This window comes from Cotesia glomerata, linkage group LG4 (genome assembly GCF_020080835.1).
Source record: "Cotesia glomerata isolate CgM1 linkage group LG4, MPM_Cglom_v2.3, whole genome shotgun sequence".
NCBI classification, from domain to species: Eukaryota; Metazoa; Arthropoda; class Insecta; order Hymenoptera; family Braconidae; genus Cotesia; species Cotesia glomerata.
This window is the reverse complement of record NC_058161.1, coordinates 7,981,716-8,199,182: the sequence shown is the minus strand read 5'-3', so window position 1 is coordinate 8,199,182 and position 217,467 is coordinate 7,981,716. Positions and strand designations below refer to the sequence as shown.

The 217,467-nt window shown below is 29.4% G+C and overlaps 2 protein-coding genes and 1 long non-coding RNA gene across 12 annotated transcripts; 2 read left to right on the top strand and 1 right to left on the bottom strand.

Moving 5' to 3' along the window:
• Nucleotides 1–787: 787 nt before the first annotated feature.
• LOC123264275 lies at nt 788–175,963 on the bottom strand. 9 transcript variants are annotated; one of them, XM_044727487.1, is made up of 8 exons: nt 170,757–171,177; nt 97,821–97,908; nt 56,513–56,630; nt 48,219–48,291; nt 42,950–43,063; nt 15,415–15,485; nt 4,926–5,222; nt 788–1,317 (listed from the first exon to the last, which is right to left on the bottom strand). In XM_044727487.1, the coding sequence occupies exons 5-8, from the start codon at nt 43,017–43,019 to the stop codon at nt 1,201–1,203; spliced, it is 555 nt and encodes a 184-aa protein (XP_044583422.1). In that variant the 5' UTR covers nt 43,020–43,063; nt 48,219–48,291; nt 56,513–56,630; nt 97,821–97,908; nt 170,757–171,177; the 3' UTR covers nt 788–1,200. The 9 variants fall into 9 exon arrangements, with proteins under 9 accessions (XP_044583422.1, XP_044583420.1, XP_044583423.1 ...); XM_044727485.1 differs by lacking the exon at nt 48,219–48,291 and having other exon boundaries at nt 170,757–170,945; nt 171,041–171,177; XM_044727488.1 differs by lacking the exons at nt 48,219–48,291; nt 170,757–171,177 and adding an exon at nt 175,890–175,963.
• Nucleotides 175,964–183,400: 7,437 nt separating this feature from the next.
• Nucleotides 183,401–184,107, top strand: LOC123264276. The gene is made up of 2 exons (XR_006509293.1): nt 183,401–183,446; nt 184,028–184,107. It is a non-coding gene; the product is annotated as an uncharacterized LOC123264276 (long non-coding RNA).
• Nucleotides 184,108–190,207: 6,100 nt separating this feature from the next.
• LOC123264273 (insulin-like receptor) lies at nt 190,208–209,403 on the top strand. 2 transcript variants are annotated; one of them, XM_044727481.1, is made up of 7 exons: nt 190,208–190,610; nt 200,367–201,353; nt 202,301–202,724; nt 203,455–203,608; nt 204,082–204,262; nt 205,467–205,626; nt 206,051–209,403. In XM_044727481.1, the coding sequence occupies exons 2-7, from the start codon at nt 201,058–201,060 to the stop codon at nt 209,120–209,122; spliced, it is 4,287 nt and encodes a 1,428-aa protein (XP_044583416.1). In that variant the 5' UTR covers nt 190,208–190,610; nt 200,367–201,057; the 3' UTR covers nt 209,123–209,403. The 2 variants fall into 2 exon arrangements, with proteins under 2 accessions (XP_044583416.1, XP_044583417.1); XM_044727482.1 differs by lacking the exon at nt 190,208–190,610 and adding an exon at nt 192,542–193,019.
• The last annotated feature ends 8,064 nt before the right edge of the window (nt 209,404–217,467 follow it).

Below are 217,467 nucleotides of genomic sequence, written 5' to 3'. Positions count from 1 at the left end.
TTAATTACGACTGTACAATATTAGCATTAATGCTTTTACATATATATAATGAGAGCATGAGAGTAGAAACTACTAGGATTGATGAGTTGACATTATTCACGCGATGGTACGTGATTTTGAGTTTACGTGTGCGTTACTAATCGTACATTGAGTTAAACGGTTCATTTGGCGTATTTGTTTTGGCACGTAACTTGAATTTTTATGCAGGTTTTTTCATTGTAATTATTATTATTATATTATGACATTAATTTCATTCACTTCGTAAATTTTTTCCCTCATAAATGATTTTTTTTCTTTTTTTTTTCATTATTGCGCCTCACTTATTTTTCACTACACACCATTTTAATTGTTGTTATTATTTCTTATTCGTCTGTTACTTTTTAAAGTAATTTTGGCACGCTTCATCGTCATACAAAAGTAGTTTTTTTTATTTTTTTTTTTTTACCAAGAAGATGAGAAGGACAAAAAAAGTGAATATCTATTTTTAATGCAATTACTGTGTCCTCATATTCGCTTCGCTTCTTCCTATATGCATATCTATATATATACCTGTGCAAGTATGTATATATTTACAAAATTATTATGCGAGATAAATGAAAATGTTAAAATACACTTAAAATCATAATTCTATTGCTGCTGAAGTTTTCAGAGTGCTTAAAAATAAAAAAGAAAATACATTCTATTGTTATTTCTTTTTTTTTTTTATTTTTTAGCTAACTTAAAGAAAAAAAAACATATATAAATACACATATATATAGGCCATACACTTATTTTTTTTTATAAAATTTTCCATGTTTTGTAATTAATTAATTTTTAAGACGTTTCAACATTTATTTTCTTTTTACTTTCATTTATTTCATTATTTTAGTGAGTAAGTTTAAGATTGTATTTTATCGCAAGGATCCTTGGTTGACGCACGTACATGCGAAACGTTATTGAGGATAAGAAAATAAAAGAGGACGGGTTGAAGGTGAGAAGATGAAATAAGAAAAGTGTGGTAGATAATCGAACAAAAAAGGTACATAGATATATGTATGTATATTATCATAAAATAAAACGAGAGAAAGAGAGAGTTATTCTTGGGTGATTTCTCGCAAGGAGGAGGCGCGAGCTATAGTAGCACATTTGCTCCCAAGTACAGTAGACCGCTGACAGATCGATCGAGACTCCTGGTTTCGTCTCACGTGTTATTGGTCTTTACTACTGTATGGAGCACGTAAGTGGATGGGACAAAGCGTGATCCAGAAGTATCGGTGTACCGGCTGCCAATTCGGTTCTTGCGTCTCCGCAGTCATCGTCGCAGTCAAAGTAATTGCTCTGCAATACAAAGAGAAAATGAAATTAAGATATAAATCACTTAGTGAGCTACAACATGTTATTTGATTGTTGTTCGATAATTATTATTAAATACACCGGGGACTATTGAGCTTATTTCTAAGCTAAGTGTATGATAAAAATTAATGGGAATAAAATAATATTCTTTGGTTATATTAAAATGATAAAAAGTATGATGGTTGATGGTTTTTAGATGAAATTTTTAATAAATATGGATTTTGGAATGTAAATCATTTCATTTTAATAAAAATCAAGTTCAAATTTCTTTGTACAACTAAAAATTTACTGGTATGCAAACTTGACTATTTAGCCTATTATGTTGAAAGTTTAGTATGCTATAAAAGTGTGTTATTGATAAAACAGAATATAACTTCTCTCATCGTAAAAATAACAATTTTAAAAAAAGGTTTTACGTTCTTTAAATGGTAGTAATAAAATTTCTACTGACGTTTTTAAGTTACAATAAAGAGCTATGTTTCAAAATTTTTTTATGGTTAATCTCGAAAATTCTAAAGAGGAAAAATAAAAAACAATTGTTAGGACCGTCATCTGCTATATTTCTTTCTATATTCAATTATTAAAAATGAAATAAATTTAGAACAAAGTTGATCTTATAGCTATACAACATTCAATGTTTTTTTTTTTTCAATTTCGAAGAAATAGAAGAACAAGATAGAGATGTACATTCCAAAAAAAATTTTTAATACTTTGAAATATTTGTTCAACTGAGATTTAATTTATTGTGGATCTATCGTTCTGTTGTTGATTTAGTGAGTGTTTAAGTTTCAGGATTAACATATTTTATAATAAATAAATAAAAAAAAGAGTTATTTATTAAATAAAAATTAATTTTTAGGAAAATGGGAGTACTGCTGGCTAAAATATGCATGAAATTAATAGTTGATTCTAAGTAATGAAAAAAAAAATAAAGTCACTGGAGATACTACTTCAACAATTATTATATGTAATTATCGGGTCGATTAAGGCTCACTTGTATATAAATAATAATTGATGAAATTTGATTGTCGCTTATTTAATAGACGATACTTCGAAATTACGATTTCAATTAATAAATGAGACTATTTAATTGTGCTTTTATTTTAAATTACCAGCAACATTTTATGAAGTATTAACGAGTGAATAACGTAAGGAAGACAATGAAATGAAATAAAAGATAAAAATAAAATTCAAATCGATAAGTTTAACTAGACCTTACATCGATTCGTTAAATTTAGAGTTAACAATAAACAGCAAGGGAAATAAAATCGAGTTCATTCAAAGTATGTTAAATAGAAAAAGACAAAAAAGTTCAATTGGATTTACGGTAATTGGGTAATTGCGATATGCGATTTTCTTTAGGGACACTGATTATACGGAAAAGTCGTAGTAATATAACTGTAGATCGTGCTTCCAGGTTTCTATCATATATTTAGTATAACTATCTGTAGGAAAATGACATTGAAATGTAGGATGCAGATAGCAGAAACTATTAATGCATAGAATGTACAAGATGGCTCTTAGAAACGTAGAACGATAGTTGGATGACTAATATAATTTCCCAGTTATTGATGTCGATCTATTATCAATAGACGTCTGACATTCATGTTCTTCAGTATTATATATAATATATAACATACATGTAATATATTCTATACCTGAATTGAGTTTCAGCTTGAATTTTGCGTCAAGTACCGTCTAAAAATAGTTTGAGTGACGCTAATGATGATAGTTACTAATAATAACATTCGACATTTATGTATTTTCTCCTAAAGAGTTTTTTCTCACCTCCGGGCGGAAAGCGTCAACTTTCGTCCCGCTGCGCTAAACGAAAATTCCGCTTTTCGCCTCCATCGAGGAGAAAAATAGTATACACACCATGGGCAGTAAATAAGAAAGCCTCAGCTTCGCCTCGGACAACAATTACATGTGATCTGAGACATTTATTATTTTACTGCCCTAGATGTGTAATATACTATTAATTTCATACCTTAATTAATTAGACTAGGTATATATACCTAGCTTATATTATATATATATATTTATTTCGATTTTTACTTGTATACCGTTCTTGGTTTTTACAAGGCTGGGTAGATGGTAGCTGTCGCATTCCGCGAGTGCGCCACCGTCTTGTGTTTTTATACTGTCCTTGTTTATTCAACGCTTTTTTGGACCTCAGCACATCCTCTTTTCACTCGTGTATTTTCACTACATAATCAACCTTATTTTTCGCACATTTGTATACTCAACTCTTTATTATTATCACGCGGCTGTGGACCGACTTGTGCTTTCTGTACTGTATTTACCCTATTCCTCACCCCTTTCTATCGGTTGTTGGAATAGTGGTGATGGGGAAACCACAGAGAAAACCCATGCCAGTACAGTTTGGCTACCGGAGCGACTCCCGACGGTTGGTGTTGGAACTATTCGAACAACCGTCGGGGCTCGAACCCTCGCCTCACGGCATGATGTGCGAGCGAACTAACGGGATAGTGACTTAACCCGCTCGGCCATCATGCCACTGCTTATATTATATATATTTGAGTTTCAAGTTATTAGTGAGTGATGAAAAAGTAATTTGAATAATTTATGATATGTTTTAACCCCTAGTCCTATTAACAAATGATTAATAATGTAAGATTTAAACAAAAAAAAATATTATCAGTGAAAGAGTTTTTTTTTATCCAAGAAGTCTGGCAATCAAATAAAAGCTCTTGTTTAAGAGATAATTAATTGTTTGTAAAAAGTTTTTAAAAACTTAGTTCCAGGGGTGACAATTTCAAAAAATTAACTCTTAATAGATTACATAGATAATTTTCTATAAGATCCCAAATATAACAAAAATTTATATTTTAGAAGGGAAGTTCATGATGAAATTGAAATAATCTATTTTTTAATTTATTTAATATCTAAATTAAAGTTTGATTTCAAAGCATGATTATTAAATGGATTTTCCCCAAAAAGTTGAACTGTTCAAAATTTTAATGAAGTGTCAATCTACGATATTGCTACTTGTATGTGCGAATAACACCAGTACTAGTATTTTATAAAAAAAAAAAAAAAATGGTTAAAAATGCAACTATTGATAGTTATATCCAACTAAATTTAAAGGTTGCCGAAATTTTTTTTATTACACAATAACATAAAAGATCTAGAAACTCGTAAGATGTCTTCTTTTAATAACTTTACAGAAATTTAGAGATGATTTTTCTGTAAACTCAATAGCATAAAATTTTAAAAGTTCAATGATTAAATTTATATAGCTTTGCGTTAAATTAAAATCCCTTTGTAACAGAGTCCGATTGGAAATAGTGATCAAATTGATCGTTAAATTATTATTGATGAAAGGGTTGTCAGCAGTTCAATTTAAATATCGTCTCTTTAAATTTCAATTGGTTTTGTATTGTATAACCCGAGTGTTCGAGTCGTTTACCTTGAGTTGCAGCGAACGTTTTTTCAGTTTAAATTATCTGTCGAATGAAATCAATTCAAAAGGTTTAAATGAAAATAATAAAACAAAATAAAATTGAATAAAAAGTGACTGAAAAGGGTTTTTAAGTAAGAGTATTAAATCCGATAAATAAAAAAATCACTTGACACTCGATGCATCGGCAGCTGTCGGTGAGCGAACACGTGAGGCCTAGAATTTCAACAGCTTCTTTGTAGAGTTCAGCACTGGATTTTCGTTGCCTAGGAGGTGGACTTGGTGTGCCAGATGGTTGAGTGCTGAGACTGGTTATTGTCGTACTAGTTCTACGTGAATTTTTTAATCGTGATGATTCTCGGGATAATGAGGACGTTGATGTCGTCCCACGTCGTCGGCTGTGATTATCTTCAGTGACTAAAGCTCGGCCTGCTGGAGATGCAAAGAGTTGGAGCATATCCATGTCCTGGAATTAATATTTTAATTATTATTATACATTCTTTTTTTTTTTATAAATATTAAATTTACACGGAAAGGAAATTATAGGAACTTTGCTATGATAGTATAGGAACAGTTCTATAAAAGTATGAAAATAATTCCCATTCTATTATGGAAACCAGGAATTATTTCTATATAAATAGTGAAAAAGATACTCTGGTTATATGGAGAGATTTTTGATGAAGATCGTTTTTAAACGATAAATTTCTTTTATGGAAAGTTTCAAAATTTTTTATATTTGAAATTTGACTTTTTACTTTACAAGAAAATTTTTTGAACAAAATTAATTCTAAGTAGTTTTAAATCTATTATTGATTTTTTTTTATCAATGAATTAAGTGTTATATTATTATTAATATTATTTTATAAAAAATAAATTTTGTTTATTTGAGAAATCTACTTCCATTTCGGCTGCCGAATAGCACTTTTGAAATTTACAGTTTACAAGCTGCTTTAGTAGCGCTATCCTGCCAGAAATGAAAGGGCTATAAAAAAAAACATATTGTTTTTATTTAGAAAATGGGCACTTTAAAATGAACCAAGCTAAAAAATAAATTAAACCGAAACGATTAGATCGTTTTAATTTGATAGCAAGTAATATTTCTACCATATAAATTAAATAGAATGTGAGCTTTTTTTATGATTAAATTATAACTATAAAAATATCTCACGCGATGATATTTATTCATTTTTTTCTCTTAAAGTATGTCAAAGTAACGTTTACTTAAATTTACAATATTGTTACACCTGTGGTTATTTTCTAACCATTCGATTTTATTTATAAGCTTCTACTCAATCGTATTTATTTATAAAATTGAATCAATACATTCTCATAAGCATTAGGAAAAAATTTTCTGTACTGAGGAACCAATTTTGGGGAGAAAGAAAAATATTACAATAAAAATAACGACGGATAAAAAAACTCGTAAAATGTCACACAAAGAAAAATATTTTATATTTTTCACATTTTCAGTGTAAAGTTATTCTAGCATTTCAAATTTATTTTATTGAAAATTTTATTGTTAGTGTTATTATTTATTTTTTTTTTTTATTTTAAAGACGATCTGCAAATAACGTTAGTTGGAGATATTTGATGGTGTAGACTTGAGGTCAGGGCAAAACAGTTGGGTCAGATAAGTGAGGGTGAATGGCGTAAGAAAATGAAAAAAATGACTAGGGTATATATATATATGTAGACAGAGGTGATCGTGTCGAGTAAGCCAAGTGAAAGGGTGCGCGATAACCACACGACATTTGAGTTCCGGTTCTTCCGGGGCCGTAGACGTGTCGTTTCTCGATATTCTAGTGAAACTCAAGCACCCATTGAATATATGTATACTTTGTTATAATTTAAAATCACTTCCGACATTAAACTACAGTATTATATCACGCTTCGTTATTATACATTTATTTATTTTTTGTTACATTCAATTTAACAATTACTTTATAGCAGGTAATACTCGGGCTAAATGGAAACATTGATAAAAGAAAAAAAAACACGTGTTTTACTCTGGACAAATTTAAAGGGTAACGTAACAAAATACCTGCAGATAAAATAACCGAACATCAATATCTCATCAATTAATTATCGCATAAAAAAATTAAAAGGTGGTTTCAAAAATTACAACCAATTACCTACAAGAAAAAATTTTTTTCTCTTTTACATGATCGCGAATATTTTTTGTACGGGTCTTTTGTCGTGACACCATTTAAAGTAGGTACCGTAAAAAATACACGCAGACGTTTAACGACGGTATTTTAATACCCCAGAAGTATTAGTTCTAGACCGGTGTTAATCCAATTAAACACCGAGCGGTGTTAAATTGGGTTCATTTATAATACTGCTTTTTTACAAAGTATTATTTCAAAAATTAAAAAAAAGGGAATGATAAAAAAAATCTTTTTCAGGTGTCCATTTCACCTAGAATATTCTAACGTCAATATCAATTTTAATATTCCAGGTACTGAGAATAACAAAATATTACAAAAATACAGAAAAATTTTTTTGAAATATTAGTTTTTCATAATTGCTCTCTTGAGGAATATCAACCCCATTCATCAACTACCCAATACCATTTCCATTCGAGTTCTATAGAATTGTATGGACATCCAATATACCCAGGAAATTTAACGCTACTCGAGCTGAGCTCTATTGCTAATTGCACGCGGGAATAAAAAACTCTCATAGTGAATATCTACATTTTTGAAGTTATACTTCTTTTGGCGTGTTAGGCAAAAATGATGAGGGTAAATTTTTACGATGCGCACGCACACCGTCACGAAAAACCGACACCCTGAAGTTAGCTACTCAACATTTTAGTTTTTTAAAAAAAGTTACCAACAAAATAAAAATAAGTACATCTACGTATGTTTGCGTGAGAACTGGCAACTGTATTCACGATATTTCATATAAGTATATATTTTTAACTTCCCGCTAAGAAAATTAAAAATTTTTAATAATGGAAAGTTATTGATTTCGGTTCGATTTTCAAAAGTCGAGTTTTCAGCGGATGTCCACGTTTTAAGATCCCAAGAAGCCATTCTGATTATTCCCGCCGAGGTGTCCGGCCGTGTGTGTGTCTCAATAAATTTTTGTCGCAGGGTTTCTTAAAAACGAATCAACCGATTGAGTTCTACGATACATCATTCAAAAGGGTCCATCAAAACGTAGATCTGATTAGAATTAAGAGTTAATTCATTAAGCCATTCCAAGAAAAATAAAAAAAAAATTTGAATTTTTATGTTTTTTTAAAAATAATTCCAAAGCGTGCGAAAAAATCATAACAAAACCATATATACATTTTTTGTTCTTAAAAAACTGCGTCGAATGCTTTTTTGAAAATAAAAATTGAACGACGCATTCAAAAGTTATAGTTATTGTGCTTTAAAAACTGCGTCGAATGCTTTTAAAAAAAAAAAATCGAACAACACATTTAAAAGTTATTGTCGAGTAATAAATACATTTTGAGCTCGAAGAGCTCAAAATGTGAAAAACTGTGCTTTGAGCTTGAAAAGCTCAAATATTAATCGAAAAACACATTTTAAGGTGCTTGAAATGCTAACTTAGTAGGAAGTTCTAGGGTTGGCCTGCACGGTCAACCGATTTCCAGATTTCTTTAATTATGTAGAAATAATTTTTTTATGATATTTAAATAAACTTTATTTAACTAGATAATGCGTTATAATAAAACTTTCAATGTATTAAATACCTTTTTTTCTATTATAAGTGTCGTTTTTTCTACAAACGTAAGATAACGCGATAGATAAAATATTTAGAAAGATTTTCATCTTGTTACGCCAAAGAAGTATAACTTCTAACGTGCGTACATAAGTACACACACACTTTTTTTTACTTCTTTCACTTATTCTTTTTTTCGTCCTCTCATGCTTAAAATTTTTTTCTCCATTTTTTTTTAATTTACTTTTTTAGTGGACATTGCAAGTGAGAAAATTCGTAGATTATAATTATAATTATTTTTGGTCCATCACTGTGGAAAAAATTAACAAAAGAATTTATCAAATAATTTTATAGTTGAATATTAAATGAGAAGTTATTTCAACACGAATATAAGGAAATTTATGATAGCAATGTTGTTATGAGTGTAGTTGAACATCAAACAGCTGTACATTTAAACATATCGCTTGTGTTTTATATTAGCAATATATTTTAATTAGATGGAAAAAATAATTCATTCATATAGATTAGGGTGATCCAAAAAAAAAAAAAATTTTTTTTTTTTCCAGTCTTAAAAGTTTCTTTTGGGTGTTAAAAAATTACTGTGAAAAGATGAGTCCTTAATATTAATATTAAGATTGTCCTCATCGCATTTTTTTAATTTTTATAAGAATAACACAGGAAAAATTTTTTTTGCTTCTTCTGATTTTTGTACCGTTTAAACGATTAATTGACTCATAAACAATTGTTCTTATCTTTATAGAGAATTGAACGCTCTACAAAAAAGGTCTGATAAAATTTTTTGATTTGTCCACGCGTTCAAAAGTTATTCAAGATCAAAGTTCAATTTTTCAAGAATTTGATGGAATTTTGTAAATTACACCGAAACTGTTGGTTTCAGTGTCAAAATAAGGATCAAATTTTTCGTCAAACATACATTAGACTTCTGATAAATGTTGACCAATGATTTTTTTTTATTCAATCAAATAAATATGATGCTTTTAAGAAATTTTTTTACAATAAACCAAAAAATAAACAATTTTATTCTATTATTATGTTCATTTTCATATTATTAATAAATTTTTCTCAAAAAATTGCTTATTTATTTATAAGGTAAAAGCCCCAATAGATGATCACGTACCAGTATATGATCACTCCATGTATTTGTATACCTATATTTATGAATATAGATATACAAATACATGGAGTGATCATATACTGGTACGTGATCATCTATCGGGGCTTTTACCTTATTAATAAACTATAACTTCTCATTTAGTATTTTTAAAAAATTCGGAATTGTTAAAAAAATATGAAAAAAAAAAATTTTTTTTTCAAACTGCCGCTATTTTAAAAAAAAATTTTCTTTTAACTTATCCAAAGGTTATACAATAGCGGCATCTATAATAATTAAGAATCCGTCTGTTTTTTATGTTTCAGATCACCAGGAGGGTTGGAATAATGCACGCCAGGACACCCTCTTTTTTTTTGACCCCCCACTTTGACTGCTCATAACTTTATCAATTTTAATAATAAAACATCAATAAACAAATGATAAAAAAATTGATTATAAAAATATTTTTTGTTTCCTTCGTACAGCGCTTCTAAAACCGGGCGAAATTCATGCCTCTACAGTAGAATACTCCCTTAAATATTCATCTTTGATGTGATTTTTTATTACAATTCGGAAAACGTTGTCGATGGCCACGAACAACTTATAATAAATATTGCAACTGTTTTTCATCTTTGGTTAGGCAGCAGTTCTATTCTTCAATTAATGCAATACCCCGTTCAGCAATGTCGTTCGTTACTTTTGAAGTTTTAAAAAATTGTAACAGGGAAAATCGAACTTCCCGGGGTCATTATCGACCCCATAATTGACGCACGGTAGGTAAGGGCTTTTCCTTACCTTTCGATTTTTGACAAGAGTTTCGACTTGTCATCGAGCGTGCGAATCAAAAGTCCCCACTACTGTCCCCGAAAAATGAAGCGGGGCGTAACAATAGGAAAGTGCGAGAGCCGGGAGTTCGAGGGTTATAAAAGAGCCAGCAAGAAAAACATCGAGGCTTTTTTCCCTTCTGGAAGCCAGTGGCCTTTTGCCTTTGTGAATCAGTGACCTTGTTGAGATCAGTTTAAGTCAATAGAGTGCAAATTTGGACGTCGAGAATAAAGAGCAACTACAGAGGAAGTTATCGGGGCATTTTGGAATTGGACAACCCTGACCGCAGGCCAGCACCCTGGTTCGAGACGACAAGACGCCAAGCAGCTGAGCCCGCCAAGTTGGACCGGAGTATTAGTCGTCGTTGGATAAAACAATAATTGAGTCTCCAGGTATTTTCGATTATGTTAGGCCAGATTAGATTATTAATTTAATTAAGAGGTTGAAATAATTTAAATTAATTTCTCGAGCGGCCATTTTTATATTAGCGAGTTCGCACCTTAGTTATTTATTGTCAAGGTCAATTAGTTAGTTTTGTCGCTGAACTTTTATATTGAAAATTAAATTTAATTGATTAATTATTAATTTATTGGTAGAAAATTTATTAGTAATTTATTATAGGCCTGTTGGCTATAATAAATTAATTTTAGTTAGGAATTTTCAAGACAAAATTTGAATAAGAAATGAAAATGCGTAATTAAGTTAGTGAAGGTCATTCTATAATGTTCTATGGTTGTAAATCTTGTTGAGACGCTTTAGAATTACAGTAGTTGAATTTAAGAAATTTTGGTAAATTAAATTTAGGCCGGTGGGCTAAATTTAATTAATTTAGTTAATTTAGCGAATGTATTTATTGAGAAATTTAGTGAATTTAGAAAATGATTACTGAACTTGTTAAGAAAATTATGTAGTGAACTTTGTTAAAGATTATTTAGTGGAGATCAAGAAATGAAATAAATCAGTGGGTTCAGTAGAATGAATTGATTGATAATTTTAGTAGAAAATTTGGTTAAGTAAGTTGAAAATGAATTTAGTTAAGAAGATGTATTAATGAATTAAAATCGAAGGTCGGAATTTCGTGTTAAGTAATTGTTAGGAGTAATTTTGGTAATTTTGGAGAATGCGTAGTTTTGAGATTCAGTTTTATTGGTAATTAAGATGTATGAATAAATTGAGAATTTTGGGAAATTAAGTCAACGTCCGGTGGATGATTTTATATAGAAATTAGTAAGATAGTATGGTATTTCGTCAGGTAGACGAGGTTGTTTTATGTGAAATTAGTTCTGGTAGTTGAAATAAACTTTTTTTAATTATTGTCAGGTTGGCGTAGCTAATAATGAGTTCATTTAGTATAGATGCGTAATGGTCTATGATTAAATAAAGAGTTTAGATGTGTAATGGTCTATGATTAAAAAGAGTTAGATGCGTAATGGTCTATGATTAAAAAGAGTTAGATGCGTAATGGTCTATGATTAAAAAGAGTTCGACAATATTTAGTTTGTAAGATTTTGGCGAGTGCCTGTGTAGGTGAGAGGTTCTCACAATTTAATAATTATTAGGTTAATTTTAAGGGTAATATTGTTAAGAAAATTTGTTAATCTTAAATTGTTTACACTGAATAAATAATTTAATTGTTATTGTTAATAATTGTTCTCAGTATTGATTTACAGCCTTCTCCCAGACTTCTCACGACCCGATCTTTCCCTTCTCATGCTACCCCGGTTTCTGGGACACCGTGTATAAAATCCCAGTGGCACCCTTTTCAAAGAGGAAAGGGGTGACCAATTGAACCGGGCTAACCACCCCGTTACAAAATTTCAGACAAATTTTAAAACTGTTATCATTGGGCCATGTAGAAATATCTTCTTCTATGAAATCGGAGGGTAATTCAAATTTTTTAAATAGCTCCAATGAGTTTTTTGGAACAAAGTCGCTCAAATCGTTATCCAATAACAATTTTAAATTTAGCACCAGGACATTTGAAACTGTACGTTTAGGTTGGACAACTACCAAGAAAAACTAAAGATAATAACAAAAGCTTTTGATAATGATCTCGAGGATGAGACATCTAAAAAACCAAATTAATAAACATAACTTGAAAGTGTTAGTTTTGATTGTATTAAGGAAATATAATAAACAATTTTTACCTGTAAGCAATCATTGATGAGATTAATAATTTTTATCTTATCTTCATTCAAAGCGCTTGCCACAGTTTCATTCTCTATCCCACTTTTATATTTAGTTTGATTAATGTTATCCCATCCTTTTTTAGAACGAAGGAAAATCGGAAAGTTTGGACCAGACGTAGTGTTCCAAAAAATTTCAAAAACTCTTCGTAAAATAATTTTTAATACATGATGGCGACAAAGAAGCCGCACCAATTTGGACACAAAAAGGAAGTTTCAAATTTGTCTGGAATTTTTTAAAACTTTAAAAGAAACGAACGACGTTGCTGAACGGGGTATTGCACTAATTGAAGAATATAACTGCTGCCTAACTAAAAATGATGAACAGTTGCAGTATTTATCACAGGTTGTTCGTGGCCATCGACAACGTTTTCCAAATTGTAATATAAAATCACATCAAAGATGAATATTTAATATAAATAAATAAGCAATTTTTTGAAAAAAATTTATTAATAATATGAAAATGAACATAATGATAGAATAACATTGTTTATTTTTTGGTTTATTGTAAAAAAATTTCTTAAAAGCATCATATTTATTTGATTGGATAAAAAAAAATCATTGGTCAACATTTATCAGAAGTCTAATGTATGTTTGACGAAAAATTTGATCCTTATTTTGACACTGAAACCAACAGTTTCGGTGTAATTTATAAAATTCCATCAAATTCTTGAAAAATTGAACTTTGATCTTGAATAACTTTTGAACGCGTGGACAAATCAAAAAATTTTATCAGACCTTTTTTGTAGAGCATTCAATTCTCCATAAAGATAAGAAAAATTGTTTATGAGTCAATTAATCGTTTAAACGGTACTAAAATCAGAAGAAGCAAAAAAAATTTTTCCTGTGTTATTCTTATGGAAATTAAAAAAATGCGATGAGGACAATCTTAATATTAATATTAACGGCTCATCTTTTCACAGTAATTTTTTTACACCCTAATATAAATATTATCACTTCTATACAAATTATCAAAGAGATATTTCGTGATTATTTGTTATGGATTGCTTTTAGCACTATTTCGAATATTGATTAAATTTATAGTCACTGCTATAGAGTAATATAGCTGCACTGCACGTATAATAATACAAAATGTACAGTAGATGTCACCACCATATTAATTAGGGAATAATAGAGAGTATGCAGTGTAATAATAAAAAATATACAAATACATAATTCAAGATTGAATTTTGAAATATTGTCTGTAAAACTATAGAATTTTTCGACTGAAGATTTTTTTTCTCAAAAATGTGTTAATTAAAAAACGAATGGTTTGTTAAGATTCATTATCAGAATTAATTATTATTCGATTGAATAAACATATTTAAGGTTCTTGTAACCTTATTCACCTCTTACACTAAAAGAAAAAATTTCTTTCGAAAAAAATGAGCAACGATGTAACAAGAAATTAATTTGTTGATAATTTTACAACTTTGTTAGCTAAAGAAATTAAAATTTTTCTCAAAGTGACTTTCTCGTTGAAAATAAGTATTTTTGATGAGTGTAAGAACTAACTTTTATTTTTATTTTACTGCTCAGTCATCGCATTTTTTGCTCTTGATGAGTAACTTTTGAATACAAATGTACAAACATTAAACATTTACAAATAACACATCTTAGAATAGTCGAGCAAGAACACTTCCAAATAAATTAGATTTTGATGTATATCAAAATGTTGATTGACTAACAAGTTGCGCACTGGTTTAAATCATCAAAGAGAGGCTATTTGCCTTTGAAATGCTTGAGTAATTATTACCTTTGACGTAATAATAATTATTCCTTAAAGTTGCAATTTCATTATATAAACTAGCAACCTTAAAACTCGATTTAATTACGAAAAATTGTAAATTATTATTTAAGCTTAAATTATACTACGAAAGAATTGATCATTTCTTCAACAAAAAACGATTTATTTCTGTTTGTTTTTTATCGTATTTATTATTATACTAGCAATGCAAACAAACAAACAAAGAATCAAATTTTTCCTCTTTATAATATTAGTATAGATTTTTTTTTCCGTTAATCAATTTTTAATGAGTAAAATATGACACTTAACCACATTCATGCATACAAAATAAAGTAAATAAAAAATAAACAAAGAAGCGCAAAAGTTTAATCGAATTAAAACTTTATCGAAAATTTAACACAATAAATTATCTATAATAAAAAAAATATATAAAACCATGAAAAGATACAAGGTCAGATCAAGATCTTAGCGATGATACCTAATTTAAGTAAGAACTCATTTTATCATATATATATATATATATATATATATATATATATATATGCCGGAGACGAAATTTTCGTTAATCTCTAAACTAAATAGATTACTGAAATAACTTGAAAATTTATATGTATTTTTTAAAACTTTTATGTGTACTAGAAAGGCATCTAAGATAATGAATATTGATATAAAATTATAAGAATAATTCTCATATTTCATAAAAGTTGATCCTGGAAAACTATGCCAATAAAATCTTTGTATCCATTTGGAATTATCGCTATCGTAGATATATATCAAAGTTAAGTGAGATAACTTTACTTTTATATAAAACTTTTATTCAAAATCGATTGAATGAACTTATAAAAAAGAAAAAAAGTAAAATTTTATCAACTTTTTCTCTCGGTTATGGAAGTATATAAAATCAATATTGTCCAGTGAATGAAATTGTGCGTTAATTCCAAATTGAACGGCTCTATTTAGTTGTTTGGTTTTGGTGTAGCTAGATTTTTCAAAGCGTTTCAATTTAGATAACGATAAGCCGAAATTGCTGGACAGTATACAACGTTGGGCAAAAGTTATTTAATGAAATTTGGTTTAAATTTGCGGTCTAAATAAAATTCGATTATCCCCTCACCGGCATGGATTCAGGCGTATGATCTAGGACGTATATACCATTGGTGTAGCCATACAGCATTGTGTCCAGATCTGAAACACAAAATCACGGATGAAAGTTAAATTAGTTTCAAACCGTAACTAGTTTATGGATACAATCACTCTCGTTATTTAATTTAAGTTATTAAGTAGACATAAATATTTGTTAGTGTGCATGACAGTAATGAAAAATACAAAAATAAATAAACAATAGAACAAAGATAAACAATAGATGGAAGTATTCAAGTAAAAGAGAAAATAAAAACTCTCAAGTAGTCTTTTATTTCACTTTTTTTTTTTGTTTGTGACATTCGAGGACAATCATCTATGCTGAGTTGTCTTGAGTAATGAAAAAAGTTAGTCAAATATTTTTTTATACCACTTGATTTATTTTTATTTCGCATTTTAATAGCTCCAAATAATTTTAGTTTTTTTTTTGTCATTTCAGTACTTTGCTGTTTTTAAGCAATATAATAATTCATTATAAAAAAGTTATTATTCTTTAAGAAATTATTGGGTGGTTGCCAATAAAATTGGTGAAAATATTTTTTTCTTCTTCTTTAATAAAGTTTTCGCACAACTGAAGTTTTAGAGTAAATTGATAGAAAAACTGAATTGAATAAAGAAAAATAATTTTAGACTCAGGTAATTGTTGGAATAAAATCGATCACCTTGCTACAAAAAATATTTTTTTTTTGGTTTTTTAATTCTTGGATTGGGATCTTTTGATTTCTAATTTAAAATTACTGTCAGTTAATTCAAAAGTATATTATCTTCAAAATTTACATGATCAAATTTTTTTATTCATCAACAAAAAGTATTTAAGTTTTCCTTTGATGATATTGAGTCATGAAAGATGTTATTTCCTGTCTTTATCTAAAAGAAAGAAATTTTTGAGAAAACAGCATATGTATCGTGTTTGAAAACTACAAAGTACTTCGTTGAAAAGTAAAATTCTTGAATGGAGATTTTTTGCTCTACGCTTACGAGTTCTGATACTTAAAGATTTAGATAAAGTTAAAGATTTAGTTTATTGAAGTCACAGAATAAAACAACAAGAAATATTTTTTTCATAACGAAATAATCTTTTTCTTCAGTCTAATATAAATATTTTGAGCATACTATAAGTATTTACGTCAATAATTTAGTAGAAAAACCTTTTTTAGCTAGATAAATTATTTAAAATAATTTTTTCTCTAATACATTTTTTAATGATCCCAAAAAAAACAATTCATATTCACTGGCCATAAAAATAAAGTAAAATTAATTCTTAATAGTCAAATAATATAATAAAAATTTCAATTTACAGCAGCTAGTGTAAGCGATAAAATCTAACTGTATTGTACCTTGCATAAATAATATCAGCATGACGTCAAGCCCGAATAACTATTTTGTGGCAATACTATTAATATTATAAAATAACATGAGTGAGCATAAGATGTAAAATTTCGGTTGATAGTTTTAAAGCTCGTTAAATTCTAGTGTTAAACTGCTGCAGTTTGAATAAATATCAAAATAATATTAAAAAACAACATTACCAAGCTGAACTACACTTGCCCTCACTAATTCACTATTTTTCTATGCTAAATTTGATTGGAAAAAATATGTAATTTTTATTCTAGCAACTAAACGATTCCAAGTCCACGAGAATTTTAAAAGCCATTTCTCTTTCTGACGCTCTCGTTTTTAACTTACTCGATATCATTTTGTCCCTTTCTGCTCGGGCTCTCAACATTTTTTATTTCTCTCTTTTGTTCCTTTTTACACTTTTCATCTTTATCTCTTTCTCCGTTTTTTTTTTGCATTTGCTTCGTCGCGCTCCATCTACTTTGAATCTCATTAAGTGAGATAACTTTACGACCGGACGGCTAGTCGATTTCATTTGCTATTCGCCCTAGTGCAGCGTTTGCTCGTACACGAGCTTTTCTACTCGACAGGAAACGGTGGGAATGAAATTATCATATCCTCCAGTGACTCAACTCGTCCTGTGAACTACCTCAAGCAACTCACATGTTTCATTCATACGTCAATATAAATATAAATATACCTAAATATGTTAACTTTAAAAAAAATCAATACTAGATTCAATCGCTGCATTTATCATTAATAATACACGGAATATTTATTCATAATTTATACTTCAGAACCTAATTTAAATAAAAAATTTTACAATCATAGAATATGCATTTATTACTTTTTCTGACAGAAAATAATGATTAAAGAAGGATTTATCCATTTATTGTTTTTAAATTTAATAATCGATACCAAAAATAAGAACCCGTAAAATTCTTAACAATAAAAAAAATTATGTTAATCCTATTAATTTAAATTTATTAGTTTCAGGTGTAATTTTTATTTGATATTTATCAAAATTTAGGATATTAAAGCCCATACAATTTTTAAAATACTAATGGGTAAGAAGGCCTTGCTAAGAGATACTTGTAATAAAATAAAAATATCTATTCTAATCAATGAGTTTTCATGTCAAATACACTATTAAAGTGTATTTTCTTTAAAATATAAACAAAAACAAAATTATATATTTGAAGAAACCTTACAGGTATCGTTTTATTATAATCGAATAAAAACCAATACAAAACAATATACCAAGTATAGCTTGACTATTTAAGTAAATATGCCAAATCCATGCATATAAATTAGGCATTATTATACTACAAGTAGAATGTTTAATTTTGTTATTTTTTTGATAGTAAAAATTAGCATTTTTTGTTTTTATTTTATGGAAAATATTCTGAAATCATGATTATTATTAAAATTTACGGATAATTTTCTTCCCATTACAAATATCTTTTAACTAGGCATACTACTCACGAACAACTCATGTTTAGGAAACGATGTATATTTGTATGCTTGGATGAAAAAGAAAAAACATAAAAATTATGCCGTTTTTTATATCCTGAATTTTGATTGAAAATGATTTATAGGTAAAAGAAAAAGTGAAATAAAACATGAAAAAACCTATAATTTGTGCTTACATAGATAGCGTGATCGATTAATAATAGTGAATAATAATTAGATTTGTCTAATTTACAAATTTAGAGGAATGGTAATTTTATTTCTAAATTTAACAATCAGGCTAATAATTGTATACAAAGTCATAATTTCGCATAAAATTAAGCTTATGTTTAGCGTATAATTGAGTGGCCAATTCATTATAACTATATACCGTTTCTGTACTTGATTGTCCTATTATTAACACTTTCATTTAATTGTGAGACTCAATTCATTTTAGAAAAGGATATCGAACGGCGCAAATACAATTATTATTTGCTAAATCCTATTGTGTTCTTGTAGGGGATATAAGAGCATGAAAGGATGGGCTATACTGATATATGTGAAGCTTCATACATCTATTGGCTTACACAATCTAACCAAATTTACTTTAATATATTAAAAACAATGTAATTATAATTAAAAAAGTGAGTTGAAAAAAATGTTATGACGGGTTTTTTCGGGTTTTAATTTTTTTGAAGGTAGTGGAAATAAACATAGTGGATGTTATAATTTTACCATCGGTTGAATATTTTATTGCATCTGTGAGATTTTTAAAAATTACTATTCATTGACGCTTATAATCGACAGGATATTTTTACTTCTAACAGTAAATAATAATAAATTAAAAAAAAAATAATAATAATACTAATAAAAGCCCAAGGGAAATGGAAGAAGATATCACAGAAAAAATATTATGATAATAAAATAAGAAAAATAAAGTAATAAAGAGAAAGTGAAAGACCAAAGTAATAAATTAAATCTGAATTCCAACTGATTTATAACGAACATCCAACTTAGTAATTATTCTTGGTCTATGGTTATAATCGAATTCATTTTGCATCCTCGACTACGACTACTCATCCATAATAGAACGAGAAAGAGAATGAAAATGAGAATAAGTAAGTTATATAGTATAGAATAATAATAATAATAATAATAATAATAATAATAATAATAATAATAATAATAATAATAATAATAATAATAATAATAATAATAATAATAATAATAATAATAATTTTTACCCAACCTTTGGTGCATCAGACCGTATCAAATATGGGATATGTAATTTAAGAAAACTTTGTCTTTATAGTGAACAATATGAAATTGTGAGAAAAAGATAGTCATATCATACGTGTGTATATATCTATAACTGTAACTGTAACTGTCTCTTGTAACTCATAAATTTACCCACATTATTCTCGAAAGTTTTGTATGCCTCAGAGACGAATATATTTTCTATCTAAAAGCCAATTCCCAACTGATCTCTTTAAACTTATCATAAAATTCTATCTTTCAATTTATTCTATTTCTCTCCTTTCTTTAATTTTTTTTCGCTAACATTTTGTGTTTGTCAGCCGATATATTTTCCCAGTGAAATTGGCTGCTGTTATCGAGCCAATTTATTACTGATTTTATCCAAAATTAAACGTAACAATGCCTATATAATTTAATTAATATCGTGATTTTATCTGGTGTTAAAACTTGCATTTGTTAATAACAATATGAATTTTAAATTAATTTTTTACTTCAATATTACAACTTTTCAATTTGTCCTAATTTAAAATAATATTTTTTATGTCAAATTAAATTTTATTTTATAGAATAATTGGAAAATATAGCGTTCACAGTAAATTCTCATGCTTTAATAAAGAGGATACATGAAAATTTATGTCATAAATGTTACATCGGACGTTACTTACAAATTCATAGTTTTCTTTTCATCCACTAAACTAAAAATAATGAATTAATAAATAACGGTTCTTTGAACTTTTTTCAGTTAAATAACTCTCAGTAAAGGAAACTTTTTTTTTTCAAAATATTGTCTACGACTAAAGTAATAATTAATAGAATTATAAAGCGTAGCTCATTTGTTAAAAAATTTTGTTTCTATTAATAGAACCACCGGAACTTTTATTTTTATAATGCTTTTCTCCATGTACCGTAGAAAAGAAAGAATGAAAAAAGTTCACACAAACTAAATACGAAATTAAAATAGAGCGGATGATTTTTTATTCATTCAACTCCCGTTGCGTAATATCGACTCCAAGAGAAAGTTCATTGATAGTATTGAGATTCAAATTAAATAATCAGTAGACTAATAAATTGTCATTTTTACGAAATATTTTTGCATTCATTTACGTTGCTTTAATTACGGTCAATATATAGTAGGGTGGCCAAAAAAATTGAATTTTATTATTTTTCGAGTCTCTCATAAAAATATTTTAATTTATTATTTTTAAAGACTCCTCTCCAAAGATCAGCTCAAAAAAATTTTTTCTAAGAGTCAAAGATTTAAAAAAATTTCCAAAATCATCAAAAGTTGAAATATTTTTTGTTGTTAATTTTTTCCCGTCTTTTAAATATTTAAAATTATGTAAGGTAAAAGCCCCAATAGATGATAATGTACCAGTATATGATCACTCCATGTATTTGTATACCTATATTTATGAATATAGATATACAAATACATGGAGTGATCATATACTGGTACGTGATCATCTATTGGGGCTTTTACCTTACATTCTCAATATTTCGATATTTTTACTTACAAATCTCGCTTTAAATTTTCTTAAGGGGGTATTCTAATCTAGAAGCATGAATTTCAGATAATTTTTTGAAGTGCCGTAAAAAAAAGGCAATCAATATTTTTACCATCCATTTTTTTATAAGTTATTTATTAACATTACAAGAATACAGAAAAAAATAAAAAAATAAGAAAAGTTGAAGATTCAAAAAATTAGCAGCTGATGAAGTGGGAAAGGATTCAAAAAATTGGCACGTGACCATGCCCATGATTCCAACCCTCTTAGCAATGTAAAATAAAAAAATAAAAAAGATTATTAATCTAGAGTGATGTCGCGATGGCATGAACTACGGTCATCCTCGAATTTCAATTTTTACTATTTTTAAAAAATTCAAAAAAGTCAAAAAAAGTAGTAAGAAAAATATTTTTTTTTTTCTGGCAGTCGCCATTTTGTAAAAAGATTTTTTTCCAACTTTTCCCTAGTTCATGCCATAGCGACATTACTCTAAATTGATAATATTTTTTATTTTTTTATTTTAGATTGCTAAAAGGGTTGGAATCGTGGGCATGGTCACGTGCCAATTTTTTGAGACCCCCCCCCCCCCACTTCATCAGCTGCTAATTTTTTGAATTTTCAACTATTTTTATTTTTTTCTGTATTCTTGTAATATTAATAAATAACTTAAAAAAATGGATAGTAAAAATATTAATTGCCTTTTTTTTACGGCACTTTAAAAAATTTCCTGAAATTCATGCTTCTAGACTAGAATACCCCCTTGATTTCCAAATTTTTTTGATTTAGATAGGAATTAGAGAAAAATGTAATGTAATTTTTCAAACTTTACGTAATTATTGACAACAATTACAAAAGAAACTCACAAAATAGAAGATTATGATGTAAATTGATTTACTATCAAATACTGTACAAATATTTGTCATTTAAAATTTAATAGTTATAATTGGATTTCTAATTTTTATTGGGTGTCTCGAGCTTTATTCATTTTTTTCAGTATGTTAACTTTAGGAGCAAAAATTAAATGAGTCAGTTTTTTTTGCCACCCTATATAAAACATATTTACTTTTGCGAGTTTGAAGATTCTTAGATGGTCAACATTTGAAAGAAAAAAAAAAAAATTTAATAGCTTAATTACAGCAGAAATTTTAAATGCTTACCAAGATAGGAACACTGGCATTCAAACCTCGATTTTTTTTACTCAGATACTCCAATAAATCTATTTAAAAATAAATCAGTTTCGTAATTTAGGATTTTGCTATCTAACAACTGTAAGTGTACTTTATTAACTAATTTATCACGCTCAGTAACTGGAGGGATTATTTAAAGCGAATGTATTGATTACAAATTTTTTACGAAATATAAAATATACTAATACCAAGTTTAATTTAAAGTCGACTATTAACTTTATATGATCATTATTTCAGTTATTTTAAAGATAAATCTCTTCGAGTATCGTAAGCACAAATTATTACTCCGGTATTATATCACAGGTACTAACTTATTTTACAATATTCGCTGGAAAGGAATTATTATGTTTCTGTTTCCTCATGAAATTCTCTACGCATACAAACATGAAATTTCAAGGATTGTTCGGATATTCCTGTAAATTTCTAGGGTACACAATAATCAAATGTGCAGAAATACAACAGGTCAAAAACTAACATATATGTTTCTCTTATTAGCTGTCTATCTCGATGATGATCAAATATATTTCTAAAACATTTCCTTTTTATGCATGGCATCTTCATAGTTTGACCTTCGTTAAGGATGATATCAGTCTTGCATGAGCTTTGATGGTTGCAGAAACTAATCTGGGAATCCGTAAACATGTAAATATATTATGTAGGGTTTTCGAAATATATCATGTTGCAAGTTTTAGGTAGACGGTATGTGTATCAGCAATCATAATATTGATTTCATCTTTGAGAATCTCCATTTCCAAAGTGATTATCTGGCTAAGAATTAATTATCTTTTCAACAGAATTTCTTCTGAAGCATGAAAGTTAGTTTTTGAAAAAATTTTCATTTATTTATTATTATTATTAATTTATAGAAATTCAGCTACATTTATAAATAGAAGATCATAGTCAACAATATAGTCACTTTAATCGATAAAATGTCGATGATTAATTCAGCCTGATAAATTTTAAAGAATCGCAAAAAATAAAAGTTTCAAAAAAATGATTTTTTTTGATTCACATAACAAATGGTTGATATGTTCGGGAAATATTTGAACGAATCAACCGATTTTGACCGGATTGGCGGCGATCGACGTGGTTTTTCAAGGTTGAGAGCTGATTAGTTTTTAGAATCGATCGGTTGAGCCGTTTAAAAGTGATCCCAAAAAAACCACTTCAAAAAAAATTTTTTTTCCTATTTTTTTTTAGATTTCTCCAAATTTCTCAAAATCTATCGGTCCGAATCGTATCAAATTAACAGGAAATTTAAGTTTGGCAAAGCCCTTTCGAATGGAATCAACCGCGATGAAATCGGTTCAACCGTTCAAAAGTTATAAGAGGTTTACATACTTCACACACACACACACACACACACACACACGTGCGCGTGCGCATATAAATACATACATACAGACATAGTGACACCCTCGCGGGAATAGTCAGGAAAGCTTCATAGGACCTTAAAACGTCGAGGTCTGATGAAAACTCGATTTTCGAAAAACGGGGTAAAACCAATAACTTCCCGATTTTTGAAAATTTTCAATTTTCTTAGCGGGAAGTTAAAAATAAAAAAAAAAAAATAACTCGATTCAAAATAAAAATTCTCGGATTAAGAAAAATAATTTTGAAGAGCTTTAGTTAATTTTTTTTGTATATTATTTGCGTTTTATCAAGTACTCTTATTAATATTTCTTAATGAAGAATTATCAATAAAATGCAGTGGACTATTTAATTATAGTTTCTATTTATCACGTGTTATTTACTCTTATATTGTTGAATGCTCTAAATCGATGGTGGGCGGTTGATGTAAATAAAGGCAAGTAAACACTGAAAAATCTTTTTCTATTCCATCTGTCACGTATACTTTTTTTTTTAATGTTCACTATTCATACAACCTCAATATTTTATTGATTCGTTTTGATAAATTTTGTACCCAAGTACTTTCAGTATCTGCCAATAGCAATAACAAATAAAAGAGAAACAAATGTCAACATCAATTGACGTTACATTGTTTTGTCGTCATATTCTGACACTTTTCATTTATTCCAGTCAATATTTAAAAATAAAAACTGAAAAAAATTTTTGTCACTTCTTTTTACGTCAAAAAAAAAAAATTCAAGTATTTGGTGGAATTGGAATTGCGTGAGATAATTAACCTATCAAATGTTATACTTTTATTTCCTATATACGGTAAAAATGAGCTATTGAATTGTGTCACTTACAGAAGTGGAGTCTAAGTGGAAAAAGTTGCTGTATTAAAAAAAAAAAAAAAATAAGTAACAAGAGAAGAAAAAATAATTGTTGGTAGCTCAGCAATAATGACGGCAGTAAAAGATGAAATAATATAACGTTGTGAAAATAAAATTTTAATTACGTCTGTTGCAATATAGACTCTACGACGAGCGTAAAGAGATAAAAAGATGATAAGAAGAATGGTATAAAAAAAACATAAAGTAAAGTAAAATAAAACAAAGTGAAGATCAAACAGTGAAAATAGCAGAACTTGGTAGTTGTTGGTTGGCTTGAAAGGCAAATATACTGAGGGCCACTTGGTTCCTAACTAAATAATTCATCGGCTGGTGGGAACGTCTGTAAACTAACTGAGCTGCGCACCCTGTGCCAATAGCCACCGTTCATTCTCAAGTTTCTATATCGATTGTAAACTTGCACTGAATTTTAACATAGTAATGTTTGTCTTTTGACAATTTATTCATTTGTTTGTTGTTCGTTTTGATGATCATTTTTAAAACTCATCGGCGGAAAGTCCATTAAAAATTTAATTGCTAATTTTTTTCATTTCAATTTTAAATATTTTTATTTGTAGATTATTGTAGTAATGACAGAAAATATCCGCATTTTTTGAATTAGTTATATACGAGCTTTAAATATAGATAATGGAGCTAATAATAATATTCTTTAAATAAATTGAGAAGATTTTAATTAGCATTTGAATTTAAATTTATCTTAGATAAAGTTTTATTTTTAATTAATTTTATTCCCAAGTGACGGATTTAAGGTATAAAAGTAAAAGTTAGCCACTTTGAATTTGTTGTTCTTTCAATTTTGTTTGAGAGGTTTCAATCTCATCATCAAATAAATATATTTCTCTTGTTCCTTGTTTTATTTTCTTGTTGTATTTTCGCTTCTACTTCTGTATTCTCTTTTCCACAGTAACAAACCACTAATGATATAATTCGAAATCCCACAAAAGTACACAGAAGTTTGGTAATTTCGTGCATTGAATCTTTGTAACCAGACAGTTGAAAACAGTTCAACCACAAGCAATTCAATTCTCTTACACATTAATTATTCTTATTTACTCGCTTTCCTGATTTACAAGGATTTTAAATATACATTTGTATTATTTTAACGTTCCAAGAGCAAATCGATTTTTGATGCTAGAGAAATAAGCTTGTTTCTCCATAATAAGCTTATAAAAATGCAAAATAAATATTCTATTTCTATGATTTTTTTAGTGTATACCCGAGTCGAAAATTCAGACCCGTTTAAGCTGTACTTTTTTCCAACAATTCTTAGAAAATTGAGTGGTCAGGAAAGACTGCTCAGTTAAATACTATATAAACTCGACGCCTGGTTTGACTGTAAATAGTGGAGTTTTGTCCCATTTTGACAGGATTACAGTCTAACCAGGCGTTGAATAATAATAACAATTTAAATAATAATAATTACTTTTGTTGTACCGTGCCTGGGGACGCAGGTTCGAACCCAACTAGAGACCGAATTTTTTTTTGTTTTTTTAATAATAATAATAATAATAATTTTGTTATTAGTAAAATGATAAAAAAAGAAATTTTTCGAGTTTTTTTTTTTTTTTTTATATTATTTTTAATGTAGAGCTAACACATGTTTAGACCGCTTGACTCTTTATCTAGACCTAACTTTCGCTACTTATAGAAATACAGTGAAAATCGCATTCGTTCTAACCAAGACTTGAACCTGAGACGCGCGCTTGCCAGACCGATAACTAACTCCTACACCGTACGACCGATGAGTTAACATACCTTTCATCATTGTTATAAGCTAAATTTATGCAATGACGAAGTGTGACGGTTCATTATTTATATAATTTATGTTATTTAATATTGTGTTTTGCTAAATATTAACTATTTTTTAAAAATGTTTATTAATTAAAAAAATGCATAAGTCAAGTTCTTATAATACTTTAGAATTTGTACATCGTTCTGTACCTTTTTAATATTTTATTATAAATTTTAATGTTTAAAATTCTGAATATTAAAAATTCGACTGTAAATTATTATATTGTAATTTTTTTAAGACCATATCAATTTTGAAGGTATGCAATTCTTCGGTTAAAAAATCGCGTTACAGACGCCATAAGGGCGTAGAATAAAAATTTAATTTTTTTTTCTAAATCCAAAAAAAATTTTTACTTTGGTGAAATATTTTTTTTGCATTTCTGCACTTTTCACGAAAAAATACGTCGGTTCCCAAAAAATACAGAGAAAACCCATGATAGTACAGTCGGAGCTGGGCTAAGTCTACAGTGATTGATAAGGAACTATTCTTTATCGACCACTGGAGCATTAGGCTCTTCTCCTAGTGTGCAGACATCCCTCGTGCTAGCCAACGCTGACTAGAGTGGTGACCCAATTAAGTTGTAGCTTAATTGGGTGATCGCCCAAGTCAGACGTGTGCCGCCCGGCTATCTCTGCCACTTCCAGAGGCTGGCAATGCAACGCACATATTTTTAATTATAATCACTGAAAAATATTGGTGCGTGCCGGGATCAAACCCGGGTCCCACTCTTTCGAAAAGTGCAAAATAAATATTATTTACAGTTTTGTAAAGTTAATATAAAAGCAGCGGTGAGAACAATGTACAAAAATAATTTTTACTTTGTTTCGTTGTAATGAAATGTTTATATATAAAAATAATTCATCACTAAATTAATTAATTCTGAGTTTAGTTTTTATTCACTATTTAATTCCCGGCTTAATAACGGTTGTAACATGTGCTAGCACTCTTAAACTCTCTTCTTTCGACTGAATATGGGCATAATAATTCTTAATTTTCATGCGTAGGTATTTGAAAAGAATACTATGTAACATGAGACGAGACATAATTTCAAGCTTGAGGTAAGTCGCTTTCAACGAAGATAGTCAATCTCACCTTTGTCTAAAATTTCATGACACGCACTATATATTCAGTGAATATAAAATGTCTAAAAAAAAGCCTGATAAAATTTCAAACATGAAAGTGTTATAAGTTTCATTCAAGTTATTTCATTCATTATTAAATATTTTGTACTTGGTAATTTAGTTCCTACATTGCACTTCAATTGTATTGATCGTGTTAGAAAATGTAGATGTATTAAACTCCTTTTAGCGCAATTAATTTGCTCGCAATAGCAATTATCGGTGCAGCATTTAACCAAAAAACGTACTAACTTTTTTATTTGGTAATTTAAACACTAGCAATCGTATTAATCAATATAATATACCGTTTTTGTCGACAAATTAATGTGCTTACAATTATACTCTTATTACACTCATTAAATTGATGGAGTGTAATAACTTTTTTCAGGAAAATTAACTTGAAAGTGTTAAATTGTTATTTGATCGACACGTTAATTGTGATTATTCATTCAACAGTGAATATGTGAGCGATTGTACGTCAATGAAATTGACATTGTGTATTAAATGTCAAATTTCAAACATTAGTATAGTTTGATGAATATTTGCAATGAATAATTTTCAACTTTGAGTCAAGTATTTGAAGTATTTTTTGATTGTTGAACGTAGTGAGCGGTTATGATTATTATTGGGAATAACATACACAATCAAACAGTTTTTTAGCAGTCATTGTATATGATTTTGACTTTAAAATTAAAAAAAATCTTAATTTAAGTCAAAAATTTTCCAATGTTATCAAATTTAATAATATGAACCTCTTCATTATAAAGATGCACATTCAACGGCAGTATTATGAAATTTGTAAGCTATTAACCCTTTAATGTTCTGCAAGCGCAATGAATCTCAGTGTGAGCTGTTAGGGGAGAGAGCCAATCATAGTCCGTTATGCGGTTGTGTGAAAGACAGTTTAGTTGTAGTAGTGTGTCCATGCGTCCCTTTCTACTACTTTTCTAGCCCCCTCTCTAGGAAAAAGGCTATAGCTTTCTCACTTAAAGAAAAAGACATATGACACGAATTAAGAGTGGGGATTCAAGGCCGAACATTAAAGGGTTAAAATTCATATTTTCACTATTTCTCTTCTAAATAATTTTTCGAAGTAAAGTTCTATCAAAGTTTCGTAATGTATGTAGAAGTTCAAAGAATGAGCTATAATTTCTATATTTTTTTAACTTTATTAAATCAACACTTAAGGTAGTTTTTTCCAACCTATAGTTTATGCTACTGCTGTCTTTTTCATTCACTAGTGTCGCCTCTCTTACGGGCTATTGCTCACTTCCACGTATGACTTTATTTGTTTACTTTACTAGTTTATCAATGATTTCTCAAAAACTATGTGGTAGGGAATTTCAGAATTTTTTAGGGTAATTATACATGTATTAATCAAAGTAATATTAGTTTTTCATGAAATTCTTAAAATTTTTTCAATACAAAAATAATAAAACTTCGCGGTTTTCTCTCTCTTTTCTCATACCGCTTGTGTAAAAATGTCATTTTCAATTGCTATTATCTTTGGTTAGAAGTGCACGGAGAGAATTTAATGGTAAATACAACTATCCGAGTATTGTAAAAACAGGCTTCTTAGTATGAATGATTGCAAGAACTATCCAAATTGTTAACTGAACCATCCAGATAGTTACATTTACCATCTGAATAATAATTATTACCATCTGGCTGGTATCTTAAAGATCGTAAACTTAATCATAATATATCACACTCATCAAGAGCTTTTTCATTGACTGATGTCACACTCATCAAGAGCTTTTTCATTTGAGTACCCACATGTATTTTTGATATATTTTTGATATATACATATATATAATATATAAAATATATAAAATATATGAAAAATTGATGTGGGTACTCAAATGAAAGGTCTCGATGAGTGTAATGTCGGGATGAGCTTATATCTTTAAAAATGTCAATAGTTAACAAGATAAAAGATCATTTCTTAATTATGTGTCTAGAAATGGAGTATTTTCGAATGCAGCCTAAATACTTATCATGATAAATTGATTATCGATGAGAATGATATGAAACCTTGAAAAGGCGGAAATTCAAGTCAAGACATTTGCAATGACACTGAATTTCACAAAAAAACCGATTTTATCATATGACTATCCTGGAGACAAAATTTTTGTTATTCTCTTAATAATATAGATATACTTTTTTTAATACTCACTCCTATGTCAAACATTAGAATGTTATTATATTCTGACTCTAAAATCGAAAAAATTTAGTTTTTTATACTTCCTGTTTATTTTTTTAACTTCCCGCTAAGAAAATCGAAGATTTTCAAAAATCGGGAAGTTATTGTTTTCACCCCGTTTTTCGAAAATCGAGTTTTCATCAGATTTCGACGTTTGAAGGTCACAGGAAGCTTCCCTGACTATCCCCGCGAGGTTGTCACGATGTGTGTGTGTGTGTGTGTGTGTGTGTGTGTGTGTGTGTGTGTGTGTGTGTGTGTGTGTGTGTGTGTGTGTGTGTGAGTATGTGAATCGCTTATAACTTTTGAACGATTGAACCGATTGGAATCTACCAAACGGCGTTCTAAAGAGTTCCTTCAAACTTAGATTTCCTATAAATTTGAATCGATTCGGACCGATAGATTTTGAGAAATTTTGAGAAATCTAAAAAAAAATCGGAAAAAAATTTTTTTTGAAAGTTGTTTTTTTGGAATAACTTTTAAACGGCTTCATCGATCAATTCCAAAAACTAATCCGCCCTTGAGCTAAAAAAACCACGTCGATCACTGCTAATCCGGTCAAAATCGGTTGACTCGTTCGAGAGATAGCGTGAACGAAAGAAAACCGAAAAAAGTGTATTTTCGGAATTACTCCGAAATTTTTCGTTCTATCAATTTAAACTTGAAGATTCTTTTTGAAGCTTAAGAAACTGCGTCGAATGCCACCAACTGCGTGAAAATCGGTTTATTCATTCAAAAGTTATTGCGATTTGAAAATTCAAAAAATAGTGTTTTATCAGGCTTCTATCAAATTTTTGAGCTCGAAGAGCTCAAAAGCATACAAAAGCTATTTTTTGAGCTCGGAGAGCTCAAAATAACACACAAATTGTATTTTAATGTATTCCGATAACTTATCACTTATCACAATATATTTAACTAATAAATTAAATTAACAGTCACTGCAAATGAACCTTGAAAAACCATAAATACAAAACTGTTCTAACGAAATTTAATTTGACAAAAAAAAAAAAACCTATTTCCTTAAATAAATAAATTGGGAACTTAATTGTCCTCATATATTTTTAATAATATGGATTAGTAACAAAATAATTCTGCTTGTCATTTTAGAAGGTTATGAAATATGTCAGCGCACTCCACTACTGCGCAACTTAGAGCGCTCCCAACTATACCGTTTGGCTTTGAGAACAATCCCGTAGAGCTCTGAGAGCTCAACAACATTGAGTTATCAGAACTAAATAACATTTTGTTACTGTAACTTTACAACGAACAGTAAACTGTGTATAGTTGTAGTAACTCTACAGTTACGTTACCAGAACGAAATTTTTTTTTCCGTGTATGGTTTTACAAGTTTTTAGTAATAATAAAAAATTTATTTCCATGCCAGCTGCCAAGTGGTCTTTTTGTTCAATATGAAAATTTTAGTTCGAGTTTATTCTTTAGTAAAATTATTTTATAATACAAAGTAAAATCATTATTATAAAAAAATGGAATAAAAATTTATAACTTTTTGGAAATACGCAATTTTAATACGAAATCATGAATTTGAATCAACAATTTTCCATCCATGAACAAAGTTTGAAATACGAATTTGAATAACTTTATAGCATTTTCTTATTATCATGCAAACATTTAAATTAACGTATTTGTACCAAGAGTGCGACTCTACATAAAGCTATTACACTAGTAAAGTACTTTGAAAAAAAAGTAATCCTTTGCTTTATACCCGACTAAAATGTTACCTCAGAAGATGAGCCGATCAGCATTAACATTATAGATTATGATAATATGATCAATTGAAGTTAATATACTATGCATGGCAATGAGGAGTATTACAATAATATAATACATCAAATATTGAATTATAATTGAGGATATTACGTTTACTTGAGTAAATATAATGATTGATGATAATCAATCATCAATACGACATAGTATAGGATATAAATTGTATTTGACTCTCGATTAATACGATTTGCCGAACTGAATGTCAATGCTGAAATGCCATGGAGGATAATGCCCATCATTTCCATATTTATCTAATGTATGATCTCGGCTCTCATACTCATGTCCGCTATCTCGCTCTTTCACTCTCTTGTGCATACTCACTCATCAAATGTTCAGTTGACTAGCTGTAATTTATCCATGATATCAATCGCACTTGAATGTGCATTGACCATTATAATCTGACCTTTAATATTTATCTACTGTACACAAATAATCATACTTTTTTTTTTATTTACATATGTGGTTTTTATTTAACGATCATTCATTCACAAATTGACTTTCAATTAAAGGTTTTTTTTTTCTTTACTGTAATGTCGTTTTTCATTTGCACTTCATCATTTGGTAGCTGACATTTCAAATTACGTTCATGCGATTACAATGTATTTTTCATTTAAATAAATAAATATATGTATGATCATGCTTTTTATATAAATTAACAAATTTGCATTAGCAAATATGTAAAAATACATGTAACATGTATAAACAGAATGTCGCGTATATGCGAGCAAAAAATATATTTTTAAATAAATAAATGTTGAAATGTATTTGTACATAAATGTCAGCATATAGAAAGCCATGTTATAATTAGTTTACGTTACATTTAATTAAGTTTTAAAATAGACCGTGTTAAGTAAAAAAGAATTATATTTTCGAATAACAATTTGTTTCTGCATATTAATAATAAAATTTAATTTTTCTCCAAAACTGTAAGATAAATAATGTGATTTGGTAAGATTTTTATTAATAATTTAAAGCTATTTTTAACAAGACGTTTAGTAGGTTCATAAAAAAACTCCTAACTGATAGTCGAAAAATTCCATGTTAAATTTCCAATTGCAGCTAATTTTTTTTTTATATAAGCATGCTTGTATTTTACATGCATGTAAAATAAATGCAAGCATGAATGTGACTACATATGATATGTCGGCATACCTGAAGATATATATAATCGCGTTCAATAATTTGAGTCGGTCTCTATATTAAGAAAAATAGCAATATAAAAATTTATAAATCGTTAAGAAAGAATTCATAAATTCATGACATATATTAAATTTTTTAAAAATTATTTCATTAACAAGTGAATTTTTCAATTTTGATAGTCAAAAATACGTAAAACTTCGTATAATATAATATTATAATATAACATCGTATAATACGAAAATATTGATAAATATATTTAATATTTCATCTATATTAAAGTGGTTACGCTTTAAATAAACTTATTTCATAAATCAGCTGATTTTACGAATTTCCAAAGAAACGGTTTATCTCATGAATTTCTAAGTTTAAAAACGGCTGATTTTACGAATATCCAAGTTTAGAACCGTATAATTTTAATGAATTTCAATTTTAGTATCGGCTGAAATCAGCGGTTTAACTTTTTAAGTGGCAATATTTACGACTCTAAAAATTTTCAAGAGAATAATTTACAATATCCTCATTCTTCGGATGACGTTATTTTAGATATTCAAATTTTTCAATTATTAATTTTTTGATTTAGAATATTTTTAATGACTATTTATTTTAAATTTGGTAATTTTTAAATTAGTGACATTTCAGTGATGCTTTTTTTTTAATTGCTGATTTTACGAATAAATTTATTTGCAAATTTCTTTATTTTTAAATAACTGTTTTTTTTTTTTTTTTTTTTTTTTTTATTTCTTATGTTTTACGATACATTTAATTTATTTTAGACATTATTTACGTTTTTATTATTTAAAAAATGATATCTTTGACATTTAGCTTAGTTTACAAATGGAAAAATTTATGATTTTCAAATTTTAGAGTTTAGAATCCTCCAAATTTAGGGTTGATAATAAATCCCTAACTATAGAAACCGACTCAAATTAATGAACGCGATTGTATGTAGGAATGCATGCACATATCTTAATAAAACTTATTATACTTATTTTGTAGACGACTACCTTGAATATTATTATTAATATTTTTTCTTGAAACGTGCAAATTGTCAACAAGTTATTTACATGATTGAATTGCTATATATTTTTCACACAAGTGTATATATTTCTAGGTATATTGATATAATCAGTCATTAGTAATGATGCTTAAAAAAATTTAGTGAAAAATAATAAAACGAAAGCTAAATAATAGTTTAAATTTTTTATTCAATTTCTTTAAAGGAGTTTCCGTTTCTTTATCGAAACAGGATGAGTAGTTGAAGTTTTGGCTGATGAGTATAATATCAATCATCATTAAGACGTTAAATCGATAAAGTATACCACAGGAATTCCGGTGTAACCATAGCTTAGCGCTTTCAAAAGGGGGACGGTTTCGTTGGAAAATAACAGAGTAGAGGGTAGGAAGAAAATAATAGAGCAATAAGGAAAATGGATCAATGATGATGACAAGCTAAAGGTTATTTCACGATTATATAACGATTACATTACAATCTCTAATCATTATTACTTGGATACGATGGATCGTATGGATACGAAAATGGGTAAATCGAAAATCCATGCGGAAAAGTCATTAGAGAATATCTCAATTATTTATTGAGAGGTAGTCTGTATAGGATGTTTATAATTTAGTAGGTTAACTATCAACCAAATAACAATATAGGAAATTTTTTAACCGTAATTATAGGCTCATTTAGAATATTTGCACTAAAGCCATTATTTGTTTGTTTCATTGCATTAAATATGATTATACTTTATGATACTATTTGACGATATTACATCTGTTATGTTTGCAAAAGATATTGATTAAGCAATTTAATTATTTACTCATAAATGCAACAAACAAATTTTCAATATTAATTAATTATAAGCAAATATTTTACTTCGGAGTGATTGCAAGCTATGTCGCATAACAGATGGACGTGACTTGGCGAGCAAATAGCAGTGAAGAACGAAAAAACTCTTGGGAAGAATCTTTTTTTTTGCTGGAAGATGTTTTTTTAACTTTAAAAGCGCAAAAAATCTTTCCATTATTTTTGACTTCTTTGTTCTACATTATCCATGTCTGGAAATCACAAGAGCATACTAAATTATTTTGGTTCATCATCAATCATCGCATTCACGAAATTCTTTTTCAAAAATTAAACATATAGTTTTATAAAAAGCGTAATTTTCTTGGAAAATAAAATAAAAAAGAATGAGATTAAAATCACGAGTAGAGTTGGAGATGTGACCCACTCAGAAATATTTTAATTTTTTAAGTTAATTTAATTACAAAGCAGTAAACTATTATTTTTTTTTTAATAATTATCTATTTCAGTAAATACTATACTGTTATAATTTGAATAATTACTACTAAAATAATATGATCTTGTATTTTTTGAATTTGAAGTGCAAATAACACGCATTCGCTTTGCAGTTAATGTTTGTCATACGAAATACGGTAATGTAAATATTAATTGTTTGATAAGCCTCTCATGTTTTCAAATATATGTTACATGTTTATATAATTCTGCGCTTAAACTAATATTTCATACAAATTCTAAGGAAATAATAATAATGTACTCAAAGTTTATTATATTTATGTGAAGATATTCTAGATACAAATTTAGTGTAGGATTTTATTTTTTGAAGTATTAATTAAACGTTTCACTTAATAACTTTATTAAATTCGACGATAATTAAAAAAAAAAAAAAAGTTATCTCCACCTTTTTCATAAATGGAATACTAATTACCCATTTTTTACGTTAATTATCCGTTCACATTTCGTTACATCAGAATGTATAATTAAGCGTTCCAATAATTATCACTGAGTTTCATTTAATTTCGCTTTGAATTCAAATGTTAATAATATTGTTTTTTTCATTTTTCACAAAATCTTTTTGTTCTATTTTAATTTTAATTATTTTCTCAGTTAATTGCACATTTTCGATATGATGCCATTAATTGAAGCTGATTCGTAAGTAATCATACGCATCGAATGCACACATTGGTTTCAAGAGCACCTGTAATATTTGCTCAGTAAATTGTTTCACGATCGTTAGACAAATATAATAGTCGTTTGAAAACTTTTAGTCTTTTATTTTGAACTATCAAATAAAACACTGAGCTTTAATTGAACTTTTCGACTCTGTCATATTGATTTAGTTGTATGGCATACAATTGGATTTGTAAAATTCAGTTTAAATGCTACACACGGGAACGGAATAGTTTTATTTAGCTCTCTTTTTTTATTTTTTTCCATTAATATACCAGTCCGTTTTGTCACACTGAAAAAAAAAAAAAAAAAAAAAACGTATTTTTTCTCCAACAAAGAAACTGGTATTTTTGCGGGAGAAATATCATAATTTAATTCTCACAGTAGTACGTTTTTGACTAAAACAAAAATTGGTTTCAATGTGAGCAAAATACCAAAATTAAAATAGAGTTAATTTAACCACATTTAATTGACACGGTCATATGTATTTATGATTACTGTTTATTTTTTTTTTCTAATTAATGAACTATTTGTAGATTTTATAGAAATCTAACTATTGCATTGGTCCTCATTCCGGAAGTTTTGAAAAATTTTACTAAATATTATCTCAGCTCGTCAAGTTGATTTAGAAAATGCATATAGTTCAAAAGTTTATATTTCAACGTAACGCGGCTTGTCAGCACGATAGCGTCTACAATTCTTAAGGGATCTTAATGAAACTCAACATACTTATTCTATGGACGATTACAAAGATTGAGTTTAAATTTGAGCTGAATCAGACAATTATTTTAGGAATTACAGCATTTCCAAATTTTTAACATTTGAAAATTCCATATTTTTACTGTTTTTTTTTTTTTTTTTTTTTTTTTTTCAAATGACTATTGAACGCGTCGAGATATTTGAATTATGTAAAATGGATCTGAAAGCTGAGAAGATGCGCTTCAATCTAAATGTTCACGTGCATTTATAGACCAAAAAATATTTATTCTGGATCCATTTCAATGAAATTTTACTCTCGCAGTCGTTTTGTTCGGCTTGATGGTTGTAATTTAATATTAAATAGAAACATTTTAAATAAATTGATATTAGAATTCTACTCATTAAATTCACACTATTGTTGTAACAAAACCAGCAAATTTTTATTTTGAACAAAATTACTTTTAAATAGTTTTAAATTAATTATTCATCATGAAATCTACTTTCATTTCAGCTGTCGAATGGCCTTTTTTAAGAATTGCAGATATCGATTGATAAATACTAACCAACACTCTCATAACTATGTGAAGACACATTTTTTTAACGTTTAACGATTTGTAATCAAACAGCTGCTTTTTATGTGACTATTACCTACACAAGGAAAAATGAAGAAATTGATGACACCATCATTAATTTTGAAATGTTGCTTGTCTTACTCTATGAATACTCGCTCTATAATACTTTGTATTCTGGGAGGAAGAAAATTTTTTTTTCATCGCAGCATAATCTTTTTATTTTCATCTATGGATGCATACAAACGAGAAAAAATCATGTTTTTCTTGTTTAAAAAATCGCATCAATCGTTCCTCTTCTGATAAATTTTTATCTTTTTGGATCATTATTTTAATGACAGTTTGAAAACTATAACTGCGAACGATAATTTTTGAAACTTCATTATTCTATGATTAGATATGTCACGCAATTTTATTATATTATTTTAAATATAGGTTACCACAAACTTTTTTTCTAATATTAAATCGTAAAAATGATTGTTTTGGAATTATGTTAGTAATACAATCATTGTAGCGTGTGAAAAAAAATATACGTTAAAAAAGTTTGAAAAATTGCTAGACGAAAAAAAAAAAATTACAAAAAAGCTTTCAACGGAAATGGTCTGTAGCACAAAAGTAAGACTGCAGCTTTTTATCAGAAGTTGAGAAATTTATTTGACATGGCTAAAATAAATATCGAAAATATATAACTGATGGTGAAAAGTTATTGTTATTAGGTTAATGATCAAAAAGTCGATTTTAATTAAAAAATCTAGGAGTTTTTTTCGGAGAAAACAGCTACATTGACGGTGAATTATACTTTAAATTATACTTTAACTTTGAAAAACTTTTGACCGAGTTAACTTTTCAAAAAATGATTCCAGACCTGTTTTTCAGAGCGTTTAATTTTCCACAAAAATATTCCGAGAACTTTACAGTATGTGATATCATTTGTCAGTTGCACAAATCAGAAGGAAAAAAATATATTCATTTTTTATGCGTAACATAACAAATTTAGGTAATATGTAAGTTTACAATAAACAATACTCTCAATGCAATATTTTAGATAATAATTTTTTAGCAACAATAGATGATTTTGAATAAAAAATTGAAATCATTTAAATTTAGGGTGATTTTTTAGATGTATTTCATAAAAGTTCATCCAAGATTTATCATAAAACTCATTTTTTAGAACGACTTAAAAGATGTTTGGAGTTGGTGACAGCAAATAATTTTTTTTAATCTACTCTATAACATCAATGAATAATTTTTTTTCAATTTTTCGTACGTGTTACTATAATACGAAAAAAATCTAGTTAAAAATTAATGACGAAAAAATAAATAAAGTTAAAATTGAAAATGGCTGCATTCGTAAATTAAATAAATTTAATGTAATTATAAAGATAAAACTTTTTTTGATTTCTCTGTAAACGTAAATCATTTTAATGAACAGATAATTTAAATCAGTTAAAAGCTACAATTTATTTCGAACTTGTACTATCATTTTTAATCCAGACTAAAATTTCAGTATCGCTTTGATTTAGAGATTTTAATGAAAATATCATAACATAAATCTCAATTATAAATCATAAGTAAGCTTAATTAAGAACTTTTATAACAAAGTCGGTTAATATAAACTATAATAAAAGATAAATGAACTGGTTTAGCTTGATGCCTCGAGTATGGAAATCTATTATAAACAGTCTTATGTATGAGAATAGAAGGATTAAAATTAGTGGGCTGAGAGAAACATCAGGTTGACATACTCGGATAAATCGTAGCCTCTCAAAACATTCTCGTGATAAAACTACCTCTTTTAAACCCTCTTCATCCTCAATGAATGAGTATGTTATATTAGAGTGATAAAGACAGAGGGAAGGAAAAAGATAGAGAGAAGGATACTCTATATTGTAAGAGAGGTTGGGTAATAAAAGCGAGAGCAGATGAGTCTAGTCGGTCCCGCAGTGACATCAGCGAAATTCAGCTCGATCGATTCCCATTCCACTTGTCACTAAATGATTCGTCTCTCTATCATTCGCACTCTTGTATATTGCTCTGTATTTTCCTCTTTCTCCTCCCTCTCTAGGCTTTTACTCAAACCACCCATTGTGCTTGAATAACCGTCGCTCTGATGAAGAGGGTAAAAACCGTTAAAGAATTCTACCCTGTAAAAAATCCGGAGTGAATCGGGAGTGAATCACTCCCATTTCACTCTCGTCACTCGGAGTTCCGGAGTGAAGTAATTAATCACTCCGCGTAGGGAGTGAATCCGGAGTTTTTATTTGCGGAGTGATTTCAGAGTGATTTCGAATTTCACTCCGAAAAACATCCGCGTTCGGAGTTTTTAAAATGAATAAAATAAGGATGAATTTTCGTTCTACACAAAAAATCTCAAAATTAATCTTTATATATATATATATATATATATATATATATATATATATATATATATATATATATATTTCTTCTATGCGTGTGTTTGTCACTGAACTCCTCCTAAACGGCTGGACCGATTTTAATAAAATTTTTTGTGTGTCTTTCGGTGGATTCCAGAATGGTTTAGATTCACAATTCAGTCCACGAGAAAATGTTTATTTAATAGATTTTTTATTTATAAATTGTTGACTACCCACATGCACTTTTCATATATTTTATAAATATCATATATATAAGATATATGAAAAAATTCATGTGGGTACTCAAATAAAAGGTCTCGATGAGTATAAAATCATAATGGACTTATATTTATGAAAATGTTAATAATTAACGAATGATAATGTATTTTGTTAACTAATGATGTTTTTAACGATATAAGCTCATTCCGATGTTACATTCATCAAGAGCTTTCATTTGAGTACCCACATGCATTTTTGATATATTTTTCATATATACATATATATATATAAATATATAAAATATATGAAAAATTAATGTGGGTACTCAAATGAAAGGTCTTTATGAGTGTAACATCGGGATGAGCTTATATCTTTAAAAATATCATTAGTTGACAAGATACAATGTCATTTCTTAATTATTGAAGTTTTGAAAGATATAAGCTCATCCCGATGTTACACTCATCGAGTTCTTTCATTTGAGTACCCACATAACATTTTTTATATATTTTATATATATGTTATTTGTGAAATATATAAATATATAAAATATATCAAAAATGCATGTGGGTACTCAAATGAAAGCTCTTGATGAGTATAAAATCAAAATGGGCTTATATTTACGAAAATGTTAATTATTGAAGAATGCCCATTGCATATTGTTAACTAATGATGTTTTTAACTATTCAAGCTCATTCCTAAAATTTCTAAATTTAAGACGTGTTGTACATGAAAACGTCTGTCGGGTCCGCTAGTATATATATATATATATATATATATATATTAGGGTGTGCCAAAATGTAACTCCCGCACGGAGAAAAAAGTGTTGCTATTATCACGATGCAGTATAGTGATGATCACGATCCACGCATGACTATACTTTAGATGCGCATATGTCCAATCTAGTGGATCGTGATTATCACGATTGCGACAGTAAAAATGAAAAAAAAAATTTTTCCCGTGTTATTTAAATGGGAAAAACTTCAGAATCGATGGAGGACCTCTTAAAATTAAAATTAAGAACTCTCCTTTCGACAGGCCTTTTGTTTCGACATCTTCTATGATATTTTGAGCGGAAAGTGAAAAAAAAAATATCCAATTTTTTTGGCACATCCTAAAATATATATATATCTACATATTTTTTTTTGACAATTTTTAATTATAATTAATTTATAAAAAAAAAATAAATGGAAACATTATAATAATAATTAAAATGAAATATTATTAAAAATAATAAATTAAATTTTTAATAATTAAATATAAAAAAGGTTTATAAAAATATTTTCTTTACAAAAATTTATTTATTTTTAAATTCATTTATTTTGGGAGTGAATGCGGAGTGAATTTTATTATTAATAAAAATTAACTCCTTCTCGGAGTAAATATCACTCCCGCTGGGAGTGAATCAATTAAAAATCATTCACTCTTCATTCACTCCGCGTTCACTCCGCAAATTTTTTACAGTGTATATCCAACTTAATTCTCATGTGGATTCCCACGCTTAAGAATTCAAAAATGTCACAATGATAAGGATAAGGAACTACTTTTAAACTGGGAGTACTAATTTTTCCTAAGGGATCTACTAAATTCCAAAAGTACGCTATGCTTATGTAATCATTCAGGTCAACCATATATTCTGAACTGTTAATATTTAAGTGATAAATTTAACTTTCATTCGATTAAAAACTGATAGAAGTTTGAATTGGCATGGAAATATTTATAATGGAATTAAATAATCTAAAAGCTTTCATCAAGATGACGAATTTCCCTGTCAGTAAGATCTCTCCTGTTTTTATTCTTTTTAACTAATGTCATGAAAGTTTAACGATTAAATTTGTTTTTATGACGCAACTTTCTGAAAATTATATTATTTTTCGATCTACTTCGTCTAGTTGGTTCGAAAATAGCTTTAGTTCTTTAAATTTAATTGTTTTTTCAAAACATTGGGCTATTAATACTATAAAAAATGTTTGGAAGCTTTTAGTTTAATAGTTTTTAGATTTTTAACATTTCATCAACATATTTTCTTCGTGTAAAAGCAATTTTTTTTCGTAAAATTGTTTTTGATTAAAAATAGAACTAAAACAATCGCAAACTTTGTGTTCGTTACTTACTTAGAAAGTTTAAATTATAAATTTTCAAGTAATAACTCGTGTAGTAATCAACTGACAGAAAATCGTTTAAATAGACAAAATTTCATGAATATTTCATTCGGAGATTCTTTTATTTGTAAATTTAAGTTTTTAATATTTACTATCAATTCGACGGTGTAACTATATTCGAATTCGTTGAAACTTATTTAAATTAAGAGTACCTATTTAATTTCTTACTCTTGGTAATTACCGCATTGTTCCAATCGTTCTATTTAATTTTTATTACCGAAAATAAGACGATCAAAAATAACAACCAATCACCGAACAGCAGACATAAGTAGGAGAAAGGAAGTTTTGGAACCGCGTAACTACTATCCACTAATTTTGAAGTAACTCGTTGAGCGGTAACGTGGTAAAGGAAAGGTTTTATGTGGCGTAGAATTATTGGGAAACTTTAGAGTTTCAATGGATTTAAATTGTTGCTGGTAATTTAATATCATATAATGTTTTTATTGCTAATCTAATTCTAAGCAATTGATGAGTTTAAAATATTGTAAGCTTAATAAAATACCATAGTTTTATGTTTTAGGCAAAAACAAACTGTTGGAATATACCCCATTATTTAGACGCCAGAATTCAAAACCAATCCGTAGTATCGAATATTGTTTCGAGGAATGGATGTTTATAAGATAATAAGATGTTTATATAATATAAGATATTTTCTATGTTTATAGACTTAAGTATATAATAATAAGTATTACTATTATTATCATTAAGAGTGTGACTGAATGATCGTTACACTTTTTCAGCTGAGTTTGAGTTAGTTACAAGAACGCTCCTTGTAAAGATATTCCTTTCGAGCCATAATTTTAATAAAGTCATTATATTTGATTAAATAAATTTCTTTATTTATTTAAATAATATACCCACAATCTAATACAAACATACACAGTAAGAAATTTTATACACAAGTTGTGTGTAACGATAGATGAAAAATAAATATTTTTATGTAACATACAGGTAAACGCTTAATTTATTATGCACAACATTTCTTTGACGCAAAAATAGGAAATTTTTTACTGTATATTAAAGAAAGTACTATAAAATTTGTTTATAAATTCCTTGATATCCTCATGAGAGTCATGAGCAAACCAAGAAAAAAATTTGAAAAATGGTTGACCCGAGTCAACCTACAGGCCATCCCTGGAACTTCCTGCTAAATTCGAGTCCAAAACGCTTAAGAATTCTCTACTTCAAGGTTATAAACTATTTGAGCTCAAAAATACATGACATATATTTTTAAGCTTGAAAATCTATGAGATATGCTTGAAAAAGACCTTTTTTCAAAATTTTGAATTGTTATTTGTTTTAAACTCATTATTAAAAAATTGACTATCACTAAAAAATTTCAAAAGGCTCGAATTAAATCAAAACTATTTCAATGATAATAAATTGAAATTAAAAAAATCAATTATTTCATATAAATACGTCAAAATTTGTTATATTCTCCTAATTATGTAGATAATACAAGTGACAAGAATTAATAATAATTACCTGTGGGTGTGCAAGGTGTTCTTGCTGCCTCAACAAGGTCTTCCCGACTGCCTGGAGGTGCCTCCAACATAGTGTTGCTGTCGGGGAATGTCCTTACACAAAGCAGGCTAAGAGCTGTTCAAGTATCCAGTCAGGATCAACGGATGACAGATGCGACCATGTAAGCAGAAAAATATAACGTAGTAATTTATCTTTGTATTACCAAAAATAAGGAAAATAATCATAAAGAATAAGAATTAACTTAATGGATGTAATAAAATATGAGTTATATGATATTTTTACAAGCAGTATACAGGTCAAAGTTTACGCCGGTCATGCGTTATTTGCCTTAACGCAAAGGCGAAAGATAGTTTCGAGTTACTATAGGTAGTATCGGTGGCGACCTACTTCCCCAGACTTTAAAATTGTGCATGGTAGAGTGGGTGAGGATAACAGAAAGAAAAGAAAAAAAAACCAGAAGAAGAAGAATAAGCAGAAGGAAGTCTTGTAAACTTTTCACGCCCATCCAATAAATTATTTTCGCTTTATTGTCGTACTTGCAGAAGCACCGAAACTTGTGTGAAAAATCATCGACTTTCTGTAAGAGGTGAGAAATATTTGTCATAGTAATGTTTTATTATTTCTACGAGCTTACTTTATTCTGGGACGGTTGTACCCGGATTCATTCTTTTTTGCTGTTCGCTCGTTGTCATCTATGATACGGTTAAAAGTTAACTTATAAATTGCCTTCGTATTTTTATTTAAAACTTGGCTAGTTTACTTTTAAGCGGACTGATAAATCGATTTAACAACCTTAGAGATCATACTTAGTACCAGGAAAAATAAAACTAATATGCATATTTATTACTTCATTTATCGGTTAAAATTTCCGGTTAAATCATTCAATTTTTTATTGAGGCCTTTCAGTTCTATACATATAAAAGTGTGTATTTATGAGAGTATTTGTGTATTGTTCATATAAACACGGTGTCTCATGTACCCGACTAGAAATTTCATTGAGGCATATGCCGAAGAACCAATTCGGGGCAAGTTTGGCTTGCCTAACTTAGGCTTGCCTAGGTTGTACCTCATAAAAACCAAGGTAGGCAGAACGAAATGTTTGCTTGCCATATTTGAATGTAACTAGGAAAGTTTCATGGATTCCTTAAGTCTGATATATCATGGGAACGCCGAACTGGTTTCAAGTAACGATAACCTGAGTTTTGCTAGTTTGGAGCGAACTTGGCTTTCCGAATTTAGGCTAGCCCAATTCGAATCTTATTTGTTTTAAATTAGGCAAGCCGAACATTGGTTGTGCTTATAAGTATCTTGAAGTAAGAGGTCGCTCATCATCGGCGTAGCGTCGCGGTATGGTATAGAGCCCTCGTGCGTCGGGTACCGTGTTCGAGTCTCGCGTTAGACATGTACGATTTTTAATAATTAATAATTACTAATTATAATTACTATTAAGGCGAGTGTGAAGTAAAGTTAAGTGTTATGTGTGATTAGTGTATCTAACTCCTCCATCATCTCATTCCCCCTTGGCTTATCAAATCTACAAATCAAAAAAACCTCTTCACATTAAAAAACGCTCCAAAAAACAAAAAAAAATTACAGAAAAAATAAAATTAAATAATAAAAATAATATTAAATAAAAGCAACAAAGAATTTGTTTTTTTTTTATTCATGAAATATTTAAAAAATTTAGTCCTAAATTTAATATTTATACTTAAAATAGTAAAAGAAGATAAAAAAATAAGCATTTGTTATTATTAATTTTCGCTTGATAATAAAAAAGCTAAAAGTCAAGAAAGAATTAGATTTGGATTCTTCGATGCGAATTTGGTTTCCAAACTGCAACCTAATCAGGAAGCCAAGTTAGGCTGAGCCTCGCAACTGCGTTACATCCCAAACTTCGGCCTGGTTTGGATGCCTCACTTACTGCAAGTTTGGAATTCGGCATGCCTTACTTGCGCCAAATCACTGCCTCACTGAAATTTCTAGTCGGGTATGGACCATATTATATTATTTTTTATTATTATGCTTTACTTGTACACCTCTCGGTTTTTACAAGGCTGATTCCCCTTTTTCCCCTAGCTCTACCCTTTTTCTATTTCTCATATTGGACCTCAGCAAGTCCCACCCGACACTTCATTTCTACTTTTAATTTTTGCGGCTGTGGACCGACTTGTGCTTTCTGTACCGTATTCACTCTGAACCTCACCTTCTCAGGCTGTTGGAACAGAATCATGGGGAAACCACAGAGAAAACCCATGATGTACAGTCGGAGCTGGGCTAAGTCTACAGTGATTGATAAGAAACTCTTCTTTATCGACCACTGGAGCATTAGGCCCCTCTCCTAGCGTGCAGAGATCCCTCGCGCTAGCCAACGCTGACTAAAGTGGTCACCCATTCAAGTTGTTGCTTAAATGTGTGATCGCCCAAGTCAGACGTGTGCCGCCCGGCTATCTCTGCCACTTCCAGAGGCTGGCAGGGTAACGTAACGCACATATTTTAAATTATAATCACTGAAAAATATTGGTGCGTGCTGGGATCGAACCCGGGTTCCACTCTTTCGAAAAGCGAGCAACAAGCCGACCAAGCCATTGCCAGCCTTTTATGGACCATATTATTAAAACAGTTTCAAATTTAAGTAGCGAAATTAGAAAAAAAAATTTTTAATTTGTAAATAACTTCAATAGCGGCGGCTAATCAGCTTAAATATCTAAGACGATTAAAGTTTCATCAGAAAAGATTCTTCAAATCTTAAAACTTCAAAATATGTCAAGAATTTAACCTCAAAAATCATTCGAAACCAAAAAGTTTCCGAAGTGGTAAAAATCTTAATTTTCACAGCAATAAATTAAAATTTTATCCAACAAATTCAAAAATTATTTTAACTACTTTTTTTCAGACTAACTCAAAAATTAACCTCATTATTTAAGAATTCATGATTAAATTTTAAGTTCCAAAAGTCAACTTTTTTATTGAGTTGAATCAATTATTTTTTTTTTTAGATTAGTATATGGGTCATTACCTTCAAATTAACATTCAAAAGTTTCACGGCAAAGTGTTGTGCGAAGTACCTGGGCAAAATTAGTTATATATAGAAATGATTTCATCCTTTATAAAAAAGAATGAAATAAAAAATAAAAAGAATTTAATGCAAAAATTTTTAATTACTATTTTTATTAATTCGAATGTTTTTCTCTGCCTAAAACTCAACGGTAAACTACAATAAGATACAAGCATAAAAGAATGATAATTTAATTACATTTGGTATAATTTAAAGTAACCAAAATGTTAAAATTTAAAAAATATTTGAAGATATTTATTATCGATTCAACGAAAAACTCTTTTGCGTTCTTTTCCTTTTGATAACGAGTAAAATTCTCGAATCAATTAATAAATTGCGTCGATAATGCGCTGGAATGTAATGAAATAAAAAAGTGCCTCTATTGAAGAATATTTTACAACAGACACGCCGACCAATTCTTGGCACTCATGGTTGAGTGGATTTTAATTAAATTCTTGGTGTATATACACACTACAATGTTACGCGGCATTGCGTTGAGAAATAATGAAATAGATGTAGGTAGATAAAAGGACAGAGGGCGAATAAATTTCTTGAAAGTGTGGGAGTCGTTGGCGGTATGTATTCCGTTGATACATATATATATAAATATCTACATAGATACTCAACACTATGGCTTTACTCGTTTTCCGTTTCTCAGTTGAGTTAATTCAAATACAAAATCGGACAAACGTCAAGCAATTTCCATGACTGGGTGGTTTACCTTAAAACGCGGCATTTTAAACCAACCAGAAAGAAATTGTAAGACTGGAAACGATACTCTTAAAAAGCTCTTAGAAGCATTTACACGCGAGTTTCTTTACACTGATAGAAGGATTTGTTTATAGTTAAAAATATTTGTTAATATTTAACAAATCATTTATTAGAGACCACTTTTTAGTCCTTAACAAATATTTCTTAGTATTTAAAAAGATTTATTAATATTTAATAAATGAATATCTGATTTATTAAATACAAACAAATCATTTTAAATACTAAGAAATATTTGTTTGATACTAAAAAATGGTCTCTAATAAATGATTTGTTAACTATTAACAAATATTTTTTTAATACAAATAAATCCTTCTATCAGTGTACATTCATTGGTAGCATCACTGTCAAAAAATAAAACAAAATAAAGTAATCTCAAATTAGCGAGTTTTCTTGATGTGACTCGCATCGCATTATTTTTATTACTTTTTTTACATCTTCATACTCAAGATTTATTTATTCTGTAATATTACTTAAAATGCTGAATCCACTTTGCGTGAAAAAAATCCAATTTATTCTGATTTATTTACTTATTTTTATTTTGTATACACTTTTTTACAGAAAAAGTTTCCTAGGGCTAAAATCAGCAATGTTTCTTTTTATTTAATTTTTTATTTCTATTTTAAAATTTCAAATTCAAATTCTCCGGTTACGAATACGTGTTATATAGAAAAGTTTTCATTTACAATATTTAAAAAAAAATGAAAATAACAGCTTTCAAGTATACATTTTTTTGACAACTTTACGATTATTATTATTATTATTATTATTATTGCTGTTGTTGTTGTTGTTATTATTACTAGCTGTTACCTACCCGCTCCGCTGGGCGCTTTATAGAATTGCATTTTTAGATCTAGACTTGAAATTCAATTGGAGTATTGTTTTGACTTGCACAGATTCCAAATTCCATCAAATTGGCCTGTACACAGTAAAAAATTTTTCGTCATTATGTAGAGTATTAAAATTTGTGTGTTGAATATGTGACGTTACGGAAGGTTTTAAAGCCTCGTCGTGATGAACACGACTTCCCGGTGCTCTAGCTCGCCGTGTCCAGGGTCGGGATGGGGATCACGCAACACAGATAAACTTACAACTAACTAATATTAACCAAATAATAACACAAATTCCAAATATAAGGTTAATTTATTCATCAAATCTCATAAAAACATAAAGATAATATTCAACTCGAATTCGTTATTGCAAACCAAGATACAAATATACAATATACAATACACTACAAACAATAAACAATACGTATTATCTTAACTTTTACCCCAAAATCTAATATACACATTTACAAATACTTCTGACAAGCCGTAACCTACTTGCAGCCTACTGGGGACTTCGTGTCGCGTCCGCGGGTCTATCTAACTCTCCCCAGTTCCCTCTATCAACCAAGAGAGGCTCGGTTGTCCAAATCTAGAGATACCGGGATTTGACAAGTACCTCGACACCCAGCCGTATCTCCCCTTAGGTGTTCCGACGAGGAGTACCTCCAAGTCCAGGAGTCCACAACCACCTACACAGAAATAAAGGTTCACTTGAGCCAAGAAAATATTTTTCTTCATAATTATTTACTTGGGCGAAAGAAAAATTTTTTTTTGACTCAAGAAATTTCACTTATTCCAACAAATCAATTCCCTTGTTTCAAGAAATACGTTTCTTGATCCAAGACAATTTATTTAAGTCAAGAAAATTTTCTTGTTTTGAGACAATTTCTCTCTTGCTCCAAAAATTAAGTTCTTGACAGAAGTAAATTTTCTTGTCTTAAGAAAATTTTTCTCTTGCTCCAAAAAATTAAATATCTTGATAGTAAATTTTCATTAATATTTCTATTGACTAACATGTCAAATGGGAAGATCAAATAATATTGAATCATTTTTTTTTTCATTCAATATGTATAATTGCGCGCTAAAATAATCTAAAATGGGTATCAAATATTCAAGAGAAAAATTTTCTCAAGATGAGAAAATTTTTTTCTCAGCTGAAGTAGGTGGCGCTGCTTCCCTAAAGTACACGGAGAAAAAAATTTTGCTATAGGAACTCTATAGTAGTTAGTTAGTTGTAAAAAGTTCCAGTAGGTTAACGTATTCTTATAGTAACAATACCGTTTGGCTCCTGCAACTCTACATCGTTGAGCTCTGAGAGTTAAACGTTATTTACCTCTCACAACTCTACAGGATCGTTCTGAGACGATGACAAATTTTTGGAAGTCTGCTTAATAATTTTTTTTTACGATTTAGCATTGATAATTTAATAAATACATGCGGCAGAATGAATTTATATTGCCAACAATAATTGTATATGACAAATAAGAATAGTATTATAATAGAAATAAAATAATAATAGAACTTACATTACAAATAAAAATTATTTGTAAAATAAAAATATGGTCGTCACAAAATTATCTCATTTTCTTAATTATATCAATAAATATTGGACATAAAATCACTACCGTATATTCACAAGAAAAGATAAATAAATGAAAACAAATTTTATTTTGTGTTAAATGGGGTCTTTTTAATGTATTCCGATAACTTATCACTTATCACAATATATTCAACTAATAAATTAAATTAACAGTCACTGCAAATGAACCTTGAAAAACCATAAATACAAAACTGTTCTAACGAAATTTAATTTGACAAAAAAAAAAAAACCTATTTCCTTAAATAAATAAATTGGGAACTTAATTGTCCTCATATATTTTTAATAATATGGATTAGTAACAAAATAATTCTGCTTGTCCATTTAGAAGGTTATGAAATATGTCAGCGCACTCCACTACTGCGCAACGTAGAGCGCTCCCAACTATACCGTTTGGCTCTGAGAACAATCCCGTAGAGCTCTGAGAGCTCAACAACATTGAGTTATCAGAACTAAATAACATTTTGTTACTGTAACTTTACAACGAACAGTAAACTGTGTATAGTTGTGCTAACTCTACAGTTACGTTACCAGAACGAAATTTTTTTTTTCCGTGTATCTGAAAATCTTGATCAAATATAAAAATTTCTTGTATCAAGTATTTATGATAATTTGAATTAAGAAAAAATTACTTCCACCAAGAATAGAATTTCAAGAAAAATTTTTACTTCGGCCAAGACAACTTCGGTCTTCCTTCGGGCGACCGAAAATTTACTTGAGCTAAGAATTTTGTTCTTCAGTTAAGAAATCTTTCTTTCTGTGTAGCTATTATCCCACAATATTCGTTCGAAAACGACAGACTATGAACAACAGCCTCGCCCCCCTTACCGTGCAATAGGGGCTATTCGGTGACCCAAGTACCTCAGGTCGACCTGGTGACAAAAAGAGATCCACTGTGAGGACAGATTTAATATAGAAGGGGGGTACATCCTTCTATTCTGCACAACACGGCACTTGTAACTTCTCCGCTGAGTGTACCACTCGCTCGGAAGCCCAAGCTGATCTGGCAAAAACTAATCAGAAAATTGCCAGACTTTTCAAACGATTAGTTTTTCGTTCGTGATTGGCTGAAATAAGTACATAAACAGCAAAAAGTTTTAGGCTTGTCAATAATGACTATCCGGTATGTGTACCGTACACTCTAGCATAAACTTTTGACTCTAGCATAAACTTTTGTCTGGCAACACTGCGTGAGCGTTAAGATATTTTATAGTGGTTATACTGTAGTGTTTTGGAGTAGCTGTAGACTAACTTCTATTTTGATACATGCGTTTATCTATTTATTTACATACATTTATTCGGAAATATAATAACAATGTCTGAAAAATCGACTTATAAAAGACAATTCATAAAAAAAGTCCTTGAAAAACGACAGAAATCTCTAGCACATATCCCAATAACTATACAAATAACAAATAGAAAAAAAATAATTGACAATATTGTTTTATTTTTTCAGAAAAATAAGTAATTAAATTTTTGTGTTTATGTATTAACTGATTTTAAATTAAAGTACTTTTTATTATTTCATCTGACTATTATTTTTATAACTTATGAAAGATTAATATATATTATTATATTAAAATTGTTAACTTTTTGAATTTTTAATAAATATAAAAAAAAATGAAAATTAATTCAGCCGATATTTAAAAATTTTTAGAATTTTTTTTTATTGAAAAAATGATTACAAAAATATACAAAAAAATTTCACTTGCCAAAAACTTCAAAAACTGTAAATGCATTATAAAAAAATTTTTTTTTTTTCTAATTTAATTATTAAAAAAAAATCAAAAAATTAAAAATGTCGGCTAACTTTAGTATCATAAAAAACTACGATTATTTTCATAAAATAATCGTAGTTTTTTTTTTTAAATAAATAAAATTAATATCTATAATATTACAACTAACATAAATTAAACTTTTGAAATTTGTCAGCGCATGCGCGTCTCATACTTCTTTCGCGGCTCACAAAACTTGCGCTGTTGCCACAGCTTTATTAACGTATCCCCTCCTCGACTAAAGTCTGGTAAATTTTTCATTACTTATTAATAAATATCTCTGAAACTGTGTGGTAATTATCAATGAATTTTTTTTTTTTTAAATTGTTTAGTTGTTAGTTAACGTTACTCTAGTTTTTTAAAAAGATCCTAAGAAAAGTTTCTGAGATATAAAAATGTTTGTAGGTAAATTTTTCGATATCCCGTATACCATAATGTATAACAGCGTTCAAAACTCAAACTTTGAAATTAAATATCTCGGAAACTAGATGGTCAAAAATTTTCAAATTGCGCCAATCGACGAAGAATTATATGAACATTAATCTGCCAAAATTAAAAAAAAAATCCTAAGAAAACGACTCTGGTGAGGGTACTACCTTAATAACTATTAATAAATTTATATAAATTATCGAGGCGCGTCACAAATATTACACTCTAGTGTGTAGCATTTAACACTCTCATGTGTTGATTTAATGATTCAACATACTAGAATGTTAAATTCTACATGCTAGAGTGTAATATTCAACACACAAATTTTTAACACTCTACACAATGATGAAAAATTTTTTACTGTGTACCTTTTATCCATGTGATTATTCTAGCTAATATTTATTGTAACTTTCAATGTGCAATCATTATAACATTCTTATGGCTTTCCAATAAAAATAAATAATAATTGACACGAACAAAAAAATTTGAATTGAGCATTGATAGTTTCAATTAAAGTAATTGCAATTCTCATAAGTGAAGTTGAAATCTGCCTAGCTTAAAGTGCGACGAATTTCGCTGTTTTTTTTTTTTATTTTCTCTGTGACATCAATTTTTTATAGAAAATTAATTGTACATGTTTTTTACGAATTCTATTAAAATAAGTAAGGTAAAAGCCCCAATAGATGATCATATACTGGTACATGATCATCTATTGGGGCTTTTACCTTATATAGTCGAATTTTTTTTCCACATCTCAAGTGTTTGGAAAATGCATTTATCTTAATCTGTAAAATTCCTGCGATCCCGAAATAAGAACAATTCATCGGTTATGTGATCAGCAAAAATAAAATGTATATAATTCTTAGTTTGTTGACTAAATAGCTACATGTAAAGTTAAGTTTCGGAAACCTTACAATGACTTTTTTTTCCGTTGTAATAAAAGAGACGATTGTTGTAAGGAAATTTTTAGTAAATGTTATTGTAATTAATTTAATAGATATGTCATAAATTTCATGTCTCAAGAAGTCCTAGTTTATAAACAAATACATTTTTTTACATTTTACTCATCGCTCCAACACAACCTGCACATGAAGTCAATTATCGTTATCGCGAAATCCGTTTTTAGCTATCTATCGATCTAATTATTAAGAAAGAAAAATATTTAAATCGGTTGACCTTGGAGGCCATCCCTGTCATTTCCTCATTCTCTTGAGATTCTATCAAATTTTATATATGTAGGAACTGTATTTGAAGAATATGAATTTTTTGACAATTAACACCACCGCACTCCTATGTAAGGGAATAATTTCCTAAGATCATATTCGAGATGATTTCTATATTATAAATAAGAGATTTCTACAAAACTTCGAGTCCATAGAAACTATTGCTTGGAAATGAGAGTTTTTCATTGTTAACGCCTTCGCCATCTCTTTTGGGGTTGGAATTTGATAAAATCCATTCCTAGCTGAACTTGACATCATACACAAAGATTTCTACCGAATTTTGAGCCTGTAGTTACAGTTTAAAAATAGAAATTTAATATTCTAACACCCACCCCCGCAATCCTTATTGGGTGTGAGTTGTAATAAGATCCACTCTTAGATTATTTCTGCATCATATACCGAAGACTCCAACTAAATTTGGAGTCTGCAGGGGTGATAGCTTGAAAATTAAAAATTTTCATTGTTAATACGTGCCTCCAAAACTCCCTGTTAGGTGAGCTATCGTAAAATTCGTTCATAGATTATTTCTTTGGGAGAAGAATTTCTTAAAATTCGTTCTTAATTGACCTCTACATAGCAAAAGTAATTAATAATTCCCGTAATAAATAAGTAATTAATAAATCTCATTCCCGAGATTTCGTGATGAGTGACTATATAGATGAAAATCTCCTTTAATTATATAGATTATTATTATTATTATTATTATTATGATTATTATTATTATTATTATTATTATTATTATTATTATTATTATTATTATTATTACTAGCAACCTGCAATCACTATTTGACTGCCAAGAACTACCAATTATAAATATAAAAACATTGGCTTAATGATTATTTGGTGTTTCCAATCACAAAATACGAAGTTTGTGTACTTTTTTATTATAAATTTGAAAAATGATAGTGCAACGATAGATCAATTATAAACAATTAAATGGAAAATGTGACAGAATCAACAAAGTTTTCAAAACTCCTTCAAAAAAATAAAATGAAAAATTGACTATCACCAAAAAATATATAAAACCGTGAAGAGGCACAAATTTTTGTCAAAATCTTTTTGATAGCATCAAATTCAACTGTAAAAATTCCTTTTAAAATAATAATATGATCGTTACAAAATTGTCCTTATATTATCTCAATTATTTAAACGACGAATTACTATCCCTGAAAAAATATCAAACTGTAAAAAGACAAATTTAGGTTACGACCTTTCTTAAGGTACCAAATTTCGATAAAGAAACTTAATTTACAATAAAAATATACCTGTTACAAAATTTTTCTTAGTCTCTTAATTATATGGATTAATTTTTGACATATAATCACATTAACATGTACAAAAGAAAATAAAAAAATAAACCAATGACGTTATCGCGAAATTTGAATCTATTTAAAACTACTCCAACAACTTATTACAATAAATTAACTATAATGTTTAAAAACATATGAAATATTGAAAAGGCATAAATTCAGGCAAGACCTTTCTAATTATACTAAATTTAACTAAAAAAAACTCATTTTACCATATAAATACGCTGGAGACAAAACTTTCCTCATTCTCTTGATTAAATAGATTATTTTTTTACCCGAATAAAGTTTATATTTACTGCTTTATAAATTAACTGTCGTAATTATTTTAAGTTTCATTATCGCATTCTATTTATTACTTTTTTAATTAAATTTATCGTAAAGAAGTGATGGTAAGATATATATTTAAGGAATAGTCGTAGTATAAATCAACGTAAAGGACAAAATTTTTGTCAGAAAGTTCACTAGACATTTACTCTGAACGATCGATGCAAGGAAAACTTTTAGAAACTCGAACCTCTTTGGTTTTACAAGTGTTTTTTTTTATTGGTTTTTTGTAATTTTGTTGTTTTTCTGTAGCGACCTTTTCAAGAAACAACTAAAGTCGCATTATCTTCTTTAGACATTCCTAAGATACGGCACCGGAAAGGCGGATTATAGAGGCGAGGCATAACGGTGTATGTGAAAATAAAAAGAGAAAAAAATTTAATCAAAGTCGAAAATTTTATTGATTCAATAAGTATGATTTTAGTTTTGTTTTTGTAATCAGTGCTTGTTTCTTTTAAAGCTTTATATTTTTGTAAAGTAATTTATCAAAGACATCTTTGATTTATCGAAGAACGATTTTTTACGAAAATGTTAAGAGCATCTGATGTTTAATTGTAAGCATCCGGGTTAAATTCCCGGTCTGAGTCTTAACCCCCATATTTTTTCGAAGTGATTCTGTGTTTTAAATGAGGTTTCAAAGTTGTAATGATCCTTTATAACACTTGAACAGATACTTATAGTTTTCAGCTTATTGATAGTAAAAATAAAATTTCTTCATTCACAGTACTTGATCAATATACGACTAGATAGACTGCATTGGCGCTAAAAATCCACTAAGTATAAAATAATATTTGCATACTCTACCGTGCTTCAGCGTAAAGCAGTAACTTCACTTACTGATTTTCTGTTTGACTTATACTAACATTAGTGAGATAGTGACGTAATAATTGAAGTAACTATTATTTACATTTAATATTTTCATGCTGATTTTTAGTAGATTTCATAGAAATCTAACTATTGTATTGGTCTTCATGACGAAACTTTTGAAAAATTTTGATACATTTCGACTCAGTTCATCAAACTGATTCAGAAAATACATATGGTTCAAAAGTTTATATATGTATGCATTCATATAAATATGGGACATAACGCGACTTGTCAGAACGATAGTGTCTACAATTAGCAACGGATCTCCACCAAACTCAGCATACTTATTCTACAGATAGATACCGAAGTCAAGTTCGAAGATGAGCTTAATCAGTCAAGTAATTTAGAAATGCCAGGATTTCAAAATCATAAAAATTCATATTTTTTTACTTTCTTACTCGAATAATTTCCAAATGGAATAACTTATTGAAGCTCTGTAAATTGCATCTGAAAGCTCTTTATATAAGCTTCAATTTGAGTACTATATCATATGTGTAGTCTCAAAATTATATCCTATTCCGGTATGACAATTGTGAAATTTGCTGTTGCACTAGTTTTTTTTTTGTATATAATCCTAGTAGTTTTTTTTTTCTATTCATTATGAAGTCTACTTCCATTTCGGCTGTCGAATGACCTTTTTTAAACATACTTTCAGTTTTAACATTACTTTTCTCAAAATTTGAATTAACATTGATGCATAAAATCATTAATTATTCCGTCATCTGATAAAACATACATTGATTGGTTTTATCTTTCCGAACTTTTGACTAGTCACCGCTCCATAACAAGAATTTATTTTCGCTAGTAATTTTTCGCTTATTGGCAATCACATTATCTTTCGGTTAAAAAAGTAACTTTTTCAGCGAAAAAGTAAATAGCTTATAAATGAAGATGTTTTTTTTGTTTGTATTTTTCCCTTTTTTTTATCTCACGTCTGGAATGCGTGTCGAAAGTTTTTTTATTTATTTAATTAAGCTGGATTTAGTTCTGCTAAAACAGTAATGGAAGTTAAATTGAATTATTTTTTCGGTTAAATCTCGAGATTTATCAATCATTTATTTCATTTTAATTAAGGTCACAGGGACCAATAATAAAAAAAATATAGAGATAAATCTGAAAAAAATTTGTGATAACGGTTCAATTAATGAAATCGGTTATTTTTGATGGCATTATAGTGTGATTACCTTTTTCTCGCGGGAATACCGTTGTCTCGGGATTATATGTGTAACATATAGATAAAGAGACTTTAGGACAAGTTGGAATTGCACTCAATCCCAATCCAATCTTATGATTCGCTTAATACACTAACAAGTCCAGTTGATTCGTAATGCGATTCTAACACTTGGGACTTCTCTAATATTGATCTCTTCTACTGAAACACTTACCCCGCTTCACGTCTTGCCACGCGTTCGTGATTTTCGTCTAATCTTCTCGTGTTTCCGGGCCCTGCTCTTGCCGGACAAATTCCTTTTCACATTGTATGTTACTTTAACCTCTTTTTTTCTGTAACAAAAAAATACACTCGTTACTTATTAAATTGCACCATAAGCCCTACACCTTCACAGACAAAAATTTATCTCGTTTGATTCGTTTGAACATTCTTCAACATTTTTATTTTTAAAACTGTAGGAAAAACTTTATATTCGAATTCAGAAATTCACATGAAAGGTTACTTTTATTACATTAAAATACATTATTGCAGCAACTTCACGCAGGACTCACCTGCTGAAGTTTTCTTTGCTACTCTGCATAACAGCCGGCGTTGCTTTAATTTCACGGTTAGTGCATCTATCGATGTGGAAATGCGAAAAACTTTGACATCCATTAGAATTTGAATAAACTATTATTTTTTGTAAATATGGAGGAAAACTTCTATGGAGGAAAACGATAATACGACGCTTTGTGAATAATAATTTGTTTTGACTGGAATTTCTGATTCTACAATCTGTGAACTCAATATATTCTAAATACCAAAAAATATAAGGTTTTCATTATATTCGTTTTGTATGTGTGTTGTTGCGGCAATTGAAATTAAATTCCTTGAAAATTTGATGTGGAATCATCTAATTTCAATAAAATCAACCATGAAATTTTTTTTTTTAATTAGTTAGACTAAAGAACCGATCAATTTTAAAAACTAATTGACTCTAATCCTTATCAAAAACTGGCGTCCAACACTGTAAACTAGATGGAAATCGATAGATTCGTTAAGGGGGGCGATACATGTAAAAAAAAAAAAAATCTATTTTTTTTTTTTCATAAATCGTTAGATTATCATCTCAAAAATATGCCTGTAAATTTTCAAAACGCAATTATCATTATTTATATATTAAAAACTCATTTAAGTGCTTCGCCTCAACTCGGCGCTTGAGCGCTATTGAAGTCTGTAACTGAGCGCTCGATTCTCGGTACCTGGGTTTCGAATTTACACTCTTGGGGTCACAAGCTTTAGGGGAAAACCCCAAAAAAATTAAACATCCAGCTCCATTACATCCTGATGTTCAAACTCATATTAAGCCGATTATTGACGATTTATCTCGGAATGACTTGCTTGAAAGATGTTTAGGTGGTCACACTCAGAATGCAAATGAAAGTTATAATTCTACTATCTGGCGACTCTGTCCAAAACATCTGAACTCTGGACTGAAGATCGTAGAAATTAGTGCTTTTATATCTGCAGGGTTGTTCAATGATGGATTTAACTATATCTTACGAGTTATGAACTCATTGCAAATAGATATTGGACGCCAATGCATGTCCTACAAAGAAAAAGTCGATGAGCAAAGGGTGAGTCGAGAAAATCGCCGCAGCTCTTTGACGACCAAACAAGCTCGTCAAGCATGTCTACAGGAGCTTTCAAAGAAAAACGAGTTCTATGAACGCACCGAAGGACTTCTATATGGCCCTGGAATCGCTGATTAATCGGTAAGCCACTGTAATCATATAGTTTCTGTGTGTCAAAACTTTAAACGCGTTTTTCTCGAAACGACTTTTTTTAAATTTGCGGGCGGGATAACTCAAAAAGTTCTCAACCGATTCCAATGAAATTTTTTTCACGTCTACTTTATAGTAATAGCTTCTAGTTAAACCTCAAATATTCCAAAAAAATTTTCAAAAATTAACCCTTTTTACCAAAAAACCATTGAAAAAAATGAGAAAAAATCAAATTTTTTTTTCTGAGGTGTGCCAAATTACGATTTTTTTTACTTTTTTGATTTTTTTTTGGTTTAACTAGAAGATATATGTTTTATAAACACGTACAAACTAATTTTTCTAATTTCAGATTACCGTACGAGAAGTGAGAACGCCCGCAAATTGATGTCTTTTTCCAAGAGGGTCTCGGCAGATTCATTTTTACGGCGGCCATTTTGAAAAAAAAAATAAAAAAAAAATTTTTACTTGTACTTTAATATATAATAAATAACCCTACAAAATTTCAAAATGATTCAAGTATTCCTTCCCAGTTTAAAATGTCCTTAAAAAACGGTAAAAATTAAGGCATTTATATGTATCGCCCCCCTTAAGAGATATTGTCAAAAAAGTGTTTTGTCAAAATGACTGTGAGATTTTCTAACCAATTAATATTTGATTGATCGATCATATCTGTTTTGCAGAATTTATTTGTTAGTTTATTGTTCATATTGTTTAGTTGTAAATTGAAACTCTTCTAGGAGTATTAATAAGAGTTTTACTGTGGATTTAGTAATGACTTTTCGTCCAAGAGTAATTGCTAATTATAAAATGGAGCTGCATAGTGAGTTTCTTTGGAGTAAAACTAAAAAAGTGGTAAAAAAGTAATCGTAGAAACAAGTTAAATACCTGTAATTGGTGTTAATAGCTCCGCTTTAAGATGCAATTAATATAATTGAGCTATCACTTTATGCACGAAAGTTATTTGTGGAATAAAGTTTTCATCAAAACAAGATAAAAAGTGCATGTAACCATTTTCAACTTATTTACCGATTTCGCCCATATTCGAATTTGATAGTGTTTTATATTTTAAATTATTATCCACGTTTAAATTAAAATTAGTTTGAGATTTAACTACAATTAATTTAGAAAAAAATTTGACAAATATTCTTCGTATCATTTTGCTTAGAATATTCTTGTAATTTTATTTGGTTTAATAATTTACTAGCAGAGTTCTTATTATGACACTATTTTGTAATTAATTAATAAAATTTTCACAACTGTTATTTTGCAATTAAATGAAAATGGAGGCCACCATTATGATAGCTACATTTTCTCTTAATTAAATTTATGTACAATTGTTTGATATGAAACAAACTATATATATTCTATTCGATTTAATTATAACTGATAGACGAGTGTTGCATTAATTAAGCATACAAAACAAAATTTAATTATTTAATATAATTATAATTAATGAATACGAATCCCTTTGTTAAAAGTACTTGAGCGTATTTATTACAAAATGAAATTCAAATGGTAGTTTATTCTAATATCTTTGCATTAACATTTAACTATTTGATAAAAACTGAACATTTAAATCTCGAAAATTGCATTTCCACAGTATTTACCACTTCACGCTCCATAGAATGCACACACAATCCACAAAATGTTGTCACTTTCAAATAAGTCGACTGCATATTTGTACGTCGATGCATTATGCATTTGACACATGTGCAGTGCACATGCTGTTAGTTGGAACGCACCAACGTGCAGTGTCACACGTACAGTAAATATATACGTGCAAGCACCAAGTGTACAAAGTGTAACTGAGAAATAGAGACAGCACATACGGGCACTTTTGCACGCATGGTCGATTCATGTTGGTCCGATGAAAGTGCTGCGGATTTCAAATACAAAAGGTACCAGAAATCCGCTACTATTACTGCTGTATCTTCAATGGTAATAATTTGTTAACCCTTTTGACTCTATAAATCAGTACTTGCGCTTTGTAATCCTTTAATTATCGTCCGCGTTAATTATCTTAAGATTTAATTCATTACACGGAAAGAAAATTGAAAAAATTTTTACTATTGTAATTTTTACTAAATAAAATAGTAACGGTAGACTATACTTCTCATTTAGTAATTTTTACGATCTACTATTGTAAATTTTATCCAACAAATAAGACTAGCAAGAGTCTTAAAAAGTCGGATACTATAGAGCAAATTATACAATATGTGTTTGTGAACTTTACAATTCAACTATTTTAAAAATTCACAGTTGGTTTTTTTAAAAAAAATATTAGGGAGGGAGAGAGATAGAAGGTTGGAATAATTGGTACCTGTACAATAATCGAAAAAAGAAACCGACATTTTCGTGTTACCTGGGAATCGAACCTAGTACCCTGTGTTGGCAGCCAGAGACTCTCCCTCTACGCTATCCGAGGTAAACTAAGACTCATACCATTTAACATTTATATAAACTCGGAGTCTAGCGCTGTCACGGCCATCACTCACACTAATTGAGAAACATTCCAATTCAACTATTGTAAAATTTGCTATAGTTCTATTGGAAAGATACAGAGGCAGCACTGGAAATTTTCATCTCTTACTTTTTACAATAGTAATATCGTATTTTTTGAAAATATTTGACAATTAATAGTAATAAAAGTATAGTCCAGCTTTACAATAGTTGTATCGTAAATTTTCCCAGAAATTTTTTCCCGTGTACTTAACATCGTGATTATTGGTTTTGTTACATTTACATATATATAAAAAAAATACTAACAAATACAGCTTATATTATTATTATCAAAACTAGGGGTGTCCGAATATTTGAAAGTTCGAACTATAATAGCTCAATTTCACAGAAAAAAAGTAAACTGTAAAATTCACTCGGATTCCGGTTAATTTTTATAGTTTCAAATAGTACAGTAGACATCGGGGTGGTAAAAATATAAATATTACAGAATATAATGTAGAAAGTGTAAAAGCCACAATTTATAATTTAAAATCGACAATAAGTGATTAGTAGCTGTCATTATAGTAAATAACGACTCTGTCATCTTAAAAAATTACAGTTTCAAACAGTACAAATTGCCGTTTCATTATATAGTCTATTTTATGAGAAGAAGGGGAACTCAGATAAGGAAAAGGGGGTCTTACTCTGGAAGAATTCAACATTTGAAACAGTAAAAATTCTACTCAAAATGTATATTTTACCAGTCCAAGCAAGTCAATAATTATAGCTTCATTTTTAGCATTGCGTTTAAAATTTACCATTTTACTTTGTAAATATTGACGTTGCTACTTTGTTAATATTATTACTTTGTAAATATTTACGAAATGATAAATATCAAAGTCAAAATTCTTAATTATTATACTTTAACATTTTCGAAGTTCACTTAGCGAATATTATTGTTTGAAATGGTATTTTCTTTCCATGTAAATATAAATTGTAGTATTTAAATGATAAATATTATAAAGTGATTAGTAAAATCACGATTTTACTATTTGAAATGCTAATTTTTAGCAGTTCATCATCTATATTATTATAAGAGATTCCTATCTATATAGTCACTCATCACGATATCTCGGAAACCATCAGACCTAGAAACTTGAAATTTGGTAGGAATATTACTTTTGCCATGTAGAGGTGAGCTAAGAACGGTTTTTAAGAAATTCCTCCCCCAAAGGGATTTGCGGGGGCGTTAACAATGAAAAATTCCCGTTTTGAAACTATAGCTCCTATCGACTCCAAATTTGGTAGGAATCTTCTGTCAGAGATGTAGAAATAGTATATGAATTAATTTTACGATAGATCACCTCACAGGGGGTTGTTGGGGTGGGTATTAACAATAAAAATTTTTAATTTCCAAGCTATAGCTCCCATAAACTTCAAACTTGGTAAGAATCTGCTACATGTGAGGTAGAAATGATTTAAGAGCGGATTTAATGACAACCTAAGCCAAATATGAATTGCGGGGGTGGGTGTTAATAATGAAAATTTTCAATTTCCAAGCTATAGCTCTTATAGGTTCCAAATTTGGTAAGAATCTGCTATATGTGTGGTAGAAACGATCTAAGAGTGGATTTTATGATAACTTACTCCAAATATGGATTGAGGACTGGGTGTTAACAAATAAAAATTTTGGCTTTCAAAATATAGCTCCTACATGCTCTGAATTGAGTAGGAGTCTTCTATGTGTGATATAGAAATGACCTAAGAGCGGATTTTACAACGAATCACCTCCAATGAGGATCGCGGGAGTGAGTGTTGACAATAAAAAATCTTAATTTCCAAAATATAGCTTCTAAAAACTATAAATTTGGTAGGAATCTTTTATTTCTAATGAAGAGATCATCTCAAAATGGATTTTAACAAATTCTACTCCTGATAGGGATTACGGGGCTGGGTTTTGAAATCTACAATTTTAATTTACAAATTATAACTTCTACAGACTCCAAATTTGGTGGGAATCTTTGTGTATGATGTCAAGTTAAGCTAAGAATGGATTTTCTCGAATTCCAATCCAAAAGGGATTGCGAGTGCGTTAACAATGAAAATCTCTTATTTTGAAACAATAGTTTCTATGGCCTCGAACTTTTGTTGGAACCTTTTGTTTATAATGTAAAAATCATCTCGAATAGGATCTTACGAAATTTCCTCCCCTACATAGGAGTGCGGGAGTGATGATTTTCAAAAAATTCATATTGTTTCTACAGATAAAAAATTTTATAGAATCTCAAGAGAAACAGGAAATGACAGGGATGGCCTCCAAGGTCAACCGATTTAAATATTTTTCTTTCTTAATAATTATATTTTCTTACAACAATCGTCTCTTTGGCAGCGGCTAAAAAGTCATTATAACATTTCCAAGATTTTACTTTACATGTAGCTATTCAGTCAACGGACTAAAAGATTAACATACATTTTATTTTTGCTGATCACTAACCGATGAATTGTTCTTATTGCGGAAAAAATTTTAATTAACAGCAAAATTTGCTGCACTTTGAGCTAGGCAGATTTCAATTTCACTTATGAGACCTACAATAACTTTAACTGAAACTTTCAATGCTTATTTCAAATTTTTTTCTTCGTGTCAATTATTATTCATTTTTTGAAGAAAGCCACGGGAATGTTATATTAATTGCACATTAAAAGTTACAACAAATATTAGCTAGAATGATCACATGGATAGAAGGTAAATGTCAATTCGATGAAATTCGGAATCTCTGTAAGTCAATACAATACTCCAATTAAATTTCAAGTTTAAATCTGAAAATACAATTCTATATACGCCCAGCGGAGCGGGCGGGTAACAGCTAGTTACTTATTATAATCATTACTTATTAGTAATAATCATGGTGTGCAGTGCAGAAATCTCAAACTTTCTGCTCTAATAGTGTAATATACTATTTTCATTTATATAATATATTTCGGACATAACCTTCGTCTATAATTAAATAAACATTGTTGTTACTCCAATGGTGTTGTAGCTAATATCACAATATTGGCTAGGTCTACCTGCCAAAAGAATTGTACATACGGCAAGCCAGTATGGGCCTGACGGCCATACTAGCATTGCGGCATCCGCGACAACTATCGCCAATGTTACCATTCCCGCAATGGTCGAATCATCTATGTGTACAATTTAATAATGGACAAAAATCTTCGATACCATACTGTATGGCGTTCTCGTCCATACTGGTATAAAGGTATCTACCATCCATTTCTCTCCGTGTAGTATTGAGTAGATCAATATAACCCAGTTAATAACATTAAAGTTTTGTATGTCTACATACACAGTAAAAGACTCGATCATTTTGTACATAAATCAAGTGTGACAAGAATAACAACATTTTTTGTGTACTTCGTGTGTAAATGTTTATATTATACTATATACAAGTTGTACACGAAATTTTTTTTGACGCAATGACGGAAAACTTTTCACTGTGTATGTTTTATATTCTGCTATGTAAATATTATGTGTTCTGCTATTTTTAACTTCTCGCTAAGAAAATCGAAGATTTTCAAAAATCGGGAAGTTATTGGTTTTACCCCGTTTTGCAAAAATCGAGTTTTTATCAGATCTCGATGTTTGAAGGTCATAGGAAGCTTCCTGACTATCCCCGCGAGGGTGTCACTACGTATGTGTGTGTGTGTGTGTGTGTGTGTGTGTGTGTGTGTGTGTGTGTGTGTGTGTGTGTGTGTGTGTGTGTGTGTGTAAGTATGTAAACCTCTTATAACTTTTGAACGGTTTGACCGATTTCATCGCGGTTGGTGCCATTCGAAAGGACTTGGCCAAACTTAGATTTTGAATACAATTTGGACCGATTCAGATCGATAGATTTTGAGAAATCTCAAAAGAACTGTGAAAAAATTTTTTTTTTTAATGGTTTTTTCGGAATAACTTTTAAACGGCTTTATCGATCAACTCCAAAAACTAATCAGCTCTTAACCTTGAAAAACCACGTCGATTGCCGCTAATCCGGACAATATCGGTTGATTCGTTCGAGAGATATCGTGCAGGAAAGAAAACCGAAAGAAGTGTTTTTTCCAAATTACTCCGAAATTTCTTGTTCTATCAATTCAAACTTAAAGATTCTTTATGAAGCTTAAAAAACTGCGTCAATTGCCGCTAACCGCTTGAAAATCGGTTCATTCACTCTAAAGCTATTGCGGTTTGAAAATTCAAAAAATAGTGTTTTATCAAACTTTTATCAGAGTTTTGAGCTCTTCGAGCTCAAAAGCATAAAAAAGTTATCTCTTTGAGCTCGGAGAGCTCAAAACAACACATAAATTGTATTTTTGAGCTCGAGGAGCTCAAAAACGGCATAAGTGCAATTTCAAGCGTCCAGGTATGGAATTAGCGGGAAATTGCAGGGATGGCCTTCAGGGTCAACTGTTTTCCTAACTTTTTCGAGCAATATTGCTGTTGGGTTTCGAATTTATACATAAATAAATAATCAGTATAAACTATTCAAATAAAGAGCGACTGCGTGGCCGAGCGGTTTAAGTCTGAAACTGCCCGTACAACAAGCGCTCAGGCGTGGGTTCGAGCCCTGGCAGTCGCAGTTTTTCTGCGATTTCCAAGGCTCCTTTGCCGACTGTACACTGGCCAGGTTTCTGTGGTTTCCTTGGTCACCCCCCTAAGGGGTGGGGCACAGGCAAATGCGGGTGTAGATTGTAAGTCGGCCACATCCGCTGAGTAGGTAAATATATTGTAAATAGTCCAGTAAAGGAGGGATGTAAGTCCCACGTGTCTAGGCCGGAAGGCTGACGCGTAAGTTCCAAAAAAAAAAAAAAAAAAAACTATTCAAATAATTTAATGAACCTCGAGTTGAAGAAATTAACTTAACTGCTATACTAAAATAATTGATTTAAGCTCATCTAAGTTCATTTTTTCGACTCGGGACTATTCGAATCATTCGAACAACTTGAAAAGTTTGTAAAGTATAAAAGTTTTGCTTAGAATAGTTCAAACTATTCGAACCTTTTAAATTATTGGATTTTTAACTCGAACAACGAATTAAATCCTCCTGCACGGAAAAAGTATATATTCTGAAATATATTCCAGAATATGTACTTTTTCTGTGGGGCTACTAATTCTAACAAAGATTTGCACATCCTTGAGTAATATTCACCGATAGGAAAAACTTCCACGGACTTAAAATAGCTCAAATTGGTGAAGCTGTCAGAAATCGCGATACTAGATCGAAGGAATCTTGCCCGCAGGTTTTTAAATAGGGATTTCTCATTTCTGATCAATTTTTCTAACGCATGAGGCGCCTAAAAAGAGAATTCCATTATGCCCACAGCAATACAATTTAACCTATTCGAATATCGAATCGAATCCTACTATATATTAAATTCGATTTGATTCGAACAAGATTTGCATATCCCTAAAAAAATCTCTTAAAATTCCATGTTGTATTTTTGTTTATAAAAAAAATCCAGAAATTCTGACTCAATTTTTGAAAAGTTTCTTGAATTTTTCGGAGATCAAGAAAATGTTAATAATTTCTTTCCTTGCTTAATTTTAAAAAATCAAAATACTAAATTGTGGTTATAGAAATAAAATCGAGCTGAGAAAGATATTTATGCAATTTTTATTAATGTTAAAAACGTGATGTCTAGCTTAAATGAAAAAGAAGTTAGATTTTTTTTTCATTTATAGAAAAATGCAATAGACTTGATCTGAATCAAGTTATGATTCTTTTCTATATAAGAATAATATGATGTTTACATTTGGCTATAGGTAGCAATAACATAATAAAATCTATGTTTTTTTAATTTTTGGTTTCATTCTATGGTTCACGGAGAAATAGTACATTTCTCACCTAGGGCAGAAAAATAAGAAATGTCTCAGATCACATATAATTGTTGACAGAGGCGAAGCCGAGGTCGACAAACATGTGATCTAAGGCTTTCTTATTTCCTGCCCGTGGTGAGAGTACTATTTTTCCCCTCGACGGAGGCAGAAAGCGGCATTTTCGTTTGGCGCAGCGGGAGGAAAATTAACGCTTTCCGCCCGGAGGGGGGAAAAAAATTTTGCTATAGGAACTCTATAGTAGTTAGTTAGTTGTAATAAGTTCCAGTAGGTTAACGTATTCTTAAAGTAACAATACCGTTTGGCCCCTGAAACTCTACATCGTTGAGCTCTGAGAGCTAAACGTTATTTACCAACTCTACAGAATCGTTCTGAGACTATAACAAATTTTTGGAAGTCTGCTTAATAATTTTTTTTACGATTTAGCATTGATAATTTAATAAATACATGCGGCAGAATGAATTTATATTGCCAACAATAATTGTATATGACAAATAAGAATAGTATTATAATAGAAATAAAATAATAATAGAACTTATATTACAAATAAAAATTATTTGTAAAATAAAAATATGGTCGTCACAAAATTATCTTATTTTCTTAATTATATCAATAAATATTGGACATAAAATCACTACCGTATATGCACAAGAAAAGATAAATAAACGAAAACAAATTTTATTTAGTGTTAAATGGGATCTTTTTAATGTATTTCGATAACATCACTTATCACAATATATTCAACTAATAAATTAAATTAACAGTCACTGCAAATGAACCTTGAAAAACTATAAATACAAAACTGTTCTAACGAAATTCAATTTGACAAAAAAAAAACCTATTTCCTTAAATAAATAAATTGGGAACTTAATTGTCCTCATATATTTTTAATAATATGGATTAGTAATAAAATAATTCTGTTTGTCATTTTAGAAGGTTATGAAATATGTCAGCGCACTCCACTACTGCGCAACGTAGAGCGCTCCCAACTATACCGTTTGGCTCTGAGAACAATCCCGCAGAGCTCTGAGAGCTCAACAGCCTTGAGTTATCAGAACTAAATAACATTTTGTTACTGTAACTCTACAACGAACAGTAAACTGTGTATAGTTGTGGTAACTCTATAGTTACATTACCAGAACGAAATTTTTTTTTCCGTGTTTCATTAATTTTAGTATGTAATGCTAAAAGTTACTGTAAGTCACTATCGGTAGTAATATTAATTTTTATAAAAATTACATGATCAAAGCGTAAAATCTTCGTATTACTCTCTTAAATGGAAATAGTGACTTTCGACTATGAAATAGTGACTATTCACTATTTAGTAGTGAAAAGTATACCACTATTTGAATTAGTGATCTACTCTGCACTGCAAAAATAGTGAATAGTCACTATAGTCAATATTTCGATTTAAGAGAGTACATTACTTTACTTATAAAATGAAGATTATAGAGTCCTTACAAAAAATTCTCTAAATAGTCTACTCTCTATACCCATAACTGCACGTAATCTCTTAAATTTAATATTCCAATGGTAATAAACTTTGGCGAAAACTTCCTCTTTACAAATAGTACTAGTATAATAATTATACAAACATAAATTTAATTACGAAATAATTTACATCGCATCTCCTCTAATAAACTAAATACATTCATTGAAGTATATATTTACCTGCATTGCGATTAAATTAATTAATAGATTAAATTTCAATTTAATTAACTATTATTTTCATTTGTATGTGATAATTAATTATAAACAACTTTTCAAACTATTCAATTAGTACTTTGGAAAATTATTATCACCCGAAGTATTATACTTGCACTGAATTTACGCGGACATAATTAAGTTAAATTAACCTGTGGTGTTTAATTATACAATTAGTAAAAAACTTAAATACTTGACTGGCCTTCTGTGAACTTACATCTTTCTCTAATTAGAGTTCAGTATTAATATTTAATTAAGTTATTTTAGTGATAAAATTTTATCTGATAACAGAAAAAAAAATCATCAGTTTAAAAAAACACATCAGTATATCAAAAATTGTAAATTAATTAAACATTATTAACAATTGCTATGGTCAGAAATTGTAAAATAATTATTAAAATTGAAATTTAAAAAAAAAGCCCCCAAACGTCGAAAAAAAAAGACTGAATTCTATAATTTTTTCAAATTTCGGAAAGTTTTTATTCTTTTAATCAGGAGTTTAAAACGTTTAATTTTTATGAGAGAAAGTCAGAAAATATAAATAAATTTTTTTTTGTTCTACGAAACCAAAAGAGCGTATAGTTTGATATATACCTTTTTGGCATTAATAACGCATTATACAGTGTAAAAAATAGGAAGAATTGGGAGGGAATTTTACTCCACATTCATCCCCATCACTCGGATCACTCCGGAGTACCGGAGTGAAGCAATTCAATACTCCGCGTTCGGAGTGAATCCGCAGTTTTTTTTCAGTGAACCGATTTCCAAGTGATTCCGGAGTGAATCTAGATTTTAATCCAGAAGACATCCGAGTGCGGAGTTTCTATACTAAAAACAAATTTAATTTCCAGAAAAAATTTTTTTTCGATCGGTGAAAAAAAATTTTTGTTTAATAATCCGAATTCGAGAAAAAAAAATTAGAAAAACGGTAGACCCTGAAAGCCATCCGTGCAACTTCCCGCTCATTTCATATCTAGGTGCTTAAAATTGCACTAATGTTTTTAAGCTCTCCGAGCTCAAAAATACCATTTATGTCTTATTTTGAACTCTCTGAGTTTAAAGAGATAACTTTTTTATGTTTTTAAGCTCTTCAAGCTCAAAAGTCTGATAGGAGTTTGATAAAACACAATTTTTCAAATTTTTAAACCGCAATAACTTTTGAATGAATAAACCGATTTTTACGTGGTTGGCAGCTATTGACGTGGTTTTTTTTTTTGTTACAAGCTGATTAGTTTTTGAAATTGATCGGTAGAGCCGTTTAAAAGTTATTCCAAAAAATGTCGGAGTTATGTTAAAAAATTATTTGTTTCCAAATATTTCGTCGACGATATCTCTCGAAAAAATCAACCGATTTCAACGTTCTTGGCAGCGATCGACGCAGTTTTATAAGCTCTAAAAATTATTCTATTTGATCAAAAACGATCCGAAAAGAAATGTCGAAGTTATGTGAAAAAAACACTTTTTTCGGTTTTCTTTCGTTCACGATATTTCTCGAACGAATAAACCGATTTTGACCGGATTAGCGCCGATCGATGTAATTTTTCAAGCTTAAAGGTGGATTAGTTTTTAGAATTGATCGATAAAGCCGTTAAAAAGTTATTCCAAAAAAACCACTTAAAAAAAATTTTTTTCTTATTTTTTTTTTAGATTTTTCAAAATTTCTCAAAGTCTATTGGTCCGAATCGGTTCAAATTCACAGGAAATCTAAGTTTGTAGAAACTCTTTAGAACGCCGTTTGGTACGTTCCGATCGGTTCAGTCGTTCAAAAGTTATAAGCGAGTCACGTAGTCACACACACACATACAGACATAGTGACAACCTCGCGGGGATAGTCAGAGAAGCTTCCTGTGACCTCCAAACGTCGAGATCTGATGAAAACTCGATTTTTACAAAACAGGGTAAAAACATTAACTTCCCGATATTTGAAAATCTTTGATTTTCTTAGCGGGAAGTTAAAAAAATTAATTAGAAAAAATTCGAATTTCGAAAAAAAATTTTTTTTACATTTGTATAAAAAAATTATTAATTTAGAATCCTTACAGAAATTAAAAAATAGTTTTAACTGTAATTTTTAATATCTCTAAATACGCATTTTATAATTTTTAAACGAGTCAAAACAATTTTATTATTGTTATTCACAAAAAAAAAAAAAAAGTTTACCTCGCGGAATGAAATCTATTAATAATATAATTTAAATCCGTCTTGGAGTGAATTTCACTTCCGTAAAGAGTAAATCAATTAAAAATCATTCACTCCGAAAATTTTTTATAGTGTGTATGTAACTAAAATAAACTCTAAAAAATTTATAAAGGAAGAAAAAAATTCTGTTTTAGGCTACGCATGGGCATTACTACGCGAAAAGAAAAATGGGGAACTATTCCCATAGTTACATAAAATTTTCACAGAAATTATGAGATTAGTTTTAATCTTTATGGAGATGCTACCTATAATACCATAGGAGTGGTTTTTATACTTGTAGGAATGATTCCGATAATTTATAGGAATAATTCTTATATCCACCTCAGAATTATTTCTATAATATATAAGAATGAACCTTATATACTTTGGTAATTATTCCTATATATTATGGGAACTATTCCTATAATGCATGTTAAAGTCCCCATCATTTTTTTATTAAATAATAAGCTAATATATAGTTGGAGTCCATGCACCTAGTTTTTGTTTAATTGTTTATATTTTTTTTCCATTTTTACAATTTTTATAAGTGTTTTTGCTGTTATCAAATAAAATTAATATTTTTTTGTCAGTTTTTCGAGTTAAAAAGCTTTTAAAAAGTACTTAATGAACATTGTTTTTTCATTTATTATTTAAAAATTCCAATCTTTTTTTTATTAACTTTTCGACTGAGGATTCATATTTTGCGTCAGATTTTTTATGAAGTAATTAATTGGGTAAAATGTCTATTTGTTAAAATAACTTGAGACTTACTCTGTAATTGAATTAGTATTAACAAGTACACTCGAGCTAGTTGAAGTTGCTGACTCAATCTAATCACGTAATCTCGTTAGCTAAATTCGAATTGACCATGCGTGGCTTTACAGATATAGAGTGTGGTGACAAGAGAGAAATTCATCGTGTCAACTTGTACGGAAATTTTCCAGTGCTATCGCTCATGTTCTCTGTACTCTGATATAGATAGTAACTACAGTAATCGACGGAAGGAATATAGTGCTGTACTACTAGTTCAACTAGTTGTGAAACGGTCATGGATGGCCAAAGCCATCCTTTTACTCAAACCACCTCAATCCTCTAACTATGCTGGCTCGCAGAGGACACAGACAACATAGGTGGGATTCATCATTCGCGGGTTAGCTCTTGCTAGCACAACGAATCATCTATTCCAGGGGACATATTTCCACCTTGCTTTATTTTCTCTCTCTTCTCGCTCTCTATCATTCTTCCCAGGGACACAGCTCCCAGCCATTTCCATACCGTTCTAAGCTGAATAATTGTGCTCATGTCTTGGCACCAACACAAGCGAAAATCAAAATAAAATAAGTTATTTTACCATTTATATTTGCGTATTACAATCTCCCTGATCATTCGTAATTGTTACTTTATTTTTTCCGGAGACACTATTTTTGATAAAAATTTGATGTATTTTTTTTTATTCTGTAATTTTATGACGGCTCCCATATATCCGTTGACGATTTTTAGTTTCCATTTTCACATTGAATTTAACGATGAGTTATAAAACTCGATACTAAATAGCTTTCGAATGGGAAACTATCTTATATAAACTAAAAGGTTTCAATGTATTTTTTATTTATATTCAATGCTTTTTGTACTTCAAAAGTAAATTGCCGAAATCGAGCTTTCAAATTATTCTTTCAGCTATTTTAAATAAAAATTTCCTTCCATTTCGATTTTCCAATTTTTTTTACGTATTTTTTATTAACTATGAATATTAAAAAAAAAAAAAAGAAGTTATAATTGATCAATTACTGGTAGGCTTAAAAGGTATAAAAAAATTTGAAAAAACGGTTGGCTCATGCAAGCTATTCCTGGAACTTTCGCTATATTTGAATCCAAATCGCTCAAAAAATTTTCTATCGGAGAATTTTGAGCTCTTTGAACTCAAAAATAAATTTTCCGTATACATTCAAGCTCGAAGAGATGTGTTAACAGAAAATTTTGTACAAAAAAATGGATTTTTCACCAGAAAATTTAATTACAACAGTGTAAAAATATTTTTTTTGTCATTGAAAAATAAATGTTTTTAATTTAATATTTACTGAGAAAGGTAAATAAACGACAATTATAAAAAAACTTTATAATTAATACGGATATATTTGTGTTGTAAATATTGATTCATTTTTCCAGTGTTTTAATTTGATCTGATGACATAACGATAAAAACATTTAATTAATTAATTGGGAAATAAACAAGTTCTGCAAAATAAATAACAAACTATCAACCGAAACAGCTGTAGTGAGTATTAAATAATTAATATAAGCAAAAATAATAGTAAAATAATTAAATTCGAAATAATTAAAAGGTTAGAATAAATAATTTGGTAATAGCAACTCTATAAATGTATATCAAGTCATGTTATTAAAATGACAATTAAACATAAAGTGTAGTCGGAATTGGCGTAAGTGGTGATTACTTAAGCTTCGTGGATTTCAAAATAACGTCTCTTGAGGGTTATACTTGGAGACTTGTAATTATAAGACTGATTGTGAGCCTATCTACTACATGCAGGCAAAATGAATATATTCATTCACATACATATACTTATATACATACATGTTCTACAAACCACCGCATAAATGTATTCTAATGATTACTCAACACCTAAATTACAAATAATAATTTCCACATTCTACATTCACTTGTAAATTTAATAACAGCATTTAATTTATAAACTTGATAACATCGTTCTACCATTTTTTCATCATGTAGAGTGAAAAATTCTTTCAAAATTCACAAGAATAAATTTAAATACACTCGATGAATTTTTCTTAATTTGTCTTTTTAATGTAAATGGCAAAAAAAAAACATTATTAATTATTATCATTAACAACTAACAACAAAAAAAAATCTGTAAAATCGTTGACCTTGAAGGCCATCCTTGATACTACCCTCTATGTACAAGCTCAAAAGGCTCGAAAAATTTCTTCATAGAAAGTTATGAGCTCTTTTTGATAGAGCACTTTTTTGAAAACTTTAAACTGCGACGTTGTTTTTTGAATAAAAGAAAAAGTTTCTTTAGAATTCATCGATTCAACCAGAAATTCAAAAGTTACTTCAGTAAAACACTAATATTGAAATTTTTCTAAAATCGAGATAAAACCAATAATTTACCGATTTTTTTAAAATCATTCATTTTTATAGATGAAAGTATAAAAAAAAACATTTGAAAATTGAAATACAAAGCTATTAATTTCGTCATCTTAAATTTTATCTAATACTTATTCAATAAATCGATGAGTGATGGAAAAATCACACTGAAACAAAACAAAATGATTGTATATTGATTTTTATTTTATTTCTCGTGAATTTTAAAGATCTTTTTCCTAAAAAAATTAACTCAATAAAAAGTAAAGCATATTACGAAGATATTTTTTAAATGTCATTGTATTAGTGAAATTTCATTCAAAAAATTAATAGTCTGAACTTTTTGGTTTGAAATATATCTCGGAGATAGTATTGAGCTGAGTTTTCTGAGACAGGAAAATTCTCAATATTTTAGTTTGTCTTTCTAATAGTTGTACGCAGAATTTTAAGGCATATATGGACTGTGTTATGCAATAGTGTGTTAAGTACATAGGATTCCCATAGCACTTAACACATTAATGCATAACAGTGTCCATATAATATCCTATAGGATATCTAGTTATTATTTATAACTTATTTAAGCCGATTATGTTTATTATGGTTATGGCGATGGGCTTGAGTCCAGAGTGACAGTGGGTCACCAAACGTAGCCGAGGTCACAGGATAGGAGAAAAATGTATATAGGTATCGACAGACAATGAGAGCTGTCGAACTATTTTTGAGAGAAGTAGTACTTAACTTAAGGTACTTAGATGAGTAGTTCTGGTTAAACATTGATCTAGTAAAGACATTTTAATTATGGTAAATTAATAAATAATGAAACAAGCGAATCTATTGGACTCTACCAATGCCCCTAACAATGCTCTTCCGATATATATAAATATGTATTTTTTTCAATTAATTAACCGATACTAACTCTTAAAATCAGGTCACAATTAATTTTCAAAAAATTGTCTATGTATGATGGTATACATGGCAAAACGGTGGTTTAAAACTTTGCTGAATGATATCTCTATATATCTATAGATATTATATTATAATGGAGGTATGCTATGTAACGAAGTGGATTCAAAATTTTGTAACAATAGCAAAGTCCGCTTATCGCGTTATATTTTACGAGATGCAATACTTTTTTGATACGAGAATTATTGTTTACAGAAAAAAAAAAAAAAACACAATTATTTTTCTTCTCTTTGAAAAGAAAAATGTTGTGACAAGTATGCAATAACGATCCTAGTGGAATTCTCATCTCATAACGCTATACACTGTAAAAAAAGCGGTGTTAAAATAATAGTATGAATATTATTATTACATGATCCATGAAACACAATTAGAATTCAATATTTATCAAAATAAGACAAGTAACATTTATTTAAGAATTTTCAATTTATAAAATTATGCAGAAATTGATTTAATGAATGTTATACAACAAGTTACATAATATTTACAATATTAAATGTTTAGGAACAATATAATAATTATTTTTATCGTAACCATAATGTTTCTCATAATATAATGGATGTTTTAAACATGTTAAAATAAATAATTTGATAACTTTGCTTTTTTTTTTTCAGATATTTCATTTGCACATAAACTCATATTGTAACACATAGTCTCTTATAGCTTACAATTACTTAATTTCACCCTAAATGGGTAATTCGTAAATTCTTAAATTGTCACAAAAACGTCCTAAAATTGTCCAAAAAATTTTTTATCCATTAATTTCGGGACAAATCTACAGCTGTGCAAAAATAAATGATCTCTATGAAAATCGTTTAAAAAACGTTCAAAATTGTCGTAAAAATGTTTCAAATTTGTTGTAAAAACACTCTAAAACTGTCCAAGAAATGTTCCAAAATTGTCTAAAAAATATCCGAAAAATGTCTCAAAAGTGTTTTGTCGAAACCTCGTCAAAGTGCCGAGATTTCGTGCTTCAGTTTTTAAAATTCAATTTTGATTATTAGTGTAGATGGATAGGAAATTTAAATAAATTACACTCGATGTTTGGGACAACAGGAAGAAATTTATTGTCCCAGAGGAGGAAAAATCTGATGATCAGATAAAAAAAACCTCCTCGATGATAATTACAAGAAATAAATGTGTATGAATGTGTAATTGTTGTTTAATCAGGATCTGGCCTGAGCTATTGTTATTTCGTCAGGAAGGACCTGAGCTATTGTTATTTCGTCAGGAAGGACCTGAGCTTTTGTTATTTCGTCAGGAAGGACCTGAGCCTTTGTTAATAAAATATCTCTTGGTGAGAATAGTTTAATGCGTATTGCCAAATGTAGGCGAATACTGATGACTCTTCTGGAGAGTGCTTTTAGATTGTATGTGTGTGTGTGAGAGAGAAACAATCAAAGCCAAGGAGGAATGATCAAAAACACAGGACATCAATAACCAAAAGAGTGAGAGACAGCTCGGATGTATGGCGTTAGTCCGAATTACCGTGTAATTTCTATAAAATTGCGTTTTACCGAAAGTAATTGAATTCAATGAATATGATTCGAATGATAATAAGTAAAATGATGTTAAACGATGTGATTTTTGAGAATATCTCAATTGTACTGTATGATGCGTAATATGCGAGAGCGATTGTGTAAAAATTACTGCTGATTCGAGGGCCTCAGAGCAACTGGTGGTACTGGCCACCGCACGAGTAAATTTGGTTTTTCCTATACGGCCCCGATCGGCGCTATACCGTTCTGCGCATCCGCCGCAACTTGTCGCCTACGATGTCTCCCGAAATTGTTCGAGAAAATTCTCGTTGAAGCTAGAGCTAATATATAGATATAGTCATCTGATTTCGTACGCCCACGCTCTCTCTCAACAGATATAGATGTAATTGTATAGTACAATACATGCATGATTCTACTCTGCACACACACACGTTCATGGTCTATCGTATAGGTACGACTCGACTCGACAAAAAGTATTCAAAATTTGTTCTCAAGTAGTTAAAAAAATGTTTTAAGATTATTCAAAAAAGGTTCCACATAAGTTTTAAGGACAAAATTTCAACTAAATTGCTTCAAATAAATTGCATCGATTCTAAAATTATATTAAAAGTATTCCGAAAATCTTAAAAAAAAGACTTAAAAGTTATGAAATTATTACTAAAATGCACTATTTTGAAGTTTCCGATTATTTATATGATGTCCCAAAATGCTCCCAAAATGCTCCGGGTCCATTTTTACATCGAAATTTTTTACAGTGTATTTATTTTAATTAAAAATTTTTATCTACTTAATATTTTATTATTTTAAACTTTCTAAATTAAATATTAACTTTTTTTGATTATTCATTTTTAATTATTAAACATAAAAAGTTTAATTATAAAAATTGTGTTAATTAAAATATTATCAACACTGGAAAATTTATAACACCGATTTAACACCGAAAAAAAAAATTTACACCGCGAACGGTGTTAGTGCTACACCGATTTTATTGTTGAATTTAACACCGGAATGTTTAACACCGTACACCGCATGGTCTCACACCGGTTTTTTTTTACAGTGTAGTAAACTAACACTACTCATCTCAACATATCCTCGACTCTTTAAAGCTTTGATGTAAGTCATATTAAAATACGTATATAAAATACATACTTTGGCAGAGAATAATAATGACAAAATGAAAAAAAAAACGAATAACAACAATAATGACATAGACATTACCTTGGAAATATAAACGAATAGTATAGTGTATGACGTGTTCTATATGACAGGCTTACACTGAAGAAATTGAGAAGATACATCAAATGAAACAGTGAAATAAAGTAAAGGGAGAATAAAATAGTATAGTGCGGTGAATGAGGTTAAAGTTGTTTTAGAGAGGCTTATAGAGGATAAAGAAAAATATGGGATTTCGAATACTCTCATCATCATCTTTTTCACACTTCCTTATTTTGTCGTAAAGGATATTCCATCCCTTATCAAAAAGCTCTGCCGTTGACGTGCTTGTGGAATATTAAGGGCGGTACTTTATGAATGAGATTTTAGTGTGATGAGTTCGACAGGATGAAATTTATTGTTGAATTATTGATTTCATACCAGCTTGGTGATATACAAAGACAACAGTTCTGCAAGAATAACAGAAAAAATTTTTTTTTTCTACAAGGTTCATTGTGTTGCAAAGTACAACACCCACATAACAACGCTGAGCAGAATTTGAAGCTTAGGATCGGAAGTGTTTACTATTTACCAATCAGTCAAAAAGTATCTGTCTAACTGTCAACTATCCTTCACAGAAAGTTTTTATGTGTTTATAGTGCCATTACATAAATTATATTTACTGTGGGATGATTTACACACATATCAAAGTAGAAAAGTTACTGGCTTTGAAAGTGAAATAAATAAATGTGAAAAAAATTTTCACAATTATTCGAGAATGGAGTGTTTTGTCTGTTTTTGTTCCTTTCATTATAATATTCAAGTGTCTTTTATCAATTTAATGATAAAGAAATCGATAAAAAGAGTTATATAAAAGATATATGCAAAAAATAATTCAAACTAACAATCTGCAGTAACAATGGAACTATCGAGATTTATGAATTATGAATAAAACTTTGGCTTAATGATTTAATCGATATTTTTAATCACAATCGAGATGGTTTAGATACTTTTAAGTTAAATTTAAAAAATAGTATTGCTATAACTGGATCAATTACCAATAATTTAATGAAAAATGTGATGGAATGAACTTTTAAAAACAGCAAAATATTTATAAAGTATAATAATTGCAAGAATTTTTTTTTTCAAATAAATGTTAGGTATTTTATTAATATAAAAGAGGAAATAAATTAAATTAAATGAATTGAGTTTGAATAGAACTATAATTTAAATTGAATTGACATTTCGAGGTATATTGATGTAGAGTGATTTAATTCGGAGCCAAGACATTTTTATTAAACGACCTGAGAGTGTATGTACATAAGAAAGATCGTGAAAGGAGTGATGAATTACAAAGAATGAAAATAAAGGACGCTAAAATAAGAAATAGAGAAGGAAATAAAAGATGAGCATAAAAGTAAACTCTGACTTAACATATTTGCTAGAAAGTGCATCTCTTCCGGTTTCCAGGCAAACAGAAAGCTCCGGGACTTACTTGGCTATCCATTCAGCTAAAGATAGCATATAAGAGAGGTCAGCCTACTCGCGGTCGTCGGACTAGAATTACTGAGAAACCAAAAATCAATATTCTCACATTTGCTTTGTCAGATATCACTGAAAATCAATTTTTCTGACACGTACCAGTTTACAGTTTATACAAAGAAGCATCAGCATTTATTTCTGATGAGAAATTTTTTTTAATAATCCAAAATTTTATTGAAAATACGTAAAAAGAATTATCTAAAGTAACCCTTGATTTGAATTTTAAAAAGTTTTTGAGAGTTTTATTATACTTTTTGGTTGGAAACTAAGCAAAGCGTATAGATAACCGGTTAAGAAGTTTTATATATAATTTTTAAAGTTGATTATCGAGTTTTATTTTTTTGAAATATAAAACTAATAATAAAAAATCTGGAAATCACTGATTTTCATAATACGAAAAATTAAAAAAAAATTCTAATACTGACTGACATATATAGACATTTGTTTTCCTGCTTTTTTATATCAAAATATTTTAATTAGTAATAAAAAAAATCTTGCGGTCCAATAATAAAATTCAAAGTAATAATAAATAAGAAAGAATAAAATTTAAAGCAAATTACTCATCGTTACTTTTAATACAACTCTTAAATTTAATGGCATTGGTAATAAAAGAGTGGAGTTTCAATACTATAAAAATTCCTCATTATTATCTTAAATAAAATTAGATTTTTCTTTTATACTTCAAAATTTAGTATGCTTACCCATAAAAAAAATATAAGTCACTTTTACGTTAAAAGTATGCCAGGTAAAAGTATTTAATAAGTTTGATAATTACATAATTATATTTAGTTAAAAGATAATTAAATTAGAAGAATAAATAGTGAGATAAAAGTAAAAATTTATGGATTTTAAAATAAAATGAATGAGTTAAATTAATTAAAGATTTATATTTGAAGTACTTATCTTTTTGGCCTAGTGGTTCCGTAATATAAAACGGTAACGTTAAATTAAAAAAATTTTTATTGACATTAAAATGGTAAAAGTACTTGAACAATGAGGTAATTGAACTCCCTCGAAAAGCTTTATGAAGTAAAACCAATTTTTTTTTTTGGTTACAGAGAAAAGTCACGATTGTGAAATCGGATAAAATTCGTAGGAAATCACATTTGAGCAGCTTCCATATCCTCTCACTCGTTTTGTTAAGAAGACAAAGCGACTGGCTTGGAATGATATTGCGCATTGCCAAGGATAAGAAAGACTACGTAAGTAGAAAAATAGAATGATAAAAATAATAGAAAAAAACTGCTAAAGAAGAACTGAATTCGTATACGTTATATATAAGTTTATGTGAATAGAAAAGCTATGACGTCTTTACGGCAATATTGTACTCTCCACAACCAATATTTTCTTTGTAATGTAATGGCTTTGTAAGGAGCTTACGAATCATCAAAAATTGCAGTACATGCCCCGTGTACCGAAAGAGAAAATATAGTGTAGTGATGTAGCTTAGCCAATTTATGTTACTCACGATATCAAATATACAACAAGTATGAGAGCAGTAACGAACGAGAAGATAAAAGAAAAGGAAACAAAACTAGAGAGTTGTATATGGAGTTAAGCTCGAGAGTTAAGCTTGAGCCTCAATGGGAATAGAGGAAAAAGTTTGTAAAAAATGGTAGGTTGCTTTCAGCGAATGGATTCGAATCCAACACAAGGTTACTATCACAAGTTCTACTGAGTATATACTACTGGTAATTCTGATGTATCGATAGGGATTAGAAAAGGGCCGAACTGCTATCTAGAATAGAATACAGCACACTAGATTTTTATACCTTCTTTTTTTCTCTGAACCATTATCCTTTTTTTACTCTACATTATTTACTTTGTCGCGGTAGTGCCAATTGCACTACTCTGTCTTACAAGTATAAATAGTCACTATTTATGACGATTCTTTTTTATTTTTATACCAAACAGTGTCATACGATTCTTTTTATTCTTATTTGCGATGGCTTTTACTCTTTTCAGTTTTCATGATTGGACTTTTTTTTATAAATAGGAAGGAATTAAATTTTTATCAAAAGAAACGGCAGAACAAAATGGAATTAGAAATAGTAACTTCGCGCGAAAAAATAAACAAGAATTACTGCACAACAAAGTAAACGGGAACCCCTATGGGAATGGAGTAATTTAAACTTTCATCAATTTTTACAACAACGGAAAAATGCACTCTTGTTCCACAGCGCTAATAGTTAGTGAGGTTTTACAACAGTTATAACTTTTTCCCGGTCAATATTTTAGTTCTTATGTTTTATCTTTAATACTTATTAGGTAGAAGACAAAGAATGAGGGATGTGCGAATAGTGTTCGAATAAAATCGAATATTACTATTCGAATAATTCGTAAATTCGAATATTCGCACACCTCTAAAAAGAATACTTTTTTATTTAGTCTGTGTGATTAGATTTGACCGATGGCTTGTTCCTAAACTTGTCGAGTCCCAAAACGATCAGTCTTAGTTTAAGTCTCTTCTATCTCAAGAAATTTCACAAAGTGACTACTATGTTTTATGGGTTTAATTTCCTGGAGTGTATAAGAGCTGAATTTTGAAAATTTAAGTTATACTAAAGGTTAGTGAGATTTATAGTAATCAGGACTTTAAATCTGGGAGTCATCTTTTTGTGACATCAGAGTGAATTAGGTACATCGATTTGTTATTGTGAATTCACCGAAAGATATAAAATTTTTCGTCATTGCAACAAAAAATTTTATGGTAGATATTTAACACTTTTGTTTGCCGATTTGATACACTGCTAAATCAGCGAACAAAAGTGTTAAATATTTAATATTATAACTGTTCCACAAAAATTATCCCGATGCATGGGATTAAAATTTCTTGAAGTAAAACATAAGCATTTAAATTCTCCACTTTTTATAACTTCATTTAAGCAAAGTTTCTTTTATGGGAAAACTTGTAGTTCGATAAAAATAAAAATTCCTGTCTACTGAATTGTTTATTTCATAAATTTATTTTGATTTTCAGTGGTAAGAATGATATTGAAGAAATTCGCTACACATGTAGTCTTTCATGTTTTGAAATTTTTTTAACTATATTTTTCTAATGAATGTTTTTATGTAAGTTGAATTGGATATTCTTCATTGATTTTCAATGAGTCAGCAATTATTTAAATTAAAAGTTTTTAAATAAATTTTTCAAACTTTAAACGGTTCATTTTGTATAAATAACAACTATTTTTCGCTGAAGAAAGCAATTGATACAAAATCGAATATCTTCGGAATGTCCTAACAAATGAATAAATAAATATATTAATAAAAAGAAATAAATAATAAAACAAAATTGAAAAAAATAAATTGGAAAAGTAATTCAAATAAACTACAAGTGATAAAAAAGGAAAGTAAATTGATAATTTTCTCCTCAAGTGGCAAAGCAATTTCTCGAATAACTTTGGAAAAAGTTTTTGTGAATTTAAAGAACAAGGAAAAAAATTTCGATCAGGCCTATGTTGAACGATTTTCCACTTATTTCTCACTGGCAATACTTTCTCCTATCTTTCTCTCAGTTAACTTAGAATGGTAGTCTAGAGCAATCTCCGTAGACGTATTGGCTTTTACAAAATACGGAAGGTAACTTCTTGTTTGCTTATCCTCGACCGCAGGGTCTAAAGGTCAATAGGTTGTTTTTTTTTTTTTTTTAATCGTTTTCCTTTGTGCAATGTACGCCAGGAACACTCAAATCTTTTTTACTCTATTTATTTCTTTATGCTGACAAAACAAGTTAACTAGCTATAGTACAGGAACACAACATGCAGCTAGTTATATAACAACTTTGACGCCAATAGATATATGTATATTTCGATAAAAACAATTGACAGAATTAATCTCGTTGAAACTAGAACAAGGTATTATTCGATAAAATTGTAAATACTGCAGTAGTAGTATACCAATCCTCCCTCAAAATACAGTGCACTCACTTGCAAATAGATGATGTAGTTCTATACTGAATTAAACAAGGCTTTTGCCGACAAAGCTATTCGTACAAGCTAGCTACTACGTTTAATAATACGCAGACCTTTGGAATACAACGCATTGTCAAACCACTACAATGCAAGTTCTCGCATTCAATGCATTTGCTGATGCTGATTCAATACCTGTCAATCGTTTTGATCGCTTCAGAAATGGCCCTAAAATTTATCTCAATGCGTTAACTGCATTTACTTTTTCTTTTGTCCATTTATCAACACTTACTATGCTTACAGCCAATAAATATTTAACGTACATCTTATCATACAATGTAATTATCAATTGGTGTAGAATATAATAACGTCAATCATCAATTGTTGCTGAATTACCCTGAATTGTCATAAAGTTTTATAAAATCATGATTCTAATAAAATTTCATGCAATTAGTTAAATATTATTTGTAAAAATGTACTTTAAAAACGATTATAATTTTTTGTTACTATTAGTTATTATTGTATATATATTTTAAAGTGAAAAAGCCTTAAAAAATAAATTAAATAAAAAAACTTAAGTAAATACTCAATATTATTAAACTAAAATTTAGTTTTTTCAAATTATAAAACCTATAAAATTTATATATAATTATTTATATATCTAATTATAATTAGAAAAATACTCCATTGATCACAATATGTCGGACAATAATTCATTTCCGTGTGTTCGGTGAACTGGATTTTGAATTTTTTTTTTTATTATACGGTAAATTTTCTTTGATGATGAATTTAACATTAAATTTTCAAGAAAATTTCTTTTGAATAAATATATTTCGAATATATAAATATATCATAAGCATTAAAATGTATAAAACTACATTAACGCGTGGACACATTATCTAACATGTCTAAAAGTACTTTAATAACACAATTGAGGCGGAAGAATGAAAAGTTGAATAGAAAATTATTTAATTTTTAAGAACGCAGTCATTTAACAAAAAAAATTAATCTTCCAGTATTTTTATCGGTAGTAAATATACCATTGAAATTTTATGTCTTTTTTTACGACAAATGTTAAGTAAGGTAGTGAATTTTATGTAAAATGGCGTCAACCATGAAGTTTTGACGCATATATTAATTTATGAGGATACAAATTTCAGTGATAGATTTTGTACTAGATTCAACTGCTTGTAATTTTTTTGTAGATATCTGTCCACAAGTAAATTTGGAAATTAATTTCTCCAGGACTAGCAACCTAGTTGTCGTCGAAAGCTGGTAAATTGTCCTAATTTATCAGTGAAACTTTTTCTAAGACCGAGTTTTTCATTTAACATAGTTTAGAAGTCACACCAGATTGTTAGGACGAGAGTTACAAATTACTGACTTAATTCTTTAGTTTATGAGCCCAGTAAGGCCGCCAATTTCGGACAAATTAGAATAAGCTATTTGTTCATGTATAGTCTACTGATTTTACTTCTACCTGACTAAGCAAAAAATTTTTGTTAGCAATTTTTTAACATCAATGAAAAAGAATTGTTCAAAAAATTTATTGGTATGCATCTTAAAGTATCAAAGTCCGGCGACTGTTGTTAAATAGAAAATAGAAAATATCTGTGAAAAAGAAAATATGAATATATTATTAATGAAATGAAACAAATGCGTGAGAAAAATATAAATTTGTTGAAAAGTAGATTGTATACTTCATCAAGAGTGATTCTTTATTCTTAACAACAAACATCAATTTATTCTATAGAAAACAAAAAATAGTGTTGAATGGAATAGATTTTCAGCATGGTACGTTCATGTTTTTCTATACACTAACGCGGAACACCATACAACAATTTGTTTATATCCGGCATGTATACAACAAGCGTGAATTTTCTTGTCCAAGAATTTTGCTCACACTATTTCTGGGGAGGTAAATTCGTTCATTCATTCGCCTCTACCTACTCGGCTGACAGCATTTTCCCGGTCCGCAACCCCTACAAACCAAATTGGCCGCCGTTACTCTTCCTACGATGGGACAACCAAAATAATACAAATAGAAAGGGTTGCGAGGCGAGCACCGAGAAACTAAAATAAGAGTAAAAGATATATTTTATAATAAAAAATATAAGACTAAAGTAAACAGAACAAAAAAATTAAGTGAATAAAAGAGAGAAAAAAATAAACTAGAAGAGAACAAAAACCGGAAATTTTATAGGCACCAACCCAGCTTGCAGATCATTCATTCGTTTTAGCATATCTTTTTCCTAACACTTTCATTCTTTATTTGTATATGTTTTTTTTTCGCATCGTGCTTTTTTTTTTCTTTACGCCTGTAAATTATTACAACCAGACGTAAGAATAAAGTACACAAGAGCACGTTGTTTAATTTAATTTGTACACCTGTTATATTTATCATCTTGTTCTGCAACAAGAAATAAAATTTAATGTATTTTAATTTTTCACACTAATTAATTTTACTTTTTTTGTTTTAATTCTGTTTTCAGAAGCACATTGATTTATCTAAGTACTTAAGTACTCTAATACTTGTGTAAATAATTACATTAAAATTAAATTCTTTTTTTGTGAGCTAAATTATTATTATTATTATTGTTATTATTATTTGAGCCGTTATTGTTCTGATTATTATTGTTGCAATAATGTATGAACGTGAGAATATAAATTACAAGCTAGACAAAAGGAGGGAAGCGTGTTATTGTGATAGTGGTAGTTCGACTGGAGATAGCATAAAGGATATGAATAGATGTGCTTTGATATTGTGTACTGTATGTGCTGTAGTAGGATTGAGGATATGGACGTGACACTACCGTGACTGGCGGATCAGAGCGACCAAGAGATTTATGACTGAGCTCTGTACTGGTAAATATATGTATATAGGTACATACATTGAATGTGTAATCCCATGAACGTATGAACGATATACGAATCGCTTTGACACTATATCCGACTACTGCCTGATATCCTACTTTTCTCGCTTCTTTTTTTAGATTCAAATCTCAATACAGTGTTAGTGACCGATCTCAAAAAACCTAACAAATATTTGTAATCGAGCTTTCATTAGGGTCACTTTAATTTTGTGATAATCTGATTTATTTCTTGTACCAAATTTTACCGTTATTTTTGCACGTTTATTGATATGACATTTTAAAAAAGCAACTTGATAATTATCAAAAGTAATTCGCTTTAATATTTATGTCTACAAGTGCCAAATATTCGAAGTAATTATTAATTTTCTTCTAAAATTATTTTCAATCTTCATTTTACCATTACACAAAACCAGAAATAGTCATCAATAATTTTATAGATCGATATAATAATTTGAAAAAGAATCAGCAAGAATTCAAACTATAAGTAAACTTAATTTCAATTCATATTGATAATGTGTAATACGATGAAACTCGAGAATAGATATAAGCTCAGATAGACGCGCTCCATAATCACGAATGTAAATACTAATGTAACTTTACTTTATATTTTTTTCCATTTTACCATGTATTTAGAGCAATGGAACTTTATTATTAATTTCTGAACTACATATAAATGCTTTTAGAGTAATTAGTTTCAAAACATTTGCTAAAGAATCAATGAACTAATATAATTACGTCTAAGTGCTCACTGCTTTTTCGTTATACTGCAATAAAGCTGTTTTATAAAAAAAAAAATAAAATCAATTTTAATATAATAGTAGGGGAGCCTGGGGCACGACGGCCGATTTTTCCTTTTTGTGGCTTTCAACCATCAAATTTATTTATTTTCCATCTATTTCGAACGAATCAGTCGAAATTTTGCAAAAAATCGAAAAAAAATTTTTTTTCTTTTCTGGGGCATGACGGCCCCCTCCCCAAAAAATCATATAAAAAAAAAATTCATGGTTTATTCAAAGTGTAATTTTTGTTAACGTCTTAAAAAATTATTTTAAATTTTATTATTAAGCTGTTAATTAGTTTTAAACAGATAATAATTAAAAATATAATTAATTTCTTTTATTGCACTTAGAGGTTTTAAACCTACGTATACAAGAAAAAATACAGAGATGGTATTTAGCAATGAATTGGTAACATTAGTTTACATTGATCGAAATTACAGGTTGAGTTTTCAGATTGAGCTTTTTAAATACGTAATATCTTGAACCGGACCTTTTTTTTTATATTTTTATCAAGTCAAAATTAGAAATATGAATTGCGTAGAGTAAGACATCCTTGGACGAATTCAAATAAAACTTTGAGATTAGGTTTCTCTTTGGTGCAGAGGATACCGTGATCAATAATTAATAATAAAATTATTACTGTTTTAACTTAAAAAAACTGTGTTTTCAAATTTTTATAAGCGATATAATTCAATTTTTCAGTTTAATTAAATTCATTCTGATTCATTGACCTGAAAAGGCCTAAAATAATGAATTCTTTAAATTTGTCATTTTTTTTCGAGTGGTCCATCATGCCCCACATATCACATATTGGCTCAAAATATCATAAAAACATTATAGAGGTAATAACTTGAGGGAAATTGAAAAAAAAAATTTTTACCAAATTTTTGAGGGGGGCCGTCGTGCCCCAGGGGGGCCTTCGTGCCCCAAGTTCCCCTATATTACACTATTAGGGCAGAAAGTTTGAAATTTCTGCACTGCGCGCCATGATGCCCGAGGCGTAGCCTCGGGCATCATGGCGCGCAGTTCAAAGCTCTCAAACTTCTGCCCGTGTGGTGTATACTATTTTTCTTTATAGCCGGTCGAAAATACGTAAAATATCTAATGTACTGCATCAAAAAAAAAAATTGATGCCTGCCCCCAACATTTGCGGCACGAGCGAAGCGAGTACTGCTGGTCAGAGGGGGGGGGGGGCAGGCATCAAATAAAAGAAAATTAATGTAGATAATTAACAAACGTTTTATTTGAAAAATTTTTAATTTAAATAAAACTGAAATTTCTTGAATTCAACAAACGTACTCTCTAAACATAAATTAGTGAAAATTCACTTATTCAAGTGAATTTTCACTAATTCATGTTTAGAGAGTAAAGATTAATCTCGGTTAAAAATAAGGAAAACGAGCATATTATCTGAAAACTAACAATAATTAATAATAATCAAATTTAGTTGTTGTTACTACGTACATTTCTTCAAATGATTTTTTAATTAAATAAAGTTGATTTATTTTACACACGATACACACGTCACTGTTAAACTGTCAAATCTTAGTACAGTACAACCTAGTAATAAGTTACATCGGATGATCTTCTCACTCTCACGGCAGTTATATCTACATATGAAATATTTCATGTAAGTAAAAGAGAGAACGAAATATAACCAAATTGTACTGTGCCATCAATCGTAAATAATCAGCGTAAACAAAACATAGTTAATAACAAATGACTAATGTCAGTCGCGGTAACGAAAGCATTTTTTACTCCCGCTATTATAGAGGCCGAATGTGCAGCTTTATCAATGCACGAATCTTTAACTTTCTGCCTCGAAATAGGTGCAAAAGATGCGTACTTTCGACCGAGGTATAAAGAAAAAATTATTTGTCCAACTACGGCAAAAAATAAATAAATAAATACCAATTAGAACTGAATTATTAATTGATTCGTTTTTCAATAAAGACAACTTGGACATGCGAACTTTCAAAATATTTTAATTTTTCCATTAGCATGCTTTTTGTTCTAAAAAACATGTCAAAAGCTTAATGATAATTTTACGAATTTCTACTAGTGAAATTGTACTAATAACCTTCAAAATAAAGATCATGTATTATAAGAAGCTTCAATTAAACTTCTGACCATTAAGAAAAGGCAATAGCGTAGATTGTTTTCAATTTATGTTTGTGAGTTTTAGTTAGTTTTCTAAAAGAAACTTACACAAAATCGATATTGTAGTAGCTGCATTATATACAAACTTTTCAAGAGATTAGTGCAGTCTTGTTATGTGGGATAACAAAATAAACAAAATTTACTGTTAATTTAATAAGAAGAAGCAAAAATATTTATTGTTTATAACTTATCTTAAGCTATTTCTACACATAAAAACAGAGAAACAATAATCATACACTAAAAAGAAAATTACTTGATTTAAAATAAATATTCTTATTGATCAAAGAAAATTATTTTTAAAAGAATCAGTAATTGTAATTAAAGAATTACTTTTCTTGAAACTAAGTTTCTTAGATTTTGGAATTTTACAACTTCGATCAAAGAGTAAAATATTTTCAATCTAAAAATAGTTTCGTTTTCCTCTAAGAATTTTATAAACTTTGTTTAGAAACAATTTTTTTCAATATATCAAAAAACTTCATAAAAATTTGTTTATTTTAGCCTATTTTGAAACACATTTGTGTCTAAACATTGTATAAGATCATTAAATGGGTAGTTAGGTAATTCGCGGTTACAACAGAACAATCTAGTTACCGCAGCAATACAGTTTGACGATTCTCGAATCTTGACAACAGTGATATACGATGTAAGGAAATAAACTTTCACTGTGGATCGCAGCAGTAGCAGTATCGTTTCGTGCAATACATACTTATAAGATTTCTTTTTTAGTTGAGTATTGCTGTTCACTTTACAAAGAGATTTGTATATAATACTGACTACAGACTATTCCAAAATTTAGTTTCACTCGAGGTACAATAGGGAGAAAGGGGTTCAGTTGAACCATGGGGCAATTGAACCATTCAACGTAAAAAAATTAGGAAAACGGTTGACCCTAAAGGCCAACCCTGCAACTTCCCGCTCATTTCATACTTAAGCGCACAAACCTACATTTATTACGTTTTTGAGCTCTTCCAACTAAAAAATATAATTTTCGTATCATTTTGAGCTTATCGAGCTCAAAAATTTGCTATAAGTGTAATAAAACATTATTTTTTAAATTTTCAAACCGCAACAACTTTTGAATGAATGAACCGACTTTTACGTGGTTGGTGGCATTCGACGCAGTTTTTAAAGCCTCATAAAGAACCTTTAAGTTTTAATTGATCGAACGAGGAATTTCGAAGTAATTCCGAAAAAACGATTTTTTCGATTTTTTTCGTTAACGATAACTTACGAACGAATAAACCCATTTCGACCGGGCTGGTGGCAATCGAGGTGTTTTTTTATGTTAAGAGCTAATTAGTTTTTAGAATTGATCGGTAAAGCCGTTTAAAAGTTATTCTAAAAAAACCACATTTGAAAAATTTTTTTTTGCAGTTTTTCTTAGATTTCTCAAAATTTACTGGTTCGAATCGGTTCTAATTATAGTCAAAATCTAATTTCGATCAAGCTCTTTCGAATGGTACCAACCGCGATGAAATCGGTCAAGCCGTTCATAAGTTATGAGAGATTTACATACGGCCGTACACACACACACACACACACACACACACACACACACACACACACACACACACACACACACACACACACACACACACACACACACACACACACACACACACATATATACATACATACATACAGACATACGGACATCATCGCGAAAACATTAAGAGAAGCTTCCTAGGACTTCAAAACATCAAGATCTGATGAGAACTCGATTTTCGAAAAACGGGGTAAAACCAATAACTTCCCGATTTTTGAAAATTTTCTTAGCGGGAAGTTAAAAATTATTATTTAGTTTTAATTCGAATAATAAAAAATTGCTAAACTTTTTTTGGTTTAATTGACCCCTTCCTCCCCTACCGAAATTAAAAATAAATTTTCTTGATTTCACATTACTGACATCAATAAGTACATATATAAGTACACTGATACTTCAAAAAACATTACGTGTATGAATTTAATTTTATCTTGAGATTTAATTAATTTAATCAATAGCGTAGAAAAAACTTTCTATCGGATTATAATTTTAATTTACTTAATTAATCTTTTTTATTATGAAATGAGTACTTAAGGTAAAGATATGTGTATTTTTAGTAGATTTCATAGAAATCTAACTATTGCATTGGTCCTCATGACGGAACTTATGAAAAATGTTTCTATATTTCGACTCAGCTCGTCAAACGGATTCAGAAAATGTATATGATTCAAAAGTTTATATATGTATGTATTTATGTATATATATACGATATAATCGGCATTGTCTCTTCTCTAACTCCCGTAATTCTATGCGGATCTCAATAAAACGTAACATACTTATTCTTAGGACGATTATCAAGGTTAAGTTCTAAGATGAGCCAAATCTGTCGATTAGTTTAGAAATGAGAGCAATTCAAAAATTTTCAAAAATCGCAAAAAATTTTCACTCTTACCTTATTTCCGTGCAATAACAATGCAACGTAACATCCTATCGGATTTCTGTAAATTGCATTTGAAAGCTTATTTGATAAGCTTCAATTTGTGAATTTATTTATTTCTCCAAATTAAATAGTTTAGGAATAATAACAATTCAAAAATTTTCAAAAATCGCAAAAATTTTCACTTTTACCGTATTTTCGTGCAATTACAATTGAACGCGATATCTTATCAAAATTCTATAAATGACATCTGAAAGCTTATTAAATAAGCTTTAATTTGCGTACTTCATTATCAGTCTAGGCCAAAAATTACCTATTTTCTCAGACAGATTTAATGAAATTTTTAGTAGATTTCATAGAAATCTAACTATTGCATTGGTCCTCATGACGGAACTTTTGAAAAATTTTGCTATATTTCGATTCAGCTCGAATTTTTATTTGTCTAAAACAAGTTTCAACGCCAAGTTTTAAAAAAAAAAAATTGAAATTCCCAAAGAAATCAAAATTTTCAAAAAATTAAAATTAAAAAAAAAATTTTAATTTTACAAAAAAATTTTAAAAAACATAATTTTAAAAAAAACTAAGATTTTCAAAAAAAAATTTTGAATAAAATAAAGCTTTAAACTAATTATTAATCATAATTATCTAATTATTTAAATTAAAATTTTCCCTTTAACAATTGCAATTAAAGAGAGCATACTCTTTGCTCCAGTTGATGATATCGTATTTCGAAATGCATCGAATCAGCTTGACTAGATGTAATTTTTCTTCTGCATTGAATTAAATAATATTCTTTAAGCTAGCAGATGAAATAAACTCATTGACCTGTTCAAGTTATGCATTCTGTTGAAGAAATTCAATGCACAAATTATCAAAACTAGCAACCTGCAGTCCCTATGTGACTGCCAAGAATTGCGAACTATAATAAATAAAATTTTGCTTAATTGTATAATGATTTTCGTTACAGTGTACTTTACTTTCTTAACTATTGACATTTATAAAGATATAAGCTCATCCCGATATTATAATCATAACGAGCTTTCATTTGAGTACCCACTTGCATTTTTGATATATTTTTCATATATACATATATATAATATATATAAATATATGAAAAATTGATGTGGGCACTCAAATGAAAGGTCTCGATGAGTATAATGTCGGAGTGGGCTTATGTCTGTAAAGATGTCAATAATTGACAAGATATAAGGTCATTTATTAATTATTAATCTAGAGATAGAGTATTTTCTCTTAATGATATATTTCTTAATAATATAGATGATAGGATTACAATTAATTCAATTATAATGGAACCATCAAATGATGTTTCATTATTTTATCCTGTGAAAAAATATTAATAATTTCAATAAATAACAATAAATGTCAATCATTCAAAATAATCAATAACAGCTTCAATATTTGGAAATTTTTATCATATATGGATTTAAACGATTATGTTATTATATGTTTTAATATTTTAAAGGAAAAAATGTCCATAACTAAAATATGAATGCAAATGAAGAATTAAATTAAATAAATTTATATTACTTTTTCTTTCAGAATTTTTACAATCTGATATGGTTACAGTTACCATCTTCGATTATAGCGGTTATAATTTTAAATAATTACAATTATCATTTTTGATAGTAATCGTTACCATTATTAATAGTAACTAGTACAATTGTCAATGATAACACCTATTATTTTGTGACTAATTAATTTTATTACCATTTCAGATAGTAGGAGTTAATATTTTCGTATAGTAAATACTATTATTAATTTTTCTCCGTGTATAAGAATTAATTTTATTTATTTATCTAAAATAAAATTTTTTAATTAATATCATGATTATGATTAAAGTGATATAGGTTCACAATAAAAAATTATTTAATTAAATTATGTTAAGTTTAACAACTATATTCACATTGACTTGATATTACTAACTTCACGGTCATTAAGATATATCTATATACTAATAGATATTGAAAATTATTTTTGAAACTAATTGAAAATTTATTTTTAGTTGAAAAAATGGTTAAAATCAATTTCAATGAAAGTCACGAACTCAGACTGTTTGAAGACGGCGACGAATCAAAGTAAGTCGTAAAGTTCAACGTTTTTTATTGAATGCGGAGACACAATAAAATAATCATTATTAGTTTTGATGTGTAAATATTTTGAATAGCTTATAAAAAAAAATGATATTTAATTATTAATTTTTCTTTATGCAGTTTTGCTGGTTTTATCATAACAATAGTGGGAATTCAGTGGGTTGAATTTGAGTATCGCTTTATATTTTAAAATCTGAAGGAAAAATTATAAGATATCCTATTTACATGGATATTGCATGTAAAAATATAATCAATCGTATTCATTTGCACCAATTAATTACGATAAAAAAATCGATAGCAAGAATTGGTGTTTTAGATCCATTTGCAAATGATCCTATTGTTCATGAATTTCGGTTTGAAGTGAACCATATATCACAAGTAAATATTATACCTTTCACATTGAGTAATGATCATTTTACTTCGTTACCAAATTTACAAATTGAAATAGATTCTGAAAGTGAAGATGAAATGATAAGGTAATAACATTTTTCTTTATAATTCATTTACCATTTACATTAAAATTGAATAAAAAATTAAAAAAGTTGATAAAAAAGATGAATTGAATAAACAAATATATAGTAAATAAATAAAAAAACATAATTAAAGAAAAAATAATTGATTAAAAAAGATGAAAGATAAAACCACAAGAAAAATAAAAAAAAATATGAATAAAACGAAAAAATAATAATACTATGTAGAAAATAATCATAAGTTCATTCAACAAAAGTACTTTTTAATCATTTTTCATTTAGGAAATAATTCACAGAAATTATTGGAAGCAAAAATTTAAAAATGACTAGCGAGATGTATAACACAACTTTTTTAGGTTCACAAAATTATATCAAAACAATACAGAATTAATTTTTAAAAGCTATATGTAATTCCTTATTGGTTGAAAAATTAAAGCGCGCGAAGCGCGCAATTTACATTCCTAATCCTATACAGAGTGTCCCAGAAGTAACGGACGCCATTGTAGCATCTAATAAACAAAATAATTCTGAGACGAAAAGTCCTTAGCCATTTTTTATTCAGACGCATAGATAATTAATTATTATTTAAAATAACGTCCTTTTATGCGTTAGAAAGAGAGAGCACTAGTAACTTATTAAAATATCTAGTAGACCTGTTTATACTCTTACATGTACTTTATACTCTTCTATTTTGTATTTTTGCCATTCGGCGATTGCTTTGGCATTCAAATTGAATAAATAAATAATAACTATGTAACATAATTGTAATAATAATTGTAATGAAAATAAATTTAATTCATTAAAATCTAAAAATATAAATAAACGAAATCTACTTCCATTTCGGCTGCCGAATGGCCTTTTTTTTATACAAATTCGTCTCTATATATTCATTATTTTTTTAACGTAATCCTAATTGTTATGAAAGAAAATAATAAACTCTCTGGGAAAAATGTGAATAATCTTTTAATTAGGGAAAAAAGATAAAAAAGAAAAATCCAGATTATCTTTTTTTTCATTATTATAATAATAATAATAATAATAATAATAATAATAATTATTATTATTATTATTATTATTATTATTATAATTATGTTAGTCTTTTCACGTCTCTCGTTAAAGATAATTGAATGCAAGAAAAAAAGTTCTGAAAGAGATTATGAAATACTATGAAGTATCTTTTCATATCCGATTGACTACTGAATGCAAAAGATCATTGTAAATTAATTCAATTGTAAAAGAAAGAACGGAATAGCAATAAAATGAAAATAATGGAAAGAAATACAAAAAAAAATTAAGAGATAATAAAGGGTTTTTTATTTACTTTTATATTTTTTTTTCTCGGTACATCGTTCGTTCTTTCTTATATTTTATATTTTCACTTATTATGACTATTCTTTTTATAATTTTTTAGTCTTTTCGACAATATTCCTCAATTTTGTTCGTTCTTAGGATAAACGAAAGAACAGCCGTGGGCTGCTGCTCGTTATCTTTGCAGCACTGGTGTGCAAAACGAAAGCTTTGATGTGGTTTTTAGTATTTTTTATTTATCCTTTCTCTTTACACAGAAAGAAATTTTCTTTAAAAATTGACATTAAATTCATCGTGATCGTGGGGACATAATGCAGCCCTTTCATTTATTACCATTTTTGAAATAAAAATTACGAAAAAATTCATTAATTTTTTGGTAGGCTTAAAAAAATTTACCGAAAACCTAATAAAATTTACGGTAGATTTCGCTAAAATTTGTTGAAAAAAAGTTAAAAATTTTTAAAGAAAATTTCTTTCGGTGTATTTTCTTATTTACTGCTGTTTTTTTACCCTCTCATTCTCATTCTCATTTACCCTCTTTTGCGCTCCCGACGAATGGATACCTGTAGAATTTGTCACATAAAGGGAGTTGTTGTATTCTGCTGATGTGAAAGAAATCAAAGAAACGAAGCTGAATTCATGAAATACGTAGAACTGATATATAACAAATGGTCTTTTTGGTTTTTTCAATAGTTCTATTTTAACGAAAAAAAAAAAATTATACCTTCCAGAAAATAAAAATATATAAGTAACCAAATAAATCTAATTATTTTTTCTTTTTCTATTTAATTCAGAAAATTGTATCACTTTAGCTGGATAAATTTGTAATACTTTCAACAATATGATACTAGGAATGATTAAATTTAACCGGCTTATTTTAATAAATCTTACACGGAATAATTTTTTTTTTTTGAAGTACTATTAAAATTATGGTAATTGTTGGACATTGTACAACTCTGATATATTAACACTTTCTAAATAAAAATTGTAAAAAAAATAGTTTACCTTATAATAGACTTGATAAAATTTATGTTCAACTTAAAAAAGTTTTTAATTATTATTATTATTATCATTGATATTTTTTGTCAAACTAAAGATTCGTACTACCATATTGTGAATTACAAGACATCTAATAAATATAAACCGAAACCCGAGGGATTTCAAAGGATACCAGCGAGCTTGTTAAAGGAGGGTATGACCCAACTGAGTAGACAGTGTCTCAAGGGAAACTACTCGACTTTGGTCAGGCGTACCAAATATCTTGTAAAACAATAAAAATTTATTAAGATATTCATTCTTGAAATAAAATATCTCTTTCAGTTGTATTAAATAAAATGGTAACGTTGTATTTAAAGACAGTAAATTGAAAAAATGTTTGAATGTTTGTTTTTCTTTTCCTCAAGATAAGAGTTTATTTAATATTTAACACTCAGCGGTGTTGAGTGTGATATCATTAAGTAATAGGATAACTCTTGAGTAATTGATTTATTTATTTTTAATTGTACTGAAGCTATTAAAATGTTGTGCGATGAAATTTTATAGGCCGAGTAAGCTAATGGACTTGGTGATTTTGTCTTTGGCGTCAGCACATTTTCAGTGGCACATTAAGAGCTTAAACGAGAAGCAATTAAAAGTTCTGGAACGTCTATAATTGCTATAAGCAATCTCAGCCATTTTGAGCTATATTCTCTATCTCATGCTCGTAACGGTTTCTCCATTCTCATATATATTGCAGTACTGTACCAATTGTGCTCACGTAGGTGTATTTCATAGAATCTTTAGACAAAACTGTATCTAGGTTTTATGCCATACCCAAAGTGCAATTTTTGCCTCTCTCTTACGCTCTTTATAATTCACGACTTATTTCGATCTTATATAGCAAGCAAAGAAAAATTTATTTAATTGACAGAATTTCTGCTTTCACATTTCAGAGAGTGAAAAATATTCATAAAATAAATGACGACGTATATATGATATTTCATTTCTAATTCAACTAGAGGAAACTGGAGGAACACAGAATTATTAATAGTAAAATATTTTTCTTGGTGTGAAATTTATTATGCTTTTATTTTGACTACTACATTAAATTATTTTTAATAATAACAATAACTATAATAAAATTTCTAAGAGTGGAAACGGGATTTGAAAAACAAAAAAGATTCGAAAAATTGTTAGGTATGGTTTGAAAAAACAAATCTCAAAAATAACCACGATTAGCACACTATTAAATAATTTAAGTCTAAAGAAAATAATTTCGACAGTTTACGATTAGAACTTCCTGTCGAGAAAGTTTTCAATTTTCTTGACGGGAAGTTATTGGTTTCAGTTAGATTTCCGGAAATTGAATATAAGTTAGATATTGACATTTCGAGCTCTCAAGAAGTTATTCTGACCATATACCTAAGATAATGTCCAATTACTATTGAAGTGATGTTTCACAAACCTAAAAAATAAAATTTTTGACGAAATTGTTTTTTTTTTTTCTTTTTTTAATATGCTTTCTCATTCGACAAGACATCCATTCAAAAATCTAATCAGCTGTAAGAATGCCTTAAGACATCAATATAAAGAAGAAATATACCATTGATAGAATATCGGACAAATAACAATTTTCTTCGTTTTTATCGGATATTCTACAATCTACGCTTTTCGCTGATTTGAAAATCATATCATGTGTACGTCTCTCTAATAAATTTCGATTTATGTGTAAATCATTTTAACCCGTTCAATATTCAAATACATATCGCCAATAAAAAAAAAAACTAAATGATAAATTTTCTATTTTATCACAGTTTATATTTCATCATAAATTCTTCATTTAATACCTTAAAATAAATAAATAACTCAAATATCTACAAATTAAATCTATGTTGAGTATTTTCAATTATTTTTCATTTTTAACGACGACCATTAGAATAAAATTGAGGTCAAAAAGTGGCGGTGAATTTCCTGAGTGAAGAAAATGCATTGACTCACCAATTTGAAGGAATATCTCTAGGGTGAAATTCATGGTCCAGCGCGGATCATCCAGGGAATACAACACGGCTCTCGTTTATTTTTTTTGTTTTAATGGCTTACACGATTTTAGTTGGATTGAGTATTGATTGTGTCTGCTAATTGGATTTTTTTCCCATTATTATACGGAATTACCGTTTTTAAGTTGTAACTAATTAGTAAACTGTTATACTGGCCGTAGTTACATATTTTGATTCGGTGGTTAACATTTTTGACTTTAAAACAAAAATAATTACTTACTTTTTGACTGATATAAAATCCGTTGCGTCGCAACAACTTTTTGACAAACTCTTTTTCGCTTCCACCGCAATAGCGCTCAGTCAGGGACCTGGAAAAGTTGAATTTAATTTTTAATTAAATCATAATTACATTACAGTTCGTTTCATCTTTTTTCGTCCATTGTTATTTAAATTTCATTCTTTTATTAATTATTACTTTAGACGAATCTGATGAGTTTTAAGTCATTTACAATTAGTCTTATCAAAATTCGTTATTAATTCTACGATGAATTATCCTGTTTATTAATATTTGTAGTATTTAATAATAATGGCGGTGTGTTGCTATAATATAAGACAGAAAACTATTAAAAAGTTTTCTTTTTAAACTTCCCGCCATGAAAATCAATAATTAAAAAAAAATTGAGAAGTAATTGATTGCAACATAATTTTTGAATATCAAGTTCTCATCAGATCTCCATATTTTTAAGTTCTAAGAGGCAGTTCTGAAAATTTCTAACAGAATGTCTGTGTTTGTTTGTGTGCGTGTATGTGTGTGTGTGTGTGTGTGTGTGGGGGGGGGTGATCGAATTCAAAAGAGTTGTATTGATATTGGATTTTCATATCAATTTGAATTAGCTTGGCACGGTCAATTTTAAAACATTTAAAAAATAAAATTCGAAAAAAAATTTTATTGTTTGGGATTACTTTTAAATTAGAGTATCGATCGATTTCAAAATCTAATCAATTACCTCTGAGAGTGAAAATTCCGTTTAAATTTCATTCTTTCAGGTTTTAAGAACAACATTTTAAACGTTTTTTTACTATTTTTAATAATAATTTTGTAATTTACAAGTTTTAAAAATCTTAAAAAATGAAAATTTTGTCTTACGATTTTTTTAATTTTTCTAATAACATATATTATATATTTCCATATTATTAAGCATAATTACTTTGTAAACATTCTATTTAAGATGTGTATACTTTATTTTTATTTTAATACTAGCTGTTACCCGCCCGCTTTGCTGAGCGCTTTAAAGAATTGCTTTTTTTTTAGATTTAGACTTGAAATTTAATTGGAGCATTGTTTTGATTTGCACAAATTCCAAATAAGCATTGAAAGTTTTAGTTAAAGTCATTGCAAGTCTCATAAGTGAAGTTGAAATCTGTCTAGCTTCGAGTGCGAACAATTTTTCTGTTATTTAAAATTTTCTCAGTGACATCAATTTTTTATAGAAAATAAATTTAACATATTTTTACGAACTCTATTTAAATAAGTAGCCAAATTTATTTTTCACATATCTAGTGTTTGGAAAATGCATTCATTTTAATCTGTTACATTCCCGCGATCCCGCAATAAGAACAATTTATAAGTTATGTAACCAGCAAAAATAACATGTATGTAAAATTCTTAGTCCGTTGACTGAATTACTACATGTAATGTTAAGTTTTGGAAACCTTACATTGACTTTTTTTCCGCTGCTAAAAAGACGTTTGTTGTAAGGAAATTTTTAGTAAATGTTATTGAAACTCAATAGACGGCCTAAATTTCATGTTTCAAAAAGTCCTAGTTTATAAACAACAAAATTTTTAGTAGATTTAATAGAAATCTAACTATTTCATTTCATGGAACCAATTATCATAACCAAACACACGATCAGCATATAAATATAAATTTTCAACACTTAGATCACCAGACATAATTAGCTTCTTTCTTAAACTTTTTTAAATGACGTTAAATTAATCAAATATTAAGGTTATGTAATAAAAACAAAAGAAAATCGTATTAAAAACAAATGAATAAAAATGAGAGTATTTTGTTTTTATTAGCGGGAAAAAATGTATATAAAAGTAAATCGTAAAAAAAATGAGAAAGGGTTGATAAAATCCAAAAAATAAGTAGCCTATAACCATCTACGAAAAATTCTGCGTCGAATGGTAGCAGTCCCATCCCGATAGCTTTAGCCATTCTTGAGTTATAAATAGTGTAACTAACACGACTTTCTTTTATATATACAGATTCATTAGGAAAATTATAATTATCAATTTTCGGAGCTGAGCTTATTCGGTACACCGCGCCCGATCTCGGGAATTTTGAGAGGCGCCCGACGGAGGGTTATTAAATTAAATTTCTAGTCCCTAATTATAAACACTACGTTATTATTAATAGTTTATTGAATGAAATTTTTCAAAAATATAGTGATTTACTTCACTAGTAAACGACAGTGCGTTAACTGAAGAAAGAACAAGCTGGTGATTCAAACTTAGTGTTGCTATTCAGAATTTAACACAAACTTTGTATTGATTTTTAAGTATCGCACGAAAAGTTCTATTAAGTACTTAATAACATTTTTTTCTATCTTAAAAATTCAGTTACGAAGAAAAAAGTATCACTTTAACACAAAAATCAACAAAATTTTTAACGCTGTCCGTTTTTGATATAAATACAAAATATTTATTACTCTGCATTCTTACGGTTTCATTTTATCCTATTTAATTTTTATGTAACATCATTTAAAATGAATATACTCCTGAATTAATAACGGTAAATTATTTGATAAGCTTACGAATAACTTTTTCTTTTAGAATTCAAAGGCAGCATAAATTTTTATCAACCCTCATAATTTATTTTTTTTTTAATCTCTAATACTAAAAATTTTTTTTTCCACTGTCACTTATTTTAAAAACATAATTCAGAATAAAAAAAAATGTTTTCCAACAGTAAAGTTTTTTTTTTTCTTTAACTAAGATAGACTGTTATAAAATCGTTGAATTGTTATTTTCATTTCAGCATATTTTTATTTTATATTTTTGTTATAACTTTTCACTTGATAAATATACGATTTGAAAGTTGATATTTGAACAAAATAAACTTTAAAGTGTTTCAATTATTAACGTCTGCTTTGAGTGATAGATTTTCCGGTAAATGTGAAACCACCAGGTAAAATATTAAAAAAATAAAATAAAGTAATGGATTACTTTTTGACCTGACCGAGTATACAGGGTGTCCCAAAAGTCACGGACGCCACTGTAGCATCTGATGAAAAAAATAATTCTGAGACGAAAAGTCCTTAGCCATTTTTCAATTAACCGCATAGATAATTAATTATTAATTAAAAATAACGTCTTTTTATTTGTTAGAGAGAGAGCGCCAGTTTCCAGTAAAGACATGTGCCAAACAAAGACACAACTAACTGTATGACTAACTAGTTTCTAATCGCTAACGTAGTCACACATATCAACAGACTCGATAGAGTCTGGCGCCAAGTTCCGTTCTCAAGCCAGACTACCGTGTGTGTATATACCGTAAGCAGAACGGTTTTTTGAGGTTACAAATTTTTTTTCAAATTTATTTTGATTTTTTTTTTATATGATATTTTATAATAGTAGTTCATGCTTTTTATTACGCGTATTACTTGATTATTATCAATTATCTTTATAATTTCTATTTAAAATTATTAAAAATAATCAGCACAAACTATAGCGACCCAGATTTTTAGATTTTAACTTTTTTCTTATGTAAAGAGCGGACGGCCAGAGACTAAATAATATAAGGATGCATGCTAATCTTATAATAGATAGATAGATAGATAAATATATTTATTTATGCCAAAGCCTTAACTGGCCAGATGGCAAAAGAAAAGTTTACATTATATTAAAATATTTTACATATTTGATGCTTAATTTAACGATATTTTATAACTTAATAAATACTTAACTTAATGTATATTTTTACAGAGTAAAAGAAGAATATAATTTAACAATACAGATTGAAGAATAACTTAAGATTTAAGTAACATTTTTGTTTGATTACATAGTTTTTGATGATTTAACTGAATTTAACAGACAATTTTTAAATATCAAGTTCGAAGAGGTAACGAAAGGTTTTATTCTTAAAAATATCAATACTAGGCGCTTTGACTAGATCCTCTGACAACTCTTTCCAAAGACGAATGCAGCTAACAACAAAAGAAGATTCATAAACAGTCGAGGTAAAATTTGGTACTTTAAAATTTATAAAATTCCTTTTTGCTGCCAGTCTTTCAGAGCGTCTAGTATCTAAGTCTTCAATAAATAACTCACGCAAGTAAAGAGGTTGGCCTATGCTTAACAGTTTATAAAAGTAACATGCTAAGAAATAGATTCGACGTTTACTTATGGATAGCCATCCAAGCTCACGCCTAAATGGTGTAATATGCTCGTCCCGCTTTAGGTTGTAAATAAAACGAATTGCTGAGTTTAGTGCACGCTGCAGCTTAGAATTGTCCTCAGCAGTTGCGTTTGTTAAAACAATAGAGCAATAATCAATAAGTGGTAATATCGTTGCTGAGATTAATAACCTCCTAATATCTTTAGTGTAAATATTTTTCTTTACTTTAAGGGTATATAAAGCTGAGTTTATTTTGCTTACAGTTTTCGAGACGTGTAAATTCGAAGATAAATTATTAGATAAATAGAGACCCAGACACTTGGTTGATTCGATATAAGGTAGCGATATTCCGTCGATTACTATTTGAGGTATATCACTCTGTAGATTTTTCAATTTACGACTAGAGCCAAATAACATAGCCTTAGTTTTTAGCAAATTCAATTGCAGGCCATTTTCCCTTGTCCAATCCGCGACAGCTTGGGCATCTAAAGTTATCTGCCTAATTGCTTCTTGTATTTGATAGTTATAAAAGTGTAGGTAAATAAATTTATCGTCGGCAAATAGCCCATATTTAGAGTACATTAGACGCTTAGCTACCGAGTTCATAACTATCAAAAACAATATCGGTCCAAGAACTGAGCCTTGCGGAACTCCTGAGGTAGTTTAAAGAAATTTTACAGGTTCTCCCATATCATTGATAACTGATTGTGAACGATTTGTTAAAAAAGAAAAGAACCAACTTATAGTTTCAAACGGAAAACCAAGTTCAACAAGTGTGCTCAGTATGACCTTATGATCTACATAATCAAAGGCTTTTGTTAAGTCAAATAAGACTAATATAGTCAGTTTGTCTTCATCCATTGCGCGCCTGATGTCCTCAGTAAGTTTTAATAAAGCAGATTGAGTGCCATGATGCTTCCGAAAACCAGATTGGTATTTGTCAAGCAACTCATTGTTCTCTAAATAGTTTACGACTTGGTTTGCAATTATTCTCTCAAATACTTTGTTCAGATGAGAAGTATTTGCTATGGGGCGTGTGTCTGATAGTGATTTGGGTGGATTTTGTTTATTGAGCGGTATAATAAAAATTTCTTTCCATGCTTGGGGGAAAATACCAGTTTCAAGAGAGCGATTAAAAAGAGCAGTTAGAAAAATGGAGATTTGAGGAAAATGGTTTTTTAACCAACGTAGATCAAGCCCATCCGGACTTTTACCTTTAGATTTCTGGAGGGTTAACTGTAGGGCTTTAGTTACGTCAACAATATCTATTTCCGACCAAGTGAAGGAACAATTTACTTTACTGTTGAGAAAAAGAGAAGGGGAATTTAAAAATTGTTGATCACATGCCGGATGTCGACGCACCATGTTCGCAAAGTGGTCATTGAGTTCCAATGGTTCGAAATGGTTTAAGGAAGAGGATGACGTGCGTTTTACTAAGCCTAGATGTTTTAACTTGCTCCAAACTTGAGTTCCACAAGGCAGAGAAGACAGTGAGCTCTTAAGATAGTTTTCACGAGCACTCTTTAGTTCATGTTTCAGTTCTCTTCTTTTAATTTTAAAAAGTAGAAAGAGATTTGTATTATTGTTTCTTTTCGCTTTTTTATACAGGGCATCGCGTTCCTTGCATTTGTTCTTTAAAACTTTGGTTAACCAGGGAGTTGTAGGTCGCCCAACTTTACGTGAATGTAGTGGCGCGAATTTATCAAGGACAGCTGAAACATTAGAATTAAAAATATCTAACAACTCATTAGGATCAGAGTTATGTAGAGAATCTCTTCCTATATTTAGTGAGCGCATGAGAGAGTTCGATAAGGCAATGGTGTTTGCGTTAGAGAAACGACGATAAGTTACCCATTTTTCGTTATGTTTTGGAGTTTCGATAATATATTCACAGAACAAATAATCATGACCATTGATGAAGGGTTGATCAGATTTATAGAACAAGCCTTGTTTACTTTTATTATCTAATAATACAACATCCAACCAAGAGTCTTTATTTTTAACATGATGAGATGAGCCATAGGGAACGCAATGGATTGACAATTCTGAAATAGAAGTCTTTAAATGATTAGAAGTATAATATGAGTCAAGTAAATCACAATTTAGATCTCCTGTAATAATAAAATTTTTAAAGTTTATCGCGAAGTTAGAGTGAATATCGAAGAATTTATTTAGAAGGTTTCCTGCCGGTCTTCTATAAATAACTGACAGTAATATGTGAGAGCCGCTAGTTGAGATAACATCAACTATCAAAAATTCTGGTTCATTGAGCTGATCCGAGATAGATACATAAAGTATATTAGCTTTTAACGAATTGTGAATCAAGCACGCAACACCCCCACCTTTTAAAAGACGACCAGTGTCTGAGTGAGTTAAAGTTTGATCTCTTCTAAAAATTGTATAGTTATTAAGATTGAAAAGAGTATTATCATGGGCAGGTTTAAGCCAAGTCTCGGTTAGTGAAATTATATGCGGTTGAATCTCAGCAACTAAATTTAACAATTGAGTAATATTACTATTTAAACTATTTACATTTAGACTTAATAATTTTAATGAATTTGAATTACAGGTACTTGTTTCAGTTAAATCAATGTGGCGTTAATCAAGTTTAGTTAAATCTTCATCAGAACAGATTTTGATTTTAGCAGATTTATCATCTTTTTTAACAAAAATAGTACTATTTTGCACTCAAACATACTTGAACATTAAGTTTTTAGCTTTCAACTTAGTACTAAGCAATAGTTTGTAAACTTCTGGATGTAAGAATTCGTTTAAGTAAATATTTCCTCTAAAGGAATCACTTACTATATTTGGAAAAACGTTTTTTACTGGTAAAGTTTTATACTTTTTTTTAGTATCTATAATATGGTCACGTACTTGAGGTGATATCATTTTAAGAATATAAGTATGAAATACAGGCCTGTTATTAGTGACATTTCTACTATTACTACTATTAATGCTACTGACAGTAGAAGCAGATTTTTTATCAACTTTTCTTATGGTGAGTATGTCAGAATTTAATTGAGACAGATTAAGAGATTGAAATACATTCAATACGATTTCCTTCGGTGCCAATCCCGTCGCAACTGAATCTGATATGCCTGAAAGTACCAATTCTGAAGTCGTTCAAGTTGAAGATTGTAGAACATTTGTTAACGATTTAGCCAGATTTATCGACTCCTTCTTAAGAGTTTCAAGTTCCATGGTGACGTCAGTAATTTGCTTGGAATTTGAATTTACATTATTGTTTAATTTAACCAAATTTTCTTTAGCTTTAGCCTGTTCATCTTGTAGGCTATTCATGCGCTCCCCAAGATTATCGATTTTTGTTGACATCATTTTTAAGTCACTTGTTAAACTCGGGATCTGTTTTAGCACCTGTTTTTGAGATGACAGACATCGCATTACAGCTGTTAGCATAATAGATGGGAAACTACAGTGAAAAAAAGATATTTGACAGCTTGCAATTACACACGCCAGGCAGCGCAAGAATAACTTTTACATGAACTATAGCTTAAAGGGGATAGTTTGCCACCGGAAATGTATTAAATTAAAATTGTCAATTTTTATTACCCGTGTAAAAAAAATTTGTTCCTAAGGGATGCCTCAGGAATCCCGCATCAGGAACGTCCCGCTCGTGAGACGGACAGGAACTATGAACGGAAGATTGACGGGACATATTAAAATATTGAAAGTAGCCGAACGAGTCTTGAAAACCTGAAAATGATCTACGAGAAAATTCAGAGTAGTTTCAGGTGTTTTTTCGGAATATAAAAAATTATAAAAGTGCCGCGGAAATTCCTGCAAATAACCTGAGGCTAAGTTTAGGATAGTTTTAAGTACTTTTGCGGAATACAAAAGTAATAATAGCACCACTGAAATCCCTATAAATGGCCTAAGGGCTAATTCAAGTCCTGCAAATGGTGTTTCAGGTTCTTTTTCAGAATATAAAAAATTATAGAAGTGCCGCTGAAATTCCTACAAATAACTCTAAGTAAAATTGAGGATAGTTACCGGTTCATCTCTGGTATAAATAAAAATAACTTAAGTTATAATTTTAGCGACACTTTTATAATTTTTTATAGTCCGAAGAAAAACCCGAAACTCCTTTAAATTATCCCACAGGTCATTTCCAGGTTTTTCAACGGTACTTTTATCATTTTTGTATCCCGTAAAAGAACCTGAAACTCCCCTAAATTATCCCCGAGATCATCTGCAAGAATGGTAGCGGTACTTTACTTATTTTTTTTATACTACAGATGAACCGGCAACTATCCTAAATTTTTCTTCAGGTCATTTACAGGACTTTCAGCGGTACTTCTATAATTTCTTATATTCCGAAGAAGAACCTGAAACTTCCTTTAATTATTCCACAGGTCATTTGCAGGACTTTCAGCGGTACTTTTATCGTTTTTGCATCTCGCAAAAGAACCTGAAACTACCTCGAATTAGTCCTTTGGTCATTTACAGGGATTTCAGCGGTGCTATTATTAATTTTGTATTCTGCAAAATTATTTGAAACTATCCTAAACTCAACCTCAGGTTATTTGCAGGAATTTCCGCGGCACTTTTATAATTTTTTATATTCTGAAGAAAAACCTGAAACTACCCTGAATTATCTCGTAGATCATTTTCAGGTTTTCAAGGCTTTTTCGGCTACTTCCGATATTTTAATATGTCCCGTCAATCGTCCGCTCATAGTTCCTGTCCGTCTCACGAGCGGGACGTTCCTGATGCGGGATTCCTGAGGCATTCCTTAGGAACAAATTTTTTTTACACGGGTATAATTACAAAAAATACTGAAATCCGAACAAAAACAGTTTCACTGTAAAAAAATCCCGCCAAGTCCACGTTCATAAGACTATTAAGAAAAAAAAATTTTATTTCTTTACAAAAAGATATAAAATAAAAAATTAAAAAATCCAAGTAACCGATATGGTTGTATATGATTTTCGGAAATTAAAAAAAAATTTGCTGTAAATTTAAAAATTAAAAGAAACAATTTTAGAACGTACTTGGTGTGCGTCATTGTGTACTTCAATTTTTTTTAAAAGTCCTAGTAGATAGATTTTAGGAATTTCATAAAAAGTGAAATTTTTCGTAACCACGCACACTAAATACGTTCCAAAATTGTTTCTTTTAATTTTTAAATTTACAACAAAATTTTTTTTAATTTCTGAAAATCATATACAACCATATCGGTTACTCGGATTTTTTAATTTTTTATTTTATATCTTTTTGTAAAGAAATAAAATTTTTTTTTCTTAATAGTCTTATGAACGTGGACTTGGCGTGATTTTTTTACAGTGAAACTGTTTTTGTTCGGATTTACTTACACATTCACACGTGCAAGCGACTTCGTTGGAACGCATTTGACTTGACACTAGTGCTCTCTCTCTTTCTCTCTAACGCATAGAAGGACGTTATTTTAATTAATAATTAATTATCTATGCGTCTGATTAAAAAATGGCTAAGGACTTTTCGTCTCAGAATTATTTTGTTTATCAGATGCTACAATGGCGTCCGTTACTTCTGGGACATTCTGTATTTTATCGATGTTAACTTACCAGAAATTAGATATCGGATACCTATTATTAGAAATTCAAGCTTATGGACTATCAAAAGCTTATATTCAGTTTCACATAATCGACGCTCTAATAGTCAGGTGTGACTGATATTATTTAAATGCTAAATAAATTATCTCGTAAATTTATATGAATATAAATATGTCTACTGAGTATATATTTTACGCAAGTCAATAATTTCTCGTAGGAAAAAATAAAATTGAACTAGGCAATGTAATTGGCTCGATATTGAGTTACTTTGAATCTTCTCTTTTTTTTTTTTTTTTTTTTTTGCTTTAAAAGTGACGGATTTATGCAATGCAGCGGGTAAAATTCGAATTTATCGGGAGTGAGTTAGCTTGATTATCTGCCAATCTTTGACTGTATTCAGCTGAAGGGTGCACTCAATAGAATACTCAAACCTCCGATGAATAGTTGGATGAGTTTTTTCACGTTCATAATTTATAATACCGTATTTTTTATCACTGCCAGAAACTCAATATTGAATGATTCACACTGTGATTAATAATTTTTTTTTAGTTTTGAAAAGTTTCGAATTGACTCATTTTCACATTATAATATTGAGCAAAATATTATGTTAATTACGTTTATTTCTGTGTGAACCTACCCGTGTAAAAAAAATCCGAACAAAAACAGTTTCACTATAAAAAAGTCGCGCCAAGTCCACATTCATAAGACTATTAGGAAAAAAAAATTTTTTTTTTTCTTTACAAAAAGATACAAAATAAAAAAATTAAAAAATCCAAGTAACCGATATGATTGTTTATGATTTTCGGAAATTAAAAAAAATTTTATTGTAAATTTAAAAATTAAAAAAAAAGTTTTAGAACGTATTTAGTGTGCGCGGTTGCAAAATATTTTACTTTTAATGAAATTCGTAAAATCTATTTACTAGGACTTTAAAAAAATTGAAATACACAATGACGCACACCAAGTACGTTCTAAAATTTTTTTTTTAATTTTTAAATTTACAATAAAATTTTTTTTAATTTCCGAAAATCATAAACAATCATATCGGTTACTTGGATTTTTTAATTTTGTTATTTTGTATCTTTTAGTAAAGAAAAAAAAAATTTTTTTTTTCCTAATAGTCTCATGAATGTGGACTTGGCGCGACTTTTTTTACAGTGAAACTGTTTTTGTTCGGATTTTAGTATTTTTTGTAATTATAATGAAAATTTACAATTGGTACCAACTTAAATCTCGTGTTGACTGCATTTTTTACTGCAAACTATCCCCTTGAAGCTACAGTTTATGTAGATGTAATTCCAGTGCGCCCTGGCGGCCGTAAATGTAAGCTGTGAATTACTTTTTTTAACTGTAGTTGCTTATCTATAGGAGGATTACTACACATATTCATTTTATCTAGTCTGTGGCGGTCACCATTCCCCATCGAAAAAAAGTCAGGATCGAAATTTCTGGGCTTACTATAGTTTGTGCTGATAAAATTTAATAATTTTAAGTGAATTAAGTGTTATAATTGATTATAATTAATTAATATCAGTAAAATAAAGTATAAATTACTTTTATAATATATCATTTTGGAAAAAGGAGAACCATATAATTAAATAAAATTTTGCAACCTCGAAATACCGTTCTGCTTACAGTAAACACAGTCGGTAGTCTGGCGCTCCGTTTACAACGGGATTTTTGAACGGACCTTGGCGCCAGATTCTACCGAATCTGTGGATGGTTCAAAAAATATTCACAGCTTGTAACATCAAAACGTGACACAATTATGAACATTTTTTAAACACCCAATAAAAAGTCGAGAATGCTTTGAGATATGCAAAGTCTGGATTGATCGATAAATTTTGAGAATTTCTACAAGCTTATTATAAATATCGTGAAATGATTGACATATGAAAAATTTTTTGATCTTGACAATTTGAGAATAACGTACAATCAAGGACGCTTCGCGAATCGCTGTTTCTATTAACTTCTTGAAATTCGTAACAGTTGAACTTTCACAGTCTAACGCAGCAAACTTAACAACTTGAAGTGTATTTTTAATTAAATTAAACTTAAAAACATTGACTACTTTAAGTTTTGATGTCTTTCATTTTTCGTAATTTAATCCTTACATTTGTTATCCTCAAGTTGGAAATATTTCAACAATGTCAACATAAATATCTTTATCTACAAAGTACGAATATTATTTTAAACATTTACGAAGTAAGAAAACCTCGGAAATTCTCAAGCTTACAATTTATGACATGTATACAAAAACCACGCAATAAAAAGAAAGACCTCTGAAATAAAAAAATTACTCACTAGAAATTGAAAATGAAAACAAAAAAATCTATGTTAAGGAAAAAAACATAAAAAAATAAAGTTTATAAAATTTACTCTGTATAATAACTATAGCCGCTACTACATAATAATGATCTCCAGATTCTTGTGACGTAATGCATATTCAGATTATGGTAGATTTTCTAGCACAAGAGTTACGGCAAAGCCACTTGATCTTGCCTCAAGGGGTTTTCATTTCGATGCAACGATCGTGGGAAACCAAATAAAAGGCAAAGACTAAGGATACAAGTAGGCGAAAATGAAGCAGAAGTTGAAGTACTTGGACGAACCAAAGGCAAGAATAATATAAAGTTCTACAGCCATAGATATGCCACTAACTTGTCTACATACTTGAGCCTTCAAAAGGCTGGATTGAGATATCATATTAGTGAATAAAAAAATAAAGTGTAATCTTAAAATTAGTGATTGTAACTTGAATACTAAGAATCATTTCAACTTTTTGCTATATATATATGAGTGATTTTATTCTAATAGTTATTTTTTGTGTCCTGTTCCCTTTTCTCTCCCTAGTCATACATGATCAATCTACAAAATTAACTTTTGTCAGTATAATCCTTAACTCAAAATTTCATCACTTTTTTGTTTTATTAAAGTTGGAGTCGAAAGAGAACTTGAAATATCTTACTTAAGGGGTTAGGGGTAGTCAGAGACACGAAAAAATGAGAATTTTCAGTAATTTTTTTTGCTATTAAATTATATTATTTTACAAAAGTAATAATATGGCATTATTACACAATGTTTTGACTTGAAGTCACGAAAATTTGGAAAAAAAAAATTTATAATTTCCAACGTCATAGCTGTTTGTGTTGACCCAGTTCCAAAAAAATGTCCTTGCGGTGACTATCATTAGTCCTTGGAGATTCATCAAAAATCAATCGGATAAAAAAAAATTAGTTCTATAAATAGATTATCTCGGGCCTGATCGAAGCTTTTTTTTTTCAAAAATTAACAAAATGGCGGCCTCAGGAAATTTTTTTCTAGATTTTCGGGAAAAAATCAACAGTTAATTGGTCATAAAAAATCGAAATTTTTGAAAAAAAAAATCCTTCGATCAGGCCCGAGTTTATTATGTATTCTAAAAGCTGTATAAATTTCATTAAAATCTATCGAGCGGTTTTCGAGTTACAGTAGTCACCAGTTTAAAAAACATAGTTTTGAGAAAAACGCATTTAAAGTTTCACATTAGATTCATGTACAGTAATACGCTCTTTGTTATTTGTCGAATAACTCGAAAAGTAATTATCGGATTAACTTCAAATTTTCAGAGAATATTTTTAAGATATTATACTTAAAGAAAATGCAAAAAAAAATCAATTTTTTGAAAATCCTGACTACCCCTAACCCCTTAAATTTTAATAACGTGTTATGTCCTTATTTAGGATTTGCAGATAAATCAGTTGTTCTTTTTGTCGTAATGAATAATTGAAAGTAATTAACTAATAAATTCTAATGTATATTTAAACTTAAAAGAAATTCATGTTGGACTATCGATCTATATATTTTATATATACTACTCATATTTATTTATACAACTACAAGTATTAGTAACCAGTCAATGACTACGTAATGAGACAACTAATGAAGGCTAATATAAATAAGGGATGACAATGATTACGTGACGTTGTCCTAGGACCCATCGCGTGAGGTGGGTCCTAGATTTTTGTTACAAATTTATTTTCACTATGTCAATCTAGAATTGAATCCGGGCTGGATAACTTCGTACTCGAATTTAAACAAATTTAATAATTTAAATGTGTATAACACGTGTCCCATCTGCCTTAAGATTAATATACTACGACTAAGTCGTTTTGGAGGGTTAAATTGTAAAATAAAAATGATTTTTCTTACTATCTTGAAAAGTTTATCTGACATTAGTTATTATCTTAACCATCTATTAAACTAATTCTTGTTTAATACGACATTTTAACTGACGTAAAAAATTTTATAAAAAATAAATAATTGAAAAATTACTTTTTTATCATCAATTAACACCTGATTGACCAAATTTGATAAATATAAATATTAGAGATGTCAGAAAACTTTTTCACAGGTATATATTGTTTGACTTGAAAACACTCAAAAAAAGTCTTTAGTGTTAAGTATTTAGTATATTATACATATTTCAGTAGCATCCTTCAAAGATAAGTGTTGATTGTACGCAAAAGATGTTATCTTTGTGATGGAAATACTTCTACTACTACCAACACTCCTGTTATTATATATTCTACAGACTCTATAGTACAGATATATGTATCCTTTGGCAGTCATTTCATCACAAGTCCACTGGCATTTCCCGCATTGCTGCTTACTCTTTGGGGAATACACCTTGTTATCTTAAACTTCAATAGTCTGTACACGAAAAAGGTTAGAGCGTATAACTAGAAGGAAATGTTGAATATACCGAGAAAGGAAGTACCTTAAGGAGTTGCTCGTTCGAAGCTTTCAATCCTATTCTGTATGCTCCTCAATATTTCCTACGACGATCGACTGACTACATTTTCATCTGTATGGATACTATGTATGAGTATTTTGTATGTATGTATATCATATACGTACATAAATTGTGTATATGGAAGGTAACATTGAGGAAAGTATTTTTGTATGAATATCACTTGATTACTCCGATATGCACTCTAAGGATGGCGAGAAATTTCCCGGCGGAAGGGATCAAGAGACCCTATAACCTTTCTACGATAGCATGGTTAACGATAAAAAAAAATATAGACTCTTCAATGTAACCTAATAAATTTTTATGACCTTTAATAAAAGTCTAAGCTTTTAGATGTTAAATTTAGAGTTTCCAAATATTTGTCGGACACTCTTTGCTGATAGACGTTCTGATATTTTAGATTTTCTTTGAGAGTAAGCCTTTTTCAGCTAAATTTATTCAATGATATTTTATACATTTAAAGCTGAATTTTAGAATTTTTATAAGGATTTAGTTGAAATTAAAATTTAAAATTTTTTCGTCACTCTCGTAGCAAGACGGTTGGATGACATATCATTAGAGTTGAACCGCTTTGGTACAAAATTTAAGTTTTGTTATAACATATATTTATGGTCACTAAGATATTTAATATTAAGAATACTTTTCTTGAATCTAGTAGTTTTTTGAAATATATAGTTTATATTATAAATATTATATTATAGTTTTATATATATATTATAGGTTTATATATATTATAGTTTATATATAGTTTAGTATTAGCTCAATTTCAAAATAATATAGAAGTAGTTCTTCAAAATTCAACACAAGAATAACTCTATAATTTAAAATTTTGTAAAGTTTAATATTTCAAAATTATTTATATAAATATTGAAATATATATCTGTAACAAATCCTTAAATATAAAAATTCGAAACCAAATATCTTTAGAATTTTATTTTATTTTCCGTTTATTGCATCAATTAGTGAAATAACTAGAGCAAAATGATCGATATTAGCCAAAAATAATTTTATAAATTTGATTGTTATTTATTTTTAAATTTTGTCACAACTGTTTTGTAACTGAAGCAAGTGTAAAAAAAATATTTTAATATGTCTACTATTAATCAGCTTGGAAATATTAAATAAATAATTTTCAACTGTAAATTCGATACGACTCGAAATATAGTTAAATAAAATATTAGTGTTATTTTCATTTTCAAACTAGAACCCTCTATATTTAAAATTTCAATTAATTAAATACAATTGAAATCATCCAATGGCTACTTATCTAGTCCGAATCGTAAATAAATTTTCATTAATTATACAGAAGCATTATGAATTATAACCAATCGCATTACCACAATATTGGATACACAATAAGCACATACAGTGTAGATGATCGGTAGACACGTTAATAACGCATTTTTAAAATGATATAATGCGGTGTTGTTGATTGTGATATTAATGCCGCACACCAATAAATTTGTATCCAGATCAATTTAATTGAGTAAGAAGAAATGTTATATAAATGAGTGAAGGATTATTGAGTATAATATGCACATAATACGTCAATGAACAATTCATCTCATGTAGAGCTATTAATTACAGTATCAAACCACTGAATTTTATTTATCCAACTTAATACCGTTTACTTGTTTTAGCTCGGCTCAAGCGCAACTACGTTTAATACGCTTTTCAATAGGGCGATTCCGCGGGAGACGATTTTTGACATAAATTTTTAAATCACAGTATTTGTTACTTTTTTTTATACCAATTTTTTTCAATTTGAGGAGGGTAAGAGCATTTGTGTTGCACGAACGTCGAAGTCTAATTTGAAAAGCAAATTAGTTTTGATAACTGCTACTAAAAAAAAAACGTAAAAAAGTTGCAAAAAAAGTTACGCAAAAGTTACGCGTTTCTGATGTTTACAGCGATTCTGAAGATGAACCTTAAGTCTGATAAATCGCCGACTATTCCAAACAAATAATTTATTTTAGTTACATAGGAAAGTGCTAATTAGTGATACAGCATCTATGATCTCATATCTTTAATTTAAAGTTACATGGAAATTTTTATATTCACTACAGTGAGACGTGTTTCACCCGCGATAGTTTTATGTTGCACCCGCGACTGGATAAAAAGTGAATAATTTATAATATTTATTTCTTTTAATAATTTTATTTAAATTAATAATTAGTTTGTTTTGTATTCTTTTAAAGAATGTAAAAATAATTTAATAAATATTCCATAATTAACGGACTTTTTTCATTCTAGCTTCATGACTTTTAATGGTGGGCCGATTTCGTTGCACCCGCGATAGCACTTTGAACCTCTCCTGTGTCTATTTAGACATTTTATTAAATGTTTTTTATATTAATTTTTGTAAAACAGATTACAATGTAACACTGCGACCAGTCATTTCTTTAAAAAGAGTTTTTATTTTCTTAGTAAGAAGCCTTGAGTGAGTCTAAATGTTGCACCCATGAGTACGGAATCGCCCAATAGCAGTTTAATTTTCAAAATTTACTCACGTTATCAAATTATTTGGCTATGTTTTTCATGTTAGTTAGATACGAAATAAATAATTAAAAAATCTATCACCCAGCAGAGCGTTTTTTTCAAAATTCTTTTTTGTCTAGGAGAGAAATATAAATCTGCAATCGTAGGGACCAGCTGTTAACAAAATAAGAAAATATCAAATGCAATGAAATTTATAATTTCAGTATTACCCAACTTTTTTTCCACGTAGGATTTCATGAATTATTTTGAAAAGGTAAACTCACAAAAAGAAAATCTAATTTTTTTAATTAATAAACACAAAAAAAAAACATTAAAAAATTGTTTTTTTTCTCAAATTTTATATTTTTTCTCAAATATTGAGGTAAATTCCAACATTTGACAAATAAAATAATTTATCACATCATTGAAAATAATATAAATGGAATTTTCGCGATGATAGTTTAAGATTGCATCATTAATGTACTCATGCAAACTAAAAAAAAAAAAAAAAGACCAAGTTTGAGAATAATGTACAGTACAAAATATTTGAACTATGAACGAAAAGAAGATCAACTTTGAAATTCATGTGAGGTAAATATATGAAGGAGTTGGTATGAAAATATATGTATATTTTAGTATCAAAAAGTGGTTTTAGTTAATTTGTTATCTTTCCCGCGATATTAAATTGTTGAGGGATAAAGTTGGATAGGTCATACCACATTGGTGGGTGCATTGGGCATGGGAAAACAGTTGAAAGTTGTCGGAGTGAATTTTCGTTGGGCCACTAGCTACAGATATACGTCCATGTGTATGTATATTATATGGATATGCATAGGTATATATTAGTCGAGATATATGTGTATGCACTGCATGGAGGGTGGTACTATGGATGCGGAAAACGAATTGGGAATGCAACTGCTGCCACAGAAGCGTGTTGCGGATGGAAACGGCCCGATAGATAACGCGCTACGCGGTCGAGCGAGAATGCCGAAGTTTAATGGCAATTTACGGCCGCGTCACGCGCGTCCTGCTTTTCCAATGTGCTCTTTTGTATTGTTTCTACCTCAGTAAATAGTTGGTCCCTTCGCTGCTGCACGAGTTATGTAACTAGCTCACTCTCTCTACTTGTCATTAAAGAAAACAAAATTTTTTTCTCTTATTATGCTGGGATTTATAAACATTTGTTTAGGTTCATTTTTTTTTGTAGTATGAAAATTTTTAGCGATGAACGATTGTACAGATTTCCTCAAATTTTTATACTTTTTCAAACTCAAAAATCTGGATATTGTATCAGAATATTTTTATGGAATTTTAAAATTGCAATACCTTTCAAACACACACAGAAAAAAAATTTACTTGAATCAAAAGTAATTCTGAGTAGAAAAATTCTTAAAATAAGAAATTTTTCTTGTTTTAAGTAAATTTTACTTGATTCAGAAATTTTTCGTCTAGATTCAAGACAATAAAACTCTTCAAAATTATTTTCTTAGTTCAAAAATTTTTCTCTTGATTCAAGTCAATTTTTTTTCTGTGTATTGTTCGATTTTGAAATAAAGAATTTGATTCGGTATTCGAGTCAAATATAGTAACAAGAGAAAGGTTTGAACAGTCTCAGACATCAAATAAATTCATCAGAAAAAAGAAAAACATAGTAAAAGGTCTGTGGACGAGATTTCTTCGATCTGGAATTACGATTTCCGAACGTTCCTCTTTGACCTCTTTTAATATATGTAGCTTTCTTCTACTGATAAAAATTGCTGTAAGTAGCATGAAATATTCTTTTTATAAACTTCAAACATTAGAAAAATTCAGCAGAAGTAAAAAAAAATTTTCAATTTATTCTTAATTGAAAAATTTTCTGAGTTCAAATGATGACATTTTATGCATTGAGAATTTTGAGGCTTTGATTAAATTTTAAAATGGTTGAGAAATTCTAATTTAGACCTCATAATACACTGTAAAAAATTTCGGTGTAAAGTTGGAACCAGGGACTTTTACACCGCCGTGTAAGTGTGAAATTTCGGTGTAAAATTTCCTCCGTGTGAATTTTTCACTCTTGTAAATTTAACACGGTGTAATTTACTGTTTTACACTATTCCGGGTTATTATTTATAACTTTGAAAATTTAATAACTATTACTAGCAACCTTGCAGTCTCTACACAGAAAAACAAATTTCTTGACGAGAATAAAATTCTTGGCTCAAGTAAATTTTCGGGTGTAAAAATTTTTCTTGAAATTCTATTCTTGGTGGAAGTAATTTTTCTTAATTCAAATTATCATAAAAACTTGATACAATAAATTTTTATATTGGATCAAGATTTTTAGATACTTTAGGAAAGCAGCGCCACCTACTTCAACTGAGAAAAAAATTTTCTCACCTTGAGAAAATTTTTCTCTTGAATATTTGATACCCATTTTAGATTATTTTAGCACGCAATTATACATATTGAATGAAAGAAAATGGTTCAATATTATTTGATCTTCCCATCGATAAATTGAAACTCGAGGGTCTTGAGATAAATTTCAAATTGTCAAGTTCAAATTAACAAGTGTTTAAACAATAAATAATTTTTCAAGGGACTGGAAAAAATTTTCAAATTATTGCGAAATTCAAATTAACGAGTATCAAATTATCGAGAGTACTGTAGTTCACAAGATACAAGGTTATTTCTTAATTATTGATATTTTTAAAGATATAAGTTCATCCCGATGTTACACTCATCAAGAGCTTTCATTTGAGTATTCACATGCATTTTGATATATTTTTCATTTATGCACATATATAATATATATAAATATATATGAAAAAATGATGTGGGTACCCGGGGAAAAAAAATTATATATAATTATATAAAATTATATCTAATTATATATAATTTGATCTAATTTTATATAAATATATATAAAATTTAATATAATTATGTATAATTTTATATAAATATATAAATTTATACATAATTATATATAATGTTATCTACCTGGAGAAAAAAAATTTTATATAATAAAATAAAATTATATATAATTATACAAAACTATATAAAATTATGTATAATTTTATATAATTATATATAATTTTATTTAATTATACATAATTGTTAACTTAAAATTTTATATAATTATAATTATGTATACATATAAAATTCTATATAATGTCTGAGCAGAATTTTCTGGAAATTCACAAGTTGTCTCAATTTTTTCAAAATAGCTAAAACTATATTGGAATCACAGAAAATACAACTAATTGAGAGTTTGTTAAGAACAAAATTCTCCACAGATATAATTTAAAACATTTTTCTATTTGTTCATTAATTTAAAAAATAGAGTGCTTCAAAGCTGCACCAAAGATACAGTTGATAACACGTTTGAGAAATCTAATGTAATTTTTCAATTATAAAATACTTTAATATAATCAGCGTTAAAGTTTTTGTTGGATAAATTTTTACTTATTTTGAAAAATGTTGAAAAAATCAATTGAAAAGGACTTTAATTGTTAATAAAATTTTACCAAAGTATCCCACTACGATCTGACTTACGTTATATGATCATGAGGGCAAAGTAGTTCCTAATAATTCGACCTGCTGTTATATACATAGTAAAATAAAAATCAACCCTTCTTTGTTAAATTTTCCGAATACTAGTTAACGTAAAAAAACAATCGAATAGCCCAAAAAAGATAGTCAATTTTACGTGGATTTACTCGATTAAATAGCATTACCTTCAATTGGACTCGGGAGGTTGTTTCTAGATAGTTCAACAGAATATTATAAAATTCCAGAACAAACTGAATGACGATCACTATTTGTTAATTAATTATAGGCAATTGAAAAAATGCTAATTGAGTAAATTCTTTTCCCGAGCTAATTGATTTTAGATTTTCGAGGTGCAGAAATGAATTGTAGAGCTTAAAAAAAACCAGTAATATTTTTTTTTTTAATTAGAAATTTTCAACAGTGCCCATCCACATGTTTCCTAATCTAAGCTTTATACATTAATGTAATACATTGTTTATTGATTTTCTTATTTGATACATATCGATTTGATATATAGTGATATATGTCGAGGTTCTTAGGCTTGAACAATAGTAAGTGAGTAAAGTTTCTTGTTTGACCAATCAGGAATAATAGCTATTTATTTGCAAGTTTTGACTAACGGCGAACTTCAAAGACTTTCATCTATTTTAAAGCATCCACGTCTGACCAATAGCACAAAAATTATAAACAATAATTTATAAATATAAATAATGCTGTGAAGCGGGAAAGAATAGGAGTTACGGTAATTATTACGTGAAGCGTTCCACATTCACGTAATAGGATATTGGTAGGAAAGGATTGAGAAAGGAATGTGGAGAGGATCATCTTAATGTGAGTTTATAGAATATGCGAGAAAAAATTATTAGATAGCTCGGACTGGGATTCGAACCCAGAAATTCAAATTTCAGTCTAGTTTTATAAAGAAATGATTTAACTCTCGGGAAAATATTCGGATCGCCTTGAAATTTTAACAGCTCACTCCTTACACAGGATGATTTATATATAATCATATAAAATTATATATAATTTTTTTCACCAGGGGATAATTACAATAAAAAATAAAGGTTAACCATAAATAACAGATAAAATCAACAATCAAAAATTAAAACTACTACTTCTGTGAAGCTCCATGAAATATTGAAGAATTTTATGGAATTTTAATAAAAATCTAGCCTATCTTGTGTTTCAATTCAAATAAAATAAAAAATATCCCGCAGCTTTATCGTGTAATGCAGATCAGTGGTAGCGAGCAGGACTGGCAACTAGAAGGACTCGAGTTCAAATCCCGTCGAGACTCAGAATTTTTCATCAGATATTTGATCGCAAATATTCTGTGAGGCCCAATTCCTACTTATTTTTAATTTAAAAATTAAAAAAAAAAAATTTTATAAAATTTAAAAAAAATATAAAATTTTTTTTATATAATTTTATATAATTATATATAATTTTATATGGCCAAAACTCATACATAATTATATATAATGATTTATATATAATGTAACGTGGTAGATTTTTATTCGACGCCCAATACTTGGGGTATTATAGCCTTCCAGGCTCGAATCCAACGTCGTGAATGAATGAAAATTTTACTCATTTTTATGAATTAATTTGTGTAAATACGTAACGCTGGGCGAGTAACGAAGACAGAGGGAGTCAGAGCGAGTACGAAGCTATGCATTGGAGCGACAAGAATAGAGCTACGACGATAATAAGCGAGTACCGAAGCGAGCGAGGCACCGAGCGGCATAAGCACCCGAGAGGTCTGAGGACAATCGACGCTGCATTTTCGCACGTTCCAATACGACGATCACCATCGATGACAGTTGGTTAGTCAGTACTGCAGGAGCAGAGGTGACTAAAGACTGTCGTGGAGGTCCGTTGATTGTTATACGGACCTAGATCAACTATCGACGGGGATCAATTCCAATGGAAATGAAGACTAGCGCCACCAACTCCACGACAGTCTTTAGTTAGGGCAGAAAATGAATATAATTTTTAAACAATTCTTTTGGCATTTGTTCTAATTTATCTCAGAAATTCTGTCAAATTTGAAACTAAGTCAAATTGATCAATAAATTGGAAGCTATGAACGGTTAAATATATTTTTTTGATACCTAAAAAAACCGAAATTCATTACTTCCATTATCAATATTATTAATTATTTCATTATAATATGTCAGTCCCTATTTAATATATCATGAGAAAATATCGTTACTCTTATGACCTCGAATCACGAGTACTAAACTACTTCGAACTATATTTATTTTTAAAAGCACTTAGGATCATAAAATTATGCACATACATATACATCTATTTGTATAGATCGTCTATTTTATTTATATCGTTATCTTTCTCTGTTTCTATCTCCCTTCTACAGTTCACTACTTCTGTCCCTATATACTCATGTAAAGTATGCTACTGTATATACAACAGAACATTACATGTAGTAGTTAAAGCCTCTGGTACTAGTTCGTGTACTTGTTCATCGAAACTAGTAAAGCAACCTCGAGTTGACGGTCAAAATTACTTCCGACACTAACTAAAATGCTCAACAGCAGAGCAAATGAAGCACAGCTTTACTTCTTGATGCTTAACTTATATAGTTGATGATAAGGAGGAATGGGAGATTAAGAAACTATAGCTGAGATGCCTTGAGGCTATAGGAAGAGTACGATATTCTACATTGTTATATTAAAAGCCTTCATTATTTAACTAGCTGAATCATATTCCAATATCTCGTAACTTTTATGCGAGCAGTACTGTAATATAAATCTTGACTATGGAAACACATTTTTTAAAAGTATAAATATTAAATTTATCATTTTGATGGATAAAATTTAGTAAATTAACTTTGTACTTTATGAGCGTTCTGGATTTCAGCATTTCCATTAAAAGATCTCTATCAGAATTACCTTCCATTACAGTTAAATACATGACTAGTACATCCATTATGGAGTATCTTTAGTAATATCTTTATTAATATGTACCGTTAATAAAAATACAAGTTTTATTATTGTTTTGGTCATATTTAGTAATTTTAAAATATATTTTATTGGATTCAGTTTTAATTTAATGCTTTGAATTGGATTATAATTACTATATGTTTTTACTAATAATCGATTTTAAATGTAGTTAGTATAAATAGCTCTTTAAGATGTAAAAGTAATAAATTAAAAATTTCATTCAAACATAATAGTGGATAAAAATCGATACAATTAAAAATTAAATATATATTCAAAAGTAATTTGACAATAAAAGTCAGAAAGCTGCGAAGAAATTCTGTAAAAAATCCATTATAAGGATTTTTATGAAATATATTTCTAATAAATAAATGATTCATTGAAATAAACATACACTTTATCAATAAAAAAAAAAAAAAAAAAAAAAAAAAAAAAAAAAAATTGGAACAAAAACGTGCGTATAGCCTAATTAATTATTGAGCGAGCTTTCCTGAATTTATTCATAGAATACATTACCCTTATTATTCATAAAATAAATTATTTAATGTTCAATTGATTATTCATGAAATAAAATTCAATGTGTTGATGCTAATATGAAATAATCTATTATTCACCGAAAAAATCTCAATACCCTGAAGAAAATGTGGCTTAACAATGTCAGGAAAGCTACTAAAAAGTTCACAGAATTATATTATAATATCTGAAGTCTAATATGTAGCATATATAATCAAACATTTTGCACACCAAAAAAAAAAATTTTTTTCCTTGTTCTGTGTTACTTATTTTGAATCAAATAAGTATATTTTTTTGATTGTAACGTAAAAATTGTTTTGTTTAAGAAGCAGTTTAAGAAGCAGAGAAATCTCGATAAATAAATGTGATTGTCAGGCGAAAATAGACTTGATATTGCTTAATACAAAATATGTCAATGAGATATGATACTCTTCCAATAATGATATAACGAGGTATTTTATTATTTTTCTTACAACCATTATTTTCTTTTATCTTTCTTTCACGTCATTCATATTGCAGTATTTCCATTCAATTCTTTGACACAAGAGACGAATGAAAAGTCACGGGATAAGAAGTAAAACAAAATACCGAAAAAAAGGTAAATAAAAATTGTGATTCAGTGACAGTTGTATTATCTTCACGAATTGTTTCGATGTGCGACAAATGATATTACACGTACGTGGAAAAAATCATAAAGAGTGAAAACATAATTCATGATAATCTTACACACTGTATGTTCTAAAAATATACATGCACAGGTACGATTTATAATCTTAACAATTCGTCTTTTCATGGATATTGAATTTTATTCTTCATTTTTTTTCTACGTGGTTTTACTCATGTGGAAGCTTTTTTCACTCGTACGAATCTGTAGGATCAAAATTCAGCCGTCCGCGTAATTCCATGGGAATCAAAGTGTACTCACTTGGAAGAAATCGAGACCTTCTCGGTTTGTAGATCTATATACTATTGCAAGATAGAAAAACGGACCAAAATATTCTCGTATTTTAACAATTTATTTATAGGATTCACCTGCTGATTTATTTTTCAAGTATTTTACACATTTGACGTATTTTTCCAAGTGTTTCCATTTGAAAATAGGGAACAATGTTTATCATTTTTAAATCACAAAATTTACCAAAAATTTAATTCAGAAACACTTCATCATTATTTTCATCACCATAATTATTATAATCATCATCATCATTATCATCGCCAGAATTATTGAGATCAAGTCATCAGTCATCATAATCATCATGATTATGATCAAGATTTACAACGCCATTAATGAATAATATTATCATTTATCACATTTTTCAAAAGTGTTTTTTTGTGTTACAAGTAGATCTCTTAATCTATTACCAATCTCAAAAATTCTAATGTGTTAAAAATTATGTTTTTTTTTTTTCTATTTACGAAACATGTAAAAAATTGAAACACATTTTTTTGTTGCCTCTATTATTCAGAAAGAGCAGTACGGTTTCCAGAACCGGACCCGAGCATCGAGAAAATCAAAAATGTCAAGAGAGATTGCTAGGAAAATTACAAATCTAGTAACAGAGAAATTTGTTTTCCAAAATATTTATTCAAACAACCCTTTACAATAATAGTTTACACAGCGGTTTCCTATCAAAATACTATTCCCGACAGTACCCCCTTAATGGGTGTCTATACTGCGGTTCTAACTTACTCTCGTTATATCCCCGATCCGGGCATCTATACAGCGGTTTCCTATCAAAGAACTATTCCCGACGATACCCCCTTAATAGGCGTTTATACCGCGATTTTTAATCAGGGGTTTGGACAGAGGTTTTAATAATCAGTCGACATAATGTTTGTCACTTCCGAGAGTTTATAAATTAATTTTAATTAATTTATTATGACTAGTTTATTTAATTGATTCTGATAATTGAGTAAATTTAATTTTGTTTAAATTATTCTAATTTAATTTATTTAATTCAGTTGTAAACTGCAAATTTTATCTGATTTTACTTAATTTATTTCCAGTTTTAAATGGGGAGTTTTATTCTTGACCTTGAAATTCTTTACTTTAAATTTTGGTGCGTAAAAGATGGCCGACTCTCAAGATCGTGAATTTTTGTGATCATTTTTTCAATTTAGTTATTTTCTGATTTTAAATTAATTTTCTCTTAAACAAATTTAATTAAGCAAGGTACTAAATTTATTTCGCGCTTACTTAAGCTAATTTACTTAGTACTCAATTATCAGAGATAAATTTTGAATCTTTGAATTAATAATCTGATATTGTTCCTAATATTATTAATTCAAATTTGCCACAATTAATTAGCGATTTAGTCCTAACCTGGTGATTGTAACTGCGGATACTCGACTTAGAGTCTAGGTACGAAACGATGATGACCTTCAGCTAATTTAATGCCTAGCTAATCTCGTACGTGGGAAAATTCTTCATCCGCCGTTTCGCATAGCTCCTCTCGTACAACCACTCAACTCACGTTCTTTATAATATTAGTAAAACTTGTAATCACAAATTGGCATTAGAATTTATCAATTAACAAGTACGCTGGCATTGAGCCTAGTACGAAAAATAAATAATTTATTAATAAATTAATCCAGAGGGCCGAGCAGATAATTGATAATTACACCTGAATCTTTGCTGTCTTCTCTTGGTTGTCCCGATGAGATTCATCGAAACCTTTCATTTGAGTACCCACATCAATTTTTCATATATTTTATACATTTATATTAGGGTGCTTTTTTTTTCAACTATTTTTTTTTCAGTCCCATCGTAAAAGTTTGTTGCAAGTACCAAAAAAAAAATACCCTGAAAGTTTAGGCCCTTAATATTAATATTAAGACCTCGACCCAGGCGTTTAAAGATATCCCCTTAAAAAAACAGAAATTTTAATTTTTTTATGTTTAAACTTCTATAGCTCAGTGGCATTTCACAGCATTGCTTCGACCGTGAACGGGTTTTTTTCAAAATTGAATGTTCTACAAAAGTGTCCATAGCGGCCAAGCCGTAACTCGAACCGGCGAGGTAGTACAGGCCTCTAAACTTGATTTTTCCATGAAATTCGCATATTTTCGCATTTATCTCGTGAATGACAAGAGCTACAGAAAAAATGTGAATGACAAACTTGTAGAACATTCAATTTCCTACAAAAAAAGTCCTGAGCACAAAGTCGCTAACAACAAAATTTTCAGAGATATTTAATGATGAATTTTTAGTAATTTCAAATGTTTATCAAAAATTGCGTCAAATTATAAAAAATATCTTTTAAAAATATCATTAAATATCTCTGAAAATTTTGATTTTAGCGACTTCATGCTCAGGACCTTTTTTGTAGGAAATTGAATGTTCTACAAGTTTGTCATTCACATTTTTTCTGTAGCTCTTGTCATTCACGAAATAAATGCGAAAATATGCGAATTTCATGGAAAAATCAAGTTTAGAGGCCTGTACTACCTCGCCGGTTCGAGTTACGGCTTGGCCGCTATGGACACTTTTGTAGAACATTCAATTTTGAAAAAAACCCGTTCACGGTCGAAGCAATGCTGTGAAATGCCACTGAGCTATAGAAATTTAAACATAAAAAAATTAAAATTTCTGTTTTTTTAAGGGGATATCTTTAAACGCCTGGGTCGAGGTCTTAATATTAATATTAAGGGCCTAAACTTTCAGGGTATTTTTTTTTTGGTACTTGCAACAAAATTTCACGATGGAACTGAAAAAAAAAAATAGTTGAAAAAAAAAAGCACCCTAATTTATATATATTATATATATAGTTATATATATATATATATATATATATATATATATATATATATATATATATATATATATATATATATATATATATATATATATATATATATATTTGTATATATGAAAAATATATCAAAACGTATGTGGGTATTCAAAAGAAAGCTCTTGATGAGTGTAACATCGGGATGAGCTTATATCTTCAAAAATGTCAGTAGTTTACCAGATACAAGGTCATTTCTTCATTATGTATCTAGACACAGAGCATTTTCGAATGCAGCCTAAATTCTTATTATAATAAATTGACTGTTGGTGAGAATGATATGAAATCTTGAAAAGGCATAACTCCAAGCAAAAACCCATTTTATCATATAAATACACTGGCCACAAAATTTTTCTTATTCTCTTAATAATATAGATTATTATTATGATTATTATTATTATTTAATTATTATTGTTGTTTTAACTATTATTGCCTACTGCATGAAAATTATGTTGCTGTCACATGAAAATCATGTGGCTGGCCCATGAAAAAATCATGTGGCTGCCACAGGAATGTATCATGTGGCAGCCCCAATTATTTTTTTCCGTGTATATATTATAGGAATCATTTCGAACTCACTCCGCGCAAAGATTTTATCTTTATTTTATTTTGAGAATGATTCCCATAATGGTATAGGAATGATTCCTATAATATTCTAGGAATCCTTCCTATACCATTATGGGAATAGTTCCCATAATGATATAGGAACCATTACTATATCATTATGGGAATATTTCCCGTAATATTATGGGAATGATTCCTATAATTGTATAAGAATCATTCCTATAATTATAGAAACCATTCCTATACCATTATGGGAACCATTCCTATCGTTATGGGAAATTTTCCCATAATTCTGGGGAAATTTCCTATAATTATGGGAACAGTTCCTATAATTGCCTGGGAACTGTTCCCATAAAATTATGGAAATAGTTCCCATATTTTTCTTTCCGTGTAATAAGAGATAGGTAGTAAAAATGATAAGTGAAAAAAAAATAATAAATTTGCTCGACAGAGTAATTGAAAAAAAATTCTCAGCTTCTCATACATGAGTCTACGAAATTTAAATTTTTCTTGGAAACTTATTTCTTATATGTATGATATAGAAAGAATGGTAGGTATGTAAGAAGAGGCTTCCTCGAGGGCAATTTTAAACGAGTTTTTCCTGCCAACTCTCTCATCATAGAACTGCATACAAGAGCATATATAGAAGACGTGAACGTAAAAACCAAAGGGAGAAAAATAGTATGAACTGAAAATAGAGAAAAGATAAAAGATAAGGGAAGGGAATAAGTAGATATAAATATAGATACAGATACAAATATGAGAGAACAAAATAAGAAGAAATTTTATGCTGTAGCGTTCAGTTGTAACATAGATGATTACAAGCATAAGACAAGACAGCATGAAGATTTTAAAACGGACTAGTTCTTTGCGGCATGACATCCGTATATTTTTTTATTATTTTTATTTTACTGAAAATGAAATCTTATCTCTCAAGTGCAGGAAGTATAAAAAGTTAAAACAACAACTTGATCTGGCTACTTTGGATTTTCAAGCCGACGAGATTAGACAAAATACACGCGATGGAAAAAGCTTTTGTCCTAACAGAACCGACATGATTGCGCAACTCTTTTTTTTCATACCTTGGTCGAAAGTACGTACTTCCACCTTAGATAATAGAGAAATAAGCCTAACATTCATTCTCTATCAGAATTACGCGCACACCCTTAATAACAGCGGGAGGAAAGAACATTTTTGTCACATCAACTGCAAAAGTTGGATTTTCGAGTAACATGCAGAGGGCGCAAACTGTACGAATTCTGGCATTCTATAGTTTAGTTAACTCATCTCGCACTAGTATCGAAAAGTAACCTCTCTCTGTCTCTACATTCCTACACAAATACTAAAATATGCTATAGATGAATCGAATTATCTTTTAACTTTTTGCAAAACGGGGTAAATCCAATAACTCCCCGATTTTTTTAGCTGGAAATTAAAAACCTACGAGAGTGTCTAAAGAACTGAGAAAGAAAGGCTAAAGTTGACCGCACACTGATAGAAGGATTTATTTGTACCAAAAAATATTTGTTAATAGCTAACAAATCATTTATTAGAGACCACTTTTTAGCATTAAGCAAATATTTCTTAGTATTTAAAATGATGTGTTTGTATTTAATAAATCTGATATTCATTTATTAAATATTAATAAATTTTTTTAAATACTAAGAAATATTTATTAAGGACTAAAAAGTGGTCTCTAATAAATGATTTGTTAAATATTAACAAATATTTTTAACTACAAACAAATCCTTCTATCAGTGCACAAACGTGAGCTGCTTGCTGGAACGTTGTTTTATTGTTTATAAAAATGGAACTAATTACCGTACTTTCGATCGGCTATGACAGAAAATAGTATAAACTACACGAACAGAAATTCCACCTTTTGGCCCTTATTATACTGAGTGTAATATACTGTTATTATATATTGTTCATTTTTTTTTTAGTTTTCTTAACCCCGTTTGTCTTTCGTTTAAGCCCATTCTTCATTTTTAGCCTCGGGCCACTTTCTTCTCACATGAAATTTTTAGCCATAAAGAAAATTTATTTTTAAAAAAAGATAACAATTTTTAAGTTGTGAGCAAGAGTGAGATCATTTCTTTAACGTCAGAATACATTATTTAAAAATTTATTTTTAGTTCTTCGACTGACGTTATGATAAAACGATCCTCAGGCATCTCTTATTTTTTGGACATGAAACAAATGATTTCTTTCAAATATACCTCATGGTTTATGATTCATAATACTATACAATATGATATCATAACAAAAACTATTCCGTTTAAATATAAATCTTGGCATTTAATTTTTTTTTCCTCTAAGCACTTATCAATACACTCTATTCATGCCTGCGTAATATCAATTGTAATAAAGTTGTCAAAATTTATTCCGATAAACCGACAGAATCGTGACTTTCTTCATTTTTCTCCACAAAATGTTGAAAAAAAATCATTTTTTATGTTTTGTAATAAATCGTTTTACTTCGGAATGATTTCTTACGGAAAAAATGTATAATTCATATCTATACAGTGTTATAATGTTAGTAAAATTGATTTTTTACTTTATACGAGCTTTATCATCACATGAACGGATATAACGTATTCCTTATGATACAAAGCGATGTCTGACTCAACCTTAGAAGACTTATAATTAGATGATAAGGATAACGTAAGTGGATTGAATAGCATTCTACTCTGCATAATTATGAACCTAGTGAAAAAAAAATCAGGTCAACTCATTAAGCCTCGCTAAAGACATTGTTATTACTCATCACTCATCATCTACATACACCAACAGGTTGACGTCAACAAAGATAGTATTTCTTTTTCATGTAATTGATTTTCAGTAATGACTAGAGTCTAAAGCTGAAGACACTAATTACTTTTAAGAATCGATTTTCCAATTATTTATTGCTCCAACTTACTTTCATATTGAAGATTCGCAGGATTAGAAAAATTTTAATGTTCTCGTATTGGTTATGTTGTATAGAAGTGGACCTATATATCTTTTCTGTATTTTAAAAAACGAATAGATATAAACTTGACTGCTGGCTTATATCAATAGATAAAGTCTTCTCAGAAACTTGTTATAATTTTCCGATTTTTCTCTGTCTCTTGCTTTATATATATAAATAATTTCCTGCAGTCAGCAAAGATAAGACAAGATTCTTTGTAAGAAATTTTCCTTCTATTCAGCATTTCAAGATATAATACCCAGAAAAAATTGTATACTAAAAAAGATCAGCTATTTTACTTATCCGCGCAAAAAATATTTTTAAAGTTTACTTTTGCTCAATTGATTAGAAATATCAATCCAGTAAATTAAATTTTTTCCGGTAATGAATTATAAACATATGAAATGATTACGTGAATCAAAGATGTCAATAAAAAAAAATTTAATTAAATTATAAAATGGAATTTCTTACACATGACAAATATAAATTTTCTCAGTAAAGGTAAACTTTATAAAAAGTAGAGTAGACTATTGGCCGGTAGTAGCGTTACGAAGTTCAAAGTTTAAAGTAGGCAAAAGTTTAGCGGTAAGGAGCCAGACTTGCGTGTTGAAACACAAGGAGCATAAAAACGTAATATAAAAAAATGAAATAAAGTTTAAAAAGTTTTAGGAGTAACAGAAAACTTGGCCAATTTTCAAATGTACTTTTTGTAATACAATTTTTTTCTATTATGGTTATTATTATCATTATCATTATTATTATTGAATTTTTTCGCATCCGTATTTCGAGAGTGTGACATTATTTATACTGTATTATATATGCGATGACGAAAGTTATTTGAAATTTTTCAAGAGTTTTAATTAAATTATCACATGCTTAACGAAGATACTACGACAAGAGGATAGTGAGATTAACCGCTGACTGCAAGAGAATACGATGCGAAGTAGTAAAGGAGATCGTAAAAGTTAAATTTATATTATATTTATAAATTTAGATAATACATACTCCTTTAGATAATTCAATTAATTACAATAAATATGCCGTCAGCTAGACTGTAAACGAATCAGACTACTGTATAATTATAAACCATGAATATTCAAATAATTTGAAGGAGTATTACTTGCAAATTTATGTTTAACAGAGATCAACATGTTGAACTATTGATTTTGAAAAAACACATGAATATAAATATGTTTTCTTTAGAAGCCAAGAATTGATAGATAGCTAAAATAAATTTCTACAAGCCAAGTCGTGCGATAATTTTGCATAATATCGTGATCAAGCAATGAATTTTCACATTATAATGTGATAATAAGACTGAATTCATTAGTACTGTTAAAAATAAAAAATTTATGACCATCTGTTTGTTTTTTCGCGCGATATCGTGCGAAATACTATATAGATTACGTTTATTTATATATGAACTTAGTGAATAAGACTTTTGACACTCACCCGTTAGCGCGACGAGCAAAGCGTGTGTGCCAGCACACCCATAGCCAAAAGCCTCTACCATTCAGTTACATAATTAAATATATTTCCAACAGATGGCATTGCATTCTTTAAAAAAACATTTCCTTTTCCGAAAATCATAAAAAGAGTCCCTCACTCCAAAAATTGAAACTTTCGGTGCAGATATGATGAAAAAATGTTTTTCATTTTAATATAGCTGTATCATAAGAAAAAAAATTAGGAAAACGGCCATCCCTGCAACTTCCCGCCATTTCTATACCAAAACGTTTGAAATTACACTTATGACGTTTTTGAGCTCTTCGAGCACATAAATACAATTTGTGTGTTATTTGATCTCTTAGATCATTGATATCTCACATATAGCAGATTCTTACTAAATTTGGAGCATATAGGAGCTACACCTTAGAAATTCAAAATTTTCATTGTTAACACCCACCCCCGCAACCCCCTGTGGAGTGGGATATCGTAGAATTCATTCATAAATTATTTTTACATCACTTACAGAAGATTCCTACCAAATTTGGAGTCGATAGGAGCTATAGCTTGAAAATTAAAAATTTTCATTGTTAATAGCTACCCCCGCAACCTTCTGTGGGAGTGAGATATCGTAAAATTCGTTCATAGATGATTTCTACATCTGTTACAGAAGATTCCTACCAAATTTGGAGTCGATAGGAGCTATAATTTAAAAACGGGAATTTTTCATTGTTAACGCCCCCGCAAACCCCTTTGGGGGAGGAATTTCTTAAAATCCGTTCTTAGCTGACCTCTACATAGTGAAAGTAATACTCCTACCAAATTTCGTCTCTAGGTCTTATAGTTCCAGAGATATCGTGATGAGGGAGTAGATACGTGGAAATCTCTTATATATATATATATATATATATATAGATAATTATAAAAAGTTACAATTTAAAAATTGCTTTTTTGTTCAAAAACTCATAATTCTTTCAAATTCTAACTAAGTATCGCTTTATTTTATCAACATTTCTGATTCGATAAAGTTTTCGAATGTTTCGAAAATAAACCATGAATGTTGTAGATTATAAAGTATTTGAAAAAATGTAATTTTTAACTTCCCGCTAAGAAAATCGAAGATTTTCAAAAATCGGGAAGTTATTGTTTTCACCTCGTTTTGCAAAAATCGAGTTTTCATCAGATCTCGACGTTTGAAGGTCACAGGAAGCTTTCCTGACTATCCCCGCGAGGTTGTCACTGTGTGTGTGTGTTTTTTTGTTTTTTTTTGTTTTAAGGGGGGGGGGGATCCTTTTTACGGATTCTAGGCATAGTTGTTTGGCCTGGATATGTGGCGACTCGACGCAGTGTCATACTAAAACTCGACGCTAGCGCCCCTACCCACTAAACCCTAAACCCCTTTTTATCTTTCCCCTAATCCCTCATGGAAACCGCCGTTAGGCATTACTTCGTGAGGGGAGGATCTAGCTACTGCTCTTTCTTCTGGTAGCTAAGGTGTTATTTTACCTTTCTTCTAGTTGTTGTCATTTGCTCTTCTTCTTTCGATGGAACGCAAGTCTATGAGGACTTCTGTTGCAAATATGCTGATGGCTCTCCAGGAGGCTCTTGATGACAACATTGCTTCTACTATTGTCTCTGGTTGGATTTTATTCTTTAGGATCATCTCCAGCTCATCTCGCTGTGGGTAAAATCGTGGGCACTCAAAGAAAACGTGCTCCGCGTCTTCATTGATTCCTGGGCAGGACGGGCACTCCGGTGAATCATCATGCTTGAAGCGGTGAAGATACGTCTGAAAACATCCATGTCCTGACAACAACTGCGTCAGATAGTAATTGACCTCGCCATGACTTCGGTTTAGCCAAACGTCGATCTTCGATATGAGACGGTGTGTCCATCTCCCTGTTGTCGCGGCGTCCCACTGCGATTGCCATCGTGCGATGCTGTTCTGCCGTTCTTTAGCTCTGAGTTCCTCGGCACTTTGTGCGGTTGTCCTCTTTCGTTGGTAAAGGTTCCGTCTTTCCTCAGCTAGGACTCTGAGTGGCAAAGTTCCGGAAATGACACACACTGCTTCCTCTGATATTGTTCGAAAGGCGCTGGCTAATCTTAGAGCGCTCAGTCGGTAAACTGGACGTGCTTTCCTCCATGATTCTTGAATCTCAAGTGCGTCGGCCCAAATGGATATACCAAATGTGAGGACCGATGTAACTACTGATGATAGCAATGACCTCCTTGTCTGCTTCGGGCCACCGATGTTGGGCATCCATCGTACTAGGTTGGCTACTACTGCTGATGCTTTGGCGTTCACGTGTTCAACTTGTTGTTTGAAGTTAAGTCGGGCATCGAGCATCACTCCCAGATATCGAATGAATGGTTGGGATGTGATTTCTTGGTCTCCGACGTTTAGATTGATCGTTTCCACCACTTTTCTGCTAGTGATAAGTACAGCCTCGGTCTTCTGTTTAGCCAGTTGTAGATTTACTGTGTCCATCCACTGGTTAATTCGCTCAAAGGTGATAGCGAACATATGTTTTATCTCATCAAGATGCTTGGCGACGATTACTACGGCTACGTCGTCCACGTACGCTACCAGTTTGACATTTCTTGGTAGTTTCAGTCTCAGCAATCCGTTGTACATGACATTCCAGAGAAGTGGACCGAGAACAGAACCCTGCGATACACCTCCAGTAACATCATACTCCTTTGGACCATTCTTCGTGTCATATCTCAGGACTCTATCTGTGAATTAGCTAGCGATTATTCTTCGTAGGTATCCTGGTACGTTCATCTCTTGAAGAGCTTGCATGATGTAATCCCAGTTGGCGGAGTTGAAGGCATTTTTTATGTCTAAAGTTGCCACCAGGCAATATTTCCTCGTTCCCCCCTTCCAACTGGTACCGGCGATTGCGTCTTTGGCTATACCGACAACCAGGTTGATCGCGTCCAGGGTTGATCGTCCTTTCCGAAATCCGTACTGATTGTCTGCTAAGAGTGGATCGACAACTGCTTCTATCCTTTGGTGGATTATACGTTCTAGTATCTTACCGGCTGTATCCAGCATGCAGAGTGTGTGTGTGTGTGTGTGAGTGTGTAAGTATGTGAATCGCTTATAACTTTTAAACGATTGAACCGATCGGAATCTACCAAACGGCGTTCTAAAAAGTTCCCTCGAACTTAGATTTCCTATGAATTTGAATCGATTCGGACCGATAGATTTTGAGAAATTTTGAGAAATCTGAAAAAAAATCGGAAAAAAATTTTTTTAAGAGTGGTTTTTTTTGGAATAACTTTTAAACGGCTTCATCGATCAACTCCAAAAACTAATCCGCGCTTGAGCTTGAAAAACCACGTCGATCACCGCTAATCCGGTCAAAATCGGTTGATTCGTTCGAAAGATATCTGAGCAAGGCCTCGTGACGTTGTCAAAATTATTTGGCAACGCAGGTAAGCTCAAAGATTCGGGGACTAGACTAGACAGACGAACAAACAAGACTCTTGTAAGGGGGATAAGTGTTATGGCTCAAACAGGTCTTACGGCTGCACCTCCCCGCATGGGCCCCGCTGGTAACTGGTCGAGTTGTCATTATATTACCGATCAGGCTAACGCAGTCGTTGAATGGGTTGATACAGTTAACTAAGTACGAGGACAGATTGACATTAAATTCAACTCAATTCACATCTGCCCTATGATAGCGTAAATGCTTGAGGGCAGGGTTTTTCCTTGCCGGCAAACTTGGCTGTGTATTTCCTATGTGAGGGTAGGATAGATATACGTGCGTGTATAGCTCTTTTGAGCCCAGGAAACGGCCTCTTAGGCGAAAGCCTCGCCATATATTCTTCGTTCGAGAGATAGCGTCAACGAAAGAAAACCGAAAAAAGTGTTTTTTCGGAATTACTCCGAAATTTTTCGTTTTATCGATTTAAACTTGAAGATTCTTCATGGAGCTTAAGAAACTGCGTCGAATGCCACCAACCGCGTGAAAATCGGTTCATTCGTTCAAAAGTTATTGCGATTTGAGAATTCAAAAAATAGCGTTTTATCAAACTTCTATCAAATTTTTGAGCTCGAAGAGCTCAAAAGTACACAAAAGCTATTTTTTGAGCTCGGAGAGCTCAAAATAACATACAAATTGTATTTATGAGCTCGAAGAGCTCAAAAACGTCATACACGGACAAAAAAATATTGTTAAAATGACTATCCAACGTATCTTCAAATGACGTTTCCTTAAAATAACGATCCGGATTTCTGATTTAAGGATTTATTTGTTTGACTTAAAAGCATACAGAGAATAGCTCTTGTAAATATATGTAGTTTCGTCAAAACAGGTAACTGTTTCGTTAACGTGAGGATCTGTACAGTTGAATTAACTAAATGTAACGCTAAGATAATGATATGGATCGTCATTTTGATGATCCGCTGTATAGCTGAATTGGCTGAAGTGGCTATACAGCGTATATCTCTAAAAAAAATGACTATACGGCGTATAGTCAGAATAACGATACGTATCCTTATTCTAACGATATTTTTTTCTCCGTGTAAGTGCAATTTTAAGCGTTTAGGTATAGAGTTGGCGGGAAGTTGCAGGGATGGCCTTCAGGGTCAACCGTTTTCCTAATTTTTAACTTCCCGCTAAGAAAATTGAAAATTTTCAAAAATTGGGAAGTTATTGTTTTTACCCCGCTTTTCGAAAATCGAGTTTTCATCAGATCTCGACGTTTTGAGGTCCTAGGAAGCTTCCCTGACTATTCCCGCGATGGTGTCTGTATGTGTGTGTGTGTGTGTGTGTGTGTGTGTGTGTGTGTGTGTGTGTGTGTGTGTGTGTGTGTGTGTGTGTGTATGCATGCGTGTAAACATCTCATAACTTTTGAACGGCTTAACCGATTCGATCGCGGTTGGTGCCATTCGAAAGGGTTCGACTAAACTTAGATTTTAAATACGTTGGACCGATTCGGACTGATAGATTTTGAGAAGTCTTAAAAAAACTGCGAAAAAAAATTTATTTAAATGTGGTTTTTTTTTTAATAACTTTTAAACGGCTCGACCGATCAATTCCAAAAACTAATCAGCTCTAAACATCGAAAAACCACGTCGATCGCCACCAAGCCGGTCAAAATCGGTTAATTCGTTCGTGAGTTATCGTTGATGAAAGAAATCGAAAAAAAGTGAAATAGAATTTGAAAAACTGCGACGAATGGCGCCAACCGCGTGAAAATCGGTACATTCATTCAAAAGTTATTGAATTGCGGTTTGAAAATTCAAAAAATAATGTTTTATTAAACTTCTATCAGACTTTTGAGCTCGGAGAGCTTACAACTACACGAAAATTATATTTTTGAGCTCGAAAAGCTCAAAAACGTAATAAGTGCAATTTTGAGCGCTTAATTACGAAAGTAGCGGGAAGTTGCAGGGATGGCCCTCAGGGTCAACCGTTTTCCTAATTTTTTTTTGTTTTGATTATGATATAATCGTAAGCCATAAATTTGCCTTAAACGCAATTATATGGAAACTTTTTTTTGAAGTCTGGTGAAAACTCATAACTTCCCGAATCATTAGAAGTCTTAAATTTATATATTATGTAGTTACAAAACACTGCTTTCTTCGAAATTTACTTTAAGAGCATGGATGGTGGTTTCTCATTGTTTAACTGATCATATCGTATATTATTTTACAGAACATGATAGAAAATATTATTTCACGGTACATACCTCTTATTTAAATAAAATAGAATGAAGTATTGGTTTAGTAGTAATATTATTTCTACGATACCATGGCGTCCGTTACTTCTAGGACAACCTGTATAACTACATCATAAGTTATCTATAACTCCGCAACACAATCATATACTTTTAACTTAGATTTTAGGGTGAATACTATCTTTGATTGAGTTTTTCTCAATTCATAATTAATTACATGTAGGGATGAACTTGTCAGTATAGAAAATTAGTAAAAATAAATTTAATCATATTAATTGATAAACCATTTTTTTAAGTATTAGCAATATATAATTTATAAAACATGTTTAATTAACAAAATTATGACAATAATTTTTAATATGTATTTAATGTCTTTGACATTTCACTTATAACAATCAAAGAGACCGGATAATATCCTAGAGATTCCACTTCTAATATCAATTTCATCATGCCATACACAGAATACGCTCGCAATTACATTCCCGTTGCCAGACAAGATAGTCGGGGGCTAAGGAAGGAAGCAATGAAGCTTGGTAAAGGCTTTCAGATTCCACCACGATTAAATTCTCAAGATTAATTCTATTTTTCAATATCACCCAACGAGAAACTCACTTATAATTTTTTTAGAGACGTCAATATACCTCGGATAATAATATTGTTATTTAATTTAATCCAATAAACCCGTATTATTAAAAAATACCAAGCAATTTGAAAATTATTAAGAAAAAACTCTAGAGAAATAAATGAAGTGACTTTGAAAAAATCTATATTTTTTTCTTTATATTTTGGGATTATTGCTCGTGAGCAATCGAAATAAAAGTTATTAAAGTACTCTTGACCTATTTTGAAATGCAATCGTTAGAATATTACTTATAAAGTGGCTATTAAAGTACAAAACCTATTATAAATGGTTTATTGATTAGATAAGAGTTAAATATTAATTAAAATGAAGAAAAATATTCTATAAATTTTCGTCTCAAGTATTTTATTTTTTTGCGGGCAAAGTTGACTAATCATAATTTATAATTAATGAAAAAAACTTGATTTATTATAAAATTTGTCGTTATAAAAAGATTAATATCTTTTGTAATTATTATAAGATAAATGATAATTAATTGCAAAGTAGAGTTTAATTAGTCAAATGAATTTCTATAACAGTATTGTCACTTAGCTCTTTCTCACCTTGTCTCGGCGACAACAAGGAATCCCAATTAATCACAGCGATTAATCACGTTATATCTTGCGGTGACCAACCAAGTGCAGTACTGTCCTATCTATGCGTTTGTAATAAGCCAACCAGGTTCTATAGACAAAGAACAAACTATCTCGAGAAAATAATAATTTTTTACATGACTTTTTTTGTACGCTAGTTGTCGGGAAAAATAAATAAAGTGCTAATTGATTAATATTGCAAATAGCCAGCAAAGTTTTTTCACTATTGATTTTATACCAATTGATACAACCTATGTATGACGCATACATTTTATATGCAAATGTGTATGTAAATTCAATCAATAGTCATACTTATTTATTTTTATACTTTGATTTAAACGATAAATAGCTTTTATAAATTGAATAAATTTTTTAATTTATAAAGTATTTCAAAATAAATAAAAAAAAATTGATCGGTAATTTTGAGTTTTTTTATTCAACTTTTTTTATTTCAAGTTTTAATAAAGAGTGAAAGTAATTATAATAAATTAATCAAGAAATTTATGATATTTAATATTATTGTTTTTACCATCCCTAGTAGAAATAATCAAGTTTTCACTCGATTTCAACCAGTAACTGGCAAGTCTAGTTGAACTGGCCAGTTACTAGCCAAAACCTCGATTTCATTTCTACTAGGGATTAAATCGCGAAATAAGCAAAAAAAAATTAATTTTTGTGATTTTACTGATCAATGATTCTTAAATTATAGATTTAAATATAATTAAATAACGAAAAAAACTTTTATAATGCAAACGGTAATATTTTCAACAAATGTGACTGTATATATTTGTCTATGAAAAAAAAAATTCTTAGGTGATGTATGTATGTATTTAGTTTGAAAAAGACTTTTTGCTCTTCATCTAAGAATTTTTATTGTTTGATTCGAAAGTTTATTAACTGAATATCTTAAAATTTAAAAAAAAAATTTTTTTCCTTGATCAAGTTGTTTTTTTTTTCAATGTTGTTTAAAACTAAGTTATTTTTAACGGGAAAATCAATGTTACTCGTACAACGCCAGGTCTGACAGCTAGTCACTAATAAAAATTTAGTGATGTGTATGGGTATGTGCGGTAAGTATTAAATTACAAAAATCCGCTGTAAAAAATTTTATTGAAGTACTGGGCAAGAGCTGTATCTTAAAAAACTATAAAAGTATAATAATATTTATTAACTCGAAGATAATAACTTTTTTATTGGTACAGAAAAGTATGGGCAGCCGATGTTTTTTCACCTTATCTATGAGTGAAATAGTGTTGGAGAAAATATAACAAATATCTATGATCTATTTTACTGACGTGTACGACACAGTTTCCTTCTGTATGTCGAAGCACGATGCCTGGTATGCGATAAAAACTTTGACGAAGTTTACTGGCATACTTACCCTGTATCTCAACGTACATCTTATGCACTCACACACAAATAACACCGACATAACCTTTTATACGAACAATGTCTTGTAGTGTGACAGAGAAAATCCAGCCACGGACTGAGAACTTGGTTGTAACTTTGTTTTCTACCTTTCATCTTGCACTCACACTACTATTGCTACCATCACCCTCTTTCTTTCTCGTTCTCATTCTCTAGTACGTCTACCCATTTCCTTCTCATCCTCCAAAAGTCGTCTGCTTGTGATTTACAAGCACAACTTTCCGACATCCAGCTCACAATCCTGAAAAGCAACTAAACCCAACACTACGAGCTATACCACCGCTGCTAGCATTACCGGAATCCACACTTCCTTTAATACAGAAACCCCATATATACGCTTACGCCTCATTAACTCGATAAACCATCCAAAGTAGTTCATCTCCATACATATTGCGTTAATTCTCAAACTACTTGAATTAAACTTTACAACTATTTATATTGTAATGAATTCACTTTAAGATTGATCCAACTTTTACTAAGAAAACTTTTAATCTTTAATGTTAATCAGATTATCTAATTATCGTAACTAAACTGATGCATAGTTAAAAATTTATCTTTAATTAGTTTTAATTTATGTTTAACAGTAATGAAAAGCTTTGGGTGGAACATTAAAGACAATCGACGTTGAAATTGAGTATTATTCATGTGCTGGTTTAACATATATGAGACAGAGTAACTATCCACGCCTAAATGTATACGGTAAAATCATACTACGTGATTGTACGACTCCTACATTTATGCGAGGTAAAAAAATAAAAACAAAAGTTGAATATTACAATCTTTTTTTTAAAAATTTTTCAAAATAATATTGAGACTTTTTGATCAATCGATTTTTTACCATTTATTAAAAAAATATTTACCAAAAAAACAATATTGTCCACTCTTCTGAATATCTTCCAGAGTGCAGTTATATCTGATTCAATATTAGTCAAGTATCTGTCACTCTATAATCAATTTTAACAATACATATAAAATGGCCTTCCAAGGTCTAAAAAAGTTCCTTTTATTTCGAAAATAAAAATAATTTTACCAAAACAAAAACTAGCATATTGTTTGAATTTTTATGCTTATGCTGTTTGAATTGTCAAAAATAACAAAAATAAGAGTGAAATAACAACTTTGTTTACGGTAAAATTAGGTCGTGTAAACTTTAGTAGTATACCTGTATAATTTATCCTCATAATTGTTACGAAAGTTTCAATGGGTAATAATGATAGAGATTAAGATATATAGACCATTATCAAAATGAGTAGATTAGTTAGAATATAGAAAGGGGTGTAGCAAAAAGATCGTAAGCTTAGAGATATCGTGATTGCTTTTGACCTACGATCCTAGGGGATTTCTGAACAAATGTGCGATCATATGATCTCTTTGAGATGGTTGAAGGTATACCTAATATACCTTTACCTCTGCGCTGGTATTAAGATAATCTTTAATCCAGAGTTGACGATAAATCAATAATATAGCACAGAGGGAAGGCCAAAATGAGGTACTCCAAAAATTATTTTCTTCAAAATGCTTTTAAAATATTGAAAGACAGATGTAAATACCTTTTTAAACTTTAAAATTCTTAAAAAAAAATTAGGAAAACGGTTGACCCTGAAGGCCATCCCTGCAACTTCCCGCTAATTCCATACTTAGGCGCTTAAAATTGCACCAATGACGTTTTTGAGCTCTTCGAGCTCAAAAATACAATTTATGGGTTATTTTGAGCTCTCCGAGCTCAAAGAGATTGCTTTCTTATGCTTTAAAGCTCTTCGAGCTCAAAAGTCTGATAGAGATTTGATGACACTATTTTTTGAATTTTTAAATCGCAATAACTTTTGAATGAATAAACCGATTTTTACGCGGTTAGAAGCATTCGACGCAGTTTTTTAAGCCTCACAAAGAATCTCAAATTTTGAATTGATCGCGCTAGGAATTTTGGAGTTATTCCGAAAAAACACTTTTTTCGGTTTTCTTTCGTTCACGATATCTCTCGAACGAATCAACCGATTTTGACCGGACTGGTGGCGATCGACGTGGTTTTTTGAGGTTTAGAGCTGATTAGTTTTTGGAATTGAACCTTTAAGCCGTTTAAAAGTTATTCCAAAAAAACCACATTTGAAAAAAATTTTTTTTTCAATTTTTTTAAGATTTCTCAAATTCTATTGATCTGAATCGGTCCAAATAGTTTTCAAAATCTAAGTTTAGTCAAGCCCTTTTGAATGGCACCAACCGCGATGAAATTGGTCAAGCCGTTCAAAAGTTATAAGCGGTTCACATACTTTCACACACACACACACACACACACACACACACACACACACACACACACACACACACACACACACACACACACACACACACACACACACATACACATACACATACAGACACCGTGACAACCTCGCGGGGATAGTCAGGGAAGCTTCCTGTGACCTTCAAACGTCGAGATCTGATGAAAACTCGATTTTTGCAAAACGGGGTGAAAACAATAACTTCCCGATTTTTGAAAATCTTCGATTTTCTTAGCGGGAAGTTAAAAAATATTTTCTCAAATAAATAAAAAAAAATTTCATGAGATCTGAAGTACTAATATTTTTTTAGCCCTCCACTACGTATAATAATGATCATCTTGAGCCAACATTGTGTAGAGATATCTATACTGATGATGGCATATCTTATTTTAAAGACAAATTCATCGTATTACGCTTTGAATGGAATTCCTTATAAAAGCGAATAATTCAGAGTTGAATTCTTCTTTGTGTGGGTGTGTGTATGACATGAGCTTAATACATGCACTTGCTGGCAAAAGCACGCAATCTTCTTGGACTTGACAATGTACTTCTACAACTGGAAATGTTTTAGTAAGTACTATAATCTACCGAGAATTTCACTCAGCATTATAATTTAAAATAATAATAATTTAATTAACATCACGGCTTTGTTCATATTTATTGTGATATTAATACTTTAATATTATTTCCTGGATTAAATTATTCTGTTTCGCGAGTTAATATTATAATTAATTATTATTATGGTAAACAAATTATTATCAATTATATATTTCCACGATGATACTTGTTTTTAACCTTGCGATCGTCCGAGTTTGTATTTATATTATTAATTTTAAAAAATTACGCAAATAGTTAACCCTAAAGGCCATCCCTGATACTTTCTGCTATACATATTGTCAAATTTGCCAAAAATTTAACTTTCATACATTTTCGAGATCTTCGGATAGCGATATTTTTTGGTCGAGTCGTTCGATTTTGATGTGATTCACTGCATTTAATTTAAATTTTTTTAACATGTAAAGTGATGTACTGAAGTAAAAATTTATTAAAAATCTAGAAATTAGATTTAAAAATCACGCAAAAAAAATATTTTGAATAATTTTCAAAAAATTGAAAAGTTATTGGTTTTATCCCGGTTTTTGAAAATCGAGCTCTCATCAGATCTCTACATTTTGAGGACCTAGCAAGCTATTCTGACTATTTCTACGAGCATATCACTACACGGAAAAAAAAATTTCGTTCTGGTAACCTAACTGTAGAGTTACCACAACTATACACAGTTTACTATTCGTTGTAGAGTTACACACTGATAAAAAAATTGACTTGACTCAAGAGCCAAACTCTTGAACCAAGAATTCAATTTTGAAGAAAATGATTTTCTTGAGTCAAGAGAATAAATTCTTGAGCCAAGAAATTATTCTTGGTCGAAGAAAATTTTCTTCAGTCAAGAATTTATTCTCTTGACACAAGAAAATCATTTTCTTCAAAATGGAATTCTTGGTTCAAGAGTTTGGCTCTTGAGTCAAGTCAATTTTTTTATCAGTGCAGTAACATAATGTTATTTAGTTCTGATAACTCAATGTTGTTGAGCTCTCAGAGCTCTACGGGATTGTTCTCAGAGCCAAACGGTATAGTTGGGAGCGCCCTACGTTGCGCAGTAGTGGAGTGCGCTGACATATTTCATAACCTTCTAAAATGACAAACAGAATTATTTTGTTACTCATCCATATTATTAAAAATATATGAGGACAATTAAGTTTCCAGTTTATTTATTTAAGGAAATAGGCTTTTTTTGTCAAATTGAATTTCGTTAGAACAGTTTTGTATTTGTGGTTTTTCAAGGTTCATTTGCAGTGACTGTTAATTAAATTTATTAGTTGAATATATTGTGATAAGTAATAAGTTATCGGAATACATTCAAAAGACCCCATTTAACACAAAATAAAATTTGTTTTCGTTTATTTATCTTTTCTTGTGCATATACGGTAGTGATTTTATGTCCAATATTTATTAATATAATCAAGAAAATAAGATAATTTTGTGACGACCATATTTTTATTTTACAAATAATTTTTATTTGTAATATAAGTTCTATTATTATTTTATTTCTATCATAGTACTATTCTTATTTGTCATATACAATTATTGTTGGAAATATAAATTCGTTCTGTCGCATTTATTTATTAAATTATCAATGCTAAATCGTAAAAAAAATTATTAATCAGACTGCCAAAAATTTGTTATGGTCTCAGAACGATCCTGTAGAGTTGTGAGAGGTAAATAACGTTTAGCTCTCAGAGCTCAACAATGTAGAGTTGCAGGAGCCAAACGGTATTGTTACCATAAGAAAATGTTAACCTACTGGAACTTTTTACAACTAACTAACTACTATAGAGTTCCTATAGCAAAATTTTTTTCTCCGTGTATGTGTATGTGTGTATGTAAACCTCTTATAACTTTTGATCGGCTTGACTGATCGAAACGCGGCTTGCAGTATTCCAAAGAGACTGCTGTACCGATCACTTTTTAAATCCCAAAATCCCATCAGTTTTTGACCTAAAAAAAACGTTGATTGCCGCAAAACGTTCGATGAGGTGTGAGCTCGAATATAGCGAAAAGCTTCAGGGATGGCTTGAAAAGTCAACCGTTTTTGAGATTTTTTTTCTTTAATAACCTTTCTAACGACTAAAAAAACAAAACCCAATCAGATCTGAGTCAGGTGATCCCTTTTAAATGACCTTTCAACACCTTCAGAATTCGAAAACTTATAATAAAAATTGAAAGTACTTAAAGAAATAATCTAAAGTGTGAAATAATACCGATACTTTTAAATCCCAGTGAGTAAAAATCTTTCGTCACTTAACTTGAGTTAATACTAAAGTGTTAGTAAAGTATAAGAAAGATAAGTTTATAAATGTAAGTATGAAAGTATAAGTATATATAAAGGTCAACTGAGGATGAAAATGAAGAAGGATAAGATGTAATTCCATCGAGGCTAAGCAAGCGGAAGCTTTAAGCCCCAAATCCCAGTCAGGACAGAGGGGTGGCAGAGGGAGTAAAAGACCCGAGTAGTTTGAGTATAATGTTGTTGTGGAAGGAGACAGCGAACAACGAGCAACCCATCCGAGTTTCGGGCCTGAAACTATATACGTTTGCGATGCTGGTTGCTCACTTCCCTACATCTCGGGGGCTTTAAATTTGAATGTGGCTTAAACTTACAACAACCTTTTCTAAAGCTTTGGCCCTTTGCCGATATTCCTAAAAGAATTGAAAGCTTCTGGTACAACTATTTCAAAATCTCTTAAATCCTATCCAATCGTGGGAAAATTTGTCAACTGACATCCAGGGATTACTTTTTAAATAATACCTCTTATTTTATACATCACATTTAGTAGCAACTTTCAAATAGACATCAATTTCTTTTCTTTTTATGTCTTGTTGGTATAAAATTATCGATTGATTTCTGAAGTTTTGTTATTTTTGTCGAAGGCGTCTATTTTTATTAATAGTACTCTTGGAAAATTTTTCTCATATGACCTGATATAGTCGGATATGCCGATATATAATTTTTAATATGTGATATGCCCATATTATGCCTAGTATCTCCGCCAGAGGGCGCATGATCGTTGAACCGTCTCATTATAAGTGACTTAAATTTGAGATATTGAGTTCTAAAATAAAAATCAATTTCAATTTCCTGCAATCAAAATTAATAATTTTAAAGAAAAGTTATTGCCGAAAGTTAACTTAGTTGGAGAAAATGTGAAAAATGGTCATGTATATTGTAAGGTCATACCAAAAATTTTTTTATAGAAATACTAAAATCCCTGTGAAAAAATTTTTCCAAAATTTAATAAATAAAAATAAAATCGACAAATGTGTAAATGAGACGTTATTTAATTCTGTTTATCGCGTAATTTCAAAGCCTCGCGGATTCGCTGCCAAGTAAATTTCAATTGTGCCACGACAATCCTCGCAAACTATTTACTCCTGATATTCTCACGGTGCACACTGGCAGGCAGGCACGTCTGGTCTAGCTTCTCGCACTTAGCTTGTACATCCACATATATAAATCCTTGAAATTGGAACGCCTAGCGACGCGAACGACGCCAACGATCTCGAGCCGTGCTTGCTTTTACACCCCCTTTAGAATGACACCCGAGGGAGTGTATAATGATGTTGATTTGTCGACGCTGGAATATACTCTCTAGTCTATTAACTCCTTTAATTCTACAGATATATAAAAAATATAATACTGCTCAAAAGTTTAAATATGCAAATATTCTTTGTTTGTCTAATTAATATCTTTTCTTGTTAATGGATACTTCTACTACTTAAGGCTAGGTGCTGCGTGATAATAAAGATAAAAAAAGAAAGTTTGGAAAATCCAAAAGTGCACGACTCATAATGCTCATTTAATTATGAAATATAAAAAAAAAAAAAAAAACTTAAGTCGTTCAAAATTAATTGCCGAAAAAACAGCTGTAGTAGGAAAGTACTGCACAAGCGCCCCTGGTGGAATAAAATGTACATAATATCTATAGATATAGATGTATTACCATCCAGGTTAATTTTACGTGGATATATATAGATATACAGTCTTGTAGTTTTCGTTTTTTATTAATTGTAATTAAACGACACTGAATCAATTAACCATTCGCATTCAGTGACCTACAATCGTCGATTAGAATTAAAAAAAAAAAATTTAACTCAAATAATGAATTTTTTCACAAGTTACAGTGTTTCCGGGTTTCACACATAACGGACAGGAAAATTTTTTGACCTATTTTGGTGTTTTTTTCCAATTCTATTGCAGTAAATCAATTTTTAAAAAGTATGAAATTAATCTCCATTAAATTATCTCGACAATAGTATGCAAAATATCTTGAATCCGTGAACTAACAAGGCTATAATAACAAAAATAGCCGCCAAAATGAGGCGAAAAAAATTTTTCGATCGTAAAGCACTCTCTGATGCTTCGCATCATGAGTCGTGCAATACACATAACTTTTATTTCTATGCTCGATTAGACAAAAATTGGAATTGTTTTCTTTTCGTTAATTGTTACAGTGTCGTTATTTTTATGATTTTTTTTTCAAATGGTTAGATCACAAAAATTTGAGTGTCTTTGATGAAAAATTTCAACAGATTATAGGTTTAAATCAAGTGAAAAGTAAAAAAAATTATTAATTGGAAATAAAATTAAGGAAAAATAAAACGTTTTAATCGACATTTGAAAAAAAGAAAATTATTAGTAATTTAAATTGAGCATGAGGAAAAATTCTCACAGTTGAAATACAGAAGCGATAAAACTAGTAAAAGTTTACAATAACAAATGCATAAAACATCTCTTTACTAAATAAAAAACCAAACTCTAAAATGATAAAAATAAGAACGATGTATGGATGATGCGTACTGTAACTAGAATGTTTAGACACTCAAGTCGTCAATGGATAGGCACTTGTAGGTCGTCCTTAGAACTCCCCGCTACTTTTAAGCTCAACATTTCCAATTTTCTCAGCCAAAAGTTAAAACGAAAATAAATTGAGTACAATAAGTATTTTTAGAGATTGTTATTGACAAAAAAACTCATAATAACTTTTAAGTTCCTGAACGACAAAAAGTATATGAAGCATTTTCACAATATAAAGCTTGACATCTACTTTTTTGGTAGATGACAAAAAAAAAAGTGAAATTCACAAAATGTCATGTTTGTGCTTCTTTAAGCGTATAAGTGGGTTAAATTTCTCAACTCGAAGAAACTTGAAGGAACACAATGCCTATGCACTAGATGCCCTTCCTCCTTCTCTTCATTCTTCTCCCCATCGACCTCACTCTCTTGCCCGTAGAAATACTTGGAGAGTGACATGTCATATTTGCTTTTAGCGTTAAAACTAGGCTTTTTCCCATTTCCGAAGAAAAATATACGTCAGTCCATTTTTAAAATTTCCTTTTTAAACTACTCTCTACGATTATTCGGTGTACACATGTATATATATTTTTTTTGTGCAACTACTTGATTCACTATTTTTTTTAGTTCTATTCATACTTTATTTTTAGCCTCAAGCGAGGCAATTATCGAGTCCATTTAAACTTTTTATCTCCATTTTTATATTCCTTTCTCATCAGACCATCTATTTTAAATTTAGGTAAAGAAATAAAAAATCATTGAATGAAAAATGAAGTCCATTAGCTTTTATTTTAATTAATTTTATTCTAATTAACCTGAAATCTGCAAAGAACATATTTAGCTCCAGGGCGAAAATAAGAGAAAGAAAAAGTTAGAAAATAAAAACGTTTTTTTTTGTCTCTAAAGACAAAATTATACCCAGAATGTGGAAGAGAAAATCGCGGTATTACTAGGCGAAAGTAACTACTTAAAGCCAAAAGGCCGCAGAAATAACAAGGTTGCTTCTAGTGAAACTACAATGTTATGCGCCAGCATCGTAACATCCCGAGAGGGTTCTTCGAAAATTTATACACAACTATCCGCCTCTTTCTCTGAACTTATTCACTACATTTGTATATATTTTTGTTTATACGACTTTTATAAAAAGTAAACATTTATAAGTTAAATATAATTAAATATTATGAACAAAAAATATGCGTTCTATAATAAATATTATTTTAAGTTTATTTTAACTTTGTTTTTTTAATATTTAGCTACTGAATTCTATAGCATCGTATTTAGAAAGAAAAAGTAAGGTACTGTTTTAAAACTTTTCAGTACACATTTAATAACATTTTCATCTTAAACTTTTTTTCTTCCGAGTAAATATTATAATTGAATCATTGAGGTTATTTTAAAAAATTTTTTTAAGCTTACAGAAATTTAATAAGCCAATACTTATTTAAAGTTTCATCTAATAAATGTATATTCAATAACTTTAACTTAATTAACTGCGGTTACTTTTAACACGAATTTTCAAGGCTCAACACAATAATTTACTGAGTAAAGTTTGAGAAATTTTAAATACATTTTAAAATATAAAAATTTCATAAAAACTTACTAAGTAATTTTTCATAAGATTCATAATTGAAATGCTTTCATACGATCAAATAATGAAAATAATCTTCCAGTTTTATATTTGTTAACAATCCGCTATTTTTCTTCCTGAAACATGATTAGACAGCACGATGAACGACTTGGTTATATCTATAGATATAAATTCAAGTAGAAGAATTTGTATAAGGTGGGTAGCTTAACTTGACAGAACCCTCCCCCTCCCCTTACCAGAAAAAAGAACTGCAAAAATCTTTTAAGATTTAAGGTAAAAGCCCCAATTATTGACGGGGGTCTAAATATTGACACCCTAAATTATCTTTAAATATATTAAATTATCTGTAATAAAAATAACGATCAAATAAATTTTTATTAAATTCTAATTAATTAAAAAATTGAAAAAAATCATTTTCACTTCAAAATATTAAATGTTAATTATTGAAAAAAAATAAAGTTCGCACCAGTTCATCAAATCAGCTTACGAGCGTCTATTTTCTTAACAAATTTGGTTAGAAAAGCATTTTTTTTAACTGCCGATTTTAAATTAATTTTTTCATGTAATTATATGATCTATTTTTTTTTTTAATTAACAGTACATGAAATATTTATAAAATTAAATAATCGAAATTAATTGTATGCTTTATAATATTTAAATAATGGGAGTCAATAACTAATTCATAATTTTTATGGTGAATCCCATATTGACAGCCAGTCAACAGCGCTATGACGCCTTTTTTTTTAAGTATAAAATACGTTACGCGATTATATACAAGGCTTTAAACTGTCAAATAACTCGGTGTGTTTTGGTGTTAAATAAGTTTTTGAATAAATTGTTATATTTTTAATAATAATTAATCATTCATGGAAATTATTATTAATTAACTTTAATAATATTGATTACTTTATATCAAGTTTTGATAAATAAAAATATAACCAAATGATTCGACGCATGCGCAGTAGGGACATCAATAATTGGGGTTACGGTACGTCAATATTTAGATCAATCAGTTTTTTAACCCGTCAATAATTGGTGTATCCAGATCATCTATTTAATTATTTAAAATTAATTAGTAAATATCACTGATTATCATTTTAAAAAAAGAAATTGATTAGTTAAAACTTTACTTAAGACATTACCATAAACAAAATTCAACGATATTTATATTTGATTGCTTAAAAAAAATCAAATCATAACTTTGTCTCTTATAGCGTCAATAATTGGGGCTTTTACCTTATATTTATTTTTCTTCATTTTATTACTCGAAACATCGTCATGTTCCTCACATAACTTTGTATTCCTCAAAGCTAATCAGGTATCGGATCAAACAATATATCTTCATGTTAAATATTATTATTATATTATTGCATCCATGGAAAAAATATACATAAAAACATATAAACAAGTACATAAAAAAAGGCCATTCGGCAGCCGAAATGGAAGTAGATTTCATGGTGAATAATAAAAATACTACTAGGGTTGCATACGAAAAAAAAAAAAATAAATTTCTGTTTGATTAAACAACAAAGACGTCAAAACGAATGCAAAAGTAAAATTTCATTAAATCTGTCTGAGAAATCAGGTGATTTTTGGCCTAGACTGATAATAAGGTACACAAATTAAAGCTTATTTAATAAGCTTTCAGATGCCATTTATAGAATTTTGAGGTGACCGTCTCTTTTTTCTCAAGCAAAAATTTCTCGCGACATAAATTCTCAGCAATAATTTCTTTTACAATATTTTCTTAAAGGCATTATTTCTCATTGTCAAAATTTATTCGGTATTATTTTCTTATACAAAAATTTCTTTATGGCTCCGTATTTTTATCATGACAAAAATTTCTCATACAAAAATTTCTCATATAAAAATTAAAAACACACACAACAACCATGATAAAAGGGTACAATACGGTAACTAGCTTATGTGTTGGTCAAATATCGAATTAACACACACAACAAGCATAGTCATGCTCCAGAGCCTGAGAAAATTGAAGCGGCTAAAATCAAAGCAAAAATACGACGAAAAGCTGTATCTTCAAATGAACCTAGTGGTATAATTGTTGCAAATTCATTAAGAGGTGCATCAAAGTCTGCTGTTGGTGTTTTGTGTAATCGTGTAAATTTGAGACGCACAGTATCCCGCATACGATCAACAGCAAAAGTAATGCCAGATAATCCATCTACGTTAAACGATTTAATAATAAATGCGGATTATCGCAAACCTTGGATCAAGGTACGTAAGAGACGGTGAATTTAGGGTGCAGCTAAGGATGTTGTACGCTTTGCCATTTGTTCCTGAAGGAGATGGTAGCAAAGCTTATGACGCATTAATCAAAACACCGTTTTATGAGGATAATGATGATGAAATTAGAGACCTTCTTGAATATTTTGAAACAACTTGGGTTGGCGGATTAAATCGTCGAGGAAGAACTGGATCAATGTTTGATATTAAGCTATTAAATCAATATTCTGCAACGATTCGAGGTGATCATCGTACAAATAACCCTGTTGAAGGATAACATGGTGGTCTACGAAATCGTGCTGAAGATGGTCATTTGGGTATATGGGCGTTTATTGACTCATTACGCCATGAGCAGGCCCTAATGGATTTAAGGTTGGAGCAATATGTTGCGGGTGATAAATCCAACAATTCAAAAAGCGTTTACTATCGTAGAAATCGCCGAGTACTAAACATTGTTAAGAGTTACAGTGATCGTCCTATCATCGATTATTTACGTGGCATTGCGTACAATATATCTTTTTAAATATTATTTTTTTTATATATTTTTTAATTAATATTATTTATATTCATTAATTATTATTATTATAATTAATATTTATTTAATTAATAATTTTTTTGTGATAATAAAATATTTAATAAATTTTTATATGATAATTTTTTCTCGCATATTCTACATATTCTATAAACCTTCATTAATTATAAATCCTCAATTATAAATTTGAGAAATTTTTGAAAGATAATTTTTTGTTCTATGAGTGTTTTTTCAATCAAGAAATTTTTGAGAGAGAATATTTTGCATGCGATAAATTTTTGTTTGAGAAATATTCGATGAGGAATTTTTGTCTCGAGAAATTATGACGGATAAATAAAGTTACGGAGCCGAATTTTGATAAGATATTGCGTTCAATTGTAATTGCACAAAAATACGGTAAAAGTGAAAATTTTTGCGATTTTTGAAAATTTTTGAATTGCTATTATTCCAAAACTATTTAATTTGGAGAAATAAATAAGTACACAAATTGAAGCTTATTAAATAAGCTTTCAAATTCAATTTACAGAAATCCGATAGGATGTCGCGTTCCATTGTTATTGCACGGAAATAAGGTAAAGTGAAAATTTTTTGCGATTTTTGAAAATTTTTGAATTGGTCTCATTTCTAAACTAATCGACAGATTTGGCTCATCTTAGAACTTAACCTCAAAAATCGTCCTAAAAATAAGTATTTTACGTTTTATTGAGATCCGTATAGAATTACGGAAGTTAGAGAAGAGGCAATGCCGATTATATGCCGGTGAAAATTCAAAATTTGGCCGGAAGTGCCCAAACTAAGCTTCTGTTAAAAAATTTTATGAAAATCAAATACATCGTCTCACTCCGAAATATCTCAGGAAATGCCCAAACACAGCTGCTGTTAAAAATGGAACTTAAAATTCCAATTTTAAAAGGTTTTCCACGGGAGTTACATTTTGGCACACCCTAATATATATATATACATATACAGGGTGTCCCAAAAGTCACGGACGCCATTGTAGCATCTGATGAAAAAAATAATTCTGAGACGAAAAGCCATTTTCAATTAACCGCATAGATAATTAATTATTAATTAAAAATAACGTCTCTTTATTTGTTAGAGAGAGAGCGCCAGTGTCCAGTAAAGTATGTGCCAAACAAAGACACAACTAACTGTATGACTAACTAGTTTCTATAGCTAACGTAGTCACACATATTTACTTACATATTCACACGTGCAAGCGTCTTCGTTGGAACGCACTTGACTTGACACTAGCGCTCTCTCTCTAACGCATAAAAGGACGTTATTTTAATTAATAATTAATTATCTATGCGTCTGATTAAAAAATGCCTAAGGACTTTTCGTCTCAGAATTATTTTATTTATCAGATGCTACAGTGGCGTCCGTTACTTCTGGGACACCCTGTATATATATATGTATATATTGTAACGTGGTAGATTTTTATTCGACGCCCAATACTTGGGGTATTATAGCCTTCCAGGCTCGAATCCAACGTCATGAATGTTATGTGTGAATGAATAAAAACTTTACTAATTTTTATGAATTATTTTGTATAAATACGTAACGCTGGGCGAGTAACGAAGACAGAGGAAGTCAGAGCGAGTACGAGGCTATGCATTGGAGCGACAAGGATAGAGCTACGACGATAATAAGCGAGTACCGAAGCGAGCGAGGCACCGAGCGACGTAAGCACCCGAGAGGTCTGAGGACAATCGACGCTGCATTGCCGCACGTTCCAATACGACGATCACCATCGATGACAGTTGATTAGTCAGTACTGCAGGAGTAGAGGTGACTAAAGACAGTCGTGGAGGTCCGTTGACTGTTATACGGACCTAGATCAACTATCGACGGGGATTAATTCCAATGGAAATGAAAACTAGCGCCAACAACTTCAACGAAGGAAGAAGCGGGTACTTCTCTATGAGGAAGAGGATTCGAGGCTGGACTGTTGACGGATTCAGACGCGCTTTTGCGCGCTCCGCAACCTAAAGTTAATTTCGAAGTATTGTCGCGATTTTGTTCACTTGAAATTAATTGATAAATTGTATTGAAGTATTTATTTTTTTTAAATAATTTATTTATCGAGTCGACCGCATGAAGCTTTTCCGAGCTGCTACGATGAGGACGACGCTCAATTGCTTGGTAAGCCGACGTTCTTGTTCAGTGTTGAATCCAGCGTTTCGAGTCCACGTTGTAATTTTGTAAAATATTTTGATTAACAAAATAATAGGCGAGGATTCAACGCTTTACGATTATTTTTTTTTGTAATGCTGTCATTACATAGTATGATTGCCGATGTATGAATGCGAGTGTGAGAAATAAAATTGAGGTGACGACGTTTTAAATTTAGTTTAAAATTAAGAGAAACGTCAAGTTACGACGTTTTAATAATTTTGTTAAAAGTTAATATCGACCTCCGACGTATATTTTGTTAAATAAATTCTTATTTTTTTCTGTTAAATTCTTCTGAATTTATTTCGAGTAATTTTAAGAATTTTCGTTTAGTTTGCTGTCCTATTTTTTAACGACGAGTTTTTCAACATGGCCCGCCACCCTGAGGAAGAGGTAAGAGCTAGCCGAAGTCGCAGTAGTAATTAATTGGAGATCATTCTCCTGGCGCCCTTTTTTTAATAATAATTCTTTTTTTTTGTAAGCCAAAAATTTCCAATATAAACGGTGAGCCTGGCTTGGTAAATCCCCGGGTCAGGCAAAACCCCGTTATAATATATATATATATATATATATATATATATATATATATATATATATATATATTAGGGTGTGCCAAAATGTAACTTCCGTGGAGAACCTTTTAAAATTGGAATTTTGAGTTCCGCTTTTAAAAGGGGTTGTGTTTGGGCATTCCCTGAGATATTTTGGGGTGAGACGAAGTATTTGATTTTCATAGAATTTTTTAACAGAAGCTTAGTTTAGGCATTTCCGGTGAAAATTCAAAATTTGGCCGGAAGTGCCCAATTAAATCTCCTGTTAAAAATCCTATAAATAATCAAATGAATCCTCTCACTCCGAAATATCTCAGGAAATGCCCAAACACAGCTGCTGTTAAAAATGGAACTTAAAATTCCAATTTTAAAAGGTTCTCTACGGAAGTTACATTTTGGCACACCCTAAAATACATACATATATGAACTTTTGAACCATATGCATTTTCTGAATCCGCTTGACGAGCTGAGTCGAAATATAGCAAAATTTTTCAAAAGTTCCGTCATGAGGACCAATGCAATAGTTAGATTTCTATGAAATCTACTAAAAATTTATATCCCACATAATATATCCAATTTATATAAATTTTTGCCAAATACTTATGTGTAAAATTTGTTATATAATATTTGCTTATATGTTAGCCTATGTTTACATATATTCATTTATATAAAACAAATATAAATTATTGGTATCCAAAACAGACTACAATTGACAAGTTAACGGCTTGAATAAGCCAATTATCTCTTACCGATTTTCGGAAAATTTCAAAGATTTTTTGCATATATGAATGGATACGTCCAACATAAATGAAACATATATGCAAAATTTGGCGAAAATTCATGTAAATTAGATATAAATGGGATATCAATTTTTTATATATTTGCTTGTATGTTTTCATATATATTTTTCTGTGGATATATATTGTTATAAAATTATATCTAACTACGCAGAATTGTTTGAGCTTCAATTTTAAAAACAAAAAAATTTCTTTGCTCCTATTGGATACTTTAAATTAAATTGTACTATTTGTTTTTACCTTTATTGCTGTTAGAGGAATACGATTTAGATGTTTGACTGTAAAGGGTTAAGCTTAATCATAATTATATTGAAATTCGAACGTTTTCTTCATGTTAAAATTAACGTATTGATATATAAAAATAAACTTAAAAAAAAAATCTTGACAGAACTCTCGACATGTTATCAAAGGATCTGGGTTTGAACCCCAGTTCGAACTATCCTAAATATTTTCTTACTCTATCTATAAATTCCCGTTAAGAATATCCATTTTTTTATATTTTTTGCCATCTTTTATTATATTCAACATAAAATGTAGAATGCTTCACTAATATTATTTATAACAGAATCTGTATGTATTAATATTTTAATAACTTATACTCAGAGAAATAATTAAAAACTAAATAAATTTAAAAGAAATCAAATAATCATTAGTATGAAATTCTGAATGTATATACCAAAGTCGTTTCTCTGTTAGACAGATCATTTGCGTACTTGATCCCTTTGTGAATTTTAGCTGTAAGTAGATCTACACTTGGCGTATACCTTTTGCATCAGAAATAAGCCACGTTACATAAAATAATAATGTCCATCATAATAAAAAATGATTGCGAAATTAGTCAAGGTAGTTTCTCGAAATTATAATAGATATAAATTAAACTAAATAAAAATTTAATTTCAAAAGCTTTTAGCATGTTTAATAATTTTGAAGTCTATAAATTATTATAGTGGCTGAATATAAAAAGACCCGATTGAGCAAAATGAGAGCACCAAATAATTAATACACTTACATGAACTTCAGTGCGCTGAATTGTTAACTTTGTAGTTCTATTTTAAGAGTTCCAATCTCAGCATAAGACTAAAGTGCACTGTAAAAAATTTTTTGGACTCGGTGTGGTGTAAATTATTCGGTGTAAAAATGTTTAAGACGGACGGTGTGAAAATCGCACTAAGTGTAGTGTTAAATTTGAACGGTGTGAATCCTAAATTTTACACCATCAAGCGTGTAAATGTATTTCCTAAAAATTTCTCATTAATTAATTTGATTGTTTAGTTTCAGACTTGTACGATATTAGATTATAAATATAAACATGTATAGAAATTAATATTTAAAAGTATGTTTTTTTTAGTGAATTTCATAGAAATCTAACTATTGCATTGGTCCTCATAACGGAACTTTTGAAAAATTTTGCTATATTTCGACTCAGCTCGTCAAGCGGATTCAGAAAATGCATATGGTTCAAAAGTTTATATATGTATATATATATATATATATATATATATATATATATATATATATATATATATATATATATATATAATATATAATATATAAATATATGAAAAATTGATGTGGGTACTCAAATGATAGGTCTTGATAAGTGTAGCATCGGGATGAGCTTATATCTTTAAAAACGTCAATAGTTAAAAAAGTACAATGCAATTTAACAAAAGTCATTATTTAGGAAAACAAAATTTTATTTATTTATAGTTTACAAGTCACTCCAATCACATATAGACTGCAAGGTTGCTAGTAACAGTTGTTAAATTTTCAAAGTTATAAATAATAACACGGAATAGTGTAAAACAGTAAATTACACCGTGTTAAATTTCCATTCGTGTAAATTTAACACGGAAAAAATTTTACAATGACATTTCACACTTACACGGCGGTGTAAAAGTCCCTGGGTCCAACTTTACATCGAAATTTTTTACAGTGTGAAATTAAGTGTTCGATATTTTACAAATAAACTGAAAATGACTTGTCACACAATTTTTATGAGTTTATTTATTTCAAAAATGACAATATCAAATAAATTTCAAGAAAAAAATTTCAAAAAATAAGATTACCTCTGTTAAACTTAGCTTTATATAATTTTGCTCTAAAGGAAATAAAATTTATTAGTCAACAAAAGTTTTAGGATTTATAATTAAAAGTTTAAGCATATTTCAGCTTAATTATTATTTGAAAAGAAAAAACAAAGAATAATTACTTGTAATCGTAGGGGATCGTTTCATTAATTCTTTTAATTCTGTAATTAATATACCATAAAACAAAAGACATTCCTTATTCATGTTCTCATTCACTAAAAAAGGACTCTGGATTACAGAGGACGAGAAACATGAGCCGGGATAGAAGTTACAAATGCAGCTAAATTAAGAAAAAGAAGGTAAATTATAAAGATGAAGATAAAAAAGTGAAAAACTTGGATAAAATGGAAGAACTAAGAAGAACTTTGGAGGTAGTCAGTGTTATTTGTATAAATCGATTGTGGGACAATCCCCTCAGGCCCTTAATGAAAATTAAGGGTAGATTCCTGTATTCGGATATAATTTCCCCACGGTTTATGCACACGAATAAATATACGATTAGTGTATCCACGAAAGATGAAAGTACCTATCTACCCATACATGATCTATGAAGGTAAACAAGCAATTGGAACCCCATTAAATGTTTACATTAATTACTAAATGCATTGAACGTTTGATTTAGTCGAATTATCCATGTATACACATGAGAACATTATTACCTTATGTATGCAAAATAGCAATTAGCTATATACGTAACGGTTCAATGCTTTCTACAAGGTATCTGCAATCGACAATCTCACATCAAAGGCACATTGAGATTGGGGTGTTCAGCTCAAACGCCCTTTCAAGTGCCTCTATTCATTTAACTCGAGTATTATCCGTAACGCTTCTTATGCATTGATACTTGGATAGAACTTTTGCGGTATCATTTCATTTCACTACTAACCATATTAAATAATTTTAATTGATTTCTGTGATGAAAAAACTAACTCTCTCATTGGCATCTGAATATTCCGTCAATAAATATTGTGGATCAAAGTTAAAAATAATCATTCGCGTTATAAGGCGTGCACAATAAAAATCGACACTGTTTTTGGGAAAGTAAATGTTGCTCTTTCACAAAAAATACAAATTCGAACGAATTTTACCAATTATCGATATTCACAATGCTCATTATTAGCGCACGGAAGTTGGCCTATTTTCAATTGTTCAAATTTAAGGTACTATATTAAAGGGTACGTTTCGCGCTATGGGAAAAATGCAAGTAAATGGAAACAATTTTTAACTTTCCGCTAAGAAAGTTGAAAATTTTCAAAAATCGGGAAGTTATCGGTTTTACCCCGTTTTGTGAAAATCGAGTTTTCATCAGATCTCGACGTTTTAAGGTCACAGGAAGCTTCCCGAACTATTCCCGCGATGGTGTCCGTGCGGCTGTATGTATGTGTGTGTGTGTGTGTGTGTGTGTGTGTGTGTGTGTGTGTGTGTGTGTGTGTGTGTGTGTGTGTGTGTGTGTGTGTAAACCTCTTATAACTTTTGAACGGCTCATCACGACGATTTTGAGAAATCTCAAAAATAAAATTTTCAAAAAATCGCTTTTTTGGAATAACTTCTAAACGGCTTCACCGATTAATTCCAAAAACTAATCGGCTCTTAAATTTAAAAAACCACGTCGATTGCCACCAGTCCCGTTGATTCGTTCGAGAGTTATCGAAAACGAAAATTTTCGAAAAAAGTGTTTTTTTCACATAACTTCGACTTTTTTTTTGGATCGTTTTTGATGAAACAAAATAATTATTAGAGCCCAAAAAATCACGTCGATCGCCACCAAGAACGTGAAAATCGGTTGATTGGTTCGTGAGTTATCGTTGTCGAAAAAATTCGGAAAAAGTGAATTTTTCAAATTTCTCTAAGATTTTCGGTTCGATCAGTTTTTATTCAAAAGTATATCATAGATTTTGAAAAACTGCGTGGAATACTGCCAACCGCGTGAAAATCGATTCATTCATTCAGAAGTTATTGCACTTTGAAAATTTAAAAAATACTGTTTTATTAAACTTTTATCAGACTTTTGAGCTTGAAGAGCTCAAAAGCTTAGAACAGCTAACTCTATGAGCTTGGAGAGCTCGAAATAATATATAAATTATATTTTTGAACTCGAAGAGCTCAAAAAAGTCATAAGTGCAATTTTAAGAGCTTATTTATGGAATTAGCGGGAAGTTGCAGGGGTGGCCTTTAGGGTCAACCGTTTCCCAGATTTTTTTCTTAAAAAAGTTCATATGAAGAAATTTGTTTCAAAAAAGTGTTGCGCTTACTGTTGACGGTGAATTTAACTATGATAAAAGGTTACAGAAAGCGCTATCTATTAGCAGTCTATTAAAGTAACATGATAACTTTTGGATTGTATACACCCAGTTAGCACGAATGGACAATTAACAAAGTTGATCTTCAATGGTTTACGTCAACTTTACGTTAACTTCACGTCAACTTTTGCATTTGCAACAGTTTCCCAGAACTTGACTTTAACTTACTCATCAAGTTAGCTTAAATCTACTGCCGGAATTGACCGAACGGTTCGCCCAAAATTAACTTGAAGTTTGCGGAAAGTTGACGTTACTTCACGTAAACAGTTATAAGTACAACTGTTGCCTTACTGTTAGCGTAAACTTTACGTCAAATTCCGGCCGCAGGTTTACGTGAACTTCATTTTATTTGTGCTAACTGGGCATTTTATGCGCAAATGTGATGATCACGTTAATCAATCAAACAAAATCGATACATTTTTTACGAATACTGGAAAATCGAACGCGCTTTGCGCGCTTCGGTCAAAATGTTTATTATCGACAATTTAATTAATCAATATTTTTACAAATTTTACTCATTAATATTCAACTGTTGCCATGGTAACCGTTGTCATAGTAACGGTTGCTATGGAAACCGTTTTCATAGTAGTCGTTGCTATGGTAACCGTTGCATATGGTAACCATTTTCATGGTAACTGTTGCCATGGTAACCGTTGCCAAAGTGACCACCATAGCAACGAAAAGCGACAACAATGAAAACGTCACATCAACTTTTTAAGAAAGGATGATATACATTGGTGTTTACAATTTAACATAATAGGATATTTTCTAATTGAGTGGATGGGGTTGTAGGTTATTGGTGCAACGAGCGAAGCGAGTGTGCTGATACACCATTGCGGCAAACTCCATCCACTCGGTTTATACAGAAATAAATGTAATTACCATAATGTTTCTCATAATATCAGAAAGAAAAGATCAATAACAACAGAATGTGTAAATGAGCGAATGAAAATATTTATCCATGGAACATATTTTATTTTCAACATCAGTGATGAATATCAGGCTTATTTTCGCGTTATAATGTCGCCACTCGTTATTTGACTACCAAATTGTACAAAATATTTGCAGATCGGCTAGTTTTTACACATTATCGCATTAATTTATATTAATTTTCAATAAAATGAATGTATTTGAAATAATTAAAAGTTTTCAACTCTGCACGGTCTAAATTTGCAAATGAATTATTTATATCATGCACTGCAGTGGATTTTAATCTTTATAATATAATAAATTATGAAAGTATTCAATACCGCCTGAATATTTAATTTCTCATTAGTACTTTCATCACCCAATTTTTGAAATCAGGAATTAATTACAAATTAAGTATTAATTTTGTTCAAAATGAATGAGAAAATAATGATAATTAATAATGCCTTTTGACTATTATTTTTCATCACATTCCGTATAAAGCAACACGAATCAATTTAAAATACATTTTAAAAGGAAAGCATGGGTGTTTGGTGATTAAGTTGATTTTATAATATGGAAAGATAGTTTATAACCGATGCGAGAAGTTTCGTCTTAAACTGACTATTAGCACGAAGCAGTCTCTCGAGGCTGAAAATTTCAGAAACTTCACATCTCTGAAGAGATTAATTAACAAACTAAACACTTCCTATACCAAATCACCGATACCTAAATTCCTACAAATTCTATCAGTACATGCGCCATAGCAGTACTAACATACTTTAAGATACTCTACAGTAAATTATGTCAGTAACTAAGCTGTTACTTAAAATAAAAGGAGTTTGAGTGTACACTCTGTTTTAAAATCGTAACTGAGAAATTTTCACTTTGTTTAAAATGATTATTTTTGAAAAATTCGACATTCTTTCGTCAACGATAACTCACGAACGAATCAACCGATTTTGACCGGACTGGCAGCAATCGACGTGGTATTTTGATGTTAAAAGCTGATTAGTTTTTTAAATTGATCGGTAAAGCCGTTTAAAAGTTATTCCAAAAAAACCACTTTTAAAAAAATTTTTTTTTGTAGTTTTTTTGCGATTTCTTAAAATCTACTGGTCTGAATCGTTCCAAAGTATATTCAAAATCTGAGTTTGGTCAAGCCCAGGGTACCCAGACTTTCTTTTCGGCACGTAGCCGACCTGTGGCGCTAAAGTCGCTCAAAGTCGCCGCAATCAATTCAAATTATAAAAATTAAATAAAAATTTTTTTTTCAAATCTGGTTTATTGAGAATTATAAAATTATTATCATTTAACAAAATTATAAGTTAGAATACAAAATTCAAGTAAATTTTATGAAGTGAAATTTTTATCATAAAATTAGTTTAGATAAATTAACATATATGTTATATTAGGGTGTCCGTTATTTACCAATTTGGTTTTTGACTTTACAGTGCCCATTAGATTTTTAGTTCGTGACATAATAAAAAATATCAGACCCATATAAGCCCTTAATATTGATATTGAACCGTGCCACAAAGACGATACAGTTCTTATTTAAATAACATGAGGTTTTGGCACGTTTTACAATTAATTTTTTTTGTTTCTACGTATAGAACGTTCAATTTTCTACAAAAATACTTGTTTGCCATTGCCATATATGGATTGGCATAGGGCGATTCTGCGGGAGACGATTTTTGACATAAATTTTTAAATCACAGTATTTGTTACTTTTTTTTATACCAATTTTTTTCAATTTTAGGAGGGTAAGAGCATTTGTGTTGCACGAACGTCGAAGTCTAATTTGAAAAGCAAATTAGTTTTGATAACTGCTACTAAAAAAAAAACATAGAAAAGTTGCAAAAAAAGTTACGCAAAAGTTACGCGTTTCTGATGTTTACAGCGATTCTGAAGATGAACCTTAAGTCTGATAAATCGCCGACTATTCCAAACAAATAATTTATTTTAGCTACATAGGAAAGTGCTCATTAGTGATACAGCATCTATGATCTCATATCATTAATTTAAAGTTACATGGAAATTTTTATATTCACTACAGTGAGACGTGTTGCACCCGCGATAGTTTTACGTTGCACCCGCGACTGGATAAAAAGTGAATAATTTATAATATTTATTTCTTTTAATAATTTTATTTAAATTAATAATTAGTTTGTTTTGTATTCTTTTAAAGAATGTAAAAATAATTTAATAAATATTCCATAATTAACAGACTTTTTTCATTCTAGCTTCATGACCTTTAATGGTGGGCCGATTTCGTTGCACCCGCGATAGCACTTTGAACCTCTCCTGTGCCTATTTAGACATTTTATTAAATGTTTTTTATATTAATTTTTGTAAAACAGATTACAATGTGATCCTGCGACCAGTCATTTCTTTAAAAAGAGTTTTTATTTTCTTAGTAAGAAGCCTTGAGTGAGTCTAAATGTTGCACCCGCGAGTACGGAATCGCCCCATAGAAACAAAAAAATTAATTGTAAAACGTGCCAAAACCCAAAATTATTTAAATGGAAAATATATCGTCTTTGTGGCACGGTTTAATATCAATATTAAGGGCTTATATGGGTCTGATATTTTTTATTAGATCACGAATTAAAACTCTTAGGGGCGCTGCAAAGTCAAAAACCAAATTGGTAAATAACGGACATCCTAATATTATATATACTTTCAATAGTAATGTTGTGATTAAATCACTCAGGTAATCAGTCATCGGCATTGAATAATTATCTTTCTTATTCTAAACTGCGCTATCAAATGTATTGCAACTGAAAATCAACACCAAGCTTATTAGAATTATTCCCCAAATATTTAAATTAACATAAACATTGACTAAATCTTACGTAGTAATATTCATGAAATATAAAATTAGTTTAGATAAATTAACATATATTTTCATCGTAATATTGTGATTCAATCACTCAGGTAATCACACTCAGTCATCAACATTAAATTATTATCTTTCTTAATCTTATCTTAAATCGTAAAAAAAACACCAAAAAAAATTTTTTTCAAATGGGGTTTTTTTGGAATAACTTTTAAACGGCTTTACCGATCAATTTCAAAAACTAATCAGCTCTTAACATCAAAATACCACGTCGATCGCTGCCAGTCCGGTCAAAATCGGTTGATTCGTTCATGAGTTATCGTTGACGAAAGAAAACCGAAAAAAGTGTTTTTTCGGAATTACTCCGAAATTTTCCGCTCTATCATTTTAAACTTAAAAATTCTTCATGAAACTCAAAAAACTGCGTCGAATGCCACCAACCGCGTGAAAATCAGTTCATTCATTCAAAAGTTATTGCGGTTTAAAAATTCAAAAAATAGTGTTCCATCAAACTTTTGAGCTCGAAGAGCTCAAAAGCATACAAAAGCTATTTTTTTGAGCTCGGAGAGCTCAAAATAATACACAAATTGTATTTATGAGCTCGAAGAGCTCAAAAACGTCATAAGTGCAATTTCAAGCGTTTAGGTATAGAATTGACGGGAAGTTGCATGGATGGCCTTCAGGGTCAACCGTTTTCCTAATTTTTTTACTTTACGAATACAGCAAATACAACGAGTAGTGCTATTCAAAACATGTTTAATGGATTTTAAATAATTCACAATATCACTCATATCAATAAGACATCGCGTTTAAGTGAATTGTGTCACAATCGCGATTATTAGATTTAGATTTGTCTTCTTCCACCTGTAGGATGCATTTTTATACTTTTTGAGCATGCTGAACACTGAAGTACATACTCGTGCAAAAAAAATTCTGATTCAAAATAAATTTAAGTACGGGTATTTAAGCACGGGTATGTAGATATAACTAAAAATTATTAATTTATAAGTCATCCATTAATAATATATTTAACATTGAAATCGATACTTAAGGATATTTATTACGACTTTCAAATAGAATGTGTATAGATTAAAACAAACATAATAACATGAACATAATTCAATGGAGAAAAAAAAAAAAAAAAAAAACGTAATAGAACAAAAATTTAGTTTTTAGTAGACACATTTATTCAATGGATAAGATGCCAATTCGCATGAAAGATTTGCTGGGAATAGATATAGGACATCTTGCGTTTGGCTCGACTAAAAGTGTGTGTGTGTGTGTGTGTGTGTGTGTGTATGAGCGCGTGTGTATATGTAATCCTCTCATAACTTTTGAATGGCTTGACCGATTTGAACGAACTTGGCGGTGTTCGAAAGGGTTTCACCGAAGAGTTTCTATATTATTTAAGCCGATTCGGACGAGTAGATTTTGAGAAATTTTAAAAATAAAATTTTTTAAAAAATGTTTTTTTGAGATAACTTTTCAACAGGTGTAACGATCAATTCCAAATTTGATGCTTTGAACCGCATCCAAAACAATTGAAAAGAAATCGTCGACAAAAAATTTCGAAAAAAGTGTTTTCTTTTACATAACTTCAAAATTTCCTCTTGAATCATTTTTGATGTAATGAAATAACTGTTATTACTTAAAAAACTGCGCCAAAAGCTGCCAGTCTCGTCAAAATCGGTCAATTCGTTCATGAGATATTCGAATTTTAAAAATTCCAAAAACGTGATTTTTTAACAAAACTTTAAAATTATACGTCTTATCGTTTGGTAGATAATAAATAATCTTTTTGTGCTTGAAAAACTCAAATTCTGCAAGTCCCATAAAAAACGATTGATTGGATTAGAAAATATTGAAATTCAGAATTTTTTTTAAATGTATGTTTTCGACAACCACTAGATTTTCGAGCTCGAAAAAGTAGAAGAGCTGTGTTTTTGAGCTCGAAGAGCTCAAAACTTTAAAATAGATCATTTCCCGAGCGTTTTGAATTCGTATATAGCGGAGTTCCACGATGGTCTGCAGGGTTAACCATTTTCCAGATTTTTTTTTTTTTTCATTTCTATTACACTTTTTTTCTTTTCTCTTTCGGTAATTGTGTTCAAGTGAAATAACGATGAGAAGTTAATGCGTTCTATACTCAATAAGAAAGTGTAATCCATAGATTTATAGCCCAACTATTTCGATCCAATTATTTTTCAATCAAACGACTAAGAACATCTTTTTACTTCTATCGTTATAAAACTACTGTTTCTTTCTTCAAAGGATTACTTTTTAAAAAACATCATTACATAATTATTGAAATTAGGGTAATACTCTTTTTCAATGAAAACGAGTGTACGCAAAATTTTTATGCTGCAGTTAATATACTCTGACAGAAGGTGCGTAATCACTAAATCCTCTCCTTACAAGCGAGTTATATTGAGGTATTAAGTATCAAAGCATTAATTGTTTATACTCTCCTCTTGAGCTTATCTGTTATTGGTGTTTAGTTTAATCAACTCCCAAACCAACTTTTTTTTAATACAATATGTTTATAGATACATTCATTTCTATAAAAAATAAAAAATGATACAACATTTTTGTACTCTCATATAGGACCTGATTTTGGCTGATCAGGTGATAGATAGCTTTGTCAGAAAATTTTTTCACATAATAATATTGAAATTTGTTAAAATTTTATAAAATTTACAATTAATGAAAATCGAGATGTCAGATGTTGGATCAATTTAAGTATATTATTACTGAAGTAAATTGACACGGTATTTGACAATTTATATTTCAGCTTTAGTAAACCAATACTCAATCGGAGCTCTGAACTCTGATTTCATGTAATAAAATTCACTGGTAAACAATTTAGTAAACGCGACACTGTTGTATGTGATAATTCGAAACGTACATACAAATGTTACGTGAAAGGGCGTATATATATTTACGAACTTAGTTGGTGTTAACAATTTAAATATGCTGTTTTCAAATTTGTGTGACAACGGTATTCTTTTTTTTCAACACTGATTAATAATATATAATTTTTTTTATACAGATTACAAAATCTGTGAAAATGAAAATGACGATCATTCCGCATGTCGACGTGATGATTAGGATAGTAAAATTTAATCGAAGTGATCTAAATGTAAAGAGCAAAAATAAATTTTTTTATTTCTAGAGTGCTATTTTTTGAGTACTCTTTTTTCGTGTAAAATCTTTAACTGTAAGCTTTATTTTAAGAGAGCTAGTAGAAACTTTCGAAACCAAAGGTCATACTTATAAACATACTGTTTTGCGTACTTATTATGCGAAATAAAAAAAAAACTGTATTTTGCATTATTTAAAGCTGTCATAATGTGTGGCGGTAAAAAAGTAGCGAGCACAAGTGTATTTGCGCTTAGCCAAGCAGACGCCGCGACGCCTTGCATCATCGCGAACATCTTCCGGTCTTGAATTTTTTACATATATGTCGCTATAATGTATATATAAATATGCACTTTTACACATAAAATATTTTTTAACCGTAACATCATTCGCATAAAAATGGATGTATACACTACGAAAATTGTAAGCTTTATACTTTTTATCACCTCAATAATTATATTTACTTCATATTTTTTAAAAACTTTCATTTAGTTATTTATATCACATTATACTTTAATTAATTTCTAAACAATTTGTCTCAACTTATTTGACATTTAATAAATATTTAATTGCATATTGCGAATAAAAACGTTCTTTAATAACGAGTGATCACTTAGCCATTTAATATAATTAGTGAAAAGACACTCACAGTAATATTATAGTACTCTCGTATTGCGTTCAAATCAAAAAAATTAAATTTAAGAAAAAAAAATTTTTTTAATGAGCAAATTTTCGAAAGTTTTGAGGTTGAATATCACAACAAGTTCCAGCAACTATCTGTAGGATCATACGTTTTCCAAATTTTTTTTTAAGGAATCTAATGAAACTATACAGCTCTTAATTTTTAACTTCCTGCTAAGAAAATTAAAAATTTTCAAAAATCGGGAAGTTATTGGTTTTACCCCGTTTTTCGAAAATAGAGTTTTCATCGAATCTCGACGTTTCGAGGTCCTAGGAAGCTTTCCTGACTATTTTCACGATTATGTCCGTACGTCTGTATGTGTGTGTGTGTGTGTGTGTGTGTGTGTGTGTGTGTGTGTGTGTGTGTGTGTGTGTGTGTGTGTGTGTGTGTGTGTGTGTGTGTGTGTGTGTGTGTGTGTGTGTGTGTGTGTGTGTGTGAAGATTTTTGTGAAGCTAATTTGTGAAAGGTCAACAACTTCATTGAGATTTATCATTAGTTATGCAAAGGTTTTTGCGTACTTGATAAATTTAAGTAATAAAGAAAAAAAAAGATAAATTGCTTCGCTAGCAGAACGTGAGATAAAGAATGCGATAAAATAATACCACTGTAACTATGCCGAGCATAAAAGTCCATTTACCTTTTCAATAAAGTGACGAGAATGGAAGTAAGGTCAAGAGGTTATGTTTTTTATGAAGAGCGAGCGAAAGTATTAAGTACAAAAAAAAGTTGCGAAAATAGTTATAAAAAGAGAATAAAGTAATAGTTAAGTGTTTGTTGGGTGTAACTGGACAAAACCGCCAGGTTTTTGTCATAAGCAACAAAAAAATAAGTGAAAAAGGTTATTATGAAGGGTTTCATTCTGAACTGCCCGGAAGGGTTCTTTTTTCTAGTATTTATAAAAATTCTAAAAAGAACGGAAAAAGTTAACGAGAGCGAAAAATTAATTCTCCTTTATAGTGAATTTTAAGAGTCCACTTAAACTTTGAAAAGAAAGTTAAATAAAATTTTTTCTCCATTAATTCAAATGAAATTTATTACTAAATGAGATTTAAAAGAAAATCGTGATTGTTAAAAACCCAGTAGCAAAAAACTATTTTGCAACATATAGTTATGTAAATTCAACGTTATTAAAGTAACATTTTAATTACTTAACTTTTTTAAATTACATTTTTTTTCTGAAATCCATAGTTTTATTTCAGTATTGTTTTGATTAAAGTTTCAGTGTATTCTGGATTAAATAATATTCGTTTAAATTAAAATTAATTAATGTAGAGAGATAATTGAAATTTTTTTAAATTTGAAAAACAACTGGCGCTGCAGGCCACTCCTAGAACCCAAAGCCCAAAACGTCATACATGTACGCATATAATTGTGTTTTTTGAGCTCAAAAAACCGACAATTAATTACAAAAATTCAACGGAAAATTAAAAACAATACATTGACTCAATCAAAAGTAGCATGTTTAATTTTATTTTTTTTTTTATAATAACTACGGCGACATCGTAAAATATATGTTAAAATCTCATATAATTTATAATAAAAATGTTACCATATATTGTTATTAACATACACCTTACACGTTTGTATTAATTTAGTTGAACTTTTCCTTTCGTTGAAATCACTTTCAAACTTTGATTCGATCGGTAAATGATTGAGCTCGATGTAAAATAAGGCTGCAGGGTTAAAAATAAGATAAAAACTTTAAAACATTAACTTTTTTTTTATTTGCATAATTTTACAGGCTATCCAATCCCATTACAACAAATTTTTGAATATTTCAGGGTCCCCACATTTCTTAAAAACTTAACAAATTATTAAACTTACTGAATGCAAAGATCATCTCAAAAAAACATGAGAATTTGACTAAGGTAGAGATCGAAATTGTATCTCCAGAATTCACATCGGTTGTTCTTCCACTTACACTACCAGATCCCACGAAGTTTAAGTGATAGAGTACTTTCAATAAGTTTAATAACTCAATAAGTATCTAACAAATATGACTGCCTCGAGTGGAGCCCGAAATATTTAGAAAATTTGTTGGAATGGATTGAATAGCCTGCAAAATTTACGTAAATAAATAACATCACAAATCAAAAGAAATGTATGCTAACATGTAAGTTGAAACCATCTATCCATCAAATTTAACTATAAAACTCTATTTCATCGTGTAGATATATCAGAGACAAAATTTTCCTTCTTTACTTAATTATCTGTATAATAATGAAAGTAAGGAAAATTTTGTCTCAAGCGTACTTATTATATGATGAAATGGGTTTCTTAAAGTTAAATTTAGTATTATTGAAAAGGGTCTTGGTCTCAACTTATGCCTATTCTAGATTTAATATGGTTTACAGCGATAGTCAATGCATTTTGATAAGTTTTGTATACTCCGGTTAAAAATATCGGAAAATCATTAATTCAAAGCTCTTTTTAATTAATTATTGTTGGCAGTCACATAGTAACTACAGGTTGTTGGTACATATTAGTTAATTCAATTTTTATAATATTTATTATAAACAAATATTGCGATGATTAAAAATATTCAAAATATGATTCAATATTACATATTGTCTGCATTTTTAATTTGTGATTTCATAATTTGATTTGAAATCGAGTTTGATACTCTGTGTTACACATCATTTTTCGTATCCTTCGTATTGTAATTTAAAGTTTTAACATCTAGAGCCAGGCGAAATAATAAACTTTGAAACCGATAACATATATCCAGGCAGTCAATGTACTGAGTTATTCTATGGCTTACCGGAAACGAAAACGATTCTGACAAGCTTGAAATGATTTGTCTTTGGGAAGAAACAGTGGATCTGAAAATTTCTTTCTTTGACTGACTCAACGAATGTTAAAACTTTATGTTTCACTACGATTGATAAAACAAAATATCAGTATTTTTCTGACACTTATCTGATATAATATGTTAAATCTATTAACAGACATCTGACAATTTGAAAATTAATTGTATTAGAAATAATATTGAATAATTTAATCTTTAAAAAAAATTATACCATCATAAAATGTTAGCTTGGATATTTTATTTTATATATTTCTAACAATTACTAAATGAAAAAAAAAAAAAAAATTAGGATGACGGTTGACTCTGAAGGCCATCCCTGCAACTTCCCGCTCATTTTGTATTTAAGCGCTCGAAGTTACACATTACGTTTTTGAGTTCTTCGAGCTCAAAAATATAATTTTTGTGTCATTTTAAGCTTTTTAAGCTCAAAACTCTAATAGCAGTTTAATAAAACAAAATTTTTTGAATTTTCAAACGGCAATAACTTTTGAATAAATGAACCGATTTTCACGCAGTTGGCGGCATTCGACGCAATTTTCAAAGTCTCATGAAGGATCATTAAGTTTAAATTGATCGAGCCAGTAATTTTGAAGTAATTCCGAAAAAACACTTTTTTTGGTTTTTTTTTCTACAACGATAACTCACGAACGAATCAACCGATTTTGACTGGGCTTGCGGTGATCGACGTGGTTTTTTTATCTTAAGAGCTGATTAGATTGATCTTAAGAGCTGATTAGATTGGAATTGATCGGTAGAGCCGTTTAAAAGTAATTCCAAAAAAACCACATTTCAAAAAATTTTTTTTTATAGTTTTTTTGAGATTTTTCAAAATCTACTGATTCGAATCGGTCTAAATGGTATTTAAAATCTAAGTTTAGTCAAGCCCTTTCGAATGGCTTCAACCGCGATGAAATCGGTCAAGCCGTTCAAAAGTTATGAGAGGTTTACATACGGCCACACACACACACACACACACACACACACACACACACACACACACACACACACACACACACACACACACACACAGAGGCATACGGTAATCATCGCGAAAACATTCAGGGAAGCTTCCTAGGACCTCAAAACGGCAAGATCTGATAAGAACTCGATTTTCGAAAAACGGGGTAAAACCAATAACTTCCCGATTTTTGAAAATTTTCAATTTCCTTAGCGAGAAGTTAAAAACAAAACATTAATTCATACTAGCGCAATTATAAAAAACACGTGGTTGTAAAAAAATATCTCGCTTTGCTCGGGGATAAAAATTTATTTTACCTATATTTATTCTTCAAATGCAAGCATTAAAAATTCTCTAAACACATCGTATTTTACGGGCTGGTTTATTTATCAGTAGAAATAAACAAACAAGAACATAAAGTAAATAAAAATTAAAAAAAAAAAACATATTCTAATTAAATGGAGTTTTTTCCCAGTAAAAAAGAAAAATAACAAGGAATAGAATAATCTGAAATTTCAGTATTACAAGAAAGAAATAGAGGGAAAAACCACGAGAATATCACCCGCAAAATCACGCGGAGGTAAACAAAATTATCCCCTTACCTGTACGATACTAAAAACCGCAACAATGCTTCTCATCCGTTACAAGCATCGACTTGCGTATCTTCTTTTTTTTATTTTACTCTTTAAAGTCTCTTATGACCGTCCACTTCACCGACTCACTTATCGAGGTCAGTCTCGACTAAGAGTAGTGAAGTGCAGCACGAGAGACTCACGAGTCTTTTGAGTATGCTATAAAGGGTATAAAGTTCAGTATGTATACATATATGTGCACATACATGTAATATATCTAAACAGATATATGTATTTATATTCATATGTCGTACATATATATGGATACAAGTGTGGATGTTTGTACAACTACGTTAAGACCAGTAATGTAAAATCTATTGGTATTTAGCAATCCCGCAAAATAATTCACCCTTACGGTTAGAAGGTGCGCGGACGACTGAGAGTCTGCTTGGCTCGCGTTCGAGGGTGTAGCCACGGCTGGCTGCGCAACGTACCGCGGCATTGCCAGGTATGTTGTGTCAGTGGAAAAAGGACAACGACATCTGTGGGGTGGATAAAGAACCGACCAGCCAGAGACGACCGAAAGAAATCTAAAGACAGAAAAAGATGAGGCTAAGGGGAAAGGGGGTTAATATAAAACGAAAAAAAAAAGCATGAAATGATAAAAAAAAAAACTGCTAGAGCAAGAGCTTGCAATGTCGCCGTGTGACGTAAGAGCGACAGAGATAATATATAAGGATAGAGTTCGGTTGTTGTGGGAAAATCCGTTACGAAAAACGAATTGAAAGGATGCAGAGGAAAGTAATAGATGAAACAGAAAATGAAAATTAAAAATTGAAAACAAAGAAATATATAAAAACATAAAAATGTGATGCAGAAGAGAGGATGTTAGCTACGATAAAAAATATATTTGGAACGGCCTTTATTGGCTGAGCTGAATTATGACTCTACCACGTGCACTCATATATTTGAGCTTTCGATTTTTACCCCTTCATTCGCATTATTCTCAGCAATATACCACGACATGTTTTTAATTTTATTTTTCGTTCATGTCCTCTTTTATCTTTTGATATTAATACTTTTATTATTTCATTTTTAGACCGCTGACGTTTGATATTAAGTTTTAGGTTGAAAGTTTTTCGAACTCTCTACTCTAAAATTTGAAAATTTTCAATAGAGGAGATAAACCAATAATCTTTGTGGAAAATATCGAAAATTTGACAGGTTGAAGATATTAATAATTGTTGATAAGTAAAATTTATCTCAATTTTGAACATAAAAAATCTTAAACTTCTCTTTCTCGTAATTTTGATCTGAATAATGACTATTTTTAACACTTAGGTAAATTTATACAAATTTACATAATTTGTATCTTTTCTAATTTATTATTTTATATTAAAAATAATAAAAACTGTTTTTTCGCACAAGTAAAAAATTACAGCAGTGAAACATATCTACAGGTCTAAAAAATAAAAACAAATGTGTGTGTTGGAGGTTAGACTAAGGTAAAAGCCCCAATTATTGACGCTATAAGAGACAAAGTTATGATTTCATTTTTTTTAAGCAATCAAATATAAATATCGATGAATTTTGTTTGTGGTAATGTCTTCAGTAATGTTTTAACTAGTCAATTTCTTTTTTTAAAATGATAATCAGTGATATTTACTAATTAATTTTTAATAATTAAATATATGATCTGGATACACCAATTATTGACGGGTTAAAAAATTGATTGATCTAATTATTGACGTACCGTAACCCCAATTATCGACGCCCCTACTGCACATGCGTCGAATCATTTGGTTATATTGTTATTTATCAAAAACTTGATATAAAGTAATCAATATTATTAAAGTTAATTAATAATAATTTCTATGAATGAATAATTATTATGAAAAATATAACAATTTATTTAAAAACTTATTTAACACTAAAACACGCCGAGTTATTTGACAGTTAAAAGCCTTGAATATAATCGCGTATATAACGTATTTTATACTTAAAAAAAAGGCGTCATAGCGCTGTCGACTGACTGTCAATATGGGATTCACCATAAAAATTATGAACTAGTTATTGACTCCCATTATTTAAATATCATAAAGCATACAATTAATTTCGATTATTTAATTTTATAAATATTTCATATATTGTTAATTAAAAAAAAAAATAGATCATATAATTACATGAAAAAATTAATTTAAACTCGGCAGTTAAAAAAAATGCTTTTCTAACCAAAGTTGTTAAGAAAATAGACGCTCGTAAGCTGATTTGATGAACTGGTGCTAACTTTATTTTTTTTTAATAATTTATATTTAATATTTTGAACTGAATGTGATTTTTTTCAATTTTTTAATTAATTAGAATTTAATAAAAATTTATTTGATCGTTATTCTTATTACAGATAATTTAATATATTTAAAAATAATTTAGGGTGTCAATATTTAGACCCCCGTCAATAATTGGGGCTTTTACCTTATTCAGTATTTGTGTATTTTTTACTCGTGTAACATAAATATGATGACATAATTGGAGGTCAATGGGTAAAATTTTCATAAAACCGATTAAAATAATAATATAATACTTTTAGAGCTGTCGGGTGGGCCGAACTTGTCGATTATCATCATAAATCATAAGTAATAATCCATTTAATTTCTATTCTAATCCTTCTTTAATTCAATTTTGAAATTTTTATATTTAAGCTTATCAAAGAACAAACAATTTCAGTCTGAAAACAAAACATTTAATAAACTTAATTAAATACATACGTATTTGTATTATCAGTTTTTATCGTTATTTTTATTATTGTGGTTTAGTTAAACGTGATAGTTATAATAAAAGTGAGCTTTAATACAAATCGTCACGCTCAGTGATAAGAAACGTCAGGCTAAGAAAACAAAAGTCGAATTGATTCAAAGGAAAAGAATTGAAACGAGTCAGACATTACTTAGAGCAAATTGACATTGGAAAAAATAGCTGAGGTATTGACTGCCAGTCTCTCTTATTTCTTTTAAAACATCTTTCTCATGATGATGCTTCAAAGTAAAAAGAAAAATCCCACAGACCACCGTCGCCATCGTCGATATTATGCTACACCAATGAAAGTTAAGGAGGGATAAAAAGCTGCGCTTACGTTCCGATCGCTCAAGTACTTTTATACTTTGATTTTCTTGATATTATCATGACATCTATTCATACTACAAATAATAATGGTGAGAATAATATTTTATCCTGCTGAATAGCCCAATTAATTAATGTCATAACCATGACATAAAATAGTTATTCATTGAAGGGTTATTACTCGTAAAAAAATTATTAAATGATTCCAAACATACACTGATAAAAAAATTGACTCGACTCAAGAGCCAAACTCTTGAACCAAGAATTCCATTTTGAAGAAAATGATTTTCTTGAGTCAAGAGAATAAATTCTTGACTCAAGAAAATTTTCTTAGACCAAGAATAATTTCTTAGCTCAAGAATTTATTCTCTTGACTCAAGAAAATCATTTCCTTCAAAATAAAATTCTTGGTTCAAGAGTTTGGCTCTTAAGTCAATTTTTTTATCAGTGTACAAATCTAATTTTTAAAAAATTAATTTGTTTGAAGTATGTTATTTAAACCAAAAAATTGTCGAATTTCTGCTGATATCTATATCATCTGAAAGAAGGTCTCAACTAGTCATTGAAATTTGTTAAAGCAAAAATTTTGTTTTTTTGAACTGGGATGTTTTTCTATTCACTGAAGCTAACATTTAAAAAATAAAGGAATTTTAGTACTTGAAACATAAATATAAAGTTCCATAAAAGCGACATTATTTTTAATCAAAAAGAATCGCTTTTGGTTGAAAAATTTGATTTTGTCGATTGAGGATGATATGCTTCTTAATTAACTCGTAATAATTATCGAGTAAGTATTTCTATCAGTAAAAACAAATAAAGTACCAAAAAATCAGCTTATTTAAATGTGACATACTCCAAAACTTTATTTTTTTATTTTATTTTTTATTTATTAATAATAAATGCCAAGGCATAGGCCAAATGGCAAGGTATGGAATATAATAATTCTTATGGAACTGAAGATTTACGAAATAATACAATTTATACATGAAATTAACATGTGTAGGTATATAACAAACAAAACTATAAAGTGATATAAGAATGAATTAAGCTTAACAATATTATAAATTTAAAAGTATATTTGGTAACAACTTATGATTAAATTTAATGAGATTTAAATTAAATGAGATTTAAATGTCCATTTTTTATTTGGAGTAAAAGTTAACTAACATCTTGTAAAAACTAGCTAAACAAAATAATATATCATAACATTGCACATAAACTTAAAAATATTAATCATTCTATAAGTCATTTGATAAAAGGTAGTTGAACAAATTCTTTTTGAAAACTTCTAATGAACTCGCATCTAAAACATCCGGTGGAAGTTTTTGCCATAACCGTATTGCTGATATAACAAAAGAATGTTCTAAGCAAGATGTTGTGAACTTAGGTATTAAAAAATTTACATTGTTATTTTTAATTGCAATTCTTTCTGAACGCCTAGAATCAACATCGATGAACATTTCTCTTAAATAAATAGGCTTACCGATGGTTAATAATTTATAAAAGTACGTTGCCAAGAAGGACAATCTTCTAGATTTGACTGACAACCAGCATAGTTGTTGTCTATAAGGCGTTATATGTTCATCTCGTTTTAAATTGTAAATAAATCTAATAGCACTATTTAAGGCACATTGTAATTTTAAGTCATTCTCAACATTTGAATCAATAAGAACAACAGAACAATAATCAATTAATGGTAAAATAGTAGCCATAACCAATAATTTCCTTATTTCCCTAGTAAATATATTTTTTCGAATTTTTAAACAATATAGAGCAGAATTTATCTTTTTAATAATATAAGAGATATGATTTTTCCAGGAGAGATCATTGTTTATATATAGTCCAAGGCATTTAGTTGAATTTACATAAGGTAGTTAAATATTATCAATAACAATAGGTGAAAGAGTAGACCAGTTTACTTGCTTATTTCAAAGAAAATCAGGAAGAAAATAAATTTTTAAATATCTTGAAGCTAGACATAGGTATATTTAAGATGTATGTTTACTTTTATACAAAAACTAGATCATAAAAGAAATAAGAACTCACCCAACATTGAATAAAATAGCAGCCAATATCCAGTAAAACAGAGGCTTTTATCTCCATCTTTGACACAGAACATCCTGAAAATAGAAGATCCAAATAATTTATTACCTATGGAACATCCAGTGTTCTGCACAATATATTCCATTAAAGTATTGTTCTGAACTTATATTCATAATTATTATTTACATCTTGTAAAATCAATTTTTAACGTTACTTGTTGAGTTGAAAAAAATTAAAATGTCATTTTAGAGATTATAGACATTAGGAGTAGCTTAATATTGCAAGAGTATAGAGATTGTAGTATTATATACTGCTGAGTACTGCTTGGTGACGAACGACGAGAGTTTGAGGAAAAACAGTAGTAAAGGCGCCGGTTGGTCCCGCCATTCTGGCACCAGATTTGATAGACGAGCAAACGCATTTGTGTTATTCTCTGGCTAATATATATTACACACACAAACTTTAAAATTCTTGTCAAAAATCATGAACCTTTGGATTTTAATAGAAATAGATAGAACTTTAGTTAAAGTGAAAAATTAATAAATTATTATGAAATCAGCTGGAAATAGTTTCAAAATATAAAAAAAATCTTTCCAAGACAAAATATTTCATAATTTTCCTGGTATTTTATTATATTCTATAAAAAAAAAAGATAATTATTTTAAAGAAAATATTTTTTGTAAAAAAACTTAGTGCTTAATGGTAACATTTCAACTAATCTAAAATAGCTAAAAGATAATTTTCATCATAACTAATTTCAGTCAAAATAACAGACTTTTTTTAACTCGTTAAATAATTTTTTGAATTGTCCGGTTTCGTTCCAAAACCCAACAAAACATAGCTTATAGTTTGACGATTGTAATAAAGTGTTTTTTTTTTAGCTCGGATATTTTGCATCTTTTATCGATCTGAAACTGAATAACTACATCCATAAAACTTTGAAAAATTTAATTAAAAAATACAAGAGACAAATGGAATCCGCTAAAGTATAAAAAAATGGATTAAATTTAATATTTAACGGTAGTTTAAGTATAACAACATCGATAAAACAAAATTACCTATAAAAAAAACTAGCGTTTATTAAAAACTAAAAAATAAGTTTAAAAAAAAAAGACAAATTTAATGAATCTATTTTTTAATGTTCACGAATACTTTATTTTATTTTTAATCCACGTACACGAGCATGAATATTCAAGGATCATCCAGTATATTCGACCCTCGGAAATTAACGAACCAACCGTCCGCCACTCAAGCCACCAACTTTGCGCTTAAAAACTTATTATGCTAATTAAACACAGTCTTAAGGGCAATTTTGAGTCAGTTTCGGGTTCAGAAAAATAAAATAAAAAAAAAATCGAATTATAAATTAACATCAGAGTGAAAGATATATTAATTAAAGCTAAAAAATAGCGAGGCAAAAAAGTGTAGAGTAAATAAAAATTTATTCATTTATTAATAAATTATAGTAGTACAATCGAGTCGCGTTATAAGTCCGGCTTGTTTTCTTTTTTTTTTTTTAACCAGACTCGCGTTAATATGAGAGAGACACTAAGAGGACTCATAACACGACTCGACTGTAGTAGTATTTATAATTGAAAATCAAGAATAAATGTCTACATGTTGTTACTAGAGTTAACAATTATATACATATGTATTAAATATGAATTTAAAAAGGTACAATGCATGTATACATGAATCTCGGTGCGACAGATGTATATGCGTTCAAGAGCACAGGCAATTTAGGTGGAAAGAGATAGTGTTGATGTGAAAGAGAGAGATCGAATAAAAGAGACAATATTCTCTGTTGCTCTCATGGACATTGCGAAACTCATTAGTCCAGAGAATTGGAATCGAAAGCTATACATATTGTATTGTGGTACAACAGCCAGGGACTCAATTAGGGCCAGTTATTCAGTTCATCCATGCATGTTATTTAAACGAGCAGCACTTCATAGTGGGTGTATATTTTATATACCCATACAAAATAATGCAAATGGCTAAATAAAAGCAAAGATGTTAATGGTAATGGTAAGCCGTTATTATCGTACAAAAAAGCATATAAACACAAAAAGAGAAAGAGAAAACTCGAAAATAAAATCTAACATAACATTTGACACCAAAATAGATCGCACACCCGTCCCGCCCACTTATGTACTTCATGTACGCATACCCTACTTTTCATGTCACTGTCCTCATAGTTTACACTGATAGAAGGATTTGTTTATAGTTAAAAAATATATGTTAATATTTAAAAAATCATTTATTAGAGGCCAATTTTTAGTCCTTAATAAATATTTCTTAGTATTTAAAAAGATTTATTAATATTTAATAAATGAATATCAGGTTTATTAAATACAAACAAATCATTTTAAATACTAAGAGATATTTGTTTAATATTAAAAAGTGGTCTCTAATAAATGATTTGTTAACTTGTAACAGGGTAATTTACCCTGTATCGGTAAAACCGATCACGCATGATAATTATTCGACGCAGCACTGGCGCGTCTCGGTCTTCGGGACCCATTAGCGTTAAGTGAGGGTAAGTCTGAGGTTTGTTGGCTGATCGCGTAGCTGCAGTGAGTTAGAAGTAGTGCAGTGCTCAGTTCAACAACATCAGCAGCCAAAAAGTTCAAGAAGGAAGCCAGTTTTGAACAAAGAGTTTCCTCAGCACAAATTTAACCAGGTATTGAGACTCTCACATTTTTGATGAGCCAAGGGGGTCGTATACCCGGCTCATCAATTTTACTATTTCTCATTATTAAATCAAATTTTTGATAATTCAATTGTTTATAATATTTTGCCTAATAATAATTAAATAATTAATTAATTGTAATTAATTCTTATTCGTTAGCATTGTGAGCATTCTTCTTGGGGATCTTATACCCGAAGAATATTCTAGACCTCTTGGGTTTGAAGTCGTGAGTAATTAATTTATTAATTTGGCCAGTTCATAATTATTAACATCTTAAGATTGGTTTAAATAAATTTACTTAATTAATAAAACATTAATTTAATTTCTGAATATCGAGAATTATTCCAATCGGCGGCTCACGACCGGTCAAGCGTCGGTCGCATACCCGAGGTCATATTTGCTACGCACTAACGAACATCGGCGTCCATTTTGAGCGCGCAAATTCCTGGCAATTATTTCACGTAATAATTTATTAGTAAGAACAATTGAATTATTATTATTTAATATTATTTATCACAAGAAAGTATTATTTATTTAATATAATTTATTGAGAATTGGCTACTGAACTTCGACGCAATTAAGATTGGAATACCCGTGGATAATTTTTCGTGAATTTATGTTACGTTGAGATAAATTATTTTATTAATTATTTATTAATCGAAAAATTACACGCGGTCATTTTATATATTGAACTATTGAGGACTAAAATTATTATTTTATTGGAATTATTTATAAAAATATTTAACGGCGTGGATTAAGTCCCAGAAAATTAGTTAGAATTTTATAAAGAAATATTCTTAAGAATTTATTCAAAATTTAAGAAATAAATTACGAGTTGAATTGAAATAAATTTATGCGTCGATATTGTTCCTAAAAATTTATTTAATGTTGAGTATTAAACTCGTGGATAATTTGGAATAAATTCAAGCATCGGTTTTCAGTGTAGATTTTTTGAGAATTAAATTATTAGTTGTGAAAATGGTTTACGATTTATTTGCGAGCTAATGACTGAAAATTTTAATAAAAATTAATGTTGTAATTTTTCGAGTTTAATTTTATAAGTCAAAAATAAAAGTTAAGTAGAGCCAGTGTGTGTGTGAAGACGCGTGGGTTATGTGTGTGTGAGTGTTAACAGCGTTCCTTCGCATACGATTAGTCTCTTTGCGGAGTGCTTCGCTCTTATCTAAGAAGTTCTGGTCAGCCGTTAGTTAGGCTGTTAATTTTAAGAAGTTCTGGTCAGCCGTTAGTTAGGCTGTTAGTTTTAAGAAGTTCTGGTCAGCCGTTAGTTAGGCTGTTAGTTTTAAGAGGTCCTGGTCAGCCGTTAGTTAGGCTGTAGTCTTAAGTTGTTAATTGTAGTGTGAGTGCGTGAGTGATCACCATTTGTTATTTTATATGGTTAATAAATATCGATATATTGTTAAATAAAAATTTATTTCTTTCAGATCACCTTCCTCCACTCTCTCTCCCTGTAGATTATAAGCTCAGCTCTGGTTTCCGGTTCCAGGAACCGAGATACAAAATCCTGGTGGCGCCCTTGTTAATTTAGAATCATTTTTGCTAGGTATTGTTATATTTTATAAAATTAATTAAGGGGCCAATGAACAGGCATAAAACTACCCGTTACAAACTATTAACAAATATTATTTAATACAAATAAATCCTTCTATCAGTGTATTCAAACGCTTTCATGACAGGCGACATGGTTCTCTTCACATTTATAATACGTTGGGTACGTTCAACATACGTTTTTAACGTTCATTACGTTCAAATGACGATTTCAACGTTCAATACGTTGATTCTACGTTTTCAACGTCTAATACGCTCAACCTACGATTTGAACGTTCAATACGTTGAATCTACGATTTAAATTTCGACTCAGGAAACTATTATTGTTAATAAAATAATAAATTCTATTACATAAAATTTTGTTTGTAAATAAAGTAATGGACAAAAAAATAGTTTTTAAAAAAAAATAAGCAAATGAATATCAGAGCTGTCAGATACAAAAGTTTGATATAGTAAATTAATAAATATTCGTGTATTGTGTATACTTTTTAAATTGAAAACGTGAATGTTTGACAATCAATTTGTATGGCAATTTCCGGCACTGAATTGTTAGTATGCGTGACATATAACGTCGAGGGACTTTCAAACCCCATAGGATTCATTGGCTCCTATATGTATCAATCAACGTAGTATAGTTAAAGCTTGTAGCGTTATTGTCGACGGTAATTACAGAATAATCACGAACATCAGTCGGCGTGGTCCTTGTTCCGAAGATGCAATTAAAGTCAAACTCGATTCAACCTGGCACAAACAGATGGTGTGTAACTCACTTTAGATATGTATATTGATACTAATGGAATTCATCATTATAATCAGCCCTCAAACATTCAGCGCAAAAATAAAATAATTTGGAAATTTAAAATTTTTGCAAATCAAACAATAGTTAAAAAAATTTCTAGTTTACGTATTTTATCATTGAAATTGTAAGTTTTATTATTATATACAATGCCTTTCAATGATTCGTACTGGTCAAGAATTTTACGGAAAATGGAAACATCAAAATTTAGCCAACTCTAAATAAAGAAATCACTAAGTAAAAAATTTATATAAATATTATATTAGAAATAATAAAAAAATTATTTGTCTAAATAAGGATAATTCAAAATTTCGATAATAATAAAGGTAGTAATGTAAAAATTTAGTTACCAAAAAAATTGGAATTATTTTAAAAAAGATAAGCATAAAATTATAAAATTTAAAAATAAGATATCTATGAAATTAGACAAATCATAAAACAAACAAGTGAAATGACAGATATTTAAAAAAATGGAGAAGAATAAATTTAGACAAGTCAATAAAAAGACAATTGAAAATTTAGAAATATAAAAAAATTGACAGTTTTAATTATTCGTAAACTTAAAAAATAGCCATCTCTAAATATAGACCAGTAAATTTAGATATCTTTAATTTTGAACATCTCTAAATATTTACAAATATAAATTTTTACAATTCATAACAAAGACGATTAAAAACATAGTAATCATACAAAATAAGTACTAAGAAATTTAAAATACAAAAGATAGCTAGAAATTAATTAATTTTCCTGTGACCGCTGCTCCAGGAAGTTGTAAAGTTATTTGCGTTCGATTGTCCTGTAATCTAAAAAATACACCAAGATTTTGCTTTTAATCTTGGTAAAAAATATTTATGTAGACCCGAAACTGCCAACAGCTCCTGTGACCGCTGCTCCAGGAAGTTGTAGGTTATTTTTGATCGATTGTCCTGTAATTTTAAAAACCGACAGAGATCTTACTCTGTCTAAAAGAGATTGTCTAAAAGAATTGTCCTGTTATTTTTAAAACACACCAAGATTTTGCTTTTAATCTTAGTAAAAAATATTTTCGAGGACCCAGAACTACCAACAACTCCTGTGACCGCTGCTCCAGGAAGTTGTAAAGTTATTTGCGTTCGATTGTCCTGTAATCTAAAAAATACACCAAGATTTTGCTTTAAATCTTGGTAAAAAATATTTATGTAGACCCAAAACTACCAACAGCTCCCGTGACCGCTGCCCCAGGAAGTTGTAGTTATTTGCGATCGATTGTCCTGTAATTTTAAAAACCGACAGAGATCTTACTCTGTCTAAAAGAGATTGTCTAAAAGACAATCGATCAAAAATAACCTACAACTTCCTGGAGCAGCGGTCACAGGAGCTGTTGGCAGTTTCGGGTCTACATAAATATTTTTTACCAAGATTAAAAGCAAAATCTTGGTGTATTTTTTAGATTACAGGACAATCGAACGCAAATAACTTTACAACTTCCTGGAGCAGCGGTCAAAGGAAAATTAATTAATTTCTAGCTATCTTTTGTATTTTAAATTTCTTAGTACTTATTTTGTATGATTACTATGTTTTTAATCGTCTTTGTTATGAATTGTAAAAATTTATATTTGTAAATATTTAGAGATGTTCAAAATTAAAGATATCTAAATTTACTGGTCTATATTTAGAGATGGCTATTTTTTAAGTTTACGAATAATTAAAACTGTCAATTTTTTTATATTTCTAAATTTTCAATTGTCTTTTTATTGACTTGTCTAAATTTATTCTTCTCCATTTTTTTAAATATCTGTCATTTCACTTGTTTGTTTTATGATTTGTCTAAGTTCATAGATATCTTATTTTTAAATTTTATAATTTTATGCTTATCTTTTTTAAAATAATTCCAATTTTTTTGGTAAATAAATTTTTACATTACTACCTTTATTATTATCGAAATTTTGAATTATCCTTATTTAGACAAATAATTTTTTTATTATTTCTAATATAATATTTATATAAATTTTTTACTTAGTGATTTCTTTATTTAGAGTTGGCTAAATTTTGATGTTTCCATTTTCCGTAAAATTCTTGACCGGTACGAATCATTGAAAGGCATTGTATTTTAATAACTTTTCGAATTAACATAGTGATGGGAAAAAAAAATTTGAGTTCGGGTCACTTGAATGAGTAATGTTGACAGTATAAAGGCTTGGCGTACTGTATACACTGTATACTGTAAAAACGCTTATTTGAAAAAATATCATAACATCATTTTTGATAAGTTAAATACATTACTGATAAAACATGATGCTTACATATAAATTAAAAAAAAATGTTATTAATATCTCGAAAAAAATATGTACCTGTTATGTATTACGCTCATTCTATAGGAAATAAAAAAAATACAATAAAAAGGAAATGTAATGAAAAAGAAAAACATTATTTTTTATTTTAGAGGTCTGGAATTTAGAAAAAATTAATTTTTTTTATTTCTGTAGTTATAAAATTAGGCTGTAGCTTATTTTTTTTTAGTTTGATAGTAACTGTAGAGATAAGGCAGGCACCATAAGGCAGTATAAGGCAGATAGCCTAGTCGGCTCGGTGCCCGCTTTTCGAAAGAGTGGGACCCGAGTTCGATCTCGGCACGCACCAATATTTTTCAGTGGTTATAATTAAAAATATATGCGTTACATTGCCAGCCTCTGGAAGTGGCAGAGATAGCCGGGCGGCACACGTCTCACTTGGGCGATCACCCAGTTAAGCTACAACTTAATTGGGTGACCACTCTAGTCAGCGTTGGCTAGCACGAGGGATCTCTGCACACTAGGAGAAGGGCCTAATGCTCCAGTGGTCGATAAAGAAGAGTCCCTTATCAATCACTGTAGACTTAGCCCAGCTCCGACTGTATCATGGGTTTTCTCTGTGGTTTCCCCATGATTCTGTTCCAACAGCCTGAGAAGGTGAGGTTCAGAGTGAATACGGTACAGATAGCACAAGTCGGGCCACAGCCGCAAATATAAAGAGCAGTAACCAAGCAAAATCATTAATGTTGAGAAAGGCTTGGGGTGTAAAGGGGTATAAAAAAGCCTATACACTAGAAACAAATAGAAATAGAAATAGTAACTGTAGAGTTTTCATCTTTGTAACTAAGAGTTTAGGATATCATAAATTATAAGATTTAAGTAAATACTTCGGACATACTGTGTGCAGATGTTTTGACAGATAGGTAAGATTATTGTAAGTGAGTAAATTTGTAAGAGTGATCTTAAAAGTATTTTGGAAATGCGTTGGAACTTTAAGTTTAAGCTATTTTTGCGTAGTGTACAAGTATGACTGAGTGGGGTGATAGGCCCAAGTAGTAGGTAGAGTAATTAAGAAAAAGGGATTGAGAAAACAGTCCTGAAGAACTATTCCTTGTAGACAGACCTCTGTAATTTTTCCTAATAAACATGACTCTTAAATTATCTGACCTGTGACTTCCTTTTTATTTATCAATAACATCAATATCTTATCCAGTATTTCTGATACTACATTTCGATAGTATAGCTTTTCAAAAATATGTTGTAAAATTTTCGTAATGATATTAACGATATTTGAAGTTTAGCAGACTATTTAACAGCTTAGCGCAGAAGTAAGTACAAAGGTAAGTAATAGTTAATTAAAATTTTAAACTCATTTATCTCGAAACTACTTTTTCCTACACGACGCGTAGCAAAAAAAATATAATTTATTACGTTATTCATTACACCAATGCTGGTGAGACGAAAAAAAATTTTTTTTGCGTTGAATATTTCTTATTTTTAACCTAATTTCGTCTCTAGTTTAATAACAAAGACAGACTAAATATTAGAATCTTTTAACATAAGAAATTAACGGAAAATTTAAAGAAATATCAAACACTACTGTAAAAGATTTTTTCACAATGTACATAGTCTCTGTTATTGTAACACTTGAATTTTCTACACAAAATTATTTCAGACTTCATTCTATTATAAAAAAGATACTGTAGAATTTGTTAAAATTTCAAAATTAAAAAAAAAAAAGACTTATTCTTGGAAGTGATTTTTACATAAATAGTGTATATAAAATAATATCCATGAACAGAATCTACCTAGTAAAAAGGATGAACGATATTCATTGGAATCAATATACAAATATTAAACATACAAATTCGCTTTCAGTCAAATTAACGTTGAATAAACATCAGTGCGTTCAGAATAAAATGGACATTGTACATCAAATTTAAATTTCGAGAAAAAAGGATATTCACTAAGTAATTGCATACCTTAATAAAAGCAAAATGCAATGACAATGTTCTAATATTTTTTCATAATCATTGTCGCGTTATTAATTAAAACGATGCAGTGAAGTAAAATTATTCATTTCGAATGCAGCTATTATTAACGATACTATTGATTCAAATGACGAAGCTTTTATAACAGTATTGTTAAATAACAATTCTAAATCAATTCAATCACAAATTGATTTATTTCCTGTACAAAAATAATCCAACCTCCTTATTTTTTGGTGAGATATAACGTAACATATAAATAGAGGATATATCTTAACTATCTTCCTAATTGGTCCATAACCTTATTACCTCATTGCGATGACCCTAATTCATGGTACTTTTATGTCTATTATACCATTAAATAATCCCTCTATTTCTCAGTCTATAAAAGCTGTTCCCTAACCGACTTAACTACATTATCCAAGCTATTACACCCTCAAGGTGCAGGATACAATGTCCGCAAAGTATTGCCCCAAAATTACTAAACGCGATTATAAATTTATTTTGTGGATAGAAAATTTTTTTAAAGTATCTAGTTTATTCAATTGCAAGAAAAGAAAGAATTTTTCATAAAATTTAAGTGATATAATAACCATTAACTTTTGCACAGAGAAAATTATTATAACGATCACCGATGAAAATTGAAAAAGAAAAAAAAATGCTATTCTTTTTTCTTTTAGAAAGGTGCTTTTGAAAGTTTTTAATACTCTTTCTCAATATCGTTTTCCTTTCCCTATTCTATTATCTGAAATTTTTTCTGCTCTTTTTGATGCCTTGTGCTTCGAAGTGTAGAACGATATAATTATCCAAATTGAACTGTAATTAAGTTGTACAATTCTGTTAAAATTAAAAAATCTTGAGCTTTATCGAACAATAATTTTTAGTAGAATAAGAAATTTCTTAATAATAAATCGTAGTTTATAAGATTTAAGTATGACGAGAAAATTTATCATAGCCTAATTTTTTTTATGTTTTTTACGAGAAATCTCATAAAAATAAATTAAAGTATTAACATCAGAGAAAAAAATTACAAGTATTCTCGATAGTTATATAAAAATAGGACTAGAATGAAGATATTCACAAAAGTTTTTTTTCCAACATGTTTATTCTGACAGGTTAATCGAAATGATCTGAATTTTTTAAAATCGAACGAAGAACTTTGGATTTAAAAATTTTTCCAATTGAAATTTTGACCTAAGTTCGACAATTTCAAGATGATACATTTATTTCAATATTAATATACTTTTGCTATTCTGAGTAAATACATTAAATGATGTAGAATAGTCAGAATTTTATTTATTTAAATAAATACAGAAAAATTGACGCATATTGACAACTTTTTTTTCTTTATTTATTTTACTTGTTCTACTTTCGATACGCAACATGAAAAATATAACAATGTTGAAAAACTAACGTATCATCTTTAAATTGTTGATCAAAAGTCAATATTTTAATTTGATGAATTTTCTAATCTAAAAATGTTCATAATATTTAAATTTGCGGAAATCGAATTTATACTAATCATTGATTTACCGAAGAGTAAAACATGTTGGGGAAAAAAAGAACATGATTGAGTGGATTCTTTGATTTTTTTACGGCTAAAATCGTAAGATTCAGATATTTATGATATCAAGTTTTAAATAAAAAAATTAAAGTATAAAAAACATTTTAATGCAGTGAAGTAACATTCCGCGCACAATTTATTGATTCAGCCTGTAGACAAACACGTTTTCTCTCCCATCGAGAAATAAAAATTTCATCTAATAACGCAGCAATGACAACACTCAATAGTAATGATAAAATAAATCTTAAACTATCTTATAATATTGCTCCAGCAAAATGAATTTACCGGAATTTATTATTATCAATACAGAAAATAATGATATCCAAAAAAAGTAAAATTAATTTTTTATACTTCAAAATATAATTAGTAATTATTAATTAATAATTAATTATTAATTACAATTTACAACTTTCAATTGTAAAAAAATAATGTATAATAAAAATATGCATTAAAACAAGAAATGAATCTAGAAAACAAAACGCAAAAATAAAAGTTAACGTTATCGATTTTCATGAACAAAAAAAATTAATAATTTTTTTTGGCACCCTCAAAAGAAAACCCGTCAAACCACTTCTCCTTTAACTGTTTAAATACTTAAAGATGGTGGCATGATGGCCGAGCGGGTTAAGTCATTATCCCGTTAGTTCGCTCGCACATCATGCCGTGAGGCGAGGGTTCGAACCTCGACGGTTGTTCGAATAGTTCCAACACCAACCGTCAGGGGTCGCTCCGGTAGCCGAACTGTACTGGCATGGGTTTTCTCTGTGGTTTCCCCATCGCCACTATTCCAACAACCGATAGAAAGGGGTGAGGAATAGGGTAAATACAGTACAGAAAGCACAAGTCGGTCCACAGCCGCGTGATAATAATAAAGAGTTGAGTATACAAATGTGCGAAAAATAAGGTTGATTATGTAGTGAAAATACAGGAGTGAAAAGAGGATGTGCTGGGGTCCAAAAAAGCGTTGAATAAAAACAAGAACAGTATAAAAACACAGGACGGTGGCGCACTCGCGGAATGCGACAGCTACTATCTACCCAGCCTTGTAAAAACCAAGAACGGTATACAAGTAAAAATCGAAATAATAATAATACTTAAAGATGTTTTTTATTAGTATTATTTATGTCTATTTCACGCTTTACTGCTGCTTCATACCGTTCAAATACACAATCTCTTTGTGCCTTTGAGTCAGAATAAAACACAAAATTTATGCTTGTTATAATTAGAGAAATAAAAAAAAAAAAAAACGAACCATTTTCAAACCCAAAAATAAAACTAAAGCTATAAATTTCAGATAAATACTAAAGCTCAAGAGATTAAATTTACAAGAAAGGCCCGGATAACACAAATGGTATACGAACACACTATTATAAATCAAGATAAATTATATAGATTTCGATAGTTATAAGTGTAAGTTGCACCAGAAAAATTTGTACCTTTAAATTAAAAGCAGTCGAGTAAATAGCATTATGAACGACATTACGTACTAGTTTCGTTTAAAAATAATTATTATATCGGTGAATGGCTCGCAATATAAATTTTCTCAATTTGTTTAATTTCACCATCCAACTTGGTTAAATGTCAGAGCGACTGGTGTTTCTTTACTTGGTGTGATTTTATAGAATATTTTACTTTTTACCGAGAGACATACATTCACTTCATTGCAATCTTCTCGATACGTATGAAGTTGACTTTTGAAATTATACTTCACTTTAATAATATATTATTAACTATTACAAATCGTTGAATGTATCCTGGTAATTTGATAAAAATGTATAAGTCTAAAATTAATAATCATAAATTTACATTCTTGATAATTCTAACTAAGTAATTAAATAAATTTTCCCAAGTATTATTATATCTAAATACTGGGTTAATAAAAATTAAAATTGAATTTTTATAATCGATTACATTAATTTTAAAAGAAACTTTAATTATTTAGCTACTTCAAAAGTTTAATAGATTTCTTCAAATCAATAAATTAATTAACAAAAGATTAAATTGAAAAATGAGAAAATTCTTTGATGAATTTTCACGATGAAAATTATAATAATTGGTGAAAATTATGTATTATATGAATGAATCTTACAATACATTTTTGGATTTCGAGTTTCAATAAAAATTATACAGCTTTTTCTTATCAACGGCCGTCTTTAGTTAATTAAGATTTTTTTAACTCCCTCTTTACTACTAAATCTTTGAAACCTAAACTCCACCGGCTAAATTCATAGATTTTGACAAAAATTTTATAAAAATATTATTGAAATTGTTTATAAAAGCCTTAATTAATCTTTTAAATCCTTGAAAATTTCTAAACCAATGTATTTAGGGCCAGTTTTTCAATCCGGGATAAAATTTTATTCATTGCTAAAATATATCTATAAAATATATAAATATATATATATATAAATATATATATATTAGGTACATATATTTTAGGTACATAGATATACTGACAATAATAATTATATCTCGGATAAAATTTTATCTCGGATTGAAAAAGTGGCCCGTAGTTTTCATGGTCTTGATAATTATTCACGGAAAAAAGAAAACTCGAAAAATTACAGCATATAATGCAACGTAGCGCTTCGTGATGAAAACTGGAAAAATTAGTTTCAGATTGTAATTATTACAGATTTTAGAATGTAGAATGTAGAATGTAATATTTACATTAAAAGCTCTAAAAATTAAAGTCAAAAATTGAATTTAGAAAAATGTTATTTCGAACTGTAATTTTTCTAGTTTTGATTATGACGGGACCGATTTTACATTTTATACTGTAATTATTCCAGTTTTCTTTTTTCCATGTTTTTTCTTCATTTTCAAGTGCTATCTTCAGAAGATATTTTGCATACTACAGCATTGGCAAAACTACGAAAAAAATTCTAATGCGTGAAAACTTGAAAAAGCTTAATAAAACTAATCTAGTATTTATAAACTTTTGATCTAATATTCACAAATTGTGAATTTATTGTAAACAAAAATATAAAACATAAAACAATAAAATATGCAAACAGTACATTTAACGCTATCTAGTGGTATAAAATGTAAAGTATGGATTGCCCTCGGTGGGTAGAGGAGTTTACAAAACTCAAAAAAATTTATTATAAATAAAATAACTTTGTATGGAAATTGAAAAAAATTGAATGTATAAAAATTATTTAAAATAAAGCGATAAAAAATTACAGTAAATTTTTAGAAAAATAACTTAAAATGACTTAAAAATTTGAAAAAAAAAAATAAATAACAATTAAACATTGAACCTGAACTATTTTCTTTTTTTTCCATGTCTCTATCTCACATATTCAGTATATGAAATAACATTCAATTTAATTACCCAACCAATTACCTTTTATCTGTGACAAAATCATTGGCCTGCAGCGGTCAATTAAAATGAAATTTCTCCTGTCCTAATAACTTCTCTTTTCATCCAGTCTAGCTCGGACAGATTTTAAAAATATAAATACAAGTTAACAATACCTACATGCAGTACAAATAAATTAGCGTTACCATCACCATTGTAATTCTTCAGCGATCGTTCCCCGTTCCTGGTCCCATTGATCCTACGCTCATGCTCGAGTCCAGCTGACTCGTTTGTCGCCGCTGAATCGTTGAAATAGTCAGTAAATGTTTGCTTCTATTGCGCGAAATGTGTCTGTTATATCTACGCAGTTAAGTTTAATTTTTGTGTATTTACATACAGTGAAAAACAATTTTTTATATAACTACAACTAATTTTACTTATTACAAATATCACAATCACTATTATTAATAAATATAAATAATAAGACTGTAAATTAGTGATTTAAGTGTGACGTAGTTTGTCGAAACTCGAAATATATATAAGGGTAAGATCAAAGGCATAAGTGTTGTACATATACATATATACATATATATATTTATATAATTTAAGTGATAATTGTGTTTAAAATTAGTGATTGTACGTGTTGTGTTCATTTGCATAAAAATATATCTTCAATCTAAATATAACTATGTTATTAATATTGGAGTAAAATAAAAAAAAAATATACATACACATATATATGATCCATAATAAGATGTTTATTTAGCATCGTTGTCGTAGAGAATAGAGCGTACAATACGCAATAAAATAAGACAAAATATCCTCGAGAAATATAAGGAAAAGTAGAAGAAAATAGGGGTGAAATTAATAAAATTATAAAGAAATGAAATAGTACGTTTTGGGAAATGAAAGCGAGGGCGTCTGTTTCGGAAATTTCGATATTACTAGTTTACGAGTAGCATCATGGATCATGTATATTATATACAGTATATTTATTATACTGATATGTATAGACATATTAATATCACGCACACAAAAAAGTTATTCACACTTACAACAATATAACACATTTTATTTTGGCCCAGTTGATTTAGTTATACACACGTGGCCAATAGTGTCGATTGATCATTCTCAATTTATTAATATTACAATACTTGGTGTATTATGTACACTAATTTACTTACTACGCATACATGGATTAAAAATAATAAAATATATAACAAAAGTAAATTAAAATGGCTTCTAACCTTGTCGAACTTCGATTCTCTTATCTAACCTCTTTGAATCTCTAGCACCAAAGTACCTTTTAAAAAATATTTATTAACACTATTATTATTATTTTTTTAATGACGAAACATGTTTACCGTAAATTTTTATTATTTTATTACCTTTTTCTCACAGTCATAACTCATAACCTGAAGAGTAGCATAGAAAATAGAAGATAAATGAAAATAAACCTTCTGAGAAATCTTGTAATCACCGGGTTTTCATATCATGCATATACATATAAAATAAATTCAACATATATATGTATATATAAATGTAAGATGAAGTCGCCTTGTAAACAAGTACCCGAGACCGCTGTGTGACGTAATCCATTCAAGCGCATACTACGCAATACGAGTAAGACCGTTTTATTTTCAGTGGCGCACTGTCTACCGTCTTGCTTCTCTCTTCGTAGTTATTGTAACTTACAATTATCCTCTTTTTCTTTGCGATGGAACTCTCCTTTATCCTTGAACCCGGCACCAAAAACTTTGATTTTTCTTCTTCGGCCTTTCTCCCAGCGTGTATTATAAAAAGATCGATGAAAAAGAAAATAAAAAAATAAGATGAAGATGAATAAAATAAAATGTATAGAATATAGATTTTACCCAGAGTCTACATACCTACGAAATGGAATCAATCTTTGTATTCACAACTACAAAGAATATATATGTTCCTTGAAACACGAAGATCCTTAGCTTCTTTTCATCTTCATCACCATTATTATTGTTACTATTTATGTAGTTCTTATTCTTTTTCTTTTTCTTGATATTCTGATGTCGAATCACGCGTTCTTGCTCTAAGCATGTAAATACACAATATATCCGCTCCATCTCCCAAATCCGTTGGAAATTTTATACTCAGTGTTAATGTGGTAGAAGTATTGTTGAAATACATCACATATACACATGATGGCCCACGCGTCCTTTCCGGTGGCGCTCCCCTTGTAGTTTTTATATCAGTGTGCACGTATAGTAATATATATGTATATATATAAGCATACACATAAATAAATTCACACGTGAGCGTAAAAAAAGTATCGTAGTGTGTTGTGTGTAGTACGTCACATGTGCACACTGGCCATGAATCGGTAGATGAAATGGAATATATTATTTTTTCAATATTTAAAGAAAAAGACCAAAAGACGGTGCGTATATGGTATGGTATATAAGTAGCTCCAGCGTGTCTGAAATAATCGGGATGTTAAGAACCTTCTCATCATATACGTCATTCCTTTACTATATACTACTTTTCTTCAATTCCTTTCTCTCTTAATCGTTCTCTTTTTATCTATCGAATTCGGGAATAAGTTTGTCACTGTCCTTTTAAAAACTTGCTTTACTCTATCCTCTACTACTATAAGCGTATGTATGGAAGTAGACACTCCATTATAAATTTTTATGTACGTGCACATCGAAAGAGAAAATACGAACAGTTAAGAAAAAGAGAGAGCAGGGGAATCCCTGTTAAAGTCTGTTTCTGTTGGCATGTGCGCCACGAGCCCCGTAGGCCCGTAGTTAGAGGTGGACGCCAGTCGTTAGTTCAAAATAATCCAAATTCCACCGTGTTCTTCTCGTCTTCTTGTACGACAACCTGCTCTCCCAGCACACGTCATGCGTGCTGCCAGAAAAGTTAACATTGTATTGGTTTAGTTAGTTTTATACTTGAAAAATATACCACCGATGATGTAAGTAGCCCAGAAAGATACATATATTCCAAAGAAAATTACGAGGTTTATGGGACAGGATTTTTGGCATACATTTTTTTCATTATTCAATCAAAAGTTTTATTACTTTAGTGTGTAATTTTATTTCTAAACGCATGATATCAAGGTTACAAGTTACGAGTTTATTTACCACCGGAAATCGTGAACAATAAAAATTTTACTTTGTTTAATTTAAATAATTACTACACGACAAGAACGTACATTACTCTATCGATTACTGTTTTTAATTTTAGGTGAATATAACGGTTGTAATTTTAAAATAAGAACAAGAAGAAAACGGACGTTTGTATTAACTTGAATATTTAGTACATAAAATTCAACAAAACAAAAGGATTATTCCAAGTCTTAGCGTGAATCGATCACGAATGGCCATTAAAAACATGATGTGAAACTTAAATACGATACAATGTTGGACGCGTCCAATGTTTTTCTTCTTCTTCTTCTCAACATAACAGTGAGCATCACCAATCCAGCAGCAACAGCAACAGCAGCTCTCATGCTTGGCATTCTCTTAATTCATCTTATCTCTCTCTTTTTTCTCTTTCTGTCTCACTCTTTAAACGCATACCAGGTCTCTCTGTGATACCGACTACGAAGCACACCAGAAAAAAACACAATACATAAACATTATACTATCACCTATCTACTTAATAAAATACACTGGATTTTCGTGTTTCTAACATCAACAACCCAAAGAATTTTATTTTACGGAAATAAACTTTTTCTAACTTTGATACTTTTCGTTTTATATATTTAATCTGAAATCGATTTGTCATATAGTTTTTTAGAAAAGTCTGCTTTAATTGTAACTACACTGATAAAAAAAACTTGACTTGATTCAAGAGAAAAAATTTAAAACCAAAAATTTTAACTTTTTTTATCAGTATAATAATTGGCGTTAATCAATTTATTTTTAAAAAGTATTATTTCTTACTTAAATAATTTAAAATTTCCTTTCAAACTTTGAAGATATTTCCGATTCTGATATTTTACATCAAATAGAACATAGTCATGATGAAATCTTTTTTAATGATCAACGTGAACACCCTATTCTTCTTCCATCTCAAGAAAATGGTTCATCACATTTATTCGATGCATTAAATGTTTTATAACCTGTAGAGTTCTAATTTCATACTTTTTACCTCTATTTTGTAATCATTAATTAATTTTTTTCTCACTTTTTATTTCTAAAATAAAATTTTGCATTTTCAATTATAGATTGTATTAGATATTTATGTGTGCACATGAAAATAAAATTTTATTTTTTCTTAATTATCAAAGAAATCTTCTATATTTATACACAGAAAGAACAGTTTGTTCGTTAAAGTAAAAAATTTTTGCTTTGCTCCAAAACAGCTCTTCAAACAGATTCAAAAAATTTTTTTGGTCAAGTAATAGTATATTACACCCCTTGGGAAGGAAAATAAGAAAAGCCTCAGATCACATGTAATTGTTGGCCGAGGCGAAGCCGAGGTCAACAAACATGTGATCTGAGGTTTTCTTTTTTACTTCCCAAGGGCTGTATAATATTTTTTTTGCCCTCCGGGCGGAAAGTGGCAACTTTCGTCCCGCTGCGCTAAACTAAGTTGCCGCTTTCCGCCTTCGTCGGACAAAAAAATAGTATACACTCCTCGGGAAGTAAATAAGAAAGCCTCAGATCACATGTTTGTTGACCTCGGCTTCGCCTCGGCCAACAATTACATGTGATCTGAGACATTTCTTACTTTACTTCCCTAGGTGTGTAATATACTATTTTTGCCCTCCGGGCGGAAAGTGGCAACTTTCGTCCCGCTGCGCTAAACAAAGTTGCCGCTTTCCGCCTTCGTCGGACAAAAAAATAGTATACACTCCACGGGAAGTAAATAAGAAAGCCTCAGATCACATGTTTGTTGACCTCGGCTTCGCCTCGGACAACAATTACATGTGATCTGAGACATTTCTTACTTTACTTCCCTAGGTGTGTAATATACTATTTTGTCCGAGGAAGGAGGAAAGCGGCAACTTTGTTTAGCGCAGTGAGACCAAAGTTGCCACTTTCCGCCCAGAGAGCAAAAAAAATGCTTTTCTCCCCTCCGGGCGGAAAGCGTCAATTTTCCGCCCGCTGCGCTAAACGAAAATGCCGCTTTTCGCCTCCGTCGAGGAGAAAAATAGTATTCTCACCACGGGCAGAAAATAAGAAAGCCTCAGATCACATGTTTGTCGACCTCGGCTTCGCCTCGGTCAACAATTACATGTAATCTGAGACATTTCTTATTTTCCTGCCTTAGGTAAGAAATATACTATTTTAGTGTTACTCAATGATAGGGTATTATCAAAATTTTACTAATCTAATTAATTATGCTAATAATATTGATTAAATGTGCGTACAAAAGAAATGAAAAAAAAAAACGTATCTGTTTTGCATTGGAAATTAATATAACATTTCATTCTTCGAGTTACAGCGTTTTGTCATAACAATTTCATTTATTTATCAAAATTATACTCAAATTCTGTGAAAACTTTATGCGCTATTTTCTCGAAACTATAATTTTCGAGATACATCGTTTTGTCATGACAGGGCAGACTCTGAGAGTGGTCATTTTGAGAGAGTCGATTGTATAATATTCGATCATATTTTGAGAATCCGAGCTTTCATTGGATTTCCACTATTGAGGTACTAGGAAGCCATTCTGACTATTTTCGGCTGGCCGTCCGGCCCTGAGTGTGGTAGTGTGTTAACTGCTTTTCAAATTTTCAAAAAAAAAAAAAAACAAAACAATTACATACTATATCATATATCATGTATAAAATTTATGATGTATACATTGTTACAAAATGATATCATTTTTTTGCTCAAAAAATTTTTCGTTAAAGGACAAATTTTCTTGTCTCAAGAAAATATTTAAGAAAAAAATTTTTTTTCATAAAAGTAAATTTTTCTTTCTGTGTGACAATTACATTTCGTGACTAGATGTCATGCGAGGGTTTAGCTATTGCTATAAAATGAAGAGAGTTCTCATTCTCAAGGAAAAACTCAACTATTTTGTTCATCTCCGACATATGTCGGTACATTTATATGTATATAAAAGTGCGTCAACTTGCGTAGTCTGTCGCAATCTAAAAGCAGAGCTACGTCATTTCAAGCCCGCAAACAAATCAGTGTAAAATTTATTAGTGTTTTATCTATTAAATAATTTTATGTTGGCATAATAATTAAAGCGATAATTATTAAGTAAAGTATTCTAACATTTAAAAAAATATAATTATTAAAATAATGTGTGTAATCATTATAAATAATTTTTAAAAGTATTTAAAAATATTATTAATGTCATCGTAAAGAAACAGTTCAAAAGATCTGATAAACCTAACAGTTAATTGATTATTTCCTTATTTATTTCTTCTATATATGTTGATCTATTAAGTAAATTTAAAAATAATAGCTTATTAACACCGTAATAGTAAACTTGCGTAAGAGTACTTATATATTGGTGGCGAATAGAAGCAATAAATCTATCGGGAATACAATTCTATACTCGCGACGACGCCAATGTTGTTTTCAACTAGTGATTCGTCTGTAGTGACTAACAAACTAACTAATCAACAGTCAATGTACACCACAAACATTGGCTGTACGGGACTCCCCAAAGGCCAGCTGAGCACAACTCAGCAAGGGAAAAAAAAAAAAACAGTCAATGTAGTATAATAATATAAGAGCAACTAAGAAGGAGGCAAATAAAGAATGAAAGAGAGATGAGACAGATGAGGCCTCGATCCAATTCGGTCGATTACCCGCTTCTGTCACGTTTGATAAAAAGACTAGCTTTCGTTCGCTGGTCTATCCTATCTCTGTATTCTTTGTAGTTTTGACTGTTTTTATTCTGCTGTCTTGTTTTACTTACATATACACACACACGCGCGCGCACACATGCAAACGCATAATCAGATTGTTTTTTATGAATTAAACTACTTTAAATAATAATAATTATCATTGTAACTGGCTCAGTATCTTTACTGGCGCAGTGACACTGTTGAGTGTGACTCGACGCATTCCACAACGTCTTATAAACGCCTCCTTACGTTACATATATATGTTTACTTGTTTTATCTATTTAATTCCTTTTTAATGTCTACATTACAATGTGAAGCTTTTCTAATTTTAATCACTCTGTTTCGTATGCTCTCAATATAATTTATAACATTAATTATAACTTTTATTCCATATCGTAATCAGCAGTAAGTTTTTTTTTTCAATTTTTACTGTTATTTGTTATGTCCTAAAGAAATATTTAAATTATTTTCAAAAAAGTTTATTTATGTGCATTACAAACGATAATTTGTATTTTTTATCTTAATCTGTAATTGTTTATAATTAAAATATTTTCGTTGGTATGATTATCATCACTGCAGTTATTGAAATTTTTTATGTAATACTTAATTTTTTCGATTTCTAACAAAAATTTTTTTTGACAATTGTTTATAGTCGCATCTTTATCTTTTATTTTTTACCATAAAAAAATTTAATCAAAACGCTGCTTTGTAGATTCATAAATTAAAAATATTTTTCACTAGTAATTAAATACAAAAGAGTGTTGGTTCTATAATTGGTTTTATAACTGTTGGACTTCCTAATGGAATAAATAAAAAATAAAAAAAATTATTTTGATAATGTCAAATTTTCAAAAGTTATCCTATTTTCAACATCCTATCAAAAAAATGTAATGGTGTTGATTTTTTAACTTTCTATTACTATAAAAAAGAAAATAATTTACAATTTTTAACTAGAAAAAAATTTTTTTATTTTTAATAATCTTTAAAAAAAAAATATACGATTGTCTAAAAAAAAATTTTAATAATGTTGATTTTTCCATTTTTGTGACTAAGTATAGGTAGATTCGTGAATTTTGAGTAATAACTTATCTGTGTTTATAAAATTTATTTCTTTCTTCTTTTAAACTTTTTGCAAATAAAATTCATCGTAAATCATTTATACTTAACATTCATATAAGATAGATCCAAGCTTTAAGATATAAAATAACTAAAATTAATGGAAAGTTAATGATTAAAATTTTTTAAAATTAAGAAATTTGAAACATTACATTTAGTAATAGCATTATTATTATTATTTAAAAAAATTTAAACAACCATCAATCTATAATTATTAGTTATTAACAATAAATCAATAAATTCAACAGTCGTGATATTTAACCAAGTCTTGATTTTTTTTATTATCTATCTCAAACCATGACGTGGACTCTCGAAATATTTAATATCCAGACAAAGTTAACATACTTACGAGTTAAATGTAAAATATCCATATACATATTTCTAAAACATATACTTGATATTTTAAACGGAACGTCGGCTTTAATAAAAGTGATAAAAAGTGTATTCACCTTAAACACTAAATGAGAGATAAATTATCGCACCTTAATGAGCCAATAAAAAAAATTTATAATTTCCCTAGTTGTCATTTTATTTGCAATTATCAACAACCAAAGAAAATACGGCTTTAAAAAAAAAAAGCTGAGAAGTTTACCTCGGATACAAACTGCGTCATCCGAGTAAATTGAGAAGAGAAGTTAACCTCGTAAGAGTGTAAAAGATAAATGAAATGAAATGGCGATAAATATAGAGTCAAGAGTGAAAGAGAAAAAGAAAAAATGGTCATATAGAAAGAGATATTGTTGTATATTTACATTATTATAGAATATATATAGTATTTATGATAGGAAAATAAAGATCAGTAAAGCAAAGCAAAGCAAATAATCTCTACGAATGAACACATACTAGTCATTCTTGTTATCGCGTGAAATTATGAATGGGCGGATTCGCAACTGATACGTCAACGGAAGCCAATGTAGTAAAATTCCCACCATTTGGCTTCACACATATATACATACGTATATTCTCTTTTATTGTAAAAATTTAGAATCGTATCTGAATAACCGCACTACCAAAAGATCTCTTATTCATTTTGCTTCTTCTGTTTCTTTATGTTTTTTGTTTTTGTTTACTACTTCTGTTTCTTTGATACTTTTTTTTGCACACTGACTTACACAACTTCATGCCTCAGCCCGTTACTTAATGAAGTTGAAGAGAAAAAAAACCTTTTATGAATATGAATTAAAAAGAGATAAAAAAATAAATAAAATTACACACCTTTCACTTGTATTTATGTTTTTTTATTAAATAACTTTCGCTTGCGTTTTAATGATAGTGATACTATCAAGTAACATGTATTTTATCATAATAATAATAATAATAATAATAATAATAATAATAATAATAATAATAATAATAATAATAATAGTAATTTGCTTGCCAAGATGGTGTCATTAACACTCTAGAGTACCGTAGCAAGGTGCTCCAGGTGCAGCTCCCGGACACGACCTGCAGGGCGTGTAAACAACATCCGGAGACGCTTATGCACATTTTGTCAGCATGTCCAGTGCTGGCGAGAGGTGCATACATCCAGCGTCACAATGCTGCCCTGAGAGTACTGTACTACTATCTTCGTCACCGCTACGGTATTGACGTGACACCGGTGCTGCCTTATCTGCCAGGAGATATTCCCCAGGTTGTTGAGAATGACAGTTGCAAAATTTATTGGAACATGCCGTTTGCAACAACTCGGCGGATAGATCACAACAAACCTGATATTGTGCTCTTCGACAAGGCTACTCGTGACATTTATGTCATTGAGTTCTCGGCCCCAGCTGAATACAACATCTCAGCCAAAGAAGAGCACAAAAGACAGATATATCAGGATCTCCTGTTTGAAATTGGCAAACTTTACCCAGGTTACCGTGTCAAGCTCGTCGTCCTGATTGTTGGCGTCCTCGGAGGGATGAAACAGTCTTTTGTATCCTCACTTGCCAGGGTTCCAGCTTGCTCATCAAAAGCTGAATTCTTGGCGGTCAGGATGCAGAAGGCTGTCATACTAGGTTCCCTCCGTCTACTTAGGAAAATGACTTTGGCCTGCTGTGATCACTAACCGCCTTGTTGTGCGGAGTGGTCCAGCAGTAATGGATGGAGCTCAGGCTGGGCCCTCGGAGAATCGGACTCCGGGGACAACCCCCCTGAGCATTTAATAACATAATAATAATAATAATAATAATAATTTTTCAAAGTACATTGATTCAGAAACACATTGATTTATTTGAGTACTTAAGTACTTTAGTACTTACCTAAATAATTATGTTAATGTTTAATTTGAAGTTTGTGAGCTAAATTATTATCATTATTATTAAAAATTAACTTTAAGTATTTTTAAAAGTGTATAATTTAAGTATAATATAAATATTAACGTAATTTTTTTCATTTTATCAGGTGGCGGTTGGAATTTTCAATTGACTTATGTTAATGATGAAGTCAAAGAAATTCTTCATATTCAACAAAAAGTTGTTTTAAAAAATAAAATTAACGCACCCAGCAGCACCAGTGAAAAGACTGTTTTCTAGGAGTACTTAAAATAAAGTTTCAATTATAAAATTAAAAAAAATAATTTAATCCTTAAATTGTATCTCATATGTGTTTGGAAGCGATTAAAAGACATAAGGACTTTAGTCTTTGGTGTCCAGTACAGATGCGGTTTATATTGGGTACAATAGTGTTTTTCTCAAGCAGGTGGGATTATAATCGTGACTTTACTGCTATTATTATCAATATACGGACGTTATGATCGTGTGAGTGCTAATTGTGAGATAAAATAATTTAGATATTGGAAAAAAAAAAAAAAAACTGTACGAAAACTAACAGAGGAAGAAGAATCGATCACAAAGATATATGACACAGTGAAATCGTAAAACACTGCTACGACTCTCTAGGCTTGTTACTTGTTTAATATTCTAACAATCGACAAGTGAGAGACTAATATAAGAAAGAAGTAACAGCATCCACATCTGAATCAGAATCAGTAGAAGTGGTGTTGGGTAGAAGGGACAATAGCATCGTGACATCTTCGATAAGACCCGCGGACGTGAGAATAAATCAGTGAAAATCGTGTCCATGAAGCGACAAGATGAAGACGCGGAAGCTGCTGTTGCCGGTGTTATTAACGCTTGGCATTGTGTTTTTCTTAGTGCTTCCATCGATTGCGGATGACCATCTATCTCAAATTAAATCAGCAAACAAAAAATTTTTAAAAAATTATACTAAGCATCGTGATAAAAATTCTAAGGGAAAATACGATCCGGAGCTACATGACAAAGCCTATGTCTACAGTGATGAAGTTACCGAACATTTTATTAATGATGATCACGATGATGGTACTGACAGTTTGGTTAATAGAAACAATCGTGCCATTGCTGTTTCAAGGTATAATTTTCATGATCATTATCCTCTTTTTTTTTTTTTCAATTGTCTACTATCAACAATTATTAGATTTAAAATATATCATCTTGTTTATTATGTCTTCTTTGCATCCAATTCAAATAATAAATATTTCGTGAGTACTTTCAACAGTAAAAAGTAATTAGTTAAATCAAGTTTTATTCCTTTAGTAATTGTATTGATTTTGAATTATTTTTTTATTTAATAATTGTCAAAGTATATTATTCGATAATCGTGAGGATATTTTTATAATGCTTATAATACAATTCGTCTATTTTGTAGCTTATTAGGTCAAATTAATTACTAAAAAATTAATACTGAAATTAACATAAATCTGAGAATATTAAAATAAATGAATTGTTAGAAAAAAAAATTCACTTAGAAAAATTTTAAGTTACCATGAGTGCAATTTTTGGAAAATATTTGCCTTATCTCTATTTATTATTTAAATAATACCAAAAAATGAATTTACCATAAAAATTTAAGTATAATATAAAATTAAATCTTATTTTTATAAAATGAATTATAATTTAATTAGCCATTGTTTGATAAAATTTTTTCTAACAAAATTAAGAACTAAAAATTCAAAAAAATCATAAAATTGTTTAATTTTTCTACGATTATCTAATTTTCATTATTCAATTATGAATCTAGCAAATGTAATCATACTGACGTTAAAAACTATTTTAAATGAAAATATTTGCTAGCCTAATAACAATTGACTTATCTTTGAATATTTGTTATTTTCTTTTACGTAGGTAATTAAGTCTGTGACGTAAAACTAGTTTTTATCAGCCGGAAAATTTTAATAACAAATGTTAACTAATAATATAGTATTTTAAATGTCACTTCAAATAAAATTTCTCACAATAATAATAATGATAACTAATGATAATAATAACTGTTAATCACATGTTTGTTCTTAATTGCAGTTCTAATAATGGAAATTCAAGTAAAATTGGACAGCAAGTTATAAAATCAAATCTACCGAACGAAACATTGAAAGTCGACAAAAAAACATCTATGAGAGCACGTAAATTGAAGAATTTTACTATCGCCAATGGTATTTGCCAAAGCATCGATATTCGAAATCGTGTTAGCAATTTCGAAATATTAAGAGACTGCGAAGTCATCGAAGGTTTTCTTCAGATAGTATTGATCGACAATAACACAGAGAGTGATTTTGAGGATCTTAGTTTTCCAAAGTTACGAGAAATTACAAGTTATATGCTATTGTATCGTATAAGTAATCTCCGTTCACTACAAAACTTGTTTCCAAATTTAGAAGTCATACGTGGTGATAAACTTATACTAGATTACTCATTTATGATCTACGAAGTACCAAACTTAGAAGAGGTAATCATTATTTATTATCCGAACTTACGACACTAACATATTTTATCTAGATTAGCGTCATTTAAAAGTTTTTTTCATTCATTAATAAAACACAAAGTTTTATATCACTTATATTTATTTAATTAATTAAATAAATATTTATAAATTGAACATAAAATTTTCATAATAATCAAAATCAAATTATTAATCTTTAATTGAGTTCAATAGCCATATAATATTTATAAGCCATTAATACCAATAAATATTTATTCAATTATAAATTTAAGTGGTAGACAAATAATAGCGATCTTGAATATGACGTTAGATATCAATCATCCGATCGACTGGAGAATAAAAGTAAAACTGGTCGATTGATCGATCGTGACTCACATCACGTACGATCAATCTTGACTCAGTCGCTTTCAGTCTCATCTTTGTAGTTACAAGTCTCACTCTCAATCGTTGGCGATTCCCACGCAAAATCCTCGTATTTTGAGTCTTAAAACTAATTGATCGGTCTTGACCGGTTAACTGCCAGGTCAAATACCGTTAACTACTTAACCGAATTAAATGACTATCTTAATTTTTATTCCTTACTCATCATCACAGCCGGCTCTAAATCATCTTTTACTCACATACGCAGAAATAATAATACCTTATAATAACAATTCATGGATCTTTCAATCGAATCTTGAATCATCAACAACTAAAATAATACAATTAAAATTAATATTTTTTTTTTTTTTTTCAGATTGGCTTAACAAAGTTGACTAAGATTTTGAGAGGCGCTGTCAGAATAGAAAAAAATCCTTCGCTTTGCTATGCAAACACTATTGACTGGAATGAAATTGTTGTTAATGGAGAAAATGTTATCAAAGATAATCAAAATCCAGGGGATTGCCGAGGTAAAAAAAAAACCGTATTAAACAGTTATTATTATCAGTTTGTCGTAATGATAAATCGAAGTACTTAAACATATTGCATTATACTAATGACTAAGATTATTATTTATATCTGATAAACATCCTTTACAATAATTGAAAAAAAAAAAAAAAAAAAAGAAAAACTGAAGCGTAAAATAGGATCATCTTGTAAGGGATCAAGTCTTATATAGATTTAAATGCACTTAAAACCCGTTTATTTAATACTTCATACTTCATCCTTGCCAGATTTTATTGCACGTGTGCAAATGTTATACTAGTATAGTTATAATGACATGATTTATAGAGCAACTTGTTTATAGATTTTTCAAATATTTATAAAAGTACATACTCGTAACTGTACTATCAACTGCTGCTGATATTTTTTTTTCATCTACATTTGTATTTATATTTTCAATTAACTAATTATTATTATTATTATTATTATGTACGTATAGTTGATTGCTCGTCATGTCCTGGTAAATTATGCTGGAATGAAAATTCTTGTCAAAAAACGAAGAAACCCGAGTGCCATGAAAAATGCCTTTCGGATTGTTTTGGTTCGACAGACAGAGACTGTTATGTTTGTAAAAATTATCGATATGGCGGTCGATGTGTCTCAGAATGTCCAAATCATTTGTAAGTTTTTTCGAATTTATTCTTTACTTTTAACTGAAATAAAAAACATCATCGCTATTCTTTTAATTTAGTTTTTTCTTAAGATAACTTTTATTAAATTAATCTTCTAAATAACTTTTTCCATTAGCTGCTTACAATTTGTTGATTTTATATAAAGTAGAAAATACCGTAAAGTTTTACTTAGTGAAAAAAACATATATTGCACCTGAAAAAAATTAATTAAAGAATATCAATAAAATAAGAAAATTCTATGTCTTATCATTGATAAATAAATAATTACAAAAGAATTAAATAAATAAATTATTAAACTTATACGAAATAGATTAATCTTTATCAGATTTAAGATTATTAAATTCGAAGAATTAGTTGACCAAAAATTATCATTTACGATAATGTAACTTACGGATAAATTTGTAAATTCAATTGAAAAAGAATTAATTTAAAAATTATTATGCGACATTTGTAATATTGTGTCAAAGAACATCTACTGACTTTTATAAATTTCTGTAATCATTAAAGAAAGTTATAGTTTTCTAATGAATAACTTTCGAGGAAGTTTCTTGTCTTATATTAATACTTAAAGAAAAATATATTCAATAAATTTTATGAGTTAAAGTAGACGTAGAATTTAAAATTTATACCGACAATATTGATAGAGTATTAATAACATATTAGTTTTTGAAGCATACAAAGTAATCAATTTAATTTTTTATGTTCAATTAAATTTCTTAATTCCATACGTAGTATAATTAACAGGCGAGACCATCTTTTTCTCGCTTTGCTCTCACGGAGCTCAACGGAACTATCTCTGTCACACTTCCAACAGCAGAGCAATTGCAGTTTCGATTGGTTTCACGAAACGAATGAAATTTTTGAAAAAAATGCTTTGTGGTGAAATAGTTTATTAAATTATCTATTATCTCTAAAAACGTTTTTTCAAAATTTCCATTCGTTTCGCTAAGCCGATTGAAACTGCAATCACTGGTCTCGGCTGTTAAGACAACAAAAAGTTAGTGAATTAAAAAAAATGGTCGAGTTGAATTTACAATAATTTATTTAAACAGAATAATCAAAAAAACTAGTTTGAATTTAATAAAAATGGTAACTTTCATTCTAAGAAACAATTAATCATTTATTGAGTTTCTTCCTTGATTATAAATATTAAACTATATTTAATATAATTAATTTTTTTTTAATGAACCAGGTATGCATATTCATCGCGACGGTGCATAACAGCTCAGGAGTGTTCGAATTTGAATAATATTCGTAAAAGTGATGAAGATAGTAAACGATGGCGTGCATTTAATGGCCTATGCTTGGATCACTGTCCACTTAATTTCGAGGAAAGATTCGATCAAAACAACGTAATTATGAAATTTCATTATCTGAATAGTTGCTATAAAAGTAGTTTGTAGTATACAAAACTTCACAATAAGCCATATATAATCATTTTTTACAATTTTATTAAAGTTATTAGTTAAATTAAAATTAAATTGCTAGAGAATAATATTATTACTCATTTTAAAAGCATTCTGGTAAAGATTATGTCTAGTTGATTAATGATTTTTATCGTGACTAACGACAAATTCATGTGAAAAAATTAAAATCTTATTAATAATTAAAAAAAAAAGAAATAATTTAGGAATCTATTGATAACATTGAAGTGTTAAAACGATTGAAGCTTCTAAAAATTTATCTTAAAGTGGCTGATTATAAAAATATAATAAAGATAAAATTAACAATTAATAATAATATAAAACTAATTAATAATATTTTTATTATTTCTAGTCTCCAACATGTGAAGCGTGTAATGGCACATGTCGTAAAATAGGATTCAGCGGATTAATCCGACATATATCCGATTTACAACGTTATCAAGGTACGACGTTTATAGACGGTAATTTAGAGTTTCAAATCCAAAATGAAATTCCAAACATAGTAGAAGAATTAACTAACGCCTTTGGCCTGGTTGAAGAAATCACAGGCTATCTGAAAATATCACATTCGTTTCCGATAGTCTCACTGGAATTTTTCAAAAAGTTGCGTGTCATTGGCGGTAAATTTGTGGACATGGCTAGAGCAAGTGTCGTCGTCCTCGATAACCCAAATTTATCAAGTCTCTTTCCGGAATCACAAACAGTTAAAATTTTGAATGGTCGGATATTTTTCCACTACAATCCGCGACTATGTATGTCAAAAATAATATCTTTTGCTAAATCTGCAGGGATTAAAAATTTTACGGAGATAGAAATCCAACCAGATTCTAATGGTGAAAAAGTAGCATGCGATATTGTAAACATAAATTTAACAATAAAACAAAAAGGATCGTACTTTGTAGATTTAGCATGGGAAATTTATAATCCAAGCGAAGGACAACGTTTATTGGGCTATCTATTGAGTTACATCGAGACAAATAATGAAAATGTTACTTTTGAAGGTAATTCGTGTGGTGACAAACACTGGCAAGTATTAGACGTTGAGATTCCGTCATTAGATTCGCCAAACACTAAAATATCTAAATTGATAGTTGATCTTAAACCATACACTAAGTACGCTGCTTACGTTAAAACACTTGCAGTAAGAGATAAAAATTCTTTTCGCAGTCCAACTGGACAATCAGAAATAATGTATTTCACTACTGAGCCTGACATACCATCAGTACCATTTGACGTTAAGTCTTATGCCAAAAGTACTTCTGAAATAATCGTTGAATGGAGTCCGCCTGAACAACCTAATGGTCCAATATTAAATTACATCATAAGGGGCTACTTACGCCGAGAAGACCGTAAATTTTTACTAAGCCGTAATTATTGCAACAACGAGTTGGTAAATGAAATCGAAGAACAACAAATACCAGAAGTGACTGTGAAACCAGCATTAATCGATCTCAGAGTACCTGCATGCTGCCGAAAAGATCGTATTGTTTCAACAGAATCGGCATCTAAAAGTTTTGAAATATTTTGCCCTAATAATGTGACGCTAACTCATGCATCACCAGATAAAAGAAATTACTGTCGTTTTAATGAATACGTTGTCAACAATAATTACAAATCCGATTTTAGTTCGGGCGTCAATTTTCCAGTTGAAGCTACTAAAATAGATATACTTGATGATAAAAAAACACGCATTTACAATGACGTGTACTATTCATTCGTATTTAATGTAAGTGCCAATATTAGTTCATATAGTTTGAAAAAATTACGTCATTATTCACTTTACACAATATCGGTAACAGCATGTGGTGTCACTCTTAAAAATGGTACACGGTTGTGTTCATCAAATCAGTATACTAATGTAAGGACTAAAGCATTGTTACGTATGGACGATGTTGATAATATTAAAATAAGTGTATTAAATGATACAATTGTTTTGATAACCTGGGACACTGTTAATGACCCAAACGGTATTACTGTATCATATATAATTGAGTATACGAATCTCAATGTGCAGAATGCTAAAAAAAATACAATATGTATATCAGAAGGTGTCTATCGTGAAAAACGTGGTACTTATACACTTACGAATCTCACACCAGGCAGATATAGTGTCCGTTTACGCTCAACATCACTAGCTGGTAGTGGTAATTGGTCACAAATAAATTATTTTTCGATTGATATTAAAAACGATAAACTTACAATAGTTATAATACTTGTAGTATTATCTTTTGTTATCGTAATAGCTATTATTGGATATTTTTATTTATCATATCAGAAGAAAAAGTTCCAAGCGCGTTTGATAGCAAGTGTTAATCCGGATTATGTTGAAACAAAGTATGTTAAAGACAATTGGGAAGTACCACGAGAAAATCTCGTTGTTGGTGGACCCCTTGGTTACGGTAATTTTGGTCGTGTCTTTCGTGGTAAATTGAACGGCGTACAAGATGTCGCTATTAAAACGATAACTGAAAAAAATTATACTGAAGATGATAAAAATGAATTTTTGAATGAAGCATCTGTTATGAAAAAATTTTCAACTTATCATATTGTTAAATTATTGGGTGTTGTTTCAGAAGACGAGCCACCTTATGTTATTATGGAGCTGATGGAAAAAGGGGATTTAAAATCATATTTACGCGAAAATCGTGATATATTGATATTAGATGTCCCACGTATTATAAGAATGGCTGGTGAAATAGCTGATGGTATGGCTTATTTAGAGGCTAACAAATTTGTTCATCGTGATTTAGCGGCACGTAATTGTATGGTATCTAAAGGGTTAGTGTGTAAAATTGGTGACTTTGGTATGGCTAGAGATATTTATGAGACTGATTATTATAAGATTGGCCAAAAAGGCTTGTTGCCCATTCGTTGGATGGCGCCTGAAAATTTATCCGACGGTGTATTTACGTCCGACTCAGATGTTTGGTCATTTGGTATTGTACTGTATGAAATTCTTACAATGGGCGAACTGCCCTATCAAGGTTTCTCGAATGACGATGTCCTGAGCCATGTTTTAAGGAAGGGTATCGTTACCATACCACGTAACTGCCCGGAAATAGTTCTCAAGTTGATGGAAAAGTGCTTTAAGTGGCGTCCAAGTGAACGACCAACTTTTATCGAGATAGTGTCAGAACTTGAGCCTTTCTTAGCCCAAGACTTTTGTGAAAAATCGTTTTATCATTCTGAAGAGGGTGTTGCGTTACGCAATGCGGGGATAAAAAAAACTTACCATAATCCCGCGCAAATACGATTTTATTGGGGCCAGGAGTCTACCGCACGATGGGTTAGAGATTGCGAGGACAACGTTACGTTATTGGATCAAACAATGACAACCGGGGCTAACAGGAATCGTAAATTAAAAAACGGATTACAGCATCTTGGTAATGTACTTGCCATGGAAGATGTACCGCTCGATCGATGATAGAGCTTATTCTTCTGGCATTTAATTGTAAATTATTACTATCATTATTATTATTAATTAATTAATTAACATCGTCGAAAAAAAATCGAAAAACATTTTTATTATTTGTAAGTAATTAATTTTATAAATTTGTGTGTGTCAATATGTACAAACGATATTCTCAGGGCAACAATAGTCGATTATAGTTGTTAAAACAAAAAATGCATGGATAGATAAAGAAAAGCTTTTTAAATCGACCGTTTTAAAATCAAAATCCATTTGCGTACTTTGAATTTTTTTTTTTTTTTTTTTTTTTTCTAACTAGGATAATTCGTTTTTAAATTTTCAATAGTTTTCAATGAAAAGAAAAATTAATCGGAGATATTTTTGAGCTTTTCTGTATTTAAATATTGTATAATAGTTTTTAAAATGAAATATTTGAGTATACGATCAATATACTATATAAACCTATCCAGCTATTGTTTTACATAGTTAGATTTTTTTAATTTATGTCTTTTTAAGGATAAAATTTAAAAAACTGACGAAATACGATTCGTCTGTAATAATTAAATAATTATTATTATTTCTGGTGAAGCAAACTCAGTATGGCTGGTATACGCTGTTAAACCGAAATTAAATTTAAACACATATAAAATATTTTAAAAATTTTGACAATTAATTATGTTATGTTATTTTAATATTTAAACTATTGACATTCATAAATAATTTATTTAACTTATCAATTAAACGCTAAAAATATTTTTATAAATTTATTTTTCATCTATTTATTTACCGACGATTGAGCCTAATTAAATTAAATACATTTTTTACATTAAATATATTGTTTCTAAATCAATAGTTTGAATATTACAATAAATACTTCCAGACTAAAACTTAAAAAATCGTTTAATTGAATGGCAATTTAGAGCAAAACAATGAATTTTTAGCGATTTTGTCCTGAAAATTAGAAATTTATATATAATCTCAAATTATTACGAGTTTTATTATTATTAAGTCACGATTAACGTTGCACGAATTATTTTAGAATTAAAATAATTAATAAGTATATTAATATAATTAACAACATATTAAGATCTCAATAATAAAAATGAAATTAAAAGTCACGGGTATTTTATAGCAAAACAATGCAGTCAATTTTTCATCCAAATACGTTATTTTGTTATCAATTTTTTAAATAAGCGTTTATAGGTAATTTTATTTATAAATTTTTTCGTTGGTAAAGTTATTTCAAATCTATTTACAACTAAATTGATCAATAGTAAATTTTTACAAATGAAAAATGAATTGTTTTTATTCCATTATCAACAAGCCTGATAGCTAAACTTAAATTTTACTAATTAACTATAACTCAAGAACATTAAAAATATTTTTACTTATTTATGAAAAATAACTAATCATAACGACTGTTTCATTTGTTTGTACAAAATAACTCTGAATTTTAATTATATTCTAATAATAATTTTTAATCGTGATTATAGGCTTATTATTATATTTAATTAATCGTGCGGTTTCATGTAATATTATAACGACAAAATTACTAAAAAATTAATCACACAAAAAATAATAATCTAGTAATATCTTCACAAGAAAATACAATAAATTTTCAATGAAGTAGTCAAAATGTATTAAAAAAATTCTACAACTTAGAAAATGTATGTGTTGATTTTGAATTCCAGTAACGATTGAAACTCTTATTTTATCTTTTTGGTATTCAAAATTGTAATTTCTATTATTGGATCTATTGTTAATCATATTTTATTTATTGTAAAAATAGTTTTTGATCATCTTAGTTATTTTGTCGTTATGATTAATCTACGTCCCACTAATGCTGTTGACTGAAAACTGAATTTTTTTTTATCTTTGTTATGATAAACAATGTATTGCTTTCCATAACATAAACAATTAGTAAAGTGATTAAACGCTGTAAGTTAACACTTATAAACACGTCATTCCTTTACAATTAGGCCAATGATTTCCAATTAATATAAACTATAGTTATTGCGATTAGTAATAATTTAAAACTAAAAAAATCAGAGACTTAATGAAGTTGTAAGTCTCAAATTGGGGACATATGTTCATTGTTTCTGCACCAAAGTTCCTCTTTTATGTGCTTTATGTAGTGTACATATACTAATTATAATAATATTAATTTATAATATTTAGTTCTCGAATACGAAAGATTAATGAGTATGATAGTATAAAATAAAATAATAAATATACAAACTAAATAAAGACTTTGAACCTCCGTAGATTTTAAATAAACGCCACCAAACTGGCTTTAGACTCGATAGTTTATGCAATATCTAGTTTTATGATACAGTCAATTGTGTTCCTTTGATTTTTTTTTTTTTTTTTAATTATTATATTCCACTGTTTATGTTAATACATTTACTTTGTTATAGTTTTATAAACGACGCTTGATTTTTTTTTCATTTCATTAAAAAAAAAAAAATGCACCGGTAATCATGTAAAATTATTATTTGTTTTTTATTAACGACCGTAAAGTTATTTATGTTATTGCTTAGTTCGATAAATTATCTCTAAGATTGTTTATACAGGGAGAGACAAAACGCTTAGATATATTTTTTTAAAATAAAACTTAAGAAAAAGTTATGTTAATTTTTTTACTCATCGACTGCTATTGTAAATGGTGCACGCGTTGTTTATTTACAAGTTTATTTTATGAATTTATTTTATTACTTTCATCAATGCACACGATATTTTAGATTAAAAACTCAATGTTTTTTTAATGCATTAAATAATATTCTTGTTTTAATTAAGTATTTTAAAACTAAAGTTAATTTTTTACAAAAAATATTTATTGATAAAATCGTTTTTCGTCCAGAAGTAATAAACAAAAAAAAAACTAGAATTGTTGGATCATTTGAAAATTAAAATTAAGTTATTTACAAGCAATAGCCAAATTAATCATACAAATCAATTTATATCGGAGTGTTCAATCATGAATAATCTCTAAGCACAATTTATACATTTGACACAAAATAGAAAATTAATTTTTGTCAAATATTTTAATTAATATATATATTGTATAAACTAAAAAATAATTTACTATGACATATTCAGTAGCGATTTTACGATGTCTATTATTACAACCATTAAAGCGTTAACTTATAAATATATATATATATATATATATTCATGTAATGGTATAATGGTAACCATACAGTGCCTTAAGACGGGAACTCGAACGTTGAAAGTTTTAATTGTAGAAGTTTGATAACTTTTTAATTTTAATAAAATAACTTGCGGCATAATATTTAAGTATCGAATTCTCATAACTAATAAGATATAGTGAATACATATTATTAAAATTATTGTTATTATTATTGTAGTTGATTTTAATTATCGCTTCGATAACCTGTCGCAACATATCATCCATCATTCTACATTAAAAATATATAATAGCTCATGTATATAAATCCAAGTATCATTTTTAAAATAGCAAAAAAAGTATCGAAAAAATTTGACAACGTTTCAATAATTTTAATAACTTCCAGATTAAATCCGTGTACACGATGAATTTTAAACCATTTTATGCCATTCGCAAATAATAAAAAAAATATATATGTAAAGGTACTGTAAAATATTGAGAAAAGGAAACAATTCATTAGTGTAATGTATTTATGGTGTAAGAAAAACTACAAAAGTTTTGTTTTCTCGATATTTATTTAATAATAAAATTTTAATTCTTAGTTAATATTTATGAACAAAGTAAGAAAACAACTATATTATTTTAAGCGTTGTGATTTTTTATTTAAAAAAAACAAAAATATATGTTTTAAAGACAACGTTTTAATTCCTAATCAAAAATCCTGCCATACCGAGTCTTCCAAAACAGAGAAACTACAAAAAACGTTAAGAGTAAACTAGTTTATTAATTAACTGTAAATTAATTTTAAATATTTATGTACCTTTTGATTGTCGTTTTATTTATTTTATTACGCAGGGCTACTACTTCCTGATTAACTATATTATTTGTATTTGTATATAAGCAATTATAAGATAAACGAAACAACACAAAAAGCTTACAATTAGCCAAATCGAATCAATTTAATTATTTATTAAATCCATTATCATATCTATTAATTATTTTTACCATTTACTCTCTATTGAGACTGATTGCAATATGTATAAACTTATATGTTTTGTCATTTCATATAATTATGTCAACGTTACATTACACCGCATACACTACACTAATTTAGTATTTGCCGATGCCATGTGCAGATGAGTATTACAACTAGTCACATAAGCCAAAAGTTTGTTACTATCACAGATTTTTTTTTTCTTTTTTTTTTTTTTTCCAGTTTTGTAATAAAGAATATTTTAAATCCAATTTACAATTTATTTTTTTTTCCTTTTTTTATCTCATTGTATTGATAAGCAAATTATATGTAAAGTACATTGTGTAAGTTAATTTTAAATAATTACTTGTAAAAATTTTGCTAAAGTTAATATAAACTAATAATAAAATTTAATATTTCACTTACAGTAGTTATTATTTTACAAATAGTTTTAGAAATCAAACTTATTAATAGTTCTCTGGCTACATCATAATTTTTTTAATAAATTTAATTTTTTTCTTACACAAAATATTTATTGTCATTGACACCTTTGAAAATATTCATTTTCAAATTATTTTACTTTTTAATTCATTATTTTCATTTTATTTTAAAGTATTGAGTGTTACATTTGACTACACCCATATCTTCAAAATTTATTTATTGTAAAAAAATTGAAATAAATAGTAATTAAGGTCAGTTTTTTAATTTATAATCGAATTTTATTAAATGTATTAAAAAGTAGTTTTTGTTATACAACATTAACGTAAATGAATTTGTTAAATTTTTTGATAAATAATCATAAAATGTTTTTTCGACAGTTGATTTCTTCTCAGTGAAAAATTGATTGATGAACAATTCAGTGAAGTTTTCTATAATCAAACAATATTATCAGTGTTTTTAATTATTGATTTAAATAAAAAATGTTTGTAGTAATTACCTCGATAATATAATTAGGTATGCATTTAACCCAAACGTATAAATTTCGAGTAAGCATACTCCTCATCCGAAAAGTCAGTGAAACGACTAAGAAAAAACAAAACAATTTATTAAGTTTTATTTTTATAATTTTTTCTTCTCAGCTTTACTTTTTTTAAGTTTATTTATTTATATACTGTTACTAAATACTTACTTCTCAATTTTTCCCATTCCTCAATTGTAAATTTTCTCACCTGCATATTAATATAATGCTATTAAAAAGTAATATATAATTTGTAACTTGCACTTTTTTTTTCATTAAAGAAGTAATGTCTTAAAAGAAGCATTAATAGCATAAAATCACCGGTTAAGCTCAGTTTTGGGAACTTGAAAAATTTCGATGAAATAATTTGTAAAGTGTAAAAAATATCATAATTATTTTTATGGAATTTAAAGACTTCAATTACACATAATATTTATTTTATTTTTATTTATTATTGGCCAGGATACAGTAGTATATACATACAGAGTATGCACCTGTAGAGGTGATATAAGTAACACCTGTGCACAGGCCTGGAAAATCTTATTAAACATTAGAGAACATATTTGGTATAAAAATGTCAATCATTTCTTAACTTATTTTATATTATATACATGATTGGTCATTCAATGTTGCAATCCATTTTATAATTTTTTTCTTATTATCCTTGTTTTTTATATTTAATGACTTTAGTGATAATGGTAATTTATTATAGTACTTAATTGCTATATATTTTGCACTTTGGCACATTATGCTTTTATTAATCTTTGGTAATTGCAATGATTTAGACCTAGTTTTACCCTTATAATTATTATATCCTTCTTTACAAAAATTATAATAATAACATAACGATTCGTATATGAATTTATCTTGTATACCTAGTATCGGTGAATTATCATTTTTATTACATAATACTTGTATTAATTTATTTTGTATTCTTATAAGTACATTTATTGCATTTTTGTAACTACCCCCCCAAGCAATTATTCCATAATTAACAATACTATCAAACAGTGCATAATAGATCATTTTCAGAACTTTTTGGTTCATTATTTTTTTGAACTTAGAGAAATTGAATAGAAAATATCTGGTTTTTTTTATTATTTCTTTAATATGGTTATACCATCGCATATGGCAATCAAAAATCAATCCCAAATATTTACAATATTCAACTCTATTTATTATTTTATCATAAATACTTAATTCAAATCTATTTGGCAAACTATCTTTGTAATAACAATGAAAGTATTAATTTTTCGCATATTTTTCATTTATATAAATATCCAAAACCAGCACTTAACCCTGCAGTTAACACAATTTATTTTAAAAAAATTATTAGAAAATAAAATTAAGTTAAATTTAGAACGAAACTTACGCAACCTCAGCTACCTAAAATAAAAATTGTGATAATTAAAAGCTATGAAGAAATTATTTTAATTGTTTATTGATCATTAATCATGAGTTTTTATTCAATTTATCAGGTATAAAATAAAATATAAATTAATTGCTGTCAAGTGTAATTATCAAGTAACTAGATTGTATTCCTCAAACGAATTTAAATTTTCGGTTACAGAATTATTCAAAGAAAAAACTTTCATTTAGAACGAAGGGCATAGATTATGTAGTTACTTATCGCTAAAAATAAATTTATTCATATATTTTTATTGTTAAATGGCTATAAAATATTCAGTCAATCAGCTAATAAAAAAGCACGAGAATTAGCACTTTACCTTGAAATTATTGTTGTAGTCAACGAATCTTTTTCCTATGCCAAAGCTAAAGGGTCGATATTGTTTAATTTTATTGAATTCTATAGAATTTTCAACAAACTCAATAACAAAAATTAGCGAAAATATCATGACCCTGAAGTTAGCACATAGCAGATAAAAATAATTTTTAGTTACGGATATCTCGAGTAGGAATGGAGTTATGGCAAATGGACACATATGAAATTATTTGGCGCAAAAAAATCTATATGTACAAAATTTAAAAATTTTTCAAAAATTTAAAAATTTTTCAAAAATTTTTTATGGCCAAAAATAATTTTTGGAAAGCTCTCTAAAAGTTCTGAATCATCAAAATTTCTCAAAAACTCGTCATTTTCCTTTACTTTCAATTATTTATATGTACATTTTTTCGAATTGCATTTTTTGTGCTGGGAGCTTTGTTTCAAAATAACTCCTTAAAAAATAATTTTATTCTCAAATCCAAAATTGTACACACAGTTTTTTTAAAAATACACATGTACATTTTTTGATTTTTCTGAAATATGAATATTTTCACAGATATCCGCATCCAAAAATTTTTTTAAATTTTTGGATACGGATATGAATTTGAAAAAAAATTTTTTTTCAACTAAAAAAAAAAGTACTTGTTCATTTTTATAATATACATATGTACATTTTTGGGATTTTTAAAATTTGGATATTTTCGAGAATATCGGTATCCAAAATTTTTTTTTAATTTTTGGATACGGATATGAATTTGAAAAAAAATTTTTTCAGGAAAAAACAAAAAAGTACTTGTGTATTTATCGAAAATCTGTATGTACATTTTTTTTCTTTGTAGTTTTACCATTTTTTTCAAAAATATTAAAAATTTTTGACTTTTTTAAAAATTTTTGTCAAGAATAAAAATTAAAAAAAATTTTTTTTTCGTTTAAATGAAATATGTACCTACTTATTTCTTAAAAATCTTCATGTACGTTTCCTAAAAACATCAATAATGCCTAATATCCACTAATAATCATAAATAACATTAGTTTTTGACTTTTTAATTTAAAGAATCCACAGAGTGTGCCATAGAACTACTTATTATTTTATACATACTTTTCACAAAAATTAAGGGACCAAAATTTTTGCTCCGAAAAGGTCACAATTTTTATTAAAATGAAAATGATTTGAAATCAATGAAAATTGGTGAAAAAATGAGTCACTACATTTTTTGTATTTTTCGGTACGATTTCATAGAAATGTAACTATTGTATTGGTCCTCATGACGGAACTTTTGAAAAATTTTGCTATATTTCGACTCACCTCGTCAAGCAGATTTAGAAAATGCATATGGTTCAAAAGTTTATGTATGTATAATATATATACGGTATAATCGGCATTGTCTCTTCTCTAACTCCCTCAAATCTATATGGATCTCAATAAAACGTAACATACTTATTCTTAGCACGATTTCTGAGGTTAAGTTCTGAGATGAGCCAAATCTGTCGATTAGTTTAGAAATAAGAGCAATTCAAAAATTTTCAAAAATCGCAAGAAATTTTTACTTTTACCGTATTTCCGTGCAATAACAAT

What these genes read in the sequence shown, in the direction of transcription:
- LOC123264275 (XM_044727488.1), bottom strand. Translation starts at nt 43,019, where the DNA reads ATGTTGGAGGCACCTCCAGGCAGTCGGGAAGACCTTGTTGAGGCAGCA. An exon ending in ATACGCCTGAATCCATGCCG is followed by an intron (nt 5,223 to 15,414) that starts GTGAGGGGATAA and finishes TATTAATTCCAG; the next exon opens with GACATGGATATGCTCCAACT. An exon ending in GCCGATGCATCGAGTGTCAA is followed by an intron (nt 1,318 to 4,925) that starts GTGATTTTTTTA and finishes TTTGTATTGCAG; the next exon opens with AGCAATTACTTTGACTGCGA.
- LOC123264273 (XM_044727481.1), top strand. Translation starts at nt 201,058, where the DNA reads ATGAAGACGCGGAAGCTGCTGTTGCCGGTGTTATTAACGCTTGGCATT. An exon ending in TCAGAATGTCCAAATCATTT is followed by an intron (nt 204,263 to 205,466) that starts GTAAGTTTTTTC and finishes TTAATGAACCAG; the next exon opens with GTATGCATATTCATCGCGAC. An exon ending in AAAGATTCGATCAAAACAAC is followed by an intron (nt 205,627 to 206,050) that starts GTAATTATGAAA and finishes TATTATTTCTAG; the next exon opens with TCTCCAACATGTGAAGCGTG.